The 260,072-nt window shown below is 39.3% G+C and overlaps 2 protein-coding genes and 1 long non-coding RNA gene across 61 annotated transcripts in view; 2 read left to right on the forward strand and 1 right to left on the reverse strand.

Annotated features, from left to right (window-relative positions):
- Nucleotides 1-320: 320 nt before the first annotated feature.
- On the forward strand, nt 321-233,877 carry ank2b (ankyrin 2b, neuronal). Of its 38 annotated transcripts, none has more exons than XM_055007990.1 (53): nt 133,011-133,341; nt 148,413-148,514; nt 156,358-156,456; nt 158,904-159,002; nt 159,140-159,238; nt 160,692-160,877; nt 162,409-162,444; nt 163,774-163,797; nt 166,033-166,131; nt 166,901-166,999; nt 167,511-167,609; nt 169,704-169,901; nt 169,997-170,095; nt 171,736-171,834; nt 171,979-172,077; nt 172,180-172,377; nt 176,071-176,169; nt 176,604-176,702; nt 178,518-178,715; nt 179,012-179,110; nt 179,254-179,352; nt 179,964-180,062; nt 180,147-180,245; nt 181,446-181,518; nt 181,810-181,863; nt 185,743-185,884; nt 187,211-187,298; nt 188,824-188,927; nt 190,368-190,406; nt 192,474-192,698; nt 194,551-194,649; nt 196,154-196,308; nt 196,392-196,603; nt 197,043-197,247; nt 197,344-197,440; nt 198,149-198,377; nt 199,185-199,310; nt 199,411-199,533; nt 200,104-200,136; nt 200,393-200,414; nt 202,739-204,874; nt 205,313-207,427; nt 207,971-208,048; nt 208,169-208,300; nt 208,407-208,556; nt 209,683-209,917; nt 210,217-210,277; nt 224,765-224,857; nt 225,390-225,473; nt 225,831-225,995; nt 228,035-228,223; nt 228,482-228,573; nt 230,406-233,877. In XM_055007990.1, exons 1-53 carry the CDS (start codon nt 133,201-133,203, stop codon nt 230,614-230,616), a joined length of 10,335 nt encoding a protein of 3,444 aa, XP_054863965.1. In that variant the 5' UTR covers nt 133,011-133,200; the 3' UTR covers nt 230,617-233,877. The 38 variants fall into 38 exon arrangements, with proteins under 38 accessions (XP_054863951.1, XP_054863947.1, XP_054863953.1 ...); XM_055007991.1 differs by having other exon boundaries at nt 205,316-207,427; XM_055007992.1 differs by having other exon boundaries at nt 133,012-133,341; nt 202,739-204,316.
- LOC129348188 (uncharacterized) lies at nt 107,619-108,598 on the forward strand. The gene is made up of 2 exons (XR_008600663.1): nt 107,619-108,263; nt 108,378-108,598. It is a non-coding gene; the product is annotated as an uncharacterized LOC129348188 (long non-coding RNA).
- Nucleotides 233,878-252,281: 18,404 nt separating the features above from the next.
- The window catches only part of camk2d1 (calcium/calmodulin-dependent protein kinase (CaM kinase) II delta 1), a 127,332-nt gene continuing 119,541 nt past the window's right edge, over nt 252,282-260,072 (reverse strand). For 11 of the 22 annotated variants that reach the window (XM_055008022.1, XM_055008014.1, XM_055008020.1 and 8 more), the window contains 4 exons: nt 255,551-255,626; nt 255,358-255,452; nt 254,987-255,215; nt 252,282-253,677 (listed from right to left, as the gene is read on the reverse strand). In XM_055008022.1, coding sequence (XP_054863997.1) covers nt 253,674-253,677; nt 254,987-255,215; nt 255,358-255,452; nt 255,551-255,626 — 404 coding nt within the window. In that variant the 3' untranslated portion in view covers nt 252,282-253,673. Of the gene's footprint in view, nt 253,678-254,982; nt 255,216-255,357; nt 255,453-255,550; nt 255,627-255,905; nt 255,927-260,072 lie in introns of those variants that run through there. The other 11 variants (XM_055008016.1, XM_055008011.1, XM_055008008.1 and 8 more) reach the window with 3 other exon arrangements.

The raw sequence follows: 260,072 nt of genomic DNA on the forward strand, positions 1-260,072 counted from the left end.
AGTGTGCATGTGACACAACACACAGATGCACAGTGGCTTATTTCTGCACAGTGCAGTGAACTTAAATCATTTATCACGCATTATTATGTGACTTTTTAATATGTTGTGGGATTTATTGCTTGCACTATGCTTAAAGAAACCTAAGCTACTACTACTACTACTATTAATACTACTGGTGCAGTAGAGATGTCATGCAAAATATGAAACCTCCTGCAAAGCACTGAGCAATTAGATGAAGGCAGAGAGGAGAGACGGACTGTGTCGTGCGTGTGCCTGTGCGTGTGCGTGTGCAAGAGTGAGTAAGAGACCCGGGGAAACGTCATCTGCCTGGACCGGACTACCGGACTGCCAGCATACGAGCACCGGCCGGGAGGGAGGAGGGACAGTGGCTCCACTGTGCAGCCGGACAGAGAGGCACTGTGCTCGGACAGGAAGCCGCCGCAGCTCCCGGGGTCTGGATGCTGGAGGACGCCGCGGAAAGTGACACCAGGAGCAGTTGTTTAGACTGACGGACGAAGAAGATGGCTTCTTCTCCGGTCACCCCGGCCTCGCTCGAAGGAGGGACACCTTCACCCACCGGAAATGAGGAGACCACCGCGACCACCCGACAGGTACTGACCCCCTTTTTTTTGCCTTAACGCAGACGTGAAAAAAAAAAATCCCCGCACCATACTCCATTTAAAAACACGCGAATTTAACTTCTTCTCGAGATTCTGTAATTGCACACGTGTTAAAAGGCACCATTGCTGTTGTTATCAGACTCAGCAGAATTTGTTTTTTAACTCGGCGTGCGTGTTGTCTTTCAACTCGCGCTAATTTCAAAATAAAATCAAATTTAAATTCGCGCTTTCAAGCAATCACGCGCCGCAAGCATAAGCATGTGTAAGCAGCGTGAAGCGCCACAAAAGTTGATGTTTTATTGAAAAAGAGTCGCACTCGGTTGATAAAATGCGCGCCGAAATTAACAAAACACTCAAAGACACGCACGAGCATCTGAGTCGCCCCTGTCACTCGTGCATATTTGCGTGTGCGAAAGAAACCGATAACGTAATCGATTTTCAAGTGGAGTTTGGTGTGACGTACTGGCGCTGCCGTCACGTCGCTGACTGTGACGCTGGAGTGCAGGAGCAGAGTTTGTCCCATGAAGAGGCAGCAGGGTAGGCGTTTCCCTCAATGTGACACTTGTATGGCCGTTTAAAATCACTGCAAGAGACTCATGAAGTTCCTCTTGCTGCTAGAGATGCTAAAAAACACATTTTGAGCACCGTTATTGCACTTTTTTTGCTCATGTTAACACGTTTTGCATCATAGTTTGGGACATATTTTCCTGAGTCATGCAGTGGGGGAGCAGCATGTGTTTCTGTCAGATGGGAATAAACAAAGAAAGGCATGTTTAGAGTACACAACAGGTGTATGGTGGTATTAGTGTCATGTCTCTGATGTCCTAACGGAGAGACGGGAATGCAAAGTGGATGCCAAATGTAAAGTTTAGAGCGCTTGTTGTCCAACCTGAGCACCGCTGGGCTGCAGTTAGATTCCAGTGCTTTAAAGTCCTGCAGCATGTTCAGGATATCACGTATGTTGGGGAAATATACAGTTAGATGTGGTCGTGTTAAGTCCTTGTTTATAAAGAATCTGTTATCTGTTCTGTGCAGAGCATGAAGCTGTTTAATCTCATGCTTCTCCAGGCGACCCACTCCCAGGTCACCTTGGCGCTAATGGAGATCTACAGAGTATCTCATAGAGTTACAAACACCAGCTACTAAAATGGCAAAAAAAAGACAATCCCTGTCAACAGAGCTGCTGGGAGAAAGCGAATTGTTTGTGCTGAGTCTGACTTTGACATGCAAATCTGACAGATAAATAGTCCAAAACAGAAGAAGCTCCATGGCCTGTTAGCTAGGTTGGACTGTTGAGTTTAGCCACTTTGGTGCTTTGACTACAGGGTGTGGCTTCAGTATATAGCGAGACAGGAGCTGAATGCATTTTTTATGAGCTGGGAGACACATCATGAGTAAAATAAGCAAGTCAAACCATGATTGAAACCTTGACTATGCTACCTTACAGACATGGAAAGCTGCAGACAGCATGGACGTGTAGTTGTTGTTAGCATACGGTTGTCTAGTCTTAAGGTCTACTGAGAGGACTCTAGTCCATGTGGATCGTTACGTACTTGTAGAAGCAGAAAGTATAAGACTGGCCTGAGTATTTATGTTTTGAAGCCACATCAGGGGTGTCCAACATGCGGCCCGTGGGCCAAAAGCGGCCCTCCAGAGGGTCCAATCCGGTCCTCAAAGTGTAAAAATTCCAGAGAAGACATTAACTGCAGACTGTAAATTAGTACAACTATAAATTTCAAATAATTTATAGATCAAGACAAGTTGTTTGGATCATAAAGTAAAATGCGATATTGCACATTGTTCGTTTTGTAATATTTTTGTTATTTTATGTTTTTGTTTTTTGTCTGACTTTTGTCGTTTGTCTTATGTTTTGTCGTTTTGTTTCTCATTTTTGGCGTTCTGTTTCCTTTTTGTCTCGCTTGTGTTTTTGTCTTATTTTTGTCATTTCGTGTTTTGCTTTATTCATTGTTTTATATCTCTTTTTATATCTTTGTTGTTTTGTGTCATTTTTGTCTCGCTTGTGTCGTTTGTCCATTTTTTGTTGCTTTGTGTCTCGTTTTTGTAATATTTTGTGTCATTTTTGTCTTGCTTTTTTGTCTGACTTTTATCGTTTGTCTCATGTTTTTGTTGTTTGGTGTTCCCTTTTTGCCTCGCTTTTTGTCTCGTTTTTGTAGTTTTGCATCTTTTCTTGTCTTTTTTTGTCTGAGTTTTGTCGTTTTGATCATAAACTAAAATGCTAGTTTGGTCATTGTTGTTTGATCATTTTGTCTCTTGTTTTTGTAATATTTTGTCTTGTTTTTGTTGTTTTTTGTCTTTTTTTGTCGCTTTGATCATAAAGTAAAATACTATATCATTCATTTTCAGATACCTGTGAGGTCAGGTTTTTTGTGATGTTTTGTAAAAAGATAATTCCGTAAATGTGAACATCTTCAGAATGTACTTTTTTGCACTAAAACAAAGGTAAAAATTGGAGTTTTGGTTATTTATAGGTTATTACGCTGTGATTTTACTGGTCACTTGAGATCAAATTGGGATGAATGTGGAACCTGAACTAACAAGAGTTTGACACCCCTGAGCTACAGTGTGCCGATGACAGTCTGAGAAACACACATTCGTATTTAACAAACCCCAGGAGCCGGTCCTATCATCATGCATGGCGGAGATATCATTATTCCTCATCAGTTGCCAGTTTTAACATGTTTGACTGAATAACACCAATATTATGACTTGCCGTTGTGTTGCAGAGTCGTTTTACAGGGTTTGAATAGAGTCGTAGGTGTGCTTGACGGGTGGATAAAGATGGAGACATGGACCTAAACATTCTAAGGAAACAATGGTACAGAGTTAAACTGAAGCAAATTTTAGGCATGAATGGATTGTTTTCATGGAAAAAGACAAAAAATATAGCTTAGGGGTTTATACAATGACTAGACAAGAACGTCAACAAACCAATCTATCAATAATTTCCACATTTAGAGTGGTGGATGTTATAAAAATGGTACACTGGGTTACTTGTTGTACTATACTGGAATGTATGGTGGGGTTCTATATTATATTTGTCAAAAAAAAAGCAATTTCTTTGCAGTTGAACAACAAAAACACAAATGTCATTCACTTTTACGTACAAAAAATGATTCACATTAGTAAAAAAGGCCTTTATATTTGTCCTACATGTAAATAAGCCTCTTTATTAGTAGGAGCTTTTTAAATCACAGAGTCATTTTTTGGCCTTTTTGGCAGCAAGTCAGGAAGACAGGAATCAGCAGATGTCTGTAAAATCTCATTCATCATCCTGCCCACCAGGCCTCTAACAAACCCAACCATTCAGCCGTCGTCCCTCCACCAGCCTCAGTCAGTATCCCACACATACGCTGCTACAGACTGGACAGCGAAGGGAAAATAGAGTGGAGGAACTCTTCATGGTTGGGTCTCATGGTTGGATGAGGAAGTTTAAATTGTTTAAAGGGTTTTTAGGTTGACTAAAAACCTAAGAATTGTATTTAATGTCATGTCAAAGCTTAAAAGCATAGGCGACAAACAATTGAAGATATGACAAAATGTGTATTTCTTTCTTTCTTTCTATGGAAATCAGGCTTTTTCTCTGTTTTTTATTATAAAGTCTTTTCCTTTTGGTGCTTTCTGCAGCTTTAACTTAAAAGAATGACAGATTTAAACACCCCTGAAGTCATGGACAAAAATGAACTTGCATGGAACTACCACTTCCAATGAGAAGTTAGCTTACTTCTCCGAACCACAGACTTTATGCAAAATATGGACCTGCATTCTTTACATTTGCCATCAGGGGGCGACTCCTCTGATTGCTCAAAGAACTCTTATTGTATAGAAGTCTATGAGAAAGTGGTCCTGCTTCTCCGCTTATTTGCTACCTCAGTTAACATTTTTCTAATTAGGTTATGGTCTCAAACATTACTCGCAAGACTTTTTGAATTCTGCGAATTTCGCTGGATTTTGGGTGATTTTGTGAATGTTCTTAAAGAAAATATTAGACATTGTACTGATATATATGGAATCACTTTTAGGATATTTTTTTTGAAGATTTTTACTCATTTTTTCTGAAAATATTTGCAAGAATTTTCTTGCCATATTTGGGGATTTTTTTAAAATATAACTTTTAAGGGAAACTTTTAAGGAATTATTGTAATTTTCTTCCTGAAGGTTTTACAAATTTTCAGAAATTTGGGGAATTTTTTTGCTGAATTTTTGGATTTTTTTCAAACAAAGAAACAATATTTTTTGGTGCCCATAAATGAAGATGAGTGCTTTTAGTGCATAAATACATCCTCAGGGAGCTGTAGACTCTTAAATCTTGTTTTACACCTTGTTTTTTTTTGCGTCATATGTCCATTAATATCTTCGATAAAGACTTAATTACTTAGATTGAATAGCACAAACACAACAGCGCCTCCAGGTTTTCAAAGCTATGAGTTGCTTTTGCATTTTGTTATGACTTTCCAGTATAGAAAACACTTTCATGATTCATATCTGAGTCTAAATTCTGTTTCCACCTCTCTCTGTTTGGTTTGTGGCTTGTTCTGTAAGTCGTCAGGCTTTAGAGGACGGTGCTGCTGGTGTATCAGGGGGATGGTGGGTCTGGCAGGTATGATACCACCCAGATGTGTGGCTCAGCTGGCAGGAAGCAGATGTACCAGGCTCAGTTTGCTGTGTCATGCTGGTGTTCAGTAAATCCGAGGCTGTTGATCCGCCCAATGAGATCGCTCTCACACATCTGAGTCACTCTCTTCTCGGTTATCTCACTGCATCTCTGTGTTATAGTTGGTTTCCTCACCTATTCTCTTTGTTGTTGTTTTGCTTTGATCTCTCCATCTCCGTTAGCCCATCAAGTCCTTTCATTAGCCGGCGTCACGTCTCGTTCTCCTCTCTCTCGTCACTTTATCCCCACAAATCCCATTACAAGCTTGTCCTGCAGACACATCAGCAGACGACAAACCGACCGTGATCAGCGACGGAGGCCTCAGGACAGATGAATGAAGCGTGGACGAACCAATGTTTTATTCAGCTGCATTAGTCTCGTATTCTTCTTTTGTGGACATGTAAGGTTTTCATGTGGAACGCTGCAAATATGTCGCACTGGCTGTCCATGGTCTCCAGGGGATAGATGCTACCTTCCCGGTCACCCTCTTTATTTGGTGTAGCTGCAGTTAGGTTAAATTTTGACCTCTGATATTTTCAGTGAAAACCTTTCGCCAGAACTAAGGGCTGGAACTAATTTGCTGTGGATCTTTGTGTCCCCTGGAGGACTGATCCTAATGTGCTCTGTTGACCTTACTGATCTTTGCGCTAGTGCTAATTTCCATGTGTACACACAGATTTAGTGGACCAATTTGAGCACAGCCATTCTTCAGTAATTTTGACAATATTCCATAATCTAACAGGCAGAAATATAATGAAAATATTTTATAATGTAGCAGGCAGATCACCAATAAAGTGTCAGTAACTATTAGTCATTTTTGCCATTGTTTTGGTTCAAAGCTTCATTCTTTATGTCAGATGGATTCCAAGGGATTTTTTAAACACAGACATAGTTCTAAGAGGTAAAATAGAACCTTTGATAATCCCCTTATTTTTCTGCATTGGTTGGCCTTTTCAATTTTGAGGGAAGTCTACTGACAACTACCAAATAAATTTCCATGAAATTCTGGACAGACATCTAAGGCCCTCAGGTGACTTACTAACTTATTAACTAACTTATTAGCCTGTTTGCATTTCTTTAACCTTCCTGTTGCCCTCATTTACGGGCACCAAAAAATATTGTTTCCTTGTCTGAAAAAATCCAAAAATTCAGCAAAAGAATTTCTGAAAATTTGCAAAACCTTCAGGAAGAAAATTCCAATAATTCCGTAAAGGTTTCCTTTAAAAGTTTTATTTAAAAAAAAAAAAAAATCCAAATTGGGCAAGAAAATTCTTGTAAATATTTTCCAAAAAATGAGTAAAAAATCTTCCAAAAAAAAAAATCCTAAAAATATCTAAAGTGATTTCATATATATCAGTAAAAAAAAATTTCTTTAAGAACATTTAGAAAAAAAATCAACCAATATCCAGCGATTTTCACTGGATTTTGGTTGATTTTTTTGTGAATGTTCTTAAGAAACATTTTTAACATTTCTTTTTTTCCACCAAAAAATGTTCAAAAATTTCCCAAAAATGTTGAAAATGTGGACATGAGAAGTTTCACTGTGAAAATATTTTTTTCCCCGACATTTTCATTTTCATTGAATTGTCCTGCTGTTGAAAACAGTTGGTCAGAAGTCCACAAATACTGCTGGAGCAACTTTATCAGTCCAGGAAATCTGATTGTATATACTACCACCTCTAAAATCGATTTATACTCAGAGCACAATGTCGCCAATAAACTTCATCCATAATCACTGAACGTTAACAGGGTTAACCATTAAAGCACTAGCTTAGCATTAGCATGAGCCTCAGGTAGCTAGCTCTACTGGACAGATATCAGACATTTTTATGCAGCTTGATGCTACAGTTAGCAGTTAAACAGTGTGGAGGTGTGTTCATTTTATTTATTGGGCACTCAGCAAACACGCCTGTAACTCCATCTCAACAAACAGTAACAAGTGGAACAACCTGGTACTAAAGCAAATCTACAATACATTTTCTGACATGTGTGTCCCCATCAGTTAATATATTTAGAATTGATTCAATCATAATCAGAAACTAATCGATTAACAGGTAACATCCCTAGTTGTAACATAGAATTCTTCGTTATCCCGCAGTCATCTTTCTATTCCTGTTGTAGTTCTTATTGCCAGTGAAGGGTGATAAAACGGGGAATGTCATGTAGTAGATTTAGACTCTGGTTGAACTCATAACGTGCACCTTTGTCCTTGGAGTTATTCATTCCCCTCACAGTTTGACAGATTGTCGTTGATCCTGGTTAACTCCACGGATCTAGAGCAATAAGAACATCAGCTTTATTGTCCTTGCATTTTATTTAACCACACATAAATTTCCTAAACACTTTAAAGGTTGCGGTACCTTCACTGCCTCCTGTTCTCCCAGCCGCTCACCGAGTGTCTGAAGGCGCTGACAGCATATTTGCAGCAGTGTGGGTTCACAGAGATTGTTTGGACAGACCTCCAGGCACTGGGCTGTGGGCATGTGTCACATTGGTGGCATGCCTTCACCGAGCCTCCTGCGGTGGCATATAAAGCCACAGTGTGTGTCCGTTTGAGTGTCTGTTGTGTCAACGAGGACAAGCAGGACATGTGAAGAGCAGAACGGTGCTCTACATTGATAGAATCAAGTGCAAAGTGGAGGCCCGTCTTGGTTGTGTGTCTATGTGGAAGAAGCCTGAATAGCAGCCAGTGTGTCCAGGATGGTCAGCAGCCTTCAGGGGACAATGAAAGCACTTGTGTTGATCACAGAAAGAGGCAGATTTTAGCTGTCCATTCCCCAAAAAAACAACACAATTGGCTGTTTGATCAGACAGCCGTTTTACTTCTTCCAGGATCTTTTGTATCTTTGAGAAAAATCTGTCAGACTCTCTGGAATGCTGATGTTTATCTCCATGAACCTGTCTGCTACAGGTTTAAGGCAGAAAATGAATAATAATAATAATACTTGTTCAGTTTTTTTTTTCTGAGACCTCAGAGTGACGACAGACAGAGAGAGGAGGCTCCATCTGACCTGAAGTATTTCATTTATCAATAAGCGGTCAATAAAAATACAGACACCGATAATCGCGAAAATATTTGCTATATAATATCTGTAATTTACAAGACAGTTAAAAGGGTGTTTTCCTGCCACTGTCGCCTTTTGGCTTGCTCTGGGGTTCAGGCATATGGGTTCTGTAAAGCCTCTCGAGACAATTTGACTGTAATTGGCGCTATATAAATAAAATTGAATTGAATTGAACAAATATGTAAAATATAATTTTTTTAAGCCTTAATATACCTATTTTTTCTCAAGTAGAATAATATTTTGGTTGATTTAAATACATTAAAATATGGTGTAGTTCTATGGCCAAGCACTGTAAAAGAAAAGCAATATTATTTGTAAAAATATGTATTTTGGATGCGGCAATATTTTTTTCTTACATTTGACATGTAAATTCATATTTTTTTCCATGATTTTACTTTATATAGTAGCTGTAATTGGAAAAAAAAAGAATAAAATCTGTTTTTTAAGGCTTTAATATATTTTTTCTGTCAAATAACATAAAAACTATGTAAAATAATATATTTACTGATTTAAAATAAAATAAGAAATAGTATACTTCTAGGGCCAAGCACTGTAAAAGGAAAAAAATATTTGTAAAAATATATATTTTTCTTAAATGTGGCAATGTTTATTGTTTTGGTCTGTTTTTCTGACATTTAACATATAAACTCACATTTGTTTTCTATGATTTTACGATATTTTAGATGTACTTGAACAAAAAAGGAAACAAAAATCTCTAAAATGTCATTTTCAGGGCTTAATATACCTGTTTTTTCTCAAGTAGAATAATATTTTGTTGATTTAAAAACATTAAAATATGGTTTAGTTCTATGGTCAAGCACTGTAAAAGAAAAACTATTATTTGTAAAGACATTTTTTATGTGGCAATATTTATTCTTTTTCTTACATTTAACATGTAAATTCACACTTGTTTTCTATGATTTTACTATATTTTAGCTGTACTTTAACAAAACTGGGGAAATCAGTGAAACAACAGTAGATTTTTCAAAATAAAAGCTGTTAAATGTTCATTTTTTACAGTGTAGTGGTTGAATAACTCACTTTAGGACTTAAACATGTTTTTTGCCACAGCTGGGGCTCGTTATCTGCAGGCTCAGCTCTTTTTTGCATCTCCTGAGTGTTATTTTTGAAATCTTTGAGGGTTTCTGATCGACTCTGAGCTGAGCACAGGAGGCCTTTCAGTCCCCAAATCACATAACAATACGGTGTCATACATTTTTCCATGATGTCATTTCAGGGGTGAAATGCGTAACTTTTACCCCAGAGACAGCTGGGTGAGGCCGGACGATCCCTCCCCAACGGGTGAACCGAACTGTACTGTTCCAGAAACGTACATTTAATCCACTTTCCTCCCAACGTTACAATGCGTTGCATGTTTTTGAGTTAAACTGTGGGGTGAAATCAATTACCCTTGGCTGCAGGCAAACACTCCAGGGTGTGGACCGCTGCTTCATTTAATAAAGTGGCTCAGGCTCTAGAACCTCCCCATCCTCACCCCCTCACCCCCTCACCACTGGGCCCTCTAATCCTGTGACTGAATATTCTGAGTAGAAATTAGATTAGCATTTTAGCGGCGCTAAAGCAGGCCGGGGTTTAGCTCAAGGCTTAGCTCTGCTGGACGTATGCTTCCAATGCAGACGACTCATTAACACTTGGGTAGAAACCAAATGCTTCAAATGTTAACTGGATGAATCACTCTGTCTTTTGGGTGAATTCAGACTGATGGTTTTTAATGCGTCCACCCTAAAGGCTCCAACCAGTTCCATCATTAGAGCCCAGGACTGTGTGCCGTCACGCTATTATTTCATACTAATGTTGTTTTTTTCCCTTGTTTTACATGGTGTCAAATTTCCTGCCAGATTTATTGACCTCTTTTACTGAATAATTCCAGTTTTTATCTTAATTGTCTCCAGACAGTATTTAATACAGGGAGTGTCCTCAACTTACGTCAGAGCTCCGAGTCGATTTTCGCCGGAAGTCGGAACTCTGGTGAAGATGTAAACCAAGCTGTTGCTGCATCATGATATCAATCAGTTTACATATTTGTACGACTACAGTAACAACAAACAGTCAGTAGCTCACACAAACGCAACTCGGTAGCAAAATACTGGCAAAAATGTAAACCAAGCTGCTACGTGCATCACCATATTAATCAGTTTACAGTATTTGTACTCTACAGCTACAGTACAAGCCAAGGAGTTCAAGTATCTCGGGATCTTGTTCACTAGTGATGGGAAAATGGAGCAAGAGATGGACAGGAGGATTGGTGCAGCGTCAGCAGTAATGAAGGTGTTGTATTGAACTGTTGTGGTGAAGAGGGAGCTGAGCCGCAAGACGAAGCTCTAAATTTACCATCCATCTACGTTCCAGCCTCCACCTATGGTCATGAGCTCTGGGTAGTGACCAAAAGAACAAGATCACAGATACAAGCGGCCAAAACGAGCTCTCTGTCCCTCCATCACTTCTTGTATGATATTATAAGTGATAAAGAGCTTGGGGTAGTAATACAAATATTACATTTCTTTAAAAGTACAAAAGGTAACTTAAAAATTGAAATGGAATGATATCAAAGACATGTTTTTGAGGAATAGCTGGAAAATGAACTGATAAAAAGTTTTTACTGCAAAGATATTGCAAGAAAACAAACTCAGAGGGTCATTTTTGACCCACTTATGCATCTAAGGCAGGGGTGGGCAATTAATTTTCATACGGGGCCACATGAGAAACTCTGACGGTTGTTAAGGGCCGGACCAGTACACTTAAAAGCTCTGCTCAATATATATCTCAATAAAAACAATAAATGAAACAATACAATGATATAATGAAAATGTGGAACACAGAACACAACTATTTTCATTCAAACTATGACTGCTGCCTATTGAGTTGTAGATATTTACTGTCATAAAGACATACTTAAAATGTGAAACTGATTTTCCAAGTGCTTTAATTACTTTTCAGCAGTAACTGTTTTTACAAACGAAGTAAGTAAGCCATCACTCAGAATTTATTCTAAAACAATGTGACCATCAGCTGGCAGAGATTTGAAACTTGCCTTATCATGTCATGTCATCATGAGGTGTTGTCAGTTTTTCTAAATCTACATTAAGATGACTGTGAAGCATAAAGAAATACAACAGCTCCCCACTACACTTACAGCAATGTTCAATATATCTCAATAAAAACTGTAAATTACACAATACAATGATGTACAATGCCTAAGTCTTGAATCTCTGCTCTCAGATCCCAAACTCGTTTAAGCATCTTGTCCAGGCTGATCCATCTGACAGCTGTCTGGTAACCAAGGTTACCATGTTCACTATCATCTCCTCCAAAAAGACAACAAACTGTAATTCAATGCTCTTGCCCTGATGAAGTTAACTACTTTAGCTACAACATCAGTCACGTGGTTGATTTTTAGCACTGACTTACACAGCACCTCCTGATGTATAAAACAATGCAAAAATATCAGTTTCTGTTCTGGGTTTATTTCAGTCACTTTATCTTGCATCCGTTTCAAAAGTCCAACATTTTTCCCTGTCAAATTTGGACAGCCATCAGTTGTAACACCAACCTAATTCTCCCATTTTAGTCCCAGCTTGTTCATGCGTGTATTTACCTCAGTAAACCGTCGTGGTTCCCTTCATTGGCTGAACAGCTGCCAGCTCCTCCGTCATCTCAAAAGTTTTTGTTAGTCCACGTACAAAGATGAGTAACTGGGCTGTGTCACGGACATCACAGCTCTCGTCCAGAGCCAAGGACAAAACGTCAAAATCGTCCACTTTGTTGTGCAGCTGAAGCTCCAGATTTTCGGCGATGCTCTCCGCCCGCCTCGTTACGGTTCGCCTCCAAATGGCTACATTAACGAACGCTCCTTTCTTCTCCGGGCATATAAACGCTGCAGAGTCCACCAGACATTCTTTTATAAACTCTCCATCAGAGAATGGCTTACTGCTTTTGGCGATTTTGTAGGATATTAGAAAACTCGTCTTGACTGCTGCATCCCTTGATGTGAGCTTTGGTAAAACAAAGTCATTGCTGCTTTAGCAGTTTAGCTAGCAAACCTTCAGACATCCTCCCCGCTCTGTATCAGTCAAATGTTTGTACTTCTCCTTCTCCATGTTTGGTCTCGTAATGTCGATTCAGATTATAATCCTTAAGCACCGCGACCTGTTCGCCACAAACTAGACACACAGCTTTACCTCTGACTGCAGTGAAGGAATACTTGGAAGTCCGTGCCTTGTTAAAAACTCTGCATTCGGAATCAATCTTTCTTTGTTTTGCAGTTAGCTGACCAACAAACCAATCACCGCATAAACCTTATGCTAAGTACGGAAAGCACGCGCGAAAAAACGTTAACTTAGCTGATCTTTCAAAATAAAAGCAGTGCAGGCGTATTGCTTGCATGTATTGCGATGATATATATTTGCATTGACTTAATCCAATACAGTCCAATACACCGTCCACACTTCAGACTGACTAGTGCCAGTGTTTACATCCATCTCTTCTTCACGCTCCACTGAACCGCCTCCCAGCTACAGCGCCCCCCTCTGTCCCCACCTGGAACTCCCCCCATCTTCCCCTCCAGCACACCCACTGCCTCCCCCCTCTGGCTCCCCTTGCCCGTCACCCCCGCAGTACCAGAATTCAACAAGCTGCCAAATCCCCACCATCATCAGCTTCAGACAACCTCGGCAGCCCTCCCTCAGAAACTGCCATTTTGCTAACCCTCGCCCACTTCCACGGACCTCACAGCCTTGTCCCCAGAAGCCCTCCCCTAATCACACATCCACACTTCACCTGAACTTTGCCCTCTTCAACACCCGCTCCGTCACCAGCAAAGGCCCCATTCTACAATTATTCATCCTGGACAATAAACTGGACTTCCTCTGTCTAACCGAAACATGGCACAAACCACTGGACTTCTACCCACTCAACCAAGCCACCCCCTCCGGATACACGTACCTCAACTCACCCCGCCCAGAAGGTCGAGGAGGCGGCATCGCAGTCATCCACAAACAGGTCTTCACAACCATCCCACTTTCCATCCCTGCCTCCCCCTCCTTTGAACACCTTGTTTTTAAATCACCCGGTCCCACCCCAATGGTCACTGCTATCATTTACCGCCCACCTAAACCAAACCCCTCATTTCTCCCTGACTTTTCCCACTTTGCCACCCAGCTATTAGCTACATCTCCGTCAGTCCTCATCCTTGGTGACTTCAACTTTCACATGGACAACCTTCACAGTAAATCTGCCTCTGACTTCCTAGATCTCCTACAATCACTCAACCTCACCCAGCATGTCAATTTCCCCACCCACAACCATGGACACATCCTCGATCTGGTTTGCTCCTCTGGTCTTACAGTCCTAAATATCTCCAGCTGTCATCTCTCCATCTCTGACCACCTAGCAATAACTATGGACATCAGCCTCCCCACCCCCCTGCCCAAGGAAAAACGGACAATCTTTTTTAGAAACACCAGATCACTCTCCCCCTCTGTATTCTCCGCCTCACTGACCACTGCATTGTCCGTCTCCCCTCCCCCGTCAATCAATAACCCCACTGACCTCATCAACCACTACAATCATACTCTCTCTTCCTGTCTTGATCAGCTTGCTCCCCTCAAATCCAAATTAGTTACTTTCTCCCACTCTGCTCCATGGTACACCCCTGAACTCCACCTCATGAAAGCCCATAAACGACAGCTAGAACGTCTTGTCAAGAAAACAAACCTGACGGTTCACCGCCAAGCCTACTCTGACTTCCTCCAACAATACAAAGACGCCCTGAAATCTGCACGGTCCACTTTCTACTCTGACCTGATCAATACCAGCTCCAACAACCCCAAATCCCTCTTCTCAACTGTCAATAAACTCCTTGCCCCCCCGGACACCGTCTCAAACTCGTTCACCACTGACAAATGCAACCTGTTCCTCTCTTTTTTTCATAACAAAATCATCTCCATCCATAGCAGCCTTGTCACCTCTCCCACTTCACTTGATCCCCCCTCTCCTCCACCAAACCCTCTGAACTTTCCCCCCCTGGCCCACTTCTCGCCCGTTTCCCCCCTGGACCTGCCCAAATTCATCACTGGAACTAAAAACTCCACATCCTGCCTGGACCCCATCCCCACTGCCCTCCTCAAAAACTGCCTCCCTGTTATCGCCCCCCTCATCTCTAACATCATCAACACTTCCCTCAGTACTGGCTGTGTCCCCTCACCCCTCAAGCTCGCCTCTGTCTCCCCCATCCTCAAAAAACCTGGTTTGGATCCAACCTCCCCTCACAACTTCCGGCCCATCTCCAATCTCCCCTTCATATCCAAAACATTAGAACGTGTCGTCGCTGCCCAGTTGAAAACTCACCTCACCTCCAACAACCTGTATGAAACCTTTCAATTCCGGATTCCGCTCTCATCACAGCACTGAAACTGCTCTCCTCAAGGTCACCAATGATCTCCTCCTCTCCTCAGACTCTGGACAAGTCACCATCCTCATTCTTCTCGACCTCTCTGCAGCATTTGACACAATCAATCACTCCATCCTCCTGTCCCGCCTTCAATCCTCCATTAACATCACCGGCACCGCCCTCACCTGGTTCACATCATATCTCACTAATCGACAACAATTCATCAAGGTCAACAACTGCACATCACCCACCGCCCCCCTGTCCCATGGTGTCCCTCAAGGATCAGTACTTGGCCCCCTCCTCTTTATCCTGTACCTCCTCCCCCTCGGCAACATCATCCGCCGCCACAACCTACACTTCCATTGCTACGCCGACGATATCCAACTCTACATCTCCACCAACACCACCGCCACCACCACCCTCCCCTCTCTCTCCAGCTGCCTGGCCGACATTAAATCCTGGATGAGGAAAAATTTTCTCCTGCTAAACTGTGACAAGACTGATCTCATCCTTATTGGACCTAAATCACTCACACCATTTCCCCACCCCCCCATTACCATTGATAACACCACCCTATCTCCTTCTGCTCACATCCGCAACCTCGGTGTGATATTTGACAGCAACCTCACTTTTGAACCCCACATTAATCAGATCACCAAAACTGCCTATTTCCATCTCCGCAACGTCGCCCGTCTCCGCCCCTTCCTCTCCTTCTCAGCCGCTGAAACCCTCATTCATGCCTTCGTCACTTCCCGCCTTGACTACTGCAATAGCGTTCTCTTCGGCTCCACCTCCAAAGTTCTCAATAAACTTCAACTCATTCAAAACTCTGCTGCCCGACTCCTCACCCGAACCTGTTCTCACGACCATATCACACCCGTCCTGCGGAACCTCCATTGGCTCCCCATTTCACACCGCATCCAGTACAAACTGCTTCTCCTCACCTTCAAGTCCATCCATAATCTAGCCCCCTCTTACCTTACCGATTTGCTCCTCCCCTACACCCCCCCCAGGAATCTCCGTTCCTCCCACACAAACCTCCTTTCCATCCCGCACAGGACCAGCCGGCGACATTGGGGGGACAGAGCCTTCGCCATTGCCGCCCCCACACTCTGGAACTCGCTCCCCCATGCCCTCCGTGACTGCACCAACCTCACCACATTTAAATCCCTTTTAAAGACTCACCTTTTTAGATCTGCTTTCCTTAAGTGATTCTGTATTTTATCTTGAACTTGTTTACTATCTACTGATTTTAATTATCTGTTTTGTTCTATCTTATTGTATTTTATGTACAGCGTCTTTGAGCTTTTGGAAAAGCGCTTTATAAATAAAATTTATTATTATTATTATTATTATTAATATTTCCAGTGACCTCATACGGGCCAGTCAGGGTCATCCGTCAAGCCGGATGTGGCCCGCGGGCCGTAGGATACCCAGATCTGATCTAAGGGTTGAGCTCAGATGTTGCATGTAGAACCAACAGCACTGTGTTTCTCACAATTTTTTTTGTGTATAATGACAATAAAGTAATTTCTATGTGAGAAATAGCACTGTTGATTCTACATGCAACATCTTATGAAAACATCTGTTTACATTCAATCTGTCCTCACAAGAAGCTACATTACAATCACTATGTCTTTGCAATTTATGTATAATTCAGATTTTTGTCACCAAAACATCCCTCCATCTCTTGTCCCATCTGTGGGTTTGTCTCTCACTCGTCTTCTCCCACATGCTGATTGGAAGCTGTTGCCATTGCTGGAGGCCTTTGTTGTGTTGTGGCTTCGTGTTTGTTGCTGCGCTTCGTGATCCCGTTAAATCAGATCAGGCTTGTCACTGTAGGGCTCCGGTTCTCCACGTTGCTGCGGAGTCCGTGGCTCTTGTGGTTGCAGCTGTTGTGTGAGTTTGGTCAAACTGATGTAATGGTTTGGACGTCTCCTCCGAAAGCTAATTGGCTCTTAGTACACTTGACTATAAAAGTGGTTGTGTGTGCGAGAGGGTGCCAACTCCCTTTATCCACATTACACAAACATGATTTCTTAGCCTGGGAAAACACATGCATGCCTTGTAACATGAATAAATATATATTCTTGTCTAGTACAGAATACCATGGGTGCCATAAATTAAAAACAATTGCATAAATATACTAATCACACGGCCTCAGCTTAGGAGCTCGAGAGGACTGGTTGGTTGAAATCAAGGAGGTGAATGTGGTGAAAACAGCCTCTTTTTGAATGTAGTTGCAACATTAAATGCCTGCAATTCATCTAAAAACAACATTTTCATCAAGTGGTCACAACTCAGTTACAAACAGCCTCTTAGTTGTGATAAAAATTGCAGATTTTTTTAGGGTTTTCTTGGCAAATTTTGTAAGAAGACATGTAGAATGAGGTGGTTTTGATGAAACGTTGCATTTTCCACATATTTTTGGTTATTTTGTCACACATAATAAGCTCATAAGCCAACAGAAATTTGAAAAATATAACAATTCGTATCTTGTACGGAATACCATGTGTGTCACAAATGAAAAAAACATCTAGACAAAAATGCTCCTTTCATTGTCTAGAACTTGTTCTGACCAACCACCTATCACACATGCTGATATGAGCCTGGAAAGTTTACCCACAATGCACTGTCTACAAAGACTAAAACTTCTCTAAAGTGACTCAAGATTTGTCCAGAATGACCCAAAACTTGTCCAAGCTGACTAAACTTTTGTCCAGATTTGTCCAAAATTACTCCAAATTTGTCAAACATGACAAAACTTCTAGAAAAATGACCCCAAATTTCTCCAGAATCATTCAGTTCTTGTCCAAAATGACTAAAAACATCTCTAAAATGACTGACAATGTTTCCAAAATAATCAAAAAGTTTTCTAAAACGGCTCAAGAAGAGGAATCTTCAAAAAAATGTACATATTTGGAAATTATTTTAAATTTTTCCTCAAACAAATTTGTCCAAAATGCCCTAAAAATGTGTCCAAAATGACCCAATTCTTGTCTAAAAAGACAAAAACTTCTCTAAAGGGACTCAAAAATTGTCCAAAATGACTAAAAATCAGAGAAAATTAATCGTCTATTAGATGACATGCAGTTGATTTCAGTGAAACATCGCATTTTCCACATACTTATGGTTATTTTTTCACACCGTATGCTCACAGACCATCAGAAAGTTGAATTTTCAGTAAAATGTCTCTGTTTATGTGGGTTTCTTTTGGTTGGATGACCATGAAACATTAATTTTAGAAGGGGAACCTTTTTCCTGGCTGAATTTCAACATATTTAGTAGAAGAACTGAGCAGCAGAAGAATGTGTGTTTTGGATGTATTGCTGCAGTGCTGGTAAAAATAAATCTGCTTGTTGTAACATCACCTGTAAAATATACTTCTAGAATTTAGATTTCTCTGCTTCATGTTGACACTCAGACGTCTGCAGTCTGGCAGCAGCAGAGCTTCCATCTCTGTAGCAGAAGGTTCTGTAATCCATTCATCTCCTTCACTTAGCACAGAGTGTGAATGTGATTCTAACGTGTACATGTGTGTGTACATGTGTGTGTGTTAGTGTGTGCGACCAACACCATCCTGTCTTACTTGTGTGACTCCTGGCTTTATCTGTCCAACATTCTGCAGTATTAGAGTAGCATGTGTATAGTAGCATATAGAGTAACATACATAGTAGCATATAGCATAAAGAGTAGGATATATATATATTGTAGCATATTGCATTAAATGTAGCATATATAGTAACATTGCTACAAGTCTTGCTACACTCTATATGATGCCGTTATTGTTGTGTGAAAGATTTATCGTTCTGATTGGCTTCACATTTGGGTGAACAGATTCCCGTAACGGACAGTCCAGGCCTGATCTTTGGACGTGAGTCTGGATTCCTGCCCAGAGAGACAGATTGTTCGATGAAATGGCCAAATGTCGGGCACTGCTCTCCCTCTGTGTCCTCAGTTGTCCTGACTTTGGTATTTTCATCCTGCGACTCAGAGACTTTTCCTTGATTTGTTTGAATGTGATGACATTACGTACAAACTGCAGGGAAAAACTACTTCTACTCCAAATCAGGTTCTCAGAAAGCCGGAAATGAGAACCATATGGCATTTTTTTCTTCTTCTTGTGTCTTTGTCTCATGCCTGACATTTCTTTGGTCTTACTCGTTGTTGCCTTTCTCAGTCAGATTGTTTAAATGGGTAGAGCCTCGGTGTGCTGAGAGAAAATGTTGTCACGGTGTTTCCATCATGCTGCATCTGAGTCTGTTAGAGCCAGATAAATGTATCGTCTGCCAGAGGTTACAAACTGATTTCATGGCTCACCCTGTTTGCTAAACAATACTTTTATACACTACCAATACATTTTGAATGCTGCATGTATAGTAGGATATAGCATATAGAGTAGCATATATATTAGCATATAGCATACAACGTATCATATAAAGTAGGATATAGTATATAGAGTAGCATATAGCATGTAGAGTAGCATATATGGTAGCATGTAGCATATATGGTAGCATATATAGTTGCATATAGCTTATATAGTAGCATGTAGCATATAGAGTAGCATAAATAATAGCATATAGTGTACCATATATGGTAGCATGTTGCATATAATGTAGCATATACAGTAGGATATAGCATGTAGTGTTGCATGTATAGTAGCATATAGCATATAGAGTAGCATATTGGGTGGCATATAGCATATAGTAGCATGTAGCATATAGAGTAGCATGTTTGGCATCATATAGCATATAGAGTAGCATTTTTGGTAGCATATAGCATACAGTGTAGCATATATAGTAGCATATAGAGTAGCATTTAGCATATAGTGTAGCATTTTTGTTAGCTTATAGCATATAGTGTAGCATTTACAGCAGATTACAGCATATAGAGTAGCATATTTGCTAGCGTACAGCATGTAGTGTAGCATTTTTGGTAGCTTATAGCATATAATGTAATCATATACAGTAGCATACAAGTAGCATATATACTAGCATATAGCAAATATAGTAGCATATAGAGTAGCATAGAACGTTTAGGATATATTGCATATAGTAGCATATAGAGTAGCATATATAGTAGCATTTACCACATAGAGTAGCTTATATAAATAGCAGATATAATTAATCAAGATAGTGAATAATTATTAATATATCTGTAAAGTTGTGATGTTCATACTGAATATAGACACCAAACATTGCGAGATTTTCCTTCAATATATGCTCATAGTGACTAATATTTCTAGGGTTTGGGTTTGGGTTTGAGAGTTATGTGCTTTATTTGCCCACCATCCACCCCATCCTTCTCCTAGTCTTATGCAATTCATAAATGCACTTAGAGATAAGACAAAATAAATAAAATCTAATCTTCAAAATTACTTTGCAAGCAAATACACGGTAATATATCCTTTAAACTGTATAGAGGAATAAGATTGGTCTTGTAGATGTTTTTTTAATGTTTTGTCCAGTTTTAGACCTCACGTAAGTTTGATGGCAATAAAGGCTCTTGTAATATTTTTCCTGCTAACTTCCAGCCTCCCTAGCATCACCTGTTCCTTTACTACGGGGTTCATAGACCTTTTTTCACAGCAGACCGTCCCAGCAGGAAAGCCCAAGTGGAACTAACAACGTTAATCACGGCTCTGTTCTAGTAATTACTGCAGCGCAATATAACGCAGCAATTAATCGTGCTACCAGTTCTACCTCTGTCCGACTAGTCCAAATGTTGTAGTTTAGTTCCACATTTCGTTTACAGGGTGACCCTTATTGTTCAGAGGCAGATTTAAAATGCCCTCCTTGGGATAGAAATCTGATTCAGAATGTTTATTCCTCCGTGAAGGATAAAGAATTACAATCCTATCAACAGCTAAAGGGGGTATCAGCTACTGAGGAGCACCCAGGGGAGCTGATTTCCTGTAATTAAAGCGAGCCCGGCTGTTTTGGGTTGTGGGTAAGTGGTTCACTCATTAGAGACAGTAAAGTGTAACACTCGGTCCCCTGGAGATGTTAAAACGAGTTTACTAATCAGTGCGACCGGTTTCACTCATGAATAAAATGGAGGTGATATAATCAGCCCCTGGTTGTTCAACCCACAGATCAGATCAGCAGCAGCTTTGAAAAACCAGCCGTCAGACAGCCTCCGTCTACAAGGTCAGTGGGATGTTGGAGGAGATTCTCAGTCAGCTGATCTGACGTCAGCTCTGGAATATCTCATCACCTCCACTTAACCCTGATAGCAACCTTAACTCTCCATTTCAGTACCGTACACACATCTGACGTCTTGATAAGGATGCATTAAAGCCTGTTTATACTTTGCCTCATGTTACAGAAGTCCCAATAATCTGCGCTTTCATTTAAATTTAAAGAAAGACAGTTTAAACAAGATACCGGACGGATACCAAATTGTTTGACCTAAATATGTAGCAGGCGGCAGGAATTGATGGGACTTTCTTAATGTCTAATTAGAAATTTTTAGCATGACTTTCTCAGTTCTAATTTAAATGTGGAGTCCCTTGTATTTATTCTCGGCCCCAAAATCACATGGCTAATGACTAATTCACGACCAGACTCACCCCTCGAGGTGTGAACGGTTGTGAAACTGCCTGCTGAGCGATGACTGGTGGTGTTAATGGTGGTGAATCTGTCTGGGGAGAGATCTCAAGACTGCATGCTAAGTAGCTGATAAAGACACTGGACTCCCCGCTATTCAAATTACAACTGAGGAAGCCTCTTGGATGAGAGGGGAAATGAGTCGAAGAAACAAAAAGAGAAGTCAAATTGCTTTCTACTGAAACTCTTAAGGCTAAACTAAAATGGAGAACATGATGATTAACATTATACATGCTAAGCATTAGCGTCTTAGCATTGTCACTGTGTTGTCACTATATTGTCGTGCTGGTGTTAGCAATTAGCTGCATCCGAAATCAGTCAACGCTCACTATATAGTGTGTTTTTCTTTTTGTGGTGTTGTCCTAATTACTTAACAATGCACTGTGAAAAATGGCATACAGCTGATGACCACTAACCAAGCAATATGTACCATCATGCATTGCATCAAACAGGAATGGTAAACAGATAAGAGAGCCAAATGAGGACTGGTGTTGCATTGCCACAGGTTCCTGGAAATGCCACACATTTCATACAAACACTATAACATTTTTATAGTGTTTGTATCCCCTGTATCTGTATCCCTCTTTTTTCCTCTAAACTTGGTGACAGCTGAGAGGAAGAACTTCATTTTAATAGCAAGAAACCTCCAACAAAACTATACCCAGCGTGGCTGTCGACTTCAACCAGTTAGGAAAGAATTATGGTACTTTTGGAGAACTTTCTTCTACTTTTGGAAGCACAAGAACCACAAGTAAACCTGCAGCATGCGACTTTAAATATATAAGAAGGATTGAAATTCTATTCTTTTTTTTTAATGTAGTCAAGGATGAGAATCTAATTTGATCTCTGGTTGCTACTTCCTGTCTGTCCAGCCTGGAAGTTACAAAAGCATGGACTAGTTTTTCAGCATCACTTTTGAGACAGGATGTTCCTGAGGATGAGTAGCCAATCAAAGAGTAAGAGAGGATGTCAAAGTAGAGGAGCAGAAAGAGATGTGATCCTCCCTCAGAGCTTTGCCCTGCATTAGCCCACTGTAGTTAACACCTTATACCTTCATCCTGCTGGCTTTAAATGAATACAACCGCAGTAATCCTGAAGCATCTGTAGCAGCAGAGCTTTGTCTGCCAGGAATGTGCCTCGGTTCTGCTCATGATTGAAGCAGCCTGTTGCAGGCAGCAGCAAGGGCAAGGACTCCGGGAAGGATGTGGATTCAGACTGGATTCATTCTGCGGCAGGAAAGTTTTGGCTATATCTGGAAATGTAAAAAAAAAATGACACAAATGTGGATGTTTAAATGAGTTTAGGTGGATGTCAGTGAGCCAACAAGCTGGTTTATGACATCAACATTTTAGCCAGAAATTCTTCCACAACTGTCCCCAGCAGAGGCCAAACTATTAAAATATTGTGTCTGAAGTTGGTTAGAGGTCTGATATCTTTGACGGGGTTGTGTTGTTGGGGTGTGTACTCTTGTCAAAATGTTTCAATATGGATCTCTTACCATTTAATTTAGCAGACGCTTTTGTCCAAAGCGACATACATCTGAGAGTAAATTCAAGGTATGTAGGCAGCACTAAGGGTCCTCACTGGACAACTGCACCCTGACTGGGATTTGAACCATTGACCTCCTGTCATTATCATTTTAAACAGTCTGTCTAATTCAGGGATGAGGCCTTGACTCATGTCTTGTCAGCTTTCATTACATTTTCACATTTAGCACCTGAAAATTAGACTAAAATTTTTAAACCATTTAACAGTTAACTGACATTGTGCATTAAAAAACTAATAATAATTACTTGTACTTCTGGTGCTGACTGCTGAGGGTAGTAATGCTTTGATTGCAGTTGACTAATCAGGAACATCTCCAGCGATACCCATGCACAACCCAAGCATATTATTGGTGGTTTTTGGGAGCATTCACCTATAAGTTTTCCATGGTTTGGTCTATTTTACATTAATTAATCAATATGAAGTTCAAAGATCACCTCAGTGTTGCATCTTGTGAGGTGAGAAAGCCTTTCAGCCAAGGACTCTGTTGCTCCTTAGTGCAGCTACAAGGGCAGCTATTTGTTTGTGTGAGAGTCTATTGATTTGTATTCTGTGTGTGTTTGGATGCGAGAACACAATGTCTTTACCCTCGGCGGTGTTTGGAGTGCAGGTGTGTTTCTGTCTGACTTTTTGTGACCTTACTGAGTTCAGGATAAACAGACTGTCTGCTCTGCATGGGTGTGATGCTGAACGACCAGACAGAGCTTTAGGTGTTGCCTCTATCGGGCCAGTCTGCTCTCGTCCCGACAAAACGCCGTCACCAGAAGTCAAGGCCGTGCTGCTGGCTCGGTCGTAGAGTGTTAATTAATCACAGACTCTTTTGTGTTCTCGTTTGACTCTAAAATGATAGTAGAACAGCTTTTAGCCTTCAATCTAAGCAAGAAAAATGTCTGCATCAGTCATTTGTTCCAATGCTTAAATACAAATAGAGTTTCCTCTCAGTGAACTTAAGTAGCACAACACTGATATAAACCATAAGTTAGAGGCCAATCTAAATGGATGGGGGAACCACATAAGTGGCTATAAAAGACAATGCCTTTTGTGCAAGCCGTTTACTAAGAGTTGGTTTATTTTAACCTTGACAGCAAAGATTCTCAAACCTAATAAAAATAGTTGTTTTTAATGCAAACCATGATCAAACCAAGTGCTGTTTGTTCCTTAACCGAACTTCAACCACAGAAATATCACACGGAGAGACTACTTTTCCCAGCAAGGTGGTCAACTTTAAAACCAATAAAAAAAAGAACATCTTGAACTTATTATTCAAGGTTAGCCACAATTATTCTGCAGAGAAACATGGCAACAGGATACAGGAACATTGTAGGTGTTGTCACTTTTGATTTTATCTAAAAATACAATAGACTTGTACTGATATTCCCAGGTTTCTAGATCACAGTTATAATTTTGGCGAATAAAATGTTATAATTGCTATGAATTATGGCTAGCAGTAAAAACCAATTGTAATAAGCAGTCGTTATCCTTTAAAGTTGCTACTGCTAAAATATTAGCAAACGTTTGCCTTATTTACACATCAAAGTTAGCATTTAGAGTCCCATTTATGTCCACCTAATGAATTTAAGTCCAGTTATTATTCATCTTTTCATTCTGTATTGGTGATCAAAGATATTGATCAATGCAGCTTTAAGGTCATATTTTTCTAGGTCCCAGAAGCATTGTTGTAATAAATAAATGAGCGGTAGTTGTGTATTAGCACACACAGCTTTTTTTTCACACACTTTCAGGACTGGTCTTTTTGGTATTTTCCATAAGGACGATGGTACAGTCCAAGTTTTCCAGGGCTGTGAAGATGGAAATAGTGATGGTGGAGTTGCTGGTGAAGTGTTGCCACTGTGGTACGGTTTAAAGGAAGTCATTAAAGAGCCAGAGCCGGCAGACAAGGCGAGCAGTCAAGGAATGTGGAAGGCAGTTAGGGGAATGTTACCACATTTACCACCGACTTAACAGGCAGAAAAACTCTCTACCTTCATTTTTTTTCTCCAAAAGGCCTTTTAAAATGTGTGTGTAGCTGCTCCCTACAGTGTCGGCAGCATTAGAAATGAGTGGAAACATGTCACAAGTCATCCAACAGCAGCAGGATCATAAAACAAGGAACGCTAAGGGGATATATATCCCATCATGCCACTCTGCTAACACCTATAAAAGTCATAGATTCCTGTCTGGTTGAAGCCCAGACATAGTGCTGATTGTTAAAAATGTTTCTGATTTCATATTTATGCAGCTGTTTCGGTCTCTCCTCTCCAGCAAAATCCTAGTCATCCTTAAATTTGCATAACAATTTGTCCACATAAGGACCTTGAACTAGACAAGAGATACATTCCTAATTCAGTGCTGCTGGTATATACTATATTTGTGATTTTTACATCAATATGTCTGGACAGCTGGACAACTTGACTCAAAACAGCAGACCTTCACAACTCATTACTTACTACAGTCATTGTGAAAGACCACACAAGTGCAAAGGGAAACATGATGGCGATCTCCTGACAGTAAGAAGAAGAGCTGCTTTATTTATCATGTTGGGCAACATGGAAAAAGCAGTTTCTCATGAGCTTTGCTGACTTTTAAGGTCTCTTTAGGCACTGCATTCTTCCCGAAAATGCCCAATGATGAATGAAGAGACCTTTCGGATTGACTTTTTCCTCATGAGAATGTGAACGGATGTCATTGTGGTTCTCTGGACTTGAGTTGGAGGTCAACAGTGTGTCCAATTGACCAACTGATAGTCAAACATAAGACTTAAAGAGTAGGAAAGAGTGTCCAGCAAACAATCACTGAACTCCATTGTTAGTCCATGTAACTTGTTCCTTGGTGAAATATTGACCTTGACCATGTATGTTTTAGTTTTTTGTCACAATTCAAAGCATGCATTAATTTCATTTAGGATCTATGGTCTGAACAACCCTCATTGCATCATGTGAAGGTAGATTAAGTTAGTTAAATTATAGCTCTAGATAGATTTAGATGCTCATTCATGTGATGACAAGAACTTGATAAAGAATAATAGCTTGTCAGAGTAAGCAAGATTTAGTTTAAGTTCGTTTTTAAGTTCATTTTTGCATAAAAATGCACAGTAGTTGCATTATGACACCACTAATATTCAAGTCAGAGTGGGTGGTCCACTAATCAGAAGGTTGCCGGTTTGATCCCCCGTCTCCCCATGGGCCAAAGTGTCTTTGTGAAAGATACTGAACCCTAGCAAATGTTAAAAAGGTGCTAGATAAGTGCACACTATTTATCTAACAACTTTTTTTTTTTTTTTTAACAGGCTTTAGCTACTTTCTGTTGCCTGACCATGTGCTAAACTCCATCACACCCGCATGTCACACACATTCTTGAAGGTTCAGCCAACTGAAAAGCAGGGAATGAGGAGTAACCACAAAAAGAAAAGTAGCTGTCAAGCGTGAATGTCACATTTTACAGCATTCCAGTTGTTGGGAAGTTTCAGTCAAAGCGGTGGATTGTTGCCATCTGTTCCTGTTGACGTCTGAATGTGTGATGGTGTTGTACCGGACTGCAGTTCATGTTGTTTACTTTCTGCAGCTTCTTTCTGTTTTCTCTGGTCCTCTCCTGTCAGATAAATTGTGTATTCTCACTGCTTTATTTTTAGTCTTGCAACGCTCCTATCGCTTCCTTGATGACTAAAGGAATGATAATGCCAGAGTCTGTCTATTTGAGTAGACCAAAGCTTCATCACATAGAATGTAGGCCAACAGAAAAGCTACTATTTCCTCTTTTTCCTTTTGTATCAGTCCACATACAGGAGAATTGTACATTTTAATGTAATAATAAAGGAAGATGAGAGATTTCACTTGGAGTTACTCACAATTTCACTCAATTCCTTCTATGTCGACACAGATCTGTTGAACTAAATGACACTTTACCCATTGCTGTCCAGTAATATCTGTCCAAATGCATACAGTCTAGATTGTAAGCTGCCATCCATACTACTATAGCTACAACAAGCGTCAATGAAAGACTGTTGGCTTCACTGTGGAGCTTTTAAAGCCCATCTGAGTCCCACACTGTGGTCCGCCGCTACACTTAGATCAATATGAAAGATCATTTTGATGTTACCCTAATGCCTTCTTAACACAGCCTCATCCTTCAGCTTTGTGTTTTTGCTTCTCCCAATAACTGCATGCCAATATAAATGAGGCTGATGATGATGTTGTTGGACCATGTAATCGACAATTAGTGTGTCATTCAAAATAATTGATTATTTGCTGCTGAAGGTCCAAGATGTTAAGTTTATAACAATGTGATGGTTGTGTGAAGACCCTATTTGCTTCCTGCTGTAGCAATTTGCATTTCTTCAAGATTTCTCGATGCCTCTGCTTTTTATATCTGCAGGAGACGTCTTCTCCCTGGAGGAAGGTGTCCTTGTTTTTGTCTTTATCAAACTGAAAAAAATCTAAAAATACAGAGTGTGTGACAGCAGGTCCTTGTAGCTCTTCTCTTTGTGGTTTGTTGATGCAGCTCTGTGTAGCCCACAGTAGACTACTAGACAAAGAAACAAACTAGTAGATAAAATCTGACACTTGAAACTCTAGCAAAAATAACTAAATAGGTATTATATACAGAATTAGTTAAAACCTTTAAATAGTTGTAACTATGTACAGTGAAGTAAAAAATTGCATTAAAATATATGGTAAGTTTGATTTGCCAGGAGTGTGTGCTCTGAATAAAAATTTGAGTGCACAACCAATTGTTGATGTGAACGTACTTCACATCAGCCAATCAGATTGTTTGTCCCGCCCGGGTTTGGTTGCTCTGAAAAATTTTTCTGTTGCGCACAAAAAAAACCAGGAGGCGGCAAGAAGGAGAAACAACTGTGGGAGAGATATGCTGTTCATGGTTGGTACAAAAGTTAAACATTAGAAGACCAGATATCCCTGTTCCAGAGTGAAACATAAGAACCGGGGGAGGCTATTTCTTCGGTCATTGTCTGACGCTTTGCTTCGGTCAGTTGAAATCGGCATATAATCGCGCTAGCCGCTATGCTAATTTTACCATTGTAAATTACATTTGCTTATGCTAAACATGTTAGCATTCTGACGCGTGTTCGTTTGATAGTTAAAAGAAGATTAAACGCGGTGTATTCGTGTTTTATAAGTTCATATTTTAAGGTGAACAATTATTATTGTGTGTTTGTGTGTTGTGTATTGCTGCACAAGGTTAATTTTCCTGAAGTGTGTAAGTTCAGTATGTCAACCTTTAACTTGGAAAACCGGTTAAAACCGGTCATGATATGTTTGAATTGAATGTGTGCAATAGTACTATGTTTGACAAGATGAGAAATGAGATGAGAGATGATATACAGTTACTTTGTTCAAACACAAATGTAATTGAATTCTGACCTTGCCCATAGGTCAGGTTTTTGAGTTGGCTTCCAATACCAGATTACAATATTGTGAGAACTGAAGTCTCTTGAACTCTGCTGGGGATTCCTGGAAGACATTTTGAAGAACTCCATTAATGGATGGCCAGCCACTGCCCCAAAGAACCTACCTACAGGCGTGACGTGAGGTAGGATTGAACTGTGCTGTGGGTGTGTCACACAACCCATCTGAACGAACTATTGAACTATTTGGACAAAGGACTAAAACTAAGATTGGACGTGATCTACTTTATTATTTGTGTTTTCTGTAAAGGGGGATTTTGTACTAGAAGCAGCTGCAAGTTTTATTTTTTTTAATTTCAATACATATTTCACTATAGTTATTCAGCATCTGGGCTCTTGCCGTACCTTTAAATCTTCTGATTCTGGTCGCATTTCCTATTCTTTATCTATTTTCTTATTCCTCTTTACCCCTATGGAGATATTCCACATTTAGAGTTTAGATTGTGACACCTGGATGGATGTTAAACTGATTTTTGTTTGAGTTTTTGTTGTTTTGTGTTCTTTTTTTGTGGTAAGTTTGCATCTTTCTATCTTAATTTAATCTTTTTGTGATAATTTTACATCTTTTTGTGGTGATTTTGCATCTTTTTGAGTTTATTTTTCATCTTTCTATGGTCATTTTTCATCTTTTTTTGGTGATTTTGCATCTTTTTGAGGTCATTTGTCATCTTTCTATATTAGTTTTGCATCTTTGTGGTAATTTTGCATCTTTTTATGGTGATTTTGCATCTTTTTGTGGTGATTTTGCATCTTTCTATATTAATTTTGCATCTTTAGGAGACGATTATTCATCCTTCTACCTTAATTCTTCATCTTTTTTTTTTTTAAAAGTTATTTTTTTGGCCTTTATTAGATAGGCGCAGTGAGAGAGAGAGACAGGAAACAGGGGAGAAGAGTCGGGGGAAGACATGCAGCAAAGGGCCGCGAGCGGGAATCGAACCCGGGCCAACTGCGTCAGGGACCAGCCCCTGTACATAGGTCACCCACTCAACGCGTTGAGCTATACGGGCACCCTAATTCTTCATCTTTTTGTGGTAATTTTACATCTTTTTGTGATGATTTAGCATCTTTCTATGGTAACTTTGCATGGAGATATTCCATTAAAAATTTCCAGCTAGAATAGTCATTTACCACATTAACAATGTCTAGACTGGATTTATCATTCATTTAATGCTATCGTCATTGAAAAAACTGCTTTTCTCTCATAAATAAGGACATTTCTACGTGACCCCAAACTTTTGAACGATAGTCTACATGTATACCGTACAAGCTTAGGGCATTATTAAACTGTTATGATTCAATTCAGTTCCATTTAATTGTGTTTACACTGAACCAGTTACCAACATATGTCATTTCATGGCAGTTTACATAGTAAAGTAAAGACCGTACAAAGAGAGAACCCAACAATCCAGAGTTGCCTCTGGATTCCCTTTGAGCGAGCAGTTGGCGATGGTGGAAATGAACCCAAAAAATCCCACCCCTTAACCCCTTAAAGAAATGCATTTCCTTGCATTGAACACCAGGAGGCGTAGTCCATAAGTTGTGCTGAATAACTAACATCAAACACACAGAGTTAGCGACTTTGAAGACAGATTATTGATATTTAGCTAGTTGTCATGTTATATAGAGTTGCTGTGAGATTGATTTACCATTTCTAGGGGACTGTGAGGAAATCTTCACTAAAAGTTTGTCGGATCCTAATCACTTACTCCACCTTTAAGCGGCTGGATGCTTTGCTGTGTTCTTGAACTGATAGCGTACGGTACTTTTATTAAAGCTTTATAAGATTTGCCCGCTTTGGCTTTAAATATAGGAGCAATGGAGCAAAACAGAAAAGCTGTGGGTTGTGAAACCAACACAAAACAGCAGCAAAGATGGTGAAATTTTAAGTTGAGCAGAGGGGATCAGGCAATAATTCCCTGTGGGCTCATTACTATGAGCGACTCCTTTAACATCAGACATATTTCCATCTATTGTTTATGTGAAACACTGATTATTGCAGCTTTAAACCTTGAAAGATTTTGGAGCTTTCAGTGCTAAATTGAAGATGGTTGTGTAAGTAAAGGGAAGATGCATGCAAAGATGGAATATGACCCTTTTTCTCCCCATTAAAAGCAGTGAAATTTTACTTTTGCATAGCTATTGTTTGCTAATTTCCCCTGCAGGCTGAATTCTCACCTCTTTGATAGCGGACGGTTCTTTCAGCGCGTATTCTTCTTCTCTTTGATGTGGCTTCATAAAAAATGTAGTGTTCTGATTAGTCTTTTATGTATGAGCTCTGTAATATCACAGTGTTTGCAAAACCATGAGGATTATTAAGGAAAATGCACGATGAGAAAGGAGAAAAAAAACACACCAACTAAGCTGAATTTTAGTTTGAGCCAAAATAAATGGATGAATGTGTGGATTTATTATGTTCAAATAGTAATTATATTTTGAAATTCTTTTTAAAAAAATCTGGATGTAATTTATTCATTGCAAAAACAAGAACCTTTTGAAGGTCTAGATACAAAAAAAGCAATTGATAGGGAGGAAAACTGTTTAAATATATGGAAGCTATAGTTCTGTATAGACACAGGAAAGCAAATCCACTGATGTAAAAAGCTAATATGTTGATCTTGGCTTAGAATATATCTAATGTTCTCTAATTCAAGAGTGAAAATTCACTCTTTTCTAAATTTGTAAACTTTAAATATATGTAAAATGAATGATTTAGTGAAGCAATATTATCAAAAAAATAAAAGATGATGGTAAAATGGCAAATAATTTGGATTTTGAAGTTGATCATGGATCGTAATTGTGATTCATTATACAAGTAGAAGATGTAGAAATATCCAAAACAACAGGAATTGTAATTAAAAATAGGAAATAATATTAAAAATGATAATAATAAACTTTATTTCTGTAGCACCTTTGAAACCAAGGGCTTCACAAAGCATTAAAATACACAAAACATTAGATAAAACAGTAATAAAACCTCAGTAAAAACCCTACAATCTTAAAAAGACCAATAACCAGACATAAAAATGTATAAACTGACTACAGTTTTTGTCTTTATTTGCACAAAATTAAACCGTTTTTGTGATTTTTTTTTTTTTGCCTTCTTTGAGACACCAGCAAGTTGTCTTGAAAGGTCCAACTCCAAAACTGAATTTTAAGAAATTAAATTCATAAAGGAGGGACATTTGTTTAGTTTTTTAAATGGATATTATCACCTAGTATCTGTGTTAGAGGGCTCTTATTTTGAAACAGTTGTAGCTCTTATGGCAGCACCAGAGACGTTCAGGATGGAGAATGAAGACATTAAGCCAATAAATGAGACTCAGTAATCAGGTAAAAGACTTCATACGATGCATTTCTTCATCTGTATCACGTTTCTGTAATTCTTCCTTACAGTATCCCTGTTTTAAAGCACTTCCAGTATTTAAACTCCACCTGCCTCTCCACTTCTGCACTGGTTGGATTCAGCCAAAGCAGATTATTACATTCACAAATGCTATTACACACTCCCTCTCCAGTCAAATGGCATTATCTTCTATTTAGTTCTACTCATTTTACTCTTGACGTTTTCTGCCTCAGAGAACGAGTGAGTCAGTTCAGTGACCTGCACACTTGTAATATTATGTCACATTCATTTGTAAGTTGTTGTAGATACGATATGCAGTATAGTAGAGGGGGTATAGTGTATATGTGGAAATGGAGCTACTGGCTGTGAAAAGCAAGGAAATGGAAATATGTAAGGAAATGTGTATCTACAGGAGTGGACGTCCATGGAAATACACTCTAAAAAATACATTTTAGGCTCAACTTCTATTAAATTTACATTCAACCAACATGTTACACTGAGTTAGCAGAATTAGCTTATCATCTACAGTTAAAGATTCTTTTAATTACCAGTGAAACAGTCTGAAATTGTCAAAACGTGAAAATGAAGAAGGCTCGAAATTCTGAGCTCAAAGTGAAGAAAAATGACATTTTTGTTGTTGTTACCTCAACTTAAATTTAGTATTAAATCAATGAACACAAATAACTTGAGTTTAAATCACACATGATATTAAGTTGAAGCAGCTAGCAGCATTATTATGTCAACACAAGTCATCAAAAATAGTGTTTGCAACTTTAAAAGTTTGTCTACATCAGAAAATTTGTTTTTAATCTTGTATTCAGTAAAGCAGTTGGTTTTGAATGACTTTTTAGAGTCTTGAAATGTATTTTAAGTGGTAAAATGATGAAGTTCACACGAAAGGGTAGGTTAAAGATTGGAGTATTTTTTAGAAGAGGGAATATGTCAACAATCTAGAATTATTATGAATTACACTACCATTCAAAAGTTTAGGGTCACTTAACAATGTCCTTATTTTTGAAAGAAAAGCATTTTTTTCAATGGAGAAAACATTAAATGAATGATAAATCCAGTGTAGACATTGTTAATGTGGTAAATGACTATTGTAGCTGGAAACAGCTGATTTTTAATGGAATATCTCCATAGGAGTACAGAGGAACATTTCCAGCAACCATCACTCCTGTGTTCTAATGCTACATTGTGTTAGCTGATGGTGTTGAAAGGCTCATTGATGATTAGAAAACCCTTGTGCAGTTATGTTAGCACATGGATAAAAGTGTGAGTTTTCATGTAAACATGAAATTGCCTGGGTGAAGCCAAACATTTCAATGATAGTGGATATTTTCTAAATAAATGTATTTTCCTCTTTAAAGTTAAGTCTGTGATGTTGTAGGACAGGCTTCAATATGAAGGAGCAGTGGAGGACTTTCAACACATCGCCTATTATTACACTTAAATTTCATTTTCACTAGTTTATGTTCGGTTTTTACTCACTTTTTGATCAGATTTAGGAAAATATCATAGTTTAGCTGACACTTTAACAACAATGACTACTTTTTAGAAGCTTAGGCACCAAATTTCTTGGTTTGGTTTCGAAAAATATCATGATATGGGTTCAAATATGACCTTTCAACCACATTTTTGAAGCTTTTCCTCCATTATCCTCCATTATTTTTGGGTTGCCAGGATGGTGTCGTTCCCTATTTGATATCGTTCAAAAGTTTGGGGTCACTGCATCAAGGAGCTCCGAATAATTCATGAAGCTTGTCTAAATATTGTCCGAATATGATTTGAGATCTTTGAAATGTGCAGAGTGAGTTACCTTTGATGGCTTCATGCCAGGAAAACACTTCTAATGGACCGAGGCATGACTCAGCAGTTAGAGGAGAGGGATGGCATAAAGGATGAGTCGACAGATAGTGGAACAAGCCTTGGATGTTTACTTTCTTTCAATGGAGTCTCATGTACAAATCTGTCATGTAGCAAACACACTCTAATGTGTGTGTGGTTGATTAACTGTTCATAATCTGACATTTTGTCCTCTGCAACTTTGTCTTCTTGCTGTTTCCTGTTCTTTTTTCTCTGCCCTTCCTCCTCCAGTTGAGAAATATGAAGGATACCCTGCTGTGTTTATAGAGATCATATTTAGCAGCTAGGTGGCTAATTAAAGGCCCGCTGTGCTCCGTGACATTGCCTGAAGCTGCAGTGACCTACCTGAACAGTTCCTTCTCTTGCTCCTCGTAGCTGCAATCGTTATTAATGGGGCTTGAGGTTTGTCGTGTTAAATTGCAGTTTAAAGCTATTTTATTTAGCTAAACGGTGGCCTCTGTGGCTAAATGTGAAAATTATGCAATCATGAAATGCTACCAAAACGAGCTAAAGCAATAATTCTGTAACAAAAAGCGGAGAAGACTAAGTCAGCAAACTGTAGCACATGAATTAGGAATGTTTTCAGGGTGTTTTCAGCCTCAATTTATCCATAACCTCAACAAATTTTGATTCATACCGAATTTCTATGGACCATCAGGTTTCTTGTGGCTAGAAAAGACATAAAAAAGTGATAAATATGGTAATAAAGCCTTTCTTATTTGTGTTTTTCTTTACATTTTTACTTTTAAGGCAAAAAGGGTTCATACTCGTTGAAATTGTTGGAAATTTTTGAGAATTTAAAAGCAATTTCAAACTCCAAATGGTCCTGAGAGAAACCTGATGCAGTAGTTGTCTACCAAAGAGCTTAGTTAGCTTGCTGTTAGCGTTCATCACCGACAGATAGCCGCTCATAAGATGGAAAAAGGCAATGAATCCATATTTTTTAAGTGGAATTGGCCTCAATGCAAGAAAATCAATAAAAAGAGGAAATTTAGCACTGAAACATCTCAAATGTTGTGATATTGAGCCAAAACTGACCCCCATAGTGGAAAGAATGGTTGTAAAGAAGACTCTTAAGGGTCGCCACCAAGGCTATAGGAGGCTAACCAATGAGGATTCCACTTCTCTAAGATGTACATGTTTAAATTTATCTTGAAAAGTCACCTGGATGAACCTTTTTCATTAATTTTGTGGTTTGGATGGGATGAAAAATTGAGTTACCAATGCTTCAGGTCCACTGGAGTAATAATACACTCAAGAACAGCAAACTTTGGAATAGTATTTCTCCAATATAATCAAAAGTGCAATCGTTGTAAGGTAACAAAAGCTGAAAAAACAGGAAGACATTTATTTTCGATCTCCAAAACCAATAGTAGCCTTCAAAATAAATCAAAGGTATCAATTGAGAAGACAAACTTTCAAATTAAAGCTGCAAGCTGACTTGCTGGTCAGCGAATCCAAGCAGGTCCACCAGGCGGCGCTGCGACTGAGAGTGTATTTGGCCTATTTATGAAGGCCGGACTCTTGGTAACTTTTGATCACCTATGCCTGGTGTACATCCTGGCCAAAGTTCAGCTCTGTCAGAGTTACCCTGTTTGAGTTTATAGCTTTTGAAAAGTGCAAAAATTGTCCACAATATGACACATAATTCAAAATGGCCGACTTCCTATTGGGTATGGTTGTCAATTACATTTTTTGTGTGTCTTGATGAGTTACATATGTGTACCAAATTTCATAGCTGTAGGTGACACGTACTGGCTGTAGTAAATGTTTGAAATTTTCCAGGTGGCGCTATGGAGCCACTTTGGCTTACACCTATGCAGTTCCCCTAAAATATCAAATCTTTCAGCGGTCCTGATGTGTGTGCAAAGTTTCACCCATTTTCAAGCATTTTTAGGCCTTCAAAGGCCCAAATGAAAAGTCTGCCAAGGAAAGAATAATGGTGAGGAATAATAGAGAGCAGATGGCCCGCCCTCCCAGTTCAAACTGGCCAATCAGCTGTAACAGGAAGTTGACTCCAGCAACTATACATGAATTCCAACCAAAACGCCTCAGTTTTATAAATACACACTCAATTATCAATACTCTGCATTCAAAATCAACAATAGATTTGTGCTTTCTTTCATACATATCTTAAATAATTTGAATTTCATCACACATCCAATCAAATTTGACTCCGCCCACTCACCTGCCACCTAAAACAGAGGCTCTAGCGGCTGGCCTCTTCTTATGGCTTCAGGACAAGATGGCTGCCGCATGAAACAAACAGTGACAGGTGACAATATTTCTCACTTAATGTCCTTTTAATGCGTTGTTTGAGTCAAACATATGAAGTTCACTTTTAGTAGATGTGCTAGCTTGTTTGTAGCCACTGGAATTGTAAAATTCAACAAAACAAATGAAAAAAATGGAAATGTTTGTGCTGAATGTCTTCCTTCTGAGTTGTTTTCACATCCCACCAATACTGTATGAATTCAGCATTAGCTTTAGCATTTATACACTGCTGGTGTTAGCTTTAGCTCAAAACATCACTGTATAGCTTCTTATAGCTGCTAGAATGGCTTTAAAGTGGATATAATGCAGATATTTACCAGGATTTGAATGAAAAGTTCTCAACTAGCCAAACAAATTAAGCAAAAGGAGAAAACAAAGGTTGGTTTTAACCATTTAGTACTTGCTAAGCAGTGAAAATGAACTAGCTAGCTCTTTTATTTCTAATTTTGATTCCTTTTCAGCAATTTTTGAGTCATTTAGACAAGTAATGTTAAGCAATTACTGAGTGATTCTGTACAGATTTCAGTCATTTTGGATACATTTGAATCATTTTAAACAATTTTTTGGTCATTTTGGACAAACTTGAATCATTTAAAGCTATTTTTTAAGTCATTTTGGATGTTTGAATCATTTTGAGCAATTGTTGAGTCATTTTGGATGAATTTGAGTCATTTTAATACATTTTTTGGGTCAGTCTGGGAAAATTTGAATCATTTTAAACAATTTTTCTGTCGTTTTGCACATGTTTAAGTCATTTTGGACAAATTTGAATCATTTTAAACATTTTTTGAGTCATTTTGGACAAGTTTAAGTCATTTTAAGCAATTTTTTTTAGTTATTTGTAGCATTATAATTGTTTTTTTGCTGATAGTAGGAGACATAGTGATGTTTTTCTCAGCACAGCGACAAGGTTTCTATCAAATAAAGCTGCTTAATAACAATTCGTAGAAATGAATGGAGTGATTTTGCCTCATATTATCACGAATTAGCCTCGAATAGCAGTGGAGCCAAACATGTACAGACGAACCGTGAACAATTTAGATTTCTGTGACTTTATAACTTTAATTCTCCACCATTCAGACTGAATTTAATCTTTTATTTCTCTTTTCTCTTGCAGGTAAGTTCACATGGAGTCCAGAAATCTCACTCGAGGTAACTTTACTCTCCTGTTTAAACCTCTTGAGTCTCTTCAGTCTTTGGTTTTGGACTCGGCCTCGTTGATGTGTTGTGGGTGTGGAGTCGGCCGACAGACCAGCGTCCGGTCTGATGGGATTATTTGGCGTCTTGATGTAGACGGAGTAGATGGTCGTAGAGTTGTCGAAGATCTAGAGGTTCAGCATGAGTGGTTGTTAAATACTATTGGTGCAACATTTTCACTGAAACATATTTCCTTATTTCCCAACAACCAAGTCTTCGTTGGCCATGTTTGAGTCCAGATCAGTCCAGCAGGTTGAATTTTGAAGCTGTTATTGTCCTCTTGATGCAGCTTGATTGTCCAGAAATAGAATTTCTGCATCTGGAGTATCGAGTTAATGTCTGCAGAGGCTCCGGTGGCAGCGAGCTGAACCAACAGGTAGAACAATCTGTTAGGAAACAGATGCCGAGGCCTTCGTGTGCATCTTAATGTTACCCCTAGCAACCTGAAGGAGTCTGGGCTGTTGCTTTTCTACCACAATAAAAGCCCACATAGCAACAAAGATATGAAACAAGATGGAAAAAGAGTAAAATAAAGCAGACTATGGGGCTGGAAAATTTGGTTGAAGAGTCATATTGTGGAAAATATTGTGATAAAATAAACTTAAGCACCATATCCGATTGTTTTCTTGCTCATCATGGATTCATTATTTTTGAAATGTTTTTTTTTTAATCTCAAACATAAATTTAAATAATGAGACATTTCAAAATTAAATGAAAAAGCCCATTAAAGTATGGGAATATATCAAAAATAATTGCAATATGACTTTTTTTGGTGCGTGTTGTTTGCCCTTTTCATAACTGTAAGACCTGGTGACCTTTCAGAATAAGAGCCTGATAGCTGTTTAATTCTGATTATGCTTCTCTTTAGTCCAAGATTTTGTTTTTGTTGCATGAAATACTAATTTTCAGCGGAGCATGAAGACACTCAGACTTTTTTTGGGTTTAGCTGTTATGTGGTGTTCCTGTGGGATTTGTTTCTTGTGACCTTTCAAAATAAGAGGCTAATTAGACAGATAGCTGTTTTATTTTGGTTGTGGTTCTCTTTAATCCAAGATTTTGTTCCTTTTTGTTGCATGAAATACTCATTTTCAGCAGAGTATGAAGACACCCAGACATTAACTGTTAATTGGTCTTCCTGTGAGATTTGTGTCTTCTGATCTTTCAGAATAAAAGCCTGATAGCTGCTTCATATTGGTTGTGGTTCTGATCAACTTTAGTTTCTTTTTTAATCATTTATAACAATTTTTTGTAATTTTTGACATGTTTGAATCGTTTTAAGCAATTGTTGAGTCATTTTGGACAAATTTGAGTCATTTTAAACATTTTTTGAGTCATTTTAGACAAATTTGCATCATTTTAAACATTTTTTGAGTCATTTTAGAGAAGTTTGAGTCATTTTAAGCAATTTTTCTTTAGTTATTTGTAGTATTATAGTTGTATTTTTGCTGATAAGAGATATATTGATGTTTTTCTCAGCACAGCGACAAGGTTTCTGTTGAATAAAGGTGCTTAATAACAATTCTTGCAAGTGAATGGAGTAATTTTGCCTCATGATAGCATGATTTAGCATCGAATAGCAGTGGAGCCAAACATGTACAGACGAACCGTGAACAATTTAGATTTCTGTGACTTTATAACTTCTATTCTCTGCCATCCGGACTGAATTTAATCTGTCTTCAAACAGGAAACACATACATCCATCATGTCGATGCTCCCTTTGAGAAAAGCTAATAAGCAGACATTCATATTTGATGAAGATGCCCTCAGAGAGCCGTCATACGTTTGTGTATACTATAATGAATATGCATAATTAATTGCATATTACTGAGGTAATAACAGCCGCTGTTATTGAACCCTCAGGTTGCAGATTGTTGTGAATAATGAGTTCTTTCAGGATGGATTTGACCCCAGATTAATGGTTTAACGTAGCTCCCTTGTTCATCATAAATAATTCAGACTGTATTTAAATGTCAGGAGGGTGTATATATACGTCTGTAAGAGCCTTTAGTACAGTCAGAGATTAGATGTAGACGGCTGGTAAACAGTTTGTGCTTTGAATGCAGATGAGGTTTTATCAACAAGATTGAAAATCTGGACTAGTAATAATAATAACAAAGTTTGAGTAATTTTAAACTATTTTTCTGTCCTTTTAGACAAGTGTTGGTCATTTTAACCATTTCTGAATTTTTGAGTCATTTTGGATGAATTTGAGTCATTTTAAACAATTTTCTGTAATTTTGCACAAGTTTGTGTCATTTTAGATAAGTTTGAGTCATTTTAAGCATTTTTTTCTGTAATTTTGGAGAAGTTTGAGTCCTTTTGGACAGATGTGAGTCATTTTAAATAATCTCACTCATTTTGAATAAATTTTAGGCATTTTAAACCAATTTTCTCTCATTTTGGACATGTTTGAGTCATTTTGAACAAATCTGAGTAATTTTAAACATTTTTTCTCTCATTTTAGACAAGTTTGAGTCTTTTTGGACAGGTTTGAATCATTTTAAATATTTTTGAGTCATTTTGGACAAGTCTGAGTCATTTTAAGCAATTTTTTGAGTCATTTTGGACAAAATTGAGTCATTTTAAACAATTTTAGAGTCCTTTTGGACAAGTCTGAATCATTTTAAACAATTTTAGAGTCCTTTTGGACAAATTTGAGTCATTTTTCAACAATTTGAGGCATTTTAAGTGATTAATTTATCTACACAGCACCAGTTTTCCCTTTAAGGCCTGAGTGGAAAGTTATTTTTAATGAGACTGTGATTGGATTATACACTAGCAGGCATGACTTTGGTGTTCTGATAACCAGCTTTGGCATAAGAAAGAATAAAAATGTGTGTGAAGCTTTAGGTCAGCAGCAGGCAAATTTTTAGCTTATTCAACATTGCGTCTAAATAAAGTTTGAGGACTTTAAGGCTCAGTAGCAGAGTTTGTTAAATCACAGGTAGCACCCAGCTAACATCACCTCTAGTGTTTCTAGTCTCCTCCTGACTCTATCTGTCTGAACGCTCAGACGGCAGAAACCAAACCCCGGCTCAGGATCTGGGTTTTCAGCCGCTCGCTGCCAGCTGATGCCCGTCACACGCCGCAGATCTGATTTCCACACCGCACACTTTTATTTATGGAAACCTGTCAGCCGGGCTATTTTAGTCCGTGAACGTCTCTGCCTGCTTTCTTTGCAAGAGTGTCTTTGACGGGACACTTTGACACTTTGGCGAATCATGTGAGCCGCTGCCAAGAATAATTCAACCACAATAGGAGTGAGTTCTGCTGAGAAGGTCAGCAGGACAGAAACACTGAGACATGTTCAGGAATATCAGAGCATTCTAGACTGACTACTGATCATTATCACTCCATATTATATCAAATTAAACACACATTTCTAATGGGATTTGATGTAGTAAGCTGTTTTCTGTAGTATAAAATGCAATTGGGTCATTTTACTGCATGTATTGGACGCTTTATTCCTTTATTCTGTCTTTATTTTTTCACTTTTATCAATTCTTTTTGTGGCTTATCACTGATAAGCTTTATTTTTAACCCTCCTGTTGTCCTTATTTACAGGCACCAAAAAATATTGTTTCCTTGTCTGAAAAAAATCCAAAAATTCAGCAAAAAAATTCCCCAAATTTCTGAAAATTTGCAAAATCTTCAGGAAGAAAATTCCAGTAATTCCTTAAAAGTTTCCCTTAAAAGTTTTATTTGAAAAAACAAAAATTCTTGTAAATATTTTCAAAAAATGAGTAAAAAAATCCTAAAAATATCTAAAGTGATTACATATATATCAGTAAAACTTCTAATATTTTCTTGAAGAAAATTCAGAAAAAAATCAACCAAAATCCAGCGAAATTCGCTGGATTTTGTTTAAGAAACATTTTTAACATTTCTTTCTTCCACCAAAAAATGTTCAAAGATTTCCCAAAAATGTTGAAAATGTGGACATCAAAAGTTTCACTGTGAAAATCTATTTTTCTTCCCATATTTTCAAACTTTAAAACGGGTCAGTTTTGACCTGCAGTACGACACGAGGCTGAATGAAGCATCTGCAGATCTTTAAATGGGTCTATGTAAAATCTCTGTGGCTGTGTAATGTCACCAAATCACCACAAGAGGGCGCCAGTCACCAACTCATCAGATTAGATGTGAGATGCAGAAATTGAGCAGCAGTATTTTCATTTCATATGAAGAGAAGCAAGTAAAATGTGGATTTTCCCGCAGAAATTTCTTCCAAAAAAACCCCAAAAATATGGGACCTTCTAATTAGTTAAACAACAATAAAATGAGTTTATTCAAAAAATGTTTTGATTGTGTTCTTTTTATTAAGTTCAGATAATCATGACAGATGTTTCTTTTTTGGCAATATATCAAATTTTATATGGAAAATAACAGATTAAATCACTTTCAACTAAGTTACCCGTTACAAAAACACCTCTCAAGGAAGTGTGTTAATTCTAAATCACATGACCTGCTCGTATTGTTTCTTTTTTGTTCATTTTCTGTCTGTTTGTGATCATTTTAGGGGTTTTTGTGGTCATTTTGCATTTTTTTGTAATTATTTTGTGTGTCTCATCATTTTGTGTCTTTATATGATAATTATCTGTCTCACTGAGTCATTTTGCGTTTTTCTGTGGTCATGTGTCATTTTTTTCTCATTTCATGCGTTTCTGTGGTCATGTATCTTTTTGTGGTTGTTTTGTGTGTCTTTGTGCTCATTTTGTTGCTTTTGTGGTCATTTTCAGTCCGTTTTGTCGGCATTTTAGGTGTTTTTGTGGTCATTTTATCTTTGTCCTTTTGTGCTTTTCTGTGGTCATTTTGTGTCATATTGTGGCTGTTTTGTGTGTCTTTGTGCTCATTTTGTTTCTATTTGGTCATTTTCAGTCAGCTTTGTGGTCATTTTGTGCATTTTTGTAGCTTTTTTCAGTCTGTGATTATTTCAGGTGTTTTTGTGGTCATTTTGCAATTTTTTGTTGTTATTTTGTGTACTTCTCATCATTTTCTGTCTTTTTTTGGTCATTTTCTTCAGACTGCTTTGTGGGCATTTTAGGTCTTTTCAGGGTCATTTTGTGCATTTTTTTGTTCATTTTGCACCCATTTGTGCCTGTTTTCAGTCTTTTTGTGGTAATTATAGGTATTTTGTAGTTATTTTGTGTGTCTCTGTGGTTATTTTGTATCTTTATATGACAATTATGTGTCTCATTGAGTCACTTTGTGTTGTTCTGTGATCATTTAATATAAAGTAGCGAGTGAGTCAAGTGTGGATTTATGGCATGTCAACAGATTTACTACAATATCTTTACAAATAACTTTCAATTTCAATTTTATTCAATTGTATCTATAATATTTAGAAGAATCTTTCTGTAAAAATGCCATGTGGTGTTTGGTTATAAGTGGTCATGTTGATTTTAGGCCTGAAAACAGCAAAAATGTCAACTATGATACAAAAAGTCTCACTATTATATATTGACCCATGTAGTGATTGTTATTTTCTCATGCCTCATCTTTTTCTGTGCCTTTTCTGTCCACTAGGGGGCGTCAGAGTGGCAAAACATACTGTTGATTGGTTGATTTCAGGTCATACAACATCTTTAACTTTAGTCTTTATCCCACAAGTAATCAACCTTAACCCTCGTGTCGTCCTGCAGGTCAGAATTGCCCCATTTTAAAGTTTGAAAATGTGGAAAAAAATATATTTTCACAGTGAAAACCTCCACATTTTTAACACTTTTGGGAGATTTTTGAACATTTTTTGGTGCAAAAAAAGAAATGTTAAAAAAAAAAAAATGCTTCTTCAAGAACATTCAGAAAAAATCAACCAAAATCCAGCGAATTTTGGTGGATTTTGGTTGATTTTTATGTGAATGTTCTTGAAGAAAATATTAGAAGTTTTACTGATATATATATGTAATCACTTTACATATTTTTAAAATTTTTTGGGAAGATTTTTACTCATTTTTCGAAAATATTTGCACTTTTTTTATTTTTTAAGTTTTTATTTCTTGCAAAATTTGGGAATTTTTTTTAAATAAATAAAAGTTTTAAGGAAAACTTGTAAGGAAGAATTGGAATTTTCTTCCTGAAGGTTTTGCAAATTTTCAGAAATTGGGAGGATTTTTTTTCTGAATTTTTGAATTTTTTTCAGACAAGGAAACAATATTTTTTGTGCCCATAAATGAAGAGAACAGGAGGGTTAAAGAAGTCGGTTAATTGAGCCAAATTGGTTCAATTCCACTTTAAATCTGTAAAAACAGGTCACTAAAACAGAAATATTTAAATAGAAAAAAATCCTAAACTGTTGTAACTTTGACAACAAATACTGTGCATGGAAGATGATCCAGAAAAAACAACTTTTAGCTCCTTTAATATCGAGATATTTAATGTTAAACCCACTAATTATAGGATCTTAGAGTCATCAGTCTGGTTAACTTCCTCTGTAGCTGCTGCTGGAAATCAGGTTGATTAGAGCGATGACACTGAAGTTTTTACAGCATTTTACAGTCATGATTTAACCGTTATTATTCAGCTGGTTGTGTTGAATTTGTGTAGCAGGTTGAGGATGTTCACGAACACATTTGTTTGCTGCATGCTGCGTGAATGAAGACAGAAAAAGCATCATTTGTTCACTGTGTGGCCCTTCAGCTGTGTGAATCTAGGTCATCCTTCCTGGAGTAGTTTTACTGATGTCTGGGGACGGAGGTGGGCAGTAAGGGACCAGATTAATGAGTGCCGAACACCGAATCCTTTTAAAGCAGTAATTAAGGGAGAATAGCGCATTTTTTTCCCCAGTGAATGGTTTCGTTTTTGTTCAGTTTGTAGCATTTAAATCCCCTTTAGATTAATATTTGTGTCATTTTTTACCATCCTTATTCACGGAGGTCTCAGCTGACACCACGTCTGCTGCCCCGCCTGTCTTTGTTGTCTCCACATCGCCTCCTTGCCTTCATCGGTATTTTCCTCTCCGGCGTTACCCTCTCTGCCCTGTTGCCCTGACAACAGACAGACAGACACCTAGGCGAGGGTTTCCGTGGAGACAGGACAGATGAGGGTTCCCCGCCTCTCCGGTCTGACGGCACGGCAGCAGCACCACCTATGAACGTAAAATCAGATTTAGATGATTAGGACAGACCCGGGGTGACGTCTCTTTAGCCTGACAGTCTATTTCTGTTTTGTCCAAGCATGGAGCATCGAGGTCCTGATAGATTTCTGTCTTCCTGCATGTAAATCATACAGGAACAATGATTTCAAATGGGAAACAAGCAGATTAGAAGGGCAGAGAGGATTACAAAAAATATCTCCTGATTTATTCTTTCTTAATATCTTTAAATGTAATATTGGTAAGTTGGCAAGCTGTTGAATGTTAATCTGTTCCTAGTGATAATGTACATAATGCAGCTTAGTATGAGTTATCAAACTTCTTAATCACTATTCATTGGTAGCATTAACCCTCCTGTTGTCTTCATTTACGGGCACCAAAAAATATTGTTTCCTTGTCTGACAAAAATTCCCAAAATTCAGCAAAAAAATTCCCCAAATTTCTGCAAATTTGCAAAACCTTCAGGAAGAAAACTCCAATAATTCCTTAAAAGTTTCCCTTAAAAGGTTTATTTGAAAAAAAAAAAAAATCCCCCAACTTTGGCAAGAAAATTCTTGTAAATATTTTCAAAAAATGAGTAAAAATCTTCCAAAAAAAAAAAATCCTAAAAATATCTAAAGTGATTCCATATATATCAGTAAAATTTCTAATATTTTCTTGAAGAACACTCATAAAAATCTACCAAAATCCAGTGAATTTTGCTGGATTTTGGTTGATTTTTATGAGTGTTCTTAAGAAACATTTTTAACATTTCTTTTTTTCCACCAAAATATGTTCAAAGATTTCCCAAAAATGTTGAAAATGTGGACATCAGAAGTTTCACTGTGAAAACATATTTTTTTCCACATTTTCAAACTTTAAAACGGGTCAATTTTGACCCGAAGGACGACACGAGGGCTAAACTTACTTTGAATTTTCTTGTGAAATTCAATTCAAAACAAGATCATTTCAAAATTGTTGGACTTAAGATATTTCAGATGCATTGTCTTAAAACAAGTCTCTCCATCTGCTGAAATGTCTCTTGTTAAGTGAATTTATCTTAAGTCAAGTGGGATGAGACATTCTGACTAAAAATAAGACAAATAGACTTGATAAGATTTAGAGTTTTTTTGTGTAAATATAATGATCAGGGACATCGTTGGGTGTTTTAGGTCAAACCAGTGGTTAACTTCACCTGCTCTGACTTGTTAAAGACACAACTTGAGCTCTTAAAAGAGGTTTAACTCTTTAGGAAGTCATTGCTTCTAATTAGACTAAATGAACACAGCGTGAGTGAAACAGCTTCTCATCACCATCTGAAAGCAGTTGCTGCTCTTGTCACACGGTGAACTGCTGGCAGGTAATTATTAGATGAGGGGGATTTGGAAAAGGCTGGCGGTGCCTTCAGGGACTGTCTTTTATTTCTGATCTTTCCTCTTTCCTTTTCTCTCGTCCGTCTCTGCTGTTCTTCCTCCACGTTTCTCTCTTTTCCTCTTTCCTCGTCCCACTCTCAATAACATCAGGCCTGTTTTGATCTCCAGCAGCTACCACTGAGCCATCAAAAGCATCTCCATGGTTGCTATGGTTATTCACTTAGATACAATTACTATAGCAACGCTGTTTCCGAGGGCTGGGGAGGAAGTGGCTCAGCGGGAGTCCAGGTGGAGACGCATAAAAGACACAACTGAGTGTAGACACTGTACAGATTTATATCACAGGAGGAATTAATGCTTCCTCAATGATCCAGGAATTAATGGATCATTGTCACGTGTCTCCTTCACATTCTTTGGGCCGGATCAATAGATTGGCCGATCCAACCCTGTGTCATCAGTCAGGGCTGCGTGGTCGGCAGAATCGGAGCCCAGATCAGATGTAACATCGTCACACTATGGATCAGCCCGTTTGCCCGATCAATCCCTCATCAGTGCTTTTTTTTAGACACCATCCTGTTCGGGTCATCAGCAGCCAATAGCCTCATTAGACCCTGCAGCTCGTTATCCCCTCTCGTTTATTTAGAGTGGGAGTGGGAGTGTTGGAGGCAAACAGTGTTCTATGAACACTACAGAACTGTTGAAATCATATAGTGGCAGCACCATGATCCCTTTTTTAAATGTATGGCACTAATACAAAGGTGAGAAGGAAAGCGTCCTTTCGTTTGATAGAGAAATTGACAATAAAAACCTTCTACTCAGGACTGTAGAATAAGCTTTACTTAAGTTGAACTTAACTTCTCCTATGAGCAGTTATTGAACAAAAGTTTTACCTTCAGCTGCTGTGACTAGAACCCATATTTTAAGGGATGTGCAGTCTTGAACAAAAGTTTAAATACACTTGCTAAGACTGTTTATAACACGGCAGTTTCCACTAACTCTTGACTTACCAAAAGTGAAATCATGATCCTGACTTGTTAAAGTCAGTGATTTGCTTTTTCAGATCTGTTCTGAGCTCCTTAGACTTTCTTTTCGTAGTGTTTAAATGAATGTGTCAAATGGCCCTATTTAAATTAGCTCAGAGGAGTCACCAGCTGTAGTCGACTGTAATCACTCACGTGAAGTGAAGAATTCATGCCACTAAGAACATTTGATGAACACAACTTTCTACATCACTACATTATTTGTTAGCCAATTTAATGTAAATGTATCTTTGTTGTTCTGAACTATTCGTAGAGTAACTTTGCTGTAGTTTAATTATAGAAAAGTTACCTAAGGGTCAAAATATGTTTACTCCTAAAAGACTTTTGTCTTTGAGAAGATGTCCTCAGTAAAATTCTTAAAATAATTCTACAACATGTAAAGCATGTTATGTTAAATCTAATGGCATATTTAAATTAGCTCAGAGGAGTCACCAGCTGTAGTCAACTGTAATCACTTATGTGAAGTTAAGAAACTGATAATTCAAGTTGCTGTGTGCGTATTTTTGACACTGTGGATTTTCTTGTATTTTTTGAAGCTCTTAGGTTTTCTTTTGTTAGTGGAGTAACTTTGCTGTAGTTTAATTATAGAAGAGTTCGCTAATGATCAAAGTTAGCTAAGGTCAAAATATGTTTACCCTTAAAAGGCTTTTGTCTTTGAAAGGATGATCTCAGTACAGTAGAACTCTTAAAATAGTTCCAAAACATGTAAAGCATGTTATGTTAAATCTTCGTTATTCAAGACTGTAGAATAAGCTAAACATAAGCTAAATTAAGTTAGCTGCACTAATCAGGTTTGTTTTTACAGACAATGGATGGAAAAATTATTTGTAATGAAAAAGAAATCACTTAAAATTTGAACCCTTCAGCTTCATGGAACATCTTTTCAAGGCTTCTTCTAGAGAAAATCTAGTTTTTTAACCTTGTTGTTAATGGGTAATGCAGTGTATTGATTAAAGCCTAAAAAAACATGGATTCAGACATTCAGGTTTCATATGCAACAAATCTAAGGAGCCAATTTTGCCAACTTTAAGGGACTTTATGGGCTTTCCGTATCATTGTTTTTCTTCAGAATCAGTTTCCAGTCCAAACATTTATGGCTGAATTACTGCATATTTTTTATTCCATGTTGCTGATATGTAGTTGTGCAGTGTTTCAGCAGAGTCCTAGGTGAGCTGGTGTGCTTAAGCTGCAGCAAGTAGAGGAGGAATGTGTCGAAATAGAGGTGGTTTAACGTTCCATCTTGGAATTTCTCTGGATTTTGGTTGATTTTTTTTTTGTGAATGTTCTTAAAGAAAATATTAGAAGTCTTACTGATATATATGGAATCACTTTAGATATTTTTAGGATTTTTTTGAAAGATTTTTACTCATTTTTTGAAAATATTTACAAGAATTTTCTTGCCATATTTGGGGGATTTTTTTAAAAATAAAACTTTTACGGGGAACTTTTAAGGAATTATTGGAATTTTCATCCTGAAGGTTTTGCAAATTTTCAGAAATTTGGAGAATTTCTTTTGCTGAATTTTTTTCAGACAAGGAAACAATATTTTTGGTGCCTGTAAATGAAGACAACAGGAAGGTTAACTCTCTACTTTTATAGTTCCTACTTTTTACTTTTGCAGGGTAGTACACTCTGGTGACATGTATGTTTGGAGTTTATTTGGCTTGTGGGGAAGGAATTACAAGAGCTGTCATGAGGATTTTATTGTGAAAACCATTTATTTGTAGCATTGAGGCAGGCGTTCACCTCAGGACTCTGCTGCTCTCCAACCTGTGGAGCATACGACTGTTTCATAGGGACGGAAACACTCCAAAACTGTTTAGAAATCTTACCGTACCTCATGGTGATATACAGACCTCCAGCTGCTTTATTTCCCCTCACATTCCCCTTTCCCCAGATAGCCCCATCCACCCTTACACCCTCTCTATCCCCCTTCCCGTTATAAAATATTCACATCGGCTGGCGCTGGTCCAGATGCCCCCCTCCCCGTCTCTCTGCCAGGCAGCCAGCCAGCAGAACACGTGGCTCTCTGAGGATTACAAAGGGCGGGGATACAAAGAGCAGGCCGGGCTTTAAAATGCAGAGCAGGGAGACGTTCACGATGTTCTCCGGCTCATAATGAACCCACTTATTGAGACGCACAAACCAACCATCAGGTTTCCTCTTTAAACTTCTGGATCACAAAACAGAGCTCCTTCTGAAGACACAACTTTATTCACACATGTAGTCTATGGTGTGTTAAAATGGTGGAATTCACCTTAAATAATTAATTTATTAAGACTGTCACGTACATGCCTAATGCAGCTTCAGGGCTTTTAGCTGGTGACTATGCGTGACAATAATTGGTTGATCTGTGCATCAATGGTACCATGTAACCCCAATTAACAGCATTTTTTTATACTTTGGATGGGGGCGGTTAGTGAAACCAGTATTTCCAAGCTGAAAACAAGCTAAAAAAAGACAATAAGCTTCTGAGGTTGGGTTGATTTTGATAGCATATCGCTAGAAAGACCAACAATCCCAACTAAAAGATCTGCACATGATACATGTTCTAATAGTAATACATACACTACCGTTCCAAGACAATTTCATGTTTTCCATGAAAACTCCCACTTTTATCCAAGTGCTAACATAACTGCACAAGGGTTTTCTAGTCATCAATGAGCCTTTCAACACCATTAACTAACACAATGTAGCATTAGAACACAGGAGTGATGGTTGCTGGAAATGTTCCTCTGTATCCCTATGGAGATATTCCACATTTAGAGATTAGATTGGGACACCTGGATAGATGTTAAACTGATTTTTGTTTGAATTTTTGTTGTTTTGTGTCCTTTTTTGTGGTAATTTTGCATCTTTCTATCTTAATTTTACATCGTGTTGAGATGACTTTGCCTCTTTCTATGGTAATTTGGCATCTTTTTGAGGTGATTTTTCATCTTTCTATCTCAATTTTGCAACTTTTTGAGGTGATTTTTGCATATTTCTTTGGTAATTTGGCATCTTTTTGTGGTAATTTTGCATCTTTCTGTTATAATTTTGCACGTTTTTGAGGTGATTTTCAATCTTTCTGTGGTCATTTTTCATCTTTTTGTGGTGATTTTCTGTCTTTTTGTGGTAATTTTGCATCTTTTTGTGGTTTTTGTTCCAAAATGAGACGAAATGACACAAATGAGTCTGGGATTTACTGACAATAAAATTTCCTCAGAACCTGATTTTATTGAGTTCTGCATTTCGAACATGTTTCTGGAGACTGGGAATTTTTTTTTTTATTACTTCTTTGTCATTTATAGTGTCATGCAGTTTGAGTTCCATTAAAAATCAGCCATTTCCGGCTAGAATAGTCATTTACCACATTAATAATGTCTAGACTGGCTTTTTGATTCATTTAATGTTATCTTCATTGAAAAAAATGCTTTTCTTTGAAAAATAAGGACATTTCTAAGTGATCCCAAACTTTTGAACGGTAGTGTATCAAATTAAAACTTACCATTGTTGGGTTCAATTCAAAGACCATATTCCTTGAAGCTCTTCTCGCTGCCTTTATCTACTTCAGTTGAGCTGGTGGACATCAAACCAGTGTGGAAGGTTGATGCCACGCCCTCTTTCTCACTAGATCTGTGGAGATGTTGGAGGAGGAAGGGGTTAACACTGTTAACAACCCACAGAGCTGGAACCAGATTGAATAATAGCATTAAAATCATACGGAGATCCAGTAGAGAGTGTGTTTAACTGGCTTATCCATCACCTGCCATTGATGTTCTGCTTGTTCAACAGTTCCACAAATCACCATTAGACACATTTGGAGAGGACTGGATTTGCTATTTTGTTCTCGGATTTTATCATATAAATTTTCTCTACGCATGAAAAAAAGCCCAACTTTACATTAATGCCTTCCCCAAATCACATCAACTCCTTCCCATACTCACATCCTCCAACCTCCATTACCACAGAGCTACCTCCTGCTTTGGCCCTAGTCTTGGTATTAGACTCTCAATCTGCAGAATTGCCCAGTATGAATGCTACTGCTTGTGTGAAACACTGGATTATCAGGGCGCTTTATGATTCGAGGCCGAGGGGCATGTGCCCCACTCGTCTTTTAGGTAATCCACACTTGTGCATAATCATGGTCTTTCCTGAAAGCTAATCTCCCTGTTCTCTAAGAATCCTCCAAGTATAAGTGCTGAATGAGAAGAACAGAAGCTTAGACACAGCTTTAGTAGACTAGATGTGTTCTTACCATAACGCTGACACCTTTGAAGCTAAAATATCACTCCATCCTAGTGGCTTTATCTTTTTATTTTCTGTTTTTTTCAATCTTTCCGGTCGTATTTCTTACTTTAAACTTGTATTTGCCTGTGTTCCTGCTCCTCTCTTCCCAGCCTGTCAGTGCAGATTTGTCTCCAGCCCTTGTTAAAGTGTGACAGACGCGTCCACAATAGCATCCCTCAAAGTCACTTCTTAAGACTCGGAGTCGTTTGCTGCTAAATCACTTTGATTGCACTGGGAAGCCTTTATTCCGGCTCCTGTGTGTGTGTGTGTGTGTGGGATGGGAGGCGATCGGTGCTGCTGTGGAATGTGGGAGTTCCTTTTGTCTCGGCGTGGATGTGTGCGTTACACTCATTTCTTTCCTCCCAGCCCATCACGGCCGGGCATCCTAATGGAAGCGATGTCAGGCCAGGTCAGCGTCACTGAAGCCTGTGTGTGTTCTCAGAGCTGCTCTGGGAAACGCTCTCAAAAGACTTTTCTTCTTCGGGTCGTAAAGTGAAGAATCTTGGTTTCTTCTTTGTGTTTTAATTTAATAGGAGTCGAACAGAGAACTCCCTTGTTTAGGCGTTAAATTCTCATGTACACACACACATTTACTCCGACTGGTGTGGACTTTGTTGGTTAAGGTGGTTCTCAGTATTCACACCTTTCACACATTCGGCAGACATTTTCCGAGTTTTTTTCCATTTGTCATTCTCATCCCTGATAAACAATTAAAAACAGAAAGACAATGTTGCAAATGCAGCCCCCAAAGTAGAAACTCGGTACAACAAAAATTAGATTGTTTTGATTTTCACAGGTTAGAAATCTTGCGACAGTTGGCCCGAGAACTTCAGAACTTTCTCATTTTTGCTCATATGTGCCGTGTCCATGTCTTCATCATGGCTCCATGTGGAAAAGAGTGGCCAGATGAAGTGAAAACATCTTACTGTGAGACTTCAGTGATCAAAAAAGATCAGTGATCAACTACAAACCAGTAATCAGGAGGTACTGAACGAGCCACAGTACAGCTAATCAGAGCTGCAGTGGATATCTTCCTAAAATGATCTAGCAGATTTTTGTTAAATTGCATGAATTGAAGACCAAAGACATTATTTGGTCAGAGGATGGTCAAGACAAATTTGCTCTGCTCAGATGAGGTCCATCAGGTTTGGTGTAAATCTGCCCAGTACCACCACAGTGAATGCATAGACCTGACCATGAAGCACAGACTTTATAATGTGATGATATGGGGCTCCATGAGTGCACAAGGTGTTAGAGAATGGACGTTTATGACCAGATGACTCCCAGTCTACAGTAGCCTGGCAGTAGTTTTATTTTAAGGCCACTGTAATTGTTGTTAATTAGACTAAATATGTGAAATGCCCTCATGTCTTTGGGCGAGGGACCTGAATCCACATCCGTTCCAGTTTAGCTGCTACATTATTAACCCTCGTGTCGTCCTGCGGGTCAAAATTAACCTGTTTTAAAGTCTGAAAAAAATATTTTGACCGTGAAACTTCTGATGTCCACATTTTCAACATTTTTGGGAAATCTTTGAACATTTATTGGTGGGGAAAAAAATAAATGTTAAAAATGTTTCTTAAGAACATTCACAAAAAAATCAACAACAATCCGTCGAATTTCGCTGGATTTTGGTGGATTTTTTTGTGAATGTTCTTCAAGAAAATATTAGAAGTTTTACTGAGATATATATATATATATATATATATATATATATATATATATATATATATATATATATATATATATATATATATATATATATATATATATATATAATCACTTTAGATATTTTTAGGATTTTTTTGGAAGATTTTTACTCAATTTTTGAAAATACTTTCTTTGCCAAATTTGGGGGATTTTTAAAAAATAAAACTTTTAAGTTAAACTTTTAAGGAATTAGTGGAATTTTCTTCCTGAAGGTTTTGCAAGTTTTCAGAAATTTGGCTAATTTTTTTTTGCTGAGTTTTTCAATTTTTTTCAGACAAGGAAACCATATTTTTTGGTGCCCATAAATGAGGTCAGCAGGAGGGTAGGGATTCTCCTGAGGCAGATTTGTCTCTTTTAACCACATTAAATGAAGGGTTCACATTCTGTTCAAGTCTGTCTTTAGTGCTGTAGTCCTTCTTCCTCTTAATGCTTAATGTTCCCTTTATGGCCCCACAGTTTTCATTCTATCTTTATAGCACAAAGGTCCTTTAATTGTTTTCTTGGCCTGTAACTCTTTGACTTGCAGAACCCTAATGGTGGAACCCACTAGTTATGTATACTCTGCTCTAATTTGACCATTATACTGGCACACATTGAAATACTTAATTTCCCAACTGATGTTTCCTTCATCATTTATTTTATTCATGTCTCAGTGGATGTTAAGTTATAGCTAATAGAACTGGGAAGCCGTTAGCTTCTTTGAAATGGTTTTATATGGTAAAGTGGGTTACAAAACAACTGTGCTTCTGTTTCACAAGAGCATCAAACTGTGTCTGATTGGTTGTTACCAGGTTGTTGCCAGGCTGTTGCCCAGGAAGTGCAAATTCATCAAGTTAGAAGCTAATAATAGCATTAGGATTATTGTGAACTTGCCAGGCTTAAACTCTGGATAGATTTGGGCAATATGAGGATAGAGCGAAAGCTTCCAACCACCAATCCAGATCCAACATTTTGTAGTCTCACCCAACGACCATTGGCAGATTTTGTGCCGCAGTTGTACAATCCCATAAATGCTTCTTCTGCATTACAGCTCCTATCATGAACTGAACATTAGCTGCTGTATTTTTGTGTTTTTGACTTCCTTTAGCAGCAGTGAATAGAGACAGAAGGACAAAGAGCAAATTCAGCCGACAGGCAGTCAGCTTGTCATTGTTGTTGGACTGTATCAAATCTCATCTCTGTCAGAATGAAAGGTGGGGAAGCCATTTATGGATTTAATGACAGGAAGAACGAGAAAGAAAAGCAACCCAACACCTGGGCGGCTTTAAAAATGATTCCTGCTTGAGCCTGACAGTTTTCCTCTGACTAGTCAGAACAATTATTTGACTGTGTGTTGTTTTCATGCTGCTTGAAACATCTTTTACCGTTGGCAAACGTCAGCCGGGGGGAGTGTAATTGCTGATAATGACTCATTAGGAAATAATCGCGTTGCTTGCACACACATACTGCTGTTGTTAAATTTTAATGACCACATCGAAGCCGTGTTTGCAATAAAAACCCATTAAATCACTCTGCAGCGATTAAGGAACTACATATACTGTAAATGTTCAACACATGATGCAGTAGGTATCTGTCAGTGTCATGAGTTTTTGAAGGCAAAAAAAAATGAGGATCTGCAAGGTGGATCCTTAACAATAGCTTTAATTGCTGTTTGTTTGTCTGCCAGCAAGATTCTACAAACTGTCATAAGAAGAACCCATTAATTTTTTGTTATAGGGCATTGACTTTTGCAAAGATCTGTGCCCTTTTATTTCTGAGTTTAGTTTGGATTTTTTCATTGAAGCCATGCTTAGATGGGCATATCTTCTCTACCATCATATTGAATAGTTTATAAATGTCTTTTGTCGCATGCAGGACTAAAAAAGTCTAATTTCATGGGTGTTCTTCATCCACAGTGACCCCGTGCTCGCTGGAAGTGCTTTGACTTCTTGCTGTGGCAATATTTTCTAGTTAGATCACCATCTGATCAAGTGGTCTCGCAGATAAAGAGCTCATTGTTCATGTGAAAGAATGCAACATCTCCATGGATTCATAACAAGAAACGGCCTGCACACGAGGTCATGGTTGTCGAGCCTCCTAAAGACTGTGTCTGGTTTCCTACTGCCACAATGACAGTTTAAATGCTGGAAAATGTTGATCGTGTCCAGTCATGGATTAGATCGGCCTTTATGTACCACAAACAAATGATCACAGCATATTCTGGTCAGATTGTCATGGTGTGGTAGTCACTCAGGTTCGCCAGAGAATAAATGAAAATCATTTAGACCTCTTTTTTTAATGTTCTTTAGACCTTTAATCTCAGGTTTACTCTGTTAGGTGGGAATGACCCTTGACAGTCATCCCATCCAGCCAGTTTCCAGGTCCATGTTGCATGGTAGCAGGATTTGTAAAGCAGCCTAGACATCAAGTTCTTTCTGGTGATGCTGATTTGTTTCTCAGGCTAAATGTGAAATCTAATCTCTCTAGTATGTTCTGGGTCTACCTCACAATCTTTTCCCCTGTTGCTCATGTCAGGATGGTCTCCTGAAGGAAGCATCCATAAGGAGTTTGAATCAAATACCCAAACTACCTCAACTGACCAGTGTGCTCTTACGTCAAGTTTCTTCTAGATGTCCTAAGTGGCTCTTCAATGTGTCCCAACCAGCCACACTGCAAAGGAAACTAGCATGACTGTTTGTTATTCTTACAAAGATCTTGACCTTAGCTAAAGTTTGGATTGATGTTGCACCAGTCGGTGTGCTGTCCTGGAGCACAACGTAGATGAAAAGCAGAGGGAACTAGCAGAAAAGATCAGTTGTAATGTGTTTCTGATGACTTCATTGGTTGGTCCTCTTGGTAACACCTTTAAGTGCAGCATGAGGCCACCGCTGACAACTTACTGTAGTCCAGAAAGTTACAAAAATTAGGTACCTATACAACTAGAACTACATTCTCAATTACATTTTCAGAAAGCATTACATTACTACAGTTGATGTCTAGTCAGCATACTTCTGTCTATTTATGTTATTGCTTTACTGTCACTGCTTTTCAGCCAACTGATCTAATATTAGATGTTGCAGGACTGGAGGAGAAGCTTCCAACTTGTTGCAAAAGGGGCATATTTTAACCCAAAGCATGAAATTTTCCTAAACCTACACAAGAAGTTTTGGCACCTAAATCAACCAAACAGCGAGTAAAACAAAAATCAAAGTATAATAATCCCACGTGAAACCCCATTCTCCCTGGTGAAAGTCCTACTGCGGACCAATGCCTCTACCTCCAACACAGACTTGGTGGCTGTTTCAAACCAGAAGTTTTCCCTGCTGTTTGTTTCTTATACCTTACAAGAAGTTTCTTTAAAAACATAAATGCTAATGCCACCCCAACCTCTTCTTCTGTCCCCCTCATCCCCACTCTCACCCCAGCTGGTCGAGGCAGATGTCTGCCTTCCCTGAGCCTAGTTCTGTAAGAGTCACTGACTGTTTTCTCACAGGGAACCCAAAGGCAACTTTGGATAGGTTGGGTTCTCTGTTTGAAATATCCTCAAGTCTGTACCTTACTATGCTAAAAGCTGTGAGATGACATATGTTGTGAATTCGCACTATATATGTAGATAAAATGGAATTGAATTTAGTACAGTTGAGTTGTGAGACAGGTCATGTCATTGGTTCTTTAAAGTTGCTTTTCTATTAATTAATACCTGCTTGTGAAAGACCGAATATGATTTGGAACAAGTGTGATGGACTGTGACGTTTTCCAGTTCCAGACTCCAGGAAGATGTAAATGTGAAGTCTGATGCAGAGACATGCAACAGATGGTGTTTGGCTAATAAGGTGTGCAATTAACATATCTGACTGTGTTTGATCATAATGATGATATTCATGGCTTTTTCAGTCCGGTCTGGTCCGGTTTGGTCCGGCCAGGAGAGCTGATTAGCTGGAAGTCGACACATGAACATGGACAGAGACCCAATGGATACATCATCATTCTGTCCTCCTCTTTCTTCCTCTCTTCCATTTGCTCCCATTGCCATCTTTATTTTCTTATTACTTTTTCCAGAATTTTAGATTAAACTGTTGGTCAGATTGAAATTGTAGCTGGTCATGGTGCTACATTGGCTGATTTTTAATGGAATATCTCCATAGGGGTACAGAGGAACATTTCCAGCAACCATCACTCCTGTGTTCTAATGCTACATTGTGTTAGTTAATGGTGTTGAAAGGCTAATTGATGATTAGAAAACCCTTGTGCAGTTATGTTAGCACATGGATAAAAGTGTTAGTTTTCACTGAAAACATGAAATTGTCTGGGTGACCATAAACTTTTGAACGGTAGCGAAGAGCTGATCTCCTTCATGGACTGGCTGTCATCCAAGGGAACAGAGTGTTAGTTTGTCCCTTGTTTTTACCTTAACTCACCCCATGAACACACCAGAGCTGTCAGAACAGCTGACAGGTGCTAATGTTTGTGTGACTGATGCAGCAGACAGACGGACTGAAGATATGCGGCTTTCATGGGGACTAAAAATCCTCACTTTGTCGGTCATTTTTGAGCCTTTTTGCATGTAGATCCGAGTGAAATTGAACATAAATGTACACCATTTCTACTAACTGACCCATTGTCCTGGCTTTAACCCTCGTGTCATCCTACGGGTCAAAATTGACCCGTTTTAAAGTTTGAAAATGTGGAAAAAAAATACATTTTCACAGTGAAGCTTCTGATGTCCACATTTTCAACATTTTTGGGAAATCTTGAACATTTTTTGGTGGAAAAAAGAAATGTTAAAAAAAAATGATTCTTAAGAACATTTACAAAAAAAATCAACCAAAATCCGGTGAAATTCACTGGATTTTGGTTGATTTTTATGTGAATGTTCTTAAAGAAAATATTAGAAGTTTTACTGATATATATGGAATCACTTTAGATATTTTTAGGATTTTTTTTGAAAGATTTTTACTCATTTTTTTGAAAATATTTACAATAATTTTCTTGTCAAATTTGGGGCATTTTTAAAAAAAAAATAAAATATTTAAGGGAAACTTTTAAGGAATCATTGGAATTTTCTTCCTGAAGGTTTTGGAAATTTTCAGAAATTTGGGGAAATTTTTTTGTTGAATTTTTGTATTTTTTTCAGACAAGGAAACCATATTTTTTGGTGCTCGTAAATGAGGACAACAGGAGGATTAATCAAGCTTGAGTGGAGGTGGGAGCTCTCAGGGCTGATAGCCATGACCGGTCAAAGCACCGCTGCTCATAATTCATCACATCTTAACCGCCACAAACGTCAGCAACAGATCTATCTGGATCATGTAGAAGTCGTGATGCTCTACTGGTTGTCGTCCATTTCTTGTCTTTTTGCACTGATGTTGTGTGGTGTGGGGAGCTCCAGGTTGTGTCTCGTTAAGGTCCCATAGTGGAAAACCAGTTCCATTTTTCATCACCATTAATGGGATGCTGCTCCAACCTGCCGTGGCTGGGACCCCACAGCCAGAGGCCATCATTAAGATCCAGCCAATCAATGGTTTTTTCAAAGAAAGTCATAAAGCTGTGTGTGAGGGAGGGGTGTGGATTTAAGACCTGGCTGCCTTCAGACAACAAAGACTGACAAGGCGGTGTGGATTTGCTGTGTGTGTCTGGGTGTGTAATCCTCACCGGGTGGAAGTTTATTGACTCGGTCTGTAGAGGAGGAATCTGGTGGATTCTGTTTCAAATTAAAAGAGAAACATGGAATTGGAGGTTCAAGCTTTTGGTGCTTTGTTACCTCATTACAGTCATCACACCACTAAATTCACAGATCTGCAGCGCTTCCTTTTAATAACTGAGTTCATTCTTAGTCATATATCAAGAAAAAAACACCAAACATCCTCACTGTCCATCTTAACAAATGGATTTTGAGCTTAACGACATCACAACATAAACATTTGTAATAATTTTGTGACATTTTAAGTCCTATTTGTATGTGTGTAGTGTTCCATTGGGGCCACACAGAACTCCGTTTTAAGCCAAGTTGCTGCCAATACCCACAGATGTGATATTAATAGTCTGCTACATAATTGTTGAAATACATTAAAGTGTTCATTACTGCATGCAGTCATGCACGGCATCCACCTAATCATCCTTCTCAAGGTTTTGCTCTTCTGATGAGTTTGCATCTAAAATGCAGCATAGAATTTCATTTATAATTGCCAATTAAGCATCCGCAGTTCAAACTAAAAAGACCCCCAAATCTTCCAAATCATGCACCGATGCTGCATTCCTAATTTCCCCTGAATGTTCATGTTTTCTTGTGTTTGTTTACCATCCTTACTATGGTGGAGTGACTCTGGTAGACTAGAGCACTGAGCGATATGGCTAAAATCATCATCACAATGGGTTTTTTCATATTATTTAATAGAAATGTGCATTTAATACCATTAACGAGGAACTAACACTGAATATAAACGTAACGTTTGCAATAGAACTCCACAGGGAGGCTTTTAATTTGAAATTCAAGTGGCTAAGTCGATATACATGCTAGGAACTGAATCTTAAAATGTGTGTCTGTGTAAATAATGGTGGGTTGTGATTATGTTGGTTGTTTTTCTTACTTTCTTTAAGCCGATATCACTCTGCTGTTTATCCAGCTTCTGAAATCTAAATTATTTTCCAAATCACAATGTTAGGAGATTCAGTTTCCTCGTCTTGTATGTGACTTAAGTCACAGCCACTCATTTTAACCTTTCCAACAAAATGTGTTTTCTTCCCTTGTTTTGATATTTTTTCTATTTAACCGTGTTGCTGTAGCCTCACAGGCAGATTGTGTAGATGAAAGAACGGATACGTTTATCCTAAACTACTACTCATTTTGTCATCGATTAATGATAATTGTCAAGAACCTTTGAATGTAAGGGTCATAAATCTGTCTGTTCGTCTGTCCATCCATTGTACTGCTTATATTTCTAAGACTTTGAATTGAAGCAACTGTAACGTCAGCAATTTCCACCCAACCCGAATAAACTAACCCGACTCTAGTTGAAATTTCATCATCTAATTTGTTGATTGTTTTACAGTCAGACAGATGACTTTCAGACACTGAAAAGCGTGGTATCTGAGAGTGCTACATGTACAAGAAGACATCAGAACAACTGTTTTAGTACAGGTCTTACATTTAGACAGTTAAATAACACATTAACTAGTGTTGTGTTGCCTGATCAACAGTGGAAAAATACTAAGATGATGGATGGATGGATAGATGGATATAGATAGATGGATGGATGAAAACCTTTATTGATCCCACAGCGGGGAAATTTTCGGTGGTACAGCAGCAAATAGAAAAAAAACAATACAAAGAAAAGAGCACAGAAACAGATCAAATGACCCGTTGAACACCTTCAGGAGCAGCAAAACCCTCTACAAACCTAAAATTATTTCAGTCGATTGTTCAGTTTCTGTAATTTTGCCAGCACCACTCAATTTAGCTCATAATTGAGTGCAGTTTTTACCCTAATCCACCTACAAACTGCCTACTTTCATTCATATCTTTGTTTCTTTTCTGCTATTTTGCACCTTTAAACAGTGAGATTCATATTATATATTCTTGTTGATTCACCTATCGTCTCTTAGTATGTCGTTTTTGAGCTGTTTTAATACAGACGTCACATTTAGATGGCTAAATAACACATTAACTAGTGTTGTTTTGCCTGATCAACAGTGGAAGAACGAACAATATTAAGATGAAGTAGATGTAATGAAGCATTGAACGTCTTCAGGAGCAGCAAAACCCTCTATAAACACAATATTTCTCTAATAATGCTTAATTTAGCTCACACAGTTGGGCTTCCATTCATATCTTTGTTTCTTTTCTGCTATTTTGCACCTTGATTCATCTCTTTGCATGTTTCACCTTTTTCTAGTCTGGATTGTTTTCATTCAAAGACAAAAAATAAAGCAAGAATCTGGTGACAGACGCACACATATGGCCGCTAACTGTGTGTGTGTGTGGCAACTATTTTGGTTCACCAGCAAGGTTTCCAGATAAACAGTGGTGGCAGCTGCTGCCATAGCAACACCATTGTGCTCCCTCCCTATCCTCCCTCCCTATCCTCCCTGCCTCCCTCCCGGACCACTCCCCCCTCCCCTGCCAACACTCCGCCCGGCTCTCAGCACTCCACACAGAGTGAGGACCAGGGAGGAGAGAGGTCGGCTCGCTTCGGTTCACACGAGGAGACGAGTGGATAGAAAGAAGAAGAAGAAAAAAATCTATAAAGAGGAATAACACCAGCGTGGGGGGGGACAGAATGAGTGAGGACAACCACTCCCACTACAGACTGGACCCCAGCGATCGCCTCAATGGGCTGGGACAGAGGAGGAAAAGACCCAAGAAGGTAAATGAATAGATGGTGAGGGGGGAAAAGAGTGGAGAAGAAGCAGGTGAAGGAGGGTTTTTCTTGATTTGGCTCCATCTCCATCCCTCTAGGAGCTTTTATCCCCACTGGGAGATCTCTGCTGGTTCAACCCTTTTTTTTCCCTTCTTCTCATCACTCCTTCTCTTTGCCCCCATCTCTCTCTGTGGTGTTGTTGTTGTTGTTGTTGTGGACACCTCCAAGTAGTAAGTAGTAGGAGGAGGCTGCTGTCCTCACATGCTGACAGGGTGGGTCCCTGCTCTGCTCTTTGTGTGGCTACCAGGAGGAGTGTTTCTCATCCCATCCGCCTCATCGCGGGGGGTGTTTGTGACATCTGTGACAGGTTATTTTATTATTATTTTTTTCCTAAAAACACCACCGTCACCGTACATCACCCTCCAGCGTGTCAGCTTTTAGGTGATGGCGCCAATTTTTGTGCTCAAAAAGATGAGAAAATCAAGAAATATAACCATTTTTAGTAGAATTTGCCCAGTGCATTCTTATTCTTTTGATTTATTGATAAGTATTGTGTGATTTTGGCTGTAGTTTCTCCATTGTTTGACCAAAACACAAAGACATTCAATTTAGCGTCATATAAAACCATTAGTGGATTCATTTTTCCCCCATTGTGTAAGCACTCAGTCAATATTGGCTATTACATCCATATACTACCATTTTTTTCACTCTTGCATACAAATATTGACATTTTCCCCAAATATCCAGTATTCCTTATTAATTGGAACCATTATTTGGACAATATACACATGAATAAACAACATGAATACACATTTGTTTAATAATTACATTAAAAACTGAATATTTAAATAAGGTAATATTGTGTAGATTTCCTCCTCTTTGGAATTTGCATGTCTCAGATGTGATTCCATTTACTGAGATCAACAGTTTTCCACCTGATTGACAAAACAGTACCAGAATCTCTTCTTCTGCTCCTTGTCTTTGGAAAAATAATCACCATTACTGATGCTGTCACCAAAGGGAGGGATTAAATCATCTGAAGTCTTCCAGCCCCAATAAACAAAGTAGTTTGGCGCCATTGTCCTCCACCTATAGAGGTGTTTCATGATCTGTCGTCTATTGTTTGGTTTTGGTAACGTTTTGGAATCTTTAACTATGTAAGGTGGCTTTTCTACTGCAGGAATTTGGGGTGATGTGAACGTTAACATGAAGAACCTTGTAATCGACCCTTATGGCTTTTTTGTTTCCTTGTTGGATCTGACTGTGACAGCTTCAGCTTAGAGTGCACCAAAACAACAAAAAAATGGTAGTTATTGGACAAAACTCCAGTTCTGTGGACACATAGGAACTACAACAATGGATGTTTCTTATGATTGTCTATGTGATGAATTTTATGTAGATGATGGCAATGTTTGAGAGGAGACTTTTGCTCAACAAGTGCCGAAAAGTTGCGCTTATTGTCCTTTCAGACTTAAACCAATCAGTGACAGCGTTATTTTAGAAGTTCCTACCATAGAATAAGTACTCCTATAGGTTCCTCCCCTAGAAACAGCCCTCAACAAGGTTCTACGTGGGAGATTCTTGTGGTAAGAACATGCACAAATGCAAGTTTATGCATTGGAGAAAAGCGTTTGGATCATGGCAAGGAAATTGTTAAAATTAGTCTGTTAGACTGAATGCAATCCACAGTTTTGGTATCACAGTCACATTCTTTCTGTGATCAGCTGTCTGCCGTTTGCCCAAAGGGTCATCTGTTCTAATAAGAAGACCTAGAGGAAGTGTTTTATCTTCATACATTTGTGTTTTTGAAGCTCTGCTTTTAAATGTATCCCAATCAGCACTGGGATTTTTTGCCTCTCGACTTCTGACTCTCTCTCTCTGTCTCACTCTGTTTCTCTCTGTCTGTCTTTTCCTCAGTCCAGTTTCTCCCTGAGGCTAGAAAGACAGAATCCAACCTTATTACATTTTTGTGTACTTTGGTGGTTCAAGAGAGTTGAAGTTCAATTTGGCCGAGTCTTTTCTTTAACCGAACCTGGTGATGTAGCGATGCACACCACCCACTGTTATTTAGTGGATGATTCATGCTGTCATGCCAGCACTGAAGCCACGCAGACTTCACTCGAACCTGAACTTTGCTCACATTAATTAAGAATGTGAAAGAATTCCAAAATAAGAGAAGGGAGTATTTTGTGGAATTATTTCAGTCTGATCAACACTTAGCATCATTACACACGCAAACACTGACATGATGGTCACAAAAACCCAAACAAAACCATAGAAAACACCACAGCAATTAGCATGTGAGCACTCCTCCGTTCATTAACCAGAATGCTTCCTGCTTTAGGGCGTGTCTGCTGCTTTCATTGGCTTAAATAGGGCTGAAAGATGCTTGAAACAAGTGCACCCAAAACACAATTTCAAATATGCGAATGCTAACTAGCTGTTTGAAGCTAGTTAATTTTAGAGATTAAAAACCAAGCAAACACATGCATAAAACACTATCAGATTTAAGATCTACCTTCATAATAGCACTAATCAGAGTTAGTCAGTTTAGAGCTACAAATCTGGTGTAAGGAGGAGGTCGGGGTGGATGGATGGGTCAACAAAATACTAGTATAATATAAAAAAAACAATAATGTTTTGTTTTTTTGGCCTTTTTGCAGCTTTATTTGACAGTCATAGTGAGAGGAAGACAGGAAAGTGGGGAGAAGAATGGGGGAATGACCTGCAGCAAAGGGCCGTGGGTGGGAATCAAACCCATGGGGACTATAGCCCCAGCTTATGGGTTGCCTGCTCAACCTGTTGAGCTACCCGGGCGACCGACCAATATTGTTTCTTTTAACTGCTGTTGAATCTCGACTGGGAGAATATCTGAGGCGTATCTCTACTAGGCTCTAAACCTACATGGGGATTGTTTAGTTTGAGGACTTGTTGTTTCTCTAGCGTAATACTGTGAAGAAAGTTCCACACTGGAATGCTGTTTGCTCAAAAGAACTCTCAGAGTGGTCTCTCAAGTTGAAGCGAATGCTTTACTTGCAAAAGGAATCGACCTGCACAGAACACAGTCTGAACGAGTGACTGACAGTATAAAGAAACAGTTTGGCTTTTATACAGGCACATAAACAAGTCGCAGTGGTATTATCAGTTTCTGAGCAGCCAGTTTCAACCGGCTGCTTGCAAGACCAACTTGTTATATTTTCATGGCCAAAGTTAATCATAGAAATTGATGGAGTACATTGGGTTATATGAGTTCACAGTCACACAGTTATACAGTAGTTTGAAATCATAAAGAGCATTTAATCATAACATTATTGTAATTTTACAACATGTTAAATAAGTCACTAATGACATCTTGCACCACGGATTAGCTAATTTTACCAAACATGGAGGTGCTGGAGCTCTAGAAGCAGATGAAGACGTGCTACAAAACCGAACATTATTACTGTAATAATGTCCTGTAGCTGTGCGTCCACACGTTTCCCTTTTTAATTTCACCCAAAGTGAAAGCAAAAGGAAACAAAGATGTCAGGCTAACGCTATAAAAGAGCCAAGTCAGAAATGCTGAATGTACAGAAGTAAATTGTCGGTGGAGCCAAAGCATTTGGCATCAGGGGGCATTCAGAATCAATGGATGAATTATTGATACGCTCCTTCCCCCATGCTTAGATAGGCACACTGAGCAGGGCAGCACAGGACTCACAGTGAGGTGTTCTGCTGTTTTCTGCTTCATATCTGGACACAAACACACACTCCAGTGGATGTTTTCAGCTGCTAAAAGAAAGAGAAAGTGTTTAATACTCTGTGTTCTTGGCTCTTTCATGAAAGCCCTAAGCACTTTAATCTTCCCCTGCCTCAATTAAAACTCCGTCCCCTCGCACTGATCTGAAGAGGGTTTGAAACTCAGCCCTGCTGCAGCCGTGCTCGGCCGTTGTTTAGGTTGTTTGGGTTTTTTTTGGTTTGTTTTTCAAGGTGATGAAGACTTTAGAAGATACAGGTTTCATTTTTCTGTTGAGCACAGGAAGGTTTCGGGTTCATGATGGTGTGTTCTGCAGGGCAAGGACGCATAGGATAGACGGATTGGTGTTGGGTTTCAGCAGGCTGACAGTTCAGGGCTTTTCAGCCGCGTAGGTTGACTTTCGGCTGCGTAGAGAAAACTTTCAGTGGGAATGACATTTAGATGCAATCTGAAGTCGGGTTAGAGAACAACAACAAAACCCAACTAATGGCAGTCAACATTTGAAGACATCGTCAATGAAAGTAATCTGAGGTTTTGTTGAACTGTCCACTAACGAAATTCAAGTCCTGGGTACTAGTCAGAAAATGCAGAGTATTGAAGTTTTGTCCGTCCAATCTGGTTGGAATATTTACTTTAATTACTGATAGGTGGTAAATCAGCCCTTAAGGGTGCTGATCTCCATTTCCAGTGATTCTAATTTATCTTGATTTCTTAAAAATGTCGTGGAAATACTTTGAATGTTGCATTGTACCTAATTTTATCTACTCAGCTGACTCCTGGAATCTCTTCAGATTAGACCAGCTCTCTAAAGCAGGTCTATAAATGGCATCTGTGACTCATAGCCGATCAGTTAAGTGATTAAAGCCAATTTCCTGTGTTTTTTTCCACGGACTGTCCACCCACCAGAATGGGCACATTTTCAAATCCCTCTTTCACAACAAACTGTGCAACCGCAAATCACAGATCTCCATTCTCCCTGGAGGATGGACACTTTTTTTGGTTGAGCTTCAATAATAACATTTCTAGTCTCACTTAAGTGACAAAATAGATTGGTTGTCAGTGCCACAAAAGGCAGTCAATATAGCCGTCACATAAGCTGGGCAATTGAGCGTTTCTGCCAAGGAGCTTGTGAAACTTCTAGTAAGTAAAAATTTTCCAAGGTTGCGAATAGATGCCCTTAGTTAAGGTTTGAGAAGTCATGATCATGCTAAAAGAAAGCAGCATTGACACTTGATAAGAGATGCAAACAGTCGTATCGACAGAGCTGCCATTATTAATTGATCATTCAATTAGTCAATCAGTCTATGTTACTCTAATTTAGAGTCAAATATTTCAAGAAAAAAGTCCAAAATTCCTAGGTTCAAGTGTTTCAGATAAGCAAAAATCTTTCTTTTTTTGGTGTTTTGGTCTTGTGGCATTAGTATTTTGGGGTTTTGGACCTTTGATTGGACGAAATGTTAAATTTAATGACACCCAGCAGTCAGTTTTTTTAACATTTGTGACATTTTATTCACCAGTCCAAGCAACTAAAAACCCCCGAATCAAGTGTTTGAAGAAAAAAAGCCAAACATTTCTTGGTTGAAGTCTGTCAAATAAGAGAACTAACTGCTTTTGGTTATTTTGGTTGCAAAAAATCAGAAATTTGATTGCATCCAGGATGTTGTGATGGGCATTTTTCACCATTTGTGAAGTTTTATGACCAACTAATGAATTGTAAATATATATTACAGCGTAAAAGTCAGAATTATAGGCCCAGCCATCCACCTTGAGCTCCTCTCTTTACAATTACAATGGAAAGTATAACCTTGTTTGTTTTAGGAGTCTCAGAAGTTCCTCCATATCTTTCTTCTCCATATTCATTTTTGTGTGTTTTGTGTAGAAAAATCATAAACATGTTGCTTTTTTATCAAACTCTTTAGCGCTGGAGCAATGGTTGACACCTGTAGTCTTGTTGATTTCAAAGATAGATCTTTATAAATAAGGGGATATTGAAGGAGAAATAGAAAGTCAATCCTAACGGGAGGACTGCTATTGACCGGTTCGACTCAATTACTGGGTTACTTGTCTGCTGTCGGCTGTGATTTGTCTGGGAATAACTCTGAAGGATAAAGAGGAAGTAGCCACTGAGCCTCACTGTGATGCAGCTGAACAGGAAACAAATGAGTCAAGCTTGAAATCTTCATGTGTGCTCTTCAGTCTGATCTTGACGCTTTTGCTTAGAATGCTGAGACGAGGGTTAAATGGAGGGTTTGGTTTAGTCAGGATGGGAGTTTTTGTGCTGTGTTGGTTCAAAAATGTCCAAGAACTGGATGTCGTACATTGTCAGCTGTTGTGAACAGTTGAAGTGAACGTCTGTGTGTAGTCATGAGGAAGATTTGATGAGTGTGTTAAGATGCCTTCATTGTGACCGGAGGCCGATTTCTTCTAGCATCAGCTGTTTTTCTGAGGGTAAAGCTTTGGAAATATGTGTGTTGTATTCATGTTATTCTGAATATCAATGAATATTTTAGCATTCTGCGTCTACCATTCTAGTCTTGTGTCCGCTTCGCTTTGATACAAGTGTGTGTGCGTTTGACCCCTCCATGCTGCCTCCTTTCTTTTTTTTTTTTTTTTTTTTTTTTTTTTTTTGGACGGCAAACAACACAGATGGTCTGTGAGGATGACACCCAGACGTCACCATGGCGACCGAGATCCTTGCCGCCAAAAAGAAAAACCTTTAGCTGAAAACATCTGAGGCAACATCTCAGGCTCTGGCAGCATATTCTCCCACTGCCGGCTCTGGTTTTTATCCGTAAAGCGATAAGTCGGAGCGTTTCGCCCCCACATTTGACAACAAACAGGAGCACTGTGATAGCACTTATGTGATTTTCCTTTTCAAGAATATGATAAGTCTACTGAAGCAGTCTGCCACTTAGAGTTGTGCTCCGTTGGTGCGTATAATGTCAGGGTGTGGCTATTCCCTGTACAGCCACGATTGTGTTGTTTAAAGGGGTTTAAAGGTGGAAGGCTCCAAGAAAAAACCATAATGAGAGAAGAAAGAGCTGCAGATATAAAACTGCAAAGTGAAAGGAGGAAAGATGAGTTTAATGGGCGTTTAATCTCAGTTTAATGCAACCACTGATGCAGTAGATGTGTCCTCATATCAGGATCTAACTGATGAATGCTGAGCAAAGTGGAGGCAATCTGTTTTTATGGTGCGACCCCATGAGGCCCTTCACTGGCCCCCTGTTGTGGTAAATAACACAATAAAGGAGCATGTAGAGCAATCATAATCATAAGGTTAAAGCTCTAAATTAAGTCCTCACAATAGATGGTGATTAGTGCAATCAAAGGAACTGGACTTTTTCTTCAAGCATGGCATTTACTTGGATTGTAATCATATGGGCTGCAAACAATCTGACCCCCAACCTTATTTAAAGAGCATGCAATAAAGAGCAATTGTTATTTATTGAAAAGATCATGTCTACAACTAGGAAACGTAGGGTTAATGTAATATCACATTAACCCTCCTGTTGTCTTCATTTACGAGCACCAAAATATATTGTTTCCTTGTCTGAAAAAAAACCCCAAAAATTCAGCAAAAAAATTTCTCCAAATTTCAGAAAATTTGCAAAACCTTCAGGAAGAAAATTCCAATAATTCCTTAAAATTTTTCCTTAAAAGTTTTATTAAAAAAAACAAAAACAAAAAAAACAACCCAAATTTGGCAAGAAAATTCTTGTAAATATTTTCAAAAAATGAGTAAAAATCTTCCAAAAAAATCCTAAAAATATCTAAAGTGATTCCATATATATCAGTAAAACTTCTAATATTTTCTTTCAGAACATTCACAAAAAAATCATCCAAAGTCCAGTGAAATTCGATGGATTTTGATTGATTTTTTTTTGTGAATGTTCTTAAAAAACTTTTTTTGCAAGATATATCCCATGGACTTCAAAAGTCCCTTAATTATATATTGAGCCAAATATAGTCATCAAATCTGTCGTGATAAGAAAACTAAAGCAAATAATAGTAAATTTATGGATGAAATTTAGCAAAAGTTCTTGAAATAATGGGTCTTCTTCGTCAATATAAGAATAAATCACAACTGGTGCTGCCAGATTTCCCAAGCTCTGGTTAGCTTAGTAATGAAAATGAGCTTCAAGACTTGGCTACATTAGGTTCAGTGCAAACTCTGTTGAAGATTGTTGGATATTTCATATTTCATCATTTCATCTCATTTTCATCACTAGATTTCTTTAATTGGAACAGTCGTATCATTTCTACTGCCCAGCCTTCACATACTCATTCTCATTAACCTTGCACGTTTCTGCAGAGACTCTAAGCGATGGATTGAGCCAAACTGCCAAACCCTGCTGAGTGCCAGGCCTGCATTAGCACTACATTGATGTGTAGTGACAGGTTTGAAAGCCAGCTATAGGCTGGAGTGGGAGTGCTCAGTCTAAGCAGGTGTCTCCTGTCTCACTTTATGGATGGCCAGAGATTATTTATTGATGAGATGATCTATCCATTAGTAATGTCTGGGGACTCTGGGGTGGCACATGGATCAATGGAGCTTCTCTGGTTCAGGTGATGTGAGGTGTTTGGGCAAATCTGAAGGTTTGGCCTCAGGCAGAGGTCGTAGTCTTGAAGACCTCTAGGGCACTGAGGGTGTTTTGTGAGGGTTCATGTTCCAGATGGTTCCCGGGAGAAGTTCTTTAATTGAACTTGGACGTTTGGTAGAATGCAACTCCTAACTTCTAGACATCTTAACTGGCTGTACTTTAATGCCTTTTGAACCTCACCTTTAAAAGATCTAGACAAAATAAAGGTCATAAATACAAATATGTTGGTTTCTGCGTGTAGATTTCCATTTTCTTTCACCTTTACTCATCATCTATTTCTGCCTGGCAGTTTATCACAAACCACATTTCCACATCTCGCTCCTTCCCTTTTGTCAGTTTTTAAGTTTCCTTATTTTCTTCAGTTTGTTTCAGTTTCTCTTCTTTCTGGCTTGTTTCCATGGCACCTGTGATCTACATCCTGCCTTCAGACACACAGACAAACTTTCCTGAATTTACAATTCAGTCAGACAGTGATGCAATTCCTTTATAAGTTTACTTTTGTCCACCACAACAATAACATTAAAGTCTATCTATCTAAAGTCACGTAGCATAAGTAAATGCTGGTGTGGTTTGAATGAGAAAGCGCCATCGTCTTTGGTCAGCAGCAGCTCTAGTCGCCTCCACGATTCCAATTCCTGTGATCTCTTTGATGTCATCAAGCCACCTCGCTGCAGGTCTACCTCTCTCTCTTTCCGTTAACCATCCCTTGATTGCTTTCTCGAGGTAGTGATATCTGCTAGCATGACCAGAGTAGCTGAGTTTCCTTGTGATAGTGTTAGCCAGCAGTGTTTTTTCAAATCCTAGCTCCTGGAGTACAGATGCATTCAAACTCTCATATGAACTAACTTTGGCCAAAAGTAAATGCAGTGGATGGCCGGGTCCTTCTGCATCGATGGAGTCGCTGGATGGCCACTGTTGACTCTCTGGAGTCGACGCCCTTAAGATGGATTTTGTTTTTAGTTCCATCAGTGTGTCCAGCTTCCCTCCTCACCCATCTCCAAGAGACTGGTGGGGGCATCGGTTCAGTTGCCGACAATCCGACTCTGAAACAGGTTTTACTGGATTACAGGTTACCCAGTAGCAAGTCACCAGACCTGACCTGACAACAACAACATTAAAGTGAAGAAATTAAATTGAAGTGTTCTTAATGGAAGCAGCATGACATTGTAATTGTAAAGGGAGGAGGTTGGGATGGATGGTTGGGCATTTAGCAATTCAGAATCATCACTTAATAAGTTCACAATTGGTGAAAAACACGCTTCCCAACATCCTGGATGTCATCAAACTTCATATTTTGTCCAACCAAAGATCCAAAAACCCAAACATAAAAAAAGGTATTTGTTTTTACATAGTCCCTCTTTTCACAGGCTACAAAGTAATTGGACAAACTAATATAAAATTTAAGGATTATGTAACTCTTTCACAGTCATTGATTGACTGGAACCCAAAGATATTACTAAATGCTGACTTAATCTCTCAAAATGCTTCATCAGGACTTCACCTGCTGCTCATTTGTAGATCTTTCTGCCTTCATTTTTTGTCTTTACTAAGTTAAAATCTACAGTTCTTGCATGTCTAGATTGCTTTATTTCAAACCCATCGTGGAGGTTTGCAGTGACAAAATTACAAAAATAGTTCTGGACCTGACTGTATCAAACAAGTGCAAAGGACAATACTCCTTCACCTGTCAGTTGGATTCATTGTTATTCTATAAATAATCTGCCAAATTGCACTTTTTACAGTGTTTAGCAACTTAATGATGCTGTCGATGTTGCACCTGATACATCCAGGTTTGACTAAAACTCCCTGGGTCCTTTGATGTTGAAAATCCAGAGGTAAACTTATAGAATGTTGTGTTAAACGATCAGGATTTTCTGAGGAAAGGGAAATCTGATCTTATGTAAAACACTCCACTTTAACTGCAGTAGTGGGAACAACTCATTGAACAAACCTGGCAATCAGCGACAGGAAACAAATGGAATGCGATACGACTCCCCTGTGCTTTGTTCTCATCCATCACCCTTAAACGGGAGTGAAATTTAACCCGGTGAGGTTGCAGACAATGATTAGCTGTGATCGCTGTGCATCCGAGCGCATCAACCAACACTGTAACACTGAACGCAGGTTTGTTTTCGTTGCCTTTCTCATGTCGCTGATTCACGATTAGGCAAGTATAGAAGAATCCTATTAAGTTGGGAGGATTGATCTGAATAGGACGGTGTAATTCCAGCTGGATGAGAAAGTGTATGAGTTGTTACAGTTTTGGAAAACCCCAATCTGGAAATAGAGATGAAGGAGTAAATAGTGAGTTAAAAGGATCTGTTTCAGACCTTGTTTGAGATCCTGTTTGCCTTTGTAATAATGCAGATTGATGTAGATGTCTGCCATCCACCCAGAACCCCAGATCATTTACTGAAGAGGGTGAGGATAAGTTCAGTGGCAACGACTTGTTAAGACACGTCTGTAAAGATACCAGGGCAGAGAGAGCAAAACCACAGCTTAAATATTGGGAAAATATTATTGGATTTGAGCCTAGGCAGATATCATGGGTGTAGAAGGAACGAAAAGCATGGATCAAAAAACTTATGTTGATTCTGTCATCTGGACAATAATAATTTTGATGCTTTCCTACTATAAGATGATTTTTTTTAATAGCTATGAATCTGACTGAGAGCTTGAGGTCACTATATGAACACTCATTTAATTGCAACTTATCAATCATGATGTAGTCCTGCCCTGAGGTATACCTGCTTTAATGTCTATTTTACTCTAAATGGGACCATAATGTACAAAATTAATATCATGCCATGCTGAAGGAGACTCAAAACAAGCAAATGAGGTCATAAAATCATTTGGAAAGTGTTTTTTGAGGTAGCAAATCAAGGGAGAAGTAGGGTCATTTTCTCATAGACTTCTATATAATCGGACTTCTATTTGCAACCCCCTGCTGGCCATTAGAAAGAATGCAGGTTGATGACATTGCTGAATTAGCTTCCCTTTCCAGTTCTGCAGGCTACATCATCTCTATGACTTCAGTGCACTATATATAAAACATTGGCCACTATTAGCGGCTACTCATACCAGACCTAAAAAAGGTAACTGTAGAGTGTAGTGAACTCACCAAGACTCTTTTATTGCTTATACATTCAGCTTGTTAATTTCTAATAAGATTGTGCTCTTCTTTCAGAAGTTACATAATCTTGATTTCAAAACAAAGGCGTAGCTTTTAATTATGCGAGAAGCCATGAATTGGGAACTGTGTGGGAGTAATTGCTCTATATTTGATTTTCTGACTGTACATTGTACATTATTTATAACATACAATGCAGAATGGGGTATTTTATTGCAGAGGTAAGGATGATTTAGCCTCCTGGATGGAAGTGGGTAACTATTGACCTGAGGCCAGTCTCTGTTATTGGTGTGTGTTTTGCTGATATTCCAGCCATCCATCAGCCTTGGTAGAAAATCTATGCAGAATAAATGAGAACAGATTTTAAAAGCTGCTTTTTTGTTATCTAATGGTAGCTTTGAGTTTTATTCTCCAGGCCTTATCACCTAGAGCTCTGTTAGTAACACAATGAAGAGAAAGACTCCCGGTGTAATTAGAACAGAAAAGTTACAGGCTCAGGTCTGATCCCAGAGAAAAGATTTCAAAGCACACCATCCCACAAATGACCTTAATTCAACTTGATTAAAAAGCGTACTGTGTAACCTTTGCCTTTCAAACTGAAGACAGGTGTGTGTGTGAGTTTGGTTTTTAATAATCCCCCAGTTCCTCACACTCATGTCACCCTCACATACATTTCATACTTTAGAAACATAGCGGAGTTTATTAGATTTCTAGCACCAATTCACTTCTATCCAATGTGATCTGAAGGCCATGACTCCATCTAAAGCAAATTCATATTTATATCCTTGATGACATGATGCAGAGGGCACCACCGTAGATAATAGAAGTATCATAACAATCACTGCAAGTATTAAGAGGGGAAAGTTACACAATCCTGTTTGAAAAAACAAAAACATCTTTTACTAACTGTGTGACAGAATAATTGGACTAACTCCAGCAATGATGAAAACGAGACACAGAATAACAGAAACGAGACAAAAAAAACGACAAAAACAAGACAAAAAAAATGACAGAAACGAGACACAAAATGACAGAAACGAGACAAAAAATGAGACAGAAAATGACAAAAATGAAAGACAAAATGACAAATACGAGACAAAAAACGAGACCCCAGCATTCCTTTAAAGCTTGAATTCCTTGTGTGGTTTAATAAGGTGCTATAGTCAAGCTGACCGTAGTTTCTTATCAGGGTTGACAGTATTTAGCATCAGTGGATGTGGATGTCAAGAGTCACCTTCAGGGTCGTCTAATGCTGATCAGGACAGGGTTTGATCAAGCCGTTTTAATGAAAGACACTTAAGGCAAATCCCTGTGAGAAATGGGTCAAGTGAATCCAATCCAGGCCCGGAAAGTAGAATAATTAGTAGAAAACTTAATGCAGAGATGAGGCACTGCATTAAAACCAGGTGATAGGTGAAGTGAATAGCATTGATCATCTCATTATGATGTGACGTTCTGTTGGGGAACCTTGGGTCCCGGTATTCATTTGGATGTTGCTTTGACACATACTCAGCTATAATTGCTGCAGACCAAGAAACACCACTTAGTGGCACTGACATTCCCAGTGGTGGTGGCCTTTCCCAGCAGGACGCTGTGCCCCACAACACGTCTAAAACTGCTCAGGTACAGCAAGAGGAACATGATTGATAGCTCAAGATGTTTACAGAGCCTAAAACCTTTCTAGATCTCAATCCATTTGAGCATCTGTGGTATGTGCCGGAACAAACATTTCTATGGTGGCCTTAACAGGCAACACACAGGACCTATAGGATCTGGTGTTCTGGTTCCAGACACCATAAGACACCCCCAGAGATCCCCTGTCCATGCCTCAGTGGAGCAGAGCTGCTTTGACAGCATACCAAGGACCCACACAACATTAGGCAGGTGGTTTTAATGCTGTGGCTGCTCAGTATGTATTTTTGGGCAAATAAAACTACCTTTTTAACATTAGTTAAAGGTTGTGGTATTTGGTAAATACTCAAACTACATGTTGATGTTTTTAGTGTTTAATCCAAACCCTCCATTGCCCTTAAAAATCTGGTAGACGAAAAATGAACCGTTGCCTCTTGTGTCTTTTGCTCTACATACCCCACCATCCATGACACCTTCTTGCCACTGTAGCTGTTTTTTTCTAGATTGAGATTTTTTTTTTGCATTTTTTTCTCGAACTATAGCATTTTTGGTACATTAGAAGTCCATAAATGTGCTGGAAATGGATTCTCTTCAGTTCAGTTTTATTTATATAGAACCTAGTAGTAAAATGAAGACCTTACAAAATTAAACAGAGAAACCCAACAGATTCCAATTTTCCTTTGGATTCCCTTTGAAAAACAATTTTCCAATGGTGCTAAAGGTTCTGAAATAAATTCATCTTTTTACAAGTTAGTTGGACCTGTAGGATGCATCCTGGTCGCAAAGGAAAGGTGCAACCCAATTTCACCAGTCCATTAGTTACTGTACAAAAAAAAAAAAACTTTGTAATGCTGATGTAAATGTAAACAGTGTAACAGTTATCAGATTTCATGGATTTATTTACGTCCCCACTCACTGTTAAAGCAGCCATCGGTTGTAGGGTAATGGGGATTCTGCATTCCATTGGCATAAACTGTAAAGACGTTCCTTCACATTTGCATTCTGTTGTGTCGGCATTAACCTTATTTGGATTCCATTCCTGTAGCATTATGTTTCAATGGCATTGTGCTGGCTTGCTGCAGAGGAAATATTCCATTTTTTTAATGGCTTGTGTATGCGTTTTCTTCATACGCGAGTCTGACACATTTATGGTTATTAGTGTCCAAGTAGATTTCTGTTCTGTATAAAGAAGCTTTTGTTGTGGCATACTGAGTAAAATAAAGCCAATAAAAAGATTTAATGGACGGCACAAGCAAGTTTATTAGATTTGAAGCAAACAGTAGATCAGCTGGATATGGTTGTCACTGGCTGACGGTGTTATAGGTGATTTTGGTATGACAGAGCTGCTGGAACAGTGTAAAGAAAGGGGTAGGGGTATCGATGGATGAGGATTCAAGATTGGGGGGAAGGCTTTTAGCTCAGCCGAGTGTAAAGGTGAAGGGGGAGGGGATGATAGACTTAATGTTGGTCTTTAACATACAGCATACAGCAGTCATTCTCCTTAGGATGTTACACGTGTAGGCAGCACATATGCTGCCAAGATGGTGGATCACTGGTTTTCTGGCAACAAAAATGATGCCCCAATATTTTTCATGTAGCACCAGTGACAGTAAGGTGTTGGATTGATCGATCTTTGCTAGTTATTAGGCGTCCTGCATTAAAAGGACAGAATAATGTAAAAAAGAGAGAGAGACACTTAAAAGAGAGATGATTACATGCTATATTGAAGGACTTGCTTCTAATTTGCAAATGAAATCTTTCAATTCGACTTGAACTGGCCTTTAAACACTGCTTATAGATGTACAGACTTGCCCCAGAGAGGCTTAAGACACGAGACTTGGTCTGAATTAATTGGACTATACTTTTCTAAAATAACTGGTACTGACTGGATTTCTCTCAGATGACTTGAGACCTTGGACTTGATACTTGGTTTGACCAACGTTAAACTTAAATTGCACTTAAAAACGATTCCTCTGATGTTTCAGATTTGACTCGAGACTCGATATGAGTCTTGAGTGTTGTCTTGGACTTGAATCTTTGAGTTGGATTTTTCTCAAATGACTTTCACTTGTGAGACTCCAGATGGAATATGTGAATTGAACATTGACTCAACTTAGCTCAAACAATAGAAGATCTAGTCTAACAAACATGAGTCATGAGCTGTGCTTGTCTCAAATGACTTGAGACCAAAAGTCTTTAAACAGCTCTGGTATGTCATCTTGGTTAATCTGTTTCACCTTGTCAGTTCTGGAAAGATTGCTGTCGTATTTAGGTCACAGAAGAACACAGAATTGGCATTATTATTTAGCTGCTTCCGCCTTCATTAAGCAAAGATGGATTACTGACCAGGTCGATGGGGTCGTTGCTCCTTGACAATGGGGATCTCCTAAAGATAAGGATCCTGCTGATTGTGGGCCCATTGACAAATCAAAAACATTTTTAAATACATGTGCAACCACTATTGGATGATGACTGTAGTGTGGAATGTGACCATCTCACCAGAGTGTAGTATATTTGTAATTTTCATGTATTTATTGGAAACCCGTTTGAAAGAATACTTTGACTCTATATCTGAGAGAACAACAGTGCAGGATGAAGGAGTGGTGCTTGGCTTGAAATGTCGTTCGCAGAGTGACTTTATTTTTCTGAATTCTCGCCAGTGCGGTCAAAGTTGGCAGTGTTACAGAAACAAGAGAGACTTCCTCAGGTTACCTTGACACATAGATGATCTTGATGATAGCGACTGCCATTGCTCCTGTTCAGCAGTTTTATACAGTTTCAAGTAACACATCTGACACGTACACCTCATCTCTCTGGAGACCCTTCAGTCATTTGACCTGCTGTCCTGTGGACGCATCACACCACCTACACTGAAAAACCTGCGTAGAAAAGGAAGCCACATGCAGATAGGTTTTACCACTTTCCTAACCAAGCGGGCTTAAAAGGTTTGACATTAATAAGGCCTGTCAGATTCAATGCAAGTCACTCAGAATAATTTCCCAGATTGTCTTGTTCTATACATATGGCGGGATGCTAACCTGCCATCTGTCCTGCATTTCTTAGAGGGGGAAAGCCTCAAACCTCTTATCTCTCTGAAGGTTTGCAATAAAGACAGAAGTTTGGACAGTTGCAGACAGATTATGATTGGAGGATGCACCTAAGGCATGCTCATTAGTTGTGTCTTTGCTGAAACATTTCATTCTGCAGGGGTTCAGGAAGTTGTGTCCAAAGTACGAACTTTAATTACTATTTTTGTGAAACTGTATTATATCTTGGTAATGCTTTTTATATACTTGTGAAGTCGGTGCTGATAATATGTTCCAGTGATAGACACTATTAGATGCAATTAGAATATTGTTCCGTAGCATCTTGAAGAGTTTCCCTTTAATGCATTGGATGCAAACTGTTATTCAAAATGCATTTAAAAGTGCAAAATCTTACTGCATTACAAACCCCACTTACCTTGATAATAGACCCCTTTACGTCCCATTGCTTTATCCATCCATGCAGGTTTCCCAAGGCACGCTAGTCCGCCGCCAACTGGGACTCCCGTTGCCTTTGTCCACATCCCTCGGCAGATGTCCCATATTTTGTGCTGTAAAGACTTGTACTTCCACTTCAGCAGTGACCTCCTGGTGGTCTGCTCTGAGGACTGACTGACTTGACGTTGGGTTCTCATGGTGGTCAATATGGTGGTCTATGTGGTGATACCTGGTCCGAATCAGCCACTCACTGTATTGGCTTCACCCAGTCACCTCTTGTGCCCCTTTCATTATCAATGTTGACTGAAATTAACCCTTTGAGGCACAACATGAGTCAAAAGTGACCCAAATCCAATGGAAAATGAGTATCTCCTGACCCATACTGTGCAACAAGAGGTTAAACATTTAATCTTTTTTGCTCAACCACAATCTACACTGTGCTCCATACATGTGCATGCTGTAACGTGTATAGAATTTACTGTTGAGGACTGGTCCCTTGATGTTTAAAGGTTCCTGAGATACAGGCTCCATGATTATTGACCCATGAACAGTGTAAAGGACAGCAAAGAGGCTGTTACCCAGCAGCCCTCTGTGCTGTAGAGCTACATGACGTAACCATTCAGGCCAAATCAGCCTCTGACCAGTGCTTGCAGATACCAGTGTTTGACCTCAGCCTCACCACAGACTGCAGGCATGGAGACCACACACACCCCCATCCCTGGATCAAAAGACTTTCATTTAGTAGCCCTGACCTCTGCAGCAGCTCGCCTCTCCCCCCAACTTCCTGATTGAAGATTGACCTTTCTGTCCAAGCTGGGGGGGGTTCTCTGGGGATTTGTTGAGATTTGCTGTGGTTTGAGATTCAGTTTGTTTTGTTATTGGACCTGAAGACTGAGTGGAAAGGATCAGAGGCCGTTCTGTTTTGATTGTATCCTGATCCCAGTCTCATATGTTGTTATTTTCTACTGTTATTTGTAGTGTTTCGAGCTTTGAATCACAATCCTCTGGCTTGCGTGTTGGCATGTGTGTGATTGTGTGCCTTCAGAAAGCCTGGGCCGCTGCGTTCAAAGACCTCATCTTGTTGGCCTGAGGCTGGGAGCTCAGGTGGAGAGATAAACAACAGAGGTGGATACAGAGTGTAAGTGTGTTTCTTCTCCCTAATGTTCCCTCAGAGTTTTGGTAAAAATAGAATCTACAGTGTGTGCCAGACATATCTTGATGTTTTACTCTGTCTTGTTGAAGATGTCTCGAGGATTGACTGTTTTGCTTGTGTTTGGGTTTGGAAAAGTGTAGATCCATGTCCTCCAATCCTCTGATATGACTTAATAAATGCTTTCCTGTTGCATTAAATATTAATGACAGAGTAAGGAACAAACATTCTCCTTTCCTATTGAACCCCAACAAACCCAACAAAGAGCAAAGACAAAAACATAAATTCACAAATCTTGTAGTTTTTGTTAGATATTGAAAACATTCAGGCATTTCACTTTGATTGTAAACTTTGGATAAAACCAGTGTTTTTCCAGAAAGAATGTAATCGCTCTAGCTACAGTTGCTCTCTGCTGACAGATACTCAGCTCCCAGCCTGTGTTAGCATTTGAAAAAGCTAGCGTAGCACTAGCATAAGCCTCTGGTAGCTAACTAAACTGGACAGCCTTCATATACCTCTATATCGCTTGATGCTGCAGAGTTCATCAACACAAGGAGGTGTGTTGTTAAACACACCTGTAACTCCTACGCAGGAAACTATAAGCGACTTCCCTGGTGGCAAAATCAGGTACTACAGCATAAGTACAAACCATTTTCTGATATACATGGCTCTAATCTTCTGCCTTATCAGTAAAATATATGTAATGAGTCAAAAATACTAACAGCAATTAATTGCTTGACAGATAATAATTAACATCTCTATACTGAATGTACATTATTTACCTTTTTTCAGTGTTTTATTTCAAAGCAGTTACACACTGATGAGCCAAAACCAAATAACCACCCCACCTTAACACTCTGTTGCTTCTTGACATGCTGCCAAACAGCTGTGACCTGCCAAGTCATGTCTTCGACTAGACCTCTGAAGGTGCCCTGTGGTATCAGGCACCACGACGGTAGCAGCAGATCCTTGTAACTTGCACATTTAGACCTGATGAAAATGGCTAGAAATAATTAGACAACAAACTGAAACCAAATGACTTACTGGGTAATGACTGGCCCAGAAATGGCTGCAGCATTTGAGACGGTAACATGTTTACTTTCATTCTTTGGCCTAGTCTTTCTTTTCCTTAATCTTTCCATTAATCCATCAGCCTCACTCCTACATCTTCAACTCCTCTACTCCATCGTACTATTTTTTTTCTTCATGCCTCTTTACACTTTCCCTTTTTCCCTCCCTCCTCCCCTCGTAGTCCATCTGTGTGTTTGGAAGCATGAAGCCATGAGGCTTTAATGACAGTCTAGCCCACAGTAGTTGGGCTAATCCAGTTAGCTCGGCTCTGTTGCGGGGCCCATTCACTGCGCCTCACCACCAACTTCACCTTTTGTTTCTGGTAATCCCGTTGGCACTGCTTCACCACGCGTTACACTCACACAGGCGTCTGTACTGATGCACCTCGGTTTTATTGTCGCCCTTCACGTACAGATGAACACTCGCACACAGGGAGAGGCAGGACATCCTGCTAAATCTGTTGCTTTGGAGTAAAAACCTGAATGTCCCCCCCTGCAGATTAAGAACGCTTGAGTGACACCTCTCGCTGTGTAACATGATAAAGCAGTAGTGCGACTGGGAGTGAGTTACATTGAAAAACCCATCTCCTGTTTGATTTGCTTATCGTTTGCCAACACACCCTGTCATTCAGCCATCAGTGGATGTTGGTCGTGTCCTGAGCTTGTTTTTTATGGCAGATTTACTCTTGTCTTGTCAATCATGCGGCTACTGTTGAGACAAAGCTTCCCTTTGTCAGGACTGAAAATTGGACTCGCAGTGAGAACAGAGAAATTCTGTGTTGCCTTAATGCCATGTTCATTTTTATTCATACAGCTCATGTGACTCGGTGGTTCACTGGGCTGGAGTTTGTTAGCGTTCTGACAAGTCCGGATTGCTACTGAATGTATTTATTAAATGCAAAATGGCATAAGAATGCACCAGAACAATTTCCTTATCATAAATTTTCTTCAAAGCTGTATGTTCATGACAGTGTATTGTTTGTTTCAGTTGGAGCCACACCAAACCATGTAAGCACTGGAACATCTGGAACAAAAATGTCTCTAGTGTTTTCTGATTTTTCATTATAAAAGCTCAGGGGGCTCTTTGGCAAACAACTGTCAACACAAGGAAGACTGAAGACTAAGACTCGCCAGTGTTCAACTGACACGCAATCGCCTAATCTGACACAGTGACCATCTGGACGGACAGAAATATTATGTAGTCTGATCCTGGTGGATGCTGTCGGGCTAGAAATGATTAAATTTGGGGTTTTCTGTGATTTAGATTTTTAACAACTGTCAACTGAAAGCAGACTTTGGATGAAAGAAACTTCCACAGAAATCCCTCTGGCATTAATGTAGTCTATTTGAAATTGGTAGGTCCAAGGTCCCAGTATGATTTTATTCAGACTAGACTCTTAAGACTCTTGGTTCTGCACCAATTGATGTTTTCCATAAACAAAGCTTTACATATTAAAGTGCGAAATGGTAGCATTAAACTAGACACTCAAAGATCAGAAACAGTTCTTGAAAAACGAGGATTTTAATTTAAATCAGTAATGCAACATCAGAAGAAACCTATGTTTCTATTAAACCCTTTAACAAAATATATATTAAACAAAGTGCAATGTGTACATGGTGGAAACCGTACAAGCAAAGCAGTTATTTTCTTCTTAATGTACTTTTGTTCTCTGACTTTTGTAGTAGCTTCAAATGTGAAAGCATACAGCACAGCTGTAGTCTTTAGCTTGTCTTGACTATGAATTTACCACTTGATGTTGCAATAATGAATAGCTGCAATTTAGGGTATGTAGCCAAAATGGGCCATGTTTCAGTCACCATTTCATTCTTGTTTCATTGTCTCACAATAGAAACAGAAAAAAAATGTAAAGAGAACAGCTTGTATAAGCATTAACATGGACATGCCTCAAGGAAAGTACACTATATTGCAACTTGAGTGTTATTTCTGTAACTTTGGCCATCAGTTATGTCAGTCCCAATAACACTGTAATATCCAAGGTAATTTAACACATCACATACAATATTAAAATCAAAATGAAGATACAACTTTGCCAAGTTAGCAACATCTGTATTCAGCAATGATGAAGGCAAATATAAGGTCAATAATTATCTTGTCCTATAACATATAGTTTTGCCATTCAGCTTTGCTTTTTTTTTCTCAAAAACTGGTTCTGTTCTGTGGTTTGAATCTATTCTTAGACCTATATCACATTTTTAAATCTTGAATTGGCTTGAAAAATCCAGTGTTGTGGGAGCCAAAAGACCAGATAACCAGAGCTGTGAGAATAAAGCATACACTGAACTGTAAATATTCCAATATAAGAAGGATTTAAGGTCCACTTTTTTGCATACTGCAATCAAAATAGTCAGTAAAATATCAGATTTGTGCTCCAAAACGCATCTATAACTCCTTAATTCTGTAGAATAGCAAGCAATGAAGAAAAGTCATGGTTCTTTAACAATGGTATGAAATAATTTTCAATGCTGTAATGATTAAAAAGTCACAAGGATGCCCATTTCCTGACTCAATTTCATTTCTAGAGTCCCTGACACAGTTCTCACAAAATCTTAGCCAAGTAAAAATGCCCCCCCAAAAAAATCAAAGGCGACAACATGAAATGGCTAAAAACATTCAAACGTGCCGCTCCGCCACTGCTGCAGTCAGCTGATTGGAAGAATTTTAATGCACTTGACAACCGTGACAACACAATCTTGGCAGCGGTCGTGTGCGTACGTGTTTTGACCCATGCCGTTGGGTGTTCGCATTCCAGAAACCGTGCGTGTCACTGAATTAGATTCAGAAGGAAGCGCCTGGCAGGATGAATCGAAGCTCACTGTCAAACTACAAGGCCTGTCATACATGTGAGAGCATCGACGCTCCGCCAGCAACAAAAAGGGGAAAAAGGCCGGTCTATTCATCGACGCAGAAAGATCTCCTTGTTACGCAAGACCTTCCACTGCACCTCGCCTTCTTTCACCCCTTATTGCTTCTCGGAAGTGACAGAATTGGACAGAAAGACAAGGCGATGCTGTCATCTGTGTCTTGGAGATGCATTTGTTGATGTTTGGGTCATTATCAGAGTTCAAATGAAGGCGCCAGATCACAATTTAATCAACTACAATAGAGAGGTTGGAGGGCCACAGATCTGGTGTGGTGTTTTCTCCACAGCCGGAGGTTACAGACGCTCTAATTGGTGCGACTGAGACGGCTGCTTGTTTTCCACATTAAGCACCAGATTTATATTCCACATTAGCCTTTTCAGTACCGTTTCATTAGTCGCTACTACACTGGTGGGAGTTGTAGCTTCCAATTCAGTGGATTTTTTTTCAAATTTGACTTGATTAGCAGAGGTGAACCCCACGTTTGTTTGATTTTCCTTCACTTGTAAAAGGATTGTGCAATAAATGGAGTCACACGTGTGCCTGAATTCTAATTGTACAGAACGATTTGTTGCTGTAGTGACACAAAACCTGTTCTGTGCTCCTTAATAATGGTATAAACCCCTGTCCTCTGACTGTTATGAGTCTTCCAGTTCTTCCTAGTTACAATAATCCTATTAACAGGAGGATTGGAGGCAAACCAGCCAATCAGAAATGACCTTTTCTGATTCTTTGATTGGCCACGCTGTTGGAAACGTTGACAGTAGAAACCAGTGGAACCAAGTCAGATGGAGCACCTTAGATGAACTCCATAATCAAGAGAAAAGTCTTGAAATGATGCTTGCTCAAGTTAGATTTGTTTTCCATATATTTGTGCCTTAATTTGCTCTTTAAAATAGACTTTTACAGTCTTCTCTGTCAAAGTCACATCAATGAAGCCTAAAATTCCGCTTTCTCGCCTTCTACATAGTTAAAAATTTGGATTATTGACAAACTAAATTTGAAATATTGGTCACGTATTGACTATTTTTAAGTGTTCAACCTAGAAGTCCAAGCTAACAACAATAACAAAAATGTTCTGCATGTGGACACAAAAAAAGCAAACATGTGGATACCAGCCAATATTTGCATTTTTTGGGGGAAAAAAACAGAATTTTTACCTATTAAAATAAGATTGTTCAGTGCATATTGATAATTTTTGCCATAAGATTTGGATTATTGACAAACTGTATTTGAAATATTGGTCTGTAATTGACAGTTTTTAAGTGTTCAACCTAAAAAAGACAAACAAGCTAAATAGCAAAAATGTTCTGCATGTGGACACAGAAAGAAGCAAACATGGATACCAGCTAATATTTGCATTTTTTTTGGAAAAAAAAACATAATTTTTACATATCAAAATGAGATTGTTCAGTGCACATTGATAGTTTTTGCCATAAAATGCAATACAACTATATGTGCAAGGCAGAATTTGGGCACAAATAGGACTCCATGTGTGCATTTTGTTTGTTTCCATTAGAGAAAATTAAGTGTATTTCTTTGTTTTTCTTGGGTCTTGATTGATGGGGACAGTGGAGATAGAGTTGGAGATTGACATGCAGCAAAAGATGCCGGCTATGCTCAGGATATTAGCACCCATCTGGTCTGCACCCTGACCCTGCACCGTCCATATAGCGAACTACCAATTTGCATGTTATTGCCGTCTGTGATAACAGACAGCTGATTACTGCACTCACTCGTAAATCAAGCTCCATCTCAGAAACATGCAGTGAAGAAACAGCAGCATTACTTTTTTAATCAAAGCCTCCTTCTGCACTGGTGCAATAATTCACAAATAGCTGGCAGGTAATATCCACAAGGAATTGGATTCTGAAGTAATCTCACCACTTGTTGTCAGAATCTCTGTTAAGTCACCTTTGACCTCCCGTCTAATCAAACCCAGGATACTTACCTAAGTACCTAACTACCACTAGAGACATTATGGCTCGTCACAGCAGCAAAAAACAAACATTTCTGCTGTAAAAAAAGATCTTTTGATTAGTTTTAACCCTCTCCCTGCTGATGAGGGTGTAGAAGAGGGTGTTTAGATGCTAATCCGACCCTCAGTGAGGATAGAAATGTGTTCTCGTGCAGTGAGATGAATCTCTGCATCCTCTCCAGGCGTACCCGCCCCCAGCTGTAGTGTCCCGAGGCTGCGGTGAATAATCACTATCCACCCCCCTCAGCCCCGTCCCTGCCTCCCGCCTCAGCCTCCATCCATTATTCAATACCCCATGGAGGGTGTATGCAGGGTGTGTGTGTGCATGTATGGATCTACCTGAGATCACCTTTGTCTACATTTATGAATACACATGCTGGGAATTGTGTTGGTGTTCCTGAATGTGGTTGTAGGAGGTTACTGGGGCCAAATGTCAGCCTCCCTCTGAGCAGATTATCCCTGTAAGACCCAAATACAGAAAAAAAAAGAAAAAAGAAAAAAAAAATATATGTGTGTGTGTATATGTGTATATGTATGTATGTATGTATGTATGTATGTATGTATATAAATAATAATATTAAAAAAATAAAACTGTTTTATTTCTGCAGCAGTGGTTTTTACAGAATTAGATGTTTGTCATTAAAACACAGACTGAGTTGGTTGGTACAGAGTGAAAAAATGATGACATTAATGCAAGGAATGTGCCAGATTACCTGTTTTATCACAATGACATTAAGGGGAAGCTAGATGGTTCTAGTGATGTTTTCTTAGCTGTGGCGGCCCCTGCTGGCAGAAACTAACCACTGCATGAATCCTCTATAACCAACACTGGGGGACAGATGTAGAGCAGAGGTGTCAAACTCATTTTAGTTCAGCACAATGTGATCTCCAGTGGGCCGGACCAGTAAAATCACAGCATAATAATCTAAATAAACCTCCAAATGTTCCCCTTGTTTTAGTGCAAAAAAGTGCTTTCTGAAAATGTTCATATTTAATTAATTATCTTTTTACAAAACATTATGAACATCCTGAAATTTCTGAAGAAAAATGAATGCAATTTGAACATTGTCATGGCTCAGTTTATCATTTACAAATTGCAACGCACAGATCAGTTTATCTGGAACTTAATACAATATAGTATCTTATTCTATGATGAAAACAACTTTATAAATGCACAGTTTTATAAATTAGCAGTTAATATCTGCTGCCGGCTGGATCGAACCTTCCAGCGGGTCGCTTTTGTCCCACGGGCCGTGGGTTTGACACCCCTGGTGTAGAGAGTCTCTGGAGCGGTGGGTTAGTGGTGTTGTTTGTTAAAAAAATTGCATATAGAGGACAAAAAAATATACCTTACATCAATATTTTTGAGCTGTTTTATGCCATATGCTGTGTTTTCATCGGTTAGGGATTGTAGGGAAATGATTACAGTTTGTGACAGTGTAATATTGTAGGTTTGTTTCATTTTTCTCCACCACTAATTACTAATGCAGGTTCCACAGTGATCTTACTTAACTGTATTGTAACACAAAGCATGACGTTGATTTAAAATGTCGTTCAAATTTAGCCCATAATTCCACTTCCTCAAGCATCTCCTCCTTTGTTTTCTATGCCTGTTAATGTCATATTATGATCTAACTTACATGCAAATTTAATTTAATCCATCATGATGAAGACATATTTCTCAATGCAAATAAAATTTGTTTGGTTTGCTAGATGGAAAAGCTAATTTCACTTCCTCTAAGGTGCAAATAGGAAGTCATTTGAAGAGTTCTTGTTCCATTAAAGGTCCAGTGTGTGTGGTTTTTTTCAATTCTCAGCTACTTCAGCATTGTTTGTAGATATAAGTTGCTCGTTTTAAGGTAAGGAAAGGACGACAATTCTTATTTTCAGGTGATTATGCATCAAAGATAACAAAAGAATGAATAACAGCTTCTGTTTCTGCCTGTAGATCCCCTAAATTCTACACTATGGCGCTTTAATCGGCTCTTTTGGGATAATAATGGTTGCCACTGATGCAGTTTTTTTCTTAAACCTTTGATGCACAACATGGGTCAAGAGATACCCATTTTCCATTGAATATGGGTGACTTTTGACCCAAGTTGTGCATCAAAAGGTTAATAAAGATGACAGTTCCTACTGGAGCCACATTCTTGTCACATCTGAACATGACAAAGCCGGATGACTGATGGTGTCAATGGTCTTGTTGGGTCAAGGACAGCGATGCCACAAATGGCCGTGAGTCACTTCTAAACCATATTTCATAAGGGAACACTGCCTTGCTACTGTAGTACTTGTAGCTTCTGCTGTGTTTGTTAAACTGAGCTGGAAGATGTGGTGTTAGGTGACCTTTTTAGTTCATGTTTTCCAATGGAATGTGGTCAAACTGTATCATTTAGACCTTAAGTAGTCTAGTCTCTTTCCTTCTCATTGGATTCCAGCACAGATTGCATTTTAATTCCATTTATAAATGGGCTGTGTGGTCAAGAAACCCTCATGTCTTTGGTAACTTTGTAAGTTTATGTAGTTGTCTCTTTGTTTTTCCTTATGAATGTTGTTTTGTTGCTTTCAAATACCAGTTGTATGGTGCAGTGCTAATCAAGTCTTGAACTTTACCTTGGGTCTTTAGTGTATAGTTGTACTTCCCAGATAAAACTGTATCTTCTGGAGTGCGGCAACAACTGTAAAGTGTCATTGCATAGGTGAAATTTAGAACCCCAGCGATACACAAACACATTTCGAAGATATAACCCGATTTTAGCAACGTTTTCAGTAGTTGCTACCCGTTTTCCTGAAGTTCTAATGAGACTGTCATGATCTATTTGACCTCTACATCTATTAGAGAGTCCACAGAGATGGAGTGGATGTAATGATGTGATTCATGGATCTGTTAACGCGATTATAGCAGTAGCTCGTGACAGGAGTAGATCAGCAGCCTTATATAACTGCATCCCATAGATCCTCTTATTAAAGCCATACATCCAGAATGATGCAAAATGTCAAACTTACATATCATATTGATAATAATAGCAATAATTTTGACATTTTCTTACCAATCTAAATGTGCGACACTCTACACTTTATGTACATATGCATAATATATATAATTCACTGTCACTGACCTATTCTGCTATCTATGTTTGGTTACGTAATCACTCCGAACACGAATCTTGGAAATAAACAGCAGCTGTGAGCTCGACGTGTGATGAGCACACAAACGCATACTGACCTAGTCCCGGTTAAACATGCACCACTGCTCACATATGGTGTAGGAGATGATGGATGGGGTGTGGAGGTAGCCAGATGTTCCGTCTTAGGAAGGGATTTACCGTTCGGAAGATATTTATCCTTCATAGGCATGATAGTCCTTTTTTCTACAGGTAGCCATGGAAGCGTCACACTACAGTTTATTGTTACTCCATCGAGGAACGGTGGGTTATTTGACGATTGACGTTCGTCCGTCTGTCTGTCTGTTAGCAACATTACTCAAAAACAGACCAATGGATTTGGATGAAATTCACAGTTGCAGTCCCCTCAGGATAAGCTTTAAATCTAAGACCCTCTTTGTGAAGCTCTAAGAATAGCAGCAGCTATTTTCAGAATTTTATTTTACACGTTGTGAGCAGTAATGAGCAACACGTCCTCTAAGGGGGTTGCTGTTTTTATTGAATTAATGACCTCATACATTCTGCCACTATTTAATTCATTATCTCTCTGATATCCATCACTTTGAATGACATTCCTGACTAAAACTAAAGGTTGAAGAGCGTCAGTGTAACCCCAGATGCATGGCGTGATACAACAAACCTCCTAAACCCTATAAATCCTCTGCAGCGGGACGGGCGGTTTTTGATTAACAGGTTGGCTAAACACTAATCTGTTCCTGAGATATGGAGGAGAATTTACTCTCCACTCAGCACTTACTGGGGTTTAAAACCAGCAGGAGTTCCTGTGGCCTGTTTACTTGGTGGTAGAAGTTGTCGATTGTGTACATACAACAACAATTACTCAGAAAACCTGATTTAAACACTAAAAACAACATAGTAATGACATGATCTTGTCTCTCATCATTTTGTGTCTTTATATGATAATTATCTGTCTCACTGAGTCATTTAGTGTTTGTCTGTGGTCATTTTGTGTTGTTTTTTTTGTCATTTTATGCATTTTTGTGGTCATGTGTCTTTTTGTGGTCGTTTTATGTGTCTTTGTGCTCATTTTATGCATTTTTGTGGCCTTTTCAGTCTGTTTGTGGTAATTTTAAGTCTTTTTGTGCTCATTTTATGCATTTTTGTGGCCTTTTCAGTCTGTTTCTGATAATTTTAGGTGTTTTTGTGGTCATTTTGCAAGTTTGTTTGCATTTTGTAGTTACTTTGTGTGTCTCTCATCATTTTGTGTCTTTATATGGTGATTATCTGTCTCAGTCATTTCGTGTCACGTTTTGTCATTTTGTGTGTTGTTATGGTCATGTTGTGTCTTTTTGTGGTTGTTTTATGTGTCTTTCTACTCATTTTGTCTCATTTTTGGTCATTTTCAGTCCGTTTTGTGGTCATTTTGTGCATTTTTGTGATCATTTTGCACCCCTTTGTGGACGTTTTCAGTCTGTTTTTGGCAATTTTAGGTGTTTTATGGTCATTATGTGTCTCTCTGGTCATTTTGCAACTTTTTGTAGTTATTTTGTGCGTCTCTCGTCTTTTTGTATCTTTATTTGATAATTATATGTCTCATTGAGTCATTTTGTGTTTGTCTGTGGTCATTAAATGTCTTTTTGAGGCTTTTTTGTTTCGTTTAAAACACACTGAGGCCTTTAGTCGTCCAACAGAACACCTTCCTCATGCAGGAAATAAAATAAAGAGCTATGATTTTACACTGAGATGAGTTAGAGAGAGCTGCAACGTGGAGCTCAGCGTACTTGGATGGTTTTGTTTGTGTGCAGCAGGTTGTATTTCCACCTGTGAGTGTGTTTATGTGTGTGTGTGTGTGTGTCTGTGTGCGCACTCTGGTTAGTCCACCCTTCATTGTCTCTTTATCGCAACATTCTGATTCTAGGTCAGTAGAAAAGACTCCTCTATTTTCGTCCTTATAATCCCCTCTAAGAATGCACACACCCCTTAGTGTGCATGAATCTGTGTGTGTCTATGTGTGTGTGTGTCGGCTGCAGTGTGTTAATACCTCCAGCACGTTACACTCTAATCCACTCATGGTCGGCAAGACTGTCCTGCATCCACCCCCCTTACCCTGTCCAACACACACACACACACACACACACACACACACACACACACACTCACACACTGCTCACGCTTCCATCTTGGCGTGGACACTCAGAGTCGGACACGTTGGATATTTTTCACCCCGCGGTGTTGTGGCTTCTTTGGGAGCACCCATGAGCACAGGCATGGTGGTGGGAGCAACAGGCCAGGTAAGCTCGGACACCGACAGTAACCGGGAGGATGCTTTTATTGTGAAATCTGTCAACAAAACGGTGCTGGAACTGTCTTTTAAATCACAAGTTGTAAATCTGTTGGTCAGTTTTCAGCGCTAACATGCAGGAGTTGCCTCAGAACATGACTGCATCTTTGCAGAGTCTTTATCCCACGTCATATTACGCATACCTGTTTGGAATTTGGTGCAAATTCTGCTGTGTTTTTTTTTCATTTTATGTAAAATTATATATATAAAAGAAACGTGAAATTGGGGCAAATCAGGGTAAAATGTGTAAAAAATGTGATTTTGTTGTAAAGTTGTTAAAGGATCAGTGGGTTTATTATTATTCTAATATTCTTTTCACGTTTTTTGAAACTCAGATTTGGCAGTTTAAAAATACTCAAATGCGTGAAACTCTGTACACACATCAGAACCGGTGAAAAATGTGATATTTTAGGGGAAATGCATAAGTGCATACCAAAATGACTCCTTAGTGCCACATGGAAAATTTCAAACATTTACTACAGCCAGTACATGTCATCTACAGCTATGATATCAGTTACACATATGTAACACATCAACATGCACAAAAAAGTCTATTACAACCACACCCAAAACACAACAGGAAGTTGGCCATTTTGAATTATGTGTCATATTTTGGATGATTGTGGACCAATTTTTGGACATTTTCAAAAGCTATAAACTCAAACAGGGTAACCCCAACAGAGCTGAAATTTGGCTGGGATGTACAGCAGGCATGGGTGATCAAAAGTTTTCAAAATGCTCCGCAAAAGTCTGAGGGCGTGGAAATGGTGGCTGGCAGAATTTCGATGCTTCGTCATGAAACAGGAAGTGCTGTGTAACTAGCCTGTACATGCACCAATCTGCCTCAAACTTCACATGTGTGATCAGAGTCCAGCCTTCACCAGATGTATAGACCAAAATACATTCTCAGTCGCAGTACCACCTGTTGGACATGCTTGGATTCACTGACCAGCAAGAATGCGAGGACTGGTTCATCGCTGCTTCCAGCTTTATTTAGGGTCCAAGCACCAAATGGTGTGAAGACTATTGAAACCCATAAGTTTTTTATTGTCAATGTATTTCTACAACAAAACTGTGTTGGCACTTTTAAAAAATAACACAGTGTAGAAAACAACAACTGCTGTAAAAGTGGCATGAAATTGGTCTAAAATTTGATGCACAAAAATATTCTGACTCACAATCACAATTTGATGTAAATTTATCATTTAGCTCATTTAGTAAGGGGTAGATTTGGTCTACAGTGTTACAATCAGTAGCTTTTAAAGGAAACAAATGGTGTAAATTCTGTATTTAATTCCACATTAACATTTAGAACCTGAATGACACGCTTAACATCCCAAAATTTGCCTGATTAGCCTCTCCTGAAGATGCACCTCTCTTGGCAAGTATGCTAGTGTATGTTCACAATTCAGTGAGTTTAACCATGACAGTTATTTCCAAGTACAATTTAAGAAAATAATCATAATAAAAAATTAAAAGTCTTACAGTATCGTGCCGTTGTGGTTCTGATATTGCCAGATTCCAGACTGTTTCAGCTGCACAATTTTGAAAAGATATCTCTTTATTTTAGCATTTTATGGTGACCTACATGTAAAAAACTAAACTTTATTTCCTTGGTAAAAGAGCCAGTATCACAAAATCGCTACAAAAATATTATAGTGATAAATGAAAGATTTAGATAGTGTAGACTGTTCAAACTAAAACCCCCAAAAAGCAAGATGCAGTTTGTATAGTTAGTCCTTATGTTAACCAAAACAAGATAAGAACTTCAAAAGAAAAGCATTAAAATTACTTTAAAGGCTCATAGGGTTTAAAAAGCTTGACTTAAATTTGACAGGATATTACTTCCTTCAAAGCGTAGCTCAACCAATACTTTCCTTGTTTTGTGTGTGTCTATGTATGATTCTCTTGCTCAGATGTTTTTATGCCACATGCTCTAATTAAACCTGTCAGTCGGGAGTGTTTGGACCACTCTTTCAGAAGGAAACCAGTCCTCTCTGTGGGTCTGAAGCCCCCTAATCCCCTCCATAACCAGGATTCCCTGCTCTCTTTTCACCCTGGATTAGAATCTGAGACACTCATTAGCCACACAAAGGCTACAAAGCTAGCTAAGCAAGTCTTTACATCAGCGTGCAGCACTTGACTTAAAGTGGAGTTCATATGGCATCATGAGCCCGATGTTACAGCACGGTAGTTGTTATAATCCCTTCCGACATTCACAGTTTATCAGGAGATGGAGGACTTCACAGGACGAGACCATATTTAAGGAAGTCCTGTCACATTTTTACTCACTGTGGGCTAATTTTTCACTCCAGTAAGAAGACATGGCAGCAAGTTAGCGTAGTAAGACACAGTTATAAAGACGTAAATCATAGAAAATACAAAAATAAAATTGAATTTGTTGATTATTTGCCTTACAAGCGCCCTCCAGCACCCATAAATGTTGGCAATCCTGAAAAACAAGATATTTTACTACTTAATTTCTACAACCTTTACTCTACAAATGTGTTTCACCATGCTAAATGTATCTTCAGACAACTTGCTTCTCTGTTTACTGTTTCTGAGCCATGCTGCATTTATTTTATTGATTCAGTCGGTTTGGCTTTCCTCTCAGTCGCTCTTGTTGTCTCTAATCTGCTCTGTGGAAACACTGCCTGCAGTTCAACCTGAAAAGTTGCAGAATTTTGGTCACAAATGTTTTGTTTTTGCCTTGGATCAGGTGCAAACAGATTATTTTTTGGATTTTTTTTAATAAATAGGCAAGTAGAAGAAGTAGATTTTAATTTGATATCAATTTTTAAGCTTATTTTTAGGGATCATTTATTTATTTATTTTTAACCATTAATGGAATCGTGTGACATAAATGATACCTTCAAGAACTGTTGGAAAATTAAATTTTTCAGGATTCTTTCTGTTTATACTGATAAATGGTGTCATTTTGGCATTTGTTTTAAAAAAGAAAACTTACCTTTTGAACTCACCGGTGGGTTTTATGCTATGTGTCCACTAGATCCGTTTTTCCCACATTTTCTGCCTCTGATAATCGCCTGTTTGGTGGGCGGTCACTAATGGGACATCACATGGTCAAATGACAGCGCTTTTAGCTTGAGAGTCCAACAGATGCGTTGGACCAACACGGCGGCTTGGCTGCAAACTTTCTCTTTCATTTCGAAAATAGTTCAGCGAAAAGTATTTCTGAAAGCATTTGAGGCGAGAAATAAGCTGCTGAATCTGTCCTGGTTTTGGTTAACTGACGGCTGGTTTAGACGTTTGACTAAAGTTTCGCGATGCGTCAGACCTCCGCATGCTGCATCGAATTTGCATAAAGTAAAAGTCAAATCTATTTTATGCAAATGAGCTCCAGGGAGACGCACCGGATTGCAGCTCGAAATGCACGGCAACCAGACCAGCATGCAACACGGTGAGCTCCACGTACACACTGAATGGGATGTGGGAAATTGCTGGATCTCGTGGACACGTACCTTTACGGTTGAGAAGTTAACAAGTCAGACTTTAGAAGAACATAGATTAAAAACACACAGATATTCACAGGGTTTCATTTTTAAATTAAATCCACTGCATTCAAGTTGCAAGTTCATTATTTTTGTCAGTAATTCTTTCATAACCAAATATTCCAGTAATGTAGCTGTAAGAACTATAAGTTATTTGGAATAACATTTTTTTTTAGCTTATATCTGACCTTTAATTCTAAAACAACATCAAATTTGTTCGATAATATTGAAAGTGACAGTTTATGTCTCATCAAGGTTGATATTATTCTGCAATAGATAATTCTCTCCTAAACAGTGCATTTACCAAGCAGGAAGTGTTTTAACATAAAGCTGACACTGCTATTAAGCTGCATTATGGGAAATGTAGGATTTTTTTTTACCTTAGAAATCTTAATATCTCTGTCTGTGAAGCTTCAATTTCAACCATTCTGGTTTTAGTGTCTCTCAGGACTTATTAAAACTTTCTAGTGGTGTAATGCTGGATTACTGGAGTGCTCTTTGAACATTTTTTCTGAAGTTGTCGTAGCTCCCCCACCCACTCCTGTTGTTTAATATCCAGTGTGTTGAATAGATCCTCTGTGTGAAACCATATGTGTGTGTAGACGGTTGTTCTCCATTCATGTTTTCCTCTAACGCCCCATTAGAGGAATAAAATCTAGGACATGCTAAAGATGAATAATGCGTGAAGCAGCGAGGCTGAACGGCGATGGATGATGTCATTACGGCCCCAGGGGGATTCTGGGACGGCTCATTTGGCTTTACGGGAGGCGGGTCGCTGATGAATTGACTCCGGGAACCACACCCATGTTCCCTCGTCCTTTGTTTGTCCACTGTCGGCCCAGATGAGGACAACCGATTGTTGTTATCATGGCAGAAGACATTCAGATAACAGCAGCTCCTCTTTTCTCTGGATGTGTGTCAGTGTGTTAGCTCATTAGGCTAATGAAGCCCAGGAGACTCCCTCATCCACCGAGAGCCTTTTTCCTCCACCGTCGCCGCCGACAACGCCCCACACCCTTGTTGCTAGGCGATAGAGAGCAGCCACTGTAGTGTTACTGTGAGGAAATAAACGCAGGCGTCGGTGTGAAGTCGGTTATTGGTAGAAACAAGTGTGTGGTTTTGGTTGTTTTTTTCCCCATAAGTCATTTTCTGTCCATCCTGGTCAACATAGTGGAGCTTTTAGCTGCTACTAATGTCAAAAACTGATTTTTAAGCAGCTTTTAACTGTCATTTTTTCCACAGTTTGCTGTTATTTTACAGATTTTGCTTTTTTATTTGAAATTACAAATAATAGGTGGTAAAATCACAGAAAAAATAATGTTTGCATGAAAATCCTAAAAAAACAAGCCAAAATTGTAAATTATGTCCACTTTAAAGAAGTGTGTATTTTTATAAGTATTATTTAGCTCTTTTGCAATGTTTGACAGTAAAACCTTCTGTTTTTACAGTATTTAAATCAGAAAAAATATTGTTCTTTCGCAATTTTTTTTTAATTTAAAAAAATAATGTAAGGATTGAAAAATGGTAACTAATTCTTAAAAAGTTTTTACAGAGCTACATTTTTACAGAATTATTAAAAATATTAATGTACTATTTTTGTTAAAAATATTGATTAATTTTTATTAAAAATTATTTGTATTTCCCCGCCACTTTTTTAATTATTAAAAACTGTTAATTTCTTATTTAAAAATTATTTTATTGTAATTTTTTCCACACTTTTTAAAATTATCTTTAAAAGTCTATCATTGTCTTTTTCTGTTTTTACAGATTTACATTCTTCAATTTAGTTAAATTACAGAATTACTTAAAATGATCAATTTATTATTAAAGTAATCATTAATTATTTTATTATGAAAAAAAATTTTAATTTTAATATATTGTTTAAAAAATAAGTAGTTATTAAAAATTGTCTTTGTTTTGTCCCACTTTTTTAAAAAAAATTAAAAAATGTAGATCATTGTCTTCTAAAATAATTTTAAGATTTACAGATTTGCAATTTTGTTAAATGACAGAATTATTAAAAATTATTAATTTACTATTTGAAAAATGCATTAATTATTTTATTCTTAAAAATAATTTTTATTTTTTTCCCACTTTTTAAAAAACTTTTAAAGTGGATCAATGTTTTCTAAAACTGTTTTTACAGATTTACATTCTATAATTTTGTGAAATTACAGAATTATTAAACATTCCTAATTTATTATTTTAAAAATTCATAAATGATTTTGTTAAAAATTATTTTTGTTTTTTCCCATTTTTTTAATTATTTAAAAAAATGGATCATTTTCTTCTAAATCAACAAAAAAAGGCCAAAAACTGCACATAATATCTACATAAAAAACTTTATTCTTACAAATATTTATTGTTTTACAATATGGGATAAAAAAAAAACCCCACACTGTTTAATTGTATTTAAATATGCTGAAATTGTATTATTTTACAGATATTTGGCATTATTTTCACCATTTTTGCAGTTTTTTAAATATTATAGTACCAGATTTTCACTGTTTTATTTGGGGATTTTTAATTTTTTTGCAGTGTCTTGGAGAAGAGGGAATATTGTTGAGTTTCTGAGTAACTGATGAACACAAACGTTTTAGATCAGAGGTATTTTATGGACGTGTTGCTTCATTTGAATGTATCGGATACATTTTTATTTGGATCTTCATGTTGGATATTAAGTTTGTGCTGCTCATTCTTGAGTGACTTCTCCATGGAATATATCCTTTTAATGTCAGTCAGCTGTGGAGTTTTATCTTTATTTTCGTCTAGCTTTTAAATTTAAAGCTCCATCTATCAGATAGTCACAACTGTGTGCCTGAGAGGCAGAACTCAGGGCTACGAAACACATAATACTTACACTTCTATGAAGTCACAGCTTCTCACATCTGGATTGGACACAGTTCAGAGATTTGTGAATCAAAATGCGACAAAAACAAGATTTTTAGTGCCTCAGTTTCATTAAAAGTGCTGCAAAATGACAAACAAAAGGTAATTGTACAAAAACTACACTATTTTACTGTATTTAAATCTGTATTATTGTACAAATATCTGCCATATTTCCACAGTATTCCACCGTTTTTTAGAATATTTCTTTCTGGTGTCCTTGCTGCTGGATTTTTCCTGTCTTATTTGGGCATTTTAATGATTTATTTTCATGTAGTAGAATGAATATTGTTGAGTTTGTGGGCAATTTTGATGCCATCAGCTCCAATATGATCCCCATCAGTGTCAATAACAACAGCAGCAGCAGCACTAGAGGGAATCCTGCTGCCACACAATTAACAACACATTAAATCATATCTGTGGAATTAGAGCTGCAGCATGAAGTCTGGTCTGATAAATCCGCCTTCATCCATGGGGTGAGAACGGGGAGAAAGTGGAACATTTTGCTGCCTGGTTAACATTACAACTCAATCTCAGCAGCAGCAGCTCGGTCATTTTGCTGTTTTTGGCAGCGGCTATAAATTAAACCCCTTCCCCCCCGTAGAGCCTTGAAACAAGACCCCCACAGATGCATATAAAACGTATATAAACACCCCCAACCCCCAGCAGCCCACATGTCAGAGGTGAAGGATGGCGTTTAAATGGTTCTGAGGAACGATTCATCACCCTGACGGAGATAACGCTCTTCATGGAACATATGTTTAGCATCGCTTCAGAATGCAGAGACACGAGTGTGTGATTATAATAGTGTTAATGATGGTGGAGAGGGTCGGGCGTGGTCACGTTAGCGTCGCCTCTTTGTCTGCTCTGCACCCAGGAGGGACGCCCATGTCCTCCAAAGGGAGCACCCATGGGATGTTTGTGCTGCTGGAGTTCGAGTGGGCTGTGGAAATGAGTAAACACAGACAGGTGTGGACATGAATGTTAAAAAAGAGACTGTTCTTAGTGGTTTACTGCTTTTTCTGCCAACAGAAACTCTAAGATATGATGTAAATATACTCATTGCACCCCCAACATCGTTGAGAACCTTTCATTCTGTGTCGGAATCAATGCTCTTAGTTCTGGATGATGGTTTTATTGATAACTATGGGTTTAAAATGGTACACAAACTATTTCCAAGCCATGTAACTCCATCCATTATCTATACACCGCTTAATCCTCACTAGGGTCATGGGGGGCTGGAGCCTATCCCAGCTGACTCAGGTGAAGGCAGGGGACACCCTAGACAGGTCACCAGTCTGTCACAGGGCTACATACAGAGACAAACAAGCACTCTCACATTCACACCTACGGGCAATTTAGAATGATCAATTAACCTCAGCATATTTTTGGACTGTGGGAGGAAGCCGGAGTACCCGGAGAAAACCCACGCATGCACAGGGAGAACATGCAAACTCCATGCAGAAAGATCCCGGGAAAGCCGGGACGCGAACCAGGGATCTTCTAGCTGCAAGGCGAAAGTGCTAACCACTACGCCACTGTGCAGCGCCATGCAACTCATAAAACATAATTAACACAACAATTAAGATGGAAAGAGGCAAAATTACCATAGAAAGATGCAAAATTGAGGTAGAATCCAGCAATTTTCGCTGGATTTTAGTTGGTTTTTGTGTGAATGTTCTTAAAGAAAATATTAGAAGTTTTACTGATATATATGGAATCACTTTAGACATTTTTAGGATTTTTTTGGAAGATTTTTACTCATTTTTTGAAAATATTTACAAGAATTTTCTTGCCAAATTTGGGGCATTTTTTTAAGTAAAATTTTTAAGGGAAACTTTTAAGGAATTATTGGAATTTTCTTCCTGAAGGTTTTGCAAATTTTCAGAAATTTGTGGAATTTTTTTGCTGAATTTTTGGATTTTTTTCAGACAAGGAAACAATATTTTTTGGTGCCTGTAAATGAAGACAACAGGAGGGTTAAACCTTTTCTACACTTTTAGACATGAAGTGTGGGAACCAGTAAACATCAGATATGAGAGCGTCTTCTACAGTTTACGCTGTTGACCAATTTTCTAACTAAATGTTAGAATGAACTAAATGTTCTCTTCTTCTCTTCTAGGTAAGTTCAACCAGATGTTCAGATGTTCCACCAGGCCTGGTTCAGGTCCACTTTCCTGCAGTGGGACTCAGCTGTGCTGCTCCTGATTGCTGTATTGATTTCTCCTCTTGGACAAACAGCTGAGTAGTAAAACCTGGATATAGTCATACCTCAGAGCTAATCCATCATCCAGACTCCTGCACATCATCGCGTTTATTCTCACGTCTCCTACTTCGACTGCGTTCTAGAACCTCCTTTCCTGGTTAATTTCTCTGGTGACCTGCTAACACAATGGCACATTTTCTCCGTAATCACCTCCCTCGGCTTCTCTGAACCAGTTAGCCGAGCTAACAGAGGTCACGGCTCTGTCAGGGTCACCCTCCACAGCCTCAGCGCTGGGTGTGTTTGTGTCATAGTGTGGAGGATTCCTGGTGGAAGGTAGAAGCAGCTGGAGGTCCTCTAATCACTCTGAGACCCTCAGCAGATTATGGGTGTAATACGAAGGCCTCCTCATCCCATTCTCTTTGTTAGCGACGATCTGGAGGAGATTAGTAGCCGGGCAGACTTAGCGCTTAGCTGTTGGTTAGCCAGTTCAGTGGAGAAACACATTTTCCTGTTTAGTTGCTCGACTGTACATTTCCAGATAACGCTCAGAGTCGTCTCTCAAGTCAAAGCGAATGTGGAAATAGTTTAGCTTTTCTACAGGCACATAAACAAGTTTCATTACCGTGACTTACAGGACGTTGGTTTCACAGTGCTATTATCAGTTTCTGAGTGTTATACAGTAGTTTGAAATCATAAAGAGCATTCAATCAAAACATTATTATACTTTTTATTAACAGCTCTCATATCAGCACAGCTAGTTTTAACCCTTTAATGCCAATCACACTGATACAGACTCATGCTTTTCCTGTTTTCATTTGTCCTAGCACATGGAAATTATCCATATTTTCATATTTTTAAATGATAAAAGGGCAGTTTATTGATACAGAAGTTTGAAAAACAAATAGTTCTGCGCTTCTTGATGTAACTGTGGAGCCTTTTGGGACTCAACTGTGACTAACAGTCACATGACAAAAATTCATGGACTTTTCAGCTGCATTGGGATGAACTGCAGGCAGTGTTTACACTCATTTGGCTTGTTTTTTGGTCATTTTCGGACTGTTTTGTGAGCATTTTAGTTTTTAGTGGTCATTTTAGTGCCTTTTTGTGGCCGTCTTCAGTCTTTTTGGTAATTTGAGGTGTTTTGTGGTCATTTTGCAGCTTTTCGTAGTTATTTTATGTCTCTCATCATTTTGACTCTTTTTATGATAATTTTGTCTCATTGAGTCATTTTGTGTTGTTTTGTGGTCATTTGTGTAATTTTATGACACAAAATAATTAATTGTATCTGCGTCCAAGAAATCACTTTCCATTAAGTTACCTATTACAAAAACACCTCTCAAGGAAGTGTGTTAATTCCAGATCACATGACCTGCTCCACATGATGTCATTTCCTCCTGAAGAAAAGACTGGCCAGACGCCATGGTTTTCTGGGTTATTAAATATGAAGTTATTTAATATAAATATCATTGTAAATAACTTTAAATTTCAATTTTACTAAATTGTATTTATAATATTTAGAAGAATCTTCCTGTAAATATATCGTGTGATGTTTGGTTATAGGCGGCCATGTTGATTTTAGGCCTGAAAATGGCAAAAAATGTCAAGTATGATACAAAAAGTCCTGCAATTATATACTGACCCAACTGCTCAGAAGTCAAATCTTAGACCACAACCTGTGGTAAAGCTGCATACGTAGACATTCATTCATTATGAAGAGCAGAAAGGTCTGAGATCACAATTTTTGGCTGGCTATTTAGCATCATGTGATCTCTTATCTGTAAAATATTGTTTTCACTATTCTAGAGGTTTGCCTTTCTATTCTGTGATGCTAAGGTTTTATTGTAGTTGTAATGTTGTCTCAGGCCATGAGGTGGCACCACTGTATCAGGCAGCAAAAAGAGGTGAGGCCATTATAAAGATGAGCACTGAAGTCGATGACTTCATAGAGCGTGACGTGAGGAGTTTTTACACTTAAACTTGACTTGACGTGAAATATGTTGAAGGATTGTGGTTTTAGCTTGTATCTGAGTGCATGTTGGAGGCTCATTCGTGAAGAATTAACTGGTATATGTAGCCTGTGTGGTGCTAATAATGCCATAGAATAAAAATACAACAGCGCTTTTTCACAAGGAAGTATTAATATTATAAATACGTGACAGTATTATTGGATGGATATTGTTGCTGCTCTTCAGTGGTGCTAGTAATACATGAGCATTGTTGGGATTTCAGCACCATGGACAGCGACTGTATTTTAAACCTCTAATATACGTGTAGATATCTTGCATGTTTAGGTGTCATACGTTCGCTGCAGTCAGGTAGAAATTCGACAAACTACATTTTTCCTGTTTTCAGCTAAAACCTATGACTGTGTGTGTTTTTGGGTGTGTATTTGAGTGTGAGTGTTTGCTGTGGAGCTGTGAAATCTCCCAGTCGCCGAGCGGACTGTACCATTTCACACAGTGGAGGTGGATTTTAGGTGAAGTTTAACCCCCCGTGCCTCCAGCAGAAGTGGTACATTCCTTGCTCTTTTTTCCTTTTTCCTCCAAACGACATGCTGATGCTTCCGTGTCCTGCATCCCCTCCCACATACTGTTTCCTCTAACTCCTCCCTTCTAATCCCCGTACTTCCCCACCTTCCCCGCCTCCCTCCCTGTGCTCCTGCCTCCCCCCTCCTGGTGCACGATGAGAGGGGAAGTCATGTATTTAGAGAGTGGTCCAAATCAGAGGCTTCCCAGGTTCCCATAGCATCTGCTGCTGCCTCGCTGAAGGGAGGGGAGGAGCTCTTGTCTCCCCCCTCTGCCTCCCCTGCTTCTCTCTCTCTATTGGTCCTCTATCTTACCTCTCGGTGGCGTGTACCGGGCCACCCCCTTCTCTCTTTTGCATCGCCGCCTCAGATGCAGCTACCCGGGTGGCAGGGAGGGAGGCTCGCAGCAGACGGTGAGGAGAGCTGGTGGGTTAGAGGACCGAGGATTCCAGCGCCGCCTCCATCCTCTCCCCACCTCTACCCGCTCGTGACGCTTCGTCCTTGGGTGATAAGGGAGTCACCTGGCGAGGCGGGAGCTCCTTTCCTCGGATGACCGTCCTATAGCTCTCTGAGAGGACTCCTGAAAGTGATCTTAAAAGCTTCACGATGGCTCACGCCGCGGCTCACATTAAGAAGGCCAGGTCCGAGATGGACCAGCCTCCGGACCTGAAGGCTCTGGAGAAAGCCAGAGAGAGGAGGAGGCGTTCCCGGGAACGGGCTGAACGCAAGCGCAAGGTACCGGCTCCGACCTCAACCATCCCTCCCTGCTCCAGTCACCATCTCCACTTCATCATCACCGTCACCATCACCATGAAGAACTGCAGGAGAGTTCACCAGACGTCTACATTCACCATCTTCACCTTCATCATCATCTGGTGGTCTTCACTGATAACATCAAGGGCAAAGAGTTCTGTTCAGGGACTTAACCCTCCTGTTGTCTTCATTTACGGGCACCAAAAAATATTGTTTCCTTGTCTGAAAAAAATCCAAAAATTCAGCAAAAAAGTCCCCAAATTTCAGAAAATTTGCAAAACTTTTAGGAAGAAAATTTCAATAATTTCTTAAAAGTTTCCCTTAAATTCCCTTTATTTAAAAATCAATAAATCCCCCAAATTTGGCAAGAAATACTTTTTTTTTTAAAATTAAAAATAAAAATTGTTAATATTTTTTAAAAATGAGTAAAAATCTTCCCAAAAAAATCCTAAAAATGTCTAAAGTGATTCCATGTATATCAGTAAAACTTCTAATATTTTCTTTAAGAACATTCACAAAAAAAAATCAACCAAAATCCAGCGAAATTCGCTGGATTTTGGTTGATTTTTTGTGAATGTTCTTAAGAACCATTTTTAACATTTCTTTTTTTTTCCACCAAAAAATGTTCAAAGATTTTTTAAAAATGTTGAAAATGTGGACATCAGAAGGTTCACTGTGAAAATATTTTTTTTCTCCACATTTTCAAACTTTAAAACGGGTCAGTTTTGACCCGCAGGATGACACGAGGGTTAATAATGGCATCAGACTTATTTAAAACCCACCTTGATGAGTCTTTGTCACCCGTTAAAACACAAACCACAGTCATCTCCTTCGTTCCACTCCTCATCCTGCTGCAGAATCACCGATGATCGTTCTCCAAGCCGTCAGTCGCTCGGCCTTTCAGCTCGTACAGTAAAACTCCCACCAACACCTCTGCTCGTCTGTCTGTGGATCACCTACGCATCCTGTGGTGCATCGCCATGCTGCGCAGTGTATGTTTGCTCACGGATAACGTTTGCATTCTGTTAGGCAAACACAATGCGCTCCTGCTGCGTATTCATATGTAAAGGTGTACTACACAGATGTGATGGTTATTGAGTATGAGGAGTGTATTCATGCAGGACGCAGAAACGTGCACTGAACTTTTGATTTCACTGATGAGAATCAAATTTAGTGGCTGGGAAATCTCTTCTTAATGTCAACCTGTGATATTTAAAGCTGCATAATTCTACCTCTACCTGCTGCAATGCTGCAGTTCCACTATAACCAATCAAAGTGGCGTGAGAGTGGATGTATTCTGTTGAAGAAATTTCACTCTCAGTCCTTCGAAGTTTGCTGTAGTCGGGTGTTTATTGGTATTCCGGCACACGGTGGGCTTAAAAACACAGAGCATGAGTCTGCGGAGGTAAGACGACCAAGAACATCAGCAGAGGATGCAGTTTATAGGGATGGTCAGAGGGTAGGAAGGAGGTTCTATGTAGATACAAGGGTGAATAGTGTCAGTAACAGAGGATAAAACAACAAAGAACAAAAGGTGGTTGAATCAAGGAGTCTGGCAAACAACAAAAGGCAAGAGGGGGTCTGGCAGACAGCAACAAATAACAAAAGATAAAATAATTGTGGATAACCGTGGAAATTGGAATGGAGTGGCACTAGAAGGTATCTGTAGCAAAAGTTCTTCATTTGGCATTAAGCTGTTTCAGCCACAAGCACGACATGCTAAGACTGTTTGAAATGGAAATGCAGGATGATGTGCGAAAGTTGGATTGAATTTTTTATGTGGTGAATCTGCATCCCTGGTGGTGTTTGGTATTTAAATATGAATGTTGGCTTGGATCGCTGCATATGGAATGGAAAACAGACAATAACGTAAGGAATAAGAAGAGAGTTTGAATATGTTTGCTTTAGTGATGGCGCATGACCTTGATGTGAAAAAGTCTGATGGGAAAGTGTGATTAGTTTGGATTGGACTATCTAAGTAAGATACCCAACATGCTGTAATGAAAGTGGCGAAGAACACAGTGGTTTACCTCTATATCTTTTCTCTGGTGTCACTACCTGCAGTTTAATATGATCGCATTGATTTAGAAACAGAAAAGAAACATAACTCCGTGGTTACAGTGCGTAAAGAGTGTCAGTTTGATTCATGCTAGCAGTAAATGGAAACAGAGGACATTTTAAACCCTCTGAAGGCGTCACTGTAACTACACCATTCATCAACAATCATTGGATTTTCAGCTTTTAGATGGTCCCTGAACTACTCATCAGCAACATACTGGGACAATTAGCTAAATTTAAGCTTAAAAACATGATTTTTCATCAAAGTTGCTTTATTCAACACAATTTATTTTTCAAAAAGCATGCCAAAAACAACACATTTACACCTGATTCTGTATGACTTCTCGGGTGTGACCGACAGTCATGTGACAAAAATTCAGACTTTTGTCGGTTGAACTGCAGGCTGTGTTTAAACAGTGCGAAGTGTGGAAAGAAATGAGAATAATTAAGAGGAAAACAAAGCATATTTGATTAAGTAAATAATTGACGAACAGAGGTGCTAGTTGTTAGCGAGATGTTGGAGGCTACATTCATCATGGTAAAATACCTTTCTAATGTGCAAAATAGTGTGAAAAAATGCCTATTTCATAGAGGTTGTTGCCATTTTTTATAGTATGGGTAACACCTGTGAGCATTTGTAGATGTTGATTCAAGCTTTTTGGCAATTTTTGTAAAATACGTAGTCCAAGAAAATCTGCTTTTTCTTTTTTTTTAAAATTACTTATGGCATTACAACTGTATCACATAACACAAAAGACAATTTCTGAATTCTCTCAGCTACTAGCTAGGGTTGTGCTGTTTCCATAAAGGCGCAGGACTTAATATTGCAGTAAAAACGAGTCCACATAAGGTTATAGAAGTTTTATTGGAGCAGTTAAACTTTTCCCCTTCCAGATTCTCACTTGTGATACTTAAAGACAGATTTCTGATTGCTTCCTTCTTTCTACAAGTGTATTTAACCCTCTTGTTGTCCTCATTTACGGGCACTAAAAAAATATTGTTTCCTTGTCTGAAAAAAATCCAAAAGTTCAGCAAAAAATTCCCCAAATTTCAGAAAATTTGCAAGACCTTGAGGAAGAAAATTCCAATAATTGTTTAAAAGTTTCCCTTAAAAGTTTCATTAAAAAAAAACAAAAAAAAACAAAAAAAAAACAATTTGGCAAGAAAATTCTTGTAAATATTTTCCAAAAATGAGTAAAAATCTTCCAAAAAATCCTACAAATATCTAAAGTGATTACATATAAATAAACTTCTGATATTTTCTTTAAGAAAATATATCCATTTTTATGTGAATGTTCTTAAGAAACATTTTTATCATTTCTTTTTTTTCCTCCAAAAAAGTTCAAAAATGTTGAAAATGTGGACATCAGAAGTTTCACTGTAAAAATAGATTTTTTTCCCCACATTTTCAAACTTTAAACCGGGTCAATTTTGACCTGGCGGACAACACAAAGGTTAAAGGAGTATATTTGTGAACATTATTCAGTTAAACATCCGTTATCAGCGTATCACTCATAGCCCTGAAGAATCGGTCCCCTGTTCTCCTAGACCTGGGTGGTTCTTCTGTAACGGACTCTTGCTTCAAAATAACATCTTCTGAGAGCCGCTGTGACCTTTGTTGCTGTTGTTTTGGTGTTTTCTCCGTCCCCTCCACCCTTCGCCGCTGTTATTTTCGACTGAACTGCAAGAGAGATTATCACATGGGATTACTGATGCGCCCTCTCCGGCTCTCCCTCTCACACTCTGCCTCAACACACACCTAAAAGTGATTAATAGATTCAGTTTGGTGGATTGTCCACCAAGTGCCCAAGGGCAGACATTTACAACACGGCCACACGCCGCTGTCAAACTGCAGTTGTATCACCGGTGGTCACGTCGTGCTGGAGAACAATTACCAGTTGTAAATGGTGCTTAGTGGGGAGCAGAGGGCTTGGCCTGGACGCCGCATGGCTGAGGCGTGTCGCTCTGAAATGCTGAGCAAAGGCGACGCTGGATTTCCTCCGAAATGCGTCATCGTGGATGTGCATTGGTGTGAGCATCACCAATTATATAACAAAGCCAAGAAAGCACATTTTAGACATGGTGGATTGGCTTGTTCAGGAACATTTGTACTTCACTCCTGTTTATTGATGTGTTGTGTCTGCAGAGTTAATTTAACTGCTAGAGAAGTCTTTTAAACATCATTTTTAAACATCATTTGGCCTGAATTGTCAAATAGAGGCTCCCATTTAAATTTCCTTGAAAGAGGCCTATAGAAGATGTAAAGTTTGTTTGTGTATGAAATAATCAGACATGGAGAAAGTAGCCAAAAACGTTTATAGGCCTGGCTGAGAAAAAAAAAATGGTGCATCAGTAAGACAAACTGTGAAAAAGTGGGCTTGAATAGATGGAAAAAATTTAACATCATTTTACATTAAAGACTCAGAATTGTAGCAAACAAAACCTCCTTGCATCCTATTACTACGTCTATTGCTACATAAGCTGCTGTAACAATGTGAATTTCCCCTGGCGTGGAGAGAAATAAAGGACTTATCTATCTTTTCTTATCCTTGCTGGTCAGCAAATCCAGGCATATCCACCAGGTGGCGCTGTGACTGAGGATGTATTTCATCTTATGGATGTTATGAGGGACAGACTGATCAGACATGTAAAGTTTCAGGTAGATTGGAGCATGTACAGGCTAGTTATACAGCACTTCCTGTTTCATGGCCAAACATCCAAAATGGCCGCATTCCGCTGGTCACCATTTCCAGGCCCTCAGACTTTTTTGGAGCGTTTTGATAACTTTTAATCACCCATGACTGGTGTACATCCTGGCCAAGTTTGAGCTCCTTCTGTGTTACTCTGTTGGAGTTTATAGCTTTTCAAAAATGTCCAAAAATGACACAAAATCATCCAAAATATGACACATAATTCAAAATGGCCGACTTCCTGTTGGGTTTTGGATATTTGTGTATGAGGCTTTTTTGTGCATCCTGATATGTTACATATGTGTACCGAATTTCATAGCTGTAGGTGAAATGTGGTTCAGGGGCTGAATTTTCATAATATTGCAGGGGGCGCTATTGAGCAATTTGGGCACATTTCTCTTTTTTTTTTTTGACTAAAACTGACTAATTACAATGTCTTTGTGCTATCTTTCTGTTAAGATTAGTGCGGCACTTGGATGGAAACTCAAAAACAGAAATAACTTCCACAGTTTGACGAAAATATTGTTGCTATCTCAGCATTTTTTAGTAAAGATCTGGGCTGCTGGTGCTGCTTATTGTGAAATGCCTCAGACAGTCTTTAAAAATGTTTGAAGAATGGTAAAGTAGGGCACTTTTTATGCTAAAAAGAGCAAATCAGAGCTGCAGAATGTGACTTATGGAGGACTAAAAGTGCCAAAATTAAATAAATAAATACATCATTAAATAATTAATTAAATATGTCATTAATTAATTAAAATTGGAATTAAATATTTAATTAATTAAAATTGGAATTAAATATGTCATTAATTAATTAAAATTGGAATTAAATACTTAAATGTGTTATTAAATAAATATATCATTAAATAATTAAATATGTCATTAATTAGTTAAAATTGGAATTAAATATGTCATTAATTAATTAAAATTGGAATTAAATACATAAATGTGTTATTAAATATGTCATTAATTTATTAAAATAACAATTATTTTAAGTAAAAAACATATTTCATTATTTCACGATTTAATTAATTATTTCATGGTCCTTGTGTTGCAGTGGATCATGAATTAATTTTATCTGTCAACCTCGCCCGTCAAAGTCGGTGGGCGGATCCTAACACCTGATTGGTTACCCTGCACATCAAGTCAAGGCAAATCGATTCCAGATAATGGATTGACGCAGAGCTTGTGAACACATTCCGATACACTGGGTGGCGCTATTCACCTCTACGTTGGTTTGGATACTCAATAAAACAAAACTTTATTAGCAACCGCTAAAGACTCGGTCCTCTTTCCCAAATGTTGATACATGCGGTGCAAGACAAATTTTCCTTTAGCATTTCCTTTAGCATCTACTCGGCGCGCCACGGCTCGTCTCGGTTTAGTTGTTTTTCCATTACATTGAGAACCACCTCATCGTGGGTGGAGTCGTCATAGCACGGCGGTCCGAAAGTCCCTTACCGTCATTTCTGTGCGACACAAACGCAATGCAACAATGTACATGGAGGCGATAGTACACCTGCTGCTCGGTCTGTGGCTTTCTGTCAGATTCAGAGTAATAGAAGAGTCGGAGAAAGCTGAGAGCGACGAGTCGAAACACTGAGGAGACACACAGGAGAGTTTGGGAGGCGATAAAGCAGTATCAAGCCGAAGACAAGAGGATATGAACGAGACGACATATGAGGGTAAGCTAATGCTAGTTCGCTAGCTATCGTGTATCAGTCCTGTGAACGACCCTGTAATGGCTGCAGTTTATCGCTATTAGGTATTAAAATATGTATGCTGTGTATGTGTTTCAGATGCTCTCTGATGAGACTTCATGGGATTTACCTGAAGCAGCAGCACATGAGCCTGCAGTGGCACAAGGTGTAGAGGAGGAGGACAGAGATGTACAGGATGCACTGATGCACTACGTGTCATGCAAAGTTATTCTTCTTGTTATACTTCTGTTTTTCGGTCCCCGGACCGCTATTGTTTTCTTTAATGCAATTCTGACAATAAACTTTTGTAGATGTGTCTATACTATTGTTTGTTTGTGAAGGTTAGCAAGATTAAATAAAAAATTAAACGCCAAAACATTAAAACAGCTGTTTTAAGAAAATTCCAGTTTGATAAATCAGTATTGCTTTGGTGTAATTCAGTCACCAGAATTATGAACCATAAAGGAGTTTGTGTTAAAACATGTTAAATCCCATTAAACACAAATACATTATTAGGGAATATAGAATTGTTTGGTTCAGACTGTTGACTCTTTTTCTACCAGTGTCTTAACAGACAAAATGAGAAGTTATGATGCAATCACATAAGTCACAAAATAGTTTATTAGTCAGCAGCAAAATCAAAACTATTTACAATGTGCAAAGTACAAACTGTGGTGGGCCTCTCCTACAGTGGAGGACTAAAAGTAAAACTATATACAACTACAGGTGCTGGTCATATAATTAGAATATCATGAAAAAAGTTGTTCATTATTTCAGTAATTCCATTCAAAAAGTGAAACTTGTATATTATACTCATTCATTACACAGACTGATATATTTCAAATGTTTATTTCTCTTAACTTTGATGATTATACCTGAATACTAACAAAAATCTCAAATTTGGTATCTCTGAAAATTAGAATATTGTAGAAAGGTTCAATATTGAAGACACCTCTAATCAGCTAATTAACTCAAAACACCTGCAAAGGCCTTTATATGGTCTCTCAGCCTAGTTCTGTAGGCTACACAATCATGGGGAAGACTGCTGACCTGACAGTTGTCCAAAAGACAAGCTTTTTCATGATATTCTAATTATATGACCAGCACTTGTAAATCTCAAGTCTATGGGAGGTGGACTCGCTCACACTCGCCGGCTGCCCACTGCCTACCCAGCTACCCCAGCACACCCAGGAATGACTGGTTGAAGGCAGTATTCTGGGCCATCTCCTCCCGCTGCAAGGCCGCTTCATTCTCTCTTGCCTCGCTGAGGAGCAACCAGATGTTCTCATCATGCTGGGCATGACTCCACTCCTCCTCAGCCTGCATCTCCACAAGTACGCTAGGAAGGTCCAGTTTTCTGTGGCCCCCTTTCCTCTTGCCTAGACCAAAGACAGAAAAGTGATCAGAGTCAGCTTTAATGGCCAAGTAAGTACACAATATACACGGAATTTGGTTTCGGCTGTTGGTGTCATCCTAGGAATATGGAAGAGAATAATAAAAAATAAACTATAGAAAGAGGAACAGGGAGGAAAAAGAAATAGTAGTAAAATAGAACACAATATAAACAGAAATGTACAGCTAGACTGGAATGTATGAACACATTAGCAAAATGGTAATTGCTATAAACACAGTAGTGGTGATTTTTGTGTACAGGGCTCTGTAGTCCAAATGTCCAGGGTGAGTGGGGTCTCTGATGATGTTTTCTGCAGTCCGTACTATGGGCTGTAGTCTGTTTCTGTCCTGCTGTGTGGTTGATCCAGAGGTGCACAGGACAGATCGGATGACTGCAGTGTAGAACTGGATCAACAGCTCATGTGGCAGGCCATGTCTCCTCAGCTGTTGTAGGAAATACATCCTCTGCTGAGCCTTTTTCAGGAGGTCCTGAGAGATTGTAGTCCCCAGGAGCTGGAAGGACTCCACAGCTATGATGTGATGTGTTTAGCCACCCGTCCATCCATTTTCAATCATGATCATGTCTTTGATACTTTAATAAACTTCTGGCACTCTTCGCTTTAACCAAAGCACAAGCAGTAACTGCTCCACCACAAACAAAAACGACGTGGTGTGAACTTCATTTCATCCTGTGCACATTTTGGAGTTGCTAAGAAGAGCTGTGTTTTCTCATTTTTATGTATATTTTCATTCAGTTTCACAGCTACCTAGTGACTATAAGAAGAATGGTTGCAATACTACACTGCACCAGAACGTAAATTAATTAGAGTGACTTACTTGTTAAGTCAATGGAAAATAAATGCAGCTGCATGTGTTCTGTTTATGTGTCACTGCAGCTACATGTAGCTTTCATCAGGCGTTCCTGAGCTGGCATGCTGCACAGTTTGCATTTACACCTGCCTGAATTCTTGGTCGTTGGTCTCACTGTTCTGATCATGCTTGCAGGCATTTACACCTGTAGTAATAATAATAATGCGAAAATCAACCATGCTCTCTGTTTACCGTGTCTTACCGGTGATAAGACGGTGCTGTTGACAGGGTCGGTGTCGAAGCTGGTGCTGGAGAGGAGCTGCTGCTGGTGGTGGAGAGGAGACAGGGCAGCCGGGGGCTCCGCGACGGAGGTGGAGTAGGCTTCGCATGTGGAAAGGGATTCTTGAACAGAAATAAACACTCACTCTAAGTACAAGAAAAACACGGCATGCTGACTGAAGTATTAGCTTCTGAGAGCTAAACGTTAGAAACAGCAGCACGAAATACAAGCAGAGCACGGAGTTAGCGCCGATGGCTAACTAGCTATCTTATTGTCTGCTCCAGGAGACAACGACGTTACTTTCTAAAAATACTTGTTTGCTTAAAAGAAGCTTGCCACCAATGGAATAAATGATGTATAAGTTTCTTGAAGTCACAAAACACTCACCGTTCTCGAACGTCTCCAACAATGCAGCGGCTGAGTCTCCCTCCTGTTGCTCGCCGGTGCGGTGCCAGTAAATAGCTTCCATTAAACCTCTTCCAACACCTCCTGGTTGACCCACGCCGGCCGTTGTGGTCCTGGGTGGACCGATAGTCACTTTTGAGCTTTTTCAGCTTCTCCCTACACTGCTTCTGTCCTCTTTATATACAGTCTACTGTATATGTGAGCGGCCATCCGCTCAGAGACCTCCTGATAAACTTTCTCCGTCCAGCTCTCTCTGTATTCTTTGGTCCACCACCAAAGACAAAGTCTCGACCTCTTCATTCACCCACGGTACAGGTCTGGCTGTCACATTAAAATTATGAAGAACAGAGAGTTTCGTGAAGAGCAATGCACACCGTCGCTGTTTACAGTCATTTTTTAATGCAGGATTTTGTTTTCGTGCTGAAGTTGCTCTGTGTCGTCACTCCCTGTCCAATCAGTGGCCTGCACTATGTAAACGCCACATTATCGGCTCATCTCAGCTCGCTGGGAACCTCAGCCGAGAAGGTGCTGAAAATTAGTCCGTATGGAAACGCTCGCTAACAAAGATGAGACGAGCCGTACCGTGCCGAGTAGATGCTTGTGGAATCGCGGCTAAACAAAGACGAGCGGAGCCGTGCCGCGCCGAGTAGGTCCTAAAGGAAAAGCGCTCGACACTCCGAGCATCGCTGCAATTTGACAGGCTGGTAATCCACAAAGAACGTGATGTTCCAGAACTTCCCTCGGTATGCCAAACGCCCTGGTCCCTGTGTGTGCTCCTGTTGCACCCTGGTACCAGAAAACCGGCGGAGTACTTCCTCTAAATTTGCAGTCACTCTACGGTCAACATCTTGGTCGGAAAGTGCGGAAATAACTTCAACAACTTCAATAAATTCCTCTGCTTTACACGCTACATGCTCGCGGTCAGCAGGTCCTGCTTCCACATACTCTGCAAGGTCTAAAAGATCTCTCACCAACTCTCTAGAAAGTTCACAGCGACTCTCCCTCTACACAGCCACCATGTTTAGAAAGACTTCTACTTCCGGTTTCAAGGCAGACAAAAGCAGTGGATTAGACTAGATTCACGTTAGTCCCGCCCACGGACTTTGACGGGCGAGGTTGACAGATAAAATTAATTCATGATCCACTGCAACACAAGGACCATGAAATAATTAATTAAATCATGAAATAATGAAATATGTTTTTTACTTAAAATAATTGTTATTTTAATAAATTAATGACATATTTAATAACACATTTATGTATTTAATTCCAATTTTAATTAATTAATGACATATTTAATTCCAATTTTAACTAATTAATGACATATTTAATTATTTAATGATATATTTATTTAATAACACATTTAAGTATTTAATTCCAATTTTAATTAATTAATGACATATTTAATTCCAATTTTAATTAATTAATGAAATATTTAATTCCAATTTTAATTAATTAATGACATATTTAATTAATTATTTAATGATGTATTTATTTATTTAATTTTGGCACTTTTAGTCCTCCATAGTGACTCAGTTGTGCCATAATTACTTTAATTCCACTTTCTTTAATGCTTATTATCTGTCTGTTATTACCAGGCTTGTGCTGTTTGGGGAGGAAGTCTTTATCTGAGTATGAACAAAAGGGCTGAAAGAATATATCTGCTCAGCTGCATTTGGACGACCAAAGTAGACATTTGTTATCACTTATATTAAATTTGGATGTCCATTTCCATGTTTAAGTATATCACTAGACCTGCTTTTCTCATAGGTTCCAGAAGGTGTACAATTGTCTCGGAGTGTCAATAAGTTGTGGGGTTGTCAGCTCTTTCTGTTCTATATCAGGTGCTACACTGGATTTACACATTGTGACGCCTCTGAAGGCTCCATCCTATATAATTCCACCTTTTACCTGCCAGATTTCTACTCTCATCAACTCCACAAGTGCACTTTATCAAGTACTTAAACCTCAGTGATTTAATAGACACCCACAATGAGTTAGGTGCTTGAAATTATGGTTATGTTCAGCGCATGAATCCATCTTTCTCTCCATATAAAACCTGAGGGACAGGATCGATTTGACTCACACTGGCAGCCTCCCGTCACAATATATCATGATGAAACTCTCTGGTTGTTTTATGTGCTGCTGGAAATCAACAAGATGTTGCAGAGTTGTCGCCAGGTGCATTAAAAAGCCGTTCAATAGCGAGACACAGTTGAGGCCGTGATGCAAATGGATCTGAGCTTAACTTCTATTGGTTTTGAAGGTGTTTAGATCAGATCCAGTCCCTGAAGTTGAAGTTTAACAACTGCTTTGCTTCCAGGCAGAAATTAGTACTTTGTCAAGTCCTGTCATCACAAACACATTGACTGTTGCTGGCTTTAGCTTCATGAGATGCTAGCTTGAATATGTTTACTTTGCCAGACCTTAAGAAAACATGAGCTGTGGTGAGAACACTAGAAAAAGAGGCTGTTTGGTTTAAACTGGAATTCTTAATGCTTAAAAATGATCCTGTTGTAGATGACTTCCATAGTTCTAGAAGTAACTTTGGGTTTCTTCAGTAAGCGGCAGTGAAACAAAGGTCACAGCAAATTGCTAACTAAGCTAACTGGTACAATTTGGCCAAGTTGCCGGTTTATTAGCTAGCTTAGGTAAGTTGAAGTGAAACAAAAGTCACAACTAATTGGTAACTAAGCTAACTGGTGGCAAACTGGGCCTATTTGGCCAAGTTGCCAGTTGGTAGCTAGCTCAATATGTTAGCTACTGCTAACATGAACATGTCTTTCAAAACCCTTGTGTTTTTGCTCCTTAGTAGAGTAGCATTTGTTAAATCAGACCAGTGGTTGTCGAGCAGTTAATAGTTGTTTGGGTTAACTGAGTTCAGTTCTTAAGCTAGGAAGCTAGGACTGGAGACCCGCTAGGTTAGCTAACTCGCTGGCCACTGAATCTGCTCTTTGATCCTTTCTTTTTCCTTTTCGGTGTTGAATCCAACAACTTCATGTGTGCCAAAACTGTGGCTAGCAGAAGATGATGGATGATGTGGGGAGTTTTTATGTCATTGAGGCCAATACTACAGACAAGACTAGCTTCTTGACATGAACGTCAAGAGGGCCGAAAAATGCCACAAATCATCTTTTCCCAGTTTTTAGAATCTGCATCAAGATCTGTATGGCAGTTTTTCAGGGCTGCTCAGAAGCACCTACCCTAAAGTATGTTGTTTTTTCCCTGAAAGAGGCTCTACTTGCAGTTTGAACATGCAAAAAAGTTCATGCTAACATGGCTTGCAAGTGGAAAACTGCGGTCTATCTGCCTAATTTGTAGAGATTTCAGCAATCATTTTTGGTCAGGTGGAATCAGTCTTGGTCGTAAAAATGGACATGGGGGACACCAAGGGAGACAAATGTTCAGCTTCGGGTCTCCATCTGTGTGTTTTGGCGTGACCTCCAGCTCATATGACCACAGGATAGCTTAAAAAAAGCTGCTCCTCCATACTGCAGTAGGAACTCACTCACTGCAGGCTCAGATAATTTATCCATTCTGTCTCCTCTGCTGTCCAGAATCTCTTCTTCACATGTTGTGGTCGCTTTGGAAACCTCTCTCCACACACACTTCCAACATCAGATTGCCAGAATAGTTGTTTTTCTCTGTCTCTCTTGCTCTGCTTTGGCTTCTCTTGTACTTGCTCGAGCACTGCAGTGCAATCCAAAGTGCACCCATCTTCTCTGCAAGCATCCCACAAATACTGCAACCAGGCGACTGTTCACCTCCTTTCATTCTGCAGGACTGCTATATCTTTCTCTCGGGCATGTTTCCTGTCACACTGCGTACCTTTGCTCTCGCTCTGCTGTCTACACCTACAGTATAGGATGCTGCTGCTGCTCAGCTGTGAAATGCGCAATCATCTTTTATCTGTCCTGAAGTCAACCAAAGCAAATGTATCCCTGTATCTGTTTGTCTGTCTGGTTATTTTCACCTACGTCGGGTTCAACACAATCTCTATGCAGACAGCAGCTGCAATAAACAGCCTTTAAAGCTGCAGTCATTCATTTATTTAGGTAAATTAATTCTCATCTAAAGCAGCACAGTGCCACTCTCAAGAGATGAAACAAAGCAAATGAAAACATGACTTCATCAGCTATAAAACGCATCGTTGCTCCATTCAATGCAACTGAGGGGTTTGTCACTAAAGCCAATAGTTTACAGAGGTCAGCACACAATAGATGGACATTTTTGTGCACTTTCACACTATGTTTTAGCATGTGGTAAAATTGACATTTTTATTGGTTTTACTGTAGAAGTTAACACAGTGTACCTCAACAGGAGATGTTTGCTCTTTACAGCTCCATTCAAGGGATTTAGTAATGACGTCTTTAATGAATATGACCAGATATCAACTTTAGCAGTGGCTACTTTTGATTTATTGTGTAGTTCCAAGTTAAAAGTATTATATTCCATTGTTTTCAACCAGCCTACTTACCTTCTGACCTAAGAAATTCTAAAAATGTTGTACCCATGATTGTATGAATGTTGTTTCAATGGTTTGGCAACAATGGGGTTTGCACGGATATGGGGATTGAAGTCATGACTTGTGCTTGAAATTGTCAGCCTCACTCTCTCGTCCGGGCCTATCTGGATCCAGATGTGGTCAAGACAGCTAAAGATGGGTTAGGATGCAGTGTACGGCCAGCATTTTCCGATGTCTCACTTTGCCCTGGTTGCGCTCCACAACGCTTTGCTGAGTCCGTCTATCTGTCTGTTGAAACCAGTCTAGTGGTTTCCTCCACACAGTCCGCCGGGTCCAGTCTTCTCTTATTTGCTAGATGGCCGTCGATGGCTCTCCAGACCCAGTGCCCTCAGGATGTCTAGCCAGCCACCTCATCAGCCCCAGAGAGGGACTGGTAGGAGCACCAGTTTAATCGCCGGCGACTCGAACTTGACGCAGGTAGTCCTGTTTTACAGGTTACCAGTAGCAGATCTTACCACCTGACTATTGGCAGCAATCTAGTCAGAAAATAAGGGACTAAATGGTAACTTCAGTGCTAAAATATCACTTTTCATGGAACCCTACCACAGTACTATTAGTTCTTAATTAATCCTATAACTTTTTGTGGATAGTCTTAACCATCTTGTCATTACATCGGGCAGTATTGTGGATGTTATTTTGCATGAACACATTTGCCTGAAACACAGGAATCAAGTCATTGTTGACAATTTTTGTTACATAGTCTTGATCTTCTTCATGTAGTTTGGGTTACCTAAACTTTACTATGCCTTGGTAGTCATTGTTAATGGAAGGGTATGGATTGTAAAATGGTGACTTCAAACTAGAAGATGCATTGTGTATCCAGGTTTTGTTGTATGTATCAATGCAACTAACAAGAACACAAGCCAGCGCCATGCAGACAGGGCTCTAAATGAACTGTTTCCTTCCAGAACCCTGCTGTTTCTCTTGTATTTGCAGAGAATAGGATCTATGACTGCAGAGAAACTCCTCAGCCAGAGGCTTGGCGACAGTGCCAGCTGTGCAATTGAAAACTTTTCTTACAAACTTGTTTGGCTCTCACATTTCATACTTAATTACTCGATCGACTCACCCAGAGGAGTTGTTATGAAGCTCCTGCCAGAGCCTAATTGAAATGAACAGAACGATTACATAATTCCCCCCCTTAATCATCCCCTCCCTGGTCTTTCTGTTCTCTGGCTCTTTCTTCCTGTTTCTGCCTCTATCTCTAAATTATAGCAGGAGATTGATGGTGTAATGCTAATCCGCTGTAGGGGCACGTCGCAGTAGTAATCCATTTTCCATTTTCGTCATGGTTGTTTTTATGGCCATTTGTTTTTGACATTGAAAAGGTTAACGCTGAAATGCACCAAGTCTCAGCTGTTCAGTAAATGGACTTAAGCTGGGACAGTATTTAGATCTTTTTCTGTTGTCGGGCTTGATGTACATGTTGACTGGAATAAAAGAGCGATCCCTAATGGGTTTCCTCACACAGCAAAGACATTTAAACGCTGTAGGAAAAGCATGTAGAGGCACCGACACTGACAGATAGTTCTGTTTCAGCAGCACACAACTGTATCTGTGGATGTGTGACTCATGAAAACACCTGCGATTGTCCAAGTGGGTAATCTGTCTCTACACATTTGTGTATTTTTTTTTCTAGTGCGTGTGCAATACTCACTGTGAAGAGCATACACGTAAAATGTTGACTGGCAGGAGTGTTTCATGCAATAAATCAGGCCTTTTTTTCATGAGAGTAATTAATCATTTCCCATAGCCTGCAGCACTGGATGAAAAATCTGCACACACATATGTCTCCAAGAACACAAAAAGGCAAATTAGAAGTAATTCAGCATTAGCAATTACTAGGTCAGAGTATGAAGTGAACAACTGTTTGGGACTTTAAACCCACTTGTGGAAAAAGCTTTTATTTTGAAGGCAGGTTTTTGGAAACTTCTCTGAGTCGCCGGTCCTTAAACAGCCATGACGAGGGGTCCGATGACACATTGTCAGTCACTTCATAAATACCCTAAAATGTCATATGTTTATGTTTACAGGCCCACTAGTATCTATGGAGGATGTTGGGGTGGATGAATGGTCAACAAAACATTGATCATTACACAGGAGACTGCAGTTTGTTTCCTGTTACAAGCCAGTTGGCAAGGTTGCCTTTTGACGCCAATAAAACATTTAATTGAAGTCAAATCAAGACATTTCACTAACCACAAATACTACTGTTTAAACGTTTAGGGTCACTTAAAAATGTCCTTATTTTTGAAAGAAATTTTTTTTTTTCAATGAAGATATTAAATGAATGGTAAATCAAGTGTAGACATTGTTAATGTGGAAAATGACTATTCTAGCTGGAATTTTTTAATGGAATATCTCCATAGGGGTACAGAGGAACATTTCCAGCAACCATCACTCCTGTATTCTAATGCTACATTGTGTTAGCTAATGGTGATGAAAGGCTCATTGATGATTAGAAAACACTTGTGCAGTTATGTTAGCACATGGATAAAAGTGTGAGTTTTCATGGAAAACATGGAATTATCTGGGTGACCTCAAACTTTTGAACAGTAGTACTTCATAATGGGAATCGCTGGTGAGTTAAATCTATTCATTTGTGAAAAATATGACAGAAATGGCAAGAAGACATTTCATAATGAGATGGAAAGAAACATTAGCTGCTTTTAGCAACCACTGCTGTAGCTTACCAGAAGCATTTGGAGGTGAATGGGACGGATATGTCGTGCTACTTGATCATTATTGTGGGGAGGTTCATCTAACATATAGAGAAAAACTCATCTGTTTGGAGCTGTTGTCATTGCAGACAGTAGGTAGCCAGACCTATCTCTGAATATTGGTCTGCACCATTATCCCAAGGATGCAGTGGTGGTATCCCTTCAAAAATGTCCAGTGGGAGTTGTTTTAGCAGAACTTGCATGGATTATGAAACTTTTTCTATAACTCACGGGTAAACATGGGATGTTGTAAATATATTTTTTGTAGATTTTTACAACCATTCATGAAAAGAACTTATCATTCCTACCTCATTGCAGGATCAAAATCTTCAAAACTTGCCATTTTCAGTATGTATGCTGCTCCTCACAGGTTGTCTTTGTTGTTTCCGGTAGTGGGGATTTTGAAAACATACATGTGGATAGCAGAAGGGGAGGAGAATACCATGTAAAATACACGACCAATGGTAGTCTACATCCTGAGAGTCTATTCTGACTCACTGGATGTAGACTACCATTGGTTGATTGATTGATTTAGTACTAAGGATCTTTATTTCTTAATAATATAACCTGAAACCTTAAAGAGCAATAGCATCAGTGTAACTGATTCTACTTCTTGCACTAGTTTTTACACCAACTTTGCCAATGGTAGACCATGAAACTTATTATCGTTGTTTACATAAAGCCTTAAAATGGCTTTTAAGTTGGCTCTAGACAACACTGAATGCAAACCATCACTATATTTATTGTCTTCCTATCACTATCCTCACTAATAAGCTTGAGTCTCTCAGGAGTCCAGTACTTTATGAAATGAAGTACCTGTCAGATCATCTAACAGCATCTGAAGTCCACTTACCGGCAGAGGAATATTCAGGAGAGCCGCTCCAACAATTTAGCTAAACTCCCAAAGTAGATAATCTGAGAAACTGATTTATCTCTTGTGTAAATCTCTATTTATTCGGTCTAAAATTAATTACTTCGCTTTTTCTGTCTGCAACTGAGCTTGTTACCTTGGATACCTTCAAGCGTTTATAGGATTTATGGTGTAAAGACAACAAAGATACATAAACGATGCAGAAAACAGCCATAGATTTGGTAGGTTTTGAGATGTGGGCAGACTTTTTGACCTGCCCAACAAAGACTAGATTCTGCAACCATGATGGCAATAAATTAAAATTGCTCACTGGGGAAAGATGCAGAAACGTTCCATGAATTATCCATACAGATTGTCATAGGTGTGCCCAAATTAGTTGAATTCTGATTACATAAAAACACATTTTCTATTATGTGTGGGGTAAATTTACCTTTCTTGGCCAGTATATGTTGGGTCAATAAATAGTTGGGGGACTTTTTGTATCATAGTTGACATTTTTTCTGTTTTCAGGCCTAAAATCAACATGACCGCCGATAACCAAACACCACATGGCATTTCTACAGAAAGATTCTTCTAAATGTTATATATAGAATTGAATAAAATTAAAAGTTATTTGTAAAGATATTGTTGTAAACCTGTTGACATGCCATAAATCCACATTTGACTCACTTAGTTGAAAGTGATTTCTTGGACACAGATATTATTTATTTATTTATTTATTTATTTATTTGATCAGGGACCATGCAGTTATCATAGAACACATAGAACTGATGCATTACATATAGCATGTGTAGCACTGAGCTGATTTTCAACTCCAATATATATAATAGATATAATTTGTATTTTCCATATAAAATTTGATATATTGCCAAAAAAGAAATATCTGTCATGATTATCTGAACTTAATAAAAAGAACACAATCAAAACTATTTTGAATCAGCTCATTTTATTATTGTTTAGCTAATTAGAAGGTGGTTATTATTAAATTCGGCCAGTTATTTAGTTGACATTTTAGTGATATCCAGTCATTTTTTCTTAAAAACCAAGACATAAAACGACAAAATGAGACACAAATTGACAAAATGAGACACAAAATGAGACACAAAATGACCAAACGAGACACAAAATGAGACACAAAATGACCAAACGAGACACAGAATGACAAAAACGAGACACAAAATGACAAATCTGAGAGACAAAATGACAAAAACGAGACATGAAACGACAAAAACAAAACAGAAATCAACAAAACCGAGACACAAAATGACAAAAACGAGATATGAAACGACAAAATCAAGACACACAGTGACAAAACAATTTTTGAATAAGCTCATTTTATTATTGTTTAGCTAAATAGAAGGTGGTTGTTATTAAATTCAGACGGTTATTTAGTTGACATTTTAGTGATATCCAGTCATTTTTTATTTATAAGTGGTTGTTTCCATAATAAATAATGATGGAATTCGTAAAGACATGATCATAATGAACATAAAAACATTAGTTTATTTACTTTTAATGAAAATGTATGCAAGATATATCCCAATTACCCCCTCACATGATGATGTGTGGCTGTGAACCAGTGCTCTCGTTCATTTAAATCATACCGAAGCCTTTGAAGTTACAGAATTCCAGGTTACAAATTCAAAATGAAAAGATTAGAGGTCAACACGTTTGGTTTCACGGCTTAAATTAGTCGACAAAGTATCCTGAAATCAGAGAATGCTGCGCTCATACAGCCGCTCTCCATCTTCATAAATAATGGACTCGCAGTGGGACATTAGCATGTCATCTAAAGCACAAAAAGAGCCACATTAGACAGGGTTAATGGCTTCCCCTGCACCAGCATTAATAATGTGTAGAGCGTTTTGGGCCAAAGCGTGCTCCTGTTTTCCATCCTCCCTCCTCTCTGCTGGGTGGGATGCTCCCCTGACCTTCCAATCCCCCCACAGACCATCCTATTATTCAGCCGCTCCACTGGTAAAGCCACTCTCCTGTCTGGCTGTTTTCACGTCTAATCTCCGGCCCACAGCTGGATGCTCAGCTGATGCAATTTAGGGAGAAATGTCTGTGATGGAGATGATAATCTGCCTCGGCCACCCCCCTCTCACCTCCTCTCCATCTATCTATGGATCTTCTGATCCGTGGGATTATTAGACTGGATGTTTGTCCACTCTGTGTCCGTGTTCGCCATGTTTTTACCATATTTCAGATATTCTACTGCAGTAATCTGTTTAGATTATGGAGTTTAGACTTTTTAAGGCTGGGTCTCTTTTATTTTATATCTTCTTTGTGGTTTGGTGCTGCAGTATAGTACTTTTTTTGCTGAGAAATGCCATCTTTCTTCACACCCCCACCTCCAGATCTTCCCTGAAACCACCCCCACATTTACCCCGCTGTACATGATGTTGCACCGCTGCTCCATGCTGAACTGGGATTGGCAAAATCCTGGATTAGAGCATCCATAATCTGGTTGCTGTGGCGCTATGGGACACTGCAGCTCGGCAGAGATACCAATCCCATCGCCATGGTAACCACAAGAGGGAGAATCCACCGTAGAGAGCAGCAGCAGGATTGGACGTGGAGACACTCACACTCGGTTAATGGCACATTAGTGGCGGGAGGAGACGCAGGACTTCACTGCTGCTTTATTTAATTCTGTTTTCTGCTGTAATTAAATAGAAATCTGTGTTTAATCCTGAATCACCTGAGTCTGTAAGATCTGGACGATCAAAACCCTGAATCCATCATCCAAAGTTGGAAGCTCACCTCAGCGTAGCAGATGATAGTGTGGCTTAGTTATGCAAGAAGAAAAGATCACCCAAAGGCGCTTAGCCGGAGACAGACAGGACACATCCTGAAAAAAAAAGCAAAAAAAACCCGATCTGCCTCAACATCTTTTCACAGAAGTCAACATTTAGCTACTTTAGGTCTTAACAGACGACTCTGTCTTTCTTTTGCATAAAAGCGTCTCATATTCTCACCTGTTTCCACTGGTTTCCTGCCAGATAACGGTTTTATTTATTGGGAGATTTGTTTCTGTAAAGCATAGATGAGTCATTATGGAGGGACAGTAACAGAAGAAACTTTTTTGGTGTTTGTCTCAGATAGATGCTATTAGTCATGTATTATACTGAGACATGAAGTATTTATGGATGTGAACAATGTTGTGTTACACATATTTAGTCTGTTGCATTGGTGAATTTAGAAATATATGCCATTTCATTGTATTTTAGAGGTATATTTTTTACTTGTGCATATCACAAAGAGCTTTGTCCATCCATCCATCCATCATCTATACACCACTTAGTCCTCATTAGGGTCACAGGAGGCTGGAATCTATTGCAGCTAATTTGGGGTACATTTCCACTAGATCAGACAAACAATCACACTCACATTCACACCTACAGATAATTTAGAGTTACCAGTTAACCTCAGCATGTTTTTGGACTGTAGGAGGAAGCCGGAGAACCCAGAAAAAATCCACACATGCACAGGGAGAACATGCAAAATCCATGCAGAAAGATACCAGGAATGCCGGGACACGAACTGGAGATCTTCTAGCTGCAAGGCGACAAAGCTAACCACAACTCCACCGTGCAGCACAGAGGGCTTTGTGCTCATGAGAAATGTAGACCACTGTAGACCATGAAAATGCTTAATGTGGCTTTCATTTGCCTGATATTAAAACAGTAGCTTTACATGCTGTTGCACCAAAACAATGAGATAAAACATGCTGAAATGTTGTGTAATGTAAGGAATGCAGATTTGGGATGTTCTATTATTATTATTATTATTATTATTATTATTATTATTATTATTATTATTATTATTATTATTATTATTATTAAAAAAAAAAAAAAACCCATCTGTGCAGATTTAACTATAAAAAAGTGACAGTGGAGAAATGGAATAGTCTGTGAGGATTACCTGCTGAATGGAAAACTGTAACGGACGGAGAGGTGATAATTTGAATTCAGTGTCGAGACTGAAAACTGCAGAGTCTGAACTCCAGGCAGAGTGAGATGTTACCAAAAGGTGTGATATTAGTGCTACTACCTGGAGGATGTGTGTTTTCCCTCCATCTACATCTGTCTTAGCTCTTCCTCCTTCTGCAAACTCACCTCACTCCTTTCTGACTGCCTCTTTATGCTCTCTCCGTCTCTTCCTCCTCCAATCAGAGCAGCTCTCCGTCTTCTCATCTCTCAAACTGCTCTGGGGGCGTTCAGCCGGCTATTTTCAGCAGGTTCACCATCTCTCTGCATACCCGTTTCTTCTCTGTTGTGTGTTTTGTTTTGTTTTTTTGTTGAGATGACATGCGAAGGCTGCGAGGCTTAAAACAACATCGGAGTCACACAAATTTAATTAAACAGAGCTCTGGTAGAGGCTCACCGAGATTAATTTCCCCCTCTGGACCCAGGCCAGGAACCATCGGTATCTAAGTGTGTGTTTTCTGATTACATCCTGTTTGTCCTTCAAGGTATCAAAGAGCCTCTTAATGACAGATTGGAGTGACAGCAGTACACGTGCAATTAAACACAACAAAGAATGCAGACTTTTCTGCCACGATTCTAGAATTATTTGATTTCTTACTGTATAATCTGCATTTAGTTGCACCATTAAGCAAAACTAAACAAATTTTCTAACATAAAAAATGGAAGAAACTCAATGAAAACTCAATTTTTCACATTTCTCATCCAAATTAACCACTCCAGATACACTCAGTTCAGGATTTTCTTAATGCAATCAGAACAATTTCTTCATTTTTTAAATTAGAAATGGCTCTCCAGCATTTTTCTCTTTCAGCATTACGTTTCTTTAGATGTGCACAAGACAAAATCAAATAAGAAAGGTCAGAATTGAAGCAACAGAGGCTGAAATATTCTCATTTTTAGGCTGAGCCAAGCTCCAAAGGCTCTGAATCCTACATTTCCCACAATGCAGTTCGATTAGTTGATAATCCTTTAAAATAAATGCGAAAAATTCCACTCAAAAGGAGTTTTAAAGATGGATTTTTATCAGAACCTGGAACCAGTTTTTTTAGATTATATTGCAAAGATGTTTGTAGATTGAATTTATATTTCTTATTATCAAGCCTAATATTAAAAATGTAAAATTATTTTTGATAGTTCCTGGCATTTTTCTGTTGTTCCACTATTAAATAAAAGCATAAATTATCATTTCAGTGTAAAATTTAGCTTCAGTCAGTTTGGTTTGAGATACAAGTTGTAGGTTTTAGATGCTTTTGACATATTTAAATCTAAATTTGATATTGTAACCCTCGTCTAACCCTGGAGATCCAACCCCTTCTGTCAGTCTTCTTTTTCTCTCTACAGTTCACTGCAGGTATTTTTGTGCTGCTGTTATTTTTAAGACAAGATACGATGAAAGTTTAATGGCTTGGAGAAACTGGGACAGCATCAGGAGGAGAAACAATAATAGGATGAGTAGCAAAAAGGAAGATAAACAACAACAAAACACAACCGACAATATTCACAGGAAATACAACAGAGACAGATTTGTAAACTGTTGTATGAAAATAGCGACTAAAAGTGTTTGTTTTACTGTTCTACTAGTGTAAGTTGTATGAAAATAGCGACTAAAAGCGTTTGTTTTACTGTTCTACTAGCATAAGTCATAGGGAATAGGAATGCAACGTGTCCAGGGTCTAATTCATTCATTATTGTCGAAATTAGAGGTGTTTTAGAAGTGTACTGTGATGTGACGTTATTCTAAGTTCTACCAGCTAGCATTAACAATGAGAAACATCCAACTTCCCAAAGCTGTAGAGGGCTGTGCATCCATTTGGTTATTCTGTTGTTGTTGTTGCAGTGATTTGAGGCTTCGATCTTTAAAATCTTGACCTGAAATGAGAGAAATCTTAAGTCGTGACCTGGTTGAATTCATGAACAGTGCATGCAGGCTAAACCAGTGTTCCATTTATATATGCTCATGGTACTTTTATACTGAAATTGGCCATAAAGTGTGTTTTTTTCAAATGAAGCTACCATGAAACAGGAAATGATTATGTTGTGTCAACCAGAAGTTCCACTGCAGAATCTTGATCACAATGTTGGCATTTTTTGCTAGTAGCTTCCAGCTGACGGTTGCTTAGAGTCTACTGTAGCCTGTGGATGACAACTTATATTACACAAACTCTCCAAGTTTGGGTTCAAAAACTGAAGATGCAACAATCCCATAATGATTGCCCACAACACTACAATATGCTTTGATTTCCTTATGACTCAAAGTTGTGGTAAAAGTACAAGTCTGAGTCATAAGACTTTCAAATTCAGCTACCATGAAACAGGAAATGATAATGTTGTATCAACAGAAATTCCACTTCTGAGTCTTGATCACCACGTTGGCATTTGTTTGCTAGTTGCTACCAGCTGACGGTTGCTTAGTAACTATATCCATTATAGAGTCTACTGTAGTTCATAGATGACACAAACTCTCCAAGTTCGGGTTCGAAAACTGAAGATGCCACAATCCCATCATGAATGCCCACAATATACGATGTATGTGTGCTACAGCTATCTATGTAGTAACTAAAAATTCACTCTTGTTCCCCTTCACCCTCACCCCAACCAGTCAAGGCAGACTCCCACCCTCCTTTAGCCTGGTTCTGCCGGAGGTTTCTTCATGGTAACAGAGAGTGTTTTTTTCCCCACTGTTGACAAATTCTTGTTCAGAGGGAAACCAAAGGAAACTTTGGAGTTCCACGAATGACCACAATGTTATGACTTCATTGTAACCGCGGTGTTAAAAGACTTACATGTTGGCCTAAAGTTTTGATTTTCTTGTGACTCAAACTTGTGGTAAAAGTACATGTCTGATTCATAAGACTTTCAACCATGAAACAGGAAAACAGGAAATGACGATATTGCATCAAACAGAGGTTCCACTTTGGAGTCTTGATCACCCCGGTGGCATTTATTTGCTAGTTGTTACCAGCTGACGGTTGCTTAGTAACTATATCCATTACAGAGTCTACTGTAGTTGGTAGATGACACAAACTCTCCAAGTTCGGGTTCGAAAACTGCAGATGCAACAATCCCATGATGAATGCCCACAACATACAATGTATGTGTGCTACAGCTTACTATGTAGCAACTAAAAATCACAATTTGCTATTTGTTTCTTTTTCACCTTTACCCTCACCCCAACCAGTCTAGGCAGACCACCACCTTCCCTTACCTTGGTTCTGCAGGAGGTTTCTTCGCAGTAAAGGGAAGTTTTTTCTTCCCACTGTTGACAAATTCTTGTTCAAAGAGCTCGTAAGCTCTACAAACGACCTCAATATGTTGTGACTTCATTGTAACCATGGAGCTAGAAGACTTGCATGTTGGCCTCAAGTCTTGATTTCATTCTAACTCAGACTTGCCCTAGAAGTACTTGGGTCATAAGACGTAACCTAGACTGCCCCTAAGCCTAACACAGTCGACCAAGGCATCAGATTTATAGACTTAACATGCAATTTATCTCATCGAGATAATGAAATAGTATGTTTTCTCACATCTGTAGTTGGTTTGTCCAATCTAGAGGAGTCTTAGAGTCCTGCTATGTTGTGCAGAATGGTTAGAAAACCTCAGCTCTCACTGTGGTTATTACAAAATAAGTCTAAAAAAGAAGGTAATGCTTCCAAAACATACCTAATGGATACCTACACCAGTTTCAGTGTTTTATGTGTGGTCCTTTGAAGGTTGGATTAGTCACTTTCCCAACAAATCCAACAGTTTCCTAATTTGAATGCTGACATCTCTTGAGAATTTGGACAGAATTTGGATAAGAAGGGTTCTTCTGGGGTCCTATGAAGGTTTTCATCATCTCTGTAGCCTTTTAAACATGGAAATCTCTGCTCAATTCGACCTGTCAGGCCTGTCTCTGGGAAAATAGAGACATCCAGCACGTCTAACATATAAATCTGTTGGCGTTACTGAGGTTTGAAGACACCATTCTCTGCAGGTTCTTATTTTGAAGCAAATGAAAAAATCCATGCATTTTCCAAATCTGTGTTTCCATAGCAACACAGCCCTCTCAACTTCTATAATTCATGTTTTCTGTTTTTTTTTTCTCCATAGCGGTTGTATTAGAGTGTTCATTCTGGACAAACCTCCAGCTCTGACTTAGTGTATTTATGTGTTTAATACAGATTACTACATATATGTGCATGTTGGATGCAGTACGTTAAACCCCAGATCTGTGTTTGTTTGGATCGCTGGCTGAACCCCCTGCTGCACTGCTTTGCTCTGTTACATGGACTGGACTTCTTTTGGCACATCAGCTCGTCTTTTAGCTAGCGTTAGCAGCAGCTTGATTCCTTCTTCTGATTGGTTTCATCCTGCTTCAGTCATATGATAAATTTAAGAAGGCTCTGCTTTTGGTTTTTGTTAGCATTTAGCTGCTATAGTCACTATTTTTGGGTGTAATTTTGGGGAAATTGGTGTAAAAACCTTGAATACTAAGCCACCTATCCTCTATTTCCTCTTCTTACACCTACTTTATGTACACAAACATACATTTCCCCACAGCGGGAGCACAAAGCAGCACAAGTGGCTTTACCAGACATCCCTCATCCCTCCCTCAGCCAGCGAGCCATATGGCCGATGGCGGATTAAAAGCGCTGGTCGTCTGCCCCGCCCAGTGGATTACCAACCCACAGAGGGAGCTCATAGGAGGTGTATGTAATGTGTGGGGTGAGAGGGGACAAACTGTGGGTAAAGAAGAATACTGACTTTCCTGTTGAGTGCCAGGTTTGACCTCCGTCTTTGTAACACTCAAACATCCAGCCATCTATCGGGTGCTCTAATTGGATGAGTGTGTTGGCAGGTGACGGCTCTTTAGTGAGGAGATCGGAGAAGACGTTAACTAATTTACAGCCAGGAAAGGTTAATGAATGTGAGAAGGGCTGCTAAGTGACGGGGCAGGTTAACTGTCTGTGAACTGAGCTTGTGTATACACCTGATTATTTGCAAAATTATGACTGTATGAACATATTACTTGAGTAACACATCAAACACGCATGCAGTGACTTAAGCTAAACATTTACGATTATTAAAGTTGTAGAAAGGCATAAAAATGACACAGAACTCTTTAAATTGTGTTTTCTTATTGTTCATTGGATTTCTTTATCACTTTTTAACAATGTTTAACTGATCAACTCAATATTTTATAGTGATTTCATGTCTTTTTTTGGCTTTTTGTTGTCGTTCTCCACAATATTTTTCTGCAACATATCTTGCAATATGAAAAAAATCAGGAATTTTCACCAAATGAAATGAATAACTATCTGGAGAACATAAATCATTGTAGAATGATTAAGGGGATTTTGTATCATCTGCATAGAAAAAAAATATATATACATATATATTGGTTACTGCTTAACATTTTAAATCTTTCTTATGTGGTGTAAGACAGGCAGAAGCATCCATAACACTGCTTTGCTTTGGATTGCATTCAGAACTGGCTTTGCACTCATCACTCAGCGCTTTGTGATGCTAATTTAAAGGGTCAAACTAATCATTGGTGTTGCCTTGGCAACAATACAAGACACCGTTGACAGTGTACCTATTTCTGGTTGGTGTCTTTCTGCAGCTGAAATGTTTCCAGGGCTGAGTGATTGTGGCTAAAATCATAATAACAATTTGTCTGATCAACATTGAGATTGTGATTATTCACCACCATTTTTATTATTTTTTATTAAAGTTTAACATTTAAATAAACAGAGCACCTGCTTTCTTCATCTTCACCTAAATTCAGAGCAGCTCCTAGAGACAAATACAAATACAATTCTACCCAAAATGCCTCACATACGTCTTTATGTATCAAGCAGAAAATAAAGTTGGAGCATGATGTATTGGAGTTTATATGCCATACTTAGTCACTGCACTTCTGCAACGTGACTTAAGCGTGTGTACTTTGCAGTGTTGATGGGAAACAACATACTTTGCAGTTCTAGAAAGATCCTGTCGATCTCTACTGCAGCTATCAAACATCCAAGAAAACAAAAAGACAACAAAAATCAGTTTGAAGAAGATTTCAACCTCTGTTTTGGCTGTATGGTTGAGTTTTTTCTTTGCTTCACTGACACACTTCCTCTATTATTGTCTAATATCTCATACTATATATACATGTTACTATACAGAAATTAATGCACACATACAATCATGGAAAAAATTATTAGACCATCCTTGTTTTCTTCAATTTCTCGTGGTCTAATAATTTTTCCATGACTGTATATGTAACCTTGTTAAGCTTAGCTGTGACTTGTTTGTACATACTGTATGTCCAGGATGTAACACTGCCGTCCAACATGACCACCTGCCTACGCCCCGCTGCCGTTCACAAGGCCTGATATTTTCGTAAGAGAAGCAGGTCACTCATCTCACTTTCCATCCCAACATCTTACACCGCTTTACTGCTGAAGGTTATATACAGCCTCACCTGACAGCCCTCGGTCATATGCCTGTAACTTAAACCCCGGTAGGTTTGCTGCAAATGATCAAAAGTGTCTTTGATGAGCTGCTTAGGTTCCAGTCCTTTAAACAGCAGACTGACCTGTTTGTAGGACTTAATGTAGGTCAGGACTCCTTCTGTAGATGTTGATTTTGTTATTTATCCCATTTTATTGTATTTTATCTAATTATGGGAAGTGACTAATGATGTTACCTCAATTTAAATTTAATTTAATCACAGTCTCATTTGGAAATACTCTTTCATTTCTTCAAAATGTAAAACAAAATCTAGCATTTTTCTGGGTTTCTAAATTTAACAATAAAACAAGCTTTAATTTGGTCTGATATTCTTAGTAAAACCACCTGTTTTCCATAAAGGTCTAAATGTTGGTCAACTTTTATAAGGGTTCTATATTTAGTCCACTCCTTTTTTTCATTTTACCTCTGCTAAGGACTGGGGTTCAGCAGCATTTCATTTATCTGAATCCTCCAGTTAATATGCTTTAGAATCCATTGTCGTATCCTTTATGCTTTAACTTCCAACATTAGGCAACAATATAAAGAAAGCTTTAGCTAAATTGCTAAATAACTCAAAGATTCCTGAGGCGTCAGAGAGATAAAAGTTTTGTTTGGCAAGCTTTTCACGAGACACGATATAAACCTTTATGCAGACGACTAACTACTGTTCATTTACATGCACACCAGCATCCCCATTTAAACAGACACTCATTAATTTATCGCAGGTTAGATGTATCACAGCTGTTTAAATTAAATTAAAATGCAACCTCAACCTCTAGAAAACAAGACTCCATCTGGGGAGAAAGGTTTGGGTCCATTTATACCAATATTTATTTGCTCTTTATGATGTAAAGAACTTGATTTATGTTTTACTTATCTTGACTATTTCCTATTTTCTTTTTTTTTTTCTAAACTGTACTACTCAAGAACTTAGTAAGTAGATATCTGCTTGTACAAATGTTCCTAATAATTGGGTACATTTCCAGTCATTTTGAAGTTTTTCTTAGGTGGCTAGAAACATATTCAATCATAAATGATGAGCTTTGTGTTCCTGAGAGTTTAGACTGTTTTCGTTTTCCCTGAATCACGTGCTTGCTTACTCTTCATATTCATTCATTCATAGAAAACTCCAAAGCTGCTTTCTCATGCGGTTTCTCCGACTCGCGACAAAGAGTGGCCTTTCTCCCTACGCTAACATATTCAGTGAATGAGAATTGTTTGGGTGATATTTGGAACAGAGAACTTATTGTGTGAGTCATGACCTAGAAGACGGAAGGAAAATGAGGACATTAACCTCCCTGATGTCACAAACAAGGACACACACATGGTGGGAATACAAATATACATCTGACCTTGAGTAAGACGGACACCAACATGTACGAAATGTGGTGTCTAAAGGTTCTCTAGGCTGTTATAGGGTGGGCCTAACCTTTATGTGTTCTCAATCCCCAAGTACTACCCTTGTAGAACTTTTAGACACTAGATTCTGAACATATTGGTGTGTCTTACTGATGGTCAAATGTATTTTTGTATTCCCACCATGTGCATGGGTGTAAGATGGACCCCAACATGTCTGGAATGTGGTGTCTAAAGGTTCTTTAGGCTGTTTCAGGGTGTTTGAGTATTTTCAGACCAGAAGAACTGCCCTTGTAGAACCTTTGGACACCAGATTCTGAACATATTGGTGTGTCTTAGTGATGGTCAGATGTAAATTTGTATTTCCACCATGTGCATCCTTTGTAGAACAGAATCCAACATGTCTAGAACTTAGGTTGCCCGAATCTTTTAGAACCTCTTTTATGCTGTTTTGGGGGAGGAAAAAAGCACCTTCTTGCACTGTAGTACTTATAAGCAGCCCTGAAAACCATCTGTGTGAACTTTTGAAACTCAGAGAAGCGCCAATTTTCTGTCTTCTTGATGTCTTCGTCAACAACCTAAAGTTCTCCATATAGTTTAACATTTTGATTCTTCATTGCTGTATTTTCTGTACTGGATTTACCTACTATTTGTGGCACTCAGAGTTGTTGGATCCTACGCCAAGAACAAAACTAAAAGTTCAAGGGCCTATTTTGGTGCCCTTCCTGTAAACAGTAGTGCCGCCTTTAGCCTCCCCCCGAGCTCCTGCAGTGGAAACCTGCTGTATTAGACCGAACACCATTAATTCCATGCAGCCAGTCAATTGTCAAAAGGTCTGTGTGGTTTTAATTTGCATTCAGTCCAGCAGAATCAATACAGCCCCGCTCTGGGCTACAGTCTGACACAGATCTGCATTAGCAAAACACCGTGTCTGCTTCCATTAAACAGTCCTTGACATAAGGGCTGCTGATCACAATGCCAAAGAAAAGTCACCAACTAGTGGGACAAACCAACCGCCAGTAGGGGTCGACTCATACAGAGACCACCAGTACTTGTATTTTTAGATGTAAAGACTCTATAGCCAATGTTTGGTCACAATTTTCAAGAAGAGTAGTTCCCTGAACCGTTTCCTTTGGAGCAGCACTTGAACAAGCAGTTAAAAGAAGGGCTTAGTTTTCAAAAAGGGGTGAAGGCCTTTAGGTAAAGGTCGCCTGGCTGTGTATGTAACCTATAAGGAGCCACACATGTACACGGTAACCAGAGTGTTAGATGGTGACAGTATTATTTACTAGTAAGTGTATATTCATTCTGGTTATACTGCTTCAAAAGTACTTTAAGTCCTGTACGCTGGATTTAGATGTTTGTTCTTTGATGTTCCTTCTACCTGAAAGATGTAAATGAGGCACAAAAATGTGTGATCTTGTTGCTTTGAGTGTATCGTAGTGGCCAACAGCTGACCTTTGACGCCAACGAATACAACTCACACCGCTTCCAACCACACTGGGCATTTGCATCCTTGTTTCCAGAAGTTGTGAAGGGTTTTTATTGATGTTTTCAGTTTTGGTAGACAGTTATAGTGCCATTATACCAATCAGAAAAACTTTAATAATCACTTATGGGACTGTTTTTGGAGCAAAATGTGTTTAATTTGACAAACGTTGCACATCAGCACAATATGCCGGCCCATGTTTGCCTCCTATTAGTCCATGCTCAGTGTGTCTGGGATTCCTCCTCCCCCTTCCTGGTTTGGCATGCCGCCCTAATGCGACCACCCTCTCGCTCCTCTCTCTGTACATGCATAGCTGGGCTGGTGGGTGTAAAAATAGCTGGGCTGGGAGGTGGAGGTGGGGAGTAGGGGGAGGCTGTCAGTCAATGGCCAGAGTAGTTGGATTTACAAACTGAGAAGAGCAGCGCTGAGTCCAAAGGGACGTAAGGTTCGGCTGTTGGAGTTTCTCCCCGCTGGATGGTAGCCTGTAAGGTTTTTGGGGGAGGGTAGGAGGAAGCAGGGACAGTGAGTGGATTAACAGAGTGATTAAACGCACCCACTCAGATTCTTTTACATTCATGGGATAGACTCGTACACCTTCCACCATGGGCAACGCAGCCATGTGTAAGGTGTGCGGCTCGGACAAGGGCCTGAGGACTACCGGGAGTCAGTCCAACCTGGACCAGAATGCGTTCCCAGACTACTACTGCGTGGAGCATTTTCCTGTGCAGCCTCCACTGATGCTGGTAAGAGCTTCCACTGGCAGGTGGCAGGGTGACTTCAGGCAACTCCTGAACGGCTGCTTGTGGGATATTTTTGGAGACTCGTTCAGGGTTTGAATACGGTTTTTGAAGTTGGTGTCAGGTCTTGCTTTTAAATGTTGAGCTATTTTTATTTCCGTCAGTGTCTTGATGAAAGGATTGTTGATGATCTGCTCAATCTGCATGCATTCTCTAGTTTTTACATGACTACATCTACCTTTGGATCTCTATTGATTTGCACCATGCAGTAGCTGTAAATCAACCAGGTCAGGGTTTGGGCTTTTTTTTTTTTTAAGAAGGTGTGTGTTTTAGTGTGTGAGATGGGGTGGGGTGTTGTTCCCTCTCCTCTCCCTTTAAAGGCCAGTGTGACATTTTTGTTCCTAAAGCGTCCCTGCACAGCAGCGTGAGGACTCGTGTGGCTAATGTGAAAAGCAATGTAATGACTTCAGCAGCATGCCGCCGCTGCTGCAGGGAATACAAGACCAAAAAATATCACTCGGTTAGTGTGGAGCGCCGTCTTAATGCGTAGCTTTTCCTGGAGCAACACTTAAAAATATATGTCAGTGGGGTAACTGTGTTGTTTGCATCTAGATTAAATTTCTTGACATTTTGTAGTTGTTAACCTGCAATAAGTGCATCTCAAAGTGTTTGGCACTGGAAGGAACTTTGACATTTTCTTGTTGGACAACTTTTAGCACCCTAACATTTACCTAGACATAAGTTGCTTGTAGATATTTACACAGTGAGGCAAATTTTGGCAAAATATGTATTTACATTGGTTTGGGAGTCATGTTAGTGCACGTACATGCACTCAGACTCACCCTTGTTTGCAGGGTTTCATCAGTATTTAAATGTCTGACAGAACCTCACTGGTTGCTTTGCATGTTTTAGCTCAAATACCACCTAACTTACTGCAATATCCACCATTTTTGTAGTTTTTCTAGTGCTTTGACACCATCCGGTTAGCTTTTAAACATAAGTGTGAAGGTCACTTAGTTCATCACAGTTTTATTTTGTCACCTTTACCTTTTTCCAAAGTAGTGACTGATCTGCAAAGTCATTATTGCTGTTTCTCTCCACTGCTTGAGGGAAATTTATAGTCAAGCAGCAGCATTTGAGCTCCTGAAATTAATACATGATTCTTTTTACGGTTCCTATAGTCTGCCCATTTATAATAGCAATGATTTAAAGTGAGTTAATTCATATTTTTACATCAAAAGCTTGAATAAAGCTTGAAAGAGTCACTTGTATCAATGAACCCAACAATTCTGCTCTTTTTTAATCCTCTTTGAGCTCCTTATTTTGGTTTTACAGCCTTTAACTTTACTGTTCTGCTTCAGTATGAGCTCTCTCATCAGCCTTAAAAGGGTGATGAAGATTGAAATTTGTGTAAAACGCTCTCATATGTGATTCCACCAACTTGTATTATTGATTTATATTTGAGCTCATGTAACCCACTGACAGGCCCAGGCAGGTCCAGACTGCAGTAATCGGTCCGTGTGTAGGTGTAGGAGGAGGATGAGGCGATGACCTGGCAACCCGTGGTGACCCCTGACAGCTGAGCAGCTATTCCCTGATGGCATGAAAAAGAAAGTCAGAGCAGGACAGAAGAAGAATAGATGAAGTTTGTTACTGAGGAGGGGGAGCAGTGAGATTGTTTCTGTGAATGACGTCGGATATTTCGAGCTTTTGCTGTCAGTTTTCGGACTCTCCTCGACGCAGTTCTCTTGCCTCTTAGCTAGCTAATAAACACAAGCTACAGCAATGGGGTCAGGGAAAGATTCTTCTAAATATTGTGTATACAGTTGAGTAAAATTGAAAGTTATCCCTGAAGAGACAAAACGACCACACACAGACTGATAATGACCTAAAATGACCACAGAGAGACACAAAATGACTCAGTGAGACAGATAATTATCATATAAAGAAACACAAAATGACCAAAATGACTACAAAAATGCACAAAATGACCACAAAAAGACTTATAATGCCCACAAAATTGACCAAAAAAGAGCAAAATGAGCACAGACACACAAAATGACCACATAAAAACACAAAATGACTCAGTGGGACAGATGGTTATCATATAAAGACACAAAATGATGAGGGACACACAAAGTAGCTGCAAAAAAATTGCAAAATGACCACAAAAACACCTGAAATTATCACAGACGGACTGAAAACGGACACAAAAAGGCACAAAATGACCACAAAATGACCTAAAATACCCACAGAACGGACTGAAAATGACCAAAAAAGAAACAAAATGAGCAGCTTGTGTGATCTGGAATCAACACACTTCCTTGAGACGTGTTTTTTTAATGGGGAACTTAGTGGACAGTGATTTCTCGGACACAGATACTATTAGTTATTTTCCATATAAAAGTTGATATATTTCCAAAAAAGAAATATCTGTCATGATTATCTCAGCTTAATAAAAAGAACACAAAACTATTTCTGAATCAGCTTTCATTATTGTTTAGCTAATTAAGAAGGTGGTTGTTATTAAATTCAGATGGTTATTTAGTTGACATTTTAGTGATATCCAGTCATTTTTTATTAATAAATGATTGTTTCCATAATAAATAATGATGGAATTTGTAAAGACATGATCACAATGAACATAAAAACATTAATTTTTTTACTTTTAATAAAAATGTATGCAAGATATATCCCATGGACTTCAAAAGTCCCTCAGTTATAGATTGACCCAACAAGTAATCCTTCTGGGTTCCACAAATGATCTAGTTGTTAATACACTTGGACGCGACTGTTGGGAGACACCCAGAAGCTGCCGTTCCTGTTGTTGTTTTTGCAAATTCAGTGTCAGAACAAATTTCAGACACACTCAGCGGACATTCACACATACAGATCCAGGTTTGATAAATATATATGATATGGTGTTTATATGCACAAATGCTTCAAAAACCTGATCATAAATGAGACACACTGAGGGATGCTGATGTTTTTATGATGCATTCTGGAGCTTCTAACTCACTGAGAGGATTTTGTCTTTGTAACATCATCCAGTAGAAAACATTTAAACAGTGCATCTGGTGCTGAATGAAGAAAACTAGGTATAAGTCAGGCATTAGAGATGTCACTGATCTGTTAATTGTGCTGTGATTTAAAACAAAACAGAAAAGAAAAACCCGTCCATGTTCTCTGACACATCCCACCTACGTCCTATTTTTAGATGTGGAGTGTTCACTGTCCTGACCTGTGACCTCTGACCCTCTCTGACATCAGTATACTATCATCTTCTGCAGCTTTTAGATCCTGCTGCATGCAAGGTGGTAAATTAGGTGTTTGACGTGCAAAGCTAGTGGGTCAATGTATAACTGAGGGACTTCTGAAGTCCATGGGATATATCTTGCATACATTTTTATTTTCTGTGTTCGTTGTGATCATGTCTTTACAAATTCCATCATTTATTATGGAAACAATCACTTCTTAATAAAAAATGACTGGAAATCACTAAAATGTCAACTAAATAACTGTCCCCATTTAATACCAACAACCTTCTAATTAGCTAAACAATAATCAAATGAGCTGATTCAAAAATGGTTTTGTCACTTCGTGCCTCGTTTTTGTCATTTTGTGTTTCATTTTTGTCATTTCATGTCTCGGTTTTGTCATTTCATCTCTCATTTTTGTCATTTCGTGTCCCGTTTTTGTTGTTTTCTGTCTCGTTTTTGTTGTTTTGTGTTTTGTTTTTGTCATTCTGTGTCTTGGTTTTTAATAAAAAATGACTGGATATCACTAAAATGTCAACTAACAAAATGCCACAATTTAAAAACAACCACCTTCTAGTTAGCTAAACAATAATAAAATGAGCTGATTCAAAACAGTTTTGATCGTGTTCTTTTTATTAAGTTGAGATAATCATGAGAGGCATTTAATTTTTGGCAATATATCAAATTTTATATGGAAAATTGTATCTGGGTTAGAAAAATCACTTTCAACTAAGTTACCCATTACAAAAACACCTCTCAAGGAAGTGTTTACTACAATAACTTTTTAAAATAACTTTCAATTTCAATTTTACTCAGTTGTATATATAATATTTAGAAGACTTTCTGTAAAAGTGCCATGTGGTGTTTGGTTATAGGCAGCCATGTTGATTTTAGGCCTGAAAACAGCAAAAATGTCAACTATGATACATACAATTATATATTAGCCCTTATAATGCATAGAATTCCTTACATAATACAATATAATATAATGTGCCTGTATAGTTGTATACAAACACTAAACGGTGCAGCTGTTTTGCTGCAGTTGTGTAAAACCACTACATTGATGCTTCCCCTCATCCATATGTATTTCTATCTAAATTTAACCAACGGCAAATAAACCCCCAGGTCTTTCTCTGTATGCAAATAAGTCCCCAGGGACGCCTCTGACTGGCCGGAAACAGTCCAGGGTTGTTGCCAAGCTGTGTATTACTGTATACAGGTCAGCTGAATTAATCATAGTAGTGATGAAAGAGGATGGAAACGCGGTAAAGGTGACGGTATCAGGATTAACTGCAGTTCCAGTTATGTCAACTTCAGTATAATGAATCAGAAAAAGCTGCGTTCTCTCTGTTTGTAGTTTGGTTATTGTGTCCTTAATGCATCATGGGGAGAAAACCTTTCGTCCATTTCCCTGATTGAAGTGCTGTTGTCATCTTAAAATGGTGCAACTGTGTTTAAGGACTGATATGTGCGAGGCGACCCAAAAGAGCTTTTAATATCAGCGGCACAAACAGAGCCAGCACCGAGTGCAGTTGCTAGTAAACAGAGATGCTGTTATTCCATCCAAACAGATAGGAATAGAATGTGCTCCTTCAGTCGAATCATGGATGAAGACACAGCTGAAGTCCATGTATTTTTACTGTTACTCTGTTTTAATGTGGAACAAATGATCTTTTAAGCAATCTTTAAGGTTAGCATTAAGTTTAGATTAAATCTGTGATGCTAGTTAACGGTAGTCAGTTGTTATTGATCGTAAATTACCGCTATCTACCCTTGATTGTTGATTTTTGGCTACATTGTGGTTGCTTTTGCTAACTCCAGTGTGTTAGCATGCAGAAACAACAATTCTCTCTCCTTTTGGCTCTGATTTGGTCTCCACCATCACCTGAGGAAAACTATCTAGCTCTTTAATTGCTAAATGCTAACATTCTTAATCAGCTAGTTGCTAACTGTGGTCCATTGGTATTGTTTTATGTTTTATTTGTTCATTTATTTTGGTGTTTATAATTGACCTTCTTGGTTTAGCAAACATCACCAGGTCATTTAATTTTAGAAAAATCATTGGATAGCTCTGTAACCTGAATTTATTGTTATGCTAATGTTAACACAAAGGCCACAAAATGGGGTTAGCTGTTTTATATTTTCTTTTGACAAAAGCTAGCGGCTAATACTGCAAATTAAACTGACACATATTACATTTAACGGATGCAAACTAATAAGCTAAAATATTCTCAACAGCTTAATTATGCTTTCTTTAATTAATCTAGTCTAAGTAGTTAGCTTTAGCAGGTGTTAGCATGTTTCTAGCACTCTATGCTAACGTTATCGGTGTTAAAGAGTATACGTAGCCACCTTGACATCACTGTACTGAAACCTTGAGTTTGACATTTGGCTGTTGGGGACATCACACACAAGTCCTAAACATTTCCTGGTTTATCGTCTATTTCATGCTAAATTGTACCACGATTTCCAAAATGATCATCATATTGTATTCAAAAGTATTAAACTAGCAAATGAGACCATAAAATCATTAGAAAAATGTTTAATGAGGTAGCAAATCAAGTAAGAAGTCTGATCGTTTTCTTATAGACTTCTATACAATTTGCTACCAAAGGAGTCGCCTCCTGCTGGCCGTTAGAAAGAATGCAGGTTTAAGTAATTTCTGCGTTAGCTTCAGATGCTATATCAATGTTTACTGTATAGTCTATGGTAATGTGATGATTATTTTAGTTGTTCTAACAAGTTAGCTACAGAATGCTAACACGTCTAAGTCCAATCCTAATTCACCAAAAGAACCAAACAGGCCGATGAGTCCGACTAAACCTTCAACAGCTCAGTCTGGTGTTGTGGGATCAAGAGTTCCTGTTATAATCATCTCTTTATGTCTCATAAAGTTTCAGTTTATGCTAACATGGTTAACATTAATCTTTTTACAACAAATATTACTCAGAATATACCAACCATGAGCTTTGTAGCTTTACTAGCATCGCCATTGTGTGATTAAATGGTGGTACAAATGGTGGTGACTCATCAACATCATATCCATGCAGAATAAGTTGAGATTTGGTCCAGAGTAAGAGTTTTCTGTGTGATCGCTGAAGGTATAGCAGGAGAAGCACAGGTGGTTTATCCTATTAATGCCAGGGTTCTGCTGCTGTGCATGTTTGCTCACATCTAACTGGCTCACCAAACCCACTAAACAGATGTGAGCCATAGGAAGAATTATTAGTTTTATCTGTGCTTCACCTTCATAATAAATCACATCTGTCAGTCATCAGAAAGGTCTGTTTGCCTCGAGGGTAGAAGTCCATCCTTGAACTTGGAAATGGAAGTTTGACCAAACTCATGGTCTACTTACTTCACAGTTTTCTAGTGTTCTACAGTGTTTTACAGTTTTCCACAGTGTTCTAAAATGTTTTGCTATGTTTGATAGTTTCCTGCAGTTTTTCCACAATTTTCTGGTGTTCTACAGTGTTCTACTGTGTTATAGTTTTCAATTGTTCCACAATTTTTCACAGTTTTCTAGTGTTCTCCAGTTTCCTACAGTTTTCCACAGTTTCCTGCAGTGTTGGACAGTTTTCTAGTCTTCTACAGCTTTCTACAGTTTTCTGGTGTTCTATAGTGTTCTACAGTGTTCTGCAGTGTCAGACATTTTTGTAGTTTTCTACAGTGTTCTACAGTTTTTTACAGTGTTCTGTAGTGTTCTACCACATCACACAGCCTCCACTGAAGGAACTTTCCCTCTCAGCTGTCCTGTTGTTGCATAATGTAGGATGGAGAGTTATCAGATCACAGTAAATCATGACACTTTTCAATTTGATTGAATAATTAAAACCAAACTGTGCTTTAAGGAGGTGATGCCTGCTAACTGTTTAGCCTACAGAATGTGAAACATCAGACCTCCACATGTGAGAAAGTGTTCTCTGGGTTCCTGAGAGGATGATGGGTTGGGTTAAGGGAGTATTTGTTCACCTCCCTGTGTGGCCGATACTCTGATGCCTTTACAGACGGTCTTACAGGAAGCGGCGTCCTTCCAGTTTTCCGTGCTTCCTTCGCTAGCTTCGCTGACAGACAGAGAGCCCTGTTGTCATGGTTACCGCTGGAGAGGGCAGTGCTTGTCTCCGTGGTAACAGGGAGGGGCTGGAGGATGCTACCGGTCGCTGGGAGGACGTGTTGGGGGACGGTTCAGGCGATGCTCGTGCATTATTGATGGAGCAGAGGAAAGACGGTGACTTTGTAAATGAATGTTTGATGTGACGTGTCGGCGGGCGAGCCGTCTTCATGCTCGGCAGGTCTGATGAAGTCGTGAGGTAATACGTCGAGACACGAGCAGGAACAGATTGTAACAGACAGGACTGGTGTGATAGGATTACAGAATATGCTGCAGATATTAGGGATGTATCAGTCCAACATCGATGGAAGAAACTGAAAACCACTGGCCTTGAAGCTTATTTGCTTCTCTTTTTCTTCTTTTACTTCTGCTTGAATTCATTCTGATTCACAGCAGACACGACTTCTCAGAGCTGTGACCCTTTCAGAGCAAAACATTTCCCCATCAAAGAGAGCGACAGACAGACTAAGCGCCTCATACCAGGAGTTATGAAACAATTTCTGTAGGACGCCGGCCGCCACAATTCTCCCCTTTATCTCTGCGATGTTAAGTGTCTTCCATTCAAAAGCCCCAGTTGTATGAGGGGGTCCTGTTGGTCTACGTGTCGCCATAGCAACCGGCCAGTCACAGAAAGATGATTAGGGCAAGGTCTCGCATAATGTGACTCTGCAGCTCTGGAGGATGCTATCTGACTCGAATGCGGTAACGGCTGCTGCTGGAAAACAATGCTAACTGTGTAGGAGCATGATGAGGCTGAATAAACAGGCTGTCCAAGGTTTAGTGGGGGAATTTCATACATCTGTTGTGAATAAGGATGTTTTAATAGCAACACAGTCAAGTTAAGATGAAAACAGATACATTTGTATAGAATCACGAAATAAAGACATGACATTTAACCCTGTGAACTCAGATAAACTGCCAGTGGGGTTGAAAGTCTTTAAAAATTTCCAACATTAACCATTTTTCAGAGCCAGAAAATGTAAAAACACAAAGAATTTTCAGTCCATGACCATTTTCACCTTCCTGCTGTCCTCATTTACGGCCACCAAAAAATATTGTTTCCTTGTCTGAAAAAAATCCAAGAAATCAGCAAAAAAATTCCCCAAATTTCTGAAAATTTCCAAAACCTTCAGGAAGAAAATTCCAATAATTCCTTAAAAGTTTTATTTTAAAAAATCCACCAAATGTGACAAGAAAATTCTTGTAAATATTTTCAAAAAATGAGTAAAAATCTTCCAAAAAAATCCTAAAAATATATAAAGTGATTCCATATATATCAGTAAAACTTGTAATATTTTCTTTAAGAACATTCACATAAAAACCAACCAAAATCCAGTGAAATTCGCTGGATTTTGGTTGGTTTTTTTGGTGAATGGTCTTATGAAACGTTTTTAACATTTCTTTTTTTCCACCAAAAAATGTTCAAAGATTTCCCAAAAATGTTGAAAATGTGGACATCAGAAGTTTCACTGTGAAAATAGTTTTTTTTTCCCCTCCACATTTTCAAACTTTAAAAGGGGTCAATTTTGACCTGCAGGACGACATGAGGGTTAAAATTCTGATATTTCATCAAAATCACTTTTTTTTCCTGCAAGATTCTGTTAAAATTCACGTACCATTCAGCTGAACTGCAGGCAGAGCAGATAGGAGACAAGAATGGAAACAAAGTAGAGAGATTAGGACCGAAATACAACATACGTCATGATTAAAATGAATACAGAAGCTTTAAAAAACGGAATACAGAAGATCAAGTTGTTGGTAGATACATTGTACATGGTGAAATATGTTTGTAGAGGTTGTAGAAATAGAAATACTAAAATATCTGTAGTATGTGGAGCCACAATTTTCTCAAGTATTTCTAATGTTGGACATACTGATTCTGGTTACTTTTCATAAAATAAATAAAGATAATCAACTTTTATTTTTTCTTTTCCATCATATTTGACATTATAACTGTGTCATACTGCATAAAGCATATTTTTGAGTTCTGCTTTATCTATCTATCCATCCATCCATCCATCCATCCATCCATCCATCCATCCATCCATCCATCCAGTAAAAGACATGCTGTTGATTTATTAGTGATTTCTATGTGACAGAACTTGACTGAAAAAGTTGATTCACTACCACAGTAACAGAGACTATAGTGGGTTGTGCTAATTCATGCAGCAAATGTGCTAAAATGTGTGCGCCTGAAGATTTTAAACTCATCAGTACTGAGAAATACAACAACTGCATTTCCTTGTCGACTCAGGCGGACTTGCATCTAGATTACACAGATGTTTATTGGCCTTTGTGACTTATGTCATTTCATTCTATGGGATTAGGCCTCAGGAGTCCTCTGACATTTTGGGAAATCCTCTTGTTTGTTACCCAAAAGGAGATAAGAAGATTGATATGGGATTTATTTCTCTGCATGCAGAATAGGGGAAAGGCTTTGTTTAGCTTAGCTTAGCTTAGCACAAACACTGGAAATGGGGCAAGTTGTTAGCATTGTGGTATTTATCAAAACAGAAAGCGATACTAAATAATACTAAAATTACACAGTAAAGCTTGCAAGATGGAAAACTGGAATGTTGGTCGAAGGAAGGAACCTCCAGGGGAAATAATAAAACACAGTCAACTGTAATAATAATGATTTTAAGGCCTGTACCCTGCAGTGTTACCATACATGCCCTGTCTGCTTAAAAAATTATGACTCATATTTCCTAATAATTAAATTACCACAAACTGGTGTTTTTAATTTTTGCCTCAGGGTCCCATTTAATGTGAATCCAGCCGTGCTAATGAGGCTCTGCTTGTTCAGGTTTAGTTGTTCATGGGGCGATATGTAATTGCAGGACTTTTTGTATCATACTTGACATTTTTGCTGTTTTCAGGCCTAAATCAACATGGTCGCCTATAACCAAACACCACGTGGCATTTTTAGAGAAAGATTATTCCAAATATTATATATACAATTCAGTAAAATTTTAAGTTATTTGTAAAGATATTTTAGTGGATGATGCAGTGATCTACCTGCTGCACAGATCACTGACTCATCTGGAGAAACCCAGCAGCACTGTGAGGGTCATGTTCTTTGACTTCTCCAGTGCTTTCAACACCATCCAGCCTTCTCTGCTTAGGGTGAAGCTTGAAGGAGCGGGAGTAGACTGTCACCTGGCTGCTTGGACCATCGACTACCTCACCAACAGACCACAGTACGTGAGGCTTCAGGACTGTGTGTCTGATGTGGTAGTCAGCAGCATGGGGGCCCCACAGGGGACAGTGCTCTCCCCCTTTCTCTTCACCCTGTACACATCGGACTTCCACTACAACTCTGGGAGCTGTCACCTCCAGAAGTTCTCCGATGATACAGCCATTGTTGGGTGTGTATCTGAAGGGGACGAGCGGGAGTACAGGATGGTCATCTCTGACTTTGTGGACTGGTGTGAGCGAAACCATCTGCAGCTCAACGCCAGTAAGACGAAGGAGATGATCGTGGACTTCAGCAGGAGGAGGACACCCCGGACTGCACCGGTGAACATCCAGGGTTTGGACATTGACATGGTGGACACATACAAATACCTGGGTGTTCACCTCAACAATAAACTGGACTGGACACACAATACAGAGGTTCTGTACAAGAAGGGCCAAAGTCGTCTCCACCTGCTGAGGAGACTGAGGTCCTTTGGAGTGTGCAGGACTCTGCTCAGGACATTTTATGACTCTGTGGTAGCGTCTGCTATTTTCTATGCAGTGGTCTGCTGGGGAGCAGGGAGCACTGAAAGGGACAGAAAGAGACTAAACAGACTGGTCAGGAGGGCCGGTTCTGTCCTGGACTGTTCCCTGGACTCCATAGAGGAGGTGGGTGAGAGGAGGATGTTGGCAAAGCTCACATCCATCATGGACAATCCCTCTCACCCACTGCATGACACTGTGGGGTCTTTAAGCAGCTCCTTCAGCAGCAGACTGAGACATCCACCCTGCAAGAAAGAGCGCTATCGCAGGTCCTTCATTCCATCTGCTGTAAGACTTTACAACATCAGCATCACTGGCTGATGTTAACATAAACTGGACTATATCATTACCACCCCAAACCATAAAATTTGCACTGACATTCTTGCACTGCACATCTCTGCACTTTTAAACTTTATTTTTATTTTTTCTGTTAAGCCACTTTACCCTCATCTGTCACCCTTGTATATATTGTAAATATTATTACTATTGTTCTATTATTCTTTTATTCTTATCACTATGTCTACTGTTACATAAGCTGCTGTAACAATGTAAATTTCCCCTGGAGTGGGGAGAAATAAAGAACTTTATCTTATCTTATCTTATCTTAAACCTGTTGACTACTTTCTATTAAATAAGTCAGAAAGCCTTGGAGTCTGGCCAGTCTTTTCTTCAGGAGGAAATGACATCATGTGGAGCAGGTCATGTGATCTGGAATTAACACACTTCTTTGAGAAGTGTTTTTGTAATGGGTAATTTAGTGGAAAGTCATTTCTCAGACACAGATACAATTAGTCATTTTCCATATAAAATTTTATATATTGCCAAAAAAGAGAGAAAAATGAAATATTGCACCTGAAAATTTAGATAAAAGTGAAATATTGCACCTAAAAATTAGATAAAAATTAAATATTGCACCTAAAAATTTGATTAAATGAAATATTGCACCTAAAAATTAGATTAAAATGAAATATTGCACCTAAAAATGAAATATTGCAACTGAAATATGATTACGTGAAATATTGCACCTGAAAAATTATATAAAAGGGAAATATTGCAACTGAAATATGAGATTAAGTGAAATATTGCACCTGAAAAAATATATAAAAGTGAAACATTTCACCTGAAAATTTTGATCAAAATGAATTATTGCAACTGAATGAGATGAAATTTAAATATTATGGCTGGAAAGTGAGATAAAAGTGAAATATTGCCCCTAAAAATGAGATAAAAAAGAAATATCTGTCATGATTATCTCAGCTTAATAAAAAGAACCCAATCAAAACTGTTTTTGAATCAGCTCATTTTGTTGTTGTTTAGCTCATTAGAAGGCAGTTGTTATTAAATTCAGATGGTTATTTAGTTGACATTTTAGTGATATCCAGTCATTTTTTATTAATAAGCGATTGTTTCCATAATAAATAATGATGGAATTTGTAAAGACATGATCATCACGAAGATAAAAATGTATGTAAGATATATCCCATGAACTTCAAAAGTCCCTCAGTCATAACTTGACCCTGATAATTTTCATTTTTAATAATGAGCAGGGGAATGCGGCTCATTCTCGAAGAAACCAGCAAGCTTTAAAATAGCCGAGCATCAAACTGCCTCACAGAAGCTTCTCCAAGTTGACTTTTTTTTAGTTGTTTTTGAATAAGCTGCCTGTGCAAGTAAAGAAGTTGGAGAGTGAAACATGCAGAAGCATCACTTTGATTCGTTTGAGGTGATGGTGCTGCTGTAAGCCGGAGTGATGCAGTGCAGCTCTCTGCAGTAGCTGACTGCAGGTCAGCTGGAAGCATCACACCACGGCTATCTGTATGTGTGTGAAGTAGACATCAGTGCTGCAGTGTCACTGTTGGTTTTCTACATCCTCTGATCTCTGAGACGCCGTGGGAAGGTTGACACTCCAGTGACAGACTGATGAAGGAATAGACAGTCGTTAAGAATCCGGGCTAAATTTGACCTTGATTTCCAACAAGAGAGCCTGAAGACAGACACTGCTGAAGTGTCCATGAGCAGGACATATCGTGCCGCAGTATTTCTGACCTCTGACCTCCCTGATGGAAGGCGGTTTGAATGCAGTAAAAATAAGCATCACAGTGATTTTCCACGGGAGGAGCTGGGAGCTTTGAACGAGCTGAGCGTGAGCCAGGATTTAGCTTTGGTCAAGGCACCGAGAGGAAACTGCTGAATCATTCTGCCTCCGTACAGTCCTGGGCTGCTTCCAACTGCGGTTAACTCAGCATCCGATAGCAGGCAGGGGACATGTCCTTCCCAAGCAGGGACATAAACAACTATATGTCCAATAACAAATGCACAGTTACTGCAGGCTCTCATTTATTGTGCTTTTCTGCTCATCTATTTAGACCCTTTGGAAACCAATTATACCTCTTTGTGAAATTCTGGTTACATTTGATTTTGTTTTCAGTGAAAATAAAGTTTATTAACCTTCTTACATGTCCATATGGTGTCTTTTAAATGCTTGAGGACACGGCATGAGTACAATAAGCAGTCAGTGCCATGGATGAGCATTTCCACCTTGAAACTGCAGCGACCGTCTGAAGAACAGATTCAGATGGAGGGGTGGGTGGAGAGAGAGGCGGGGACTCCATAGATCTACACATTCTAGAGGCAGTAATGGTGTGGAGTTACAGCGAAGACATTTTAAGGCAGGAAGGGATTGTTTTCATGGAAAAAAGCCTCAGACATTCTTTCTAGTTTTTAGGGATTTCATCGGCATCCAGAGAGGGACTTTAAGGCCAAATGTTGGCTTTTACTACTTGATGAAGAAACTGTTCGGCTACACAGAAAGTTATTTTAATGTTGTTGTTTATTATCCAAGTGCAATGTCATACAAAAGCAATTTTAGGAGATGTACAAAGCAATAAATGATTTAACAAAAAAAAAAAAAAACAGAGCCAAGCTAATTAAGAATAGAATAGAATAGCCACTTTATTGTCAACCAGAACATACACTAGTTGGTGCACATTATGACTGAAATTCTGGTGCAAAGCTCGCCATCGGACTGATAAATATAAAAACAAACAAAAATTTTTCTAAAAAACAGTTCCAATAATTAACTTAGCTAAACTAAAACATTTCAAGTTTATTCCTAAAAGAGAATTTCCTTTGGGTTTGATAAAGATGTATTCTTGTCTTGTCTTACCTTACCTCACATTGTCTTGTCTTGTCTTAAAATTCGAAGCATAATCACTGAATAGAACCAGATTTTGAAAAACTCAACCAATGTCAGTGATATTGTTTTTAATAGACGCGAGGACTCTGTCAACTTCCTAAACTGACTGTTAGACTAAGTGTGATATATTCACATTCTTTGGTTCTTGTCTTTTACAGGTGGCAGAATTTTGAATCATTTGAGATCAGCAAATGGCTTTTGCTGTGACCATCATCTAATCTCCTGGTGATAAAGAGGTTTTGTGACATCTAGAATTAAATCTGTCTCCAGGAACTGTAAAGTATATCTAAAGCAGTTATCACAATGGCGAAATGTAAAGCTGTATATCGTCTACGTAGCGATGATAACTGAGCTTGTGTTTGCTGGTGCTTTAAACAGAAGAGGTCCAAGAATGGATCCTTGTGGGACGCCATGCCAGGATCTGAATCACTGGAGCCACTATGACTATGTTATTCAAGATTTTCTTGAAAATCTTGGAACAGATATTTTTACTGTAAACTTTAACACAGTTTTGTGCACTTTGTATTCCTCCTAATATCTCTGACCAGAGTCTTGACCGGGTGCACATCAGAGTGATTTATGTCTGGTTGATGGCTTTTTACCAGAAGGCGTGGAAAATGACTCACTTTTCATTTAAAGGCAATTAAATCAGGGATAGCTTCGAGGAAAGAAATGTGACTCATTCAGGTACTGCTGCTAAATTGTGTGTCTCCGTTTGACAGCCAAAATGCAAATGTGGGTTGAACTTGGGTATATTAATTTTAATTATTATTTTCCTTTCTGTCTCTTCCAGTCGGACAGCAACACGAGTTTCCTGCGAGCGGCGAGGGCAGGGAACATCGACAAGGTTTTGGAATATCTGAAAGGGGGCGTGGACATCAGCACCTGCAATCAGGTAGGAGATGGATAGAAGTACACCAGTCACAATGCCCACACACATAAATACATACATGCCTGAGGCTGTATAACATGGTGGAGGAAGCACCAAAAATGCACAAATTACACTTATGTCCATGAGTCTGCTTGTCTTAGTGCCCGCTAGGAGGCTTTTCAAGATGCTGCAAATCAGTCAAATGCTTATGTTTGGTTTACTTTAGGAAGAATTTTGAATATTTTTTGTACCGCCGGTGAGGTTTAATCCCAATAACACTCAAATGATTTATATTTCACAATCTAAAATAACATATTTAAATAATTTTAGATTAGTGCTGTCACCATCCTCCTACAAAATGTGCAAAGACACTTTGTTAATGGCAAAGAAGTAGGTGTACAGGTTAGGTTTTATTAGCTAACCTTTACCCAAAAGCAACATAAATTGATGCAATTTACAAATCACACAGACCCAAATATTCAGCTATGGTATGTGGCTACTAGATCTGTCATTTCACATTGTCAGTGTTAGCAGCCATGCATTGTATTGTGATAGCTTGTGTTGCGTTTTGAGAGATTGTCACCATGTTTGCAAAAAGGTGAGATCTAGCCTACTTTGTGTAAATCAGGGGCATCCAGTGCAATTAGCCACCTATGAAAACCCCCAAATTAACTGTTGTTGTTGTTGTGAAACAGACAGATTGAGCAACTGCATGGTTACATTTGGTACCAAAGGAGCTGCGTTGTAGGTCTGGTTTAACATCCAGTTGCAGCCAGTGTTGTTGTAAAGTTGTAGCTTGTATTGGTTTATTTGGAGATATCCATCAATCATCCACCATGATGTTGCCTGACAAGTTGTCCATCAAGCGACCAATGGTGGGAAACTGCCCATATAGCTTCAGAGTCCAGAATTCAAGTGTTCAGTCACCTTTTAGCTCTGTCTCAGCTACATATTTGTACATCTGACACATTTATAGTCATGTTTGTGTCTGATGTCCAACTTTCCTTTTTTCTCAGTTATGGTTGGTTTTCATCAACTCCGGAGACGAATTTCTGACTTTATAGCTACTAATTGTTGGACTGCTTCACTAGGTAGATGTTACCTTTGCTAATGGTAAGGTAGTGTACAAAACTTAGCAGAGATTTTCATGGTTAAAACAGCTTTAAATGTTAACGAGAAGCTCAGTCACCTTGTGATAGTTATCTCCATAATAACGCTCTGAACCCTGAGCAGTTTCTTGGGATATCATGTTCCCGTCGTGTTTTTATTCACTTTGGGCTCTTTTTTCACTGCAATATAAAGTCCTGGACCACTCAGATAACAGTTCAACCATGGATAAAAGTAGAAAAACTCAGAAATGTCTTTGATTATTTACTGTATGAAGAAAGGGTCACTCATGGCTGTTTCATTTGTGCTGAGGAATAAGTTTCTTGTTTTTTTACAGGTTCTGGTGCAGGCGGTTTTGTACGAATTCATGTAGAATAACTTGATTTTGATGAAGGATCAGAATTCTAACCTTCGATTTGGATAGTTTTCCAGACAGAACCACGTCAATGTGAAACACGATTTGTTCTAGGTTTGTTGGAAAATTGCAAATCTGATTATTCTGGTTTTTGTAGTTTCAGGCTCTGGTAAATGGTTTATTTTGTGTGATTTTTGGGTTCGGAAACTTAATCTTCCATGCATGTTAATAGCAGAAAAGTGATTCTGCACACAAATGGAAGACATTCAGGGCATTTCATGTTATTTTTTTTATCTTATCAAACACAAATGCTCCTTTTAGAAAGCACAGGATTTTACCGCTCAGCTAATGTGACCGCTAATGTGCGTACACACATTTTGTGTCATAATTTTATGAAAATGTCTCTGCATTCCTGTTGGGGTGAAGACTGTGTTTGATCAGAGAGTTTCTTTATTTAGTTCTAGTCATTATCTAGTCTCCTCTAAGTCTATTAGCATTCCAGCCGTGAACAAGGGCGGTGAGGAAACCTGATAGGATGTAAACAGTCCCGTCCTGGCAACAGTCATAATGAGCAGCCCAGTAAACAAAGGTCACATGGGATGGAAATGGATGATTCGCTGGTTGCCCTGTGATGTGTGGAGATGTTATTTTGTTATCAGCTTAACGTGGCAGGAACAATGTTGTCACCGATCACTTTCGCCCTTGAAGATATTTTGGGCTCCGGTGTTTCTATGTGCCGCTGACGTTTTTAGTGAAGTTTTTGAAAGGGTGGCCAAAACAGCTGAGTTGTGTAGAAGGAAGTAAACAGGATTAGATATCAGTCTTTTATCGCTATCCAGCAGCAGTAACTAAATCTAAGCTTAAAATCATAATATTTCATCAAATTTGCCCAAAATAAACTGCAAAAAATCACCAAAATTACACCATTTATAAGATCCAGAAACTGAAAAAATATTTAAAAATTGCTGAATTTTTTTATTTTACAAATATGTTTGAAGTAAAGTTGTGTGATATGCCATTCCATCAGGAGAATTGTTCAAATCTAAGCTTAAAATTGAGATATTTTATCAGATTCATTTCAAATTCGCCCAAAATAAACTGCAAAAAAGATCACTAAAATTACACCATTTATCAGAGCCAGAAACTAAAAAATATTTTAAAATTGCTGAATTTTTAACTTTTCAAATATCTTTGGAGTAAAGTTGTGTGACATGCCATCCCATCCGGAGAATTAATCAAATATTTCTTCAGATCCACTTCAAATTCGCCCAAAATACACTGCCCCAGGTCCTGTAAAAAACTAACAACTGTGAACACAACTAAAAAGCCATCTGTGACTCAGCTGTCACCAGCAGTTGTGGGGAAAAAAATCAGCAAGTATTTGGCTCAGCTGCAGGCTTTGCTTATTGCTGTATTCGGTAAGAGCATTTCAGACAGTGCTTGTTTCCCACACGGTAACGGCAGTTGCTTTCCAAGTAAGGACAGTTATAAGCAGTGATTTTTGAATTTGATAAAGTAATTTTCAGATCTTGCACACTATCTTTGAAAAACCTCTAAAATTACAACATTTATCTCAACCAGAAGCTGTAAAAACACAAAAAATGGCAGAATTTTTCATGTTTCAAATTTATTTGAAGTAAAATTGTGTGCTTTGTTATTCCATCAGGAGAATTAATCAAATATAGGCTTAAAATCATGATATTTTATCAGATTCACTTCAGATTCGCCCAAAATTAACTACAAAACAAATTAAATAAAATAAATCACCAAGATTACACCGTTTATCTGTCAGAAGCTGTAAAAACTGAAAAAAATGCCGAATTTTAGACGTTTAAAATATATTTAAAGTGAAGTTGTGTGATGTGCCATTCCATCAAGAGAATTAATCAAATTTCAGCTTAAAATCATGATATTTCATCAGATTTACTTCAAATTTACCCAAAAATAAACTACAAAAAAAATCACCAACTATTACAAACTTACACCATTTATCAGAGTCAGAAACGAAAAAAATATTTTAAAAATTGTAGAATTTTTAACTTTTCAAATGTCTTTGGAGTAAAGTTGTGTGACTTGCCATTCCATCAGGAGAATTAACCAAATCTGAGCTTAAATAAATAAATCAGTAATTATCATGGAATTTTTGAATTCGGTAAGAGAATTTCAGATTGTGTTTGGCGCTTTCCCACACTGTAACAGCAGTTGCTTTCCAAATAAGAACAATTTTCATCCAATTTAGAGTCTATCACAGCTTTAACAAGATTAAATGAATGAGTAATTTCCTAGTAACAACAAACACATTGAATGGCAGAACAAATAGTGGAACAAAGTCTGACAAATCGTCACATAAAGAAGTTTTAAATAAACTTTTAATGCAAATAGATTCATTAAACAATTGTATCTATATATTTTTTATGCCTGGCAGTAAGGTTTGTGCAGAAAATCATATGCAGCATCATGCTAATTGACAATAATCTTAGTCTTGAGAGACACACTAACTATCAAGCCTCGGTTTTTTACTATTCTCCGATGCTGATTATACCTCAATAATGCACGGCGCTGATGAGCTGGTATTTACTCTGATAATAAGCGCTTCATTCCCTTGAGACAGGTCCGGCAGCAGCTCAATTAGATTTCCACCACGTCGCATTTGCATGGTATTGAAAGTGTGAGGTGTAATAGAACTAGTGGATAACGGGGAATGGACTCCTAAGTGGAGCTGACAGAATGAGGTGACGGATATTATGGATGGAGCTGTGGGTGGATGGGGTGTGGAACGTGATGAAGGGGTTTCAATGGTGGGCAGGTGTACCAAGATGAACAGGGCCCCTGAGAGTTAAGGAAGGAGGTATATAATGTAGGAGGTAGTAGCAGCTTATAGAGAGAAACCCAGAACATAAGAATATATAGATTGTATATGATGGTAATTAAAATGATCCACATGGGAAGATAACGGACTTGAAGCTGTAATCTTTCCATCCAATGTCATCTTTGTCTTGTCCTTTGGGACTGGAAACACAGGAAGTAGTTCATCTCTGCAGTGTGGCAGGTAGCACAGCTGAAATCCCGTCTTTTATGGGAGAACGGTGACAGGTGCTACTTCAAAATGACTGTTTGATGCCTTGTCTGAGATAAAGAATCGTGTTTAACAGGAACTAGGTTCACAGTTATTTTCTTCCCTTCTTTTCCTTTGCTTTTCTTCTTCCTATAACACTTTTACAAGTCAACTATAGTAGCGTTAAGGTTGGTTAAAGATGGTTATTAGAAAAGTACTATGGTTTAATGACAGCGTAGTTAAGGTAACCTGTTCTTCATACCTGTGTATTTAGACGTGATTTGCACAATACTGGAAAAAAAACAGATACTGATGGAATTTTCACCAGATGACTTCATTATTTACAAATGATTTTGTAGAACTGTGCATCTCCGACATAAAATAAGAAATAATAATAGAAACTTTTCTGATTGTAAACTATTCACGGGCTTTTTTATATGGTGCAACGTTGGTAAAAGCATCCTTAATAGTCTTTTTTTGCACTTTTCATATGTGTATGTATGAAGTTGTGCCTGTTTTTAATCAACATGCTTCTTTCTGTAGCTGAAATATTCCCATATGACTATGCCAAAATGCTAATCATGATTATTTTCATTACTATTGAAATCATTGTTAGCTTATTTAGCTCAATTATCCATTGATTTGGGAGACAGAATATCGCTGTTGTAAACAGGCTTTGACTCCAGTGTTGTGCTACATCGCTGCTAATGTATGAATCTACATCAAAATGAGGCTTAAAATGAGGTTTTTCTGGATTCAGTGCATCTCCTTCATGCAAAATAGAAATGAAATTGCTCCCAAAATGTCGCATTACACTACAATTATAATAAAATGCTTCACTTGCACAGAAAAGCCTCTAGTCTCCACTCAGTTACATGATGGACTGTGTTCACTTGAATGTAGGAACAGCTAATGTTGCATTATTTATTTATTTAGCAGCCAAATCTTTTTTTTTTTCTCATTTTGTGTCTTGATATGATAGCAATCTGTCTCATTGAGTCGTTTTGTGTTTTTCTGTGGTCATTTTGTGCCTTTTTGAGCCTTTGAGCTTTTTTGGTCAAATTTGTGTTTGTCAGTTTGTGTCTCTCTATGGTCATTTTTGGTCATTATCAGTCTGTTTCAGTCTGTCAGCATGTGAACTGATCTAAAAGCAGCAGGACTGAGCTGAAACACTTATTCCACTCTGCTGCTGAACAGGAACCTCCTGCCAGCTGTGGAACACCTCAGGGTGAAACCAACTCAAGCACAGTTACATGGTTGTAGGACGAGCGTTCTCCCTCTTTGGGATCCCACAGGGGGCCTCTGTCTGGACTCCAGTGGGACCATCGGCCTCAGGGGGTCGCACGAAATTACTCATCGAGCCAACGGCTTTTTGCACACAGCAGAATAACGCTCGGGCTGCTGAAAGAATTATTGAATCAATGCTGGGTCACTTGGAAGACGAGGAGGGCAAACTACAAGGAACACGAACCCGACAGTTATCTCCATTCAGCTCCTTAAAAACATTAAAGAAGGAGGAGACTGTTAAATAAGCACTGATTATCCATTTCATTTTTAACACTTAAAGATGTTCTAATCAATAATATATATATGAACATTGATCAAATGACTCTGGATTGCAAGAGGAATGGCTCATAGTGATAAAGTCATGGAGAATTATCACCTAATTCTGTAGATTCCTTCAGCTCTGCAGAGCCCTTTAGCATCTTTTAGCTTCCTGTATGTACTGATATCATAAACCGTGGCATCAAGCTGTGTGTGCAACACCTGGAAGTAGCTAAATTCAAGAGAAAACTGGAGCCTTTAGTGACAAATGTATATAAACCCAAATACAGAAAAAAAATAGCAAAAAATAAAGCTAAAAAATATGTATATTTTTCCATAAAATATATATAAAAATAAATAAAATTTAATATATATTATATAGGAAAAAATGAGTACAAAATAAATAAAAACAGAAACAATATATATATATATATATATATATATATATATATGCAGGATTTCCTCTGCATTCATTCGCTGCTGCTGAATCCTAGCTGCCGCAAATTTCTTTTTTTTTGTGTGTTATTGTTGCAAACACGCCACCGTCGCATGTCTCCACCTTCATAGCAGTCCAGCACTGTGTCGGGTACTAAGGTATACTACAGATAACTATCTTGCTCACTTTCTACTCTTTGGGATTAATACGACGTTAATTACTCGCGAGAGCGCGACCTTGATAGTGACGTCACGTACAGCATTCAGACAGCAGGTTAGAGTCAGAGGAGCGTCGTCTTGGAAAATAGAGCAGCGACTTACCGGAGAAAAGTTGTTAGCTTTAGATAACTGATAATAGATTTTACAAGTTAAACAGACATTCTCTAAATATTCATGTCCAGCTAACGGTACGTAACATATCGGTAGCTTCAGTTAATTAGACCCGGTGCCAACTGTGTCGCTAACGTGAGTAAACTATTGATAGCATTAAGCTAATATCTACACTCCGCGTATGAATAACTGCTGACTGCATTTTCAGATGAGCTTGTTCAAATATTTTTTTTTTAAATTTTGACATTCAGCCTTGAAAAAAGCCATTTTCAACTGGCCATTCAATAAATAGGTTGTACAAGGAAAATCTGCAGTTAAGTGTCATTTGTTTACATTGCCACGGAGCCTGCTGCCGCTGCTCTACGTTTCCACCTCGGGCACTCCGTTAAACCCAAACTGTTTACCAGCCGTCTGTTTTTCATCTTCCTAACACTTAGGTTAAGCAATATACCGGCTTAATCCCTCACTTGGTTTGTTGAAGCGTCTCTCAGCTGCTCCACCCACCTCCTCCGTGGTCCACATGACGCCCATGTGCCCAATACAGATATTAATAGAGGTCAGAAGTGATTTACAACCTGACTCTAACATCTGTATCAAGTCAAGGAAGCAGCTAAATGCCCCTGATTAGATTCTAGGTTCTGCTATAACAAATCAATACTAATGCAGTTATGTCAGCTGGAGATTAGAGAGCTGCATAAAATGGGAAACAAGAGGACGTTTGCTTGACTCGACACCCAGTGAGACACACGGAACTATTTATAACTTCATACCCAGGGACTGGCTCGGCTCCACAGCGGCATAACATGGCACAGCATCTAAACCAACTTTGATAGGCAGCTTTGATATTTCGGTCTGTCCACATCTAAGAGTGGAGGACAGCTGTTCACATGTTCAAAAGATGGACCCGGAGAAAGACAGGCAGGCAGACTTAGTTGTGGAGGAGGTAATCCCTTCTCTTTCCATGTGGATCTGTCTTCTCACCTTGTTGTTGCTGCACGTCATGCCTGACATTTCCGCCCTCATCGTCTTTTTTTTTCCAGAATGGTCTTAACGCTTTGCACCTGGCGGCCAAGGAGGGCCATGTGGATCTGGTCCAGGAGCTGTTGGAGAGAGGTGCAGCAGTGGATTCAGCCACAAAGGTAGGAGAACACATCTTTCCACTGAGTGAACTTTGGTGACTGGCAGGATGAAAGAAGACATAAACACTGTACACATCAATTCCTAGCAGAGTCCGTAGTGTTGACTGGAGGCTAATTCAAGATTGTCAGGTATAGACTGTGTACTTACAGGCTTTTAACCTAAATGTTGTCCAACCTTTACCTAAAAGTCTTAGCGTGTACAGGGTAAATCTCATAAAATTAGAATATGATGAAAAAGTTCAACATTTTCCATCACACAATGCTAAAAGTGAAAATTACATATATGTTAAATAAATACTGCTTGTGAAACTCCCTCAAAATTAAACTCAAAATAGTAGAATATTTCAAAACATCAATAAAAATCATTTACACAAAGGATTTATAATGCAGATATATCCGAACTCAAACCAAAGTATGCTCATGTATGCTCTGTAAAAACACAGATTTTCTTCAAGGTTCAGATCTGGTGAGTTTCCTGGCCAATCCAGCACAGTAATACCAAGGTCTGTGACCATTTCTGACTGGTTTTGGCAGTTTGAGAAGATGCCAGGTCCTGCTGGAAAGATAAACTCTGCATCTTTGAAAAACTCATGTAGTGCTAGCCGGCTGTGTATTTTGGATTATTTGACTATTGTTTGGACTATTTTGGGGGCGTTTCATGAGCTGTCAGCCATTATATGGTCAAAGTTAAAACAAATTAAGGCTTGTAATGAGTGTAGAATATATATAATTTTAACTTTGAACAATGTCTGATTACTGAACTTTATCCACCGTGTTTTAACTATACGAGATGCCCCTGTAGCTACCAGTCGCATAATGCTCAGCACAGATACAAAACAGCTCAAAGATTTAAATAAATTCTAACCTAATATGTCAAATTTGAGTGTTTTTTTTTTTTTTTTAATTTTTGCATGGACTCAAAATGATTCTGCAACTCAGTCCTTTAAACCTGCTTTCATCAATAGAAAATAATAGTATTAGCTGACAGTATGTCCACTTTAGAACATCTAGTGACACTTTTTAGTGCTCTTGTACTAGTCCACATTTTTTTTTTTTCTTTTTGAAGCCCTTTTGTGATATATACACTACCGTTCAAAAGTTTGGGGCCCTTAGAAATGTCCTTACTTTTAAAAGAAAATCTTTTTTTCCAATGAAGATAACATTAAATGAATGATAAATCCAGTGTAGACATTGTTAATGTGGTAAATGACTATTCTAGCTGGAAACAGCTGATTTTTAATGGAATATCTCCATAGAGGTACAGAGGAACATTTCCAGCAACCATCACTCCTGTGTTCTAATGCTACATTGTGTTAGCTAATGGTGTTGAAAGGCTCATTGATGATTAGAAAACCCTTGTGCAGTTATGTTAGCACATGGATAAAAGTGTGAGTTTTCATGGAAAACATGGAATTGTCTGGGTGACACCAAACTTTTAAACAGTAGTGTTGGTCAACTTTAACTCATTTAGAGAGATTTTAACAAATAATATCAACTTTAGCTAATGTAGAGCAACTTTAATAATATCGATTTTAGCTAATATTGAGCAACTTTAACTAGTATTGTCAACTTTAGCTAATATAGATCAACTTTAGCTAAAGTAGAGCAATTTTAGCTAATATAGAGCAACTTTAGCTTAAAATGGAGCAGCTTTAACTTATATAGAGCAACTTTAATAATATCAAGGTTAGCTAATATAGAACAACTTTAGCTAATATAGAGGAACTTTGGCTAATATAGCACAACTTTGATAATATCAACTTATCTAGTATAGAGCAACTTTAATAATAGCAGCTTTAACAACTCTAGTGTAGGTAACGAAGTTGTATCTGCTGGGTTATATTATACTAATATCATGAGAGTTTGTTATTGTGAGTAGTTAGCTTTGACCAACAGCTCCATGACTGCTGAACTTTTCTCTGAGAGACTAACACCCTCCTCTGAAACCTTACACCTGACAGGCCGTTAGTCCCTGGAGCCCGGAGACCACACGGCGAGGAAATTCTCACAGAAGCATTATATTTAGATTCAGAGCCCTTGTATTGATTGCACCTGCAAATTAACTGGAAACTGGTTTAGAATTAATACTTGGAAATACCTATAAATAGTATTTAAAGAGTGCTGAAGGACCTCCTTTTTAGAAGATCAGTTCTATTTACATTCGTACATCAGTCATTGAGGAAAACAAGCATCTCCAGGTAATATAGAGCGTTGAAGTTGAGCTGTGGAGCTCTTGAGGAAAGTGATATGTTCAGTGGAGTAGTAAACATGGAGATGTGATGCTCAAGTCATGCTGATCATTCCAGCTCCTGCCATTAGAGAAGGTCCTGCCTCATTACAGTTTCCAGCGTTGTGCCTGGTGATTGGTGTTGCTCCAGAATGTAACTACACTCTGCATCGCTAAAAAGCAGAGCTGTAATGTAAGATTTTGTTTCCTATTCATGCAGAAAGGAAACACAGCGCTTCACATATCGTCTCTGGCCGGTCAGGCTGAAGTAGTGAAGATCCTGGTCAAACGAGGAGCTGACATCAACGCTCAGTCTCAGGTGAGTCTCTGCTCTGATGCTGTTTAACGTCCTGCTAAAAGTCGTTAAATCAGCTGCACTTCTTACTCACCGCTAACATGGTTTTCTTCTAAAAAGCAGTTTACCTGTAACCTTGTGTATCTGTTTCTGTGCTGCAGAATGGCTTCACTCCGCTGTACATGGCCGCCCAGGAGAATCACCTGGATGTGGTTCGGTACCTGCTGGAGAATGGAGGCAACCAGAGCACTGCTACAGAGGTGAGCCGAGCGTGGGTGTGCATGACAATTGTGTCTGCAAGCAACAGTATCAGGTTGGGAATGGTGTTATTTTGCAGATACTTAGTCAGAAACCAAACACTGGACATAGCATTTTTATTTACTACCTGATGATGGATGAAAATGATACCTAGAGGGGAAATTAATGTCTATTATTCTGTTCATTTTGTATTATTTATTCTGTTTTTATTTATGCATTCTTTGGATAAATGCTAACCTGCTGATGGAGAAATGTTCTGTAGTGATGCTGAGTGTATGTATTCTGTTAGACTTTTGTTTTGAAATGCACTACCATTCAAAAGTTTGGGCCCACTTAGAAATGTCTTTACTTTTAAAAGAAAATCTTTTTTTTCCAATGAAGATAAAATTAAATGAATGATAAATCCAGTGTAGACATTGTTAATGTGGTAAATGACTATTCTAGCTGGAAACAGCTGATTTTTAATGGAATATCTCCATAGAGGTACAGAGGAACATTTCCAGCAACCATCACTCCTGTGTTCTAATGCTACATTGTGTTAACTAATGGTGTTGAAAGGCTCATTGATGATTAGAAAACCCTTGAAACCCTTGTGCAGTTATGTTAGCACATGAATAAACGTGTGAGTTTTCATGGAAAACATGGAATTGTCTGGGTGACATCAAAATGTTGAGTTTTATTCTGTGAAATCCATGGAAATGTACCATTAACAAACATCTATTTAGACAGCAGTAGATGTAAATGTGCCGGATTATAACTACAATGCTAATTTACATCTGCAGTCCCAAGAAAAACAAAAAACTGTGAAACATAGGACAATAGGTCACAATAAAAAGACAATAGGTCACAATAGATAGTAATAAAATGACAATATGTCACAGTAAAAGGACACTACAGAAAATACACAAAAAATTTAAAGGTCAATGGTCACAATGCTGGTTCACTTTCAGTCACTGTTTAAGGTGAGTTTTGAAGGTTGCTGACGTGGGACATTCCCTCGTGGAGAGTAGAAGACTGTTCCAGATCTTACTGGCCTTCACAGAAGGAGCATTTTGTCTGAAGGCTGTTTTTCTGTGTGGCACCTCATAGTCCCCTCTAGAGGAGGCCCTGGTCCTGAGAGTGCTGTGAGTCCTTCTTTTAACCCTTCAATGCACAACATGGGTCGAAAGTGACCCAAATTCAATGGAAAATGACATCTCTTGACTCATGTTGTGCATCATAGGTTAAGAAAGTCAGACATGGGGAGTGGGCCGAGTCCATGGAACACCTTGTAGATCAAACAAGAAAAGCTCAGTAAATATAGTACAGGTAGTATTACCCCTGCGGCCTTCATTAATGACCAACTCCATTTGTTCTTTCTGTTTTTAAGAGTTGGCCATTATTCAGATGACTAATCCTAAGACATACTTGTAGCTTGAAGATTTTTTTTCTTTATCCCGTCTTCCCCATCTACAGGATGGCTTCACCCCTCTGGCCATTGCCCTCCAGCAAGGCCACAACCAAGTGGTTTCTATCTTGTTGGAGAACGATACCAAAGGCAAGGTACGCCTGCCTGCCTTGCACATTGCCGCCCGCAAGGACGACACCAAATCGGCCGCCCTGCTCCTCCAGAACGACCACAACGCTGATGTCCAGTCGAAGGTATTGTGCCTTTGTGCAGTTTGACTAGCGGAGGTTGGCATGTGTGGAAGTTCAGGCTAATGTGGTGCTCTCTGCTTGTGTCAATGTTCCCATACTGTGGTTAAATGAAAGACTTGAGTGGGTGATATTTGAAGTACTGAATGCAGGAAGTAAGCACTGAAAACCAGTCTAAGTGTCTCGTAAAAGTCAATGGTTTTAGCTCAATAACACCGGGATCCACCCAAAATAGACTCTTTGAGACCTTGTTTACAACTGCTGTTAAAAGTCTGATGTGTCTGGATAAGTTATCCTCATGATTGTGCTGTTCTCATTATATCTCATCTTCATAATCACAGGGTCTCACTTTACTCTTGTCATTATGCAAAGTAGATGAGTAGGTGGAAAGCTGGCAAGAAGCGGCTTCATGGAAGGTGATGTTCCAGTAGAATAATGCGGACTTCTTCTGTGTGGGCTGTACTGTAGTTGTAGTAATGACATTAGCGCTAGTGATAATGACGCCTGAGATGAGCTTTCTATACCCATGGTGGCAACCTCTAAACCCACAGCGATGAGGTTCACGCCTACATGGAGTCTTTAAGATTTTGGTCAGAAATGTAGGATATTTCTACTGATGGTTATGGAAGTTCTAGTTCCAGTAAAACTGTTCTAGTGGATGATGATTAAATGTGTTTCGTATCGTGATCATGTCTCCTCCCACTGGGATGATATTTCTACCCACTGCAGTGATTTTGCCATCTGAAATGTGAGGCTTTCAATTTGTTTCCAAGTTGGGTGAACAAAGCATGTAGCTTTAGCCCTATATGCCCTAATGGATCTTTAAAGAGCCCATGTTATGCTTTATTGGTTTTATCTTTTCTTTACTGTGTTTTATAGGAGTTTTTTGTGCATCTATAAGACCCCACAGCTCTTTACCTGATTGAAACACCTCATTTGAAGTCTTCTGTTACTTATCTACATCACCATGTAACAAATTTTCCTGCCTAGCGGCTAGTTTAGCATCCTGAAATAAGGAATGAGCAGCTAATCCTAACTTAGTAGTTGTTAGCAGTTAGCAGTTTTGGAAATTACAGGCTAAGAACATCCTGTTGATGTGGATTCTTTTGGATAATGGACTGAAGAAGACTGCAGATTACTATGAATTCCAGATTAACTCGAGTCACTTCTGTCAAATTAGATGTAATTGTTATTACCTTCTCAGGATAAAATATCCAGAAACCAAACATAGCAGCTGTAAACGGGGTCACTGGTATGATGTGGAAGGCCTCTAACTTGTCGTGATGTACTTTTCCAATGAAGCTATCTCAATGTGTACAGTGTCTTTGTGTCCATCAGTCTGTCTGTGCATCTCTCTCTCTCTTTCTCCCTTCCTCTCTCTCATTCAGTGTCTCACGTCACACCTGGTCCTGCCACTAACTGGGTCTCTCCCTTCTTTTTGTTTTTTCCCCCCTTTCTCTCCTTTAAATGCTTCCTCTCACACACTTCCCCCATCACCTCCCCTCTCCTACCTCGCTGCGCTGGTGTCTAAGTGTAGCACTGTCCACTGCATGGAGTGTGCCACTGTCTGCAGGTTGTATGGTGGTCATATCTAAGGCTGCATGCAAACAGTGTGGGGGAGGGAGGGTGGAAGTTGTTGTTTTAAAGACTGTTTTATGACCATCAGCAAGGGATGGGAGGGGTTTGATTAATGCTGGAATTTATAGTAAAGACTGTCCCTCTGATACCAACGTAGGCCTTTAAGTGACGTGGCTCGAGTGAAGATGTTAAATATTGTTTCATGTTTCAACATCAATTATATAACAGTGGAGTCTATTCAGGGTACATGCATGCATTTACTAAAGCGCCATATGTGCTGAGATGCTCGGTATGACTCATAAGAAGAAGGCCCAGAGGATAGCAGCTATAAACTGCAGCATGTACAGTCACATAAAACACACAGTGCTGTATCTGGTTAGCACTAAATGCATTATTTAAAGCAGTTGAAATGATCCACTTCTGCAAAATAAAACCCTCTATCCTGATGCTGTATTAGTTAAAACTACTTAATATAACCATTTGTACTGTTAGTGGTTTCTTTTAGGCATGACTTCATTTTTAAGAGGACATGTGTATGAGAAGTTGAAGAGAAATCTATAATTGAGGAACTTTTGAAGTCCATGGGATATATCTTACATACATTTTTATTAAAAATAAGTAACTAATGTTTTTTTTTTTAATGTTCATTTATTATAGAAACGATCACATTAATAAAAAATAACTGGATATCACTAAAATGTCAACTAAATAACTAAACTAATATCCATCCCAATTTAATAACAACCACCTTCTAATTAGCTAAACAGTAATAAAATAAGCTTATTCAGATACAGTTTTGTCACTTTGTGTCTCGTTTTTGTCATTTTGCGTCTCATTTTTGTCATTTTATGTCTCGTTTTTGTCATTTTGTGTCTCGTTTTTGTCATTTAGTGTCTCATTTTTGTTGTTTTGTGTCTCGTTTTTGTCCAAAACGAGACACAAATTATGATACAGAAAGTCCCGCAATTATATGTTGACCCATCAACACTTGTAATAAACTGCAAGAGTTTCTGCTCTATTGATGCAACAATTGGACAACTGGTTGAGTTACTCGTTGATTTTAAAGAAAATAGCAGGACCATAGGAAGTAACAATGAGCGTTTTTTGTTATTGTTCATTATATTTGATGGGAAAGACCAATTATAGGTGATATGACTTGATATATTTGACCTCTAAGTTTGAAAGTGCATCAACCACTCCAGCCACGTCACTCGTAACTTTACTATCTGACCTCACTGCTGCCTCTGAGCTGCTGTGCATCAACTCCTGTGTCAAACGAGCCTAACCGAACTGATCTTTCCCTCCCTAATTCCTACTGCAACAGATGATGGTCAATAGGACTACTGAGGTATTCACACGCTCCTTTAACTCTCCACAGATCCACCACATAGTCCCATCCTTTTGTCGCTTCTCTTTTTGTTTCCTTCACTTCCACAGCACTGCATAGTGAACGATGATTTGGTTCATTTTTCCTCACGGTTTCAGTTGCTTTGGTACCGTATAGTTAAGAGGCCACCATGCACGGCTGACAGGAATGGCCAAGCTGCCACCATGTGCGCTCAGGCACTGCACAGTCTTTGGATTTTGTTAATCATACTCAGTCTGTATGCATTTTCAAGTTATGTTAATTTTTTCACTGCCTCTTGTTTTTTTCCATCTGTAACCTTCAATACATTTAGAAATATCTTTAAACACTATCATGATTGAGATGTGTAGTTTGCTGATTTGTTTTAAATGATTGCATTTTCCTCCTGTAAGGTTTTGCTTTGATAAATATCGTGCTGATGCTTTTTTGGTAAAGCTCTGACTGTAAGCTGTCGACTAGTTTGTCTTGTACTTTTGTCTATTTTTGTCCTGATGCATGATTTCAAGAGATGCACTATGAACTACTTACATGATGACTGATGATACTGCAATATACTGCTGCTTAAGTACGGAAGTCAAGCACTGCCAAAATGAAAATGAAATGGTCTTTTTTGTTTGTTTTTTGTTATCAAAGTGAATTTTATTTTCCATCTGTGTGCCTCTGATAGACATGGGATTTAAAATCAGGTTTGAAAATGCATAAATACCACCAAAATGAAAACTTAACATATATTTTTTAGTGTACTCCAAAGCAAAATGTTGCCATAAATAGTGAAACTGAATGTAAAATTGACTCATTTTCAAATGTTCAGAGACCAAAATAATGTTGAAAATGCAAACTTCACTTTGACATTTCTTCATAGTTTGGATAGAAACCTGAGAAAATTAAATTATGTCAATTACTTTATCAGTCTTTATTGCAAAAGAGCCCAGAGAAAATACTTCCTTTATAAATAAATAAACAAATAGAAATATGTAAATAAAACAACCATAAACTTCATCGAATTGAAGATATCAGCAAAAATAAGCTCAAATTTTAACATCAAATTCACTTTTAAATCTTTACTTCCACATTTAGATTGCACATTTTGTGAAAAATGACACTGAATTGTAATTTTTTGCAAATATCTTACTGTGGAGTGTACTGGAAATTACTCATTTTGTGCAATGCAATATTTATGCATTTAAGTTGTTCATTTTTTGTCTAATGAGGACACAGATGGAAAATTGAAATTGATTCAAACATGTTATTTTTATTTTGGCAGCCCTGGTCTTCTGTACTCAACAGCTTCCAGATTAAGTATTTCAAATGCATGCTTTTCTTCAGGAAATTGTCAAGTTACTGCTATACAACGTTTAGTCTTTTCCTCCTACAAACAATGCTAATCAATACTGGCATGCGAAGCTTGTGAAGCTTTAAAAATAATCTTACATTTTTTGGCCAAACATTTGGCACTGAAGAGCATGCTGCATCCACGCTACCTTAATTTGCACCATTCTAAGCTTTTGACTGTGTAAAGTTTTGAAACCATCACGTTAGTCACTGTATTCTTCACACTTTTGTAAACAACTTTTTCACATTAAATCGGACCCACACTTACAGAATGGCAAGGTAAGGCAAGAATTTCACAACTCCTCCAACCTGCTCTGCAATCTCTAACTTTTCTCATATATCCCCATTGCTAACTCTAATTCCTCTGACGTACAGTGAACATAGTGCACTTTGGTGTTGATGGGAGACTTTATCCCTGTTACGTGCCACTTTATGATTTTACTATAATTTGGTGTTGATGTTTGGTAGATAATATCCAGTAGTTTGTCCATCTTCATGTCAATCTTGACAACAATCTGTGTGTACTGTACGTCTGTTTGTTTGCTTTTGTTTCTATCCTTTCCTATTGGAGCCAGTTCTTTTATTTTGTGATTTATAACTTGCATGGAAGTGACGTCTTTGTTTCGGGGTTTTATATGTGGGTGCTACACATTCTGACTTGCATATTTTCCCAACAAAAAAACAATGTAAAAGATATTTTTTTGTTCAAGTGACATTTCATTGCCTTTGTTTTCAGTTGACTTTCTGTTCACCGTTGATGCTTGATGCGACTGCTGCATGCTGGGAAAGGTCAAGACGCCAGGGTTAAGGAACTTTGAGATAAATCCAACATCTGACCTCTGTCTTCCTCTCTGTGTGTTCGTCTCTTTCCTGTCTGTCTTCCAGAGTGGATTCACCCCCCTGCATATCGCTGCCCACTATGGGAATGTCAATGTGGCCACACTGCTGCTGAACAGAGGGGCGGCAGTTGACTTCACAGCAAGGGTAGGACACCTTTATAATCCGCTGTATTGTCTAGGTGTAATAAATGCATAGCAGATAATGGCATTCTACACAAGGACTTCAACCTGTACACCTTTTGAATGTCATTTCCATTGGTGATTACCTCCACTTTTAAATACAGCAGTCATCAGATCTGAAGTTCTCAGTGCTTTGCTGCCCTCCTGTCATCACTTCCCTTGAGCCTAGTCACTGTGTGTGGCCTCTAACATCTACAAGCACTCACTCACTCACACAAAGGAAACCCTCTTCAAGTGGGCCTCATCTTTTCATGGATCAAGACACAACTGAGTGAGAGTGGTTTTAACCAAAGCTTTGAAAAGGCCAGACATGGACTGTAGACTGAGTCTCTGACACACAAATATCAGCCCCCTCCCCACCTCCGAACAACTCAGCCATCCAAAATGATGACTTTTATCTCTGGTTAACGCTTTTCAGATGGAAATTTTGTCCTTTTGCTATCAAGAAAAGGCTATTCAGATGTGCTATTTTTAACAGATGGAACAATATGGATAAAAATAGCTCCTTTGCACTCAAAAACAAAATGTATTCTGAAGCATTTCTCCCATGTGTTGCTGGCTACCAAAGAGGCAGAAAAAATTATTTAATCCGGAGAGATGATGTATTCATAGCTCAAATCTGAACTTGTTTGTGTTATTACCTTAGAAATTTTGCTGTATATGTATGTGTTTAATCAATAATGTGCTTAATTAAGATGAAATTTGCTAAAATCTATGTTCTGTCCTGTCTACAGAATGGGATCACTCCCCTCCATGTGGCCTCTAAGCGTGGCAACACCAACATGGTTCGCCTGTTACTGGACCGTGGCTCTCAGATTGACGCTAAAACAAGGGTGAGTACTGCAGAAAACACAAAACTAACACAGAGATATGTCTGATTTTGGAACCAATTCACCTTTAAGCCAAAGAATCACACGCAGCAGGAAGTGTTGCAGCTGTCACATCCTCTGTAGTGTTAAGTGGCGGACGCAAAACGATGGTGTCCATGAACAACAACAGATGTGACCTGATGTTGTTTTCAGTGCAGTCTGACCTCAGGAGGTCAGTGGATTAAACGCACTATCACTGCTCATCCTGACCTTGGCTCTGTTGCGTGCCAGCTAACGAGACAGTCGTGTTATTAGCTGGTTTTAACTGATACAAACACATCCGGCCTGAGTTAGACACTATCTGTGTGTGTAGATATGTGACCATTTTATAGCAGATATCCAGGTCATTTTCAGGCTAAGGCATTGACCTTAGTTCATCTCTGTATCTGGGCACTGACATCAGTAAAGCTGAAACACCATTGGTTTTTGTCCATATGTACTAATGCTGATGAATTTCTTTGAATGGCTTCCATAGGATGGTCTGACTCCCCTTCACTGTGCGGCTCGGAGTGGACATGATACAGCTGTAGAACTGCTGCTGGAGAGAGGAGCACCTCTACTGGCCAGGACCAAGGTTTGTCACATTCATATTCACCTTTTACATGATTCACGTCTTTGCTGGGACATGATATCAACTCTATGACAGTCTGCAGGTCTAAGCCTTCACCTGGCCGATCCTTTAAGTCTACATTCTCCCACAATTCCACGATATGTGTGTTTGTCTTGGGAAACACCAACCTCTGGGCAGCAACTTCCTGCATCGGAAATGAAACTGAAACTAGAAGTTTTGCCCGTGGTTTGGAGTGTTCTGCTCGGCAAATGTTCCACCGCAACTGTGGTTTCCACCTGTCACTACAGGATACAGGGGTCCTCAGCTAACGTCGGAATTCCATTCCTACGGTGCGATGTCACTCGATCTTTGCCATAAGTCCGTCTTCCTCGTATAGCGCAGCGTGACGACGTGTTCGTCCGCTCTGCTCGCCAACTAGTTCCCGTGCAAAATTAGTTTGAACGTTGGAAACGGCGTACGTCAGAGTGATGGAACAAGACTTTCTTAACAAATTTATGGAAGATGGCGACATAACCATGAAACTCTGTATGTTCAGGATGTCGTAAACCAAGGACCTACTGTATTTTGAAAAGCTATCAAAGCCGCATCCTTTGCTTAGCCTTGCCCTCAATGACTGGGATTGATTTGAAGAAATGCAGGCCATTTTTTCCCACCATTTCCCGCCAGAATGGGCTGGCCAAGCAAGACTAATCTTTCCAACCTGAAAGATGTAGGGCATTGAGTCCAAAAATGGGCAATTTGATGTCTTTTTTTTCTCCATCCTGTATAACATATTGGCCAACAAGTGCATGTTGGAAACCTCACAACATCCCAACTAAATACCAGCTTTGTATGCATTGTATGACAAATCCCACAAAGTGTTCTATGACACTGACAATTGGGAGAACTCTGCCCAGCACGGCATGGTGACAGGAAGAACAGGCAACAAGTTGGGGGTTTTCTTGCTTTTTCCAATCATAGCCCAGGCAGTATCACACTCATTGCCCCAGATGACATTGTTAGTTGAGGTTCCTGTCTCCGGAAGTTGGTTCCTGGCTCCACTTTCATTTAATGTATGACTGTAATTATCTAATGTGACACAATGACCATCTCTTCAGATAAAAATACTGCATAGCCCAAACCTGGCGGTAGTCCATTTTTTTCCAAGGGCAGACGAAGTGTTCCAGTGCTGTTTTTCCAACGCTACGTGATTTCTTTCTTTAATGGTGTACCCATGCAGATTTGGTAGAAACCCAGCTCCAATGCTTTGCTGATTGGGAGTAGTTGTTACATGGAGAACTTTCTTTAGCCCTCTCATATCAGCAGGTATTTTAAAAGCAACTGAGCTATTCTTTGACCCACAGTCATCCCATACTTGTTGGGTAACCAGGCTAGAACAGTGTAGTTTGCTCATTTCTCTACTGTACACTTCCCATACCCATAATATTGTATCTGTAGCTCAGCAACCTGATAAGAATCAATGTGTTAAAAGGGCAACTTTGGATATGTTGCACAGCTCTATACTTCTGATGGAGGTGAAACTAGCCCAAACATGTCAAGTAGTAATTAACCATCTCAGCAGTATTGAGATTAAAACAAAACTTTAAGCTGCATGAACTGTTTTTTTTTGGCCTTTCAGTATTTTAGTTGATGTGGTTGTTAATTTACGCATCCAGCAACATTAACATTAAAATGGAGTCGTGCTCTTAGTGGTCTCATGAGTGTATGTCAAGTAATCGGTCTTTTGTTGACTCTGCTTTGGTCTGTATTGGCTTGGTATGCTAATAAATTCAATTAAGTTTCAATTTAGTTCCATTTTATTCATGTAGTGCTTTACATAATAAGGTCAAGACCTGACAGTGTTACAGAGAGAAACCCAACTATGACCATTTGAGCAACACTTGACTACAGTTAGAGCTAACAATGAGTTATTTGGTGCTGGAGAGTCAATGCATTGTTAGTTTTTAGAGGAGCTGATTTGCTGGAAACGGGTTGAAATTAGGAGCAACGGTTTGAAGACGTATATTAATACAAGTGCAACATTTTCCCCATCATTCTAAGTTAATTAAGCTGCTCATAAATATTCTCCAAAGTGAATGCTCTCTCTTTCTCCATCAGAACGGCCTGTCTCCTCTCCACATGGCAGCACAAGGAGACCACATCGAATGCGTCAAACATCTCCTACAGCACAAGGCTCCCGTGGACGACGTCACGCTGGACTACCTGACGGCGTTACATGTGGCGGCTCACTGTGGACACTACAGAGTCACCAAGCTGCTGCTGGACAAGAGGGCCAACCCCAACGCCAGAGCACTGGTGGGTCCCAGAGATGTCATGGAACGATCCATCTATGGATATCCTGTGAATGGTTGGGTGCACTAAATATTGTCTGTGGTGTTTGTGTTCCACAGAATGGCTTTACTCCGCTGCACATAGCCTGTAAGAAGAACCGAGTGAAGGTGATGGAGCTGCTGGTCAAATATGGAGCTTCTATCCAGGCTATTACAGAGGTACGATACACAAATGGATGCTTCTTACATGCTGTGATGACCAGAGAAGATTCCAGATGGTAGCAGATGTAGGCAGTTATCTTTTTCCAACTGCTAGCCACTGCAAATCCAATTGAAAAAATGCTAATAGTAGATTGCAAAGGCTGCAATTTTGGATATTTACCACGTTATTACTCCACCAAGGAACGCAGCGGTTTGGCGTTGGTTTGTCCGTCTGTTTGACTGTGAGCAACATTGCTCAAAAACGGACTAACAGATTTGGATGAAATTTTCAGGGAAGGTCAGAAATGACACAAGGACCACCTCTTTAAATTTTGGCAGTGATGTGACTTATATTCTGGATCCACGGATTTGTTAAAGATTTCCGTATTATTGCGAGATAGCGGCACGGCATTAAAAAAAAGGCATAATTATGGCATTTTTTCCATTACTTAAGTTGAAGTAGTTTTCTTATTTTGCACAGACAGTGTTTACATTTTAAATCCTTGTTGCATTTGAGAATGCATCCATTGGGGCATCACAATTAAATCAGGCATGATGTGTTAATTCCACGACAGGAGATATGTGATGTTACCTAAAATTAGTTAAACAGCCCACATATGTCGGTATCGGTCGATATCGGAATTGAAAATTGAGAGTTGGACAAAATCGGCATATCGGTTATTGGCAAAAAAAACATTATCGGACATCCCTAATTAAATGGTCACATTCTATGTTGCTGTGATTTCTGATCATCAGTAACTAATGAACAAATGCTGCATTTCTGCAAAAAAAAATGCTGCATTTCTGACAATGCCATATAGGGGAATGGACAGCCTTGGAGGAGTACTGCACTTTCCGACTGCAGCTTAACTTTTAACATTGCCATATTTCCTAGTAACATTTTAATTATGTTACTGTTTAAGAGAACAGTGGACTAAAAAGTGGATAGGTGCTTTCTTCTCTTGAATATGAAACTCCAAAAGTAGCTTTTTGGCAGAACACCTCAAAAACTTACTACTAAAGTCACATCATACCGATGATAGCAGAGTTTTCTTTACAGATGTCCACAAGGTTGACAGGCTGAAAGGGGGTAATGCTAAGTGTTAAAACAGCAGTGAGACAAGTACATCAGAGCCATTAAGTGACCAAACTGACTCACTTTAGTGGACATTATATAGTAATGTGGTCAGACTAGGCCAAATAAGAATGTAGCAGCAACAAAACCCTGTTGTAGTGAGTTGAACTTGTGTATTTCTATAAATTCAACTGTTTAATGTTACAGTAGGAGGCCAGAGAGTGCAGCTTTTGTTTAAAGTTGTGTATTTATCAGCCAGTTGAGCCATGTCATGATGGTAACATTTTAAAGACATGTAGTGGACCTTATGAACTGTGACACAAATCTGAGGACAGGGAGGTAGCTCATTTTTACCATCCAATAAAACATAGACACATAGCAGAGGGGCAGCATGGAGAAGTCGGTGATGCAGTGGACTAACTTATTTTTCTTTTTAGGTAGAACTATACAGATATACAATAATTTAACAAAAAGTATTTAGTATTTTCTGGGCAGAAAAAACTAGAAATGTTCTGTTTTCTATTTTAATTCATCTGATGAGCATCTATCTTACTTTATGTGCCTCTCTGCCTCTGGTTTCCAGTCTGGTCTGACTCCCATCCACGTCGCAGCCTTCATGGGTCACCTGAACATCGTCCTGCTCCTGCTGCAGAACGGAGCTTCGCCCGACGTCAGCAATATAGTGAGTGATGGAAACGAGCCAATCGGGGATAAAGTGCAAGAGTGCCTTCTCAAAGTTAAACTATTATTCTAGTGAGCAGCTCAGTTTAGCCATGTGGATGCTGTTTCTTAACCCTCTGCTGATGCTGTGTGTTGCTGTCGACAGCGTGGGGAAACGGCGCTACACATGGCAGCCAGAGCAGGTCAGGTGGAGGTGGTCCGATGTCTGCTGAGGAACGGAGCAATGGTGGACGCAAGAGCACGGGTAAGACTGGGATTATCACCAGAGCACACATGCCAGGACAAGTTACACAGTAAGTTAGTTTTCACTGCCGACTGTCTGTTCTCCTCCCTGCTTCCTGCTCAGGAGGACCAGACTCCCCTCCACATCGCGTCCCGTCTGGGGAAGACGGAGATTGTCCAGCTCCTCCTGCAGCACATGGCCCATCCCGATGCCGCCACCACCAATGGGTACACCCCCCTCCACATCTCGGCCAGGGAGGGGCAGGTGGAGACGGCCTCGGTCCTGCTGGAGGCCGGAGCTTCACACTCTCTGGCCACTAAGGTGAGTGGAGGAAGATGTTCATGTTTGAATCTGACTTTTAGAATCGTTTTTATTATTGTTATTTTTAATATTATAAATATTATTGTTACTATTTTTAGTTTCATTATTATGAACAATATGCTCTTTTTGAAAATAAAAATATATTTTTATTTTTAATTTTACAGAATTTCCCCTTGGGAATCAGTAAGATACTTCTATTCTAGTTAAACTACAAATCACATTCATCTTTAACTGTTTTAATAATATCACTTTTTTGACAAAAACAGCACTCATACTCAAAAAGTGTAGTCTGTAGTCATAACTATAGTTAACTACAAAATTACTGCCCCTGGATTATTTACAATCTACTATCATGTGTGTATTATTAACTTTATAATAATGTTTCAAGTTTGAAATATTGCAGTTATTCTCAAAACAATACAAAACAATACAACACATTCTGTTAAATAAATTCTATATTTATAGGAAACTGCAGACACTAAGATACCTGACTTTTTACCCCGTCTGCGCTTGATATTAGCGTCCAAACTGTATCCAAACTTGTCTAGATAAGTAGGACCACATTTGCAGGTGGTCAGCTCTCATTGTGACTCCATTTTAACAATTATAAATACAATCTGATCAATAAATGACTCCTACAAGCTAAAAGAATCAACAAACTCTACCTGCTATCTCAAGAAAAATTAAAAAAAAGCTACAGGTAGCAGCATAAGGGCTAGCTTGGCAATGACTAAAACATCCTGTCTTTGTAGACAGGAAACAGATTTTAGCAGCAGGAGTAAATATAATGACAGAAATGTCAGCATCAGAATGCGTCCAGATCTCATGTTAGCACCAGGCTGGAATCTACTTTGAACAGATTTTACATCAGACAGGTGTGTAATCTTACAGTCAGCTCCTGATGTGTATTTAGTGACTGTAGACCAGATGTGGCCTCCATGAGGACACATAAAGAGGTTCCAGTCTTACTGTATCTGCAGGTCTGTGTCTGTTTGACTCACTTCTGATGAATGATTGATGAATCTGTGAAGCTGCTGCTCTCCTCTGAATTCTGCATGAAGTCTGAGCGCCATCAAGTGATTCATCGCTGTTTACCAGAAACGTCTTTTCACTCAGTCCAGGACAGATTCAGCCTCTAATTTATTCTTGTAATAGGAAGGACGAGACAAAGCATGGTGGTTTATGTGTCTCTTTGTGGTTGTTTTGTGTCTCTTTGTGGAAATTTTGTGTCTCTTTGTGGTTGTTTTGTGTCTCTTTGTGGTAATTTTTTGTCTCTTTGTGGTAATTTTGTGTCTCTTTGTGGTTGTTTTGTGTCTCTTTGTGGTAATTTTTTGTCTCTTTGTGGTTGTTTTATGCCTCTGTGGTAATTTTATGTCTCTTTGTGGTTGTTTTATGTCTCTTTGTGGTCATTTTATGTCTCTTTGTGGTCGTTTTATGTCTCTTTGTGGTAATTTTGTGTCTCTTTGTGATGATTTATCGCTGTTTACCAGCAGCGTCTTGCACAGTCAACAACTTGACTTTTCACTCAGTCCAGGACAGATTCAGCGTCTAATTTATTCATGCAATAGGAAGGATGAGATGAAGCAGGGTGGGATGCAGTATTTGTCAGGGATTATCTCCTATTTCTGATGTGTCTCTGCCTGGCTTCTCTTAGGGGAGGAAGGGGTGAGGCTGTTGTTAACAAACATTGAAAGTTGTCGTGCTGTAACACAAGTGCAACATCATCCATCCATCCATCCATCCATCCATCCATAAATGAGTCCTTTCTTTCTTTTCTTTTGTTCACAGTGCAGCTATTTTCTCTCTCCTGTCGTTCTCCTCTCCAGCTGTTTTTTTGTGTTTTTCATCAGGTATAATTCAGGTTTGTCAAACAAAGGATGGCTGCCTTCATGGCCAGGGTTGGGTCATAAACACGCTGATCATGTGGTTTCCTCTAGACTTGTTAAGCTTTATGAAGCAGGTGAAGTGCCCCCTCTGCTGGCCTTAATGTGAAATGGCAGCCAAATGATTGGTTTAAGGCTGCCTTGAGTTACATCAGGAAGTCGGTGGGCTCAGTGTTCTTAATTGTACAAAAAAGTAACCCAAACAGACAGTTGTAGAACCACAGGGAGAGCTATGTGATGAGATTTAAGTATGAACCGCAACATCCAGTGTTATCAGGAGTGTTTTCTTCCCCACAAAGTCAAAGCACAGCGACATTAATCAAGCTCAAGTTAAGACCAGAATCAGGCTTTTACATGTCTGACTGCCTTATTATAAGACTTACACCATAAAAATGTGCAATTTTTGTGGAAAAAGCAATAAAATAAACAGAAATACTAGAAAAAAATCAGGTGGCAGTATCAGTGGATATGATTGATTTTGATTCCACTACAGGTGGAAATTAGCACTTGTGCTATAACCTGGCATAATGCATCTCTCCCCACGGGGTTAATGTTGTTTGTGCGCTGTCCCATGGATCAAATTTAAAAAAAAAAAAAAATTATGGGTCTTTGAGGTATTTTTGCTTCTCTTTGTGGTGGTTTTCCATCTGTTTGTGGTAGTTTTGTGTCTGCTTGTTTTTGTGTCTCCTTGTGGTTATTTTGTGTCTCTTTGTGGTTGTTTTGTGTCTCTTTGTGGTTGTTTTGCGTCTCATTGTGATTGAATCTTTCGAAACACAGACTCCAGTAGCTAAACGCTAACTCTAATGGATTTATTGTGATGTTTTGTGGAGTCAATCATATATTTTCATGTATTCTATTCATGATTAGCTGCTTGGTACAAATGGCTTTAGTTTCCTGGTGTATTTTAGATGCATTTACATGCAGTTTAAAAATGTTTTTAGAAATTTCTACAAGGTCTGTGGCAATTATTAAACACCTGCTATGGCAATTTGATTTATTTATTCTTTTAAATCTTGCTAACATGTCCGTATGATATTTTTTATATGCTCGTACACACCATAAACAAAAAAAGCAATCAAAACTATGGCGCGAATCTGCAGTGTACCAATAACAAAATAATAACCAGTCTCAAAAACACAGATTTAGACTTCTGGGGTTTCATATGTCACAAATCTAAGGAACCAATCAGCTATTTTTGACTACATGCCATAGAAAGACAAACACAGGTGTTCCTAGTAACATTAATAGTGGCTGAATTCCATTTAGCTGCTGCAGTTTCAGGGCCCATCCTAGTTCACTGTCACACAATTATAGCTTACTGTGACACTTAAATAGAACAGAGGAGACGTTAATGTCACTAGTAACACCTGTGCTTTTCAAAGTCAAAATGGGCTAAAAGGACGACTGGAAGGTGACGACTGCAACTAACCAAGTTTGACCAGGACTTTTCCATCTCCTGCAGCACTAAAACAACCTCCAGAGGTTGCATAATGGGGAACATCATCACTTAATGTCTACAATATGCAGTGAAACATGCACATTTATTGACTCCTTGAGGCCTTGGGATTTAAATCTTTAACACAGTAAACACATCTGAATTCATTTTGTGTCAGAAAAGAATTAAATAAAATTCCTGCTCTAATGTAACAGTAAAAAGATCCAGCTTATGCTAAAAAAAACAGATGAAATCACCCATTGTTTGTGCCCTACTGGACTGAATCGAATAAAGAGATTAGAGGAACCACTGACGGCAATAAACCCCGTGAACCACATTTCTTAGTCTCTTCTCTCTGGTTGTTTCCCTCCACAGAAAGGTTTCACTCCCCTGCATGTGGCCTCCAAGTACGGAAGCCTGGATGTAGCCAAACTCCTGCTGCAGCGTCGTGCTCCTCCTGATTCTGCTGGGAAGGTATGCATCCAAAATAGACACCTTTATTCTACACTTTAATGTCATATATTGTTAAATTTATGTTGTGTGTGATGTACAATGTGGTTTTACTGATTGTAAAATGTCTGTAAATGTTGTTTATTGAGGATAATTTGACTGCAGGAGCGCTGGTAAGCCTAGTTTGGATCCATTTAGCCTCATTTGGATTAACAATGATTTCTACCAGACGCCATTTTACATCAAGATAACCATGTCTTCCTTTGAATATGTTCTTTTTTGGGACCCACCCAGAGATCCTTCTAGTTTCTGCTGTCTAATATGACTCTAATTCATCTAAACCTGCAGTTTTACCCTCTGTAACTCTTTTTTTTAATTAACTATGTGTGGTGTTGCCGCCTCGTTGCTGCGCTAACTAGCTGTTTAACCCACCTGCGCTCACCCTCCCTCCCCTCCAGAACGGCCTCACCCCACTCCATGTCGCAGCGCATTACGATAACCAGAAGGTGGCGCTCCTGCTTTTGGACAAAGGAGCGTCGCCCTTAACCATGGCCAAGGTGAGAATCCATCGCTGAGGATGAGCCAGGAGGGAAAAGTTCATCGTATTTAAGATGTCGCAGTGGTCGACAGTTAGCGATGTTAGCAATTAGCAGTCATGGGAACACATTGACATGATACAGTGATGCCGTTCACCGAGAATCTGCTTAGAAATAATGCTACAAATGCAGTCATTACTTTCCACCAAACGCTGGTGTTCTGCAATTGGTACCTAGTTGGCTCATAATGTTTTAAAGACTGTCTCTAACCTGATAGTAGATGTAAATAAAATGTTTTCACCCACTGAATCCCCAAAAACACCAGTGGATTTGAAAGGCATATTTAAAATTGCACAAAATTAGACCATTTTTCTGAACCGAAATCTGTAATAACACCAAGAATCCTTGGATTTTTAGTTTTCTAATAGTCCTTGAATCAACCGTATGTTGTGTGCTGTTGGGAAAATGAGCCAAATCTACCTGAAAATCTCGATTTTTCACTAAAATCACTTTATTCTACATGTCTTTCCCCAAAAAATGCCAAAAATAAACCATTCACTCCAGATTCTATTAAAAAAAACTTTCATGCTCTACTGAGAAGCTACAAGTTGTGATCAACAGCATGGAACATAAATTCAAAGGTGTTTCGTTTGAACTGCAGACAGTGTTTGCATGAATCAGACAAGTATGGAAACAAATTAGAGAAATTAAGAGTAAAAAAATAAACATATCATAGCAAAAAAAATAGACACAGCATGGCTGAAAAATGGTGGACAGAAAAGTGAAATGCTGAAAGATACGTTCAACATGGTGAAATATTTGTTGTAAAAATGAAAATAAGTTTTCTATAGTCTGTAGCCACAGTTGTGCTGTTTCTTTAGATACACAGGACTTTATCTCAGTCAAACATTAGTAAACAGTGAAGAAAGAAGCTAAGAAACTGAGGAAGGTTAACAAAAACCATAGAGAATAGACACTTTTTTCACATTTTTTATTAGTGGCGTCTCCGTTTTTTTAGAACACACTTTAACCCTTTAAAAGACACTCATTGGAATACTTTAAAATTCAAAATTTCAATCCTAGAATGTTGTTTGAGGACATAAGACTTTTAAAGTTTTGTCCTTTTTTAAAAGTTTTAATTTTCATATGGAAATTCAAGGCCAATGGTTCCTTGACCGTTTCGTCAACTAACCACGGTTAGTTTGACTTTTTGACTGCAAATATGGAAGAGGACCGAGCTGCAAGTCCGTCTTTTTCTGACTTCGGAGAAAAGAGGAAGTTTCATCCGTTCCAGGCCTCTGCTGATTGGTCAAAAGCCACGATGTAATGTGCTGTAACGTAGAGAGATCTTCGCTGATTGGTGGATAAAAACCACATGCTTCTCAACCTCACTGAGAAGCGCCATGTTTAATGTGTGCGGAAGTTACTAAATATGATCACTTTCCCGATGAAGGGCTACAGAATAGGTCACAGATTTTCAAGACTCAGTTTTACTAAGGCTCCACAATTCCTCAAGTATCTGACCACTGTAGCAAGAAGGAGGTAGAACATTTGTTGACGGAGCTGCAGGTGAATCTACATTTGTTGCTCCACAAACTACAGATGGTAATGATGGAACACGCTGGCCAGTGCTACAGTTTGACTCACTGACATATTTGGACATAAATAGAGCTCTGTGGCACAAACCAACAGGATCTTACTCTTTTATTCACACCAAACTTGTTATATGGGATGCAGTCATGACTAGTTTGGGTCTTTACGTTGGATTTGTGGTAGATAATATCATTTAATACTAGTCAAAAACACTAACTTCGGTGTCTGTCCTTCACGATCTAGAACGGCTACACTCCTCTCCACATTGCGGCTAAGAAGAACCAAATGGAAATCGCCACGGTGTTGCTGCAGTACGGAGCAGAGACCAACATCTTGACCAAGCAGGGAGTCACTCCGCTCCATCTGGCCTCCCAGGAGGGTCACGCAGACATGGCCGCCCTGCTAATGAGCAAAGAAGCCCAGGTCAACATTCCCAACAAGGTACTGTGGAGAAAACTGGGAGGAACTTGCATTAACTATACCTTTAGTATAAAAAAAAAAAAAAAAAAGAGATGTCTGTTTGTCCTTGTTACTGCTAATTCAAGCTACCATTTGTCTGAATACTATTCAGTTACAGGATATTTAGTATGTCTAGCTGCAATATAAACCCAATTATCTTTAATTTCCCCTTCAGTCAGGTAATTTAATCTTGATCAAACCTGCTGCTGATGACAAATCTGTCCTCTTTGCAATGCTACGTCAGCGACGTTACTGTTGTGGGTGTGTTCCTCTTGCAGAGTGGCCTGACTGCTCTCCATCTGGCGGCTCAGGAGGACAAAGTGGCTGTTGCAGAGATTCTAGGCAGAAATGGCGCCAACCTCGACCAGCAGACCAAAGTAAGAGCGATATTTTCTGCAGATTCTACCAGATTATGTCATAGAGAGTCCTGTTCCGATCTACTTTCAGCATTTTTTTGCAGTGTTTTTTACGTACATTGTGACGCTTTTGTGGAACTAAAACAGATTTTTGTGTTTCACAGTTGGGCTACACCCCGCTAATTGTAGCATGTCACTATGGCAATGCCAAGATGGTCAATTTCCTGCTGCAGAACGGAGCCAGTGTCAACGCCAAGACCAAGGTACTGAAGCTAATGGAGCTACAGCAGCGCTGCATGTTGCATTTGATGAAGCAAGTAGCACACCTTTTTGCTACACATGCTTTTTAGTGTCACCCCTTGATTCCATTTCCCATGGTTATCCGCAATCTTTTCTTATTAGTTACTGTCTGTCAGACCTCCATCTTACCTTTGGTTGTTTGCCAGACCCCTTGATTCAACCACCATTTGTTCTTTGTTGGATTAACCTCTATTAGTGATTAGCAACCATACACAAATTAACCACTATTATATGGCCCTCATCCTACTACCATCCCTATAAATTGCGTCCTCTGCAGATGTTCTTGGTCTTCTTACCTCCACAGACTCATGCTCTGTGTTGGTAAGTCCACTGTATGCCGGAATACCAATAAACACCCCACTACAGCAAACTTCCAATGGCTAAGAGTCAAATTTCCTAAACACATTTTGCCGCTCATCCGTCTGGACCTTTCTAGATTAATTTGGGCTTTAGTTTGTGTTTAAAATATGTGTGGCTAATGTTTACTGAAGTAATATCTTAATATTGGTTTAAGCTGAAAAATGCATAATTTTTAAATTCACTTCTGCATTTTCTTGTTGATTTCTCCCCACAGAATGGATACACTCCTCTTCACCAGGCAGCCCAGCAAGGAAACACACACATCATTAACGTTCTGCTGCAACATGGTGCCAAACCCAACGCCATCACTGTGGTGAGTAGACGTCCATCCCACAAACACAAGCACACATCTAAGTACACAAATAATGTGATTTTATTTCATTTTCTTCTTGTGCAGAACGGTAACACTGCGCTGGGAATTGCTCGGAGGCTGGGTTACATCTCTGTGGTGGACACGCTGAGGGTCGTCACCGAGGAGATCATCACCACGACGACGGTAGGCATCCACTGCACTTAATAGGAATTTACAATCATCTGGTTATTTTATAGATTGCAAGAATGTGTTCAATTTCTGCCAGAAATCTGCGTGAAACATAAAAATTTTTCAGCTTTAAAGACGGCAAAGTTTCATTTTACCATTCGTGTATAACCCCATTTTAATAGTCCTGTTCTAAATAGGCTGTTTCAATGTGTATAGTTTGACTCCCCCTTCAGGAAGAAGACTCTCTCTGCATCTATCATTGACAACACAGAGCTAAATTGTCTATCTGCTGCTGGTTAACATGTGGTCTTAATGGACTGTGTCTCGTTTTAAACTTGTTCTGCTGATGAAAACAGCTTTATTAAGAATTCTGCTGTTTCCAAATGCAGTCTTACGTGACCACAGGGAGAAGGAGAGAAGTAAGCAGATGTAAACACCAGCTGAGTTTAGGTTTTACTAAAGCACAAAAGGCGTCATAACGACACGGTGACCCGCACAACTCTTGTTTATTGGTTTCAAATCACTCTTAAAAGTCCCACCATCTCTGAATGTTCCTTAGCTTTAGAGTTTCCTCAGACCTGTGGGCATACGATCAAAGCTAATGGTAATATTAGTCATATTAGCTGTGCAACACTAAGGATTTTCCTATTGTTGTCAGAACATTACACTCAATAATAAAACAGTTCATTGGGTGTTCAGTTCCTCAGATGCTGGGAGTGCATGAAGACTCATGTTCAGTCATGCAACCCACAGTGGAAGATTTGTGACACTTTAGAGATAGAATTAAGAGAAACAGCTATACAGGAAAAAAAATCATTTAGAAGCGGCCAATCTTGAATGGTTCTGGACCATACATCTGCCAAATGCATCTATAGGGATTAATGGTGGATCTTGGCTGCCCATTTCCATGTAAATATAAGACAGAAACTCATATTTAGAGTCACTTTATATAGTAACTAGTCCAGTTACTCTGAAAAATCTTCAAAGCGCAAGTAAAAATGTGTTAGTTCTTTCTAGTATTTTGTCCATTCTGTTTATAATATGGGTAAATAGACACATAGTACTACAAACGTATGACCTTAAAGTTGAATGTAACACCTCTCTAAAACAGTTTCATCAACAGCTGCATTCACCTGTATTGTCCAGGATTGTGTCCTGAACTGAGCGCCTTTAGTGTGAACTGTATTTACAACGATGTTTCCTCTGTGCTTCCAGACGGTGACGGAGAAACACAAACTGAATGTGCCGGAGACCATGACGGAGGTTCTGGATGTCTCCGATGAAGAGGGTGAGTCGTGTTGTTCTGCTGGAGCCTGTCAGCATCTACCTACATTCTGGTCCTCCAGTGGAAAGAGGCTCTTCTTTGGTTCCACAGGCATGAGTCCAGCTGTACTGTGGACCACTTAGGTTAATTGGATCAACTCTTTGTCCCTTTTTTAGGCCTTTTTTATTCGTCTTAGTTGGTGCTGACACTGCTTTGACCTTATCTAGCTAACATAGTGGAGCATTTAACAGAACCAAACACTTTCCAAGGTTGAAGTTTTAAGAGGTTGTGAGTAACTGTGGTGTCCACCTACAGCCTGGAAAATCATTGATGCTGATGTTATGTCAGACGACTCCATGGATGAGGAAGGTATTCAGCACGGCGCTGTGTTTCGAGGGTTTGCGGTGTTGAGTCTGGTGTTATGCATGATGAATGCAACCCCTAGTGTTTGCATAGATGCTGTAGTATTACCCTTATGAGGGGCTCTTTAGGAAAATGTTTGCTCAGGTACCAGATTAAGGGAGAAGTAGGGTCATTTTCTCTTTGACATCCACGCAATTGGTCTTTATTGTTTGATCAGAGGAGCTGTTACAGAGATAATGCAGGTTTATGGCACCTTCTAACTATTGAGTTGAAAATTGCTTACAAGTTCTGACTGCTGCACTCGGTACCGTTTTGAACACATTTATTCTCCAGGAGAATGAGCAGAGTGAATCCCTGGAAGACTTTAACCCTCAGTGTTGTCACTTCAAAGCTCATTTCTAACCCCAGAAGAGTATTCAAAGAAATCCTGACTCCCTGGACGGCTGCTAAACTAATCCCCACGTCAGCTCGGGCTGTTAGCTGCAGGAAGTGGGTGTTAATGTTAGCATTACAAGATCCACTCAGTGTAACAGTCAGGAGATGTTATTTACACCGTTTGATGGTACCTTTGGAGTCTTTAGTGGGTTATTTACGTTTTTCTCATTCAAATGCAACACTGGCCTACTTTAGGAGTGTGTTAAGGAGGAGGAGCATGTGTGAAACGCCTGGCTTTGAATGTTGTGTTTTAATTTTCAACACTCTTCCCCCTCCAGGTAGCCAGTACACTACTGGCACCAGAACATCTCTGTCTAACTACAGTATGTTGCTCACTTGTTCTGCTGGCTTAGCGTGATGCTTTTTTACCAGACCTGGGCCAAAAGTCAAACACAGCTCCAGCATTCAACACGGTACCCTGCAGCTTCACTCTCAGACCCATGTTGCTATGGCAACTCTACCATACACTGCGATGGAGGTTATGCATATTCAGAGGAAATATGAGCCATAGCTGTGACATTATGTTGAAAAGAGGTTGAATTTGTAGAAATATGCACAATTTGAGTCAGTCGAATGGAAGCTCAAATCCAACATTCAAAATAGAAACCAAACAAACCCAACAAAACAAAAAGACAACAACCAAATTTTGGCCTTATATTTATCTGGCTTAATAATTATTTGATCAGAAAATACAGGTAGATTTTCTGTATTATTTATTTATTATTGTTATTGTTATTATTATTATTATTATTATTATTATTATTATTATTATTATTATTATTATTATTACTACCGATTGTGCTGATTTCTAAATATTTAGTATAGTTTATAGTTTCTTGTAGGCAGATAATTCTTATATAAATACCAATATTAAGTAATAATTTGGTACTGAATCGTTATTTCTAAAAAAAAATAAATAAATAATAAGTATATGCTGATACTGACTTACTATTACATGGAAATTTTGCAAGAAGATTTAAAAAAAAAAAAAAAAAAAAAGGTTGGATTTTTTTTTCCCTCCTCTTTCTTGGTAGCAATGGTCTTCCATACAATAATTTACCAATATAGACTTATACTACAATATCCCATGATCCAACTGTCATTTTATTAGTCTTTTCAGCATAAATAAATAAAGAACTAAGACTGGATTTGAGAAAAAGCTCACTTCTTATGTTTTGGATGTTTTTTTCAGTTTAGCATTCATCCATAAACATTTGATAACCATCACAGAGTTTGCGCACCAAAATAACATGATTTATTATGTTTACTATGATTTGAGTTAGTTTATTTGCTGTAAAATGCATTATTTTTCTGTGAAAATGAAAAACATACTTAAAGAAGTGATTGTTTTTCCTTCTAGAATTCAATAAAGTCTGCCGAACCACTCTAGTATTAAGTAGATCCTTTTTAAAATTACAAATATTACCATTGCCATGTCATATTTAGCAGTATTTAAAGTTAGATTTTTATCACAAACTTAACTCATCCAATAATGTGATCCAAATCATTCATCACCATCGAAATGTCTGATGCATGATGCTTCATTTTTATCTGGATTTTTCCCCTTTTTTGACACAAATGAGTCTGAGAGTTGAAGTCTTCATGCGTTGTGCAGTTTCCAGTGTTTTTGGGAATGTACTGATCCAGAACATTTTGGCCCAGGGTAACCTGCAGTCAACAGCGACCCCTGCTGTACAGTAGTGGAACAGCAGTAGAGCTTCATCATGGTGCAGATAACACAGGCTTGAGAGAATGCTTCCTTAACATGCATCTATTTGGTGTGACACAACGGAGGGGAGTAAAATAAATAAAATGTGTTTAACTGTTGCTCTGCACAGGCTACAGTCACATTATATGAATGCAGTAGATTGCAATAATCCTGTATAATTATCTCAGGAGTGAGAAGCTAACTGGTAAGTATGCTAACATCTGCTAAATCTGGACATTTGCTCAGCAGAGAAGTGGAACAGACATAAAAGACATTAGGATATAAATAGATCCTACTGTTTTGAGTTGACAGAACAATCTTAACTCCAGGTCCACCTTCGTTTTTGGCAGGTTTTCATCATAACTGAATTTTCTCAGCATGCTTCATACTCAGTCACTATCCTAAGCGCTTCAGTTGAAGGCAGCTGGACTTCTGTTTGGACTCCTGAAGACATTTCACCACTCATTGTCAGTTCTAACAGACTAAAGGAGAGGCCCAGCTATTTATTTTCGCTTCCAAAGACTTGGCTCGTGGCCTATTAATGACCCAAGACTCATATGCCTCGAGGTGTGAAGGGCTGTGAAGCTGCCAAGTCCTGGATGACTTAGAGTGTTGATGGCAGTGAAACTTCCTGGGGAGGTCTCAGGACTGCATTGCCTCTCCTAAGTGATGTCTTAAACTGTCTTTCAAATCGTCTGTCTTAGTTGTCCTGAATATGAGTCTACTCCAAGGAATGTCTCGTATCCTTTAGATGCAGGCTGACTCCTGAGTCTGGTCCAGAGAAGCTGGTTTTCCTGCTTCATGCCATGTGTTTGTAGGGAGGTTGTTAAATCTCCCCTATATATAGGTCTATGGACACCTTGCTGCATTGAACTACTTATAGAACATTGCTCAGCTTGTATGTGGGTGTTTCATGAGTGTTTCCAGGTCTGAAGTGTACCAGGATGTTGTGTTTGGAAAAAAATACCTTTTGAGTTTCTCAAACGCGCCCGCTACATAAAGGAACACGATGTTGTTCAACCTTTTAGGTCAGTTAGAACTGAAGAAGCCTCGTAGATGACAGGTGAAACGTCTTCAAGAACCATAAAAAGAGAAGTCTATTTGCCTTCTACTGAAGCTTGTAGGCTTACCATAACCCAGACGACTAAGAATCCACACAAACAACCGAGTCTCTAAGAAAAAAATTGCTTCACTAGCAAATTTTTTATTGTGGATCAAGACCTTAAGATGCAGCTGAAAGCTGCAGAACAATCGAAGTATGTGTATCTCAAATTAAAATCAAACGGCTATTTCCAAGTTGAGACTGAAAGTAGGTTTTTGACCTTGGGAACTGTAGGTGACTTCCAACTGTAAGAGAAGTTTTCCCCTTTCTTAGATTTTTTCAGAACAGTCCTCTCCATGGTTGTTTAAATGTTTAGATTAAAGGTTCATTCTCTCACCTTGAAAACAAAAATGAACTGTCAGAAGCTGCTAAATGACCCTTGTGTTAAGATTGTTGTGTCAGCTTTTTCCAGTGTTTTATTAAAACTTTGATCCTCTGCTTTGAGCTAGTTTACACAGATGGCAAAATGTACCCAAGGTGCATATCATGTCCTAATATATTCCATGCTAACTCGCTAGCACTGGAGCTACATACCGATAGTCGTGTACAAACATTTGCTCCAAAAACCTCAAATGCTCATTTTAGTGAATTTTATTTTCATCCATGATTTTGTCTGAAGCCCTCTCTCTGCTCTCCCAAGGCGATGACACGATGACGGGTGACGGAGGAGAGTATCTGAGGGCCGAGGACCTCAGGGAGCTGGGAGACGACTCCCTGCCAGGACAGTATCTGGATGGAATGAACTACCTCCGCTTCAGCCTGGAGGGAGGACGCACTGACAGGTACATCTCAGCCTATTCACCGTGCTGTCGCTGCTGTAACGAGCAATTAGAACAGTACAGTCTGACTCTGTCAATCAAACGAAGTAAAGGAAATTAAAACTTTTCCTGGGTAAAAGCAGAACGAATCATTTGGTGAATCGTCCATCTGCTCCATGCACAAACAAATGTCTTCTGCTCCACATCCACTTTTAGAACCCAGAGCACTTTTTGTTTTCTAAAATAATCTCTAACCCAGTTGTGTTTCTGTGTTTGACCTGCTTCCTTTTTGACCCTTTTCCTGTCTAATCACTGACATTTCCTATGGATGGTTGTTCTCACATTGTCATGAATCTGTGTTTATAACAAAACCTTTCCTCCCGACACTATAAACTAAACAACTAACTGCCTGTATTTGTATGTGTGTGTCTGTGTGTTTTGCAACCTCTCTTCTTCATCCTTCATCGTTGGTCTCCCTTGTCATGAATCCATAGTCGAATGCAGAGGTATGTGCTGACTCTGACCAGACATCTGGGCTTTAGAAGTCTTCAGCACTACTGAAATAACTAATTTAATATTCTCCTTGGGGCTGGGTGTTGAGTGTTTTTAAAATACACTACTGACTTGCACAGAATCAAAAGTTGGCTGTAAGTTGTCCTCGAAATAGCTAATAAGTTCAGTCTAAGTTTTGCTGGTGTTCGTGTGGCTAATTGTGTGGCTTTAGGGACAGAAGCTTCCTTTAGTCTGTCCAAGACTTTAATATAGATTACAAGACATTTGCAATGGTAAACTTTACTTGTTAGCATTCTATTTTTTGATATTAGAAATGGTAAACTCTGCTTATTAGCATACTATTTTAGCATTCTATTTTTTTGGTATTAGCCATGGTTAAAAAAATTAGCATGCTAATTTTTTGTTTAGTCGAAAGCACCATGGTTGCTAAAAACTCAGTATGCATTTTCCAGACCTGGGTAACCAGTGTGTGACAATGCTAGCCTGGACACTGTTAGCCTTTTATTTCAGCAGCGTTCCTGTGAGACGGTTAACTAATGGGAAACACATTTGTTGTTTTGTCATCACTATTTAAAAATTAACAATACCCAGCCCTCAACTCAGTATTTGAGTCTGCTTTATTAATTAAAATTAATTTTCTGAAGGGACATTCATTCAAGTCATGAGCTCCAGCATTGGAAATTACTGCCATCGGTTGGTTTTGTCTGTAGATAATTAGCTTTAAAGAGGGCTTTAAAACTAATTACTAAAGCACTCCTCATTAATTTCATAGTAATTTTTGTTATTGTCCTGAGCATCACTGGTTTCACAGATTCTTTTTTTTCTGCTGTGCTCCAGTTCAGACAGGTCCTTCACACCCACCCACCACAGCTACTACTCCCCTAAACATGAGGGCATGATGGATGAGATGCTCACTGGTCACCAGGTACAGTGCACGGCCACCGTGATCACTATGTCAGAAAACACTGCTGTGAAGAGATCTTGATTTTACGACACATTTTGATCAGAATTAGGCATTGCAGCCTGTAGTCTTTTACACTATACTGTAACTTACTTGACATGTATTGCCTGTTAATGTTAAATTAGCAAGGTATGTGAGAATCAACAGATTATACCTTTTGTTTTTTGGACAGTTAGTGTAGCATTCTGCATAAGTCGAAAAACTGACCTTTACAAACATCTTATAAATCCACCATGACTGAACCCAGCTAATACAGTGGAATTTGAGCGCTAAACTTCACCTGAAGTCCATTTACAGCTATATTTTACATTAACACAACTAAAAAGAAAAGGGTCAATCTATAATTGAGGGACTTTTGAAGTTCATGGGATATATCTTGCATACATTTTTACTAAAAATAAAAAAAAAACTAATTTTTATGTTCGTTATAATCATGTCTTTACAAATTCCATCATTATTTATGATGTAAGCAATCACTTAATAAAAATGACTGGATATCACTAAAATGTCAGCTAAATAACCGTCCACATTTAATACCAACCACCTTCTAATTAGCTAAATAATAATAAAATGAGTTTATTCAAAAATGGTTTTGATTGTGTAATTTTTATTACGTTGAGATAATCATGACATATTTCTTTTTTGGCAATATGTCAAATTTTATTTTGGAAAATAACAAATTGTGTCTGTGTCTGAGAAATCCCTTTCAACTAAGTTCCCCATTACAAAAACACGTCTCCAGGAAGTGTGTTAATTCCAGATCACATGACCTGCTCCACATGATGTCATTTCCTCCTGAAGAAAAGACTGGCCAGACTCCAAGGCTTTCTGACTTATTTAATATAAAGTAGTCAACAGGTTTACTACAATATCTTTATAAATAACTTTCAATTTCAATTTTACTCAATTATATATATAATATTTAGAAGAATCTTTCTGTAAAAATGCCATGTGGTGTTTGGTTATAGGCAACCATGTTGATTTTAGGCCTGAAAACAGCAAAAATGTCAATTATGATACAAAAAGTCCCGCAGTTATATACTGACCCAAATAAGAATTTTCTCAGGCTTCCTGGTTAGTAAATTAACATCATCTTTACATCAAATCCCAACCAGATAAACATGGCTGGTTCGCCCAAAGTGCATTAATCTAATCCAGGACAAAACTTTGTCCCCTTGCAATCATAATGTTCTAAAAGTGGAAGAGACAAAATAAAACACATGAATGGATATATAAACTGTAAGAACAAGTAGAAAAGATGCAGCCGTATGAAAGTATCTTTGAATGACCACCAAAGACATTCACCGTCATTCAGCTTTGGGTAAAAAGGTGTAATCCTTAAATGTGCATCTTTTAAAGTTGAAACCTGCTGGCATCATCAGAGAAATCATTCCACCAACACTCGTCCTCCTTCTTTACTCCACAACACATCCAGTAATTCTCATTTCCTTGTTTATGTCCATTAAGAGCTCGTTTGTTGTGATTCCAGGTTTCGTCGCTGGCCAGGGAGAATGAGAGGGATTCCTACCGGCTGAGTTGGGGCACAGAAAACCTGGACAACGTGGCTTTATCCTCCAGCCCCATCCACTCTGGGTAGGTTATACTGGAGGGAGATACTGTGAACAATGAAAGAAAACTATGAGAACATTATACTCCTGCTTAGTGAAGACAAATGTGTAGCTAGAGGGTAAAACAGACTGACAGAATGATGAATATGCAAATGTTTCATGTCTTTTATTAGATATAATCATTCTGGCTATACAGTGTACTGTACTTCTGCATATGCTAAATACAGATAGTTTAGTCTAACCTCTTATGAACTGTCTCTAATTCACCTTTGCTTCTCTGATTGTCTTTAGATTTTTTAATAGCAGGGAATAATAAGGAAAAAAAAACATTTATTTGGTTGATTTGTTGTTGACTTAACCTTATCATTTAGTGCATATATTTCCTCCTTTATCCTTTTTATGAACCACACAGTGGAACGATTCTAAGAGTCTCTGTTCAGACGAGTCCATTTAGAGCATTTTACCAGACCAAAGGCAGTTAAATGCAGTTGTGAATAGTTCCATATTTTGCTTTCCTTCCAAGAATAAGCTGAGAAGATTTCTATTTATCAGGTGTGATTCCTGCAGAAGTAGAACTAGCATTTGATTTTCCAACAGCATAAAGCATCCTGTGCATCTTATTCAGACATCCAGCCAATTTAAGGTGCATGTTCCAGTCCACTTTATGATTATTTAATGATATTACACTTAATTGTTATTGTTAAGGCTACATTATCAATTCATTTTTTAAATCTGTATAACATTAAAAAACAACGTCAGAGGCTGAAGTCGTTGCTTTTTTGTTGTCTCCAACCAATAGATTAATTTTCTTTAAGTAAACTAATCAGAATAACTGACAATATAACATAAACATTATAAAGATCAATAAATTCTTGCACTAGGCCATACAGTTCCATGCAACGATTATTAAATTGTTCTTAAAAAGTCTTAGATTTCGCTTTCTGAACCCTGGAGAAACCACGTGTGTGTGTAAAGCTTAAATAAACAACATAGAATATATTATTTAGTGAATTTTAGAGGTGTATAGGTGTATTTCTAAGCTTTGGACTGATTCAGTTTTCCTATTTACTTGTGGATTTAGTTCTATTCTAAGCTGGAATAACCAATATCCTGAATCTAATCCAGGTTTACCGCAAAGACATGGGATTGATTATCTTCTCATGTCTTTCTAGGAAGGAAAATAAACAAATAATTGCTGCATTATTCCTTTAAATAACTAAGGGAAGCAAAGTAGATTTGTCTTATTTATGAAGATTCAAAATGACAGAAGTAACAGAAGTTCTATTTTCATGGAGTTAATCCATAAATGATCCAGAACGTTTAAACATATCAGTCCTGTGAACTTTTCTCGTTGTCTTCCATGACAAACTGCCTCTTTTCTTCTCTTGGATTGTCTTCTCTGATCTCCCTCTCTGGGTTTCTCTTCCCCTGAATCGTCTGATGCGGCTGCTGTATTGTTTTATAGCCATTCCTCTCCGTGCCATGATCATGGAGACCACAGCAGGTGACGCTCTGCACCTTGGTTTTAACCGTCCTCCTCCTCATCATCACGCTCTTCCTCCCTCCACAGTGTGCTCTCCTGGTGGGGAGGTGTTCGTGTCCTCGGCAGACACCGCCTCGTGAGCTCTAGCTTTATTACAGCCAGTCATTTTAATCTGAATTAAACTGGACACATGGATCCAGAACATTAAAGAAAACAAGCCGCAAGTTGTGTACATCTGAGCAACAAGAGGCGGTGAAAGTCGAGGACGTGTTTGTTGATTTCATACAGTGTCTTGTGAAGTGTGCATTTCCACTAACATACCCACTGGTACCTTTGAGGAGTATTTCTGCATCTGTCTCATTGCATTTAAGAAGGATTATTGCACCATGTTGCACAGTATATCGAGGATATGAGTTCATTTTGGAGGACGGCAGTGTTTGTCTTCTAACAGTTCCTGCAGTCCTGTTGCTGAATTCAATAACAAGTATTTTAAATGTGCTTTTAAAACCTTGATGTTTGACATTAGAGCTGGGTTTGGTATCAGATTTTCACCTCATCACAGCCAACCTCTCCCTCATTGAGACATCATGTCCACATTATCCACTGCATTGAGGATGGAAGTCCTTCAGGGTGTTTGATGTAAAACAACTGGATGCTTTTGTCCATTCAGTGTTGAGAAAACAGACACCAAAGTCATGTCTAATAAGTCTGCATTGCTGCATTTATCAAGCAGACTTTATAGTAATAGTTACCCATATTGTTAACTTGTTATTACACAGTTTTACTTTTTATTATTATTTTAACCAGCATGAAACGCAAAATGCTTTCAAGCACATGTAGCTTTTTCTAACTAGACTGAACATTTCTTCCAAAGAAAAAATAATTCATAAATTGAGAAAACATGAAGTTAATGAGATTGGTTTGGCAGATTTTGTTACTTCAGTCTTAATATTCTGGCTAGCATATTGGCTAATGTTGCTAACTCATTACCGATGTGGTTTATGAATGTTCTATAGGTTTGCTGTTACGCTACATGCAAGCGTTTCTCATATTTTTTAGCAAACATTGCCAGCTTCATTTTAAAATTATGTCAGTATAAATAAATGTACTTTGAACTGGTGCCTTTAGCTTTATCACATGTCAAATAGAAACATAGTTGTTTATAGTTTGATATTTAGTCATTTATAGACAAAATAATCTTCAGTGAAGATCTAATTTGTTCAGTAGCTTTCAACAGTTTCGTATTGTTTTCATTAAAAGACTGTAGATGATCAAGCTACTTATTTTTCTGAGCACTTTGAAGACTTTTCATCCATATTGACTCAGCAGTGGATCTTCATCATCCATTCTTAATTTTGGAAACAACAAAACAATGTCCTACTCAACTGGTGAAAGCTTTGTTTTATTGCCAAAAGCTCAGATCGAGTAAATGAACCTTAACTTAACATTTTCACCAAACTAAATCAAGTTCCAATCTTAGCTTTTTAGTCCTTTGTTGGTTAAAATGTCTAAACTTAACACGAGACCTTGTTCTCAGTATAAAGTACATCTACACTACCGTTCCAAGGTTTGGGGTCGCTTAGAAATGTCCTTATTATTGAAAGAAAAGCATTTTTTTTTCCAGTGAAGATAACATTAAATGAATCAGAAATCTAGTCTAGACATTGTGAATGTGGAAAATGATTATTCTAGGTGGAAATTTTTAACCCTTTGAAGAGCAGTGTGGGTGAGGAGATACTCATTTTCCATTGGATTTAGGTCACTTTTGACCCATTTTATGTGTCAAAGGGTTAATGGAATATCTCCATAGAGGTACAGAGGAACATTTCCAGCAACCATCACTCCTGTGTTCTAATGCTACATTGTGTTAGCTAATGGTGTTGAAAGACTCATTGATGATTAGAAAACCCTTGTGCAATTATGTTAACATATGAATAAAAGTAGGAGTTTTCATGGAAAGCATGGAATTGTCTGGCTAACCCCAAACTTTTGAACGGTAGTGTAGCTTTGGTGTCTTTGTTCTCATCTCTGAATGGGCGCTATCGTATACGTCTGTAATTTGGGCGAATATCTTTCATTCCACTTCAGCTTCCTGGTCAGCTTCATGGTGGACGCCAGGGGCGGAGCCATGCGCGGTTGCCGGCACAACGGCCTCCGCATCATCATCCCGCCCAGGAAGTGCAGCGCGCCGACACGGGTGACCTGCCGGCTGGTGAAGAGGCATCGTTTGGCCACCATGCCACCGATGGTGGAGGGCGAGGGCCTGGCCAGCAGGCTCATCGAAGTGGGGCCCTCTGGAGCCCAGTTCCTCGGGTAAGAAGTTAGTGAATGTAGATAGAAATAGCAAAAAAAACAAACAGGCACCAACAGGTAAATGTTAGATACCATTTCAGTACTAAGTCGTGATAGTTTCAGGAAGAAATGAGTCCTGGCACCTTCAGTTTTTCACGTTTTTGCAAAGTTTTGGGTATTGAATGCCATAAACGTTTGAGATTAAATGGAAATATCATAGAATAAGTGTTCCTATGTAAGATGGATAGGAAGAAGAGACACTGCTCTTATATCCAGCCTGATCTGTGTTCTTTCTCATGAGAAGCTTTCAACTTGCCGCCCTTTTTTTGTTTCAGATTAATTTCCCCCAGCCTCTGCCTTACTAAAACTGTTTCTGTATCTGCTCTCGCTTTTCTCCCAGTGCCAGGATTTCTGCCAGTCTTTGCTCTGCAAGCATGCCCTGTTTTCTTTCATAACAGCTGCAGTCTAACTCTGATCCCTAACCCCCCAAATGAAACAGCTTTTCTTATTAACTCCACCTCCAGTTTATTGCACCATGATTGGTTTGATATGTGGCCTGCAATTCTGCCCCCTGCTGGTAATGTTTAATAATGTGTAGAATAAAAACAATGAGATTATGATTATGAGTTTCCCATTATAGATGTAATTCCAGTTTTGGCCTTAAGTTCCACAAGTTGTTAATTATTTACTGCTGATATAACGGAAATTATCTGTGACCAAAATGACTGAATGATGCTGTTGTTATTATTAATGTTTATGTGAAACAGTTACTGAACCCTCGTGTCGTCCTGCGGGTCGAAATTCACCCGGTTTAAAGTTTGAAAATGTGGAAAAAAAAAAATATTTTCACAGTTAAACTTCTGATGTCCACATTTTCAACATTTTTTGGAAATCTTTGAACATTTTTTGGTGGAAAAAATAAATATTAAAAATGTTTAAGAACATTCACAAAAAAATCAACCAAAAGCCAGTGAAATTCACTGGATTTTGGTTGATTTTTTTTGTGAATGTTCTTAAAGAAAATATTAGAAGTTTTACTGATATATATGTAATCACTTCAGATATTTTTAGGATTTTTTTGGAAGATTTTTACTCATTTTTTGAAAATATTTACAAGAATTTTCTTGCCAAATTTGTGGGAGATTTTTTAAAATAAAACTTTTAAGGGAAATTTTTAAGGAATTATTGGAATTTTCTTCCTGAACGTTTTGCAAATTTTCAGAAATTTGGGGAATATTTTTTGCTGAATTTTTGGATTTTTTTCAGACAAGGAAACTATATTTTTTGGTGCCTGAAAATGAAAACAACAGGAGGGTTAACATGATCTGTCTTGCTTTAGGTTTGCCATAACATTGTAAATAATATGTAAGAAATGTAAAAAAACACGAGAACAAAGATCCAAAATATTCAAAAATAATGAAAAAAAATATTGAATTTAAATGAATTTGTCGCAATAGATCCAATTCTACATGTTTTTTAAATTTAAATAATTATGCAAAAAAATATTGGTAAAATATATTAGCAATCCTATATGTATTTAAATCTGAGTCATTTCAATTTAAATCTTCAATTTACAGTTTTTAATTGAGACTTATTTTGCAACAGGCACCAACAATCACTTTCCACTTATTTTGAAATGTCAGTCTCCTTCATTGCAAATCTAAATTAATACTGATGATGACAAACACAAAATACTGAATTAATTCATTTTCATATAATGTATTTTTGATGTATTTATTCATTATATTTTTCAATTTTGAGGCTCCTTGGTAGCTAGAAATCACCCCAGCATCTCCATTTTACACCCAACCAAAACCTTGTGTGTGCTCTTTCCTCCTCACTGCTGCGTTTGGACGCTTGGTCGATCACACAGTAAACTCCACCTCCCCAGTGCTCCTCCGCCTCTTAACGAGGGGGAGAGTTTGGTTAGCAGAATCCTCCAGCTTGGCCCGCCGGGGACAAAATTCCTCGGGTAGGGTGGAAAACACAATCTCCAGTTTTGCATATGAAACAATCCATGGATGCCGCTCTCAGTATTTGTCTTCACGAACCCTTCCATTTAATGTTTTTTTTTTTTTTTTTTTAAGTTGCTCATACATTATTTGGTTGTCATCCTTGCACTAGTGTCCCGTTCACCACTTCATCTGGTTCATGTACGCTTTTTTTGCCAGTTCCTTCTCTTCACTGGCCCTTCCTCCCTACTGCTTTGCTTTTTCCCTTCCGGTGTTTATATTTTCATGCTTCCTGTCTTCTGATTAAATGTGCATTTTTATGTGAAATTTAAACGGTTGTGTGGCCTGTGAATAGCAATGGAAGAGATTTGACTGGATGACTCTGTTTCTTCCTGTTAAGTAGACTAACCAGCTATTTTTGCCAAAATAGTTGCTATGGCTAATTGTAAATCGTAATTAGGGAATTCTAGAAAGTCAAGCACTTTACCATAATTGGGTAAGAATTTCTGTCTAAATTCTAGATATTGAAGTTTGTGCTGCCAACTCACAGCTCAACTAAAGTGCAAGTGTTAGCTTTAAGCTAACATATTGGAAAATTACTGTAAGTATTTAAGGCCAAAAATGGCAACAGTGGAAATATTCTCATGTACTTTCAGGCCAAAGAACCCTCTAAATATCACACGAAAATATCGACAGCTCTGCTTTGATAGCTGTGTTTGTCTTGTGTTGGACTGTGCTTGCAGCATGCTTCTTGTAGATATGTTTTATAGCTAGCTTGTGATTTTGGGTATCAGGTAAGTATTAAAGCAACACTTTAAAGTGTAGGCACCCACAAGTGATATGTTGTGACAAAAACATTCACTACAAACAACTTTAGATCTTTTCTGCAGTGCAATTCGTGGCTCTTCTTTCAACTAGTATGATTGAAACACGTTTAAAAGCAGCTAAATGCGCTTTACCTGTAGGTTGCTGTTTACATTTGTCTTTGAAATGTGCTGACTGATTAAAGTAAGCAGCTCATCGTGAAACTCTATAGATCTGTAAAGTGTGGAATCACACCAAAACCTACAAAGTACACCTTGGCTGTGCATCTTTGACTGGCTAAAGCAGTGCACTAGTGCTGTTTCTATCACCATAATTGCTACATCAATGCATTGGTTTCAAACCTGAATAGTCAATACGCCATCCATATGTCTGATGCGGTAGATGGATACATAGCATACACCAAAAGCTGATGGAACTCCAAGGACTACACGTAATTTCTGGCAGTTAATCATATTACACAGATTGGTTTTTACATCTCTAACTTTATATACCAAAAGGAAAAGCAGATCTTGGAGAGAAAAACATGGATTTTTAACCATTTTAGAAAGACAGAAATAGCCGGTTGACACTGAACAATGATCTTGACCAAGAAGAGTCCAAAAGAATTTGACCAAATTGAAGATCTTGCAGAACTCCAGTATGACAGCCTTCTACCTCCATCACTTCATGTACTCACATACCTGCCCTCTGGCCATCCAGTCCTGTGATCGTGGAGATCCCCCACTTCGCCGCCCTCCGGGGGAAGGAGCGGGAGCTGGTGATCCTGAGGAGTGAGACGGGAGAGAGCTGGAAGGAGCATCACTGTGAACACACCCAGGAGGAACTCAACCAGATACTCAACGGGATGGACGAGGGTAAGTCACCGATGGCATGGCAATAGACAAAAACATGGTAACACAAACGGCCCTGAAACATTGCTCTTTTTACCCTCCTCCAGAACTGGACACGCCTGAGGAGCTGGAGAGGAAACGCATTTGCCGTATCATCACCAGAGACTTCCCACAGTACTTTGCGGTGGTGTCACGCATCAAGCAAGACAGTAATCTGATTGGTCCTGAGGGAGGCATCCTGAGCAGCACAGTCGTGCCACAAGTACAGGCAGTGTTTCCTGAGGGGGCCCTCACCAAGAGGATCCGGGTCGGACTGCAGGTAATGTACAAAACCGTTAATTCTGTCCAAGGTCACCTTTAATCCATAAATCCATACCTGTTTTGTTGTTTGTTTGCCTTTGAAGATATACTTCCAATTCTTGGGTTTGAAGTCATCCAAAAAGAAGGCTTCCTATGTGGAATACAAGACAAACATTTGACACTGTGACAGTGCTACATGACAAGTCCAAGAGGTGGCATTATTGCAAGAAGATAAATGTCTGTTCCATATTTTATCACAATGAATCGGTGCTGAAATTTTGCAGCAAAAATGTCAACTTGCTAGTTCCACTTAATGAAAAATCAAGATCTAACCAAAGACATAGGACTTCAGTGTCTAGTTTTGACTTGTTGGTGTTAGTGAAAGTCAGAAAATAGTCAGCAAAGACATTGGAATCACTGACAAAACCTAACGTTGTATACTCTGTGTACTCTCATAGGCCCAGCCAGTGAATGTAGATGTAGTGAGGAAGATCCTGGGCAACAAAGCCACCTTCAGCCCCATCGTCACTCTGGAGCCCCGTAGAAGAAAGTTCCATAAACCCATCACCATGACCATTCCTGTCCCCAAGACCAACTCCGATCCGGTCCTCAATGGTTTTGGAGGGGACACGCCCACCTTAAGACTGCTCTGTAGTATCACTGGTGAGAGCTCACAAATATACACCCAAATCTGAGCACACTAAACAAAGACACATGCTCACGTATGAATATTTCAATCCTGTGTTTCTGTCCATGCAGGTGGAACAACGCCAGCCCAATGGGAGGATATAACAGGAACTACTCCATTAACGTTTATCAATGACTGCGTTTCCTTTACTACCAATGTGTCTGCCAGGTAAATGAGTTTATTGAAGCACATTTACTGCAAACAGTACAACAGAAATGAGTACACCCGTGTGATACCACTTTAATATCAAATAAAAATACAGGCCTACATGTAGAAACCAAGTGCAACAAAAGCGAATACACTTGTGATCACTGAACCCTAACCTCAAAGAACATGATTAGAAGCTAGATGAATGTTGGGAGAACTTTATTTGGTCAGATGAGACCGAAGTGAATTTGTTGAGCTTAGATTGGATCCAGCATGTGAAGCGTGAACTCAGTACTAGTACAGTAAATGCATAGTCCTGGCAGTGAAGCACGGAGGTGGGAGTGAGTTCTACATGAGTTTCAAAAGGTGTTGGAGTTGTAAAATTTGTGGATGGCACCATGCCGTATCCTTTGGATTTACCAAAATACTGACTGACAAGATGATATCCAGTCTCCAGAAGCTTGGGAGAATAGGAATGTTCCATGTTGATAATGATCCAAGTCACACCACTGTAATCACACAAAAGTTTATAAAGAATAAAAGGCAAAAACCATGACCTAATCAAGTATGTTGCCTGATCTGAACCCAAATTTGGTGAAACAAGTTTGAATCATTTCTCATTTCTGTTGTATGCTATAAGAGTCTCCGAAATATCCGGTAACTTTAACATGAGTTTTGTCATATAGTGACTCAGATGTACCTTCTTTCTAATATCCTTCTGCTTTTCAGGTTCTGGCTCATAGACTGTCGGCAAGTGCAGGAATCAGTCAACTTCTCCACTCAGGTGTACCGAGAGATCATCTGCGTCCCGTACATGGCCAAGTTCGTAATCTTTGCAAAGACCCACGATCCCATCGAGGCCCGCCTTCGCTGCTTCTGCATGACTGACGACAAGATCGATAAAACACTGGAACAGCAGGAGAACTTCACTGAGGTGGCCCGCAGCCGAGACGTAGAGGTGAGAAACACAACTAGTTAATAACCAGTTAGCAGAAGAGTTATGAGCTGTCGTTCTCGTCACTTTTAGAGCTCAACATCTGCATTTTGTACCCACTAAATGCACAGGATTTAACTCTGTATACAATGAGCTAATCTATACATGAAAATTACCAATACAAGACATAGATTTTAAGTCTTATAAGTTGAAGTAAAGATGTTTCGAAGACAGGAGTTCGACTTCTTTGCAGACTGGGAGGTCATAGAGTTTGGAGGACCACTGGTACATAGATCTAAGCATTATCACCTTAATAATTATCCTTGTGAACGCATATAAACTGAGAACTAAAAGGAGCCCATGATGGCTCCTTGGAGAACACCACAGGTCAGGATTAGTGTGGTAAGGAAGCGTCACAGACCACTACTGACAGAGTTCTGTTCGGTAAATATGGTTTAAAAGCTGTACCCCTGATGGAAATCCAAATTATATGATCAACTACATCAAAGGCAAACCAAAGATTCAACCATTTCTAATAGTCAGAAGTGATTAGAAACTTGCAAAACTAAAAGTTTGCAAGGGATTATGGTTATTTATTAAAAAAAGAAAACTTTAAGAAATCCACTTTTTCTGAAACACTTGAGAAAAATTATACTTTAAAGACAAAGTTAATCATTTTTTAAAGTGTGTTTCTAAAGAAATGGTTGCATGGAGGCGATAAAAGGAAATACTAGGATTTGAACATTTGAGTGTTCGGCTAATAGTATGTTATTATATATTATTGTTTTATATGGTTCTTATTTGTATTTATCAACCTCTTACCTTTCTCAGGTCCTGGAGGGCAAACCTATCTATGCAGACTGCTTTGGAAACCTTGTCCCCCTCACCAAAAGTGGCCAGCATCATCTCTTTAGCTTCTTTGCCTTTAAGGAGAACAGACTAGCGCTCTTCATCAAAGTAAGAACCATTTAGTATTTATTTCATGCAAGCATGGAAATAGTTCAAGTTTAGTCATGACCACCTGATTGATGCTGAATATACTGCTTGGCCTGTGTAGATCCGAGACAACACTCAGGAGCCGTGTGGCCGCCTGTCGTTCATGAAAGAACCCAGGAACTACAGGTCACTCACCCAAAACGCCATATGCAACCTCAACATCACCCTCCCATCATACTGCAAGGTGAGGACGCTACATGGAGGTTGTGTGTATTCTTAGTTCTCATGAGGAAAATGGGCTTTTTGGCATCTGTAATTTAACAGAAAACACTAATTAAAAGTTCTGGTTGCTTGTGACACTGGCGACGCTTTAATCTTGAGCCTATTTCCTCTGTCCCTCTGTGATATACGCTAATCTGCCTCTTATAAACTACTATTTTTTTTTCTTTATTTTTCCCAAGTAGCTAACAGTGCCAATGCTACAAGTAGCTAACAATACCGCTTCACGGTGTTGGTTGTTTCTTTACTTCAAGGCTGCGCCAGATAAGAAGAAATCTAAAAATAATTAACGACATCTGGCTGGTTTGTGATGTTATTCCAAACCGTCAATAGACAAGATTGAATCTTGATCTTTGCCTAGTGCAACTTTAAAACCCACTTTGGTTTCCCCCTAAAAATCACACTGACTGTTGTCTTTGTTGCTATGGTAACCACACATTTTCCCCTTCCCTTGTCTTTTTTTTCTCCCTGTTAATGTCGCTGTCGTTTCTATCTGTACATCTTTCTGCTTCTCGCTGCTTCTTGCTCCCAAAAGGAGTCCGATTCAGACCAAGAGCAAGAGGAAGAGGTAAACGCAGCCACCGCTTCCCCACTTCCTCCCCATTAGCTCTGCCGATCTATCCTGTCCACTGTCTGACCATCAGGGCTAAATAAAGGACAAGTTTATAGTGTAGATTTTTCACAGTAGGCAGTGGCATAGTTCATATTTCCTGTTACGTGTGCCGTTTGTGAAGTAGCACTTGTAATATTAGTAGTAGTTTTAGAATAACCAGCGCATACAAACAGCAAACTAACTGTGATGCATTTTCTGTTTTCTTTTTCAGACCAGCAGAACGCTCGAGAAATGTAAGATATTTTCCCTGTTTGTTTTCTCTATATCTTCTACTAAAGTAGTTGCTAATCTCTAATAATATTGCATGTCTTTATTATTCCAAATGATATATGATCAGAACTGATACTGTGTGAGTGATAATCTAGTTTAATAATGTGCAGAGGAATAACCAGACTAAAACACCGACACATTCAGCTTCGCCCTTCACTTAATCGCAGCCCATCTGCATTTTTTTTCTCAAAGTCCTTTGAGTTTCATATATTTTCGTCTTGTCTCACAAACCAGAAGGCTTTACCTGCACTTCCCCATGTCAACGTTCTGTTTCTTCCTGAGGCTTAACTTCAACTTTTTACTTTCTTTCTGATTTCACACCTGCGTCATTGTCTCCACTTTTAACTCTTTCACCTTCACAATTTGAGATCGGACATACGAAGAAAGGGTTAAACGCTGCCGCCTGCGTATGTACATGGCTATTCGACTCGTTCGTATTGTGGTGACGTATACGTGATGGCCTCTAATTTTTGTGCTTGCCTAAAAGTTGGCAGTAGCGCTAGCACAGTCAAAGCGCCGGTTTGGTTGTGCTTGGTCATTTATTTCCTCCAAACAAACCCATTTTTATCGAGGTTGGTGAGGTGAACTGGGGTTGTGTTTGATTGGCATCTTTCACTTTGATATGCATTTTTGAATACAGATTTAAAAGCACACCAAAAATGCAACTTTTAATGGCATTGGGACTGTACTGGTTTGTTCAATGAGAAACTCTTAACGTCATTCGCAGCTGCTTGTGTGTAGGTAAATAATTGTAGCTGCTAAAAAGGAATGAGTGGAGCTTTTGAAGGAGATAGGAGGAGCTGAAGTCATAACTGAAGCACATCTAGACTCCATCTGCTGAAAGTTCCTTCCTCTTCCTAAGAATGTGTTCTTCCTGTGGCCAGTGATGCTGGTGCTTACACTTCTGGTCACCCAAATTCCAAAACTTTGTTCTTCACCCACTCCAAGTTCCTGAAACTAAGTGCTAGAGCTTGCAAGCACCTAGTACGAGGAAATTAGAGGTCACACCATTAGTATTATTCTAGCTGTAGTGTTTAGTGTAATGGTAAAGCAAAATGTAGTCAAGCTCCTCATTTACTCTGAATCCTTCCCCTCTTACCCTCCACTCATGTCTCGTTCGTGTAGTAATGTGATAATTCAGGTAGAAACCAATTGATACGATATATTTAAGCATACAATCCATGTTACACATGAAACATATACAAGGATAATATATTACTGACTGAAATTTTATGTGCTTTTCGAAGAAATTGAATTTTCATGATAGGAATAACTGTGTAGATCAAGCAAGAACTCACCACATTAGCGAATGGGGACAAGCAGCTTGTGATCATCAGCACCTCTTCTCCTTAAATTGCTGATTTAATCAGGATGATTAACTTTCTGATCACTCCATTCTTTCTTATCCAAGACCTCTCCATCAGCACTTCCCTTTGCTTTGCATGGAAATAACTTGCCTTACATAAATGTGTATGCGTGTGCTTGTTTGTATGTCTGTTTGATTATATGTAATGTCTTCCTAATCAGACTTCATTTGTCTTAAGTTCTTTATTTTTTGGAATGTTCACTGCCAACACCATATTCTCATGGTTTCGTGAACTGTTTATTTGTGTTATTTCAAGTTTTCATTTTAGTTATATTTCAAGATCCTAGTGAAAGGAAATTGCTAGTATTCCTGAGATCCTCATTTCTTCTTTGAGTTGGTGATATTCAAATATTTACTTTGCATTAGAGTGAAAAGCATGGCAAATCATCATGTGTTGTGTAAGTTATCACTGGCTTTCTTTGATAGATGCAACTTACATTCTCAGTTGTTTTCAAGCCATTTTTGCCAATCATCACACTGACATTTGTTATACATCTGAGCAATCTTGAGATGTCTTGATGTTGTTTCTGTTTCCTTTGTTGTTCCTTTTTGTTGTTGTTCTTATTGGTTGCTTGGTCACCTGGTCTCATTCATAGTTAGTATAGTTTTTTTCTGTATTTTAGTTCTGCTCTATAGCTTTGTCTTGTGAGTGTGGGTGCGAGTGTATAAGCAAGTTATTTCCTGCTCATATCCTTTCCCATTGGTATTATTTGCTTTACCACAGTTCCCCAGAGACAATGAAATGAAAGTATAAGCCCAAATCCTCTGATACCCTAATGTAGAACCCATTGTGATTTTGTTGTCCTATGATCCCTGCAGTGTGCTCCAATCTTGTCCTGACCACATTCTCCAATGTCTGTCTCCTTTCATTTGAATTTTTGATTTTCTTTACTCCTTACTTGTTGTTCTTCCATATGGAAGATGAAGAGACGGAGACATCAGTCCTGAAATCAGAGCTGATTCGAGAACCAGACCTCCTATCCGACGTGTCAGAGATGAAACAAGATTTGATCAAAATGACTGCCATCTTGACTGCAGACTCCACAGACCCTTCCTTAGGAGGGTGTGGTCTAGAGAAAGGGGCTGAGGAAGTTTCTGGAGAACCATTAGAAATAATGGAGAAGGACTTAGAGAAAGTCAAAGAGGACCTAGAGAAAGTCAGTGAGATACTGAGGAGTGGAACATATGAGGGTGAGGCGGCAGAGAAGGCAGCAAAAGCAGCTAGGATGGCCGAGGAGTGGGTTCTCCTCTCAGACAGTGAGATAGAGGAGGCCATAAAGATGGCAACCTTAGAAATTCAAGAGCCTGTCTTACGTGAAAGTAGAGCTAACAGAGGGGCTCCCAGACCTAAAGCCATAAAGGACAGTGGTGACCTTAAAGAATACCTCCTGGATGCACCAGTAAGTGCCAAAGGAAAAACTAAAAAAGAGACAGGCGTCCAAGAAAAATTCACTGATGTTGTACTACGCAAAAGTGCAAAACCAAACACTCCAACCAAAGCGCATGACAAAACCACCGCTGGTGATGTTAAAAAACCAGTGAGAAGGAAGGGGAAAGACCAGGGGCAGGCAGAGGAATCATCAGAGGCAGGGGCTCTTCTAAGTGTGCCTACAGCCCCTGTCCCAACATCACCTGTATCCCCGGTGATTGAGGAAACTCCTATTGGGTCAATAAAGGACAAAGTCAAAGCCTTACAACAGAAAGTGGAGGCAGAGCAAAAGAGCAAAAAGGTCACTGGGAGCAAGCCTTCACATTTGCCTGTTATGAGCAAACCTTCTCCAAAAGCCAAAGAAAGCCCTAAATCAAAACAGCCCCCCCCTAAATCCCCTAAAGCTGACTCTGAAAAACTTGAGGAGACCATGTCAGTTAAAGAGCTGATGCAAGCATTCCAAACGGGGCAGGACCCCTCCAAGAGAAAGTCTGGGCTATTTGAGGTCAAAACATCCTCCACATCAAGATCGGAGAAAACCACAAAATCTGAAACCGTCCAGTCAAAATCTATGACCAAAGCAATAACCTTGCGTGTCTCTCAAGAGGGAGAAGTATCGTTGGATTCTAAACCTCGCAAGAAAGACACCGCTCGGAAAGACAAACAGAAAGATACCAAGTCAGTTGATGCTGCCCCTTCAGAGCTAACTGAAACTGTAGACTTTGGAAATGGTGGCCTTGACGATAGCTCTGACAGCTTAAAACATGAGGGTGTGGCAGACTCACTAAGTGCCAGCTCTGGAGATGGAACCCCTCATCTGAGCTCTGAGGACAGTTACAAGCATGAGGGACTAGCCACTCCAGGCACAAGCCCTGAAAGCCTGTGTCTTTCTCCTAAAACCGGACAGCAGACCTCTACGTCTTCGGCACCAGCTGCCACAAGTGTCAAAAAAGAAAGTAAAGACACAGAGAAGTCTGGAGACTCTGGTGTAGGGACCACTGGTGACCAACTGTCTACAGAATTGACCCTCCCTGTCTCTTCCAGCGAGGCTGCAGATGACCACACTACAAGTGAGTCAATGTCAGTTAGGAGGAGTGAGTCTAAGCCATCTAAACCTCGAAAGCTTACAAAAAGAATTTCAGAGACTGTAGAAACTTTTCTTAGTGATGACGAAAGCCCTGATCATCATCTAGAATTGCCTTTAGTTGGTTCTCCAGGGTCTAGAGTCTCTTCTATGCGTCATGACTGCTTAGACTTGCCTTTAAAACAAGACTCAGATGCTCTCAGTCCATTAGCTGATGACTCTTTGACAATAAGCCACAGAGACTCTCTAGATGGTAGTCCTCTCATGGAAGAAAATTCCTCACATAAGTCCCCAGACTCTATTGAACCCAGCCCGACTAAGGAATCACCCCCTCATGACTCCTTAGAGAGCAGTCCTGTAGAGCAAAAAAGCTGCCCATCCTTCCCATCAATGCTAGGTCCACCTAGTAAATCCTCTAGCCATCCAGAGCCCTCCAAAGCTGCAGAATTCCCCCAAGATGCTTTGCGCGGTAGGCTGCTTCGAGACCATGAGGCTAGTGCTGATGATGACAGTTGTGAGCAGACCTCTCAGATGACAAGTTCCGGTAAGAGTCCCCTCTCCCCTGACACTCCTAGTTCTGAAGAGGTAAGTTATGAGGTAAACCCCAAACCCCCTGACCATGCATTCCTTTCTGTTTCACTCAAACCGGCTGTCATCCCCGAAGACCCAGAAGAAGAGGATACGTCAGACAGCTATGAAGCTAAGAGAAAAATCACTCCAGAGGAGGAGATGTTTAAGATGGCAGCCAAAATAAAAACATTTGATGAAATGGAACAAGATGCGAAGAGCAAAAAGAAGGCTAGAAAAGATTTGTTTCCCTCAGCAGATGCCAAAATAGGGGATGACAGCTATGAGACAGTAGAGCTCACAAGTGAGAAGCTTTCTCAAAGTGAATGCGAGCTCAGTAGACCCGCAGAAGATTCAAAGTTAGCTCTTTTTGTTGATCCCCATAATAAAGTACAACCTTACTCTCCTTTTTCAGCAGGTTTGCATGATGGACCCCACAGCAAAGAGATCAAGAACACAACATCAGCCAGTGTAACTTCAGAGGGACCTCACTCTGTCTCAGACCAGCATCATTCAAAGTCCCAAATGAAAACCACACAGGAAGAAAGAGTTCCATTGTCTGCAAAAGCTGATAAAGGCAGTAATGCCAAAAAGGCATCAGCATCAAACACTGAAAACAGGACTGATGAGCAAAAAGAGGAGAGCTTAAGGAAGTCGAGGGAAATTGAAAGCAATGATAAGGATGGTCATGAGTTAGGTGCTGGCCGGCTACAGACTGGTATGCATAAAACAGGTAGCAATGTAACAGACGAAGCAAAAGGAGATCAAAGGGGGCACGCAGGAGCATCAGAACCTGGACTCAGTTCAGCTGTTGCCACAGGTCCAAAAAAGGAAATGTTCAAACCAGAGGTCTGTATTTATGATGACACAGAGGAGGATGATGAGAGACTGGAACCTCCCAGAACTGAGTCAAAAGGGGTCACTGCAAAAGTAGACACTGATTCGTGGTCTGCCATGCGGGAGGATGATGCTACTTTTGCAGCTCGTGTAAAAGAAGAAGAACAGAAGATACTGAATCTAGCAGTCGACCGTCAGTCTCTACAAGCAACTCCAGACACCACACCTGGTAGAACACCAACAGAGGAGAGTACTCCAACCAGTGAGCCCAATCCTTTTCTTTTCCAAGAAGGGAAGCTCTTTGAGATGACCCGAAGTGGTGCTATTGACATGACTAAGAGAAGCTATGAGGAAGAAGGGGGTGGCTTTGCCTTTTTCCAGATAGGTGAGCAGCCTATAGAGGAGCCTCTCTTAGAAGAGATCAGACAAGAAAATGCGAGATCAGCGGCAGAACCTGACATTGGCCTCAATCTAACACTAGAGGTTAAGACCGAAGAAGATGAGAAATCAAAAGAAACAACTGATTCTCAGCTTCAGTCCCCACCTGAAGGTGATAAGCCAGGTTCTAAAGCTGATGCTTCCAAATCTAAAATCCCTAAGATGGGCATTTCAGCTTCAGCCAAACCTTCAAAGAAAGATCAGACATCACCTGAAGTTTTGGAGACTAAAACAGACAATAATGTTAATGAAGGATCCCCAGATTTAGAAACAAGTTCCCCTGACCAAATGATAACAGATGTACAGACAGCAGAAACAACTGTCACTAGATCAGTTTACTCTGAACAGGGACAAGAGTCCTCAGATTCCTCTCCAGAGGAGCCTCAGTCAGTAATAGAGACCCCAAAAACAACAGGCAAGTCCAAGCAAAGCACTTCGAGTAGTGTTAAAAAGACTCCAGTCAAAGCACAAGCTAAGTCTACTGCTCAAGGTCGGGCTAAATCTTCAATTCCTTCTCCATCTCATGCAACTTCCTCTTCAACCACTCTCAAAAAGGAGATTTCTTCAACCACTCCTAAAAAAGAGGTCTCTTCCACCACTCTTAAAAAAGAGCCCTCCTTCACCTCTGAATCTAAATCTAGAATCCCCATCAAGGCTAGCCCCGTCAAGCCTGATTCTACTGTCAAACGCACTGACTCTACCCATGACAAAAAACTTAAAGTCCCTGTAAAAAAGGATACAAGGAGAAAATCTGAGACAGATGCAGGTCCCTCTGTGGATGTCAAAACCAAGACGTCTTCCAAAGCGAAGAGCTTCTGTGAGGAGGATTCTACCAAGTCACCTGCTAAAAAAGAGCAGGGTCGTCCGTTGAGTGCTGAGTCAGCAAAATCTAAAGGTTTCCAGTCCAGGTTGCCAGTCCGGGGCAAAGGTGGTCAGTCATCTCAATCAACAACACCCACTAAAGAGAAAAGTGAGCCACACAAACAGTCCATTGAGTTCTTTGAAGAGATAAGTGATGAAGCAGCAAAACTTGTGGCCAGGTTGGCACAGGCAGAGACAGAAAAAGAGCAAGACTCTGTAGCTGCTGTCTCAGATGATGAGAGCAGTCTCATTGATCCATCAATCATAGAAAGAGAAACGTTCCCAGTGATGCAGTTCCCTCCCTCAGGAGACATCTTTCCCATTAGACCACTGTGGGACGACCCTGTTGAGACACAGATGCAGCGAATCCCAGATGATAAAGTCCAAAGTCAAGGTATCCCCCCAGTTTAAGGGGCTATTCTATATCTCTTGTGCCTCATTAGTAAACTAGCTGTAAAGGTGCTGCCTCTCTGTCTCTTGTAGTTATGTCCCGTTGTAATTGAAGAACCCACGTTGCTGTGTTGCTTGAGCTATGTTTGTGTTTGTAATGACATCTCTCCTTCTATGTGTGCTGAAAATCTCAAGATTGACTTAAAGGCTTTATGGTTTTTCTGAAAACAACTTAAAAACACTTTAAAGCTTAAAATGTGAAGAATTATGTTAACAATCACATGTGCTTTCAACAAGGATTAAAAAGTAAATTTCTCAATCATAAAGGCACTACATGATGTATCATGAACTGCTCTTTACAGAGATATTGTGTACTATGTAGGCTGCAATTCCATTAATTAGTGATATTTAATGGTTAACCAAACAATGAATAGGACAAAAACAAGAAAGCCAGTGAAGATTTTTTTTCCAATACCATTTGTGAATGTGAATTATTTGGTATACGTTGCGGCTCTGACCGCTCATGGCTGTCTGGTGGTATTTGCAGTAGATCCACAGGATGAAGCAGAGAGAAAAGAGCAACGGTTGGCCATTATAGCCGACCACCTGGGCTTCAGCTGGACCGGTGAGTCACACCAAGCGGCACTGATTATAATGTACATTGACAAGCACACAGTGACACCAGACATTTAAAATTCATCTTCAGACCATTACAGTCGTTACTATATCTTCTTTTTCCCTACAGAATTAGCACGAGAACTGGACTTCAGTGAGGAAAGGATCAACCTGATAAGGATTGAAAACCCCAACTCACTGCAAGACCAGAGTCACGCCCTGTTGAACCTCTGGGCAGACAGGGAGGGAGCGCAGGCCACAGGTCACTTTTAGTACCTGCATGTTACACATTTCTAAGAATTACTGCTTTTATAACAAGTGCAAAGTAGAAGCTGTTCATCGGATGGATTTCTTTCCTGTTTCAACAGAAGCAACACTTATCAAAAGGCTGACTAAGATCAACCGAATGGACATCGTTCACCTCATTGAAACCAAGATAATCAAATCCGCTCAAGACGACACATCATCACATACCTATGCAGAAATCGAGCGGACCATAGCGTTGGACCACAGTGAAGGTAGAAAAGTGCTGGAAAAATGCCCCTCTCAAAACAAGAAAAAAAACTTATTTCAAGGAACATTTACCTTGAAATAAGTGAAAAAATCTGCCAATAGAACAAGTGAAAAATGGCTTGGTGAGATTTACTGAAATAACATACGATATTTAGAATACTGAGATCTTAAAATTAGCTGGGAAAACTTATTTTAAGTTATATTTCACCAGGATTGTTAAGCTTAGGTGCCTTAAAAGAAGCCAGATATACAAAAAAAAAGCAGTTTTTCACTCAAAAATAGCTTTTTGCTTTCATGTAACCTCCTAATTTGAGATGTATTAACCATCCTGCTGTCTTCATTTACAGGCATCAAAAAATATTATTTCCTTCTCTGAAAAAGAAATCCGAAAAATCACCAAAAAAAATTCCCCAAATTTTTGAAAATGTGCTAAACCTTCAGGAAGAAAATTCCAATAATTCCTTAAAAGTTTCCCTTAAAAGTTTTATTTAAAAAAAATAAAAAAATAAAAAAATTTGGCAAGAAAATTCTTGTAAATATTTTCAAAAAATGAGTAAAAATCTTCCAAAAAAAATCCTAAAAATATCTCAAGTGATTCCATATATATCAGTAAAACTTCTAATATTTTCTTTAAGAACATTCACAAAAAATGATTGATTTTTCTGTCAATGTTCTAAAGAAACATTTTTAACATTTCTTATTTTCCACCAAAAAATGTTCAAAGATTTCCCAAAAATGTTGAAAATGTGGACATCAGAAGTTTCGCTGTGAAGACATATTTTTCTCCACATTTTCAAACTTTAAACAGGTTAATTTGACCTGCAGGACGACACGAGGGTTAAACTTATTGTGAGTTTTCTTGTAGAATACAACTCAAAACAAGATAATTTCAAGATTGTTTGACTTAAAATATTTAAGATGCGTTGTCTTAAAAGAAGTCCCTCCATCTGCTGAACTATCACTTGTCAAGTGAATTTATCTTAAATCGAGTGGGATGAGACATTATGACTAAAAAGAAGACAAATAGTCTTGGTAAGATTTTTTGCAGTGAGCCAGTGTTAACTTGAGGCAGACTAATAATTCAGCTGTTAGTCACATGTATCAACACTTCCTGTATGTATGCTCGGTCAGGTTTCTCAGCCCTGCATGAAGACATTGACAGCCCCAGGCCAGGCAGGCGTACAGAAGCTGCACGTAGGAGTCCAGGCTCAGGACAAGAAGTTCCCATGGTGTCGGCGGAAGACCTGTCCTCCAGTTTGTCATCACTTCATGAGACGACAGGACGATCAGAGACCGACTTCACAGCAACAGGCCTTCTCAGAAACGCCCAGAAAGAGAAACTACAAAAGGAGATGGAAACAACATAGTGAGTTACCTGGAAAGTTTAAGTTTGTAACTTATGGTTTCCTTTTCTCTACAATCATGATCATTGAGCGCCATTTTGCTCAGCAAGCTACCAAGCAAATATCCCCCAAGGTAAAAAGGAAAAATGTGCACAATGCTCAAAAATGTACCAGCAAATGTCTCCAATGGTTAATTTAGATACTTACTGGTGTTGTCCTTCCCTCAAAAGAAGTATTTGTCATTTATCTTACCATAGTAGAAATCTTTTTTAATTCAGTCATCTCATAGCTAAGCATTAATATGTTCTTTTTTTTTTTGCAGCTCATCACAAAGAATATATGAGGAAGTGACAGACTCGGTACACACAGGCAGTTATAAACAAGTAAGTCCTTTCTTCACATTGTACCGCACCTCTCCCTACAGTCTCCGCTCCCAGGTGATAGATCCTGTGTACAAAGGGGCACCCAAGTTATGTGCCCAGGTCGCTCCACCTCCCTTCCCCTCTATTGAACCATGTGATGATGAGGGACCTGCTGAATATGAGGGGGCAGAGGGGGGAGAGGACTGGAGCTTGGAGTGTCTACAGACCACCTCTCCTGGACACGGTGCTCATTATTTATCCCCGTTGCCTTGGCGAGACACGTCCAATGTCTCTCGAACGGGTGTATGCGAAAGTCGACCGCTGTCTGTGACTGACTTTGGAGATAGCCTGACTGAGGGTGAGCAAGCTGAACAAGACTTCAGGAAGCTGTCTATGGAGCTTACAGAAGCTGATGAGGTCTCTAAAAAACCAAGAAGTGAAGAAGTGCTTCAGCCTCCTTCTGGTCCTGTCGGTGGGATGATAGAATGCACACCGACCAAACAAATGGAGACAAAACACATAGATGAAGTTTCCCGTCGACTTTATAAAGTCCTGTACGGATATGATGCTGATGAGGTGGATTCTGATAGTGAGGATGTGTCTGTATTGCCTGTGACTTCATCTCCTGATGATGCAATTCAAGAAGTGAGGAAAGATGAGGTTCAGGGAGCAGCGAGCTACATAAAGGCAGATGAAGATGTTTTTGACTCTGTGAGTGGGATTGATGTTTGCCAGGCCTTAATTTCAGGTGATCTTGATGTCAAAACCATTCAGACAATGACAGATCATTCTGATATGAGCCATGAAATTCCAGATTTAATGTTGCAAAACCCAGAATTTATGACCTCTGCTGGCTTCATTCAGGTTTCCCCTGGCTCAGCTTTTGAGAAGGTAGTTGTTCTTTCAGTAGATGATGTTCTGTCAGTTATACCCAGTATTGAGGAAAACATTGTTCCAGTTGCTGAATTTGAAATACCTGAGTATGTAGTAACTGAATCAATATCTAAAGTCATTTGTGACTTTGAAAGCTCAGTTCAGGATCGATCATCCTCACCTGAATATGCTACTGATGCAGCAGTATTACTAACAGAGAGTCGGACTTCGTCACCTGATTCAGTGTTGTCAGCAAATGAGCTCAATTTCCTTGCGGCTGATTCCCCAGTACCTCAGTTTAGGCCTTTATCTCCTCTTCCACCACCTGTTTTTCCATGGGAACCCGGTGATGGTGGGACTTCTTACCAGAAAGTCCCATTGCTGAGTGCAATAAGAGGCTCTCCTTTGCTGTTAAAATCAGAAGCAGAGGAAAGGCCATTAACACCAATGGTTTCAAACAGAAGACCATTTGGACGACCATTGTCACCAGGCAGTGATTACAGTGGTGACAGATCCATCTCACCTCAGTCATTAACTTTTGACATAGAAGACAGAGCATCATCACCTGAGTCTGTCATTATAGAATCCGTCCATTGGCTTTTTACATCTTCTGAGCACATGTCTCCCGACTTCCATGACATGAGATCATGGTCCCCTGAATCTGCAGGATCTGCCACTGCATGTTGTCCACCAGACTCTCCTGTCCCAGAATATACACAACCCTTCTTGGATCCTTTAACAACTTTTGAGTATAGAACATCATCACCTGAATCAGCATCAACAGATATGGATTTCGAAGTAGCGCTTTTATCAAAGGTTTATGAAGACAGGCCTTCATCTCCTCAATCGGGAGGATCTGTGGATGAATATAAAGCACTGTCACCTGATTCGCCCATACTAGAATTCATTCACAACTGGCCTGACTCGGCCATCATAATAATAGGAGAAAGATCCAGTTCTCCCGAGTCAGTGTGCTCAGACCTAGAATATGGCTCTTTGTGTCCATTTAACTATGAAGACAGACCTTCATCACCTGCTTCGGTTGCATCTGGGGATGAATCAATTTTACCTGTAAGTGCTCCTAAAGAATCCTCCCCTAAATACTTGGAATCTGCAGAGATGGTCAGTGTTACCAAACCTGCCGATCATAGACCAAACTCTCCAGTATGTGATACAGAGAACAAAGCACCATCACCAGTGGAAGTAGAATCTGAGAATGATGATGACTGGGTTATTATTTCTCCATCTGACATTGAGGATAGACCACTTTCTACAGACTCAGTGCCCGATTACAGACCGATGTCGCCACAGTCGGTGATGTTAGACATTAGAACATCCTCTCTTGAGTCAGAAACATTAAATGAACGTCTGTCCCCAGATTCTCCCATACCACAATATGTGTCATCTGTGCATCATCCTGTTAGTTTCAGTTACCACTCATCATCACCAGAGTCTGTGCTATCAGATACAGAGTATGAGGCCATGCCGCTGCTCTCATATTTTGAGAATAGGCCATTATCTCCTGACTCTGATGGTTCTGTAAGTGATTCTGGGCCATTGCCAAATCCTGAAACAGACCTACTTTCACACAAAAACTTGAGAAATGAACCAACGCAAGCTACAGTTGTTGTAGAAGAAGCATGTGTTGAAAAGTTTGAAACAACAACACTTGTAACCGTTGATGTAGAGAAAACAGAAGAAATAAATTTAACCTGTATTTCAACAAAATATGTAGAGGAAACTGAAGGAAAATCTATGGTGAAAAAAGACAATTCTGTAAGACGGAAGACTGAAAGTATTAAGAAGAAAAAGTCTAAAAAAGTAGTCAAAACTGGTTCACAGACTATCACAAAATATCCAGAAGAATCATCAGACTTTTTAGCTCAAACACATGAGGAATCACAATCATGTGATCAAACTTTATCACCTCCTTTGACACCTGAAACTGCATCTGAGGATCAAAAATTATCATTGGCGTCATCTACGCATGTCCCTATAGATCAGCAAATACTTGGAGAGTGTTCAGCTTTTGGACTTGAGCATCAAATACCTTTATCTTTACCAGAACAGTCTGGTCCTCTGTACACTTTAATTTATGATGGAGAAGTTTGGAAGCTCATCTCTCAAATCCATGACCCACAGTATGTAGGAGAAACCTTCATGAGTAAAATCGGAAAGATTCAGTTAAATGAAACAGGGACAGAATCTTATCAGGGAAATTCAGAAAAGACAAATGAAGATAAATCTGCTGCTTTACAATCAGAAATGTACCAAAGATCACTTTCACTTGATTCTGAAGCAGAATATAGACCCATGTCACTGGAATCACTAATGCTGCTGGACACACTGAGACCAGATTCCTCACTCTCAGAAAGGTCTATAGATAGTCAGCGAGCTTTAACACCAGATTCCCCTGTTCCTCAGTACAGTTCCTATTTCTCTGAACCATCTGAAGTTTTTCACAAATCAGTGTCAACAGAGTCACTATTGTCGGATCAGGAACTGGAGACTGATTTAAACATTTCACTGCTTTTTCAGGGCAGACCATCATCTCCTGATTCAGTATCATCTGGAAACATATACAGGGCACTGTCACCCGATTCACCTGTTCCCCAGTTTGGACAGTCCTTCCCAGAACCTGTTGTAAATGCTAAACTGGAGTGGTCCTCATCATTTGATTCAGTTGAATCAGAGATAGAATATGGGTTTGACTCTTTGGCATCATTATTTGATGAGAACAGACCACCATCTGCCAATTCCATCAATCAAAACAGATCACTTTCACCTGAGTCACCCATTCCAGACTTTGGACAGGTTTTACCAGAATTTTCAGTTTTGTCCACACTGGAAAGATCCTCATCACAAGGTTCAGTTTGCTCAGATATAGAACATGGGGCTGTGTCAGTGTACTCTGACGTGAGACCATCATCACCTGATTCTGTAGCTTCTGGAGATGACTGTAGAGTTGATTCACCGATACCTGAATTCCAAACAGGGATTACTGAAGCAGCTTCTGTTATTGCATATAGATCATCATCTCCTGATTCAGTAATATCAGATGTTGAATATACACAGTCAAGTGACTTCAGTATTTCTGAACAGAGAGCTGACTCACCAGAACCACAAGTATCTGAGACCACAGAGAGACAGTTGGGTGGTAGTAGTGAACATCTGAAGGCAATTAGAGTGCCAGTCCACAGACTTGTTTACGATGTTGAACTTTGGAAGCTCATTTCTCAAATACATGATCCTCACTATGTTGGGGAGACATTCTGCAGTAGAACTGGAGTTTTTGAATATGCTGGAACAAGGATTGAGTATGTTCTAGAGGATTCAGAGGATAGTGTGAACATTGCAGATTCATATGATGTAGAAGGAGAAGAGAGATCATTGTCCCCTGACTCTGAGTCAGAATACAGACCTTTATCACCTGGAGAAATCACATTATCAACTGGTCTCAGGTCTGATTCTCCAGACTCTTTGAAAGACTTGTGTCCAGATTCTCCAGTTCCACAATTTTCCAGTGACTTCATTAACATTTCACAATCTTGGCCACATTCACCAGAATCATCTGTGTCAGATGAAGAATCAGACCTTTGTATTCTTGGACTTTTCTTTGAAAGCAGACCTTCATCGCCTTGTTCAGTAATATCTGAAGATGACAACAGAGCACTATCACCTGATTCACCCTTACCAGACTTCAAACCTGTTGTACCTGAATCAGTTACAACTGTGTTTGGGTACAGGTCCTCCTCACCAGAGTCAGTGATTTCAGATGTTGAATATGCACAGTCAGGTGACTTAAATATTTCTCAACAGAGAGCTGACTCACCAGAACCACAAGTATTGGAGACCACAGACAGACAGTTGGGTGGTAGTAGTGAACATCTGAAGACAGTTAGAGTGCCAGTCCAGAGACTTGTTTACGATGTTGAACTTTGGAAGCTCATTTCTCAAATACATGATCCTCACTATGTTGGGGAGACATTCTGCAGTAGAACTGGAGTTTTTGAATATGCTGGAACAAGGATTGAGTATGTTCTAGAGGATTCAGAGGATAGTGTGAACATTGCAGATTCATATGATGTAGAAGGAGAAGAGAGATCATTGTCCCCTGACTCTGAGTCAGAATACAGACCTTTATCACCTGGAGAAATCACATTATCAACTGGTCTCAGGTCTGATTCTCCAGACTCTTTGAAAGACTTGTGTCCAGATTCCCCAGTTCCACAATTTTCCAGTGACTTCATTAACATTTCACAATCTCGGCCACATTCACCAGAATCATCTGTGTCAGATGAAGAATCAGACCTTTGTATTCTTGGACTTTTCTTTGAAAGCAGACCTTCATCGCCTTGTTCAGTAATATCTGTAGATGAAAACAGAGCACTATCAACTGATTCACCCTTACCAGACTTCAAACCTGTTGTACCCGAATCAGTTACAGCTGTGTTTGGGTACAGGTCCTCCTCACCAGAGTCAGTGATTTCAGATGTTGAATATGGCTTTTCAACTTCAGTGGTTTTCACAGAACAGAGAGCAGACTCTCCTGAATCCATTGTTTTTATGCTTGAATCAAGGCAATCAGCAGATGATGAAACATTTAGAGCAAAGCAGCTGATACGCCAGCTCTATGACCCTCATTATATAGGAGAAGTAAGCAGGGATGAAGTGTTTGACACGAGTGTAGAATTTGTTCCACTTGATTCAGAGCTTGAAGAGTCGTCAGGCTTAATCAACGTAAAATCCTACATTCAAGATCGACCAGATTATCCTTATTCAGGGACATCAGAACCTGAAATGAGACCACTTTCGCCAGAATCACTAGTCGAATACAGACCTATGTCACCCAAGTCCCTGATGTTACTGAGAGAAATAAGAACATCCTCTCCTGATTCAACATCCATAAACGAGTTTAGAGCTCTATCTCCAGACTCTCCTCTGCCAGAGTTTATCCAAAACATAGAACCAGCTGTGTTAGTTTCAGAGACCAGGTCACCATCTCCTACATCTCTCATTTCAGATACTGAACTGGAAGTTTTGGACATGCCATTTACTGAGGTGAAAGGAAGATCTTTCACACCTGATTCTGAAAAAGAGTTCAGGACACTTTCACCCGATTCGCCCATACCTGAATTTGGACAGTTGGTACTTCACCTTCCAAATGTTTTGACTGCTACATGCAGATCCACTTCCCCTGAGTCAGTTTGTATTTCTGATATAGAATATGAAGATGGATTATTTGCATCAGTATCAGATGAGCAGCGACCTCAATCACCCGATTCACTACTCGGAGACGGAGATGACCACCAGGCCCTGTCACCAGATTCACCTGTTCCTCAATTCATAGCACGAACCGTCGAGCGTTTCCCATCATTTGTTGGGTTTAAGTCAGCTGATCCCAAATCAGCTACAGCAGATTTTGAGTATTTACCTTTGATTTACTCCCCACCTGATACTGAGGATAGACAAGCTACTTCAAAGTCATTAGAGCGAGAAGTTGAAGAGAGACCTTTGTCACCTGACTCTGAATCAGAGTATAAATCTTGCTCACCTGCATCGCTAATGTTAATGTCAAATTTCAGATCATCCTCTCCTGAATCAAGCAGCTCTGTACATGAATTCAGAGCACTTTCACCAGACTCTCCTATTCCAGAGTTCAGACAGGTGCTACAAGAGCCCATAAACACATACATGGAACATAGATCCTCTTCACCAGAGTCAGTGTCATCGGACTTAGAAGCTGATATGAAATGTGCGATGATGTTATTTGAGGACCGACCTTCATCACCCGAGTCTTTAGCATCAGACAGTACATACAAAAGACTCTCACCTGATTCTCCCATACCTGAGTTCAGACCGTCTTTTCCAGTTTCTTATATTACTGCCAGTGGTTACAGGTCATCATCCCCTGAATCAACTGCATCAGATTTGGAACTTGCTCCTTTGATTTCTCAATTCTTTGAAGCTGAAGAGAGACCACTTTCTCCACAGTCAGTCTTTTCTCTAGATGAATACCAACATTTGTCTCCAGACTCGCCGATACCCCAATACACACGTATTGAATCTGGCATGCTGATGGTAACACATAGATCCACATCACCTGAATCAGTATATTCAGATGAGGAGTTAGAGACAGATTTGTGTATGCCTTGGCTTTTTGAGGATCAAGCAGAATCTCCTGATTCAGTTGGATCCAAACATGAATTTAGATCTCTTTCACCAGACTCCCCCATTCCTCACTTCACACAAGCACTACAAGGGTCCTCCATATCATTTGTAACTTCAAGGTCCTCTTCACCAGAATCAGGGTTGTCAGACTTGGAAATAGAATTATCTTCCCTGCTTGTAACGGAAGACCGCCTTTCATCACCTGAGTCATTAACGTCCTTCAGTCAGTACAGACTTTCTCCAGATTCCCCTGTACCCGACTTCAGACACGCTCTCCTGGAGACTTACATTGAGTTCAGTGCTTCCAGGTTATCATCACCTGATTCAGAGTTTTCAGAGATAGAATATGCTCCTTTGATTTCACAGATATTTTATTTTGAGGAACGAACAGAATCCCGTCAATCAGGGGCATCTGACTCTGATCTTAGATGTTTGTCTCCTGACTCTCCACTCCCAGAGTACACTATGAATGCATTCGCTGTGTTAGACGTGAGATACAGATCTACATCGCCTCAGTCAGTATTTTCAGATGAAGACTTAGAGACAGATTTGTGTATTCCTTGGCTTTTTGAGGACAGAGCAGAGTCTCCTGATTCAATGGAATCCAAAGACTTCTTCCGACTTCTTTCACCAGACTCACCCATTCCTCAGTTTACACAGGCCCTACAAGAGTCCTTCATATCACATTTGACCTCAAGGTCCTCTTCACCTGAATCAGAGGCTTCAGAAATAGAATATGCTCCTTTGATTTCACAAATATTTGATATTGAGGAAAGAGCAGAGTCCCATCAATCAGTGATGTCTGACTCTGATCTTAGATGTTTGTCTCCTGATTCTCCACTTCCTGAGTACATGATGAATGCACCCACTATGGTAGATGTGAGGTACAGATCTACATCACCTGAATCAGTATATTCAGATGAAGACCTAGAGACAGATCTGTGTATCCCCTGGCTTTTTGAAGACAGAGCAGAATCTCCTGATTCAGTGGTATCCAAAGATCAACTTCTTTCGCCAGACTCTCCCATTCCTCATTTTGCCCAGGCACTACATAAATCTGTCATATCACATATGAGCTCAAGGTCCTCTTCCCGTGAATCAATGTTTTCAGATCTGGAAATGGATTTATCCACCCTAATGGTTACAGAAGGCCACCCTTCATCTCCTGAGTCCTTAACATCTGTTGGTAAATACACAAGACTTTCCCCTGATTCTCCCATCCCCGACTTCAGACCGGCTCTACAGGGGACATATGTTGAGTTCAGTGCTTCCAGGTTATCATCACCTGATTCAGAGGTTTCAGATATAGAATTTGCTCCTTTGATTTCACAAATATTTGATATTGAGGAAAGAGCAGAATCCCATCAATCATGGGCATCTGACTCTGATCTAAGGTGTTTGCCTCCTGACTCTCCACTCCCTCAGTACACTATGAAAGCACCCACAATGTTAGATTTAAGATGTATATCTACATCACCTGAATTAGTCTGTACCGATGAAGACTTAGAGACAGATTTGTGGATCCCGTGGCTTTTTGAGGACAGAGCAGAATCTCCTGATTCAGGTCCATCCAAAGATGAATTCAGACCTCTTTCGCCAGACTCACCCATTCCTCAGTTTGTACTACACGAGTCCACTATATCTCACATGAGCTTAAGGACAACATCCCCTGAGTCAGTATCTTCAGATTTGGAAATGGACTTAGCTTGCCCCACCTTCTTGGAAAGCAGACCTTCTTCTCCTGAATCTCTTGTGTCAGTCGGACTGTCTCCTGATTCACCTTTACCTGACTTTGTGCCACCAGTGTTTGAATTACCCGAAAGTATTTTTGGATATAGATCAACATCCCCTGAGTCAGCATGTTCAGATGTCGAATACTTTGTGATAAGCCTAGGATCACTAGTTTATGATAAGAGATACTCTTCACCTGGATCAGAAGCATCTGGAGATGAATACCAGGCCCTGCCACCAGACTCACCCATACCTCAATACAGACTAGCAGTGCCAGAACGTGTTATTGTAAATGTTGGGTATCGGTCTCCCTCTCCTGAATCTATTGAATCAGTTGTTGAGTATGCTTTGAGTGAGGTTTTGATGTCCATGAGGTTTGGTGATGATGATAGACCAGATTCTCCTGAATCAGCTGAGTCAGACACAGAAGAGAGGCCACGCTCAGCTGAGTCCACACCGGAATACAAACCCATGTCACCTGTGGAATTGATGGTACTTGGAAACATGAGGTCAGATTCTCCAGAATCTACTCAGTCACTTGATGAACACAAGAGGTTGTCTCCAGACTCACCTCTTCCTTGGTTTACACAAAATGTTCTTGAGGCTTCACCAGCAGACATGCATTATGGGACTTCGTCCTCTGAACTGTCAGATGCGGAAGATGATTTATCATATTCTGCTTCATTCAACATAGAAGCCACTGACAAGAGATCACTGTCTCCTCAATCAGAAAGATCAAATGATGAATCTGAGTCCCCAATACCAGATTTTACAAAGACTTTGGTGGAAAATGTTATGACTCTAAGAGACATATCACCTACAGAATTTTCAGATTCTGATGATTTATCGCAAACTTCCGTTCCATTTTGTCCAGCGGAGAGATCCACTTCACCAGAATCTATTGAATCAGATATGAAAGGAATACTGGAATCCAAAACATTATTAACTGAATTAAAAGCCCCAGAAGCAACCACTGATAGCACAGTTTTATCATCAACAACGCAGCCAGGCTCATCCGAGGAATCAGCCATTATGGTAGCTGAATACAATCTCGTTTATGATGCTGAGCTATGGAAACTGATTTCTCAAATACATGATCCTCAGTATGCAGGAGAAACCTTCAGTAGTAAAACAGGATTTATGCAATTTATTGGCAGTACAATTGATTATGAGAGGAAAGAACAAGGTGCTGAACAGGACAACACAGTAAAAGATAAGAATAAGGAAGATGCCACTGTCAAACTACAGCATTCAGAGGTAACATGCCAATTCACTGCGACAGGCACAGAAAATGCACAAGTCATATCTGACAAACCCATTTCACAGTCACCTCCACCAATGCTGGAACACAGTTTGTCTTCAGGAGCAGCTCCATACAGACAGACAAAATACACATTTGAAATACCTGGTCCTGAAGCACAAACAGAGTCTGATGATGATTGGGTGGTTATATCTGACATAGAGGATGATGATCTGTGCTATTCACCAGAATCCTTGATAGACTACAGACCCATGTCACCTAATTCATTCATGGTGGTACAAGCAAGAGCATCATCACCAGAATCTGTAATATCAGTCAATGAGTTCAGACCGCTGTCGCCAGACTCCCCTTTACCAGAATTTACAGTGGCGTTGCCAGAATGTGTAAAGTTCCTGAGATCAACATCATCTTCACCTGAAACTTCAGCATCAGATATAGAATATATGCCATGGCATTTGGAGTCTGACCTTGAAGAATGCAGACCGCCATCTCCAGAGTCTGCACTGTCTGAGGGTCAGAATGTGAAATACAGGCCGTTATCATCTGAGTCGCTGCCTGAATACAGACCCATGTCAACTGAATCAGTCATGCGCATGGCTGACAAAAGAGCTTCATCTCCAGAATCAATGCCAGAGTTCAACGAGAACAGGTCACTGTCCCCAGACTCTCCCATTCCTCAGTTTGCAGTATCATCGGAGGAGTACACCGCCATACCTGGATCATCATCGCCTGAATCACTGGGCACTGATTCAGAGTGTGAGCTTATGGTTAGATCGTGGAGAGCTGCTGATACGAACAGACCATCCTCACCTGAATCCATATCATCTGTCAATGAGTTCAGGCAACTGTTGCCTGACTCCCCAGTACCTGAGTTCATGAGGATATTGTCTTCTTATTTCATGGATGCCACCCCCATTGACAGATCATCTTCACCAGTGTCTTTGTCATCAGACTCTGAGTTTGTAGCTCTACCTATTGATTGTTGGATCGATGATAGCCCAAGACCTCTGAGTCCTGAAAGTGTTGAATCAGAGAAGGAATTTTGTTGCGACAGTACCGACAGGTTTGTCGCCAACTCTGAACTTTTTAGGCCTGTGACATCCTCTCTATTGTCTGACCAGTTTTTGCCTATCAAAAGACCAGTGGCTGTATTACCGATGCTAATTCAAACTAGTGAGAAAGGGCTTTATGGTCCTCACCGGCAAAAAGTGAAAGAATCACAATCAGACATTGTGTCATACAAAGAATGGACGCAATATGGATCGGAGGCTGAAGGTTTCTCAGCTTTCCAAAGCACTGCTGCTGAGGAGGACTTGTCTGTAACGTCAGAAGAGAAGAACATTAGTGCTGGAGAATTAAAGAGCAAGACAGCCTCTCAAAGGGTAAGACTAAGAGCATGACAATCCAGCAAAGACTCACTTGGTTTGGACGAATTAGTAACATGCCACCTCAATAAGTAGCAAGTAACTCTGACATGTCCTGATGAACTAATACCAGAATGATGCATATTATTGCTTGGATTGTGTGTAGAAAGTTAAAATACCGTATTTAGATATTATTAATCTCTTAGTTTTGATTCATCTGACTGACCTTGTAATGCTATTAAAGCTGCATGGTTTGGCTACCAAAAAATTGTTAAGGAGATGTTGGCTGGATGCAAGAATATCTTTCACTGCACTCTAATGCTAACCTGGTGAAATGATCATTTTAAAGGCGCACACCAACTTCAGCACTGATTTATGGTTAACTTACCCAGATCATGTTGACATTTCACTTCCAGGCTACTCATGAGACACCAGGGGAAACACACTTTCAAACAGACGATGAGATGCAAAGAAAACTGCTGTCCGCTACAACAGCAGCACAAGATGAAAGTAAAATAGGTGTCAAGAAACAGACTTTGGTTCCCCTACAGCTACCCGATCAGAACCCGTACACAACCCACAGAAGTGTTACTCCATTTCTACCCACACATGAGAGGACATCGTGTGAAATCTCAGACAGCGAGTTGTCGCCTAAAGAAGCACAATCCAGTGAGCTTTTTTCACCCATGTCAACTCAGTTTTTGGTGCCACCAGATTACGAGGCAGTGTTTTCAGGACATCAAACCCTGAGAGTTTCTGAGTGCAGCCAAGCTTCCACCAGTGATTTGAGCCCAGTGTCTCCAGTGTTCAGTGAGTCCATCTCAACCCAGGTTCCAGCTACCACTGAGGGAGGGTTGGAAACTGCTGAAGACTTTGAGTTTTCCCCGGACTTCAAGAGAGTCCTCTCAGAATTTGAGCAAACAGTCTCAGAATTTGAATTGGATGAATCGAAGCTTAGGAAACACAGTGAGGGCTCTGAGTCCACTCAACACTCTGATTCAGATACAGAGTTCTATGACTGCAGACAAGCCTTCTCTGACTTTTCTGAACCAGAGGACCTGAAACTGGGACATAAGATTACCTATCACATCTCTGAACCCCCTTCCCCAATACCTGACAGTACTCCTGATATCAGTTTCCTGAAAGGGAGCCCCCAGTACTCTGGCCAACCTTTCCTTCGAGTAGAAGATTACAAGCGCTTCTCTTCTGGCAGTGAAAGTCTTGGTGAATTTGCCTATGATTCCGATGCTTCACGGGGGTATCAAACGAAGGGTGGTCTCCCCATATGTGAGGAGCTTCCTTCCAGAGATCAGGCAGGGTATTATGATGATGACGACTTCTTTGGAAGGGTAAGAAGTTGAGCATGAGCACAGTGCTGCATTGGCTGGTGTTTTACCTGGTTCAGGCTGATTGCTGTGGTGCTGCATTCGAGACTAAGGAGATTAAACCCAGTGTTTGCACTTTATGGACTAAATGAGACTGACGAGTGCTTTTGTGTGCATGTATGCCTCAAGTTTAAAGAAGATATCCGAGATTTCTTAACTGACAAATCTTTTCACAGTGGTGGTGTGATGTATTTGCTAGGGATGTCCTGATCAAGTGTTTTAACTTTGCTCTCGATGCAATCTGAATCATACCCATATATTATTTTCATAGAACACTCTTTAAGTATTGCAGATTAAATGTATTACCATGTTCTAGCTGACTGTAGCTACCCACGGTACAGGTACTTCCATGTTTATAAGCAGAGAGCATTGTGGGAGTTGAGCAAGCAAAGGGGCACCATGCCAAAGACTTCTATGAGACCTCCAGACAGCACTAGGGTTAAATACTTCACTAGGACAGAGTCAAAAATTCTCAGTAGAAGGTCCAACAGTTAATTTTTTCATGTATTTATGCAACAAATGGATGTAAACAAAGAATAAAGCATAATTTAATGTTGATACAGATCAGTTAAAAGTTCCTGGAATCAGCACAAATCCTGATCGTAGGGTCAGGCTCGGGACATCCCTAGTATTTGCAGTTACTTTATCTGAAGTGTTGGTGACATTCATGAGCTACTGTAAAGGATTCTCTAACCATTTTTATCACATTTGCACCCGCTTGCACCTTTTTGTTTCTTGCTTGTTGTTGTTCCCATCAGTGTGCGAAATAAAATAGCGTTTTACATGTTAACACCAGTTATTTATGATAAACGGGTTTTTACAACACAACAATGGGATTTAACAGTAAATGTACTCATGTTCTGTTCTCAAACTAGGAATGTTCCAAAAGATATGAAACATATACTGTGATAAATTTGAAGAACAGTGGCCAGCGAGCAAATCTCCATACCAAATTCAGTTAATAGCTTGTGTTTTTAATTTTAAAAAGGCTATTTTCTGTTAGACAAGGTCATTTGTTTTGAAAATGACACTGTTTATATAAGTTGGATTTAAACGTAATGATATGTAGAAGATTTCATATAGAGGAGCTTCACATCCACAACTTTTAAATGGATTATTTAAAGTTTTTACAACACTGTAAAGTTTGCAGAAAAATGCAAATATGTGAGCATTTGCAATGCTAAAATCAGTTCATTAATTAGTCATACTTTTTGTGCTACTCCACAGCTTTCATTTCAACATGCCAAATACCTTTAGTGTACTATATAAAGTACCTAACTAGCTTAATTTTTTAAAACAATGATATCGCAATAAGAAGCATTTAAATAAGTCATTAAAGCCAAAAAATGTTGCTCTATTTATTTGAATTATAATACAAAAAAATACAATACATATGACTTCCATTGTGTTTCACTTAATTTTTTTGGGCATTTTACGTTATAAACCCTCCATATTTCACACACTGGTTGCCATCCTTGCATGTTTATTTCAGTTGATTATTATTTTTTTGACATTGTACCTTCTCTTCATCTCACATTACTGAAATGTACAACTAAACTATTTTATTTGAGTCCCCTATTCCATACGTCACCTTTTTGGCAAGCCGACATAAAAGTGAGGTTAAGAGAAAAGAAGGGCCAGCTGCTGCCTGCAGGAATGAGCTGATAGTGATGCTGTACAGACCCGGTGTGTTGACCCATGCTGGTTGTGTGCTGTCTCCCAGGAGATAGCAGAGGAGCTAGGGATGCTGTCCTCTGATAGCTCAGAGGAGGAGGTGCTGACCACCAGGGTGGTCCGACGCAGAGTAATCATTCAGGTAAACGAGCATGACGCAGCATTAGTGCACTGTGGAGTGACGGAGGGTTAGTGGCTGGTAGAGTTTTAGTGCTCCTGTGTGGTTTGGGTATTTTATATGCTGAACTTGACTTTCTAGGTTCTGCTACAGAACATCCTTCTACTTACTGCATTCACTTAGCACAAATTACTCTACCTGTGATGCAGAAAGTAACATTTCTGAGAATATGACCTCTAATCCACATTTACTTTTTTGTTATTTTGTTGTTGGTCTTTTTTTTTCTGCACACTCACCATTAATTTTGTCATGTCTGTCATTTTTTGTGTGTTAAGCAAGTCTTCGGTGCCCCCAGTAGTACCAGTCGTCACTTAAATCGTGTTGTTATTTTCAGTGTTTTAAAGATGCTCTATGCATGGGGCTTTTAAATACACTGTGGATTTGTTGGTGTTTCTTTTTCTGCTTTCTCAAATAATGCCTGAAGCGTTTTCTTTGCTTTCAAGCCACATATTGCTGAAGGTGAGAACTGACAGCACCATGTTTTGTGTTTTTGCAGGCGGACAACCTTCCAGACATCCCACCCCAGACAGTCACAGAGGAGAAGTACACAGATGAGCATGGCAACATGGTAGTTAAAAAAGTAAGGAGCGTTCAGTTTCTACAGCATCAAAATATCCAAATAATACACTAAAAACACTGACCTTGCTCTAACCAGTTGAGGCAGACGGCTGCCTTCCTGGTTCTGCCGGAGGGTTCTTCTGTCAAAAAGGAGGCTTTTCTTCCCACTTTTGCTAAAAAATCTTGAGGAATCATTTGGATTTCTTGGTTTTCTCTCTTGGTCTACTATGTGAGGAGCCCTTCAATGGCTTAAATGGTGAATTTGTACCATATAAATACAACTGACTTGAACTTAAAAATCACTTTTACTGATGCAATGTGTGTTACTGTGGTCGCTGTTTTTACTTTAAAGCTATTGTCTTGCTTTTCTTTCCACCAGATCACACGGAAGGTGATTCGTAAATACATGTCTCCAGATGGTATGGAGACACAGGAAGTGACAATTGAGGGCTCCCACCAGGAGACGGTGCAGATAGAGGAGGGAGATTCTGTCTCCAGAGTGGTGAAGAGGACTGTCCTTCACAGTGACGGGGATCAGAAAGAGGTCAGTGTCATCTTTAACATAGTTCATCAATCATAACTATACTGCTTGGTGGAGCTGCTACTGCTGTGTTTGTTGCTCATGCTCTGAGAGTGCATCTGAGATAATTTGAAATGGGAGTTTGAAGCTTAGAAATGTCAAATTCTGACTCATAAAAATGGAAATCTGTTGCCAGAACACCAAACATAAAGTCCCGTCTGAGATTTCTAAGATGCCTATCATCTAGTCTGACTCACTGGATGTGGAATTTGGGCATAAGCCTGGCGTTTCTGCCACACATTTTACAGAACTTTCTCCTCCCTTTCCTTTTTTAGAATCCTCTTAGTTTTGAGAAACAACAACATGCAAGCACCTACCTACCACGCTGATAACAGCAACTTTTGTAGAGGCTTTAGATTGCAGAATAAGGCAGCCTTGCTTGGTTCTTTAGGTGAATTAGCTCTTTTAATGACAGCTCCCTGCATGCAAATGTTGCTTCAAAACAATCCCCGTCACTATTTAGTATTGGCACCATTGATGCATCCAGGGCTTAGCATGGGCCCAGACAACTGTAATTGGTTTAAAGAAATACAAACATGTCAGAGGCTTTTTCCTCCTATAGGGGAACGATAATGAGATGCAGTCAGACCATTCTCCAACATGGCTCTGTGGAGATAGGATTGGTTATGTGAGGCTACCAGTCATTTGATGTTAAACAAGCAAAGAAAAAATGCCTGTGTGGCATATATAACAGTGTTTGGTTGCCAGAATCCCATGCAAACCAGCTTTCTAATACTATTACGTTTTCCACTTCAAATAGAATCATCCATAAAACAATAATAATCACATAATCCTGAAATGTTTTAATTTCAGTTTTTAATCAAGTGTGTAGATCAGTGTCCCATTTTTATTTGGATGTTTTCACTTCAAATACTCTGTTCAGTCTGATTTAATGAGGTCAGCAACACACCACATACAGGAGGTCCTTGGTTTACGTCATTGACCTACGGTGTTTCATCGGAACTGGTTACGTGGAACTTGTTGACGATTAGAGCGGACAAATACGTCATGTGGCACTATCAGACGGCTTTGTTTCCATTCTCTGGTTGTACACCACCTTGGATTGTGCTACATTCACTAACTTTTTGTTCTTCATTATGGCTCCCAGAGTAAGTCAGACTCTTCTGATGCTTGGAAGAAAAGGAAAGCCGTCTCCATGGAAGGGAAATTAGACATAATAAAACTCTTAGAACAGGGTGAAACACTGTCGAACATCGGTCAAGTTGTAAAAACAGGTCAACATATTGTAGTGACCCTCTGTGATGAATGAGTGAGACTTTATCTGGTTCTCTGCTGGTTTATTGAACCTTCACACAGGCTACTGTGGACCGTAGCCAATGCCAGAATAACTAGAAAAACCCCATAACTTAGCTCCAGAATTAGCCGCCGTTCCCAGCTCTCGCTACTGCTGACTCTCAGCCAATCAGAGGTGAGCTAACTAAACATGGCACGTTCACTGACATTAGGTAAATCTGGAACTGAACAATAAACATTGAAACCTAAACATCAACACAATATCAGTCCGTTACAATATCCTGTTATCTTCTAGTAAAATGATTCATATATGCAGGAAAGTTGTTGGTATTCATGACTTTTCCAAAGAACTGATCAATATCGTGATGCAAGGAACGGCTTTGTTTACATTTTCACTAGAGTTCTGACTTGTGGCGAAAATGTAGTAACAGAACTCCAACGCTAGTGGAGGACCCCCTGTAATTATGCTTTAGCAAGAGTTTGGAGTCATGTTAGCCTCTCTGTGAGGCGATACTGCAGCACATTGGGGCTTTTAGCTAAATGCTAAGATATGCAGGCTGCCATTCACATTGTTTAGCATGTTAGTTTTTGATGTACTAAAAAGTAAGTATAGCTGAGACTGAATGGATTGGTTTTGCAGCTGTTTGATGAAATTCTGACCCAATGACAGCATTAGATAAGACATAAAAGTACGTGATTCAAAGTACGTAGCATTGCGTTGTCTTGACTTCCTGTTGTTTTCTCTCCAGTTGACCTTCTCTGAGCCTCTGGCTCTGGGCGCCGCCACATCATCGGAGTTCGAGGTGGAGCCGGTCCAGGGTCGAAAAGTCAGCAAGGTTGTCAAGACGACAGTAGTGAGAGGAGAGAGGATGGAGAAGCAGACAGGAGACCCCTCATTGGCTGCAGATCTCCCTTCAGCCAGAGAGGACTTTGAGAAGGTCAGTGTGTCCAAACTAGAACAGCTATTTGACAGAAGACCTCTTGTTGTGGCAGAACAGTTTGGGATATTATGGATGCAATAAAAATCACAGTGCATTTCTACTCTGTCTCATTTTCTACTCTGTCGTTCAGTTCACGCTAAGATTTTATTTTAGATTTTTTTACTGAATTGACAGTAACTACCTCTGAGCAGATACTTTTGCCATATTTCTAGCATTTGTCTTTCCTTCTTCCTCCCTCCGATCTCTCTCCTCCAGGCATTGAGTTATGCTGGAGGCTTTGGGAAAGTGCTCCTGCCTCATGTAGTAGAGAAAGAGGTTGTACAGGACGACGGTTCTGTGGTTAAAAGGTTGGCCTGCATGGGAGTGTGTAGAAATGACCCTTTACTGAGAGGGCATGGTGTGATTTCACTCTCCTAACCTCTGATGTTTCAGTCCAGACTTTCATTTGTGTAGTGTTAAAATCTCAAATTGTTCAAATAGTGTTTTCTTGCTTGTTTTGGGTTGACCAAATCTATGAAAAATAGAAGTAAACAAGTATAAAATGGGAGCAAAGTTGCATGCATAAAGACAGAATAAACTGCAAGTGTGGAGGTCTGCTGCTGCAAATAATGAAATGAAATAAGCAAATGCAATGTAGATTTTATTTCCCACTTGAGTGCACATGACAAAATACAAATTTTTATTTGTATTTTAATAAAAAGTTTATTTTCAGTAGATTATTGTAAGAAAATAGTCATTACAACAAGCACAATTTTATAGGCTGTATGTAAAAGATGGACCTAATGACCATGATGGAGAAACATTGAGTAGTGACATGTACAGAAACATTCTCTTTTTGATTATTTTACTTTAAATGAGACAATAATTTCCTAAATTATTTTGTATTAAGGGAGACTTGAAATCAACTATTCAGACCATTATCACATCAAGAAAATGTTTGCTGTGGTAAAAAAACCGAGGGAGAAGCAGGATAATATTCACTTATATACAATCTGACTTCTTTTTGCAGCCAGTGGTGTCGCCCTCTGCTGGCTGTTAGGAAGAATACAGGTTTAATTCATTTAAACATTGGCTTTACTTTTCAGACCCAGAGGCTACGTCAGTCTTTTCTATAGTTAATTCCAGTCATTTTTTTCCTTTAACAAGTCTTTTTCAGAATCAGGTCACGGCTCTGCAGTGTTTGTCTTGATTGGCCAAAGTGATATTATCAATTCAAGCAGACTTTAGAAACAAACTTAGAATGAAATTCAAATGACCTAAAATATTTTTCCAATAAAAACTAGCAGATTAACATAAAGTTTAATGATCATATGCAAAGTTATATAAATGCATTTCACAATTTCAAATGTACTCTTTATTTATTACAATGTTATAAGATAATTTAATTCATAATGTCTTGTTTATCTTTTAACACACACGTCATGTTTCTGTAGCTATCATTTTTATTCACAGTTGTACTTAGGGATGATCTTCAGATTGGGATCAGGGCTCATCACAGCAGTTTTTATTAGCTCAGTATTGGCAGAAGTCTTTGACCAATTATGTGATTCCATTACATCTGCTGTCACATAAAACAAATGGCAGTTTCTAAGAGTACTGCCATAATTTATCCCAGCTTGACTTAAATCTTCTGTTCTGGCTGGAGGTCATGAAGCCTCAGAGAACACTTTATCGTGGTGCTCCCATACTAGCTGAACTCCTACAATGCTCTCTGGTTGCTACAGTATTAACAGGGTTTCTGCAGGGCATTAAAAACCATTAATAGTCATTAAATTGATTTTGTGAAAATGAAGGCCTGAAATGGCATTAAATTTGATTCTCAGTGGCATTAATTCCTTCTGCTGTTTCCAAGAAAAATACTCAATAATAATAATATATAATTGTAGACTGTGATTTGTCAGATATGAGCGTCTGCATTAGCATTAGATTTGACTGGCTGATTTCTGCAGAAACCCTGATTAAGGAGTAAGAGACTCCTCCTGGTGGTGCAACCAGGTACTACAGCTAAGCTAGAAAACTTCAAAAGTGCATTACCTATTAGTGGCAGCTTCTAAATATTAAATGACTTGGATCGCATCCATATCTATGGGATTGTAACCAGTGAAGCCGGTTGTCAGTAGTTGACAGTTACTCTGTTTTATCCTGGATGTTGTACAAATCATTTTTTCCGTTCCTGCAGAAGCCAGATGCGTAAGTCGCGGACCCAGAAGAGGACTGTGGTGAGGGATGCCCAGGGGAAGCACGTGCACCTGGAGCGTCTGGACGACACCCCGGACGCCCTGCAGCCTGACGCCCTGCAGCAGCACCTGCACCGACTGCTCCAACGCTACTGCGAGGACGACCAGGAGGAGGATGAAGAAGAAGAGGAGGAGGAGGAGAATTTTGACTGAGCAGCTGCTTCCACTGACCCCCTCCCTACACCTCCCACTTGAAGCCTTTGGTGACGTACTCTTCCTCAGATCCAAATGTTCCCTTTCTCGCTGCCCTCACTGATCACTGGACTCTTTTTCTTTGGTTTGTTCAATAATGGAACAGTATTTTTGTGCTGTAACACTTTTCCTTTGCTCTGATTGTGACCAAAGATAGCGCCCTTCGTTGTTTCCGATGATTTTTGTCGGTGTTACCCCTTTTTTTTTGTTTAACTCTTCGGCTGCTGTGGTGTGATTAAAGTACGACGCACCAAAGGTGGATCAGAGTCAAACGGGGGCATCTCGGACGTTTCGCCTCACGCACGGGCCTCTTCTTGAAGAACTCTTGTAAACATTTGTACATAGAGGAGATGAAAAAACAAAATCATGCTTGGACTTTGGGGGGTAAAGAGAAAAAAATTCAAAGCATTTAATACATTAGCCCACCTAAACCTGCTGTACATGCACCGATTCAGCTGGAGAATGGTCACCGTACAGATGAGATTAATGTTCCACAGAGAGTAAAGCTGGGGGGAGTGAATGTGTGAACCATCATGAAGTCTTTATACAGCCAGACATCAAGCTGCTGATCTGTTTACAAAGGCTGTGCGATCACACCTTTTGTCTTCCCATGATGCATCTCTCCCCTCTTTCGTTTATGTGTCCGTCCTAACGCGTGTCGTGCTTTCATGTTTTATCCGCCACCTCTGTGTGTGTAAATACAGTGTGTCTACTGAGAAAGAAACTAGTGATGAGGAATGTCTCGATGCAGATTGAGCACTTATCCCCTGCTGTCTTGATGTCTGGGATTCACCCTCCGACTAGAATTGTGCTGCTTGTTCTCACCTCAGACTGCAGCTGATGACTTCCCCTCCATAAATCTTTTTAAAGGACAAGTTTGGCTGTATTAGTGACTGTCAACAAGCCCTGTGAAAACACCCAAACCGACCAAGTGTGTTTCCTAAAGGTACGTGTCCACTAGATACGTTTTCCCTGCATGGTGGGCGCTCACTAGTGGGGCACTACATGGTCACTAGACAGTCCTGCAGATACGTCACGGCATCTCGGCCGCAAACTTTCTCTTTTATTTCGAGAACACTTCAGCCAAAAGTATTTCTGAAAGCATCTGAGGCAATAAATAAGCTGTGCAGCAGCTGAATCTGTCCTGGTTTTAGTTCACCTACGGCTAGTTTAGATGTTTGACGAATGTTTTGCAATGTGTTGGACCTCCAACGGCGCATTGAATTTGCATAAAGTAGAAGTTGAGTTGACTCTATATGAATGAACTGTGGCCCGCCCCGGGAAACACACCGGATCGCAGCTCCAAACATACCACATATTGCATAGTGGTCCGGTTGTGGTGCATATGGAGGTTCAACGCATCGTGAAACTTTCATCAAACATCTAAACTAGCCATCGGTGACCTAAAACAAGGACAGATTCTGCTGCTGCACAGCTGACTTCTGGCCTCAAATGCTTTCAGAAATACTTTTAGGTGAACTGTTTTCAAAGTAAAAGAGAAAGTTTGTGGCTGAGATGCCGTGTTGGTCCAATGCATCTACCGGACTGTCAGAGTGACCATGTAGTCCTGCTAGTGACCGTCCACCATGCAAGCGATTTTCAGATGTGGTGCATTTACATGTTGGAAAAACCCATCTAAACTCATCTGCTCTTGCTAGTAAATGTGGCACTATTTCCTCCTGTTTGTAAAGTTGCATTACTCACCAGGAAAAGCAGGGAACTGCCTGAAGCACCCAAAAGCACAAACTGTATCCATAACTTTGTGGTTTACTTTGATTACTTGCAATTTTTCATCACAAAAATGTATTAATAACTCGGCCTGACATTATTATTAACACTCTTATCTGCAAAAATATGCAGATATTTAGTGCCATAAGAGTTAAAAAAACAAAGGAAAGGGAAACTTCTGCAGATTAATTATTAGGTGAAAATAATCTGTAAATTATCTTGGATGTATCTCTACGCTGTTACCTCTTTCAGACTGTAGATCTATTCAGACCCTGCCTCTCTCTTCGTCTCAAGCACACCAGCTCACCTGTAATTCTGCTTAAACGACGCTACATAATGGTAAGTTGTAATACCGGAGTAATTCTTTAAAGGTCCTATAATAGACTTATTTTTTAACAAGTTAATGCGAGTCTCACTTTAACCCAAACATATCTAAAGCCAATTTCAGCTCAAAAAACTACACAGATCTATCATATTGTGACATCACAATGGGCTATTTTCTGATTCATTAAGAAAAGAAAAACAGCGTAACGGTCTTTGTAAAATAGATTTTATGAGTTTTTAGACATCATCATGTTTAAAAAACTATGAAAAAGTGGATTTTGTATCTTATGCTCCTTTAAACAGTCTACATTTCCGTGCTGGTGAGGTGTGTTATAGTTGAGAAAACTGTGTTTAATCAAACAAACTGACATCCAGAAAAACTAAGTGCAGTGAAGTCCTTTACAATGGGAGCCAAATAGTATCTAATTTGACCAGTTTTCATCAATGTTTTATTCAAATTAAAGTACACATTTGTGAGCATTTTCAGCAGTAGACAGCTAACATTTCATTGGTTTGGGTGTTTTCATGAAAAGTGCTGATGCTCAGAGAAATCTAAACTGATGCCAGATTTGTCTTTAAGTTTTCCTGACACCATGCTTCCTGTTGAGGTGCTTTGCTTTTACCGCTGTCATTCATTTTTACTTTACTCTTATCAAAGGATTGACGTAAAAAGTCGACTATAAACCTGAGCAGATGCCAACTTCCACTGACTTCCGTTGTCACATCTGTTTCGTTATTTATTTATTGCTGTCTGTTGGTGTGTTTGAGTGTGTTCGAATGTGTTCTAAAGCTAAAAGTAAACACAAATGAAGTGAAATTTCTTTCTTTTTCTGCCATCATAGACTAACAGTTTTGTTGATTTGAACGCCAGCTGAAGTGTGTGTTCATTTTGAACTTTTATCTGTGTAACAATACGATCCTCACATTGCCATTTACTTTGATCCAATGGAAGAATAAAAGAAATGTCAAAAAGAGAAACATCGATTTGATAAATGAGCATCTTGTTTCCATGGTGATAACAATATTCTACATATTAACAGTGCAAATATCTATGCGGGCATGTATGACTTTATCAAATTATTACAAAAAAAAAATAAACCTGAAACGCTAACAAGGCATAGCAGCTGCAGTGTGTACATGGCAGAACAATAAAACTGTTCATGTGTCAAACAGGAGCTGATGTCATTCTTTCTGTCAGCAGCTCTAATGAGCCGACGAGGTGTTTCTGCAGCAGAGGAGGAGCCTTCTAGGACCTTTCATTGGGAGATAAGGTTTAATTCACCAAAAATACTACTAAGTACTTGCAAGAAAGTAGCATTTTGGGTGGAATAGACCTCTAAAATTAGAATTATTATCCCATAGTCTTAATGTTTCTTTATGCACAATCTGCTTTGCCCATTTGTATTCATAGTTGTGAACACTTATTCTAACCAAAAGTGCTTTCTGTCCTAAAACATATATTTGAACTACTTCTAATTCTGAAGGTTTATTTCACCAAAATTACTACTTTCAACAAGTGGTGTAACCCTGGGAACATTTATATCAAGGAGCAGCGGTGTACCAGGAACCACTGTTCCCTCTAAGCTGCGCGCGTGCGCACTGCTGACACGGTCTCCGCGCACAGAAAATCTGCACTGCGCAAAAAAAAAAAAATCCAACCTAAATTGTAAATAAAATAAACACGTAACAATTCATTCTGTGCTATTTTTCAATGTGAGTCAGTGAGTGACCGGTGACTGGCTGCTGCAGCCAATGATGCGATTCACATACGTATTTACCATAGACTGTATATAACGGTATTTACGCAGCTAACCAACGTCAGGCGTCCTTATGTGCAGCCATCGTTGTTCTCATAGATATGAATGAGTAAATAGGACACGCCCCTTTGAGCTGCGGCTACAGCGAGGCTAAGCTAGTGGGGGCAAAGTTTCAGTGCATTCCGTTGATGTAGACGGCGTGAAAACGGAAACAACAAGTATGCCGGCTCACTGTGCTGCATACAGTTACACACTGCGTCGTACGATTGAGACAAGGAAACTTGGAATGACTTTTCATAGGTAAGAATAGTTTTTGGCTCTTTTTTCATTATGAAATCTTGTTGAGAGCTTCCAGTCTATGAGAGCTAACTAGTTAGCCACTAGCAAAACACGAAGGCGAGCTAGCAGCTTGACAACCAAATATCAGACGATTAATAGTAGCTGTAGTACAGTTGTACAAGCAGTAGTAGTAATACTAAAAGTACAAGCAGCAGTAGTAGTATAAACAGCTGTTAGAGTCGTAGAAGTAGTATCAGCATTTGTAATAGTATTACAAGTTGTAGTAGTAGTGCCAGTATCAGCAGCAGTAGTGTGTACTATCACTACTGCTAGTAATAGTCACATTGCTATTACTACCACCAATACTACCAATAGTAGTTATAAAGCCTAACTCATGTATATCCAGATTACCATGTATGTTCTTCCTCCAAATCCATTTTATGATTGGGATTACAGGCAGTTCTTCAGGACTGCTCTCAAATAATTGAAATGTTACTAAACAAGGTTATACTTATCAAATTAAATAGCTCTGGTCTTCAGTATATTGGCGAATTCGGTTCTTTGTACTTAATTTATTAGCATGATTTCTTTTTAATATGTTGTGTACAGACTTAATTACTTCTCTGTCTACTTTTCTTACTCCATATAGGTTTCCCAGAGACTATGGGTTGAGGAGGAATTGGAAGTTTGTCGGCTTAGACCTGGTGTCATTCCATCAGTGTTAAACTTCCCGGCTCATCTTGGAAGAGTACGTGCCAGAAAGACCACGAACAAGCAGCCTTGAGATCTTAGGCAGCGTCTCCCTGAGGTGGGTGTCGATGGTGTTCACAGTCAGGTCTGTGGTAATCCCGTCAAAAAACAAAACAGAAAAAAATCTAGATTATAAATCAACATGTAACCAAAGCACTCTGTGTATAACGCCATAGTATAGGATGTAGTTCAGAAAATGTCAAAGTATAGTATGCTTTACTCAAGAATAACATAGTATGGCCTGTAGTTCATAGTACAGCATGTTGGCAAGAAAAAAAAAACAAAACATAAATAATTATGTGGTTCAAAAAGTGCAAAATGATAGGATGTTGCCTAAAATTGTCATGTATGATATGTGGTTCAAAAAATGTCATAGTGCAATATATTGTCAAAATAGTATGTAATTCAAGAAAACATCAGAGTATAATATGTCATCTAAAAAATGCCATAGAATAATAATTTCATTGCACAAGTAAAAGTATAGTAACTTTTAAAACTGTTCGAATTCTTATATGTTGCTAAAAAAACCAAAAAAACTAAAACAAAAAAAAGTCACAGTAATATGTCAATTAAAAAAGCCTATAGTATAGTGTGTCGCCCAACAAACATCATAGTATAGCATGTAGCTCTAAAAACGTCACAGTATAGCCTTTATTCCACAGCTGTCAGGTGAGGAGCAACACAAAAACAGTCCAAACGCTGGTTTCCAGAGGGTTAGACGAGAATTTATTTGAAAGAGTAAGTTTACAACAACACAACATGTGAGGGGGTTAAAAACAAATGGGTGTTAGTAAAATAAAAATAAATAAACAGAACTAAAAGTGAACTTCATGTTGACATTGATGGGCATTCCAACCAAGAACAAAGTAAAAGATAATCAATACGAAAAAAAACTCTTCCTGTTCACCTCTTAAAACCCAAAAACACACCGCAGTAGCACCCTAAACTAAAACTACCAATGGGTTCCCTGTTTTCCTTTGTGAACAATTCAAAGGTCCCTCTCTATCTCCCCACACATCCACCAACCACTGGAACACATCTCCAAAGTTCTGCTGGACCAGCTCAGCTTCCCCTCAGAAGAAGTGGCTGCCACCTGCCAGATGAAGGAGCCTTTTGAGAGGCAGCTGGCATCGTGATTGGACTGTACTTTGGTCTGTTCCAATCCAGCTTCAGCTCCAGAGACGGCAGGCGGGACGAGTCAACGGAGGCCTGGTGGACGAAGGCATGAAGCTGAGTACAATCCAGAAAACAACAAATAACAAGTCAAAGGAAAGAGACATACATTGTAGAATTGTAGTAATTGTGGGCTGACTGGCCTTGGCAATGGTCGTTGGAATGTGAATAACACTGACCACACCTCACAGAGGTTATAAGCTGAGGCAACATCAACCACCACCAGAACTGAAGAAGCCTCTTGGATGAGAGGTGAAACGTCTTCAAGGAACCTTCTTAAAGTCCAGTTGGATTGATTTAAACAACTTTGGATAACTGATTTACTGATTATCAGCATTTTATTTTTTACTGATTTATGGTAATAAATTTAAAAATGGCGCTATTTTGGCTCTGAACCTTTATCTACCTGTGGTCGCTCTGTCTTCTGGAGTGATTTGATTGGTTTTACGTCACGAATAAAACTCCTTTAACTTAACATCTGTAAACAAAACAAAAACGTATCAACAAAGTTTTCTCTTAGAGTTTGTGTTCTTCTAAGTTTAACTCCAAGATTTTAAATACTTTCATTTACTGCAAATGAATATCTACTCCAAATGTCTCACTAATAATCATTATCAGCCTTAAAAACCCACAAAACACCCCTCTATACTGGACCACACTTAGTACAGTCCGGTTCCCCCTTCTATAAATCTGCTTGGAATCTTCCACTTCCTGTTTGTCAAAGTGGCCTTCTACCTGGACAGGTTTTGTTGGAGCTCATGCAACAAACATTTTGGGTAACTGCACTTTAATATGGATGGATGACACTGAATTAGAGTCTGTTTTAATGAGACTGAGTTAAGATATGTAGCTCTGTCATTAAATAGGAAATTATTTCTCAGAATTCACAGAGAAAAGTCTGAAATGTTTGCTAGGTTAGCGTCCCACATGTTCTTTGGCTCAGCTAAAGCTAACTCTCTCCAACTTCTGGATCTCTTGAGTTGCTTGTTGTTAAAATATCTTGCTAGAGGTGCTGAAGCTCAGAAAGTCTGAGATGTTTGTTCAGAATAAGCTCATTCTCAAGTCTGATCTGAACTGTCCTCTTTTGTTTTAACTTTCCCTAAACTTAGGAGTTAATGACAGAGCAGCACATCCAGACTCAGTCTCATTTATGTAGAGATTAAACTTCAGTGTCATTCATTGATGTTAAAGTGCAGTTTTTCAAATGTTTGTTGCACATGCTCCCGACCAAACCAGTCCAGGTGGAAGACGATGTGAAGAGAAAGCTCCAGAGGATGAATATCACACATTTACGTTGGAAATAAATGTCCTTTAATTAGACATTGTCATACAAATGTTGGATTTCCCTTTAATGATGTTCAAATCTTTGTTGAGTGTTTTGTTGATGTTGGTTTCTAAATGTTTTCTGACACTCGGCCCCAAAGATTAAAACCTTCTACGGCTCACAAGCTGCAACAATTCACACATTATCAACTGTCTTTCTGACTAAACTAAGATAAAAAGTGGAAAACTGCCTGATTCCTGCATCCTGAATTTAAATCTTTTAGGTTTTTATGACAGTAAACTGAATATATTTGGGTTTGACATTTTATAAACCAAAACAAGAAATGAATTAGTGGAGAAAACAATCAACAGATTAATGGACAAAGAAAATGTATTTATCAACATATATGGCTGAATTACTCCAACATTACAAGATACATACAATTTGAATTCAATTTTATTTATATAACGCCAATTACAGGTCAAATTGTCTCAAGACACTTTATTTTTATATTTTTTGTCATATTTAAACTATGACAAAGTAAGAACTTTAAACCTCTTGACTAATCCAATTTATTATTTGGTTTTTAAGAGACTAATGGACAACTAAAATAACTTTCTCCACTAAAACTAATAAATATGAGGTCAAATAGAAGGAACAGTTTTAAATACTGCAGTCCCACGACGACAAGAATAAGGTTTGTCAACAAAAAGTAAATCTGCTGGTGGATTCCATGAAAGTCCTAATAAATGATAATAAAGTGTGATACTAAAGGTTTGTGGTGCTAAAAATCTCCAAGTAAAGATATGAAGTTGAAGATCTGGATGGAGGTTGATAAAAGTTGACCTTCTTTCATTTCTCTGGAGCGACTCCATGGATTTTATGGATGGTGGTTAAAGACCTGCTCTTCTAGTGGTCTTCCTTCTAGTCTCTGTAAAAAGTCAGTCCATCCTGGCTGACTTCAACACCTCTTCATGACAACTTGTTCTGCCTCCGACCTCGTGGAAACTCCAGAAACTCGGGAAAACCTGTCGAGACTCGAAGAACTCGTGGAGACTCGAAGAACTCGTGAGGCGGGGGAAGGTGTGGTGGGTGGTGGTGGGAGGTGGGGGAGTAGAGGGGGGAGGCCACCACCCACCTCCCCGCCTACTCTCCGCCCTGACTCCACCCAGACTCCGCCTTGGCTCCACCCATGTGGTGATGTCAGCAACTACGATGTCAAAGGGACGACGAATTTATTTCTTTGTATCTGATCTGTAGCTCAGTGAGTTAAGGATTTGCCTATGGAGCTGCAGGTCGCTGGTTCAAGACCAGACACTTCTTAAATTTTCTCGAAATCCTGACAAAGACAAAGAAAGAAAACTGCCGGTGGCGGGTCTTGAACCTGCGACCCTCCGCTCTGTAGTCTCTCCTCTTATCCTCCTGAGCTACTTGCTCAGATACTAATTCTTCTTTTTTTTGCGCATTTATCATCTATTTTTTGACGTGTTCGAGTTTTTTTTTAACTCGAGTCTCGACTCGACCGTTTTTCTCAGGAGGTTGGACTTCAGCCTTGGTACTGGAGGGTGGAACCCTCAGTTCCAAGACTTTCCAAAGCCTCCAGACCTCCCGAGTCCTCAGGACCTGAGCTTTCACACAGTCTGAGGGCTGAAATTTTCTAAGTCCCACAGTAGTTCTCTGTTAGATTGAACCTTCAGACAGTCCAAGGACTGATATCTCCTAAGTTCCTGAGTAGTTCTCTGTTAGTTTGAACCTTCAGACAGTCTGAGGACTGAAATTTTCAAAGTTCTTGAGTAGTTCTCTGTTAGTTTGAACCTTCAGACAGTCTGAGGACTGGAGTTTTAAAAGTTTCTCAGTACTTCTCTGTTAGTTTGAACCTTCAGACAGTCTGAGGGCTGAAATTCTAAAAGTTTCTCAGTACTTCTCTGTTAGTTTGAACTTTGTGGTTAACAGAAGCCTTAAAACTTGTGACCATGAGTCTTGATTTCACATTTAGACCATCCATCTGAGTTCTTCTCAGACCTTCACCTGTGGGTTTTTAGAAATCCTCAACAAACTTTGATTCTCTTCACTGAACAGTAAAGTTTGTGGAGATCAGAAGGTAACATTAGTTTGATCAATGCCTTCAACTACTAGTAGACTTTATCTGGAAAGCAGTTTTCTGAAATTAATTCTTAGTAAATCTGTCCACAATCAAACCAAGAACATAGAAAGAGGAAATGTTTGAAGAAACAACTTGATGTTTTCATTTCAGACTAGAAAACGCTTTAATACCTTTATGTGTTTTTGCTCTTTTTGATCGTTTTATTGTCTCTTCTGTTTAATTTGATCTTCTAAAGTTTAACTGGTGTCTTTTCAAATGTTTTGTCTTTAGTTTGATTCTTCTTAAACGTTTAGTTTTGCTCCTTTCTCACCTTTTATCTAATGTCTGATTTGATTTCCAAATGTTTTGTCTTTTTAATGTTTAATTGTTTTTTCAAATGTTTTATCGGCTTGTTTGCGTTTTTTTTCCTTTCCCAATATTTAATGTTTTGATTAAATCTTTAAGGTTTTTCTTTTTAAATGTTTTAACACCTTTTAATGTTTAATTTTCTTTTTAAATGCTTCATTGTATTTTCTGCTTAATTCCTATTTGAAGTTTTATTGTCTTTAAGATGTAATTTTCGAATTAAACATTTAATTTTTTAATTAAATGTTTTGTCTTTTTAAAGGTTTAATAATCTAATTAAATGTTTTGCATTTTTTAAAATGTTTTGTCTGTTTAATAGAGTTAAACATTAAATACAATTAAATGATACTAAACAGACAAAATATTGAATTAGATAATTCAACAAGATACAATACATGTAAGTATGAAATTAAACAAAATTTTTAAAATACAAATATTAAAAATTACAGATAAAATATTTTCCATAATTAAACATTTAAAAAATACAATTAAACAAGAAGAATATTAAACATTTTAAAAAATGCAAAACATTTAGATTATTAAACCTTTAAAAAGACAAAACATTTAATTTAAAAATTAAATGTTTAATTCGAAAATTACATCTTAAATTTCTTAAATCTTTTTAATAATAAACTTTTTCAAAGTTTTATTGTATTAATTTTTTTCCCTTTGATTTAATTGCTTTTTGTTATGTAGTTTATTTCTTTAATCTGCTTTTTCTGTCAAGATTTTAACCCCAACCTTAAAAATGAAATAAATCCTTAAATCACAATAAAAATACTTCTGTTGTCACAATCATGAGTTAGTCAATTATTGAGTTTATCAATTCAACTTTATTTGTTTAGCACCTTTTACACAGATGAAAAAACTAAACAAGCAAAGACAAAAAACTATGATTAAAACTCAAAAACATATTTAAAAGAAAAAAAGATTTAACATGGTAATAAAATATGTTGTGTTCAGGGGATGGAGGGAGTTTATTGAAGTCTTCTTGGGCTCACATGGAAAATCATTTAATATATAAACTTGATATTCAGTCTAAGGAAACTGCAGAGTGACAGAAGAACCAACAATATCTCCTGTTTTCTCCTTTAATGAGTCGACTCTTCTTGTGCTTTCAGACCAAAGAACTACAGACTCTTCACAACCTGCTCAAACTCTTGGTACAGGACCTCACCACACGGGTCAAGAAGGTTTCCATCTCATTTCTACTCTGAAGCTCACCTTCTCCTGCTCAAACTGCTGACAAATGTTTCTGCTGCTCTAAAGTCTGGTCTCCAGAACTTCCTAAAAACTCTCAAAGTCTCTTCTGCTGCAGGTTGCTTTGTAGAACTGTTCTAGAAAACCTCACTAAACCACATGGAGGGGCCTCAAGATAGTCGTCCAAATGAAACCTTACAAAAACCAAACTAGCACAACCCAAACGCTAATGTCTCCTGCAGCCTACCAGAGAACCTCTGAGAACAGAGAATCAGGACAGGAACTCTTACCTTCTGGACAACCAACGTTGGTTCTCAAACAAGAATACAGAATGTGTCTGACCAAAACCTCTAAAGACTCACTACAGCCAAGATAAAGACACAACTCACCTGCACCAAATCCACTAATCACTGCACACATTAGCACCATGTGCTAACTGTGGCTAAAGAACCACATTTACCAAGACAACTATCCAGTACAAAGCCCTAAAACACACCAAGAAACACATTAAAGATGATTTTACTGCTGGAAGCTGCAAGCCAACGCCTAAAGAACAAGCTAAAGCAAAGGAGCCAAACCCGGTTCACTGGTGAAGAGAAGCAGAGGAAATGTTTGTCTGCAGCTAAATAAAGCAGGAAGACACTGAGCTGCTCAGGTGTTCCTGATAACACCAAGCAGCCACCTGGACAGCCAATAGGAACACAGCTTACTGGAAGTCCAGAGGGCGGGGTTAGTGAAGGAAATTTAGTTTAAAGTTGAAGCAGAAAGTTAACAAAGAAAGTTGAAAACCACCTTCTGATCCCTGAAATCTCTGAGTTTTCACACAAAGAACAGCTGAACATGTCAAACTGGTTCCATAGTAGAACCATCATTGACAAACATGTAAGAAACGTGAGAACAGAGAGAACCCAACCAGTAGGTCACAGTTTATCATCATCTAATCATCTCCTGAAGTCCATATGGTGAGAGACATCAGTATCTGGTTGTTCATTTACCACAGGATGCTTATAATCATGCTGATGTGGTCTGTACTCTACAGTATTTTAGTGACTCAATAAATGCCTAAGTTGTTTTTTTAAAAATGCTTTTTAGTTTTCAATAAACATTTAACAGCCTATATGTAATCAATAAATGGCCTTTGTCTATCTTAAGAAAAATTCACTCAGAACTCTGATATGTTAACAGTACTAAATAAATCAATAAATACATGCATACACACAAAAATAAGTTAATACATTAACTGTGTTAAGATAAGATTTAGATTTTTAAAAAAGTTGTTTATGTTTTTGCAGAATCCAGTATTGCTCACTGGTTGGTCATTACATTTTATTAGTTTGATTTCACTGTTTAAAATGATGCCACCTCTTTTCAGACTGAACCTGTGATAATAAAACAATACAAAATTTTTAGTTCCATGTTAATAAAGCACTTAAAGCTTTAAGTATGGCTAAATGCTTTTTTCAAAATTAAATATATCACTCCTTAGGTGGTAGTGGCCCCAAGTTCAGTAAAGTTGGAAAGATATTCACAGATTGGGACTTCCAGCATCAATAACTCATTAGATATAGGTTGTCAAAACATAAACGGTGCCTCTTTCCCATTGTTGCAAGGCAGACAATGTGCTACAAGCCCAGTTTTATCAAAAGTAGCTGTCTTTCAAGCTACAGGAATAACATTGGTGTCTATGGAGTGAACAGGGTCCGTCTGCAATTTGCAAAACCTCTGCAACAGTAAAGAGAGACAAATATTCAATAACTTCACTCTTATACATTGTAGTGTCACTAAAATCACTGCAGCCTTCAACTGGCTCCTGTTGACAAAGTGTTTTAACAGAAATGTAAATGCTGTAATTTGATTCTTTTAATGAACCATGTAACTTGAATGGATGTGATGCTGGTGTGACCACAGTTCACACGTCTGATGTTGCTCACAGTGGTCCAAGGGACGCTCAGGGAGTTTGTGTGTTTGCTCACACTCAGGAAAAATTAGAGGGAACATTGGTTGGGACATTGAGCTGCTAGCTGTTAGCATGCGGCTGTAGTTTTCACATGTTATTGCAGTAACTGTGTACATCCCTCCTCAGCCAACGCCGACTCAGCCTGTGAGCTCCTCCACAGTGTGGTTTCACGGTTACAGACAGCACATCCTCAAGCCTTCTTCCTCATCATCGGGGATTTTAACCATGCTTCCCTGGCTGCCACTCTCCCCACCTTCCATCAGTTCGTGGACTGCCCCACCAGGGACAACAAAACTCTGGATCTGCTCTATACAAACACAGTAGATGCCTACAGTTGCTCCCCCCTCCCCTAACTTGGCCGCTCAGACCATAACCTGGTCCATCTGCTCCCTGCTTACACACCTGTGGTGAAGAAACAACTCCCAACCAGAAAGTGTGTGCAGCAGTGGTCTGAGGAGGCCAGTGAGGAACTCCAAGACTGTTTTACCACCACAGACTGGGAGGTGCTCTGTGGGCCACATGGACAGGACATTGACAGTTTAACGGATTGCATCACGGGATACATAAACTTCTGTGTAGAAACCATCTTACCCACTAGGAGGGTACGGTGTTTCTCAAACAATAAGCCATGGGTGACTCCTGAGCTGAGAGCCTTGCTGCTGGAGAAAAGGAGGGCCTTTAAGTCTGGTGACAGAGAAGACCTGAGGAGGGTACAGAGGGACCTTAAAAGAAAGATCAGGGAGTATAAGGCCAGCTACAGGAGGAAAATGGAGGACCAGCTGCAGAAAAACAACACAAGAGAGGTCTGGAGAGGACTCCAGACCATATCAGGGCAGGGCAAGGGCAAAAAGGAGGAGCCTGAACCTGGGGACAGAGACTGGGCCAACCAGTTAAACCTGTTTTTCAACAGGTTTGATACTGGTCTCATCCTCTCCCCCTCCAGCCTGAGCCTTGTCCAGCCTGCGTCCAGCTCCTCCTGCCTGCTAGCTCCCTCCCCCTCACCTCCTTCACCTCCACCATCTCCTGGGCTCTCCTCTCTCCCCCCATCTCCACCTCCTCCTCCTTTCTTCACACCAACAGTGGATCAGGTGAGAATGCAGCTCAGGAAGACCAGAGCCAGGAAAGCCATGGGTCCTGATGGCATCAGCTCCAGACTTCTCAGGGACTGTGCAGACCAGCTCTGTCAGGTGGTCTGCTACATCTTCAACCTAAGCCTGAGACTGGAAAGAGTTCCTGCCATGTGGAAGACTTCTTGTGTGGTCCCAGTCCCAAAGACCTCGTGCCCCAAGGAGCCCAACCACTACAGACCCGTGGCCTTAACTTCTCACCTGATGAAGGCACCTGAGAGGATCGTCTTGAACCATCTTCGCCCCCTGGTGAGTCCAAACATGGATCCCCTGCAGTTTGTGTACCAGCCTGGGATTGGGACGGATGACGCCGTCCTCTACCTGCTGCAGAGATCTCTGTCTCACCTGGAGGACACTAGAAACACCGTGAGGATCACGTTCTTCGACTTCTCCAGTGCCTTCAATACAATCCAACCCTCACTGCTGAAGGTGAAGATGGAGAGAGTGGGGGTCAGTGACCAGTTGGCTGCATGGACCATGGACTACCTCACAGACAGACCTCAGTATGTGAGGCTACAGGACTGTGTCTGATGTGGTGGTCTAGGAGCCCCCCAGGATACAGTACTCTCACCTTTCCTCTTCACCCTCTATACATCAGACTTCTGCTACTCCACAGACAGTTGTGTCATCTCCAGAAGTTCTCCGATGATGCTGCCATCATAGGATGCGTGTCAGAGGGGAATGACTGTGAGTACAGGAAGGTCATCATGGACTTTGTCTACTGTTGTCAGCAGAACCACCTCCAAATGAACGCCAGCAAGACAAAGGAGATGGTGATGGATTTCCACAGGAAACCCTCATACACTCCACCACTGAACATCCAGGGACTTGACATGGAGAGAGTGAGGACCTACAAGTACCTGGGTGTTCACCTAAATAACAAACTGGACTGGACAGATAACACTGACTCTCTGTATAAGAAGGGTCAGTGTCATCTATACCTGCTGAGGAGACTCCCATCATTTGGTGTGAGCAGGACACTGCTGAGGACCTTTTATGACACTGTGGTGGCATCCATGGTCTTCTATGCAGTGGTGTGCTGGGGAGGAGGATGCTCTGAGCGTGATAAGAACAGACTAAACAGACTGATAAAAAGAGCAGCTCAGTCTGTGGCTGATCCCTGGACTCCATGGAGGTGGTGGGAGAGAGGAGGGCTCTGGATAAACTGTCTTCCATCATCAGAAACTCCTCCCAGCCTCTGCATCAGACTGTGAACTCCTTAAGAAGCTCCTTCAGCAACAGACTGGTTCACCCTGAATGTAAGAAGGAACATTTCTGCAGGTCGTTTATTCCATCATCTGTTAGATTGTACAATGCTGCACTATAAACTCCACCATGTACTGTTTACTGCTGCACTTTTATCTTCCCCCATTTTAGACACGCATCCTCCTACTTATGTGCAATAACTGATAACTCATCAGTGCAATAACTGATACCTCATCAGTGTAATAACTGATACCTCATCAGTGTAATAACTGATACCTCATCAGTGTAATAACTGATACCTCATCAGTGCAATAACTGATACCTCATCAGTGTAATAACTGATACCTCATCAGTGTAATAACTGATACCTCATCAGTGTAATAACTGATACCTCATCAGTGTAATAACTGATACCTCATCAGTGTAATAACTGATACCTCATCAGTGTTAAAAGTTTTATTGTATTAATTTTTTTCCCTTTGATTTAATTGCTTTTTGTTATGTAGTTTATTTCTTTAATCTGCTTTTTCTGTCAAGATTTTAACCCCAACCTTAAAAATGAAATAAACCCTTAAATCACAATGAAAATACTTCTGTTGTCACAATCATGAGTTAGTCAATTATTCAGTTTATCAACTCAACTTTATTTGTTTAGCACCTTTTACACAGATGAAAAAACTAAACAAGCAAAGACAAAAATCTATGATTAAAACTCAAAAACATATTTAAAAGAAAAAAAGATTTAACATGGTAATAAAATATGTTGTGTTCAGGGGATGGAGGGAGTTTATTGAAGTCTTCTTGGGCTCACATGGAAAATCATTTAATATATAAACTTGATATTCAGTCTAAGGAAACTGGAAACTGCAGAGCGACAGAAGAACCAACAATATCTCCTGTTTTCTCCTTTAATGAGTCGACTCTTCTTGTGCTTTCAGACCAAAGAACTACAGACTCTTCACAACCTGCTCAAACTCTTGGTACAGGACCTCACCACACGGGTCAAGAAGGTTTCTGTCTCATTTCTACTCTGAAGCTCACCTTCTCCTGCTCAAACTGCTGATAAATGTTTCTGCTGCTCTAAAGTCTGGTCTCCAGAACTTCCTAAAAACTCTCAAAGTCTCTTCTGCTGCAGGTTGCTTTGTAGAACTGTTCCAGAAAACCTCACTAAACCACATGGAGGGGCCTCAAGATAGTCGTCCAAATGAAACCATACAAAAACCAAACTAGCACAACCCAAACACTAAAGTCTCCTGCAGCCTACCAGAGAACCTCTGAGAACAGAGAATCAGGACAGGAACTCTTACCTTCTGGACAACCAACGCTGGTTCTCAAACAAGAATACAGAATGTGTCTGACCAGAAACCTCTAAAGACTCACTACAGCCAAGATAAAGACACAACTCAGCTGCACCAAATCCACTAATCACTGCACACATTAGCACCATGTGCTAACTGTGGCCAAAGAACCACATTTACCAAGACAACTATCCAGTACAAAGCCCTAAAACACACCAAGAAACACATTAAAGTCTATTTTACTGCTGGAAGCTGCAAGCCAACGCCTAAAAAACAAACTGAAGCAATGGAGCCAAACCAGGTTCTGTGGTGGAGAGAAGGAGAGGAAATGTTTGTCTGCAGCTAAATAAAGCAGGAAGACACTGAGCTGCTCAGGTGTTCCTGATAACACCAAGCTGCTCAGGTGTTCCTGATAACACCAAGCAGCCACCTGGACAGCCAATAGGAACACAGCTTCCTGGAAGTCCAGAGGGTTGGCTTAGTGAAGGAAATGTAGTTTAAAGTTGAAGCAGAAAGTTAACAAAGAAAGTTGAAAACCACCTTCTGATACCTGAAATCTCTGAGTTTTCACACAAAGAACACCTGAACATGTCAAACTGGTTCCATAGTAGAACCCTCATTGTAAAAACGTCATAGTATGGTGTGTTGCTCAAAAAACATTAGGACCCGGCTGTCAGGGGACAAACATGTAAGAAACATGAGAACAGAGAGAACCCAACCAGTAGGTCACAGTTTATCATCCCCCAGTCATCTCCTGAAGTCCATATGGTGAGAGACATCAGTATCTGGTTGTTCATTTACCAGAGGATGCTTATAATCATGCTGATGTGGTCTGTACTCTACAGTATTTTAGTGACTCAATAAATGCCTAAGTTGTTTTTTTTTTTTTAATGCTTTTCAGTTTTTAAGAAACATTTAATAGCCTATATGTAATCAATAAATGGCCTTTGCCTGTCTTAAGAAAAATTCACTCAGAACTCTGATATGTTAACAGTACTAAATAAATCAATAAATACATGCATACACACATAAATAAGTTAATACATTAACTGTGTTAAGATAAGATTTAGATTTTTTAAAAAGTTGTTTATGTTTTTGCAGAATCCAGTATTGCTCACTGGTTGGTCATTACATTTTGTTAGTTTGATTTCACTGTTTAAAATGATGCCACCTCTTTTCAGACAGAACCTGTGATAATAAAACAATACAATATTTTTAGTTCCGTGTTAGTAAAGCACTTAAAGCTTTAAGTATGGCTAAATGCTTTTTTCAAAATTAAATATATCACTCCTTAGGTGGTAGTGGCCCCAAGTTCAGTAAAGTTGGAAAGATATTCACAGATTGGGACTTCCAGCATCAATAACTCATTAGATATAGGTTGTCAAAACATAAACGGTGCCTCTTTCCCATTGTTGCAAGGCAGACAATGTGCTACAAGCCCAGTTTTATCAAAAGTAGCTGTCTTTCAAGCTACAGGAATAACATTGGTGTCTATGGAGTGAACAGGGTCCGTCTGCAATTTGCAAAACCTCTGCAACAGTAAAGAGAGACAAATATTCAATAACTTCACTCTTATACATTGTAGTGTCACTAAAATCACTGCAGCCTTCAACTGGCTCCTGTTGACAAAGTGTTTTAACAGAAATGTAAATGCTGTAATGTGATTCTTTTAATGAACCATGTAACTTGAATGGATGTGATGCTGGTGTGACCACAGTGCACACGTCTGATGTTGCTCACAGTGGTCCAAGGAACGCTCAGGGAGTTTGTGTGTTTGCTCACACTCAGGAAAAATTACAGGGAACATTGGTTGGGACATTGAGCTGCTAGCTGTTAGCATGCGGCTGTAGTTTTCACGTTATTGCAGTAACTGTGTACATCCCTCCTCAGCCAACGCCGACTCAGCCTGTGAGCTCCTCCACAGTGTGGTTTCACGGTTACAGACAGCACATCCTCAAGCCTTCTTCCTCATCATCGGGGATTTTAACCATGCTTCCCTGGCTGCCACTCTCCCCACCTTCCATCAGTTCATGGACTGCCCCACCAGGGACAACAAAACTCTGGATCTGCTCTATACAAACACAGTAGATGCCTACAGTTGCTCCCCCCTCCCCTAACTTGGCCGCTCAGACCATAACCTGGTCCATCTGCTCCCTGCTTACACACCTGTGGTGAAGAAACAACCCCCAACCAGAAAGTGTGTGCAGCAGTGGTCTGAGGAGGCCAGTGAGGCTCTCCAAGACTGTTTTACCACCACAGACTGGGAGGTGCTCTGTGGGCCACATGGACAGGACATTGACAGTTTAACGGACTGCATCACAGAATACATAAACTTCTGTGTAGAAACCATCGTACCCACTAGGAGGGTACGGTGTTTCTCAAACAATAAGCCATGGGTGACTCCTGAGCTGAGAGCCTTGCTGCTGGAGAAAAGGAGGGCCTTTAAGTCTGGTGACAGAGAAGACCTGAGGAGGGTACAGAGGGACCTTAAAAGAAAGATCAGGGAGTATAAGGCCAGCTACAGGAGGAAAATGGAGGACCAGCTGCAGAAGAACAACACAAGAGAGGTCTGGAGACTCCAGACCATATCAGGGCAGGGCAAGGGCAAAAAGGAGGAGCCTGAACCTGGGGACAGAGACTGGGCCAACCAGTTAAACCTGTTTTTCAACAGGTTTGATACTGGTCTCATCCCCTCCCCCTCCAGCCTGAGCCTTGTCCAGCCTGCGTCCAGCTCCTCCTGCCTGCTAGCTCCCTCCCCCTCACCTCCTTCACCTCCACCATCTCCTGGGCTCTCCTCTCTCCCCCCATCTCCACCTCCTCCTCCTTTCTTCACACCAACAGTGGATCAGGTGAGAATGTAGCTCAGGAAGACCAGAGCCAAGAAAGCCATGGGTCCTGATGGCAGCAGTTCCAGACTTCTCAGGGACTGTGCAGACCAGCTCTGTCAGGTGGTCTGCTACATCTTCAACCTAAGCCTGAGACTGGAAAGAGTTCCTGCCATATGGAAGACTTCTTGTGTGGTCCCTGTCCCAAAGACCTCGTGCCCCAAGGAGCCCAACCACTACAGACCCGTGGCCTTAACTTCTCACCTGATGAAGGCACTGGAGAGGATTGTCCTGAACCATCTTCACCCCCTGGTGAGTCCAAACATGGATCCCCTGCAGTTTGTGTACCAGCCTGGGATTGGGACGGATGACGCCGTCCTCTACCTGCTGCAGAGATCCCTGTCTCACCTGGAGGACACTAGAAACACCGTGAGGATCACGTTCTTCGACTTCTCCAGTGCCTTCAATACAATCCAACCCTCACTGCTGAAGGTGAAGATGGAGAGAGTGGGGGTCAGTGACCAGCTGGCTTCATGGACCATGGACTACCTCACAGACAGACCTCAGTATGTGAGGCTACAGGACTGTGTCTGATGTGGTGGTCTAGGAGCCCCCCAGGATACAGTACTCTCACCTTTCCTCTTCACCCTCTACACATCAGACTTCTGCTACTCCACAGACAGTTGTCATCTCCAGAAGTTCTCCGATGATGCTGCCATCATAGGATGCATGTCAGAGGGGAATGACTGTGAGTACAGGAAAGTCATCATGGACTTTGTCTACTGTTGTCAGCAGAACCACCTCCAAATGAACGCCAGCAAGACAAAGGAGATGGTGATTGATTTCCACAGGAAACCCTCATACACTCCACCACTGAACATCCAGGGACTTGACATGGAGAGAGTGAGGACCTACAAGTACCTGGGTGTTCACCTAAATAACAAACTGGACTGGACAGATAACACTGACTCTCTGTATAAGAAGGGTCAGTGTCATCTATACCTGCTGAGGAGACTCCCATCATTTGGTGTGAGCAGGACACTGCTGAGGACCTTTTATGACACTGTGGTGGCATCCATGGTCTTCTATGCAGTGGTGTGCTGGGGAGGAGGATGCTCTGAGCGTGATAAGAACAGACTAAACAGACTGATAAAAAGAGCAGCTCAGTCTGTGGCTGATCCCTGGACTCCATGGAGGTGGTGGGAGAGAGGAGGGCTCTGGATAAACTGTCTTCCATCATCAGAAACTCCTCCCAGCCTCTGCATCAGACTGTGAACTCCTTAAGAAGCTCCTTCAGCAACAGACTGGTTCACCCTGAATGTAAGAAGGAACATTTCTGCAGGTCGTTTATTCCATCATCTGTTAGATTGTACAATGCTGCACTATAAACTCCACCATGTACTGTTTACTGCTGCACTTTTATCTTCCCCCATTTTAGACACGCATCCTCCTACTTATGTGCAATAACTGATACCTCATCAGTGCAATAACTGATACCTCATCAGTGTAATAACTGATACCTCATCCTCTTGTATATAATCTTCTACATATTTATAAGAAGAAAAAAATCATCTGTATATAATGTTTTTTTTTCTGCAATTTTTGCACTTTCTTTTTCTTATCTATTCCTGCACTGCCTTTATACTTTTTCTTTGGAGCTGCTGTAACGGTGAACTTTCCCCACTGTGGGATCAATAAAGTTTATCCTTATCCTTTCTGTTCAAGTACTTGCAAAAAAGTAGTATTTTTGGTGGACTAGGCCTTTAAAATTAAAATTATCCCATAGTCTTAATGTTTCTTTATGCACAATCTGCTTTGCCCATTTGTATTCATAGTTGTAAAGACTTATTCTAACAAAAAGTGCTTTCTGGCCTAAAACCTACAATATTAAAGGTTCATTTCATCAAAAATATTACTTTCTGTCCAAGTACTTATAAGAAACTAGTATTTTGGATGAAATTGACCTTTAAAATCAGAATTGTAATCACTAGATCTCACACAGATATTTTAAAGGTTGCTAGAAGTTCGTTATCCAGTTAAGTACGCAGCAATGTTGTGAAAACCAAAGGTCCAGAAACTGCAGCTTCCTCTGCTGTTACTTGAAATCAGTTAGTGTTGACATAAGGGGACAAACTGGGGGATTGTGGAGGATTTTTCACCATTAAACCTCATCTCAAGTGACAAAGAATACTAAACTACCTACCTAAGTTGTGTCAACTGAAACCTTGCAGGCTTAGTGCAGGTCTGGTTTGCAGCTGAGCTAACAGTGACGAAAAACAACAAAATTGATCATTTGGCATTAATCACACATTTTATTAGAGATTTCTTAAACATACATCAGGCTTGTCCCGTCATGGTAACATTAAATACCAGCGTCCCAACAGGAAGTTCAACGCAGATTAGAAAGATAGAAAGAAAATGTGGTGGATGATAATGTGATTAAACTAACTCAACTTTACTTTTTTTCCACAACAGCCTAATCTGTGTTTTAAAATGTGAGTCTTAACATACTACCCCCTTACCCTTTAACCTGACAGTGATGCTAAAACAGCAGTGGAATGAGAACGGCGACTTACTGCTCAGTAATTCCACAAATAATCCAGTCCTCAGTGAAAAACCGAGCAGTTAGTGTGTCCAACATGGTGCTGTAAAACGTTGGCGTACACCAGTTGTAGACACAGTAAAAGGTGGGAATCACCAACGAAACGCAAAGGAAAGCGAGAAGTTGGAGGGACGAGCTTCAATATCACGATATAAAACGTAAACAAAACAAAGTGATAAAATTCACATAATTTGCTCCTTACTGTACGAAAATATGATTTGACTTGTCAGAGTCACAGAATGGCCTTTATAGAAGTCTATCTCTACAGTTTACATTCTATCATAAGAGGCTCTTCTTACATGCTGCCCTGTGATGATGGAAACGGACGAAATCAAAACACGTTCCACTTGATTTTCCCTTTTAAACATGTAGTTAAAGTTCCTAGTAAACATAGCTAGCTCCAACGTCAAAAAACCAGAGAACACAGGTCTGGAAAAACTCGGTTCGTACGGACGCTGCTACGGGTCAAGCAAAGAGAGCGAGAGATTTTACATCAATTACCGAAAAACCTATACATCACCGAAACAAAGCAAGCTTGTGTCTGAGCTTCAATAGATGGCAGTTCTGAAAAGATACATGAGTTAAAAAGCAGATATGTCATATGTTGTGCCTGAAAAAGGCTAAAAACATCACAATAGCTCAATATGTGTCATGTTCAAATGGAAAAGTCACTACATGACGACTGGGAGGTTCATGTGTTACCCCAATAAAACCAATCCAGTGGCTCCTGTGGAATCCACTTCTATTTAAAACGCACTGATCTAGCATAAAACAAAGAGTAATAGAACATGCTGATGGAGATATCCTGATATGAACACCACACACTCTCACTAAAAATGATATTGTCAAGACTTGAACTTTTCTCCGTCTAGTTGTTTTTTTGTTTGTTTCTTTCAACATGTACAATCCGTCAGTTCAGTCCAGCAGCGACAATATGTAAACAACACACTGAGAGAGCGGAGCTCTAAGCAAATGAGGGCAGGGATTGGCTTAGGGGGGTTCGATGGACGCATGAGAGGCGGGGTCTGGTCAGCTGACTGCTGTAGGCTGGAGGGTTTTGGTGGTCCAAGGTGATGGTCTCAGCTGCAAGAAACATCACAAGAGGGTTAAAAGTCAAGAAAGAAACAACTCCATGTTCTTCTATTAGCCCTCGTGTCGTCCTGCGGCTCAAATTGACCCGTTATAAAGTTCAAAAATGTGGGGAAAAAAATGTTTCTTAAGAACATTCACATAAAAATCAACCAAAATCCAGCACATTTTGCTGGATTTTGGTAGATTTTTATGTGAATGTTCTTAAAGAAAATATTGGAAGTTTTACTGATTATATATGGAACCACTTTAGATATTTTTAAGATTTTTTTTGAAGATTTTTAATAATTTTTGGAAAATATTTACAAGAATTTCCTTGCCAAATTTGGGGGATTTTTTTTTTTTTAAATAAAACTTTTAAGGAATTATTGGAGTTTTCTTCCTGAAAGTTTTGCAAATTTTCAGAAATTTGGGGAATTTTTTTGCAGAATTTTTAGATTTTTTTTCAGACAAGGAAACAATATTTTTTGGTGCCTGTAAATGAAGACAACAGGAGGGTTAATATTGTTTTTGCTTTGAAGGCTTTTTCAGACAGCTATTGGACATTCGGCTTGATTAAGCTGATCTAAAAGTTAGCGGGGAGCTAATTCAGGCTTGACACCAACATGTTCAACAGCAACCAGCACATGGCTTAGATCCATCGCTTTTCTATTCATGGTAAGTCATTTCGTTTTATCTGAGGTAAGAGATTTTCTTTTGGTATACATAAAGTTTTATTTGTTTATCGTATCATTGTACCATGACCGTATAACTTCTGGTTTCTGCCTTGTTCTAAACCTTCTGTTTCAGTGTCTGTAGCTTCAAATGTAGCTGAGCTGCTGGTGTCCACCCCCCCTTCAGGAAGAAGACTCTCTCTGCGTCTTGATGAACATTAACTCTACTTTATGTAAGTATCAGAGAGTGTATACTACTGCATCTTTTGACAATATATATGGACGACATACTATACTACAATGTTTTTTTGATGACATACTATACTTTCGAAAATTATACACTATCAAAAATGTCCCCACTGTGGGATCAGTAAAGGTTAATCTATCCATCTATCTACTTCTGCATCTTACTGGATGACATACTATACTCCCATTGAATTTTTTTCCTTTACATTATATATAATATTTAGAAGAATCTTTCTCCAAAAATATCATGTGGTGTTTGGTTATAAGCCTGAAAACAGCAAAAATATCAACTATGTTACCAAAAGTCCCGCAATTCTATACTGACCCAGATCATGATGGTAGGTGTTTGAAAAATGATCTAACGTTGCTGTTTTATTCAGTGTTTATGTTGGGGTTGGGCTCACTTGGTGGGCACGGTGGGCGAGCCGGAGCGGTGGAAGTGGATGTTCTGCCACTTGCTGTCGCGGCGATGCCAGATGCGCGTCTCCTCCGACTGCATGGTGCGAGGCATGCCGCTGCTGTCGATATACTGGGTGAGGCGGATGTAGGCGATGCAGGCGGCCTCGTCTCCGATCAGGTGGACGTGGGGGTTGAGCAGGATGGTGTGGATGGGCTGCTTCCCCTTAGCCAGAGCTGGAAGAGGACATCAAGGTGGAAGTGAACACTCTACTGTGAAAATGGTTGTTAGTTTCACCTGTAGAGACAACACCTCTTGGGTTTAATGTTCTTTCTATACTGACAGTTCTTTTGTCTTCACTACATTTTGTCTCTTTACCGTTCTCAAAGTAGAAGCGGTGAAAGTCAGTGCCCTCCACCAAGTTGCCCAAGGCCTCAGGCTCGAAGGACGTCAGACCAGGATCGCAGATCTTCCTGAAAAAGTGCAACAGATAGCCATGTTTGAGTCCCACAAAGATGCAAGCATGTTGGATTCCAAGTCTCTCAGGTATGTGAATGATCAGTAAACTAACGTGTAGGCCTCGAAGTCTCCGTTGTTGATGGCTTCAATCAGCTGCTCGGTCACTTTAATGATCTCCTGCTTACGAGCTGAGAGACAGAGACAAACAGAAACATGGGAATGTTACTTTAAATATGCATACATACGTCTTAATTTAATACAGAGAAACACAGATTGAATATTAGAAATGGACCGACATGGAACATGAGGACAAAATCGATCCAACGTCACAACATGAGAATGTCCACGGACTGAGCTTCACATCATTTTCAAAACCACAAATAATACAATGTCACGTGAGATGGATGGAGGAAAGACTGGTAAGAAGTTTGTCAGCATGGTTCAACATATGACAACATCAAGATTACCTTTCATGCTAAGTAGGTAAGCTAGGAAACAGTGAATGGAAAGAATAAGTGCTGTTGTTGTAGACTGAGATCCACCCACTACTTATAGACAGTTATAGCATGAAGACGACATGAAGTCACAGAAAAGAAAGTTTCTTTACACACAGCAATACTACAAATCCAGTTTTACCTTCAAGTCCACTGCTGTTCCCAGCTATCTGAACGCTTACAGTCTGTTTTTGAGCTGCGAGGCCCTCAAGTGACACCAAAACCATAAAGCTAACTGCTGTGAGATAAAACATGCTTCTGATTGATCTCTCCATCGTTCTGTTAGAGACCAAAACTAGCAGCTACTGCTTGAGCGAAGGGGCTTTTCCAGAATCAGGAGGAGGCGGAGTTCACGTACTGACCAGATCAAAACCAACATTCTCTCCGTTCATTGGCTGTTTCTGCCGAAAGCCTGACACAGCGAAAACACCCACGGTGGACTTTAATGTGCAAATAAACTCTTTGCTAACTGTCTTTGCAGAAATGCTCCAGATAAGTTTGCTGATGTGCACTGAAGGGACAAAATGGGGCTTTTTTTAATGAAAGTGTCCAAAAATCTGGCAACAGCTTTTGTCCAAATTGAAACTCAAGGAACAGAAACTGGGAGCAGCTTGGGACTGAGTGTCTTTCAAACCAGAATAATAATTAAAGCTGCAAGCAGCATTGATTGAGCCCTCGCATCCTTGCTGGTCAGCGAATCCAATTGCGTCCACCAGGTGGCGCTGCGATTGAGAGTGTATTTCGGCCTATGGATGTGATGAGGGCCGGACTCTGATCAAAAATGTAAAGTTTGAGGCAGATTGGAGCATGAACAGCAGAGTTACACAGCATTTCCTGTTTCATGGCGAAACGTTGACATTCCATCAGCTGCCATTTCTACGCCTTCAGACTTTTGCGGAACGTTTTGATAACGTTTGATCACCCATGCCTGGTGTACATCCTGGACAAATTTCAGCTCTCTTGGGGTTACCCTGTTTGAGTTTAAATCTTTTGAAAATGTGCAAAAATTGGTCCAAAATCGTCTCAAGTATGACACATAATTCAAAATGGCCGACTTCCTGTTGGGTTTTGGGTATGGTTGTCCATTTTGATAAGTTACATATGTGTATAAAATTTCATAGCTCTAGGTGACACGTACTGGCTGTAGTAAAGTTTTGAAATTTTCCAGGTGGTGCTGTGGAGCGTTTCAAGTACTTTTAAACCTTCAAAAGTCAAATGAAAAGTCTGCCAAAGAAAGAATAAGAAAAACAAACCCATGTGTTTCAACAGACCCAAACAATAAGCCACCTGTCCACCTACTTTATGAACCATTTCTTGAAATAAGGAACCTGACTTTGAGGAATATTATAAAATAAGCTTTCTCTCGAAACATTTTCAGGCCAACAATGCTGCAACTAACTACAGATTTGTAATCATGACTAAATGTTAATTGAAAGGAATGATTTAAATGCGGGCTGCACAGTGGTGTAGTGGTTAGCACTTTCACCTTGCAGCTAGAAGATCCCTGGTTCGCGTCCCGGCTTTCCCGGGATCTTTCTGCATGGAGTTTGCATGTTCTCCCTGTGCATGCGTGGGTTTTCTCCGGGTACTCCGGCTTCCTCCCACAGTCCAAAAATATGCTGAGGTTAATTGATCATTCTAAATTGCCCGTAGGTGTGAATGTGAGAGTGATTGTTTGTCTCTGTATGTAGCCCTGTGACAGACTGGTGACCTGTCTAGGGTGTCCCCTGCCTTCACCTGAGTCAGCTGGGATAGACTCCAGCCCCCCCATGACCCTAGTGAGGATTAAGTGGTGTATAGATAATGGATAGATGGATGGATGATTTAAATGCAAGACTCTTAACTTTGAAGCTGCATTATTCTGTTATAAATACCTTTGCTTTGGAAACTGATTTGAGTATTCAGCAGTTAAAGCAACATTACTGAACTACCTAACAGAATTCAAGAGCTACAGTGTTGCCTGACAGTTCTTCTACATTTCAGCCTGGATCCGTCACATGTATAAAGCAGGTAAAAGCTTTTGGACTAGTGTGAACAGCTCTGCCTCTGCTGGTAGAACACCATAATTCTCCACAGTATGTGTGGCGTGGAAATTTGGCATTCTAGGACTTCTTTTCCTCTGGGCGATGGCACACATAGAAAGTGAGAAACACACGGTGACAGAAAGAAACTAAGCAGATAAACTGATTTATGGCAGTGACAAGACTGTTAGGCCAAAAAAAGACAAAACACAAAACCGTTAACTGGAACTGTAGAGAAAGGTGGCAGACCTCAGAACAACACAATCCTTTACCAACAGTTAGTTTATCTGAACTTTTAGTGACTTGAATGTTTGTATTAAATAGACTTTGTGTATCTAATTTCAAACATATCAAAATATAGTTGGCAGTATTTTTTAAAGTTATAGTACACACAAAAAACTGCTTTGTGTACACCTACTTTGAGTAGGTGTACACAACAGTTTTTAAGTATTCTTAGCAACAAAACCCAATGTTCCTGAACACAAGTAACGACACAAGAACTTAATAACAGACCAGTGTCAAGTCTAAGCCTCAAAACACCTCAAGAAACACAAGATGATCGACACAAGTTAGAATAAGTAGGACAAAAAACCTGTCAGAAACAAAACTGTGCCAATACACCTCCAGCATTTTTTGGATAAATATATAATTGCTAGACTTTTTGTATCATAGTTGACATTTTTGCTGTTTTCAGGTCTAAAATCAACACATCACCAAACACCACATGGCATTTTAACAGAAAGATTCTTCTAAATATTATATATACAATTGAGTGAAATTGAAAATTATTTATAAAGATATTGTAGTAAACCTGTTGACATGCCATAAATCCACACTTGAGTCACACACTACTTTATATTAAATAAGTCAGAAAGCCTTGGAGTCTGGCCAGTCTTTTCTTCAGGAGGAAATGACATCATGTGGAGCAGGTCATGTGATCTGGAATCAACACACTTCCTTGAGAGGTGTTTTTGTAATGGGGAACTTAGTTGGAAGTGATTTCTCAGACACGGATACAATGATGATTATCTCAACTTAATGAAAAGAACACAAAACAATTTTTGAATCAGCTCATTTTATTATTGTTTAGCTAATTAGAAGGTGGCTGGTAATAAATTTGGACAGTTATTTGGTTGACATTTTAGTGATATCCAGTTATTTTTTATTCTTAAGTGATTGTTTCCATAATAAATAATGATGGAACTTGTAAAGACATGATCATAATGAACATAACCCCCCCCCTTTTTTTTTAAATTTTTTTTTAACTTATAATAAAAATATATGCAAGATATATCCCATAGACTTCAAAAGTCCCTCAATTATATACTGACCCTTTTATTATTGGATTTATTTCCTTGACTTTTTAACAGAAAAATAATTAGAAAATGGCCTACTCCATACAAACATTAGAAAACATTCTGTCCAAATAGGTATCATTTCTAAAAAGAATCAAAAAGCACAACAGAAGTGAAGTCATTGATGGCAAGCTACCAGTTCTGTTACATCGAGGAAGAAGAGAATTACATGTGAACTGATTCTAATGCCTTTGTTTCTCTGTAGAGTGGACGAAGTGTAAACATGTGAATTCTTGTTAGGACATCCATGTTGGATACATCTCTTACTGCACTGAAACCTGTTTTTCTCTGTCTCCACTACAGACTCAGTCACTGAAGATCTTCACATTGGAGGGAGTTTTCCAGAAGGTCTGCTGTCAGTGGCCTAAGACTGTGTTTGCACGTGGACAAGGCTGAAGGCCACAAGTTATGTGGATGGAATGCAAGTATTTGTCTCATCATTAACAAGGTTTAAAGGTGTCATGGCAGCTTCTGACCAGCAAGTGTCACTAAATGTAAACGACTGCGTTTGAAGACAGACTATGACTAATGTTGACAACATACAAACATGCATACTGACGGTTTCTGACTATACTATGACATTTTAGATTATGTTTTTTTTACAACATACTATGACGTTTTTGGTGACATGAACGACATACTACACTATGAGGTTTTAGATGATAATTTGGACCACATACCATGCAATGATGGTTTTTTTTCTTTTTTACAACATACTTGACCAGAACGTTTTTGAATACATTTTGGACGACAAACTATACTTT

Source organism: Amphiprion ocellaris, chromosome 23 (assembly GCF_022539595.1).
Source record: "Amphiprion ocellaris isolate individual 3 ecotype Okinawa chromosome 23, ASM2253959v1, whole genome shotgun sequence".
Lineage (NCBI taxonomy): Eukaryota > Metazoa > Chordata > Actinopteri > Pomacentridae > Amphiprion > Amphiprion ocellaris.

Bases quoted from the DNA above. Each gene is read 5' to 3' on its own strand.
- ank2b (XM_055007970.1), top strand. From the start codon at position 133,201: ATGGGCAACGCAGCCATGTGTAAGGTGTGCGGCTCGGACAAGGGCCTG. The intron at 176,170-176,603 runs GTATGCATCCAA...CCTCCCCTCCAG, and splicing joins CTCCTGATTCTGCTGGGAAG to AACGGCCTCACCCCACTCCA. The intron at 190,407-192,473 runs GTGACGCTCTGC...ATTCCACTTCAG, and splicing joins GATCATGGAGACCACAGCAG to CTTCCTGGTCAGCTTCATGG.